The following is a 288358-nucleotide window of genomic DNA, read 5'->3' on the forward strand; positions in this document are numbered from 1 at the left end:
ATTATATACTGCACAGGGAGCCAGTGTAAGAGGCCGAAATATGAGGGTCGTAAACCAAAATGGAGATGGTGGGACTCTAAACTGCACGTACATTACATCGCATGGAAGGGCCACCAGGTTAAATACAGGAAGGCTCTGGCATTGGCTAGATCATCATATTATTCTAATTTAATTGAAACAAATAAAACTAATCCAAGATTTTGCGACCCTTTATACATTAATTAATCCTTCCCCTAATAGTCATAACCTTGACATTGGCTCATCTCACAGCTGAAATGACTTTTTACATTTCTTTAAAAATTAAAATACTAGACATCAGAAATGAGATTCCACAGATGCTTCTATTAAGGAAGACTCCAGCACAATTTTACCAACTACACCTATTAAGGCTACTATGGGGGCTTTTTCTTTGATTGCCTTACAGCAGTGGTTCCCAACCTTTTTTGGTACTTTACCCCCAAAACTCATCTGCCTGAACTACCCTCTCATGCGTGTGTGACCGGCATGATTCCTAGATTAGGTGTAAATTTGACTAAATTAGGTTTAATATCAATATTATTTGTCTGTTTGTCATTTGCATGTGAATAATGATAATGTATTACTATAATAATACTCATACTTTTATCAGTTTGATATTGACTTTTTTTCACATCTTCAAGTGTCCAGACTGATTATAACTCAATATAACCCATATTTATAGACTTGTGTATGACACATGAGGAATCATCAATCAATGAGAAACTTGACCCTGTCTCTCACTCGTTATCTTGGCAGTCCTGGGGGCAGTGTAGCAACAGCAGTTATTGGGCTTTTCTCCAAGTTGAGTCTGTTCCTGTGCTTGGTCTTGATTATGGTCTTGAATGAAAATGTCACTTCACATAAATATGTAGATCCAAATGGCAGCAGTTCATTCAGTGCATGTTTCCTCAAATCAGGATATTCCTTCTCCACATCACACCAGAACTGTGACAGTGTTTTCTCTGAGTACCTCATCTTCAAGCCACGGTCTGAGGACACATCAAGCAGATCTTCCTACAGTCTGGTAGGAATGTTGTTGTTCGTACTTTCAGTCATGAAAGGATTACGCACCTAGTCAAGTTTGGCAAACTTGTTTTCAATGTCATGGAAGTAGGAGTTGAACTCACTGTTGTGTTTGGATAAATGTGTGCTTACTAGTTGCACCATAAGAGCTCTGTCAACATCACCTGTAGAAAGGTAGATGTCAAGCTGCTGGAAACAACTTATGTCACCATCTTCACATTTCCTCTCCCAGAGTTTGATCTTCTTCATGAATCCACATACTTTGTCATACATGTTTAGAATGTGTGTGTCTAGTTAGATTCAGGTAGTTCAGTTTGCTGAACACATCAGCAAGATAGGCAAGGCGGACTACCAAGTCTGTGTCCTCGAACACAGCCACAAGGGGGTGTGAGTGCTCTGACAGAAAAGTACTTACTTCGTCGCTCAGTTCAAAAAGCCTCTAATGTTTTCCCTCTTGATAGCCAATGTACATCGGTGTGAAACAGTAGCTGCTGGTGCTCAGTCCCACTGTAATGACAGAGCCTTTCAAACAGTCTGTGATTCAGAGGCCTGGACTCGATAAAATTAATCACTTTCACTGCGTCATTCAAAACATCATGGACTCATTCTCTTGCTGGCCAGTGCCTCCCTGTGCATGACACAGTGATTCCACTCAACATCTGGGCTTACCTTCTTTATTTGGGCAATTAATCCTTTCACCCTCCCAGTCATTGATGCTCCACAATCCGTGCACACATGAGTACAGGATTTCCAATCCAGATTGTGCTCTGAGAAAAAGCCGTCAATAACGTGAAAAACGTCCTCACCCGTAGTGCTCCCCGTTAGCTTCTTGCAGAACAGAATGTGCTCATTAATTTCCGAAATGTCTCTGTATCGCACAAACGCAATCAACTGGGTTTCCCTGCTTACATCGGTCGATTCGTCCAACTGCAGAGCAAATGAACCGGAATGTTTTAACATTTGCACCACTTGATCAACAATATCCACGCCCATGTCACTGATCCTATGGCACACCATGTTATTTGACAATGGTACAGTCTTCAGTGCATCAGCTGCTTTTTTATCAATCACTATTTCTGCGAGAATAACAGCAGCAGGCAAAATTAGCTCCTCAGCTATAGTAAATGGCTTTTTGGACTTAGTCACAAGTAGCGACACAACATATGAGGCCTCCAATGCTTTGGTTGACACTGCAGTCGCTTTCTTTAATTTCTCTCGACTTCCATTAAATTCCGACAGCTTTCTATGGAAAAACTGTGCTGTCTTACCCACACAGGAAAGATGCTTGGTACTGAGGTGCTGTTGTACATGGGCTGGTTTCATGCTATTATTTGAGAGCACATCGCCGCAGAGGAAACACAGTGGCTGAGGCGGCTCCGTAGGTGTGGATGTGAAACCGAAGAGGACATACTGTTCATGAAAATTAAATGGACGGTACTTTGACTTGTCAACTTTTTGCACATTTTTGAAAATCTTCCCATGTACCCCCTGGGGACTGCCCGCGTACCTCCGGTTGGGAAACACTGCCTTACAGGAACTGACAGAGCTAGTTCAACATATTTGAGTTACGACATGCTCTCTTGATCCTATTCCTACAAAACAATTAAAAGATGTTCTTGTGTTTTAATACCGACATTTAAAAAAAAATAATGGTTTGCTTTCCTCCGGTATAGATCCCTCAGTGCTTAAGGTAGCTGTGATAAACCTATGCTTAAACACAATTAGTTCCCTAAAGTCCTCAACTATAGGCCAGTCTTCAACCTACCATTCTTAGATAAAGTTCTAGATAGAGTTGTTGCAATTCCATTGCAAACATTTCTAACTCTTAATGGTCTATTCAAGAAGTTTCAGTCTGGTTTTCGTGCTACACATAGCACCGAGATAGCCCGTGTCAGTAGGACTGTCAGTTAAGCCTCCAAATAGCAATCGATTAATTGGGTACACAAAATCGAATAGTCCGAATAAACATCAATGATTGTACCGCTCACGTACATTTTCACTCCCCGTCGTGATTATTTTAATACGATTGCTGTTAAGTAAAAGCTTGTGCACAACATTTCAATGCAAGGGGTAATTACGTCTTGGCAGCGTCAGGAGAAAAAATAAATAAATACAACATAATTTGCAAGAAGCCTATAAGGAAGTTTAACATACTACAGGAGTGTTACTAAAATATTTATTCCAAACAGATTACATTCTTTGGAATGTAATCTACAGTGCCTATAGAAAGTCTACACCCCCTTTCAAATTTTTCACCTTTCGTTGCCTTATAGCCTGAAATCAAAATGTTTTTTTTTTTCATGTATCTACACATCTTAACATCTCTCTCTCTCTCTCTCTCTCTCTCTCTCTCTCTCTCTCTCTCTCTCTATATATATATATATATATATATATATATATATATATATATATATATATATATATATATATTGTAAGGTACCAGGGAGGGGGTTAAAATCCTTCCCTGCTAAAAATCTTGTGAGAATGCACATTTGGGTGTTATGGGGTTTAATTGTGTAATTGTTTTATTGTTTAGTAATCCCCTGCACCTGGTGGTAATTGTAAATTAGAGCCAGGTGCAGGGTATTTAAGAGAGGCAGCCAGTCTGTTCCGGGCTGCTGAGGAAAGAGCCCGTGTGTGAGTGAGAGCAGTCATATCAGGAAGGTTGTGTGGAACGTAAGTTTGAGTTGTGTGACAGGTAAACGGCTTAGCCGTCCTGTGGTCAGTGAGGGACCAGTATCTGTTTATTTAGTGCTCCAAAGGGAGTTAGATGTTTGTTTCTGTTTTGCTTGTTTTGTTTGTATTCATTTGTGTTTATTAAAAATAGCAAATAAGCGTTTAAAAATCCATTTCCGTGTCCTGGGTCTGGTCTTAAAGGGGCAACGAACTCCGGGAGTGCGAGGATCGTTTACGTATGGTACCAGAAGTGTGTGTGGGCGCCCCTTTGACCCAGTAAAATGGAAACCCTAGAGGAATTGGTTGCTCTGATAGAAAGAAACACTGCTGCTCAGATTGAGCAGAATAAGAGATGAAGATTGGAACTTGGACTGCCAGAAAGGAGGAGCCGCCGCTCCCAGAGCCCAGAGAGGGAGAAGCGATAAACAAAGAGGAGGAGGTGAGGTGCCCACCTCCATCACCCCAGCGAACCAGTCTGGCACTGCCAGTTGCGGTCCCTTGCCCCTTGCTCCTGGACACCCTGCCGGTCTTCCTAGACCTTCCTGCACTGGACCTGGAGCCCAGGAGTTTGCAACATTGGCCACAGCTTTTCCCCTGGTTCCCTGCTCCGCTCTTCCCAAGCACCCAGACGTCGCTGGGCTGCTGCCAGACGTCACTGTTGCTCCCCCTGTTCGCTGCTTCGCTCCCCCTGGGTGATCGGACATCGCTGCGCCGGTCCCCAGTGGAAGATCTCTGTCCACTGCTGCATCCTCCTGTTCCCCGGTCGTCACTTCGGTCGGCCCTGTCATCCCGGTGGGGTCCCTTGTCGCCGGTTCAGGGTCCCTTCCCGGAAGTGCCGGAAGGTTCGACCCACCCTCAAGTCCGCCCGTGGAAGAGGGCGGAAATGGACATTTCGGGACTTGAGTGTGGGTGGTTGTGTTTTAGGGGAGGGGGTGGCCTTGGTATGGCCGATCAGTGTTTCACACTTGAGGGGGAGGATGTGTAAGGTACCAGGGAGGGGGTTAAAATCCTTCCTTGCTAAAAACCTTGTGAGAATGCACATTTGGGTGTTATGGGGTTTAATTGTGTAATTGTTTTATTGTTTAGTTAATCCCCTGCACCTGGTGGTAATTGTAAATTAGAGCCAGGTGCAGGGTATTTAAGAGAGGCAGCCAGTCTGTTCCGGGCTGCTGAGGAAAGAGCCCGACTGTGTGTGAGTGAGAGCAGTCGTACCAGGAAGGTTGTGTGGAACGTAAGTTTGAGTTGTGTGACAGGTAAACGGCTTAGCCGTCCTGTGGTCAGTGAGGGACCAGTATCTGTTTATTTAGTGCTCCAAAGGGAGTTAGATGTTTGTTTCTGTTTTGTTTGTATTCATTTGTGTTTATTAAAAATAGCGAATAAGCGTTTAAAAATCAATTTCCGTGTCCTGGGTCTGGTTTTAAAGGGGCAACGAACCGTGAACGTAAGTTTAAGTGAGTGCGAGGATCGTTTATATATATATATATATATATATATATATATATATATATATATATATATATATATAAATATCTCATTTAAAAAAAAAAACAAACAAACAAACATGACATGTACTGAAGTTTAAGGTGTCCCTAAATCCAAATTCAGGAAAACATAATAATAATAATAATAATAATAATAATAATAATAATAATAATAATAATAATAATAATTGTATTATTTAAATACTTCATGACTTAAATTTATTCCAATCCAACTCAAGAACAGGAAACAATAAAACCTTAAATAGAAGTCCTAATTAAGGCCAATGAATGAAAAAAAAATTCAACAAGTAGATTTAAAAATTGTATTTTCAGGAAACGGTAGATAATTAAGAAGAAATAAACCTGACGTGGATCGACAGGATTTTATATTTATTTATTAACCGATTTTCTTAAACAGCCAGTAGTGGCAGAAAAGACTAATGATTTAATATAAAAAAGTCTAGAAAATAAAGAAAAAAGAACTGACATGGATCAACAGGATTTAAAAAATATATAAAATATTATAAAAATAAAATACACATATACTGTACGCTATATTTAATAACTGATTATGCTAAACAGGTAGTGGTCAGTTAACAACAAAACTGCCGAATGCAGCAAGAAGCACTGCTTAAGAGCAGCAGCCTCGGGAGAAAACAGGACAAATGGCGCGAAATAAAGGCAAAGTAAATCTATGAAAACAACAATATATGTGGAATGTGAAATCAAATGTGAAAATAAAGATAGACGAAGATAGACGAGAATAATTTGACTTTAGATACTTTTAGAATAATTAGAATAGCAATATGGAAACAGCTTAAACATGTGGTTTTGCAAAGTAACACTCTGCAAGAGTGGAAGCAACAGCGAGTGGGAGAAGTACAGGCGTGGAAAAGTACAGAGCAGTTTAGAAGCAGTAAGGAGAAATTGCATCTTGAATTGCTTTAATCAGAAAACAGTGGACATTGGGGAAACACAGCAGCAGCTCAAAGTCAAACAGCCGCGTGTGTTTTTCTGATAACAAACAAGCTGAAACTCGGAGCAGCTGATTCAAATTCAGCGCTGTTCTGAGACACGGGCGAGGGAAGGAGCCAACAGCACAGCAGAACAACGCAGTTAAATGAGGCAGTCTTCCCAGCGACAACGTGTGGAAGCGACAGCGAGTGGGAGAAGTACAGGCGTGGAAAAGTGCAGAGCAGTTTAGAAGCAGGTTGAAAGCAGGTTGACAGCTGCAGAAGAAACTAAGCTTCAAAAAATCCCTCAACATGGTCTTCAAGCCATTAATCTGTGACACCTGATTGATGTGGGAAATCCGAAAAAACCCAGCGGAGCTAAACCAAGTGTGCGTAAAGTGCCGCGCGATCCAGGACTTGCATAAACTAGTAAGTATGCTAGAAACGGAGCTGGAAGAAGTGAGACAGCAAGAGGATCTTGAGGAACTGGCACACCCACAATTCATGGAAGTCTGCATCACCCCTAACAGACTGAAAGCCACCAGGGAGATAGAAGGTCAGAACAGCTGGGTTCAGGTAGGCAGAAGCAGGGAAAAAAAGAAACTTCCTCAAACACAACCACCAGAAATCAAAACAACCAACAAATTTGAGTCACTTCAAAATTTTGATGAGCAAAACCAACAACAAGAGAATGAAAGGAACAACATCCAGGACCCCATTGACAGTGGTGACCAGACAGCAAAAAGAAGGGAGGTCATGATTGTTGGGGACTCCATATTGAGAAACACAGCAAGTTCAATTCGCAGTTTGGACCCCCTTACTACAACAGTGTGCTGCCTTCCAGGAGCCTCGGTGAAGCACATCACTGAGAACGTGGACAGGCTCCTAGAACGAACAGGAGACGACCCGGTAGTAGTCGTCCACATCGGTACAAACAACATTGGAAGAGACAGACCAAAATCCCTGCAAAACAAATTCAGAGAGCTAGGAAGGAAATTAAAAGAGAAAACCAAAACTGTGGTATTTTCTGGTATACTACCGGCACCTTGTAAAGGACCATATGGACAGCTGGAAATAATTAATCAAAACGCATGGCTGAAGACGTGATGCACACGGGAAGGCTTCACCTATCTTGATCATTGGACCACATTCTACAACGAGGACTATCTGTATAGACGGGATGGACTGCATTTAAATAACAAGGGAACCAGTCTACTTGGAGAAAAGATCCTCGAGCAGGTTCAGAAGCATTTAAACTAGAAAGGAAGGGGGGAGAAATCAACAAAAAAACAGAAGGGAGACCGCATCAAAACATTAAATGTATTTATCTAAATGCTAGAAGTATCAGAAACAAAATTCTAGGACTTGAAGCTACTGCTCTAACAGGTAACTATGATGTGATAGGTGTTACAGAAATGTGGTTGTCTGAGAGTGATGGGGATGAATATAATATTTGTGGGTATACACTGTATAGGAAAGACAGGCAGGACAGAAGAGGAGGAGGGGTAGAGCTATACATAAGAAACAGTCTTGAAGCCCAGGTGTTAAACCTGGGCAAAGAAAATAAAACCAAATCAATATGGGTCAGAATAACGGACCAAAATTCAAAGGGCATAATAATAGAAGCATGCTATAGACCGCCAGATTCAGACGGTGAGCAAAATAATCTGTTATGCAATGACATTAGAAATGCATGTAGCAAAGGAGAAGCCATACTAATGGGGGATTTCAACTTCCCCCAAATAAAATGTGAAAACCCGGTGGGTAGCACGAAGGATGAAATAGAAATGGTGGAAATGACAAATGACTGCTTCCTAACACAATTTGTCAAGGCACCGACTAGAGGGGAGGCATGCCTTGATTTAGTCTTTTCAAATAACGAAGATAAAATAACTAAAACAGAGGTCAGAGAACCACTGGCAAACTGACTTCTATTATATGCAAACTTATGGAAACTATAATAAGATCCAAAATGGAAAATTACCTATATGGTAACAGGGTCCTGGGAGACAGTCAACATGGTTTTAGGAAAGGGAGATCATGTCTAACTAACTTGCTTGATTTTTTTGAGGATGCAACATCAATAATGGATAATTGCAAAGCATATGACATGGTTTATTTAGATTTCCAGAAAGCTTTTGACAAAGTCCCGCACAAAAGATTAATTCTCAAACTGAACGCAGTTAGGATTCAAGGAAACACATGTACATGGATTAGGGAGTGGTTAACATGTAGAAAACAGCAAGCACTGATTAGAGGAAAAACTTCAGAATGGAGTGTGGTAACCAGTGGAGTACCACAGGGATCAGTATTAGGTCCTCTGCTATTCCTAATCTACATTAACGATTTAGATTCTGGTATAGTAAGCAAACTTGTTAAATTTGCAGACGACACAAAATAGGAGGAGTAGCAAACACTGTTGCAGCAGCAAAGGTCATTCAACATGATCTAGACAAGATTCATAACTGGGCAGACACATGGCAAATGACATTTAATAGAGAAAAGTGTAAGGTACTGCACACAGGAAATACAAATGTGCATTATAAATATCATATGGGAGATACTGAAATTGGAGAAGGAATCTATGAAAAAGACCTAGGAGTTTTTGTTGACTCAGAAATGTCTTCATCTAGACAATGTGGGGAAGCTATAAAAAAGGCCAACAAGATGCTTGGATACTTTGTGAAAAGTGTTGAATTTAAATCAAGGGAAGTAATGTTAAAACTGTACAATGCATTAGTAAGACCTCATCTTCAATATTGTGTTCAGTTCTGGTCACCTCGCTTCAAAAAGGATATTGCTGCTCTAGAAAGAGTGCAAAGAAAGCGACCAGAATTATTCCAGGTTTAAAAGGCATGTCATATGTAGACAGGCTAAAAGAACTGAATCTGTTCAGTCTTGAAGAAAGAAGAGGCACTTTTTTACACAGAGAATTGTGAGGGTCTAGAATCAACTCCCCAGTAATGTTGTTGGATTTTAATAGTAAATCTATTATATATCTGCTCTATGTTTCTAAATGATTCAAGAAGCTGCTTGATGAGATTCTGGGATCAATAAGTTACTAATAACCAAACGAGCAAGATGGGCCGAATGGCCTCCTCTTATTTGTAAACTTTTTTGTAATTTATTTTTAAAGAAATGTTAGAAGTCATTGCAGCTGTGATAGAAGCTAATGTTAAGGGTAGGACTATTAAGGGAAGGATTCATTTAGCAAAAATGAATCTAGAATTATTTTTGTTTGTTTCAATTAAATTAGAATAAGCCGATTTAGTCAATGCCAGAGCCTTCCTATATTTAATAAACATACAATTTAGATTCCCGCCATCGCTTATGAGTTGAATCTGGACCATGGTGAGATTTTTTTAAAAGGCACTCTGTTTTGATTGGCGCTACAGTAATTAAGATACCAGTTAAGGTGGTGTTGTAGGTATTAACCAGCTCTTCTACTGATAAGGACTCAGAGTTGTAATGAGCTCAATCCATCAGGAAACTACACATTTGCTCTAGTAAACTTTAAGAGTAAAACATGTTAGCGGTACATTTTTAGACCTTTTCTTTATTGCAAGTTTTGTATATACACTATTGTTAAAGTCTGATAGAGCATAGATGGTTAAGCTATAGAAGACTGTAATAAATAGGGCAAATTAACATTGAGGAGCACGACAGCTTTAAAACAGTATCTAAGAACTGTTAAATACTGTATTCCTTTGAATTTAAGATACACTTTTTGAACCATTTTTTTCTCCTCAAAAATAGCCTGCATCTTAAATAAGTGTACAGTATAGTGATATATTTTTTAAAATCATCAGCAAAAGACATGACTACCCGAGTACACAAGCAACAATGTGACTTACTGCCAAGATCATCCATGACATAGACAGACATTTTCAAAGAAGTGCCATTAGCTTCCTGAGGAAGAGGTGCTTTTACAGTTTCAGTGTTTCTAAGACGCAGTACCAGCTTGAACAGATCGGAAATGTTGATCAGACCCCCGTATTTTTCGACATGCCAAGCAATACCGCAGTTCACAAATTTGCAGAAAAACAGGTGTGAGTAATCACTACTGGAAATGAGAAGCAGCACATTACTGTAATGCTCTTTGTGGTAACAGAAGGCTACAAACTGCCTCCATATGCGTAATTGATGTTGTATTTTTCTAAATGTTGTTTTATGATGATTTATTTTTTCCTCAAATTGAGAGTGGGAAATTTGGGCTGTGTCTTAAATTCGAAGAAATATGGTAGGCGTTTTGCAGACAGAATTAAAAGGACAAATTCAGAGAGCAGATACCACAGTACTAAGTTTGTACCATTTTGCACATGAGCATAATTCAATGATTTTTTTTTTCTTTATCACTTGGGTAATGCATTGTGAATTTTGCCTAAAGACTCATATAATTAATTTATTTGTCCTGGAATAATGACTGTTATGAGCTTGACATATTACAAACACACTTGCATACATATGTTTTAATTAGTAAATCTATTATATATCTGCTCTATGTTTCTAAATGATTTATCTCAGACAATTCCTCTGTATGTGCTAAGCATTGTCATTGTATTCTAAGAACTAACCCACCATATTCTTTATCTTCAGGTAAAGAAAGCGTTCTTTGCTTTAGTAGCCAATGGTGTGAGGGCTGCCCCCTTGTGGGATAATAAGATGCAGTGTTTCGTAGGTAAGAACACAATACAGGTACAGAGGCTCTTTTCATCAATGTGTCGGTTCATAAGAACACAAGACATGTACAGAGGCTCTATTCATCAATGTGTTGGACCCAAAGTATCTTATCTTGACCTTTTACGCCAGTTTATCAAATGTTTGTGATTCATCAAACCATTATTTGCTTTTTTCTGACTGCATTGTCATGTCATTTGGGAAGAACTAGAATCCTGTATTCCAGTACCATTTATGAAAACCAGTGCCAGTGTCACTGGAAATAAGTCAGCTGGGAAATAAGTTAGCGTTTGCCTTTTTGAGCCTTTCTAGTCATGCACGAATCTTAGAACTTAAAGGCAAAGTTCTCATCGAAATCTTTTTTTAACATAAATAAATATTTTAAAAACGTTACTTTGTGGGTATAATTTATGTATATGCATAGTTAAAATCACTACTTGTCAAATGTGTATTTCCTTTATAAAATGTCGCTCGTGGACACTGTCATATACTGTGGGGTAAGGCAATAAATATTTAAGAAGTGTTTATGTAAGCTCATTTTAACAAAGTTATATTATTTGCATGGTAAATTGCTTGGTGACTTTGAACCTTTTCAATAAATTGAGTGGGAAAGTGGGTACAAACACTTTTCTTCATGTATAGAATAATGTTTTTGACATTGTAATCAAGTCTATGTGGGATATCTAAACCAGTTAATATAGAAAATGTACACGTTTTTAATGGAAAATATTGTTTTAAGGTGTATATATAATTGAGAAACACACAAAACGTTTGGCTTCCTACACCATCCTAAAGTGCAGTTATTTTATTTTATATGAATATCTGTAATCCAAGTTGACATGGTGGATGTACTCGCACAGCACCAAATACTGTACTAATAATTCAGATCGCTCTCCAATTTAATGGAGTACTCTGCGCACATCTCTGATCCTCACTTCTACAGTAAGTCCCCACTCATCAGTTGTTGTATTTCAGGAAAGATAAAACGTCATTTCCCAGGTTATACTTTTTACTTGTAGATTATTATGTGAAACTCTGTGTGAGAACTTGCTCTTAACGTTACCTGATTTGTTTCAATTAAGTTTTACACCAGATCTCATTAATCAGAAAGATATCATGAATATAATGTAGATATCATACAGCATTCATTGCATACCATACAATAATACTTATGTCTATATACATTTCTCAATAACAAAGATATTTTAAAAATGCACTTTTATTAAAACAAAATACACACAATACATGTAAAAACAAATGTGTAAGGGTGTGTATGGGAAGGGAAGGATATGTTTACAGAAGGTGTGGTTTAATTCCATGCTGGAGGTTTTTTTTAGGACTATATAATACCAGTGTCTTTCATATGGACAGGACCCCCCCTAAAAAGCCCAACCTGATCATATTTAATTTCAGGATGCCGAATTGAATCCCTTTACAAAATCAAAAATTACGTTGTTCACCCAGATAAGTTTTTTTTTTTTTTTAATTATTGTTATTATTATTATTTTGGCGATGCCTTTTCATCTTTCTAAAGATGTCGCTGGTTGATACGAGAATTATTTTTGTATTTGAAAATAGCTCATGCAAATTTGTTGAATCTTTTTTCATTGTTCTAATTAATGCCAATTAATTTAACTAATTCCACACGTTTCAGTTTACCTAAATCATTGCCTCCATCATGAATATATCTGGTTTGGAAGAAGGGGATTTAAAAAAAAAAAAAAAAAAATCATAAACAATACTAAAAAAAAAAGCCACTTAAGCCCCCTCCATCCGGACAGAGGAGTTTGGCAGCTGCAGGTCCAGCCCAAGGAGATATATACATGCACATGCACATGCACACGCACACGCACACACACACACACACGCACACGCACACACACACGCACACACACACTTGGTCAAACATAAATTAATAGTAAGCAGCAAAAATGGCTGTTATTTATAATTTAAACAACATGGAATCATCCTTTGAAAATGTATGAAAGTGTATTTCATCACTTGTTTTATTCCAGTGCAGTTCTAAATCTTTCAGAGTGAAAAATTTCACTGCTTGAAACAGGGAAACTATCTGTACAAATTAAGTGTCTGATAGCTTGACTGGCATTTCAAAAGTGGCTGATAGCTTTACCACTATCTTGTGACAGCAGTATATAATTGCACACCAACATAAATCTTAAGACAAATGCATAATGGTTTCTGATACAGTATGTCAACACATACAAATTATACATGTATTTATTTCTCTTTCACTGTATTATTTGTACAAAGAAAACCTAATATAAACATCCGCGACGATTACAAATTTAAAATGACAACTGGTGAAAGGGTTTGCCACGTCTTTGTAAACTGGGAATTAAACTGAACACCTATTATTAAATAATAGATCATATGTCGTGTTAGAAACTGTTATTACATTTTAAACACAAATGTAGTTGTACATAAAAAAATAAATCGCACAAGAAATGATAAATTATTTCTGCTTATGTCATAACCCATATACAAAATAATGCATGTATACATGTACGAAGAAAACCTGTAATATAAAGTAGCCAGCGATTAAATGTAAACTTTGTAAACTACGTAGCCTAAAGTTAACCTATTATTAAATAATATGAAAACCATGCTATTAATATTACAACAACTTGTTTCCGATGTTTACTATATCCGATATACTTTAGCTTTTAATAAAGATCCTGACAACATTAAAAGTAAAACAATTTACTAGATACATCATTGGAAAGATCGCAATAACAGTCTGTTCTGAATAAAAGTTTGCGCTTGCGTAGAAAGGCTCAAAAAGGCAAACGCTAGTTTATTTCCTGTGACACCGTGTCACAAGGACAGCCGAAGTGGGTGACGACAGACCAGAAACAGGAACTGACTCTGCACACAGCTGTTGAATGGTGAAGGCACTGATGCGCAGTTTAATAATGAACAGGCAGAAAATAAAAGGTTTGTAACAATACAAAAACAGGACATGGCACACGAGGCCAAAATAAATAGACAAACAAAATATACTGTTGTGCTGGGATTCAATTACCTATTAATTATTCACTTGAATCCCAGCACGTGAATTAATAAAGTGCAAGTCCCCGTGCTCACATATTACTACATTTTACTTGCACGTGAAGTGCTGTGCAATCCTCGTGCCTAAATACACATATACATTTTAAACACTCGTGTTACACAGACCCGTTTATATCCCGTGTACCAATGTCTATACACCAACATTTAAACACACCACATGCAACACATAACAGATAATATACACAGGGTCGGGCACTTTGTCACACACCCGTACATAGAAGTCCTCATATTCGTCTATGCACAGAAATGGAAAGATTGTAGTCGAATGTAACCCTAAAGTTAAATAGGAGGCTAGATTGAGTAATAAATTTGCATGACATGAGCATAGGCTGCATGGAGGAAGAATCTCTGGGGATTTGATGGGTAGGCGAGTGCTTGTGACTTAGTGAAGAGCACAGGGTCTCCCCTTGGCTCACGGTGGTGAAGCCGTCGTGGCATGGTCTCCAAGGCTAGGAAGCAAGTTTCACCTCCCCCAAGGTCAATAAGAAAATAAGGATAGCAGAAGGTCCTGAGGTCTCTTTCAGCTTGTTAAGGATCCCCTTTGCTGAGGGAGGTCAGCACAGCCAGACTTCCATGGCTTGAGGAGCTTTGTTTCCATAAGGGGGAGACTGGAAACAGAGATCTCCCCCTGGCTCTGAGAGCAGCTGCAGGGAGCAGAGGCTGGGCTCCAGAAAGTGGGGACTTCTTCCCTACTCAGGGGACAGAAGAAACAATTACCAAAATTAGATACAAACTTTTAAAAATGCCCAGCTGGCTTAATAAATACTATAGTCTCACCACGGCATGATGATTTTGGACTGGACCATTTCACCACCAGGAGAGAGGCAGTAAAGTATCCTACATTTAAAGCTATTCCTGAGTACAATTTTCATTTGTGTGATTTATAATACGTTAATACATTGTGTGCAGGCTGTCGCATATTGTAAAGTTTGAGCAGCCTCTCGCCCAAACTGCACAAGATGACATTTCTTACATGATGAGATGCCCTAAACCCAATGTATTAACTTACACACTATGGGCAGGATTTAAAAAAAAAAACAGTGCTATTGTATTGAACTCCTGGTAGAGTAATGAGAGCTTTAGTAGCAAGTGATTTTCAAAATGTGTTAATTAAATCAATCTGTTAATGCTTTGAAATTGAGTCGATGAGGTCGTTAACGCATTTTTTCATTAAAAAGCTTAATTGCTGCAGGTCACGTACATCACTTCCCGTCTCAATGACTAAATAAGGGGAAGTTGTTAATCAAAATGCATGTTAACGACATCAAGAAAAATGAATGGCAGCATGGTTGGAATTTATTTTCTTATGTTGACATCTACTTTTTTATGTATTTTAGTATGTACGATTGTAGGCTATAAATAAATATGTTCTGACGTGCCATTGGTGTTTGTAGTTGTTAATTATTATACATTTATACCATGTATTTAACACTCCATTATACAGTATTAAGCTTTTAAAATTACAATAAAACTCCCCAACCCAATACACAATTTTTTACTCCTTTAAAAAAAAAAAAAAAAAAACAGAGCAATACAAACCAAACAAGCACATAAAAAAACAAAAGTAGAATGAAATACAAAATAACACACTTTCTATAGAAGAGAGGAAACGATAAAGAGAAGAGGTAGAAGATAAATGGATTAAATAAGAGAAGGTTGTTGAGGGTGTTTTAAGAACATAAGAACATAAGAACATAAGAAAGTTTACAAACGAGAGGAGGCCATTCGGCCCATCTTGCTCGTTTGGTTGTTAGTAGCTTATTGATCCCAAAATCTCATCAAGCAGCTTCTTGAAGGATCCCAGGGTGTCAGCTTCAACAACATTACTGGGGAGTTGATTCCAGACCCTCACAATTCTCTGTGTAAAAAAGTGTCTCCTATTTTCTGTTCTGAATGCCCCTTTTTCTAAACTCCATTTGTGACCCCTGGTCCTTGTTTCTTTTTTCAGGCTGAAAAAGTCCCTTGGGTCGACACTGTCAATACCTTTTAGAATTTTGAATGCTTGAATTAGGTCGCCACGTAGTCTTCTTTGTTCAAGACTGAACAGATTCAATTCTTTTAGCCTGTCTGCATATGACATGCCTTTTAAGCCCGGAATAATTCTGGTCGCTCTTCTTTGCACTCTTTCTAGAGCAGCAATATCTTTTTTATAGCGAGGTGACCAGAACTGAACACAATATTCAAGATGAGGTCTTACAAGTGCATTGTACAGTTTTAACATTACTTCCCTTGATTTAAATTCAACACTTTTCACAATGTATCCGAGTATCTTGTTAGCCTTTTTTATAGCTTCCCCACATTGCCTAGATGAAGACATTTCTGAGTCAACAAAAACTCCTAGGTCTTTTTCATAGATTCCTCTCCAATTTCAATATCTCCCATATGATATTTATAATGTACATTTTTATTTCCTGCGGTGTACTTACACTCACAACATAGCTGAGGTGCTACATTGGGTACTGATCATTACAGCTGACAGTGATTGAAAATGAGTATGATGGGATTAGTCTTTTTTTTTTTTAGTCTGGGAATGTGAAGGGGTTCCAGACCAGGTGAAAGCTATTGTGCATAATTGAGGTCAAACAGTTCTGTATTCCACAATATTTAAAACCTTTTGTGGACCATCTGAAGGGGAGGTTTTGGGTGAGAGAGCCCCAGTTAAACTTTTTCAGATGTAGAACTTCAGAATTGGTCCAGGTGATGTTATAACCAGATATTTTACCAAAATGTTTATAAGTTTGAGAAGTGCCGGTAGGGATATTTCAGGATTTTGAAGAAATAGTAGGATGTCATCTGCATAGAGGCTAATTTTATGATTTGTGGTCCCTGTCTGGATACCCTCAATACTTGTGTCCTGACGAATAGCAGCTGCTAATGGTTTGGTAAAGAGAGAGAACAGCAGAGGGGATAATGGGCACCCCATTGAGTGTCTGTAAATAGAGTGAAAGGCTTGGATACCAGGCTGTTTGTGATGATAGATGCTACTGGGGAGGAATATAAAATTTTAATCCAATTAAACTTATTGCCAATGCTAGATTGATGTAAGACTTTGAATAAGAAGGGGCAGTTCACTCTATCGAATGCTTTCTCTGCATCCAAGAAGAGGACAATGGAACTTGTTAATGATTCTTTTGATACATGAGTCATATTAAATAACAGTCTGGTATTATCAGAGGAGTTTCTGCCTTTGATAAAGCCAAGTATGGTCACGGTTTATTAGGTACCGAGTTACTATCTCTAGTCGGGTTGCAAGTCAGTTGCAGAGAATTTTTAGGTTGACATTCAAGAGAGATAAGGGTCTTTGTCTTTTTTTATATTAATGAGATAAGGGTGTGTGAAAAGATGGCTGTGGTGACGTCCGACCAGAACAGAAACCAAAACGGAATGGCGGTGAACCTGAGGTGCTACTGCGCTCAGTACTTTATTAAATAATGAAACAAGACTTGAACAAACACAAAACACCAAGCAAAAGGGCACAGGGGCCAAACAAACAGACACTAACAAGTAGTATGCTGGCTGCAAAAGCAGCATACGTAGCAATTGTTTATCTTTTTTTCGTAAACTTACGTCTCCTCTGACACTCTCCGCTCTCCTCAGCTGCAGACTTTTATAGAAGTGACAACTTCCCGATTAGCAATGAATTAACTCGGGAGATTGCCACCTTCTGCACAAGGTTTTTATGAATGGGAATTTTAACCCCATTCATGTGACTATTATGAGACTGGCTCTTCGCCGGTCTCACACAACAAATAATAATATCGGTTGGCTTTTGTCCGTCTGCATAAAACACAAATATATATATATATATATATATTACAAATACTAACCAAACTAGTAACAATAATAATACAAAAAATAATAAAACAGTGCCATTTTGCATTGCTAGCACTGCTTTTTGAAGCTCATCTATGATTAGAGGTGTGTCTGGAAAGACAGTATAATGTTCTGTTTTTTATATCATCTAAGTTGCTTTCATTTTCTGGGTTGTGCAAATTGGTATGAAATGTTCTGAAAGTGTTATTAATTTCAATAGGAGCAGACATTAAATGTACTTGAGTGTCTGATAACACCGTGCAACAATTTTTTATTTTTTTTTTTTGTTCCTGCGTAGTAAGTAGTTTTTCGAGATTTATGATTATACTGTAAATACAATATAACTGTAACTCTCGAAAAACTACTCACTTCTAAATCTTTTGTAGTCATTTTTGTATTACTTTTGTATAAATACATGTTAATTTGGATTCATATGTTGTTTTTTTCTGACTTTATGTGAACGAAAAGACACACATTTGCCCGTTTTCCCATTGGAAATAGTGATATTTTGAAATATCACTGTCCTGGTCACAAAAGCAAAGTTTGTGGGGAATAATAGCCATTTTCTGTACTTTTGAGGCATAAGCAATTAGGAAATAACACTTACTACCCAGGAACAAAAATTGTGTTACATAGTGTAATTGGTGTAGTTGATTTCATTCTACCCGATTTTGTCACCTAGTTCAAATTGAATTTGTCTTAATCTAGTCATCATGAATTGTGTTCTGTCAGAGATTTTATTAAGTTCTATTTTTGTCTGCAGAAGATTTTTAAAGTTATCTTTTGTTTGTGAAACAAACACTATATATATATATATATATATATATATATATATATATATATATATATATATATATATATATATATATATCTGGTAAAGCTTTTACTTTTTTCTGTATTTTTGTCTTTAATTATTTTCTTATAGGATGCATATGAAATAATAATTAAAACTGTACAATGCACTAGTAAGACCTCATCTTGAATATTGTGTGCAGTTCTGGTCACCTCTCTATAAAAAAGATATTGCTGCTCTAGAAAGAGTGCAAAGAAGAGCGACCAGAATTATTCCGGGCTTAAAAGGCATGTCATATGCAGACAGGCTAAAAGAATTGAATCTGTTCAGTCTTGAACAAAGAAGACTACGTGGCGACCTAATTCAAGCATTCAAAATTCTAAAAGGTATTGACAGTGTCGACCCAAGGGACTTTTTCAGCCTGAAAAAAGAAACAAGGACCAGGGGTCACAAATGGAGTTTAGAAAAAGGGGCATTCAGAACAGAAAATAGGAGACACTTTTTTACACAGAGAATTGTGAGGGTCTGGAATCAACTCCCCAGTAATGTTGTTGAAGCTGACACCCTGGGATCCTTCAAGAAGCTGCTTGATGAGATTTTGGGATCAATAAGCTACTAACAACCAAACGAGCAAGATGGGCCGAATGGCCTCCTCTCGTTTGTAAACTTTCTTATGTTCTTATGTTCTTAATCCTTTCTCTAATAAAAACCTTAGCCCAGAGCAGTGTTGGTAAGCATTCGGAATTGTCATTGAAGAAATTCTGCACATTCTTTATGGAAGAGGTCAAATCTTTATATTTTAATAGTAATGTATTAAAACACCATCTTGGGAATTTAATTTGACTACTATGTACTGTAATCTCATTTCTGATTGGTGTGAGATCTGAAATCATAATTGGATGCTGTGGAAGGGTGTGGGAAATTCACTGATACACAGGAGACAGGACTTTACTTTAAACGCCACTTGGCGCACTGATTTATTTACACCACAAGATGGCACTTTGGTAGTGCTGTAGAGCACAACCTAATACCAGAAATGGTAAAAAGGTTGGCAGGTCATAGAGCATATGCAGGTGCTCAAAATAATAATGAAAACAAAAGGCACAAAGAAAAAGGGAAAATAAAATACAGTAAGAAAACTACAAAATAAAAGGTGTTGCTTTGTGCAGCATCCCCCACTGCCGCTAAACTGGTCAGCTCGGGTCTCAAACCTACACTGTTGTATTCCCTCACAATACTCTGTGGGGTGGCCCAGGTTTTCCCCGCTAAATATACACGTCCCCTTTGGGTACGTGATTATGCTTATTTATGGCAACTGTCAGCTGTTTTCTTTAGCCATGCTTTCCTGTCTTTTAAAAATTCAAGTTCATGAACAGAGTTCCCACTGTCATTCTTCCTGAATGGGCCGGGCCACCCACAACAAAGCGTTCTTTATTTTTATAGGCCAAGCGACCCCCCCAAGGCCCACCTCCTAATCATTCAGAGAGAGGGAGAGACCATACACCCTCCCCAGCTCTCCGTGTCACTGCCATGACTGACAGGCGGATCTTATGGCCCGCTGCCCTCTTCCTGCAGAACCACACATGCACCAGACAGTCAGCACAGATCTCCCCTTTTACAGCTGTATATTAGCATTGGCAATCTTTGAGGTAAAACAATTGGGAATGGATTTTATGAGGGTGAGAGAAATATGCATATTCCCTAGTTGTTGGATTGTTTAGTCACCATATATCACTAAGGCTTCAATCTTTTCATGTAACTGAGTATCATTTCAGAGGATTGTGGTATTTTATTTGTTTTAGTATTACTAGATCTGTCTATACATGGGACTAATAGTATGTTAAAATCTCCCCCAATTATTGTCATTGAATTCAGAATTTTTTCTAATTCTTTGAAGATTTTATGGATACTTGGATTGAGAGTTCAGTACAGACACTTCTATCAACCCAAAATAAACCAAGAAGGGGGAAAGATAAGGAGAAAGAGAAAAAACCTAAGTATAAAAAAAGAAAAATAATGATACAAATATAAAACAAAGAAAATTATAAACAAACATGCAATATGACACCTAGCAAACGAGAGAGTAGTTCACTGTCCATTCCTACCAGGCACAGGGGCTCTACTGCACCAAAATGAATGAACAGGAAAGTGTGCACTACATGCTGATTGTGAGATACCACATGGACACCCTGGCCGACCTAGCCCTCCCTCCAACCCGGGGAGCGATCGGCCACTTAAGCGCCGCCGCTCCCTGGGATTTCCTGTCCTTGGTTGGCAAAGGAATAGCTTGGACTCAAACTGGGTCGGCCAGACTACAGGGCACATCCTACACTCTACGCAGAGCACCTTTACTGGATGCGCCACTCAGGAGCCCAGATCCACCTTTGGCAGCAATAACATAACATAATCTGTTATACAATGACATTAGAAATGCATATAGCAAAGGAGAAGCCATACTAATGGGGGATTTCAACTTCCCTCAAATAAAATGGGAAAACGCGGTGGGTAGCACGAAGGATGAAATAGAAATGGTGGAAATGACAAATGACTGCTTCCTAACACAATTTGTCAAGGCAGCGACTAGAGGGGAGGCATTCCTTGATTTAGTCTTTTCAAATAACAAAGACAGATTAACTAAAATAGAGGTCAGAGAACCACTGGCAAACTCAGACCACAACATGGTCTCATGGTTTTTTAAAACCCCAAAAGTAATGACTAAAGCTACGGTTTACAATTTTAGAAAAGCAAACTATGAAGGTATGAAACAGAGACTAACAGAAGTATATTGGAGTAAAATAAAGAAAACACCCACAGAAGAAGGATGGTTGTTCTTCAGAAACATAGTACTAGAGGCACAAAACAATTACATCCCTAAAGTAGACAAATCTAAATGTAAAACTAAATTGCCAAAATGGTTTAATAGATCAATTAAAAAAAATATTCAGCGAAAAAAGGCACTTTACAGAGCATTAAAAAAAGGACCAAAAAGAAAGTACACAGAAAGAGTACCCAGAACTGCAAACGCAAGTCAAAAAGGAAGTTAGAAAGGCCAAGAGAGAAATAAAAATGAACATTGCTAAGGGAGCTAAAACCAATTCCAAAATGTTTTTCCAATATTACAACAGCAAGCGAACATTCAAAGAGGAGATTAAATGTTTAAGAGATACAAATGGCAAAATCGTAGATGAAGAAAAAAAAAAATAGCAAATATGTTAAATGATTACTTTTCACAAGTTTTTACAAAGGAAGATACTGACAACATGCCCCACATGTCATCCAGTTCCTATCCAGTTTTAAATAACTTTAGCATAACTGAGGCAGAAGTGTTAAAGGGACTAGGAGCTCTTAAAATAAACAAATCCCCTGGGCCGGATGAGATCCTCCCAGTAGTACTCAAAGAAATGAAAGAAGTAATTTACAAACCGCTAATCAAGATCATGCAGCAGTCTCTTGACACAGGGGTGGTACCGACAGACTGGAAAATTGCAAACGTAATACCGATCCACAAAAAGGGAAACAAAACTGAACCAGGTAACTACAGACCAGTAAGCCTGACTTCTATTATATGCAAACTTATGGAAACTATAATAAGATCCAAAATGGAAAATTACCTATATGGTAACAGGGTCCTGGGAGACAGTCAACATGGTTTTAGGAAAGGGAGATCGTGTCTAACTAACTTGCTTGATTTTTTTGAGGATGCAACATCGATAATGGATAATTGCAAAGCATATGACATGGTTTATTTAGATTTCCAGAAAGCTTTTGACAAAGTCCCGCACAAAAGATTAATTCTCAAACTGAACGCAGTTGGGATTCAAGGAAACACATGTACATGGATTAGGGAGTGGTTAACATGTAGAAAACAGAAAGTACTTATTAGAGGAAAAACCTCAGAATGGAGTGTGGTAACCAGTGGAGTACCACAGGGATCAGTATTAGGTCCTCTGCTATTCCTAATCTACATTAACGATTTAGATTCTGGTATAGTAAGCAAACTTGTTAAATTTGCAGATGACACAAAAGTAGGAGGAGTGGCAAACACTGTTGCAGCAGCAAAGGTCATTCAAAATGATCTAGACAAGATTCAGAACTGGGCAGACACATGGCAAATGACATTTAATAGAGAAAAGTGTAAGGTACTGCATGCAGGAAATAAAAATGTACATTATAAATATCATATGGCAGATACTGAAATTGGAGAAGGAATCTATGAAAAAGACCTAGGAGTTTTTGTTGACTCAGAAATGTCTTTTTTTGTTCATCTAGACAATGTGGGGAAGCTATAAAAAAGGCTAACAAGATTCTCGGATACATTGTGAAAAGTGTTGGATTTAAATCAAGGGAAGTAATGTTAAAACTGTACAATGCACTAGTAAGACCTCATCTTGAATATTGTGTTCAGTTCTGGTCACCTCGCTATAAAAAAGATATTGTTGCTCTAGAAAGAGTGCAAAGAAGAGCGACCAGAATTATCCCGGGCTTAAAAGGCATGTCATATGCAGACAGGCTAAAAGAATTTAATCTGTTCAGTCTTGAACAAAGAAGACTACGTGGTGACCTAATTCAAGCATTCAACATTCTAAAAGGTATTGACAGTGTCGACCCAAGGGACTTTTTCAGCCTGAAAAAACAAACAAGGACCAGGGGTCACAAATGGAGATTAGACAAAGGGGCATTCAGAACAGAAAATAAGAGGCACTTTTTTACACAGAGAATTGTGAGGGTCTTGAATCAACTCCCCAGTAACGTTGTTGAAGCTGATACGCTGGGATCCTTCAAGAAGCTGCTTGATGAGATTTTGGGATCAATAAGCTACTAACAACCAAACAAGCAAGATGGGCCGAATGGCCTCCTCTCGTTTGTAAACTTTCTTGTGTTCTATGTTCATATGTACAGCTGTGAGTCTTTTGGGGTAAGTCTCTACCAGGTATGCTCTTCTGGATCGTGCAATATTCGTCCATTCTTCTTGGCAAAATTGTTCAAGCTCTGTTAAGTAGGATTGGGATTGTTGGTAGACAGCAATCTTCAAATTTTGCCACAGAGTCTCAATCGAATTCAAGTCTGGGCTTTGACTAGGCCACTCTAGGGCATTCACTTTCTTGTTTTTAAGCCACTCCAATGTTGCTTTGACTGTGTGTTTGGGTTCATTGTCCTGCTGAAAGGTCAATCTCCATCCCAGTCTTAGGTCCTTTGCAGACTGAAGCAGGTTTTCCCCAAGGATTTGCCTGTGTTTAGCTCCATCCATTTTGTCCTCTACCCTGACAATCTTCCCAGTCCCTGCCGATGAAAAGCATCCCCATAGCATGATGCTGCCACCACCATGCTTCACAGTAGGGATGGTGTTACCTGGGTGATGTGCTGTGTTGGGTTTGCGCCAGACATAACACTTTGCATTTAACCAAATAGTTCAATTTTTGTTTCATCGGACCACATAATCTTTTGCCACATCTTTTCAGGGTCTCCCACATGCCTTTTTACAAATTCCAAGAGGGATTTTACATGGGCTTTTTTCAGAAATGGCTTCCTTCTTGCCATACAGGCCAGATTTGTGGAGTACCTCAGCTATTGTTGACACATGGACAGTTTCTCCCTTCTCAGCCATAGAACGCTGTAGGTCTTTCAGAGTTGTCACTGGCCTCTTGGTGGCTTCTCTGACCAATGCCCTTCTTACCCGGCTGCTCAGTTTGGGAGGACGGCCTGCTCTCAGCAGATTCTGGGTGGTGCCGTATACCTTCCACTTCTTAATGATCGACTTGACCTCCAAGGAATATTCAATGCCTTTGAAATCTTTTTATACTCCTCCCCTGATCTGTGATTAAATAAATAAGCCTAGCAGCTTGTAGAATGGTTTGGAGATATTGTATTCCTCTACTGTCTACTAATACCCAAGGGGACATGCACGCCCCGCATATTTATAAACCAGGCCTATTTAATCCCTTGAGCCAAGCTTGATCTCAGTCTGCATAGATGTACTACATTCGTACAGAATCGTACATATATAGCTATATATATGGCGCTGTTAACATATAGGCTACATCTCCATATTCAGTATCCCATATCAACAGTATATGTTTCCGAATTCCATCATATTGATATGCAACTGCCCCTCAGGCCTACGGCAGGGACATACATCAAACCAGGTAATCTAGACACTTCTTTAAAGTTACATATAAATAAACATGCAATACATGTAGATAGAGGAAAGTATGCACATTTGAATCACAGCAACGTGTGGGCTGCATTTATATATATATTCACCATTATTTAACAACTGATAATGGCAAATATTGGCTCTTAATTTACCACGAAAGCCTGCCTGAAAATGACAATTAGGTCAGTCAATGTATAACCAGGGAGTAACATTTAGGTCTCTATAGAGCTGGCCTTCAATATACAATTTGTCAACAATGAGCCAGACACGCATGTTTTTCTATCTGTTGGCTCGGAAAACGGTATAATTTTTTGCGTCTTTCTAGAATTTCCTGAGGGAATTGGTTGCTCATGCCAAAATTTGTATCCTTAGTTATCTACCCTATCTTACTAGCATTTTTTCTTTAAAATGCTCTAATTTTGCTACAATAGGACAGGGACGCTCTTCTGAGCTTCTGAGCCCTCATTTGCCCATTCTATGTACCCGGTGAAAAGTAACATTGTTAACAACTTCAGCGTCAGTATTTAGTTTATTCCTCATGAAGTCTTTGATTATTTCTTCAGTGTTCTTGCTCTTTTCTTCTTGTATCCCTCTAAATACTAGATTCTCTCTCATGCTTCTGCATTCTATGTCTAATAACTTATCTTGTAGTAGTATGGTATTTTCTTTTGAGACAGAATTGACTTTTATTTGTAAAGCATATACAGTACATTTTAGCTCTGTTGTTTCCTTCTGGGTTTCCTCCAGTAGATTCACTGCAAATTCGAGGCTATGTTTCATCTCCTGTATTTCATTGCTTAAGGAGTCCAGACCGTTAGGTTACTTACCATAACTCTGGTTCCCTGAAAAAGATGACGACCACCACTTACATTGGTATGGGATATTCCTGTCCTTCGGGTAGGTATTGCTGAGCTCTCTATACCAGAGCTGCCAAAAGGCCCCTTGCTGTGATGATGCACTCGGTCCTGCCTACCGAGGGAATAAAACTGTCATTCGCAGGAAGATAAGAACATAAGAACATAAGAACATAAGAAAGTTTACAAACGAGAGGAGGCCATTCGGCCCATCTTGCTCGTTTGGTTGTTAGTAGCTTATTGATCCCAAAATCTCATCAAGCAGCTTCTTGAAGGATCCCAGGGTGTCAGCTTCAACAACATTACTGGGGAGTTGATTCCAGACCCTCACAATTCTCTGTGTAAAAAAGTGTCTCCTATTTTCTGTTCTGAATGCCCCTTTTTCTAAACTCCATTTGTGACCCCTGGTCCTTGTTTCTTTTTTCAGGCTGAAAAAGTCCCTTGGGTCGACACTGTCAATACCTTTTAGAATTTTGAATGCTTGAATTAGGTCGCCACGTAGTCTTCTTTGTTCAAGACTGAACAGATTCAATTCTTTTAGCCTGTCTGCATATGACATGCCTTTTAAGCCCGGAATAATTCTGGTCGCTCTTCTTTGCACTCTTTCTAGAGCAACAATATCTTTTTTATAGCGAGGTGACCAGAACTGCACACAATATTCAAGATGAGGTCTTACAAGTGCATTGTAAAGTTTTAACATTACTTCCCTTGATTTAAATTCAACACTTTTCACAATGTATCCGAGTATCTTGTTAGCCTTTTTTATAGCTTCCCCACATTGTCTAGATGAAGACATTTCTGAGTCAACAAAAACTCCTAGGTCTTTTTCATAGATTCCTTCTCCAATTTCAATATCTCCCATATGATATTTATAATGTACATTTTTTATTTCCTGCGTGCAGTACCTTACACTTTTCTCTATTAAATGTCATTTGCCATGTATCTGCCCAGTTCTGAATCTTGTCTAGATCATTTTGAATGACCTTTGCTGCTGCAACAGTGTTTGCCACTCCTCCTACTTTTGTGTCGTCTGCAAATTTAACAAGTTTGCTTACTATACCAGAATCTAAATCATTAATGTAGATTAGGAATAGCAGAGGACCTAATACTGATCCCTGTGGTACACCGCTGGTTACCACACTCCATTCTGAGGTTTCTCCTCTAATCAGTACTTTCTGTTTTCTACATGTTAACCACTCCCTAATCCATGTACATGCGTTTCCTTGAATCCCAACTGCGTTCAGTTTGAGAATTAATCTTTTGTGCGGGACTTTGTCAAAAGCTTTCTGGAAATCTAAATAAACCATGTCATATGCTTTGCAATTATCCATTATCGATGTTGCATCCTCAAAAAAATCAAGCAAGTTAGTTAGGCACGATCTCCCTTTCCTAAAACCATGTTGACTGTCTCCCAGGACCCTGTTACCATATAGGTAATTTTCCATTTTGGATCTTATTATAGTTTCCATAAGTTTACATATAATAGAAGTCAGGCTTACTGGTCTGTAGTTACCTGGTTCAGTTTTGTTTCCCTTTTTGTGGATCGGTATTACGTTTGCAATTTTCCAGTCTGTCGGTACCACCCCTGTGTCAAGAGACTGCTGCATGATCTTGGTTAGCGGTTTGTAAATTACTTCTTTCATTTCTTTGAGTACTATTGGGAGGATCTCATCTGGCCCAGGGGATTTGTTTATTTTAAGAGCTCCTAGTCCCTTTAACACTTCTGCCTCAGTTATGCTAAAGTTATTTAAAACTGCACAGGAACTGGATGACATGTGGGGCATGTTGTCAGTATCTTCCTTTGTAAAAACTTGTGAAAAGTAATCATTTAACATATTTGCTATTTTTTTTTCTTCCTCTACGATTTTGCCATTTGTATCTCTTAAACATTTAATCTCCTCTTTGAATGTTCTCTTGCTGTTGTAATATTGGAAAAACATTTTGGAATTGGTTTTAGCTCCCTTAGCAATGTTCATTTCTATTTCTCTCTTGGCCTTTCTAACTTCCTTTTTGACTTGCATTTGCAGTTCTGTGTACTCTTTCTGCGTACTTTCTTTTTGGTCCTTTTTTAATGCTCTGTAAAGTGCCTTTTTTCGCTGAATATTTTTTTTAATTGATCTATTAAACCATTTTGGCAATTTAGTTTTACATTTAGATTTGTCTACTTTAGGGATATAATTGTTTTGTGCCTCTAGTACTACATTTTTGAAGAACAACCATCCTTCTTCTGTGGGTGTTTTCTCTATTTTACTCCAATCTACTTCTGTTAGTCTCTGTTTCATACCTTCATAGTTTGCTTTTCTAAAATTGTAAACCTTAGCTTTAGTCAATTAATTAATTCAGTTACATTTCTAATACATGTTCATGTATTATCATATTCAGGGAATATGTCCTACAGATGTATCGGGGATGGGGGTGATGGGCATCCAGTTTTGGAGAAATAATCTGTCAACACGAGTCAGAGAGTGAATAGATGCAGATTGTGTTACTAGTCACAACACGGTTGTCATTAGACTGATGCAGAATGTTATTGGTGCAGTAGTGTCCTCAGCAGTCAGATCTCAACTTTGCATCTAGTTAATTGTTCAGTGAATTCCTCTAATCATGATTTTTCTCTGGTACTGTTTGCTCACCTCCGTGATAAATACACTCAACATAAAAAGAAGTAACCATGAACACTTACAGTATTATAAGGTTATGTGGCAGGATGACAGAATGTTGAGGCTCAGAGACAGATTAAATGCAAAAATAAAGTTATTTTATTAAACAAAAGTAATCAAATAACAGGCACAAGGGCCAACAGAAAAGAGGTTCAAAAACAAATAATCAAAAATGAACTCACAGAAACAGTCATGTTCCAAGGTTTAAACAAAATATTCCTTTCTTTAAAAAAAAACCCCACAAAACTCTTCAATACAAAAAACAAACTCCAAACCAAAAAAAAACCCACACCCCAAACAGAAAACACACCACTGTACACTACTACCCTACTATCCTTACTACTTGCTGCCAGCCAGGGCCTCTCCCCTGGCTTTTATCCCCTGTGGCTGGAGCCCAGTTAATCAATAATTATTCAATTAGGGCTCCAGCCACATTCTCACGTTTTCCTGGCAGGGAGAAATTTAACCCCCTCCCTGCCAGTTCCAAACTTGTTCATATAGACGGGGAGTTCCCCATCACATATCCCCCCCCCCCCCCCCCCCCCCTTGTGCATAGCACACATGGCCCCCTCCCCCCTCAAGTCCCAAAGTCCTTTATCCGGTTCCGGGATGGGGAGAAGTCCGTGGTCCATGGGGGCGGCCAAGGTGGAATGTTCGTTTTCCCATCCGGTGTTCTCCCGTCGGGACTGAACCCCCATGACCGGGCACCCTCTAGTGGCGGAGGTGGGAAAAGCGGCCTGGCTCCTACTAGTGGCGGAGGCGGGAACGGCGGCCCGGCTCCCTCTAGTGGCGGAGGCGGGAACGGCGGCCCGGCTCCCTCTAGTGGCGGAGGCGGGAACGGCGGCCCGGCTCCCTCTAGTGGCGGAGGCGGGAACGGCGGCCCCGATCCCTCTGGATCCCTTGGTGACGCAAGACCCCCTGGCCCCTCTGGCGACGCTGAACCCTCTGGTGACGATGGACCCTCTGGCAATGCTGGACCCCCTGGTGACGCTGGACCCTCCGGCTCTCGGGACGGTAGCTCCATCCTTTCTAACTCCCGGGATGGCAGCACCTTCCCCCTGGGCGACAGCGAGCTGACAGCGACCCCAGGCGATGGTGGACCAGCATCCCCAGGAGGAAGCACACAGAGAGTCTCTCTAGGCGATGCGGGCAGGCAGGCAACCCCCAGCGATGGCACTGTGCCTCTTAGCTGCCGGGCAGCTTGTCTCTGCGCTCCCCTCAGCAGTTGGTACAGAGGCTGGGTGGGTCCTCCAGTGTCTTCTGCTGGCGGTGGAGGGAGAGACAGCGTCCGCTGTTCCCCCTCTGTTGAAGGTGGAGGGAGAGGCAGCTCCAGCTCTTCTTCCTCTACTGGTCCCTTCAGCCCTGGCCCTGTGGACTACCCCTTCTTGAGCCGTGGACGCACCAACTCCTCCCGCTTGGGCTCCTCCCTTTCGGGCTGTGGACGTTTGGGCTCCTCCCTCTCGGGCTGTGGACGTTTGGGCTCCTCCCTCTCGGGCTGTGGACGTTCGGGCTCCTCCTCTCCGGGCTCTGGGAGCGGCAGCTCCTCCTCTCTGGTCTCTGGGAGCGGCACCTCCTCCTCTTCTCTGGTCTCTGGGAGCTGCACCTCCTCCTCCTCTTCTCTGGTCTTTGGGAGCGACGGCTCCACCTCTCTGGGGGGGGAGTCTGACGACATTACAATTGTAATTGTTATAATTAAACGATACCAAGCCATGTTTTTATTTACAACTAAAGGAAAACATGTTTTTGCTGACTTTATAAGCATTTGGCTGACACAGTATAGGTTACCCTCACATTATATAATATATATATATTATTATATATATATATATATATATATATATATATATATATATAAACATGATTTGGTACAATTTAATAATGCTATTAATAAATTAATAATGATCAAAGCAGAAGTTTTTAAGTATTCTGTAAATATTTCGTCTAATAGTTAAAGTACAATGTGAGACTGTCAGGTCTTGTTTTCAAAAAATATTGGCACAGACATGTACAAACCAATGGAATACCATGTATGTGAGTGTGTGTGTTTAATAGAGAGAAAACACATGCATGTCTCCAGTCATATGTGGTTTTCACAATCATGTCGCCTTAAGTTCTAACCAAAATTGTAGATATTTATTACTGCATGTGATAGAGTCGCTGTTGTAAATCTCCCTCCCAACGAGAAAGGGCGCCGGGTAAGGACGGTGGTATGCTGCCTCCTAGATGGACCGTCTGATCGTAGGTGGAAACCGGAAGGTGACCATATTAGGAGGGCCGCGTAGTTGCAAGTACCCGGAACGACTCCATTGCAAGCAGCTGCAGGATGGCCCTCTTGGAGAAACCATGGCGACGGGTTGTTTGCAGGGAGGGGTGTCAGTCCACAACTCACCGAGCACTTACCTCACTGCACAACAGCATGCACCACAGATCCGAATTTTTGGAGAGCACAGTTTCGTGCATTGGGGACTGTGGCAAAGTGGTTGGTAAGGGGAACAGGTGTAGCGGTGATGCGGTGCAGGAGTGATGAACAGACAACGATATTTCAGTGAACAAGGTGCTTTAATTGGTAATCCAGGTCTGGCGACCATTAAATAATAAATCCCAGGCTATACACAACAACGTGTAAAAAGCGGGGATAACAAAAACTGGGTACAGTCCCTAACAAAAACACAAGATGCGGTCACCAGTCCTGGGTGTGCGCAGACATGCAGGTGCTCGGTGCAGACACAGGTTTGTGTGGAGTGTAGTGGTGCTCCGGATAGTGCTGACCCTTTTTCCGACAGCTCCGGAGAAGTGCTTTAACTGTCTAGTGACAAAAACACAGACAGTTAACAATACACACACACAACATGTATTTCTCTTTTAATTCTGAGAGTTCCTCTCTCGCTCCTTCTCTCTCCAAATGTTTACCCAAATGAAGGAAAAGATCAGCGTTACCCTGGCCCCTATATGTAATCCCACATGATATCTAAGTAAACGGTTGCAGCTGCCTTATTACTTGCAGCTGCCCCTCGTTTACCTTTCAAGTCAATATGGTCTTACAACAGAGTCTCGCTTCTTTCCAGGCTGACCCACTTCCCGGTCCCGGAAATGAACTGTCAGGCCAGCCCTTCCAGATACTTCTCCTCTCGTTCTTTAGCGTCCTCACAGGTCGGGAGGAAGATTTAGCACCAGAACTCATTGTATTTCTGTCACATATCAGATATCAGAGTGGAGCTGAACACTTAGCTAAATCTACCTTTCCCATTACTCCCCCCTCCCGGGTGGTTTTCCCCGCATGATGTACCATATGGTACATGAAGGGCTGCAATGCCAGGTACCACCGAGTTATCCGGGGATTGCTGTCCTGCATTGTGCTTAACCACGTGAGTGGGGCGTGGTCTGTGACCAGACCAAATGAGTGTCCCAACAGGTAGTATCATAAAGAGTGAGTAGCCAAATTAAGGGCCAAAAACTCTTTTTCGACTACGGAGTAGTTACGTTCCTGAGGTAACATTTTTTTGCTCAGGTACAATATCGGGTGTTCTACTCCAGCTACTTTTTGGGACAAGACTGCACCCAAACCTACATCCGATGCATCGGTGTGGAGGATGAATCTCTTGGTGAAATCCGGTGTGATAAGAGTGGGGGCCTGGCAAAGTGTACGCGTAATAGTATCAAACACCCGCCAACACTCTACTGACCATTTAATTAAATTTGGAGCTCTCTTTTTGGTGACGTCGACTAACGGGTTAACCACTGTGGCGTACTCAGGGATGAAGCGGCAGTAATAACCGGCTAAGTCCAGTAGTGACCTCATCTGAGTCTTGGTTTTGGGGATCCCAAAGCCGGATTTCGGTGACCACAGGTCTCATCCTTCCATTCCCCATTAAAAATCCCAAATATTGAGTCTCTGTTTTGGCAAACGCACATTTCCTCAAGTTAGCTGTCAGCCGGGCTGCCCTTAGAGACTGAAGAACGGCTACAACCCTAGCCAAATGCTATCGCCAGGTGGAGCTGTAAATCACCATGTCATCAATATACGCTGCTGCATATTCATGATGTGGGCGTAAAACCTGGTCCATCAGTCTCTGAAAGGCAGCTGGCGCACCATGCAGCCCAAATGGCATGGTTTTAAAGTGGAACAGCCCTTCTGGTGTTGAAAATGAGGTTTACTCTCTGGAGCTGCGGGTTAAAGGGACTTGCCAGTATCCCTTCGTCAGGTCCAGAGTGGAAATAAAGCTTTTCCCAGTCTGTCTAAAAGTTCGTCGACCCGAGGCATGGGATATGCACCGAACTTAGCAATAGTGTTTACCTTTCTGAAATCCACGCAGAAGCGATTGGTGCCGTCTTTCTTAGCCACTATGACAATCAGACTGCACCACTTGCTCCTGGAAGGTTCAATCACCCCAATCTCGAGCATATCCCATACCTCTTTGCGAACTCCACTTCGTCAGCTTTCTGGGATCCGGTACAGTCTCTCTCACACTGTGACACCTGGTGGAGAGATAATGTCATATTCAACTAAGTTTGATCTGCCGGGCACGTCAGAAGAAACATCGCTGTTCAATACTCTTCAATAAGCTTATGCAGCTCTCTTTGCTGATCCGGAACCAATTGTTCACCCATAGAAATCGCTCTTGTGCTCGGGGTCTCTGGACAGGGGCCTAAATCATCCTCCATATTGCCTGGGGCTATAAATAAGACCTCCCTTGCCTGCCAGGGCTTTAACAAATTAACATGGTAAATTTCACGTTCATTCCGTCGATCGGGCTGTCTAATTTCATAATTTACTTTCCCTATAGTCCGAAACACCTCATACAGCCCCTGCCATTTAGCACAGAGTTTTGAATCTGATGAGGGAAGTAGCAGCATTACCTTGTCCCCTGGTCGAAAGGTTCGAATCCGTGCATTTTTGTTGTAAGGCTGCTGCTGTCGGTGCTGAGCCGATCTGAGGTTGTCTTGGGCCAAGCGACCGACCAAATCCAGGCGATCTCGTAGTAGGCACACATACTTCACTACATATTTGGACGAGCCTTTGTGCTCCTCCCACCCCTCTCTCAGCAGGTCGAGAATGCCGCGAGGCTGCTGGCCGTACAGGAGCTCAAAGGAGGAGAACCCCGTTGAACTCTGCGGCACTTCTCTCACCGCAAAAAGGAGGTAATAACATAAGAACATAAGAAAGTTTACAAACGAGAGGAAGCCATTCGGCCCATCTTGCTCGTTTGGTTGTTAGAAGCTTATTGATCCCAGAATCTCATCAAGCAGCTTCTTGAAGGATCCCAGGGTGTCAGCTTCAACAACATTACTGGGGAGTTGATTACAGACCCTCACAATTCTCTTTGTAAAAAAGTGCCTCCTATTTTCTGTTCTGAATGCCCCTTTGTCTAATCTCCATTTGTGACCTCTGGTCCTTGTTTCTTTTTTCAGGCTGAAAAAGTCCCTTGGGTCGACATTGTCAATAACTTTTAGAATTTTGAATGCTTGAATTAGGTCGCCACGTAGTCTTCTTTGTTCAAGACTGAACAGATTCAATTCTTTTAGCCTGTCTGCATATGACATGTCTTTTAAGCCTGGAATAATTCTGGTCGCTCTTCTTTGCACTCTTTCTACAGCAGCAATACCTTTTTTATAGCGAGGTGACCAGAACTGAACACAGTATTGAAGATGAGGTCTTACTAGTGCATTGTACAGTTTTAGCATTACTTCCCTTGATTTAAATTCAACATTTTTCACAATGTATCTGAGCTTCTTGTTAGCCTTTTTTATAGCTTCCCCACATTGTCTAGATGAAGAAATTTCTGAGTCAACAAAAACTCCTAGGTCTTTTTCATAGATTCCTTCTCCAATTTCAGTATCTCCCATATGATAGTTATAATGTACATTTTTATTTCCTGCTTGCAGTACCTTACACTTTTCCCTATTAAATGTCATTTGCCATGTGTCTACCCAGTTTTTAATCTTGTCTAGATCATTTTGAATGACCTTTGCTGCTGCAACAGTGTTTGCTACTCCTCCTATTTTGTGTTGTCTGCAAATTTAACAAGTTTGCTTACTATACCAGAATCTAAATCATTAATGTAGATTAGGAATAGCAGAGGACCTAATACTGATCCCTGTGGTACACCACTGGTTACCACACTCCATTCTGAGTACTTTCTGTTTTCTACATGTTAACCACTCCCTAATCCATGTAAATGCGTTTCCTTGAATCCCAACTGCGTTCAGTTTGAGAATTTTGTGCGGGACTTTGTCAAGAGCTTTCTGGAAATCTAAATAAACCATGTCATATGCTTTGCAACTATCCATTATTGATGTTGCATCCTCAAAAAAATCAAGCAAGTTAGTTAGACACGATCTCCCTTTCCTAAAACCATGTTGACTGTCTCCCAGGACCCTGTTACCATATAGGTAATTTTCCATTTTGGATCTTATTATAGTTTCCATAAGTTTGCATATAATAGAAGTCAGGCTTACTGGTCTGTAGTTACCTGGTTCAGTTTTTTTTCCCTTTTTGTGGATCGGTATTGCGTTTGCAATTTTCCAGTCTGTTGGTACCACCCGTGTCAAGAGACTGCTGCATGATCTTGGTTAGCGGTTTGTAGATAACTTCTTTCATTTATTTGAGTACTACTGGGAGGATCTCATCCGGCCCAGGGGATTGGTTTATTTTAAGAGCTCCTAGTCTTTTTAACACTTCTGCCTTGGTTATTCTAAAGTTATTTGAAACTGGATAGGAACATGTGGGGCATGTTGTCAGTATCTTCCTTTGTAAAAACTTGTGAAAAGTAATCATTTAATATATTTGCTATTTTTTCTTCATCTACGATTTTGCCATTTGTATCTCTTAAACATTTAACCTCCTCTTTGAATGTTCTCTTGCTGTTGTAAAAAAAACATTTTGGAATTGGTTTTAGCTCCCTTAGCAATGTTCATTTCTATTTCTCTCTTGGCCTTTCTAACTTCCTTTTTGACTTGCGTTTGCAGTTCCGTGTACTCTTTCTGTGTACTTTTTGGTCCTTTTTTAATGCTCTGTAAAGTGCCTTTTTTCGCTGAATATTTTTTTAAATTGATCTATTAAACCATTTTGGCAATTTAGTTTTACATTTAGATTTGTCTACTTTAGGGATGTAATTGTTTTGCACCTCTAGTACTACATTTTTGAAGAACAACCATCCTTTTTCTGTGGATGTTTTCTCTATTTTACTCCAATCTACTTCTGTTAGTCTCTGTTTCATACCTTCATAGTTTGCTTTTCTAAAATTGTAAACCTTAGCTTTAGTCTTTACTTTTGGGGTTTTAAAAAACACTTCAAATGAGACCATGTTGTGGTCTGAGTTTGCCAGTGGTTCTCTGACCTCTGTTTTAGTTATTCTGTCTTCGTTATTTGAAAAGACTAAATCAAGGCATGCCTCCCCTCTAGTCGGTGCCTTGACAAAGACTGTAGGGAAGAAGTGATGCCCAATGTTTTTGCTCCTGTGTTACGAATCGCCTCATCATCGGCTTTACGGTCTGATTAAAGCGTTCAACCAAACCGTCAGATTGTGGATGATAAACGGACATCCTGATGGGACGTATTTTCAATATTTTGTACACCTGCTGTAACGTATTGGACAAAAAATTGGTTCCGTGATCAATCAAAATCTCCTTGGGGATCCCTACTCTAGCCATAATCTGCGCTAACTCGGTGGCTATTGCAGCGGCACTAGTGGACCTCAATGGAACTGCCTCCGGGTATTGCGTTGCGTAATCCACCACTACTAATATATGTGTATACCCTGAGTCAGAAGGTAGCAAAGGGCTCATTATGTCCATTGGAATGCGTTCAAAAGGAGTGGATATTATGGGCATAGGGACCAAATTGGGGCGGGGCGCACTCGACCCGGTGCTACTCGCTGGCAGTCTGGGCATGTGGCTACATATCTCGACACATCAGTATGAAGGCCGAGCCAATATCCGTTCCCTCGTCTTCTCGGCTCTGAGGTGCCCCACAAAAGGGATATCATGCGCCAGCCTCATGACCTTGGTCCGACAAGATGGGGGAACCATCAATTGTGTTACAGGCTGTCCTGTGCCCGCAGCTAGGTTTACCCTATACAGTAATTGCCCCTTAATACTGAAATGTGGATATACTAGCGCCCCAGTGCCATCAACATCCTTACCTTCAATGGACCAGACCTGCCCCCAAGCGTGCACTAGTGACGGGTCGTTATGTTGGCCCCACACTGTCCGCGCTTGAGTACCACAGGTCCGGTACACTGAGAGGGGCTGGAATAGCCTCTGCCCTAGTCGGCCCAGTAACCTCACTCAGTCACACTGCGTTCCCACTCCCTTTGACTGGCGTTTGTTACCATTACAGCACTCTCCCACCAGACCCCAGCCTTGTCTCAAAGACGCTCCCTCCCATTTCGGACGGGGGACAGAGGGCGCATAGTTTAAATATCTGTCCCGCTGCTGGTAGGGCAACGGGGCAGGGGCAACACCTCTACCCCAGCTGGGGGCCAACCTCGGTCTCCATGAGGGGGAGGCAAGGGGGCCTAACGGGGTCGGCGGTCTGGGAGGTCTTGGGCCCAGTAACAAGGGTGATGGTGGTGTTGGAAGAGAGGGAGAGGTTGGTGACTGCGAAGGGCAGTGACTGACAGGATCCCGACCCGGGCCGACGTCAGGGAGTCCTCGAAGTCTTCAGCCAATTTTACCGCCTCCTCCAGGGTGTCGGGGTTATGGCGTCGTATACATGCCTGGGTTATGGTGCCGGCCACATGGTAGAATTGTTACACCACAATGGCTTCCCCCATTTGTTGAGCAGTCTTCCTCTCAGGGGTCAGCCAATGGACCATGTGGTCGCACAAACGCTCTGCGACCACACTGGGGCGTGTCTCCGGGGCTCTCCAGTATTCGTGGAACCGCGTCCTGTGGGTCTCCGGTGATGTTGAGGCGGTGGAGAATAGCCTGCTTAAGCAGGTCATAATCGGTGGCGTACCAGTCGCTCAGGGCTTGGTAGGCTGCCTGAGCATCCCCGATCAGGCAAGGTCCCAGCTGGCTTGCCCAGAACTCCAGCGGCCATCCCGCCACGGTCACTAGCTGCTCGAACGTCATCTCTGGGTCATCTTCCGCCGCCATTTTCATGGCCCGCTCCTTCAGGGGCGACATCAACTAATTTACCTTGAGGGTCGCTCCTGCGGCAACAGCCAGCCCTACCCGTTCAATGAGCGCCGTGTAGCGCTCCTCCCTCCGTCTCTCCTTTGCATGCCGTCTGATCTCCAGTGCCTGCAGCAGCTCCGCCAGTGCATCGCAGTCCATCCCACTCTAACACCACGTGTGGCAAAGTGGTTGGTAAGGGGAACAGGTGTAGCGGTGATGCGGTGCAGGAGTGATTAATAGACAACGGTATTTCAGTGAACAAGGTGCTTTAATTGGTAATCCATAATAAATCCCTGGCTATACACAACAATGTGTAAAGAGCGGGGATAACAAAAACTGGGCACAGTCCCGAACAAAAACACAAGACGCGGTCACAAGTCCTGAGTGCGTGCAGACGTGCAGGTGCTACTGTGTGGAGTGTAGTGGTGCTCCGGATAGTGCTGACCCTTTTTCTGACAGCTCTGGAGAAGTGCTTTAACTGTCTACAGTGACAAAAACACAGACAGTTTACAATACACATAAAGGTGCTGGGGCCAGACACGCAGAACTGGGTCAGCAGCCACCGTCCCACCATGCTGGATGCAGCAGTCAAATTGGCTGAAGGGTTCGAGGATGCCCTGACCACCCCTCCAGTGGTTGCCACACCTGCTCCTGCCTCCAGCAAACCACGATCAGTGGGACCACCACAGCGCTTCACCCCCACTACCCACGTGTGGGCAAACTTTAATTAGGAAAGCTCTATTGGCAGGGGTACCTTGGTGGTCACACGGGGTTGTGGTCATTTCCTGTATCCATGGGGATAACAACCTCACTAAATTAGATTTGACGACTGGATGTCATACCTGACACGTAATCGTGGCTGTGGCTGAAAAGTTGCAGTTATCCAGTTATTTTAGGTCGAGACTGGCCACACTTTGAGACTGTGATTAATAAAAAGGTAAAGCCAGTCTCTGGTAAGACCTTGGGAGCAGCGGGGGAAGCTATTGGGGATATTTTTCCGCTACACACTGATTTGTTCCATTCCCGATTTCATCCAAGAAAAACAAAAAGAAAATGAAGAGTTGAAAAATGGGAAGGAATGTTAACGAAACAAGGCTGGGGTTTGGTGGAGGAAACTTCAGAATCTGTCAAATGTAGGGGAAAGGGGATGGGGACTCAGTGTGACCTGCGGGGTCGGGCTACTGAGACCACTAGTGATGAAGCTACTTTAGCTCTGCTCAATATCCCCGAAATTCTAGGACTGAGATGTGGACATAGCGTTGGAGCAAAAGAATGACCCTTCGCTGGCACACATCTGGGGGCAGGTTCGGTCTATCAAGGGGAAGGATGTAGAGGATAACCGGCCACTGACATATCCTCACCACATTATTGTAGGGCACTGTCTAGAGTATCCCAAGCCACGAGTACAAGTCAGATTGTAACACAATTACTCATTCCCCAGTCTTTCGATTTGAGATCATGCATTTGGCTCACGATGTCCCCGGGTTCGGGTCATTTAAGTAGCAAAAAGACTCAGGAACGTATACTGGCTCGGTTTTATTGGATGGGAGTTTTTAGTGAGGTGACGTGATATGTAGCGGAGTGTCCGGAATGCCAGCAAGTAGCGCCGGGGCGGGTTCATCCGGCCCCGCTGGTCCCACTGCCCCTGATCTCAGTCCCCTTTGAACACATTGGTATGGATATAGTGGGTCCACTGAGCCAGTCTGACTCTGGATATACGCATATTATAGTAGTGGTGGACTACGCAACCAGATATCCAGGGGTAGTACCATTGAGATCCACTAGTGCTGCAGCAATTGCTCAAGAGCTAGTGCATATTATAGCGAGAGTAGGGACTCCAAAATAAATCCTCACTGATCACAGAACAAACTTTGTCACGAAAATAATTATATAAAAGAATTATATAAATTGTTGCAAATTAAGTCCATTCGAACCTCCATTTATCACCCGCAGATGGACAGTTTGGTGGAACGTTTTAATCAGACTTTAAACAGATTCTGAAGCGGTTTATCAACCAAGAGCAGAAACATTGGGCTGCTTCTCCCTTACCTGATGTTTGCAGTGAGAGATGTGCCTTGACCGGGTTCTCTTCCTTTGAGCTGCAACCATGAGGTATCCTTGATCTAGTGAAAGAAGGGTGGGAGGAGCAAACAAAAACTTCCAAAAAAATAGTCAAGTATGTAATTACGTTAAGAGACCGCCTGGAATTGGTTGGTCGTTTGGCACAAAAAACCCTAAAACTAGCAAAAACAAGCACGAATTCTGCCTTTTCGGCCAGGTGATAAAGTACTGTTGCTACTTCCCACATCGGAATCTAAGTTGTATTCTAAGTGGCAGGGATCATATGAGGTGATATCGGGAATTGGTAATGTAAATTATGAAATCAGACAACTCGATCGCCGAAATAAAACGCTAATTTATCTATAATTTGCTAATACCCTGGAATGAAAGGGAAGCTCTATTTATAGCTGGTGACAGTTACGAAGAGGATTTTAATCCCACTGTCAATCCACCAGCTACAACTAATATTCCGATGGGAGAACAGTTACTTCCTGATCAGAAACACAAGCTCTACCAGTTAGTGGAAAGGTTTAATGATGTTTTTTCTGACTTGCTCGGCAGAACCAATGCTATTTTACATGTCATTATTACTCCACCAGGTGTCAGGGTGTGGGAGAGAGCATACCGGATCCCGGAGAGTCACAGGGGGCCCGTTCGCAAGGAGGTGGAGGATATGCTCGAGCTTGGAGTCATTGAACCTTCTCAGAGCGAGTGGTGCAGCCTGATTGTGATGGTGGGCAAGAAGGACGGCTCCATTTGGTTCTGTGTGGACTTTCGAATGGTTTAAGCCATCTCCGTGTTCGATGCATATCCAATGCCGAGTGGATGAGCTCCTCGACTGTCTGGGTAAGGCGCGGTTAATCTCAACCCTGGATCTGACAAAGGGATACTGGTAGATTCCGTTCACTCAGAGCTTGAGAGAGAAAACTGCTTTCTCTACCACAGATGGCTTGTTCCATTTCCGGTCCATGCCCTTCGGGTTGCATGGAGCCCCCGCCACCTTTCAGATACTGATGGATCAGGTCTTAGTCTCAGTACACAGCCGCGTACATTGATGATGTGGTGATTTTTAGCTCTACCTGGGAGGAGCATATTATTAGCCTTTCAGCCATCCTACAGTCCCTAAGGGAGGCAGGGCTAACAGCCAAGCTGGGCAAGTGTGCATTTGGCAAATAAGACACCCAATATCTTGGCTACATTAATTACCTTCATTAATTAATTAATTTCACCAGATTTCAGCAAAAAGTTCTTCCTTCAGACCGATGCCCCCCACACTGGTCTGGGGGCGGTTCTGTCCAAGCAAGTTGACAGGGTAGAACACCCTATTATTTATTTAAGCAAGAAAATGGCTCCTAGGGAGATTAACTACTCAGTCATTGAGGAGTGTTTAGCCATCAAATGGGCTACTCACGGTCTTCGCTATTACTTGTTGGGGCATTCTTTCTCTCTTATCATTGATCATGCTCCTTTAAGGCGGTTACACATGATGAAGGACAATTACGCTAGGATAACACGGTGGTATCTGGCGCTGCAACCCTTCCACTATACTGTGAAACATTGTGCGGGTAAGGAGCTTCAAAATGCAGATTTTTTTTCAAGGGAGGGGGGACCATTGAGGAATGTAAAATTAGCCGAGTGCCTTTGGCATCACTCTGAGGGGTGAGATATGTGCTAGAGAGAAAAAGAATCGATATTGTAAATCTCCCTCAAAACGAGAAAGGGAGCCGGGTAAAATCGTATTTTGCAGAATGTGCACAGAAATATGTTACAACTTACGTGTAGAGATGATTATTATTTTTTAAACAGCAAATATACAGATAAAAAAACATCAAAGTTACTCAAGCACTTTACAATAGCTTGTGAAACGGTGTTGTAATTAACAGCCTGTGGTAAAGATTATCTGCAAGGATAGTATCTTTCAGTTCTAGTACGTCAGGTGCATGTTCACCATTTAGGTCTTGCAAAACAAATACGATGTGTAACTGTCACAAAGACAGCCGAAGTGGGTGGCGTCAGACCAGAGCCAGGAAATAAAACAACAAGAGAGAGGTGGAGTTTGGTGGAGCTGAGCGAATGGTCTCGCTCAGCATTTAATAAACAGAACAGCAAAATAAAAAGGTTGTAACATACAGAAACACAGGGCACGGCACTGGTAACCAAAATAAACAGACAAACAAAACAGACAATACAGACAAAACACGGTGAGCTTCTTTTTAACTATTATTATTATTATTATTATTATTATTATTATTATTATTATTATTATTATTATGATTATTTTTACCTCCGTCTCTAATCCCGTTCTCCACTCACCGAGCACACAACCTCAAGTGGGTGAAAACATGCTGCTTTTATGAGCTGTACCGTGACTCAACTGCTAATCAATCATTCAATTGGAGTCGTGGTACAACTGCATGTGAATTAATAAAGTGCAAATCCCCGTGCTCACATATTATTACATTTTATATGCACGTGAAGTGCTGTGCAATCCTTGTGCCTAAATACAAATATACATTTTAAACACTTGTGTTACACAGACCCGTTTATATCCCGTGTACCAATGACTATACACCAACATTTAACACACCACACGCAACATATACAGAAAAAACACACAGGGGTGGGCACTTTGTCACATATTCCCACACCCCCACCCCCACCCCCGTGCAAAGCACACATGGCCTCAATGGCCACCTCCCCCCTTAAAAGCCCAAAAGTCCAGCACAAAGTCCTGGGCCAGGACCAGAGGCTTCAAGGGGCCCACAGATCGTAACACTGTCAGCAGCAATGCTGACAGCGGGATGGCATACTCCTGCCACTCTTCTGCTGTTGGTGGCAATGCTGGCAGCTTCCCAGCTCCTGCTGCTCTGCTCCTGCCGATGGAGGTGGCGGAGGCATGTAGTCTCCTGCCGGTGAAGGTGGCGGAGGCAGAGGCAGCTCCTGCTGCTCTGCTCCTGCCAGTGGAGGTGGGAGCAGCGTGTAGTCTACCCTTGTTCCTGGTCCGGCTCTCCCTCTCTTGCAGGGGACTGGTGCGGCTCTCCCTCTGGCTCTGGAGGTAAAACCAGCAGGCATTCTTCCTCTGCTGGTGGAGATGGGAGAGTGGTCGCTCTGCCTTCCTCTTCCCCTTTCCCCTTCTCTGCCTCCTCCTCATCTTCCTCTCCTGGGCTAGTTACTCCTCTCCCTCTTGGTAGGGGCAGCGCACCACCGGGTGCCCGAACTCCCCACAGGCAAGGCACCAGCCTTGGTCCTCTAGACCACCGAGGAGGTCCTCCAGATCCTGGCAGCCATCTCTCCAGTTCCAGCCTTCCATTATTTATTTATTTAATTATTGTTGTTGTGTTTTGTTTTTTTTTAAGCAAATTGCGGTTCCTGCTCTGGTCTGACACTTGGAGGTGTTGTTGTCCCACTTCTAAAACCACGTGTCACAAAGATGGCCGGAGTGGGTGGCTTCAGACCAGAGCCAGGAAATAAAACAACAAGAGAGAGGTGGAGTTTGGTGGAGCTGAGTGAATGGTATCACTCAGCATTTAATAAACAGAACAGCAAAATAAAAAGGTTATAACATACAGAAACACAAGGCACGGCACTGGTAGCCAAAATAAACAGATAAACAAAACGGACTATACAGACAAAACACGGTGAGCTTCTTTTTAACTATTATTATTATTATTATGGTTATTGTTACCTCCGTCTCCTATCCTGTTCTCCACTCACTGAACACACAACCCCGAGTGGGTGAAAACATGCTGCTTTTATGAGCTGTATCATGACTTGACTGCTAATCAATCATTCAATTGGAGTCATGGTACAACTGCACGTGAATTAATAAAGTGCAATTCCCCGTGCTCACATATGATTACATTTTACTTGCACGTGAAGTGCTGTGCAATCCTCGTTCCTAAATACAAATATACATTTTAAACACTCGTGTTACACAGACCCATTTATATCCCATGTACCAATGACTATACACCAACATTTAACACACCACACGCAACATATACAGAAAATACACACAGGGGCGGGCATACTTTGTCACAGTAACCCATACTGATCTTGTGCCTCTATCGAATTGTCCAATTTTTCAAAATGGATGTTTGCGCAAATGCCTCTGTCAAGTCCAAATTTAATAAGTGGACTTTTGGAATATGGAAGTCACCATTTTTTGTTTCTTTGCAAGTAAAGCAGTCGCAGGACTACTCTGGATTTCTGCCTTTCTCTTTCATCAGTGAATACATGCTGTCAACAGACGAGTTTCAGTAGTGATTTACAGTAACGTTGCAGTACGTATAGAAGAGCTTACCTACGGCGCTGTTAAATTCCTTTTTGTTTACAGTGTGCAGTATTTTAATTTTAGATTATTGCATATAATCACATGACGACATCACTGCACAACACTGTGTGCATCGCGAATATTATTACACGCAGGCAAATAGCAGAGCTGTCCTGTTTCGTTAATGTATTTCTCTTGTATGAAATACTAATAATTATGGATTAAGAATATTGTAAAAGTCGTAGTATTGAGCTAATTTCACGATTTCCGTGCAGCCCATGAAATCGCGATTTTCACAGGCCCTATTGATAACAGTAATTTAAAAATCCAACTGATGCCTATGATTAATATGTTTTAATACATTTTGTGACAAATTTGAAGATATGTTATATGTTTCAATATTAACTAAATAGAGTTATTAATCAAATTGATTCATCTTGTTACACAATGCTTTATTAAAATGTTTGGATATACTAAGTCATCTTAAAATAATGTTACAATATTGTAACCGCCCGTCCCTTATTAGTTAAATAACGAAGATGGGTGCAATTACAGTAGCGTGTTGCTGCCACCACCTTTAACTAACCGGGAAGGTCCGGTACAAACAGATACCCTAGATGAGGGTAACAAGGCAAGGCGACGACACAAAGGTTCAAACTCATCAAGCAAGGTTTTTATTGTACAAAAGCTGTAAAAAAAGTATAAGCATACAAGTTAATTTATCTGTAATTATAGTGAATATAATTCAGAGAGTTTCAATAAATGTGGGAACACTAGCTGTAACAAAACACTGCAATAATAAAGCTAAATAAGTAACAATCACCAAGGATGCAACTAAAATAAGTGTACAGAAATCATGTTTCCAAACAAGTGTACCAAAATCATCAAACAAAACCACATACAAAACTCAAATAATTTGGCCAGTCTACCAGTTTCAATCTAATTAAAACTAGCATATGCAAGCAACTTGACAGCTTCCAAAGCATTCATGTTCCTTTCTCTGTTCCATAGTAACCATGACCCTACCTGCACTCTGTAAGCAGTTATAAGCCAATTTTGAATTTGACCTTAAGGAGAGGCCAAAGGTCATAGTCAGACATTTTTTTGATATAGCATATATGGGTTCCTGGATGTGTTCCATAATAACCATGACTCTATCTGCACTTTCTAAGTAATTATAAGCTAGTTTTTGTTTTGACCTTTAGGAGAGGTCAGAGGTCAAGGGCAAGGACATTTTTGATAGAGCATATATGGGTTCATATATGTATTCTATAGTAACCATGACCCTATCTACACTCTGTAAGGAGTTAAAAGCTACCATATATTATTTCCCATAGGCATCCACTACTGTGTGAAGATTCATGAGTCTATAATATTGTACCTTAGATAAACACTGTAATATATGCAAATGTGCAAATTAACCATAGCTGAAATTTGACTGGCCCGCGGTAGCCATGTTTTTTTGGGGGTTTTTTTTGGGGTTTTTTTGGGGTTTTTTTTTATGTAGCAACTTGATAGACAAACTTAACAATAACAAACTTGATAGACAACCTAGCCAACCTAGTATGCAAAGTTTCGCTTCAATCTGCGTAATGGTTTCAGAGAAGACGCTTGAATATTTTTGACAAATCCAATATGGCCACTGAACGATGTGTCTAATCGACTTCTCTTGAACAAATTCAATATAGGGCATAATAAGGGTAGCCTGTGCCCAAAGTTTCACATCTCTACCATAAGCAGTTTTGGAGAACAAGATTTTTTTTGCCAAACATGCGACCTATGACCTTCATTTTCATTCTGACACAACCTCCCAAAGGCCCTGTGTCAAAGTGGTGGATACTGTGCAGGTGCCAGTGATTAAAGAACAGACAGACAATTGTAATCCAAGTGAAAAGGTTTGTTTTATTTATTTTCAATCGGCATAACGGTTTCAGAGAAGTTATTTGAATATTTCTGACACATTCAATATGGCTGCCAAATTACGTTACAGATTTTCTTCTCGCAAATGTGAACATAAGCCATGAGGGGAGTATGTGCACCAAGTTTCAGATCTCTGCTTTAAATGGTTTTGGAAAAGTTGATTTTTTAAATTGGCCAAAATTCTTGAAAAAATCCAATATGGTTGTCAAACTATGTGACTTATGACCTTCGTTTCCGCTCCGACACAACCTCCCAAAGACCTCTACCACCAACCCACCATAAGTTTCATGCATTTTCGTGCAATGGTTTTAATTTTATGAAACTTTTAAAGGTTTCTCAGCGGAAGGAAAAAAATATATAATAACTAGAACTGCCAGACAGTTTTACGGCTTCCAAGCTCAGTGGCAAGCTATAGCATTGCAGCACAAGTGTCAGCAACAGATTAGTTTTATGGAGCAGTTTCTATTCAAAATACTGCATTAATTAATTATCTCATGATGCTTTATAACTTTAAACACCATAGTAACAGTTACCCTATCTACACACTTAAGGCTGGTTCACATTGGGCATACGATTCAGATGGATGCCATGAATGGATGCAAGGCTGTAGTTCACACTGAGCGATCTCCTTGCATTAGTTAATTCTGATTGGTTTAAAAAAGACAACACTCTTCTCGAGGTTAGGGAAGTCGTGCACACAGCCGCATTTAACTTATACACTATAACCACCTCTTTTTTATAAACAGCTGATCCAAAATATAAAAAATAATTATTGTGTGATTGACAAAAAATGCCACCATTCAGTTTCATGGTAAAATCACTGACATTCGTTCAGACTTTGTTGAGCTGACCTGCTCAATTTAACCAACCAACTTTACTTCGATTGTATTGACACAAGCATGAAAATTTTCAAGTAAATCATTTTTAAACTGAACCAGTTTTAAATGTAAAAAGAAAGTATAGGCGTCGCACCCATCTTATTTTTTTAAAACAACACCATTTTCACATATTTGTATTCTATTGTCACCGGGACAGTTCTTACCAAGTTTGGAGTCTGTTGTTTAAACAGTTTACTGTCAAGAGCAGGTTTGAATAAAATTTCTGCCAGCCCTTTTGAGATTCAACTATATTGCAGCAACTTCTGCTTCGCAAACTTGAAACGTGTTTAGTTGCTACTGATATATTCCAAATTTTAAAGGGTTTTTAAAAAAATGCATCAAACAGCAATTTTGGTTTCAGGTCAACACCATTTTTTAAAAGTCAATTGTATTGATACAGTGTCAAGTAAGATTTTTGTGAAGTTTGGAGTTAGTCAAGTAAACTGTGCGAAGTGATGCAGTTTTAAATGTAAGAAATCAGAAAATGTAGGTGTGATGGCCACCTTGTTTTACAAAACATCACCATTTTCACATATTTGTATCCCATTGTTACTGGGATGATAACTACCAAGTTTGGAGTTTTTTGGTCAAACGGTTTTCAAACAGCAGCAGTTTGTTGTTAGGGGCATGTTTCGACAAGATTTGTGGTAGCCATTTTGACATAAAAATTTATCACAGTAACTTCTGCATTGCAAACTTGATGCATTCTTGGATGCTGATGATATATGCTAAGTGTCCGATCAATAGCTTCACCAGTTCCCAAGAGGAAGATTTATCTAAATGCTAGAAGTATCAGAAACAAAATTCTAGAACTTGAAGCTACTGCACTAACAAGTAACTATGATGTGATAGGTGTTACTGAAACTTGGTTGTCTGAGAGTGATGGGGACGAATATAATATTTGTGGGTTTACACTGTATAGGAAAGACAGGCAGGACAGAAGAGGAGGAGGGGTAGCGCTATACATAAGAAACAGTCTTGAAGCCCAGGTGTTAAACCTGGACAAAGAAAATAAAGCCGAATCAATATTGGTCAGAATAACGGACACAAATTCCAAGGGCATAATAATAGGAGCATGCTATAGACCACCAGATTCAGACGGTGAGCAAAATAATCTGTTATACAATGACATTAGAAATGCGTGTAGCAAGGGAGAAGCCATACTAATGGGGGATTTCAACTTCCCCCATATAAAATGGAAAAACCCGGTAGGTAGCACGAAGGATGAAATAGAAATGATGGAAATGACAAATGATTGCTTCCTAACACAATTTGTCAGGGCACCGACTAGAGGGGAGGCTTTTCAACGAAGACAGAATAACTAAAACAGAGGTCAGAGAACCACTGGCAAACTCAGACCACAACATGGTCTCATTTGAAGTGTTTTTTAAAACCCCAAAAATAAAGACTAAAGCTAAGGTTTACAAGTTTAGAAAAGCAAACTATGAAGGTATGAAACAGAGACTAACAGATAGATGGAGTAAAATAGAGAAAACACCCACAGAAAAAGGATGGTTGTTCTTCTAAAATGTAGTACTAGAGGTGCAAAACAATTACATCCCTAAAGCAGACAAATCTAAATGTAAAACTAAATGGCCAAAATGGTTTAATAGATCAATTAAAAAAAAATTCAGCGAAAAAAGGCACTTTACAGAGCATTAAAAAAGAACCAAAAAGAAAGTACGCAGAAAGAGTACACAGAACTGCAAACGCAAGTCAAAAAGGAAGTTAGAAAGGCCAAGAGAGAAATAGAAATGAACATTGCTAAGGGAGCTAAAACCAATTCCAAAATGTTTTTCAAATATTACAACAGCAAGAGAACATTCAAAGAGGAGGTTAAATGTTTAAGAGATACAAATGGCAAAATCGTAGATGAAGGAAAAAAAAATAGCAAATATATTAAATGATTACTTTTCACAAGTTTTTACAAAGGAGGATACGGACAACATGCCCCACATGTCATCCAGTTCCTATCCGGTTTTAAATAACTTTAGCATAACCGTGGCAGAAGTGTTAAAGGGACTAGGAGCTCTTAAAATAAACAAATCCCCTGGCCCGGATGAGATCCTCTCAATAGTACTCAAAGAAATGAAAAAAGTTATCTACAAACCGCTAACCAAGATCATGCAGCAGTCTCTTGACACAGGGGTGGTACCGACAGACTGGATAATTGCAAACGTAATACCGATCCACAAAAAGGGAAACAAAACTGAACCAGGTAACTACAGACCAGTAAGCCTGACTTCTATTATATGCAAACTTATGGAAACTATAATAAGATCCAAATAAGATTGGAGAAGGAATCTATGAAAATGACCTAAGAGTTTTTGTTGACTCAGAAATGTCTTCATCTAGACAATGTGGGGAAGCTATAAAAAAGGCCATCACAATGCTTGGATATATTGTAAAAAGTGTTGAATTTAAATCAAGGTAAGTAACGTTAAAACTCTACAATGCACAATTAGCTGTACAATTAGCAAGACCTCATCTTGAAAATTCAGTTCTGGTCACCTCACTACAAAAAGGATATTGCTGCTCTAGAAAGAGTGCAAAGAAGAGCGACCAGAATTATTCCAGGTTTAAAAGTCATGTCATATGCAGACAGGCTAAAATAATTTAATCTATTCAGTCTTGAACAAAGAAGACTACGCGGCGACTTAATTCAAGTATTCAAAATTCTAAAAGGTATTGACAATGTCGACCCAAGGGACTTTTTCGACCTGAAAAAAGAAACAAGGACCAGGGGTCACAAATGGAGATTAGACAAAGGGGCATTCATAACAGAAAATAGGAGGCACTTTTTTACACAGAGAATCGTGAGGGTCTGGAACCAACTCCCCAGTAATGTTGTTGAAGCTGACACCCTGGGATCCTTCAAGAAGCTGCTTAATAAGCTACTAACAACCAAACGAGCAAGATGGGCCGAATGGCCTCCTATCGTTTGTAAACTTTCTTATGTTCTTATGTCCCCTTTTATGCTGTCACTTGCTAAACAAGTGCAGCTGTCTCTACAATCTTTAGCTGCTAAGTCGAAACCTCAAAATGGAGTGAGGTGACCTGATGGGTACCCAGGGATCAATATTAGATCCCCTGCTCTTCCTAATCTACATTAACCTTTTGCATTCCTATGTCAGACAATTTTCCCTTTCCCGTCCAATGTTGGACCCTGACCGACATCAAAAAGATGTAAAGCACAGGTCTCTAGTCATTTTTCCTCTGGAAAAAAGCCAAGAAAACCTTTCAATGGCCAAATGAAACTGAAAAAGGGCATATCTCATAGCCCCATCCACTAGAGATAACATGGACATAAAGGAGGTAGCTGCCTATGAATCCAGCGCTCAAAGAATATCAGACATTTGCAGACCTTTAAACCAGAACACAACCAAAAAACATTGTCACACACGCACTCTAAGTAGGGTTGCCACCTTTTCCACAGACCAAGCTCGGACATATTTCTCAGTCAGCCAAGCGCTATCACAACTGCAGCTGTAATACAGGTTTAACACATTACCACTAGATCTCGGTATAAATCAACAATCATGCAATATACACAGTATTGTGCTCTTCATATTTCTAGCAATTTCACGGTAGATTAGAGGCTAACATTACCTTTGACAAGTACAGTACTGTGAAAATGTATTTGCCCTGTCTGATTTTCTGCATTTTTGCATATTTTTGACACTGAATGTTATCAGATCGTCAACCAAAATCTAATATTAGATAAAAAGGGATCCTGAGTGAACAAATAACACAACATTTTGATACTTATTTCATTTATTTATTAAAGTTATGCAACATCCAATGCCCCCATGTGAAAAAGTAACTGCTTACGCCACCTTTAGCAGCAATAACTGCAACTAAACACTTCCTGTAGTTATTGATCAGTCTCTCACAGCACCGTGTAGGAGTTTTGGCCCACTCCTTCATGCAGAACTGCTTCAACTCAGTTACATGTGTGGGTTTTTGAGCATAAACTGTTCTTTTCAGGTCCTGCCACAACATCTCAAAGGGGTTTAGGTCTGGACTTTGACTAGGTCATTCCAAAACTTTAAATTTCTTGTTCTTCAACCATTCTGATGTAGACTTGCTTGTGTGTTTCGGATCATTGTCTTGCTGCATGACCCAGCTAGGCATTGGCTTCAGCTCACAGACTGATGGCCTGACATTCTCCTGTAAAATTCTCTGATACAGAGCAGAATTCATGGTTCCTTCAATGATGGCATGTCGTCCAGGTCCTGATGCAGCAAAGCATCCCCAAATCACGACACTACTACCACCATGCTTGACCGTCGGTACAAGGTTCTTAATGTGGAATGGAGTGTTTGGTTTTCACCAGACATAAAGGGGCCCATGCTGGCCAAAAAGTTCCACTTTTGACTCATCTGTCCATTAAACATTGTTCCAGAACTCTTGAGGATCATCCAGGTGTTTTTGGCAAACTTGAGACATACATACATACATATTATATATATATATATATATATATTATTGGCTCAAAGTTTCGATATCTTGTACATATCTTTCTCAAGGAAGCCTGTGTTTGAATCAAAACATTGGAGATATTTATAGGTGTTTGACGGCATAACAACTACTTGTTATTGTTTATATTCAAATCCATGATTTACTCTTGCATGATGTAATTATGTTCTATATATTGTGACAACATTTTTACTTATATCTTTAAATCTATATTAAATATATAATTACACACACACTCTGTGTATGCCTCGAGAAGGCAGTGTTTAAGATAAAAACCTATGAAATAGTCAGCATGCCCGCAAACAGCCAAGTAAGATCCATTTAGGCCCGTGCCCAAATTACTTTGAGGACCACTACTCTAGAACCTGTGTGCTGACAACTTCATTCTGATGGAAAGGGACAAAGTTAGTCAGATTTATTTTGGGCAAGGCTGGCCCAAAGCAGGCCTGATTGTTAACCAAAGTATTCAAATAGCTGACCCTAAGTATTCCTTTTATTGGGTTTATGTTAAGTAGGGGGGCAATAACTTTTTTGCACCCGAAGATTGCATGTTTGATTACCTTGCACCCCAAACAAATGAAAGAAGCACCAAACTTTGGTGTCATTTTTTCTCTCAGACTCCCTCTATATACTACGACAACACACAAAATGAGCTGACCAATTCAATGTGAAAAATGTGCAAAAATGCAGAAAATCAGACTGGGCAAACACCTTCAAGGCATTGTAGATGTGGTGAGGAGTAACCCTGCACTAAATCAATGCAATTTCTGAAGCGACGATCTTGTCTACTGTTTTTTGTTTTTGTTTTGTTTTGTTTTTTTTACAAATAATTTCTGAGCCTGTAAAGGCTGTTTAAATATTAACAGATGTTATTAATAGTCGTTAAAAACGACGGCACTACTGTCTGTGTGTCTGTAAAGAGACAAAATGAGTCAATGTACTCAAATTTCATTTGGGTTTTTCAATGTTAATAATGGCTACCGCTAAATATCCAGTGTTTATACATACACACACGCATATGTTTTATATTTAGAATGAAAAGGCGGAGTCCATCCTGGTGCAACACATTTATTTGTAATCTGTAAATACAAAATATTGTTATTTTATTTCTTTCTGCAGCGCTACGCATAAACCTAGTGTTTACTTTCACTTTGGGTCGTTCTGAATGATTATCTCAAATCATTTAGCACCATATTATATTTTCTCAACATACATGAAATTAACTATATGAACGAGCACAGTACATGGTAAGGCCCAGTTTATCTCTAAACACATAGTAATACAGTTGGATAATTCAGATAAACGGTAAAACATTATCGTTAATATGTCTCACAAATAAAAGCATTTTACCAAAATTATATTCATGTCAGAATTACCAAAATGAAACCCGTTTATTCATTAACCCTTTCTATACTTCTGTCACGGCCTTGCATTTCCCCATTCACTTGCATATACTCATACATGTGCTAATTGTAACGTATTTGTGCGGTAGATTTATAAATTTTAAAAACACTACAACGTACAAATAACCGAGCGAAAATGGTTCTAAACATATTTATACATATTACTGATTAATATATGATGGCCAGCCCACCTGTAATCACATAAAATATTGTTATTTTATTTCTTTCTGCAGAGCTACGCAATTCCACTGTGTCTAGTGTTTACTTTCACTTTTGGGTCACTGACGCATTAGTGTGAAAGTAAGCGTTTTCTGCCGCCACCCGCTGGCATAAAACTGAAACAGCAATCAGTAACTTTCCATTAAAACAAAGAACATACTTTGGCGCTCAATATTTCTAAAATTTTTAAAGGCTATGCCATGGGCGGGAAAATGTTTTCATACAGTTCAGCACACACAGTTCCACACATATATGTGGTTTAATTACCATTGTATATTGTAAGTAACCCATATTTTACTGTAAAGGTTATATATTTAATCAAACGCTGATCAATGTAATGTAAAGCATTATTCAAATACTGGAGGCATAGTAGAATGTACAGATCAGTGCTAAACACAGGGCTCAAATTTGCGAGCTCTGGCTCGCTAGGGGTGACCAAAATTGGTCTCAGTGATCAAATATTAATTTGCATTCGCCATTGACGATTGTGGGAGTGGGCAGGTCAGACACAAAGTAAGTTAGTTATAGTTAATAAGCCTACATGTTTAAAAAAAAAAAAAAATACATATTTCAGTGCGTGTTCATTGTGTAAATGTCAGTTGACCCTAACTTACTATATTTAGTATTACCCAATACTAAAATGTATTAGCAAAATTAATATAATTTGACAACTGGTAACCTAAATGTTAGTGGTAGAGTTAACAGTGCCATGGGAAGATGCTGTGGATGAGACACATGAGAGGAAGAAACTTCGGTATGCTCAACTAGCTGCTGAAGCGGAACAGCGAGGATGGAGAGTCCGAGTTTACCCAGTAGAGGTGGATTGTCGAGGATTTGTGGCACACTCTACAACCCGGTTTCTCAGAGATGTTCAGTGGCCAAGGTGGCCAAACCGGGTTCAGTGGCCAAGACTTGTGTCGCACAGTGAAGAACTTATCTGAAGCAGCAGAAAGGAGCAGCAACTGGCCGTGGTTGAGACGGAAAGATTCTGGATGGGGATCTCAAGCACAATAGAAAGAAAGCAACGCTGATGTACAGGTAAGTAAGCTGGGCTGAGCTGAGTGGGGGTGATGCTGGGATGCCAGAATCACTGTTGAGCCCTCTTGAGGTGTCATGGGCTAGCCAACGAAACACTTGAAGACCCCAGAGATGTACCCTACTTAGCTCAATCCAGACGGCTATGCTGATGCGCTGGGGAGACCGCACTGGGTTGATCCCCGGAGCCAGCATCGCAGCCGTCGTGTGTGCTGATGCACTGGGGAGACAAAATGAACTGATTCCTGGAGCCAGCATTACATTTCAGCAATCAACACCAGACAGAAAGATATCTACATCATCAGATGGAAAACAACGCAAATGGATGGAGATGCAGATGGATCACATTAGTTTACTGCAAAGCTACGTCTTAGTTCAACATCTACTCTCATGTAATGGAAATCAAATCTTGCTAATCGTAATGCTTGTTCAGTTTTCATTGTGTTCATAAAGTTTATTCAAAGTCTGCTGTTGTATAATGAACTACTGAAATCAAGTTACTCAATGTCAACATCCATTTGTTTTATTTTTACAACTTGTCTTTATAACCATAGAGTAGTTGCTATTGCCACTGATTGCAAACACTTTTAGATTTTTTGTTTTGTTTCATATAGCACATTGACAGCATTCATAGGATGTGTACAAAAATGGATATTTACTTTCACATAGCAGAAAACAGTGACGTCACTATATAGTGAAGCACCCCCTTCACATTTTGCTGTGTCAGTGCCTCAGTTTCATACATTTAAATGAGGATTTTTTTCCCATTATCTACACACCATACTCCGCGCTGTTAAGGGGAAAAAAGTTTTTATTGAGAAAAAAATAAATATATATTAAAAATACAAAAATAAAAGATCATAATTGGATAAGTCTCCACCCCCTTGAGTTTATACTTGGTGGAAGCACCTTTGGCAGCAATTACAGCTGTGAGTCTGTTGGGATAGGTCTCTACCAACTTTGCACACCTACATTTGACAATATTTGACCATTCTTCTTTACAAAACTGTTCAAGCTCTGTCAAGTTCCTTGGGGAGTGTTGATGGACAGCAATCTTCAAGTCATGCTACACATTTCTGATTGGATTTAGGTCGGGGCTCTCAAGGACATTTACCTTTTTGTTCCTTAGCCACTCCAGTGTAGCTTTGGCTGTGTGTGTTGGGTTGTTGTCATGCTGAAAGGTGAACTTCTGTCCCAATTTCAACTTTTTTGCAGAGGGCAACAGGTTTTCCTCAAGGACTTCTCTGTACTTTGCTCCATTCATTTTCCCTTCTATCGTAACAAGTGCACCAGTCCCTGCCGATTGGAAACATCCCCATAACATGATACTGCCACCACCATGCTTCACAGTAGGGGTGGTGTTCTTTGGGTGATGCACTGTGTTGGGTTTGTGCCAAACATAATGCTTTGCATCAAACATAACGCTTTGCATTTAGGCCAAAAAGTTCCATTTTAGTTTCGTCAGACCACAAAACATGGCTACAGAATCTCCTGAATGTTTTTATGCATACTTCAAAAAGGATTCAAGGTGGGCTTTCTTGAGTAATGGCTTCCTTCTTGCTACCCTACCATACAGGCCAGATTTGTGGAGTATTTGGGATATTGTTGTCACATGCACACTTTGACCAATCTTGGCCATAAAATCCTGTGGCTCTTGCAAAGTTGACATTGGCAGCCTCTCTGATCAGTCTCCTTCTTGCTCGGTCATCCAGTTTGGAGGGATGGTCTGATCTAGGCAGGGTCTTGGTGGTGCCATACACCTTCCACTTCATAATAACTGTCTTGACCTTGCTCCAAGGGATATTCAAGGCCTTTGATATTTTTTATACCCATGCCTGATCTATGCCTTTCAACAACTTTGTCCCGGAGTTCTGTTAAAAGCGTCTTGGTGCGCATGGTTTAGTCCCTGCTTTGAAATGTACTACCCAACAGAGGGAACCTACAGGAACTGCTGAATTTATCCTGAAATCATGTGAATAACTACAATTTAGTTATTCACAATTTAGCTAATTTAGGATTGATATTACAAGGGGGGTGGACACTTATCCAACCAATCTATTTAAGTTTTTATTTTTAATAAATTTTCTACAAATTTCAAGAATTATTTTTTTTCAAATACATAAGAAAATGATTAGGAATAGCAGAGGCCCTAACACTGATCCCTGGGTACCCCCCAGGTTACCTCGCTCCATTTTGAGGTTTCGACATAGCAGTTAAAGATTGTACAGACAGCTGCACTTGTTTACCAAAGGGCCATGCATGACAGCATAAAAGGGGACATAAGAACATAAGAAAGTTTACAAATGAGAGGAGGCAATTCTGCCCATCTTGCTCGTTTGGTTGTTAGTAGCTTATTAAGCAGCTTCTTGAAGGATCCCAGGGTGTCAGCTTTAACAACATTACTGAGTTGGTTCCAGACCCTCACGATTCTCTGTGTAAAAAAGTGCCTGCTATTTTCTGTTCTGAATGCCCCTTTGTCTAATCTCCATTTGTGACCCCTGGTTCTCGTTTCTTTTCTCTGGTCGAAAAAGTCATAAGAACATAAGAACATAAGAAAGTTTACAAATGAGAGGAGGCCATTCGGCCCATCTTGCTCGTTTGGTTGTTAGTAGCTTATTGATCCCAAAATCTCATCAAGCAGCTTCTTGAAGGATCCCAGGGTGTCAGCTTCAACAACATTTCTGGGGAGTTGATTCCAGACCCTCACAATTCTCTGTGTAAAAAAGTGTCTCCTATTTTGTGTTCTGAATGCCCCTTTGTCTAAACTCCATTTGTGACCCCTGGTCCTTGTTTCTTTTTTCAGGCTGAAAAAGTCCCTTGGGTCGACACTGTCAATACCTTTTAGAATTTTGAATGCTTGAATTAGGTCACCACGTAGTCTTCTTTGTTCAAGACTGAACAGATTCAATTCTTTTAGCCTGTCTGCATATGACATGCCTTTTAAGCCTGGAATAATTCTAGTCGCTCTTCTTTGCACTCTTTCTAGAGCAGCAATATCTTTTTTATAGCGAGGTGACCAGAACTGCACACAATATTTAAGATGAGGACTTACTAGTGCATTGTACAGTTTTCATTACTTCCCTTGATTTAAATTCAGCACTTTTCACAATATATCCGAGCATCTTGTTGGCCTTTTTTATAGCTTCCCCACATTGTCTAGATGAAGACATTTCTGAGTCAACAAAAACTCCTAGGTCTTTTTCATAGATCCCTGCTTCAATTTCAATATCTCCCATATGATATTTATAATGCACATTTTTATTTCCTGCTTGCAGTACCTTACACTTTTCTCTATTAAATCTCATTTGCCATGTGTCTGCCAGTTCTGAATCTTGTCTAGATCATTTTGAATTACCTTTGCTGCTGCAACAGTGTTTGCCACTCCTCCTATTTTTGTGTCGTCTGCAAATTTAACAAGTTTGCTTGCTATATCAGAATTTAAATCATTAATGTAGAATAGGAATAGCAGAGGACATAATACTGATCCATGTGGTACTCCACTGGTTACTACACTCCATTCTGAGGTTTCTCCTCTAACCAGTACTTTCTGTGTTCTACATGTTAACCATTCCCTAATCCATGTACATGTGTTTCCTTGCATCCCAACTGCGTTCAGTTTGAGAATTAATCTTTTATGCGGGACTTTGTCAAAAGCTTTCTGCAAATCTAAATAAACCATGTAATATGCTTTGCAATTATCCATTATCAATATTGCATCCTCAAAAAAAGCTAACAGGTTAGTTAGACAAGCTCTCCCTTTCCTAAAACCATGCTGACTGTCTCCCAGGATACTGTTAACATATAGGTAATTTTCCATTTTGGATCTTATTATAGTTTCCATAAGTTTGCATATAATTGAAGTCAAGATTATTGGTCTGTAGTTACCTGGTTCAGTTTTGTTTCCCTTTTTGTGGATCGGTATTACGTTTGCAATTTTCCAGTCTGTCGGTACAACCCCTGTGTCAAGAGACTGCTGCATAATCTTGGTTAGCGGTTTGTAAATAACTTCTTTCATTTCTTTGAGTACTATTGGGAGGATCTCATCCGGTCCAGGGGATTTGTTTATTTTAAGAGCTCCTAGTCCCTTTAACACTTCTGCCTCGGTTATGCTAAAGTTATTTAAAACCGGATAGGAACTGGATGACGTGGGGCATGTTGTCCGTATCCTCCTTTGTAAAAACTTGTAAAAAGTAATCACTTAATATATTTGCTATTTTTTTCTTCATCTATGATTTTGCCATTTTTCTCTCTTAGACATTTAATCTCCTCTTTGAATGTTCTCTTGCTGTTGTAATATTGGAAAAACATTTTGGAATTGGTTTTAGCCCCCTTAGCAATGTTCATTTCTATTTCTCTCTTGGCCTTTCTAACTTCCTTTTTGACTTGCGTTTGCAGTTCCATGTACTCTTTCTGTGTACTTTGTTTTTGGTCCCTTTTTAACGGTCCGTAAAGTGCCTTTTTTGCTGAATTTTTTTTTTTAATTGATCTATTAAACCATGTTGGCAATTTAGTTTTACATTTAGATTTGTCTACTTTAGGGATGTAATTGTTTTGCACCTCTAGTACTACATTTTTGAAGAACAGCCATCCTTTTTCTATGGATGTTTTCTCTATTTTACTCCAATCTATTTGTTAGTCTCTATTTCATACCTTCAGAGTTTGCTTTTCTAAAATTGTAAACCTTAGTTTTAGTCATTACTTTTGGGGTTTTAAAAAGCACTTCAAATGAGACAATGTTGTGGTCTGAGTTTACCAGTGGTTCTCTGACCTCTGTTTTAGTTATTCTGTCTTCGTTATTTGAAAAGACTAAATCAAGGCATGCCTCCCCTCTAGTGGGTGCCTTGACAAACTGTTAGGAAGCAGTCATTTGTCATTTCCACCATTTCAATTTCGTCTGTCGTGCTCCCCACCGGGTTTTTCTATTTTATATGGGGGAGTTGAAATCCCCCATATAAAATCCCCCAAAGTTTCGCTTCAATCGGCATAACGGTTTCAGAGAAGACTTTAGAATATTTTTGACAAATCCAATATGGCTGCTAAACTATGTGACTAATAGACTTGAATTGAATACATCTAAATATAGGCCATAAGGGCAGTATGTGCCCTAAGTTTCACATCTCTACCACAGGCGGTTTGGAGATGATTTTTTTAAATTTTCCTAAATTGGCTCGATAATTCCAATATGGTTGCCAAATTATAAGAACATAAGAAAATAAGAAAGTTTACAAACGAGAGGAGGCCATTCGGCCCATCTTGCTCGTTTGGTTGTTAGTAGCTTATTGATCCCAAAATCTCATCAAGCAGCTTCTTGAAGGATCCCAGGGTGTCAGCTTCAACAACATTACTGGGGAGTTGATTCCAGACCCTCACAATTCTCTGTGTAAAAAAGTGTCTTCTATTTTCTGTTCTGAATGCCCCTTTTTCTAAACTCCATTTGTGACCCCTGGTCCTTGTTTCTTTTTTCAGGCTGAAAAAGTCCCTTGGGTTGACACTGTCAATACCTTTTAGAATTTTGAATGCTTGAATTAGGTCGCCACGTAGTCTTCTTTGTTCAAGACTGAACAGATTCAATTCTTTTAGCCTGTCTGCATATGACATGCCTTTTAAGCCCGGAATAATTCTGGTCGCTCTTCTTTGCACTCTTTCTAGAGCAGCAATATCTTTTTTATAGCGAGGTGACCAGAACTGAACACAATATTTAAGATGAGGTCTTACTAGTGCATTGTACAGTTTTAACATTACTTCCCTTGATTTAAATTCAACACTTTTCACAATGTATCCGAGCATCTTGTTAGCCTTTTTTTATAGCTTCCCCACATTGTCTAGATGAAGACATTTCTGAGTCAACAAAAACTCCTAGGTCTTTTTCATAGATTCCTTCTCCAATTTCAATATCTCCCATATGATATTTATAATGTACATTTTTATTTCCTGCGTGCAGTACCTTACACTTTTCTCTATTAAATGTCATTTGCCATGTGTCTGCCCAGTTCTGAATCTTGTCTAGATAATTTTGAATGACTAACCTTTGCATCGCAGAAACACCATATTTAAATGGAAATTTAAACATAAAAGGTTTTATTTTCAAAATGAGCACCTGTACAGCATGACTACAAACAGTGAAAAAATATAATAAAATATACATTTCAAAAGAAACTGGTATGTACATATACCCGTGTACAAGTGTAAACAAGTATATGTACACACAAAACGATAAAACTGAAACCATTGTTTCTAATATTACATAAAAAGAATATAACACTACTTCTGGTATGATTGCTGCATTATACTCTATGGAGGAGCATACGTGTCTGCCAGCTGCCAGGAGCTGTGTTGTAAACACAGACACAATTCCATTGAACACTATTGTGTAAACATATGTAAACTAGTACATACAAACCTGTAAAATCATTTTTTTTTCTAATGGTAATGTAAGAAAAGAATCTATAACATACTTTTCATATTAGGCACATAAGTTGTTGTCCTACCTGTCATTTCAGTTTGCTGTATGAATCTGAGTGCAGCTTGCCATATCCCAATCAAATTCAAGATTAAATATGTCCTTCTGATATATTCCCAGTTGCATTTGTAGAACAAAACAAAGGATTGTAGTCTCCCAGGTGCATTGAAAAATAAGCAACTAGGCTTTCACTGAGTTGGCATATCATAAGAACATAAGAACATAAGAAAGTTTACAAACGAGAGGAGGCCATTCGGCCCATCTTGCTCGTTTGGTTGTTAGTAGCTTATTGATCCCAAAATCTCATCAAGCAGCTTCTTGAAGGATCCCAGGGTGTCAGCTTCAACAACATTACTGGGGAGTTGATTCCAGACCCTCACAATTCTTTGTGTAAAAAAGTGTCTCCTATTTTCTGTTTTGAATGCCCCTTTTTCTAAACTCCATTTGTGACCCCTGGTCCTTGTTTCTTTTTTCAGGCTGAAAAAGTCCCTTGGGTCGACACTGTCAATACCTTTTAGAATTTTGAATGCTTGAATTAGGTCGCCACGTAGTCTTCTTTGTTCAAGACTGAACAGATTCAATTCTTTTAGCCTGTCTGCATATGACATGCCTTTTAAGCCCGGAATAATTCTGGTCGCTCTTCTTTGCACTCTTTCTAGAGCAGCAATATCTTTTTTATAGCGAGGTGACCAGAACTGCACACAATATTCAAGATGAGGTCGTACTAGTGCATTGTACAGTTTTAACATTACTTCCCTTGATTTAAATTCAACACTTTTCACAATGTATCCGAGCATCTTGTTAGCCTTTTTTATAGCTTCCCCACATTGCCTAGATGAAGACATTTCTGAGTCAACAAAAACTCCTAGGTCTTTTTCATAGATTCCTTCTCCAATTTCAATATCTCCCATATGATATTTATAATGTACATTTTTATTTAATCTTGTCTAGATCATTTTGAATGACCTTTGCTGCTGCAACAGTGTTTGCCACTCCTCCTACTTTTGTGTCGTCTGCAAATTTAACAAGTTTGCTTACTATACCAGAATCTAAATCATTAATGTAGATTAGGAATAGCAGAGGACCTAATACTGATCCCTGTGGTACACCGCTGGTTACCACACTCCATTCTGAGGTTTTTCCTCTAATCAGTACTTTCTGTTTTCTACATGTTAACCACTCCCTAATCCATGTACATGTGTTTCCTTGAATCCCAACTGCGTTCAGTTTGAGAATTAATCTTTTGTGCGGGACTTTGTCAAAAGCTTTCTGGAAATCTAAATAAACCATGTCATATGCTTTGCAATTATCCATTATCGATGTTGCATCCTCAAAAAAATCAAGCAAGTTAGTTAGGCACGATCTCCCTTTCCTAAAACCATGTTGACTGTCTCCCAGTACCCTGTTACCATATAGGTAATTTTCCATTTTGGATCTTATTATAGTTTCCATAAGTTTGCATATAATAGAAGTCAGGCTTACTGGTCTGTAGTTACCTGGTTCAGTTTTGTTTCCCTTTTTGTGGATCGGTATTACGTTTGCAATTTTGCAGTCTGTCGGTACCACCCCTGTGTCAAGAGACTGCTGCATGATCTTGGTTAGCGGTTTGTAAATTACTTCTTTCATTTCTTTGAGTACTACTGGGAGGATCTCATCCGGCCCAGGGGATTTGTTTATTTTAAGAGCTCCTAGTCCCTTTAACACTTCTGCCTCAGTTATGCTAAAGTTATTTAAAACTGGATAGGAACTGGATGACATGTGGGGCATGTTGTCAGTATCTTCCTTTGTAAAAACTTGTGAAAAGTAATCATTTAACATATTTGCTATTTTTTTTTCTTCCTCTACGATTTTGCCATTTGTATCTCTTAAACATTTAATCTCCTCTTTGAATGTTCTCTTGCTGTTGTAATATTGGAAAAACATTTTGGAATTGGTTTTAGCTCCCTTAGCAATGTTCATTTCTATTTCTCTCTTGGCCTTTCTAACTTCCTTTTTGACTTGCGTTTGCAGTTCCGTGTACTCTTTCTGCGTACTTTCTTTTTGGTCCTTTTTTAATGCTCTGTAAAGTGCCTTTTTTCGCTGAATATTTTTTTTAATTGATCTATTAAACCATTTTGGCAATTTAGTTTTACATTTAGATTTGCCTACTTTAGGGATGTAATTGTTTTGTGCCTCTAGTACTACATTTTTGAAGAACAACCATCCTTCTTCTGTGGGTGTTTTCTCTATTTTACTCCAATCTGACAAATTCACAATCATAGCAATCTATGTCTCATAGTCAGTCTACAAACAAAGCCTTGAAATAAAAGATCACCTGTAATAGGTGGAGGAGGTGTGTCTTGTTTGCTGCATTTACAAACAGAATAGAATATCTTACGTTATATTAAAAAAAAAGACATGTATTGTAATGCATGGGTCACATTGACCAACGTGGCAGTTCTTGGTAGAATTGTTTATAACTATAACTTTGGCGATTCTGGCTATCAAACGCCATCAGGATATTTAATTCATATATTTAAGAAAAGTAAAAAACAGACATTCTTTTTAATGCAAAATGGGTCACCCTGACCCGCATGGCGGTTCTAGTGTTAACCACCCAGGAAGTGTGGTAAGAATTGTCTTACCACACACACTGAAGGTTACATCAGGACTAGCAAGTTTCAAAAGTTACTAGTCCTTGGACTAGTAGCACAATATCGTTAGTTTCCAACCCTGACGTAGATAAAACATCCCAGTTCCAAATACATATATCTGTAGCACACTATCGCCAATCCTTGTACAAAACAAGACAACAATTATGCTTTTTACACAACTTTAACCCCTTTAACCCTTTCCAGCCGACGCGCTCAAAATTCATTGAAAATTCGATGATGACAAGCAGGTCATTTCTCAGCCGTCCAATCGGCTATCTTTTTTTTTTTTTTTTTTTTTAATCGGGCCATAGCCATGACGACGGTGAATGTCCCTGTGTAATTGGTTTAGGGCTGGAGGGGGTGGGATATTGATTTTTTTAACCGCAAACTTTAGCTTCTGTCTACAGCCTAGTTCAATGGGCAATCATACTTACGCTCACCCGTTTGAAACGTCTGTATCTTCAGTTTTACATGCCCCAAAGTACCTGTCTACAACTCAACAGAAAGCTAAGATCTTAACTAGTCGCTTTTTATTTTTTCAGTTGTTATTTAAAAAAAAAAAATGTTTATATACGCTTTTAAAAAAATACTTCTGGAATGCTTTTCTGTCTCGCTGCGTGTGTGTTTGCATGCTGCAGGCAGGCGCTGACTGAGAGAAAACTCAATTATTACTGTACAGACATCAAAGATCCAATTGTACTGCCATCTGTGAAAACTCCAACACCAGAACCATCTAAGGTGGAGGTGAGAAAGGTTGTTTAGATAAAAAAAGAGCAAAGCGTTATTTGACATTACTTTTGAAACTGGAGGACAAGTTAAACAGGCAATTATATTTGTTTTTATTTTATTTTGTATATTGTTTTAAACTATTTCTCCAGACGGAGGTGAAAGTAAATAAAAGCTGTCCGTAATTCGTACTATTTATGCAGTAGTTGCTGAGTTGACTTAAATGTATTATTATTATTATTATTATTATTATTATTATTATTATTATTTATTATTATAATAATATTAGTCTACATATATTAGCCTATATTCTTCGTTTCTGCTTGTGTAAAACGATGGATAATTATGGATCTGTAGTCATTACTTTTAATATTATTTAGCTGTTTTTTATTCCTCTTTTTTTACCCTAGTATAACAGTTTTTTTCACATAATAAAAATTATGACTGTAAACACTCAACATATTGTGTGGCATATATATTGAAACCTCTACACATCAATAATTAACTTTTATCACAAACACGTTATATTATGTTTTTAGTTCTGTGGAGTTTCACTTTCGGTTCTTGTGGCAAAGTGCCCGCCCCTGTGTGTATTTTGTGTTGTGTGTTAATGTTGGTGTATAGTCACTGGTACATGAGAACTTGTTTGTTGCAACCGTTTATTTTCTGTCTGTCTGTTCATTCATTAAATGCTGACCGAGACTATTCTCTCAGCTCCACCAAACTCCACCTCTCTTGTTGTTTATTTCCTGGCTCCGGTCTGACGTCGAGGAGTCCCACAGAGCGCCGCAGAAACTGTCGAGATGTACATCCGCCAGCCATGACTTTTTTTTTTTTTTAAATATTATATAAATATTTTTTTAATATTATAATGATTATAATATTTTAAAAATTTATAAACGTCCGGCCCGAATATATAATATATAAGAACATAAGAAAGTTTACAAATGAGAGGAGGCCATTCGGCCCATCTTGCTCGTTTGGTTGTTAGTAGCTTATTGATCCCAAAATCTCATCAAGCAGCTTCTTGAAGGATCCCAGGGTGTCAGCTTCAACAACAATACAACCTACAACAAAACATATATCACTGGAAAGGTCTACTAAATACCTTTCTGTTGATTATACTGGGTTTTAATGTGTGATTTATAGATATCAAACTAAGCGATAAAACAAGATTTGTCGAATGCATGTCCAATTATGGTAATTGCACACAGGCAGCATAGGGTTAATACAAGCTTAAACCCACCATGTCCTGCCACTGCCCGGGAGAGAGGAATTCCATGACAAACTGCCATTTTGTTATTAGTTACAAAACCACTACCAAAAGTAAGTGGCATTTCACCTATTTCCTTTAATATATTTGGCCATAACACCAACTTTCTGAGTGAAGACAGAAGTCCAGCTGAAAAAAATAAATAAATAAGTGCACCCTCAAGTAGACACATAACAGTAGATGAGGAACAGCTAAATGAAATAGAAGAAAACAAAGATTGAAAAAAAAAACAGAAAACAAAAAACATGGACTTGTTAACGTACTTAAAGAAAAAAATATGGACATTGATTTTTTTGGAAATAAGTCCAAAAAATCTCAGTAACATAAGGGAATTGTATGCCAGTGCAAGAAGTTCAAGTGAGGACCATACAGGCTGTTTTATAATGCTGAGCTGGACTAAATACATATTTTAACAGTAGAAGTTTTAACAGCTCTGCTGACAGCGAGTTTAAAACCTGCAATAATGTATTCCTGTCGGTAGGAAGACTCTTAGAAAAGCAGGTAACGACAAGGCCAGACAGCCCCACCCCCACGAAATTTCAGGCCTGGATTTTAAGCGTCTGCGGGAAAATGTACTACAATGTGTGTGTCTCGCATATAACAAGTTCGCAAACTCACTTCAAGATCCAGCGCAGCTACTGTCCTTACTTCCTTACTGTCATTTGAAACTCCACCCATGCAGAAATTCACAATAAACTAATGTGTGCAATTTATTTTGAATAAAGGAACAATGAATTAAATTTGGGACTATATTACACCATGGATGTATACACAATAAAAGTTTCTGGTTTTAATAATTTTAGTTATTTTTCTCCCCACAAAATGACAGGTAGCCATGTTTTAAGCAGTATAAATGTGGCAGGCTGGCGAGTGGCTAAAGGTCCAGAGACAGTCTGTAATTCAAAAAAAAAAAAATATTATAAATACACAGAAATAAAGACAAAAAAAACAAAAATAACAATTTCCAGGCTGAGCAATGCCTTCACTGGATTCACAAATCACATACCAAAAACCCACCAACCTGCTTCCTCAGCTCCCTCCTTCTAAATGAAAAGCAGAGGCCTCCTTTTATGTCAGGTGGCTGGGCGCTGATTGATCGTTAATTAACCTAATCAACTAATCAACCCCAGCCACCTGAACATAATAAACCCAGGCAGGTAGGGGAAATTAACCCCATCCCTGCCAATTTCTAAAGAGCAGAGCTGTGCTCTGCCACAATAAACCATTGCGATCTGTTTGGTTCCAATGATATACACCACTTCAGGCGTGGTATATATCATGGGAATCGCAGGCCCGTCGTGGTTTATACCTTACACACACCTGTCTTTTTCTGTGTGATATCGCTTATATTTAAAATCTATTTCAACATTTGTTTCAGCTCATTTATATATTTTGGGATGAGTATTAAATATATGTTAGTCAGGTGATATATTTGATATATTTTGCAATATATCTGAAGGTAGAAAATATATTTAAAAATATGTTGCAATATGTTTTATTTTCATAAGGAAAATCTTTTTTCCCCAAAAGAAAGCCCCTTAATTGATTAATAAGAAAGGGTGATTAATAAGAAAGATTGAAAAGAAAACAAAATGATTACATAAATAATAAATTTAAAAAAATTAAAACTGACTTACTGATTTAGAGCTTGGAGCTTATTGCATATAAAAACCCACACATTGATGAATAGAGCCTGGAGCTTATTGAAGAAAAAAACCCACACATTGTTGAATAGAGCCTGGAGCTTATTGCATATAAAAACCTATACATTGATGAATATAGCCTGGAGCTTATTGAAGATAAAAACACACACATTAATGAATAGAATCTGTTTTTTTGTTTAGAAGCTCAGGATCCGGGATTATTATTTTTATTTTATTTTATTTTTTTAAAGATCACAATCAATACTGAGGAATTTTAGAATTAATTAATAGACATTTGTAACTTGGAATTCTAATTGATCATTTTAAGTTATGAAATACATACATACATTCTAACAACAATGAACTATAACAAAGATTGTGAATGAAAATTTAATAATCTCTGGTCCTGAATTGCCGATCCCAGGTCCCTGATTCTAATTTCAATGCAGTGAATATGTTTGTTTGTAACAAGTTTTTCCTCTCTTAATTCAGGGATGTTGACAGTCACTGACTTTATCAACATTCTTCACAGATACTATAAATCACCTCTGGTAAGCTCTCTAAATGTATAATAACATGTATTTTAAACAAATAAATTCTATTGCATTCATTGCCAGCTGGTTTAAGTTTCCATTGTCACAGTGCAAAAGTTTCATTGTTTGAGTGGGCAATATCGTTCTCTCTATCTGTGCCATATTAATTAAACATATCAATATATTTAACTTACACTGCTAGATGTCATTGGTCATTGCAATATATTTAAACCTGCACTACCTGTTCTTATTGAACATTGAACATAAGAACATAAGAAAGTTTACAAACGAGAGGAGGCCATTCGGCCCATCTTGCTCATTTGGTTGTTAGTAGCTTATTGATCCCAGAATCTCATCAAGCAGCTTCTTGAAGAATCACAGGGTGTCAGCTTCAACAACATTACTGGGGAGTTGATTCCAGACCCTCACAATTCTCTGTGTAAAAAAGTGTCTCCTATTTTCTGTTCTGAATGCCCCTTTGTCTTATCTCCATTTGTGACCCCTGGTCCTTGTTTCTTTTTTCAGGCTGAAAAAGTCCCTTGGGTCGACACTGTCAATACCTTTTAGAATTTTGAATGCTTGAATTAGGTCGCCACGTAGTCTTCTTTGTTCAAGACTGAACAGATTCAATTCTTTTAGCCTGTCTGCTATTCAGTCCTGAAGAAAGAAGACTATGCGGTGACCTGATTCAAGCATTCAGAATTGCTTGACCCAGGGGACTTTTTCGACCTGGGGTCACAAATGGAGATTAGACAAAGGGGCATTCAGAACAGAAAATAGGAGGGACTTTTTACACAGAAAATTGTGAGGGTAATGTTGTAATGCTGTTGAAGCTGACACCCTGGGCTACTTCAAGAAGCTGCTTGATGAGATTCTGGGATCAATAAGCTACTAACAACCTAGCGAGCAAGATAGGCCTAATGACCTCCTCGTGTGTAAACTTATGTTCTCCCTCTGCTGGTGAAGGTGGGAGCGGCAAGCAGTCCTCCCACTGCTGTGGAGGCAGAACCAGCATGTTTTCTCCCTCTGCTGGTGGAGGTGGGAACAGCAGGTATTCCTCCTCTGCTGGTGGAGACGTGGGTTGTGGATGGACCGGCTCCCCCTCTTGGGTTGTGGACGCTCGGCCTCCTTCCTCTTGGCTTGTGGATGGTAGACCTCTTCCCTCTTGGGCTGTGGACACACAGCCTCCTCCCTCTTGGGCTGTGGGCGCTCAGCCTCCTCTCTCTTGGGCTGTGAATGGTCGGCCTCCTCCCTCTTGGGCTGTGGCGATGATGGGGTTCGCTGCTCCAGCAGCCAAAACTATCCGGATGCCCCAGACACCGTCCCCAACTAGTAGGCTTATTTTTGCCCCTCGGCCACAATCTGCACAAGTTTTTTATTTCCATACTGGCAGAGAACGAGTTGCCTAATCTCACCTCTGCCAGAAACAAAACAATAACCAAACAAAACCGTACAGCTACAACATCATATATCCAAATAATAAATCATAACAATAATAACGCAAAACCAATGCAAAATAATAAACTGCATAGGGGCAGAGGGGTACCCCGTTCTAAAATAAACAATTACATGTACAGGGCTTCTTGCCCTGTTACAGGTATGCTAACAGTTTATACATTACAGGTGTACTACGCTCAAAACACTAACTTAACATGCAAACTACTATACGTATATGTGTACAACAACACACCACTTACTTTCAAAACACCCTCATGCTCAAAACCCTCTACAGTACATTAATTTACATTGCTTTGTATCGAGGGATTACAAATGTTTTCGCTGTACATGTTTTGGATGTGTTATCATGTTTAATACAACTTTTTTTGAATGCACAAAAAGAAAAATATGTTTAATATTATAACAAATACTACAGTACTTATTTTAACATATTGAAGTGTAACTCCTGTACATACTTATAGAACATGTCTATATTGTGGCTCACTGTCAGAGGGTAGTGGGTGTAGCCTTCGATGGACCAGCAGTGACATCACAGTCTCGAGGGTGGAGTGCAAAACTCAGCGCCAAGCCTGGCGTATGAGTGATATATTTATTTTGTATTTCAAAAAACAAAGGGGGGCCGAAGCCACTGTCAGCACCGAGTTTGGGAAGCAGTAATTATTCAAAAAAGAACACCAAAAAAACCCTGGTAATACCAGCAACAGTAGAACCGAGTTGAAAGAAAATAAATCAGAAGAGTCCCACACACAACAGAAAAGAATACACAGCCAAGTCGCGGTAATTCTCTCAACTGCCGCTGTGGTGGTGGTGGCGCTGTAGAGAAGCTTGGTTCACCTCTGTCTTCATCTATAGCATACTGCAGCGCTCACTGCCCTAGGAATGGCTGGGGTCTGAGAGTTCCACAGATGTCTGCCGAGGTGGAAAGAGAAGGGTGGGGAATGGGACATTGGACAGACAACCACCTGTTCAAGGTTCTGGAGAAGACAAAAGGCACGCACACACGTAGCAACAAATATCCAGCAGCTCAGCTTTCTCCAGGTTGCTATCCTAGGACTGAGACCGAATGCAGACTCCGCACTGCGTGACGGACTTAACTGCCCAGCCCCCCCCCCCCCCCCCCCCCCCCCCCCCCGCAAAGTCGGTGGTGGGGGTTGGTACACCAGCCGTGTGGTGTACCAAGGTATAGTCCCGTTTTGCCGGCTTTTCTGGCTTGAAAATTTTTTTTCAACCGGTGGAAGGTCTGCATCAGTTCTGGTTTGCATGGCTTTGAATGGTTCTGGACTCTGGTTAATTTTAAAAAACAAATGCTGTGGAGAATAGTGAATCATTTTTGCTAGAAGAGAAACAAGAATGTTAATAACTATTTCTTTTTTAAAGCAATTTTTCTTTTAATAAACAAAATAAACACAACAAATGTAACAACTGAAAAATTGGTTCTATTAACTTTTTCCAGTTCCAATCAATTCACTTAGGAATACACACCCTGAAAAGGTGTGTAAAAACATTCACTGCAACAGGTGGCTGTGAGCTAGAAGCGGAAGCTGCACTTAGCTTCGGGAACTTCCCATACTCAGCATGAATAGAAGGATGTGTTCACATTAAATGCCTAGAAAACAAAAAATTTATATGGAATTATCTTAACAAATGTGGTCCTGTATTTACTGATCATTCTCATGTCAGTAAAACCATTTGGGGGCATTAACATAATAACAATGAACAATTTATTTTTTTTAGCTACAAACTTAAAATTATGTTCCAAATATGCGCATTCAGACCCCTGACCAATTCTCTCATATTACCGAATTACAAATGGTACATTGAAGTTTCATTCTTTTTGATATTTTATTTTTAAACACTGAAACTCAGAATCAATTATTGTAAGGTGACATTGGTTTTATGTTGGGAAATATTTTTAAGAAAAATAAAACACTGAAATATCTTGCTTGCATAAGTATTCAACCCCTGTGCTGTGGAAGCTCCCAGTTTGCACCGATGAAAGAAATTGCCCTAACAAGGACACAATTACCTTACCATTGGCCTCCACCTGTGAACCATTAAAGATGCTGTCACATTTTCTGGATAAAAACCCCACTGTTGAAGGATCATTGCATAGATTAGGGAAAGGGTACAAAATAATATCCAAGTGTTTGGATATCCCAGTGAGCACAGTTGGATCAATAATCAGGAAGTGGAAGCTGCATCACACCACCCAGGCACTGCCAAGAAAAGGCCGTCCCTGAAAACTCAACGCTCAGACAAGAAGGGGACTTGTGAGAGAAGCCACAGAGAGGCCAACAATCACTTTGAAGGAGCTACAGAGTTCAGTGGCTGGGAGTGGAGTAATGGTGCACCAGTCAACTATATCAAGAGCTCTGCAAAACACTGGCCTGTATGGGAGAGTGGCAAGAAAGAAGCCATTACTCAAAAAGTACCATCTGAAAGCACGTCTGGAGTGTGCCAGAAAGCATGAGAGTGACCCAGCTGCGATGTGGGAAAGGGTTTTGTGGTCAGATGAGACCAAGATAGAGCTTTTTGGCCAAAACTCAAAGCGCTATGTGTGGCGCAAACCTAACACTGCCCATGCCTCAAGACGCACCATCCTTACAGTGAAGTATGGTAGTGGCAGCATCATGCTGTGGGGATGCTTCTCATCAGCAGGGACTGGGCATCTTGTTACAATTGAAGGAAGAATGGATGGAGCAAAATATAGGAAAATACTGCAAGAGAATCTGCTTCAGTCCGCTAAAAAACTGAAGCTTGGGAGGAAATTCACCTTTCAGCAGGACAATGATCCCAAGCACAAGGCCAAAGCAACATTGGAGAGGCTGAAGAACAAAAAGGTGAATGTCTTACAGTGGCCCAGTCAAAGGCGATAATAATAATAATAATAATAATAATAATAATAATAATAATTAATATTAATAAAAAACAACACTATGTAACACAATTTTTGTTCCTGGGTAGTAAGTGATATTTCCTAATTGCTTATGCCTCAAAAGTATAGAAAATGGCTATTATTCCCCACAGACTTTGCTTTTGTGACCAGGACTGGTAAATTTCAAAATATCACTATTTCCAATGAGAAAACGGGTGCTTTTGTGTCTTTTCGTTCACATAAAGTCAGAAAAAAAACAACATATGAATCCAAATTAACATGTATTTATACTAAAGTAATACAAAAATGACTACAAAAGATTTAGAAGTGAGTAGTTTTTCGAGAGTTACGATTATACTGTAAATTTACTTTCTTTACTTACAATCTTTTGTAGTCATTTTTGACAGCGTGTGTAAAATAAACAGCGTGTGAAAATAAATTGGACCTGCCGCGTCTGACAGGCACTGAATAAATGGACCACTAAAGGTTAATGATGAAAGAAGAAAAAGGATAAAATTAATCTTTCCTTTCCACGTAAATCAACAAGCAAAATGGTAATGTAATAAATAATACAATAATGAAGAAAATTGTGACGATTCTAATGTAATACTAAGTATTAAAATTAACTTTTATATTGATTTTATACCGCTGTTACAGGCCTATAATAATACCGTCAGTAATATAAATAGATGAGATGGATGCAGTCATTTTATCAATTAACTGTAAGATTAAAAAAGTTTTTTTTTTTAACCGAGACAGCCCTATATATGTGTGTGTGTGTGTGTGTGTGTGTGTGTGTGTGTGTATGTATTCAAACTTTCCTTGTACAATGATTCATTTCAGATGTTTATAATGTACCGCACAAAAAAGTTTGTTGGTACATTGACATAGATTTTTGTCTTCTATTTTCCAGGTACAAATTTACGAATTGGAAGAGCATAAAATTGAAACATGGAGAGGTTTGTTTTCTCAGTTTCTGAACTATGCAAATAATTCCAATAACGCCTTCATTATGCAGGTATGCAGCTGCACAGAGCAATAAGGCAGTAGAACCAGGGGTGAGACTTCTTGACTTGAGTTCTGTTCAGACTTTCTAACAACCACTATGTTTTTTGCACAAATACCCACTCAGTCAAGTGTCCACGCACTGTCTTTAAATTGGATTACCTGTTAAATTTGTTTGGGAATAAAAAGGACTGATAACCAATTCTTAATAGTTTCTATCCTTAGCAAAGATAGTTGCCTTGTTTGCGGTTATACATCATTCCTCATGATCTCTGGCCCAGAAAGATCGGTCTGAACTTTACAAAACTATAAAGTTGTTCTTGAAATATTGTTTTTAAGGTATAGTTCTGCATATGCAAATATTTCAAATGCAATAAGCTTCTCATGCACCCTGGTCTCCATGCGATATGCCAGATGGTCTAAATATGCCAGATGGTCAGATAAGTTATTGGTGCAAGTGTACAGTAAAAATAAGGGAGGAGGGCCCAACGGAGTTGAAAGGTTATTGCATCATGTTTTCTTTATAATCAGAAAGTATTCAACTACCATCCTATCGGCACAGGTACTGTTCTATTTAATACAATTAAGATTTGATATGTCAGAACTACGCTGTAAACATCACAAACAGGTAAAGGCCAATGTGAACATGAAGTTTAGTGACTTCTATTTATGATCTCTGCTTTGTTTTTCTTTTTGTCTCATTTCAGAAGTGTACTTAAATTATTCTTTACATTCACTCATCAGTATTGCACCCAACTCCAGGTAAACTATCAATTTGGTTACCCCATAAATGAAAATGTTGTATTCTGACATTTTTTAGAAATACGATAATAATAATATAATCTGAAAAAATCTTAAAAGGAGCGGGCATAGTTAACCCGAACCAATACTTGAAGTGCAGTACAGAAACCAGGACCAGGGGACACAGCTGGAAACAAAGTGTAGACAGACATAGGGTTAGAGACACTGCTTCACAGAGTGGGGAGGGGATGATGGGTTATCTAGCCATGATGTTGATGCTGAATCCATGGGATCCTTTAAGACACAACATTTGTTTTTTAGATAAAGCAGGTTCTAGGAACTGAACAAACACAGAAGGGCTGAATGCCCACCTCTTGTTTGTACATTTTATTATGTTCTTATGAGTGTTTTATAGGTTTGGATGAAATTGAGGAGAACATTTGAGTAAAATACAGGGCAAAAAATACATGGCATAGAAATTATGTTCTCTGATTTCTTTTTCAGCCTGTTTGATGCAGTTTACTCCTTAATAAAAAACAAGATCCATCGGCTTCCTGTCATTGACCCTGAATCTGGCAACGTCCTCAGCATTCTCACACACAAGCGGATCCTAAAGTTCCTTCACATCTTTGTGAGTACCTGCTTGTCTCTACGAGCCCTCTGTGTGGTGTTATGGCCTCAAATTCCTTCACATCTTCCTTCACAAGAACCTCTTTCTCGTCAAGCACTATGTGTGCGGTGCAATGGAAACCAGATTAGAACATAAACAAGACCACTGTGCATTAGTAAGGGTGTAGATTTTATTTTTTTACATGATCCACCTGCAAGTCGTTCAGTTGTTCCAGAGGTATTCCTTCAAGGGAGCCTAATTCAAAGGCTGAAGAATCATTACTTTTGACCTGTAGTCTGACTGACTTGCGAACCCTAATACAGAACACTTAATGGCTGGTTTATACTTCTGACTGCGACCCAGTTTTTGGTCTCAGTCAGTGGTCTAACAGTTGGAATGACATCATCTGCACTGCCTTGAGCTATGTCTTTTTTTTAAAGTTTTCGAGGAAGCCAATAAACAACACAACAGGATTTTAAACTTGCCTCTAGACTGAATGAAATTAAATCGCAAATTAACCTTTGCTAAAATGAATATTGGTGCTTACATAGGCTACCATGCGCAGCAACCACTTGTATAACAATAATAAAGAATACAGTGTATTTTTATTTGTTATTTCTGTGTGCAATTACTTTCCCTATCAAATCAGTAATGTTGCTCAGCTGTTCAATACATGTGATCGGAGGCAGTATGGAGAACAGCTGATCAGTTTTACTTGTTTGCTGCTCATAAAAATATATAGGAGCCAATATTCACATTCACTTCATTCAAGAGATGGGCAATTTTATAATCCTGGCTCAAAGTGTTGTGAGATTGTGGAGCCTTTAGGCAACCCTGGTCACAAGTCAACACCGGCAGTAACGCAGACTGGCTGAAAGTATGGTTGACAGCTATGACCACTTTGCTGCATCAAAAAGTCTGCGAAGTTGGGGGTGCTTCAGTCATTCTGGCGCACCCGTAGAAGTGTCTGCAGGTGATTTATGGCTTTTGTCTGCAAGACAAGTATAAACCATTTAGGGTTTCTTAGGTTTGGTTTTGACTGATAAACTCTGATAAAATACCCCCAAAAATGAAACATAAAACAGGTCTTTATCCTATTAATATGCCTTCTATATATACCATATTTATATATATTATATATATATATATATATATATATATATATATATATATATATATATATATATATATATATATATATATATATATATATATATATATATATATGTGTGTGTGTGTGTGTGTGTGTGTGTGTGCCTGTAGAAAGTCTACATCCCCTTGAACATTTTTTGCATTTTGTTGTGTCAGTGCCTCAGAGTTTCATGCATTTAAATGAGGATTTTATTTCCACTTATCTACACACCATACTTCACACTGTTAAGGGGAAAAAAGTTTTTTACTGAGAAAAAAAATTATATATTAAAAATACAAAACCAAAAAATCATAATTGGATAAGTCTCCACCCCCCTGAGTTAATACTTGGTGGAAGTACCTTTGGTAGCAATTACAGCTGTGAGTCTGTTGGGATAAGTCTCTACCAACTTTGCACACCTAGATTTGGCAAGATTTGACCAATGTTCTTTACAAAACTGTTCAAGCTCTGTCAAGTTCCTTGGGGAGCTTTGATGGACAGCAATCTTCAAGTCATGCCACAAATTTTTGATTGGATTTAGGTCGGGGCTGTGACAGGGCCACTCAAGGACATTTATCTTTTTGTTCCTTAGCCACTCCAGTGTAGCTTTGGCTGTGTGCTTTGGGTTGTTGTCATGCTGAAAGGTGAACTTCCATCCCAGTTTCAGCTTTCTTGCAGAGGGCAGCAGGTTTTCCTCAAGGACTTCTTTGTACTTTGCTCCATTCACTTTCCCTTCTATCCTGACAAGTGCCCCAGTCCCTGCCAATGAGAAACATCCCCATAACATGATACTGCCCCCACCATGCTTCACAGTAGGGATGGTGTTCTTTGGGTGATGAGCTGTTTTGGGTTTGCGCCAAACAACACTAACAGCCAGAAAGTTCAATTTTAGTTTTATCAGACCACAAAACTTTTTGCCACATGGCTATGGAATCTCCTGAGTGTTTTTTTGCATACAGGATTCAATGTGGGCTTTCTTGAGTAATGGTTTCCTTCTTGCCACCCTACCATACAGGCCAGATTTGTGGAGTGCTTGGGATATTATTGTCATATGGCCATTCTTGGCCATAAAAGCCTATAGCTCTTGGAAAGTTGCCATTGGCCTCTTGGTAGCCTCTCTGATCAGTCTCCTTCTTGCTCGGTCATCCAGTTTGGAGGGATGGCCTGATCTAGGCAGGCTCGTTGGTGCCTGTGATGAGTCAAAGGGATTTCAGTCTGTGTTTCAGCCTCCCGACGGTAGATGGCATCAAACCAACTCGGGACTTCCCTTACCAAGATCTCGTGACCATGGCAAAAGTCATCTTTTTGAGGGGCGGCACCTTGGTGAGGGGCGGAAGTACGGGTATGTAAATTCCAGCCACTGGAGTCAAGTGAAGGATAAGGACACTTGTCAGTTGGGGATTGGTGTTCCACTGACTACAGAGGCGGGACATTACATACTAAAGGAAACGTACTACTGTGTTCGGGGTTGGTCCGAAAGTAAAATAGGCAGAGTAACGGGTGAAGGGAGAGACTAGTTTGGTGCAGCGGGATTTTTTGAAAACACTAACATTTCTTTTGTCTTTTTTTGTTTATGTATGGTTCGCCACGAAGACGATTAAAGACGAGTTCTCACAGTCTGTTTTGGATTTCACCCCTGCACTCCTTCCCTCACACCATTTTGTTTTCTTTTGTTATTTAATTCTTTTGTTGTGTATAGATAATAAAAATAAATTATTTTATTTCTGTACACATACATTACTGTCTGGACATTCCATTTAATACACTCTTGCCTCACAGTGCCATACACCTTCCATTTCTTAATACTCCTCTTGACCATGCTCCAAGGGATATTTTGATATTTTTTATCCTGATCCCCTGATCTGTGCCTTTCAACAACTTTGTCCTGGAGTTCTTTTGAAAGTGCTTTGGTACTCATGGTTGAGACTTTGCTTTGCACTACCCAGCAGAACCTACAGGAACTGCTGAATTTATCCTGAAATCATGTGAATCACTATAATTTGACACAGGTGGAGGCCACTTAACTAGGTGTGTGATTTTGAAGGCGATTGGTTACACCTGAGCTAATTTAGGATTGCTATTACAAGGGGGGTGGACACTTATCCATCCAAGCTATTTCAGTTTTAATTTTTAATTACTTTTCTACAAATCTCTAGGATATTTTTTCACTTGTAAGTGTGGGGTAGGATGTGTAGATAAATGGAAAAAAAAGTTTTTAATTCCAGGCTATAAGGCAACAAATGATGACAATTTTGAAAGGGGGTGTAGACTTTCTATAGGCACTGTATGCACACACAGAACTGTAATTAATTTACACTCCAATTAAGACATCATGTGAGTAAAAGGCAATGTTACTTTAAAGTCTTGAGCATTTTCAATAAATACTGTACACACTTTTATGCTAATTTATGGGTAGAGGTTGTCCAAATCTGCGGGAAAATATGCAAAAACTGGACATTTTAAGCAGATATCTGTGGAGTACTCTGTGGAGCATCTGTTTAGTATTTGTATTAATAGTGGCTTATGAAAATGTAAATCAAGTAAAGATAATCATATCAAACAATGTGTGGGTTCAGTAAATGTATCAAGCATTTCTGTCAGGAACATCTTTAGAAACTGTCAAACAAAAACATCACATCACATGAGACTTCTTATTGGGCCACCTTTCCAAAGTCTTAACTCCAGCCTTCAATTAACTCCTACAGAAACATCTGTTAATTTAACAAAACCAGAACCAAACAACTATGTTCTATATTCCAGGTCACTTTAACAGTCTGCTTATGATGATTATGATGACGATGAAGCTGCAGAATACGGCAAATCTGCGAAAAACTGCGAATTCGGCAGGAAACTGCAAATTCGGCAATTTCCAATGACTTACATTATCCACAGATTCAGATTGACTACTTATGGGCTATACATTAACTACAGCCTTTCATTTTAACTGTAATGTTACGTTGAACAACAACTTAATTTACAATCGTTCTTACTTTCCAAAATCACAAGCTCCTAAAAATTAAACCAGACCAAAACAAATGTCACATTTTTTTTAAAACTGATACCGTACAAATGCAAACAAAGAAACAATAATATTGTATTCCTTATTGATCGCCTTGCTATGGCAATGTAAAGCATCCCAACTCTCTCTAGACACAAAGACTGTGTTTATTATATAGATTTATCTTCCACAAATTCAGTGGACAGATCAGTAAATTGATAAGTTAGGTTCAGGGGGACAGACAGACGTGGTGTGGCACGGGAGGCATTTTGCCCCTTGTATCACTGCCGTTGCTTTCATAGGGTGTTTGGCAAATCAACGTACGATGATACTACATGAAATACAAGGCCCTACATCACACAGATCCAGAATATCTCTCCAACATGCTGACCCGCTATGTCCCTGCACGCAAGCTGAGGTCCTCTGACTCAGGCCTGCTGGTTATACCCAAGCAAAAGTGTGCCACACTTGGAGAGCACTCTTATCTACATGCCCCCGACTCTCTGGAACTCTCTTCCAGCTTTAGTGTGTGCAGCTTCCACAATCGCTTGCTTCAAATCAACTCCCAAGATCCACTTGTTCTCTCTTGCTTGTAATGCTCTCTAAGCCTGGTGTCTGTTATTAGCTGTTGTCTAAATTGCTATTTCAGGTTTTTTTACTCCATCTTACCTTTATGATTCTGCTTGACAGACAGGTCCTCAATGTTTAGAATTCATATTCTAGCCTTTTATTTAATGTAGTATGCCTATATTTAATGTGTTTGCGTTGTTTTTTAATGTTGTATTTAATGTACTATGTCCTGTATTTCATGTATTATGCATTGTTCCTCCCTATCTTGTAAAGAGCTTTGTGATGGTGGTCCACTATGAAAGGCGCTATATAAAATAAATATTGATTGATTGATTGATTGAAGATGACAGGGTCAGCTTTATTTCGGTTCTTTTAAAACTGAAACCTTTCTTTTGCCTGTCTTTACTAGTTGTCAAATCGGACAACCTAAAAGGATTATTGTGAAATAAAAAATGCTTAACACGGCTAAATGTGCTTAAATTTAATTTAAAAAATTTGGAAATAGCAAGCCTAGTACTCTCCAATGCTATTCTAAAAGAGTATTTTATTATTAACATGTACAGTGTAATAATGAGTGAGTGTAGCGGGCCTTATTTTGCATTGTGTATGTTGCTTAGGAATGTCTGTATCCGATTAAAAAGGCATGGAAGAAATAACCAGTCTCCCCTCACAATACAGCCACCTCCATCACACATCACAGTTTTTAAAAGAAGACTCCAAAATGAAAATTATTTTGTAAAGACATGAATCAATAAATGAATCAAATTTATTTTGTATAGAGCTTTCATCCCAAGGCATCCCAAAGCACTGCACGTTACAAATAAATATACTATACAATAATATAATGTACAATAACATATCAAAAAACATCCAAAAACATATGGGGAAAATAAATAAAATAAAATACATATTAACAAAATTCTAAAATATGCCATTCCAATCTACAAAAAGGCCTCTGCGTAAAGATGTGTTTCAAGCTTTGATTTAAATGCATTTAGTGAGTCAGCTTTATAGATTTCAATTGGAAGATTGATCCTTGATACAGGTGCATAATGACTAAAGGCTCTTCCACCACACGAGCTGCATTTTATCATTGTAGTCACCTGAAGCCCAGCATAAGCAGATCTCAATTGGTGTCCAGGGACATAAGATAAAAGCATATCATTAATGTAAGTAGGGCCATTTCCAGAGCCAACCTTAAATGTCATTAATAACATTTTAAAAATACTGTGTAGTACTACATAATTAATGAATACATTTTATACTTTTTTTCCTACCAAAAATTTCTTATTTGGAATCTTGTGCTGAGTTACAAAAAAAAACAAAAAACAAAACACACTACTCCATATCACCAGATTTATATTGCGGCATTTTAAAATTCAAACACAGAATTAATTATCCTCCATATTGTTTATTAGTTTGTTAAAATGATAAGATATTGCAATTAATACAACACTTGCCAATTTTAAGCATGACAGAGTTGTAATTGATAGGAAAACATTTTAAACTCTGGCAATAGTATCCTGGGAGACAGTCAACATGGCTTTAGGAAAGGGAGATCGTGTCTAACTAACCTACTTGATTTTTCTGAGGATGCAACATCGATAATGGATAAAGCATATGACATGGTTTATTTAGATTTCCAGAAATCTTTTGACAAAGTCCCATACAAAAGATTAATTCTCAAACTGAACGCAGTAGGGATTCAAGGAAACACATGTATATGGATTAGGGAGTGGTTAACATGTAGAAAACAGAAAGTACTGATTAGAGGAGAAACCTCAGAATGGAGTGTGGTAACCAGTGGAGTACCACAGGGATCAGTATTAGGTCCTCTGCTATTCCTATTCTACATTAACGATTTAGATTCTGGTATAGTAAGCAAACTTGTTAAATTTGCAGATGACACAAAAATAGGAGGAGTGGCAAACACTGTTGCAGATGCAAAGGTCATTCAAAATGATCTGGACAAGATTCAGAACCGGGCAGGCATATGGCAAATGACACTTAGAGAAAAGTGTATGGTACTGCACACAGGAAATAAAAATGTACATTATAAATATCATTTGGGAGATACTGAAATTGGAGAAGGAATCTATGAAAAACACCTAGGAGTTTTTGTTGACTCAGAAATGTCTTCATCTAGACAATGTGGGGAAGCTATAAAAAAGGCCAACAAGATGCTCGGATACATTGTGAAAAGTGTTGAATTTAAATCAGGGGAAGTAATGTTAAAACTGTACAATGCATTAGTAAGACCTCATCTTGAATCTTGTGTTCAGTTCTGGTCACCTCGCTACAAAAAGGATATTGCTGCTCTAGAAGAGTGCAAAGAAGAGCGCCCAGAATTATTCCGGGCTTAAAAGTCATGTCATATGCAGACAGGCTAAAATAATTGAGTCTGTTGAGTCTTGAACAAAGACGACTACGTGGCGACCTAATTCAAACATTCAAAATTCTAAAAGGTTTTGACAGTGTCGACCCAAGGGACTTTTTCAGCCTGAAAAAAGAAACAAGGTCCAGGGGTCACAAATGGAGTTTAGACAAAGGGGCATTCAGAACAGAAAATAGGAGGCACTTTTTTACACAGAGAATTGTGAGGGTCTGGAATCAACTCCCCAGTAATGTTGTTGAAGCCGACAACCTGGGATCCTTCAAGAAGCTGCTTGATGAGATTTTGGGATCAATAAGCTACTAACAACCAAAAGAGCAAGATGGGCCAAATGGCCTCCTCTCGTTTGTAAACTTTCTTATGTTCTTATGTTCTTATGAGAGAAAAAAATGACACTAAAGTTTGGTGATTCTTTCGTTTGTTTGTTGTGCAAGGAAATCAAACATGCAATCTTCAGGTGTGAAAAAGTTATTGCCCCCCTGTTAACTCAACCCAATTAAAGGCCTTACGATCAGAGTGAAGTTGTTAGCACACAGGTTCTAAAGGCACATCATGCCAAGATCAAAAGAAATTCCTGAAGACCTCCGGGAAAAAAAGTTGTTGATGCCTATCAGTCTGGAAAGGGTTACAAAGCCATTTTTGGCTCCACCAAACCCCAGTCAGAGCCATATTGTCCAAATGGAGAAAGTTTGGGACAGCAGTGAATCTTCCCAGGAGTGGCCGTCCTGCCAAAATCTCTCCAAGAGGAAGGCGTAAAATCGTCCAGGAAGTCACAAAAAACCCTAGAACATCATCCAGGGATCTGCAGGCCTCTCTCACCTCAGCTAAGGTCAGTGTTCACGACTTCACCATCAGAAAGACACTGGGCAAAAATGGGATTCATGGCAGAGTGGCAAGGCGGAAACCATTGCTCACTAAGAAGAACATGAATGCTCGTCTCAAGTTTGCCAAAAAGCACCTCAAGAGTTCTGGAACAATGTTCTATGGACAGATGAGTCAAATGTGGAACTTTTTGGCCAACATGGGTCCCGTTATGTCTGGTGAAAACCAAAACACTGCATTCCACAGTGAGAACCTCATACCAACGGTCAAGCATGGTGGTTGTAGTTTCATGATTTGTGGATGCTTTGTTGCATCAGGACCTGGATGAATTGCCGTCATTGAAGGAACCATGAATTCTGCTTTGTATCAGAGAATTCTACAGAAGAATGTCAGCTGAAGCGCAGCTAGTTCATGCAGCAAGACAATGATCCCAAACACACAAGCAAGTCTATATCAGAATGGTTGAAGAACAAGAAATTTAAAGTTTTGGTTGGCCTAGTCAAAGTCCAGACCTAAACCCCATTCAGATGTTGTGGCAGAATATGAAACAAGTAGTTTATGTTCGAAAACCCACAAATGTCATTGAGTTGAAACAGTTCTGCATGAAGGAGTGGGCCAAAATTCCTCCACGGTGCTGTGAGAGACTGATCAATAACTACACGTAGTGTTTGATTGCAGTTATTGCTGCTAAAGGTAGCGTAACCAGTTATTGAGTCTAAGGAGGCAAATTCTTTTTCACACGGGGGCATAACTTTGTTTAATAAATAAAAGAAATAAGTTTCAAAATGTTGTGTTATTTTTTCACTCAGGGTCCCTTTTATCTAATATTAGATTTTGGTTGAAGATCTGATAACATTCATTGTCAAAAATATTCCTAATATATTTGCTATTTTTTTTTCTTCATCTACGATTTTGCCATTTGTATCTCTTAAACATTTAATCTCCTCTTTGAATGTTCGCTTGCTGTTGTAATATTGGAAAAACATTTTGGAATTGGTTTTATCTCCCTTAGCAAAATGTTCATTTCTATTTCTCTCTTGGTCTTTCTAACTTCCTTTTTGACTTGCGTTTGCAGTTCTGTGTGCTCTTTCTGCGTACTTTCTTTTTGGTCCTTTTTTAATGCTCTGTAAAGTGTCTTTTTTCGCTGAATATTTTTTTTAATTATAGACTCCCTCTATATACTACTACAACCCACAAAAAGATCTGACCAAATTCAATGTGAAAAATGTACAAAAATGCAGAAAATCTGACAGGGGGCACTGTGTGTGTATGTATATATATATAAAGTCTGGTTGCAAAAGTCCTAAAGAGATCAATGACATCACTAAGCTAGACATCACTAAACATCGCTAATTATTTCACCGATGTTCTAAGTAAAACCTATATATTCAGGGACCTTACTGGAACTAATATTAAACAAGTCATATTTCTCCAAACACTATCAGCAATAGTCATACAAACCATAGTTTCTTTTTCTAGACTCTGCAACATTGGCTTTCTTATATTAACTGCACTGTTTTCACGTGGCAAAAGGAGTCACTGCATTTTCTGCAGTATCTGATGTTATGCGTACAAGAGACATAAAACACTGCTTTGTGTACCACAACATACATGTATCAGCAGTGTACCATACAGTAATAAGTTTAATGGAAAGTGTTAACATCCACGTAGGGTTTGACATACTGCATGCACATTTGTTTTCAGGTACTCCTTTCCAAAAATCTAATACTCATCCTACATACCTCAACATGAATTATACATTTATGAGTACAAGGTATTTGTTGTTTATTAAAGCACAGATTGACAGCAAACATTGTGGGAATGCTGATGTAGTTACTGAACATGTTACCAAGTGATGTGAAAGTGATGTGGCAACCGCAGATTGGAGGAGAAACGACTGATTGACCCCCAGCTGGGGTAGATTTGTTGCCCCTGCCCCATTACCATACCAGCAATGGGACAGATACTTAACTTCTGCTCCCTCTGCTCCCCCTGTCTGTTTTAGGTGCCAACAGCCTGGACACAATGCCCGGTTATGCCCATCGGTGATGGAGTGTGACGTGGCAGCGTGTCTTTTGGCATCAGAAGCGGGTAAGCAAAGGGGAAATGGTCAGGAGGGGCCTTGTGTTGATGTGGTTTTAGATAATGTGAAAACCCACACATTAGTGGACGCAGGGTGTGAGCAGATCTCCTGTATCCATGGAGCGACAATGGCATACCCTACACTAAAAGTGTACCTATTGGTGGGACAAATAAAACGTCACCTATTAGTAGGGGTGGCAGAAAGGCTACCACACCCAGTAATTGTGGGTCGCAGCCGCGTGTGTTTTTCTGATAACAAACAAGATGAAACTCGGAGCAGCTGATTCAAATTCAGCACCGTTTTGAGACACGGGCGAGGGGAGGAGCCGACAGCACAGCAGAACAACGCAGTTAAACGAGGCAGTCTTCCCAGCGACAACGAGTGGGAGGAAAGTACAGAGCAGTTTAGAAGCAGTAAGGAGAAATTGCATCTTTAATTGCTTTAATCAGAAAACAGAGGACATTGGGGAAACACAGCAGCAGCTCAAAGTCAAACAGCCGCGTGTGTTTTTCTGATAACAAACAAGCTGAAACTCGGAGCAGCTGATTCAAATTCAGCGCCGTTCTGAGACACGGGCGAGGGGAGGAGCCAACAGCACAGCAGAACAACGCAGTTAAACGAGGCAGTCTTCCCAGCGACAGCGAGTGGGAGAAGTACAGGAGTGGAAAAGTGCAGAGCAGTTTAGAAGCAGTTTGAAAGCAGGTTGACAGCTGCAGAAGAAACTAAACTTAAAAAAAAAACCCTCAACATGGTCTTCAAGCCAGTAATCTGTGACACCTGCTTGATGTGGGAAATCCGAGAAAACCCAGCGGAGCTAAACCAAGTGTGCGTAAAGTGCCGCGCGATCCAGGATTTGCATAAACAAGTAAGCATGCTAGAAATGGAGCTGGAAAAAGTGAGACAGCAACAGGATCTTGAGGAACTGGCACACCCACAATTCATGGAAGTCTGCATCACCCCTAACAGAATGAAAGCCACCAGGGAGATAGAAGGTCAGAATAGCTGTTTTCAGGTAGGCAGAAGCAGGGAAAAAAAGAAACTTCGTCAAACACAACCACCAGAAATCAAAACAACCAACAAATTTGAGTCACTTCAGAATTTTGATGAGCAGAACCAACAACAAGAGAATGAAAGGAACAACATCCAGGACCCTATTGACAGTGGTGACCAGACAGCAAAAAGAAGGGAGGTCATGATTGTTGGGGACTCCATATTGAGAAACACAGCAAGTTCAATTCGCAGTTTGGACCCCCTTACTACAACAGTGTGCTGCCTTCCGGGAGCCTCGGTCAAGCACATCACTGAGAACGTGGACAGGCTCCTAGAACGAACAGGAGACGACCCGGTAGTAGTCGTCCACATCGGTACAAACAACATTGGAAGAGACAGACCAAAATCCCTGCAAAACAAATTCAGAGAGCTAGGAAGGAAATTAAAAGAGAAAACCAAAACTGTGGTATTTTCTGGTATACTACCGGCACCTTGCAAAGGACCATATGGACAGCTGGAAATAATTAATCAAAACGCATGGCTGAAGATGTGGTGCACACGGGAAGGCTTCACCTATCTTGATCATTGGACCACATTCTACAATGAGGACTATCTGTATAGACGGGACGGACTGCACTTAAATAACAAGGGAACCAGTCTACTTGGAGAAAAAATCCTCGAGCAGGTTCAGAAGCATTTAAACTAGAAAGGAAGGGGGGAGAAATCAACAAAAAAACAGAAGGGAGACCGCATCAAAACAAGAACAACAACTCAGGTAAGACAACCATTAAATGTATTTATCTAAATGCTAGAAGTATCAGAAACAAAATTCTAGAACTTGAAGCTACTGCACTAACAGGTAACTATGATGTGATAGGTGTTACTGAAACTTGGTTGTCTGAGAGTGATGGGGACGAATATAATATTTGTGGGTATACACTGTATAGGAAAGACAGGCAGGACAGAAGAGGAGGAGGGGTAGCGCCTGGACAAAGAAAATAAAGCAGAATCAATATGGGTCAGAATAATGGACAAAAATTCAAAGGGCATAATAATAGGAGCATGCCATAGACCGCCAGATTCAGACGGTGAGCAAAATAGTCTGTTATACAATGACATTAGAAATGCGTGTATCAAAGGAGAAGCCATACTAATGGGGGATTTCAACTTCCCCCATATAAAATGGGAAAACCCGGTGGGTAGCACGAAGGATGAAATTGAAATGGTGGAAATGACAAATGACTGCTTCCTAACACAATTTGTCAAGGCACCGACTAGAGGGGAGGCATGCCTTGATTTAGTCTTTTCAAATAACGAAGATAGAATAACTAAAACAGAGGTCAGAGAACCACTGGCAAACTCAGACCACAACATGGTCTCATTTAAAGTGTTTTTTAAAACCCCCAAAGTAATGACTAAAGCTAAGGTTTACAATTTTAGAAAAGCAAACTATGAAGGTATGAAACAGAGACTAACAAAAGTAGATTGGAGTAAAATAGAGAAAACACCCACAGAAGAAGGATGGTTGTTCTTCAAAAATGTAGGCGCAAAACAATTACATCCCTAAAGTAGACAAATCTAAATGTAAAACTAAATTGCCAAAATGGTTTAATAGATCAATTAAAAAAAATATTCAGCGAAAAAAGGCACTTTACAGAGCGTTAAAGGACCAAAAAGAAAGTACGCAGAAAGAGTACACAGAACTGCAAACGCAAGTCAAAAAGGAAGTTAGAAAGGCCAAGAGAGAAATAGAAATGAACATTGCTAAGGGAGCTAAAACCAATTCCAAAATGTTTTTCCAATATTACAACAGCAAGAGAACATTCAAAGAGGAGGTTAAATGTTTAAGAGATACAAATGGCAAAATCGTAGATGAAGAAAAAAATATATATATATATATATATATATATATATATATATATATATATATATATATATATATATATATTATATTAAATGATTACTTTTCACAAGTTTTTACAAAGATACTGACAACATGCTCCACATGTCATCCAGTTCCTATCCAGTTTTAAATAACTTTAGCATCACCGAGGCAGAAGTGTTAAAGGGACTAGGAGCTCTTAAAATAAACAAATCCCCTGGGCCGGATGAGATCCTCCCAGTAGTACTCAAAGAAATGAAAGAAGTAATTTACAAACTGCTAACCAAGATCATGCAGCAGTCTCTTGACACAGGGGTGGTACCGACAGACTGGAAAATTGCAAACGTAATACCGATCCACAAAAAGGGAAACAAAACTGAACCAGGTAACTACAGACCAGTAAGCCTGACTTCTATTATATGCAAACTTATGGAAACTATAATAAGATCCAAAATGGAAAATTACCTATATGGTAACAGGGTTCTGGGAGACAGTCAACATGGTTTTAGGAAAGGGAGCTCGTGTCTAACTAACTTGCTTGATTTTTTTGAGGATGCAACATTGATAATGGATAATTGCAAAGCATATGACGTGCTTTATTTAGAAGTCTCGCACAAAAGATTAATTCTCAAACTGAACGCAGTAGGGATTCAAGGAAACACATGTACATGGATTAGGGAGTGGTTATCATGTAGAAAACAGAAAGTACTGATTAGAGGAGAAACCTCAGAATGGAGTGTGGTAACCAGCGGTGTACCACAGGGATCAGTATTAGGTCCTCTGCTATTCCTAATCTACATTAATGATTTAGATTCTGGTATAGTAAGCAAACTTTTTAAATTTGCAGATGACACAAAAGTAGGAGGAGTGGCAAACACTGTTGTAGCAGCAAAGGTCATTCAAAATGATCGAGACAAGTTTCAGAACTGGGCAGACACATGGCAAGTGACGTTTAATAGAGAAAAGTGTAATGTACTGCACGCAGGAAATAAAAATGTACATTATAAATATCATATGGGAGATACTAAAATTGGAGAAGGAATCTATGAAAAAGACCTCAGAGTTTTTGTTGACTCAGAAATGTCTTCATCTAGACAATGTGGGGAAGCTATAACAAAGGCCAACAAGATGCTCAGATACATTGTGAAAAGTGTTGAATTTAAATCAAGGGAAGTAATGTTAAAACTGTACAATGCACTAGTAAGACCTCACCTTGAATATTGTGTGCAGTTCTGGTCACCTCGCTATAAAAAAGATATTGCTGCTCTAGAAAGAGTGCGAAGAAGAGCGACCAGAATTATTCCGGGCTTAAAATGCATGTCATATGCAGACAGGCTAAAAGAATTGAATCTGTTCAGTCTTGAACAAAGAAGACTACGCGGAGACCTAATTCAAGCATTCAAAATTCTAAAAGGTATTGACAGTGTCTACCCAAGGGACTTTTTCAGCCTGAAAAAAGAGACAAGGACCAGGGGTCACAAATGGAGATTAGACAAAGGGGCATTCAGAACAGAAAATAGGAGGCACTTTTTTACACAGAGAATTGTGAGGGTCTGGAATCATCTCCCCAGTAATGTTGTTGAAGCTGACACCCTGGGATCCTTCAAGAAGCTGCTTGATGAGATTCTGGGATCAATAAGCTACTAACAACCAAACGAGCAAGATGGGCCGAATGGCCTCCTCTCGTTTTTAAACTTTCTTATGTTCTTATGAGACTGGCCAAAAGTATTGGTAAAATTAATGATGGTCTCATCGACACACGTAAACGTGGCAGAAAAAGGGAAAAGAGAAATGATTGGTGATGTTTTTCCCTTACAAGTTGAAATGTTCCCCCCAATTTTCATCCCAGAAAAAGAAAGAGAGAGACAGACTGAATAATGGGAGGGAGCATCAATGAGATGAGGCTGGGGTCTGGTGGGAGAATTCTTTGCTGGTAAGAAATGCCAATCAAAGGGAGTTGGTATGCACTGTGACTGAGAGGGCAAGTTTACTGGGCCATCCTGGGCAGAGGCTACTCCTGCCACTCAATATACCAGACATGTGGGCCTCAAGCGTGGACCTAGTTTGGGGCCAATAATAAAATTGATGGTTTCCCCATCTTGTTGGCTCAAGGTCATGTGTTTGGCCCGTGATATCCCTATTGCAGGGCACCTCGGAGCTGACAAAACAAGGGAACGTATATTGGCGAAATATGTAGCCATATGCCCAGACTTCCAGAGAGTAGCGCCAGGTCGAGTGCGCCTCGCCCCTTTGTTCCCACTGTCAAATATTCCCAGTCCCTTTGACCACATTGCAATGGACATAGTAGGCCCTTTGCTACCTTCTGATTCTGGGTATACACATATAGTGGTGGTAGATTATGCAACGCGATACCTGGAGGCAGTTCCATTGAGGTCCACTACTGCAGCTGCAATAGCCAAGGAACTAGAGCAGATTATGTCGAGAGATACTGACTGATCACAGAACCACCTTCCTGTCGAACACGTTACAGCAAGTTTACAAAATATAAAAAATACGTCCCATCAGGACATCAGTTTATCATCCACAGACAGATGGCTTGGTGGAGCTCTTAATCAGACCTTAAAGCAGATGCCGAGATGATTTGGGCAATGCTTCTCCCCTACCTTCTTTTTGAGATGCCACAGAGTTCAACAGGGTTCTCCTCTTTCAAGCTCTTGTACAATCGACAGCCTAGCAGCATCCTCGATCTGTTGAAATAGGAGTTGTGAGGAACACAAAGGCTTGTCCAAAAATGTGGTACAGCATGTGCTCCTACTTAGAGATCACCTGGATTTGGTTGGTTGTTTGGCCCAGGACAACCTCAAATCGGCTAAGCACCAGCAAAAGCAGAATTATAACCAAAATACACAGATTCTGACCTTTCAACCAGGAGACAAGGTAATGCTGCTTCTTCCCATGTTAGAATCCAAGCTATATGCTAAATGGCACTGGCCATATGAGATGATTCTGGCTATAGAAATGGTCAATTATGAAATTAGACAGCCTGATCGCTGTAATGAACAGAAAATTTATCATGTAAATTTATGAAGGACCTGGCAGGCAAGGGAGGCCTTATTTATAGCCCCAGGCAAAGTAAAAGATGATTTAGGCCCCAGTCTAGAGGCTCCTAGCACCAGAAACATTCCAATGGGAGAACAGATACTTCCAGATGAGCAAATAGAGCTGTATAAGTTAATTGAGGAATTCAATTATATTTTTTCTGACTTGCCCAGTAGAACTAACCTTGTTGAATATGCTATTATCACTCCCCCAGGTGTCATGGTGCTAGAGAGACCTTATCGGATCCCAGAAAGTCGACAAAGTTGCATTGGCAAAGAGGTACGGACGATGCTCAAACTTGGAGTGATTAAACCTTCCTGGAGCGAGTGGTGCAGTCTGATTGTGATGGCACCAACCGCTTCTGCGTTGATTTCTGTAAGGTAAACACTATTGCCAAGTTTAATGCTTACCCCATGCCTGGTTGACGAGCTTCTCGATGGACTGGGAATGGCTAGGTTTATCTCCACTTTGGATCTGATGAAGGGATACTGGCAGATCCCATTAACCCGCAGCTCTAGAGAAAATATTGCATTTTCAACTCCTGATGGTCTGTTCCATTTCATAACCATGCCGTTTGGGCTACATGGTGTGCCCACTGCCTTTCAAAGACTGATGGACCAGGTCTTACACCCACATCGTGAGTATGCGGCAGCATACATTGTAGATGTGTTTTCTTACAGCTCCACCTGGCAAGAGCATTTGGCTAGGATTACAGCCATCCTTCAGTCTCTAAAGTTAGTTCGGCTGACAACCAACTTGAGGAAATGTACATTTGTCAAAACAGACACTCAATATGTGGGATTTATGATAGGAAATGGTCGGGTGAAACCCATTGCACTCTGATCAGTCTCCTTCTTGCTCGGTCATCTAGTTTGGAGTGATGGTCTGATCTAGGCATGGTCTTTGTGCTGCCATACACCTTACACTTCTTAATAATCGTCTTGACCATTCTCCAAGGGATATTCAAGGCCTTTGATATAATTTTTTGTACCCATCCCCTGATCTGTGCCTTTCAACACATTTGTCCCAGAGTTCTTTTGAAAGTGCCTTGGAGCTCATGGTTGAGTCTTTGCTTTGAAATGCACTACCCAGCAGAGGGAACCTATAGCTACAGTGTGTGATTTTGAAGGCGATTGATTACACCTGAGCTAATTTAGGGTTGCTATTACAAGAGGGGTGGACACTTATCCAACCAAGCTATTTCAGTTTTTATTTAATTTTCTACAAGTTTTGAGAGTGTTTTTTTCACTTGGAAGTGGGGTAGGATGTGTAGATAATTGAAAAAAAAAATGAATGCATTTTAATTCCAGGCTATAAGGCAACTTAAGGTGAAAATTTTGAAAACAACTTTATAAGTGTCAGTAAGATCTGACCTGCCCAGTGGTGGTGACTACCTATGTTGTCTGAAGTGAACCCACCTACTGTAGCCTTGTCAGAATATGGGTGAAGTAAGAGCACAGTGGTGGTCTTACCTGACAATTTCCCATCTTTTTCGGCTTTGTTAGCTCTTACTGTCACTTGAAACGCAGTTTTTTGTTTTTAATTCCCTTTTTTTTTTTTTACTGGAATGCCAAGTTAAATATTTGTATAGCTATGCAATGGAAAGTACATTATTTTTTACATTGTAGGTTTCTCTGTGTTAAAATACTAAAATACTATTTTAGATTTGCAGCATCCTTTATTATTAAAGCAAACATTTCCAAGTATGATCACATTTAAAATATATTATACACTTATACATAGACCTCTCATTAATAGACAGTGTATTTGTTTTTGTTTACTTATGTGGAGTCTGTGCAATGATGTGTAATAATAATAATAATAATAATAATAATAATAATAATAATAATAATAATAATAATAATAAAACACAAAGTACAAGGGAACAATACTTTGCAAATGCATCAAATAACTGCTGTAAAAACTGATTTACAATATTAGTATAAAAATATATAATTGATTGAACTATTCCATTGGTCATGTTAAGTTTTGTATGTAAGATGAACTAAACCACACATACCAGGAAATACAGTTAACATGCAAAACAGTACACAATGTAGATAATGGTAGAAGTAGAATAGAAGACAAGCTTACGATAAACGGTTTCTTTTCACATTTTATAATGCACTTACTACAGCCACGTGTACTAAACAGGGTTTTTTTTTTTTTGCATACTACTGTATAATTGAAGTAAGTTGCATTCACATTTGCCTCTGTGCTGTCAATTTAAGTTGTACTACTATGCGGCACTACATTATTTGCGATTTCTTAAACGAAATTGGGAAGCTGGTGATAAAAAGGGGATTACACTGTGTAACAAATTATAATTTTTTTTTTTTTTGTTCCTGGGTAGTAAGTGTTATTTCCTAATTGCTTATGCCTCAAAAGTATAGAAAATGGCTATTATTCCCCACAAACTTTTACGATTATACTGTAAATTGACAGTATAATCGTAAATCTCGAAAAACTACTCACTTCAAAATCTTTTGTAGTCATTTTTGTATTACTTTAGTATAAATACATGTTAATTTGGATTAATATGTTGTTTTTTTCTGACTTTATGTGAACGAAAAGACACAAAAGCTCCCGTTTTCTCATTGGAAATAGTGATATTTCAAAATATCACTGTCCTGGTCACAAAAGCAAAGTTTGTGGGGAATAATAGCCATTTTCTGTACTTTTGAGGCATAAGCAATTAGGAAATAACACTTACTACCCAGGAACAAAAAAAAAAAAAATTGTTACACGGTGTTATCGATGTTGCATCCTCAAAAAAATCAAGCAAGTTAGTTAGGCACGATCTCCCTTTCCTAAAACCATGCTGACTGTCTCCCAGTACCCTGTTACCATATAGGTAATTTTCCATTTTGGATCTTATTATAGTTTCCATAAGTTTGCATATAATAGAAGTCAGGCTTACTGGTCTGTAGTTACCTGGTTCAGTTTTGTTTCCCTTTTGTGGATCGGTATTACGTTTGCAATTTTCCAGTCTGTCGGTACCACCCCTGTGTCAAGAGACTGCTGCATGATCTTGGTTAGCGGTTTGTAAATTACTTCTTTCATTTCTTTGAGTACTACTGGGAGGATCTCATCCGGCCCAGGGGATTTGTTTATTTTAAGAGCTCCTAGTCCCTTTAACACTTCTGCCTCAGTTATGCTAAAGTTATTTAAAACTGGATAGGAACTGGATGACATGTGGGGCATGTTGTCAGTATCTTCCTTTGTAAAAACTTGTGAAAAGTAATCATTTAACATATTTGCTATTTTTTTTTTCTTCATCTACGATTTTGCCATTTGTATCTCTTAAACATTTAATCTCCTCTTTGAATGTTCTCTTGCTGTTGTAATATTGGAAAATCATTTTGGAATTGTTTTTAGCTCCCTTAGCAATGTTCATTTCTATTTCTCTCTTGGCCTTTCTAACTTCCTTTTTGACTTGCATTTGCAGTTCTGTGTACTCTTTCTGCGTACTTTCTTTTTGGTCCTTTTTTAATGCTCTGTAAAGTGCCTTTTTTCGCTGAATATTTTTTTAAATTGATCTATTAAACCATTTTGGCAATTTAGTTTTACATTTAGATTTGTCTACTTTAGGGATGTAATTGTTTTGCTCCTCTAGTACTACATTTCTGAAGAACAACCATCCTTCTTCTGTGGGTGTTTTCTCTATTTTACTCCAATCTACTTTTGTTAGTCTCTGTTTCATACCTTCATAGTTTGCTTTTCTAAAATTGAAAACCTTAGCTTTAGTCATTACTTTTTGGGTTTTAAAAAGCACTTCAAATGAGACCGTGTTGTGGTCTGAGTTTGCCAGTGGTTCTCTGACCTCTGTTTTAGTTATTCTGTCTTCGTTATTTGAAAAGACTAAATCAAGGCATGCCTCCCCCTCTAGTCGGTGCCTTGACAAATTGTGTTAGGAAGCAGTCATTTGTCATTTCCACCATTTCAATTTCATCCTTTGTGCTACCCACCGAGTTTTCCCATTTTATATGGGGGAAGTTGAAATCCTCCATTAGTATGGCTTCTCCTTTGCTACACGCATTTCTAATGTCATGGTATAACAGATTATTTTGCTCACCGTCTGAATCTGGCAGTCTATAGCATGCTCCTATTATTATGCCCTTTGAATTTTTGTCTGTTATTCTGACCCTTATTGATTCGGCTTTATTTTCTTTGTCCAGGTTTAACACCTGGGCTTCAAGACTGTTTCTTATGTATCTCACTACCCCTCCTCCTCTTCTGTCCTGCCTATCTTTCCTATACAGTGTATACCCACAAATATTATATTCGTCCGCATCACTCTCAGACAACCAAGTTTCTGTAACACCTATCACATCATAGTTACTTGTTAGTGCAGTAGCTTCAAGTTCTAGAATTTTGTTTCTGATGCTTCTAGCATTTAGATAAATACATTTAATGGTTGTCTTACCTGAGTTGTTAAGAACATAAGAACATAAGAAAGTTTACAAATGAGAGGAGACCATTCGGCCCATCTTGCTCGTTTGGTTGTTAGTAGCTTATTGATCCCAAAATCTCATCAAGCAGCTTCTTGAAGGATCCCAGGGTGTCAGCTTCAACAACATTACTGGGGAGTTGATTCCAGACCCTCACAATTCTCTGTGTAAAAAAGTGTCTCCTATTTTCTGTTCTGAATGCCCCTTTTTCTAAACTCCATTTGTGACCCCTGGTCCTTGTTTCTTTTTTCAGGCTGAAAAAGTCCCTTGCGTCGACACTGTCAATACCTTTTAGAATTTTGAATGCTTGAATTAGGTCGCCACGTAGTCTTCTTTGTTCAAGACTGAACAGATTCAATTCTTTTAGCCTGTCTGCATATGACATGCCTTTTAAGCCCGGAATAATTCTGGTCGCTCTTCTTTGCACTCTTTCTAGAGCAGCAATATCTTTTTTATAGCGAGGTGACCAGAACTGCACACAATATTCAAGATGAGGTCTTACAAGTGCATTGTACAGTTTTAACATTACTTCCCTTGATTTAAATTCAACACTTTTCACAATGTATCCGAGTATCTTGTTAGCCTTTTTTATAGCTTCCCCACATTGCCTAGATGAAGACATTTCTGAGTCAACAAAAACTCCTAGGTCTTTTTCATAGATTCCTTCTCCAATTTCAGTATCTCCCATATGATATTTATAATGTACATTTTTATTTCCTGCGTGCAGTACCTTACACTTTTCTCTATTAAATGTCATTTGCCATGTGTCTGCCCAGTTCTGAATCTTGTCTAGATCATTTTGAATGACCTTTGCTGCTGCAACAGTGTTTGCCACTCCTCCTACTTTTGTGTCGTCTGCAAATTTAACAAGTTTGCTTACTATACCAGAATCTAAATCATTAATGTAGATTAGGAATAGCAGAGGACCTAATACTGATCCCTGTGGTACACCGCTGGTTACCACACTCCATTCTGAGGTTTTTCCTCTAATCAGTACTTTCTGTTTTCTACATGTTAACCACTCCCTAATCCATGTACATGTGTTTCCTTGAATCCCAACTGCGTTCAGTTTGAGAATTAATCTTTTGTGCGGGACTTTGTCAAAAGCTTTCTGGAAATCTAAATAAACCATGTCATATGCTTTGCAATTATCCATTATCGATGTTGCATCCTCAAAAAAATCAAGCAAGTTAGTTAGGCACGATCTCCCTTTCCTAAAACCATGTTGACTGTCTCCCAGTACCCTGTTACCATATAGGTAATTTTCCATTTTGGATCTTATTATAGTTTCCATAAGTTTGCATATAATAGAAGTCAGGCTTACTGGTCTGTAGTTACCTGGTTCAGTTTTGTTTCCCTTTTTGTGGATCGGTATTACGTTTGCAATTTTCCAGTCTGTCGGTACCACCCCTGTGTCAAGAGACTGCTGCATGATCTTGGTTAGCGGTTTGTAAATTACTTCTTTCATTTCTTTGAGTACTACTGGGAGGATCTCATCCGGCCCAGGGGATTTGTTTATTTTAAGAGCTCCTAGTCCCTTTAACACTTCTGCCTCAGTTATGCTAAAGTTATTTAAAAATGGATAGGAACTGGATGACATGTGGGGCATGTTGTCAGTATCTTCCTTTGTAAAAACTTGTGAAAAGTAATCATTTAATATATTTGCTATTTTTTTTTCTTCCTCTACGATTTTGCCATTTGTATCTCTTAAACATTTAATCTCCTCTTTGAATGTTCTCTTGCTGTTGTAATATTGGAAAAACATTTTGGAATTGGTTTTAGCTCCCTTAGCAATGTTCATTTCTATTTCTCTCTTGGCCTTTCTAACTTCCTTTTTGACTTGCGTTTGCAGTTCTGTGTACTCTTTCTGTGTACTTTCTTTTTGGTCCTTTTTTAATGCTCTGTAAAGTGCCTTTTTTCGCTGAATATTTTTTTTAATTGATCTATTAAACCATTTTGGCAATTTAGTTTTACATTTAGATTTGTCTACTTTAGGGATGTAATTGTTTTGCGCCTCTAGTACTACATTTTTGAAGAACAACCATCCTTCTTCTGTGGGTGTTTTCTCTATTTTACTCCAATCTACTTATGTTAGTCTCTGTTTCATACCTTCATAGTTTGCTTTTCTAAAATTGTAAACCTTAGCTTTAGTCATTACTTTTGGGGATTTAAAAAAAACACTTCAAATGAGACCATGTTGTGGTCTGAGTTTGCCAGTGGTTCTCTGACCTCTGTTTTAGTTATTCTATCTTCGTTATTTGAAAAGACTAAATCAAGGCATTCCTCCCCTCTAGTGGGTGCCTTCACAAATTGTGTTAGGAAGCAGTCATTTGTCATTTCCACCATTTCTATTTCATCCTTCGCGCTACCCACCGGGTTTTCCCATTTTATTTGGGGGAAGTTGAAATCCCCCATTAGTATGGCTTCTCCTTTGCTACACACATTTCTAATGTCATTGTATAACAGATTATTGTGCTCACCGTCTGAATCTGGCGGTCTATAGCATGCTCCTATTATTATGCCTTTTGAATTTTTGTCTGTTATTCTGACCCATATTGATTCGGTTTTATTTTCTTTGTCCAGGTTTAACACCTGGGCTTCAAGACTGTTTCTTATGTATAGCGCTACCCCTCCTCCTCTTCTGTCCTGCCTGTCTTTCCTATACAGTGTATACCCACAAATATTATATTCGTCCCCATCACTCTCAGACAACCAAGTTTCTGTAACACCTATCACATCATAGTTACCTGTTAGTGCAGTAGCTTCAAGTTCTAGAATTTTGTTTCTGATACTTCTAGCATTTAGATAAATACATTTAATGGTTGTCTTACCTGAGTTGTTGTTCTTGTTTTGATGCGGTCTCCCTTCTGTTTTTTTGTTGATTTCTCCCCCCTTCCTTTCTAGTTGATTTCTCTCCCTTCCTTTTTGTTGATTTCCCCCCTTCCTTTCTAGTTTAAATGCTTCTGAACCTGCTCGAGGATCTTTTCTCCAAGTATATTGGTTCCCTTTTTATTTAAGTGCAGTCCGTCCCGTCTATACAGATAGTCCTCGTTGTAGAATGTGGTCCAATGATCAAGATAGGTGAAGCCTTCTCGTGTGCACTACGTCTTCAGCCATGCGTTTAGATTAATTATTTCCAGCTGTCCATATGGTCCTTTGCAAGGTGCTGGTTGTATACCATTAAATACCACAGTTTTGGTCTTTCTCTTTTAATTTCCTTTCTAGCTCTCTGAATTTGTTTTGCAGGGATTTTGGTCTGTCTCTTCCAATGTTGTTTGTACCGATGTGGACGACTACTACCCGGTCGTCTCCTGTTCATTCTAGGAGCCTGTCCACGTTCTCAGTGATGTGCTTGACCGAGGCTCCCGGAAGGCAGCACACTGTTGTAGTAAGCGGGTCCAAACTGCGAACTGAACTTGCTGTATTTCTCAATATGGCGTCCCCAACAATCATGACCTCCCTTCTTTTTGCTGTCTGGTCACCATTGTCAATAGGGTCCTGGATGTTGTTCCTTTTGTTCACTTGTTGTTGGTTTTGCTCATCAAAATTTTGAAGTGACTCAAATTTGTTGGTTTTGATTTCTGGTGGTTGTGTTTGATGAAGATTCTTTTTTTCCCTGTTTCTGCCTACCGAACCCAGCTGTTCTGACCTTCTATCTCCCTGGTGGCTTTCATTCTGTTAGGGGTGGTGCAGACTTCCATGAATTGTGGGTGTGCCAGCTCCTCAAGATCCTGTTGCTGTCTCATTTCTTCCAGCTTAATTTCTATCATACTTACTAGTTTATGCAAACCTGGATCGCGCGGCACTTTACGCACACTTGGTTTAGCTCCGCTGGGTTTTCTCGGATTTTCCACATCATGCAGGTGTCACAGATTATTGGCTTGAAGACCATGTTGATATTTTTTTTTTGAAGTTTAGTTTCTTCTGCAGCCGTCAACCTGCTTTCAAACTGCTTCTAAACTGCTCTGTCCTTTTCCATGCCTGTACTTCTCCCACGCTGTCGCTTCCACTCGCTGTCGCTGAGAAGACTGCCTCGTTTAAAGCTGCGTTGTTCTGCTGTGCTGTTGGCTCCTCCCCTCGCCCATGTCTCAGAACGGTGCTGAATTTGAATCAGCTTCTCAGAGTTTCAGCTTGTTTGTTATCAGAAAAACACATGTGGCTGTTTGACTTTGAGCTGCAGTGTTTCCCTAATGTCCTGTGTTTTCTGATTAAAGCAATTAAAGATGTAGTTTCTCCTTACTGCTTCTAAACTGCTCTGCACTTTTCCATGCCTGTACTTCTCCCACGCTGTCGCTTCCACACTTATAATTGAACATGTATAGGAAGGCATATGTGCTCCATTAAAAATGTCACCCGTGACCTTTCACCTTTCCAAAGGGTCAAGGGATCACAAATAGAGTCATGGTTCATATGGACACATATAGGAAGTCATACTGCTCAATAAAAAAAATGTCATTAACCATGACCTTTGACCTCTGCTAAGTTTCAAAACCCACAAATTGGCCTATAGCTCCTCAGCTGTATCAAATAGATCACTGCACATAAATTTCAGCATAAGATTATGCTGTGTACACGATACAACTTAAGTAGCCCATTAACTAATTATAGGAAACATAGGAAGCTGCATTAGGGATTAATTGTGATGATTGAACCATGTTTTCTTGGAAAAAGTTCAAAGTCTGGGAAGCCTATTGTTATTGCTGTGTTTATTATTATTATTATTATTATTTATTATTATTATTATTATTATTATTATTATTATTATTATTTTTATTATTCCACCAAAAGTTTGTCGCAGTGTCATGAAAAGGCATACGTAAGTGGACGCCTATGTGTGGACAACCAGACTGGCGTCCCTGAGTGGAAAAAGTTCACAGTTTTGTAAAAAATATTCAAAGATCTTCTTGTCTGAAACCGCAATGTTGATCGGCACCAAAATTGTCATGTTTGCTCATGACAAGGTTCTTTCGAAATTTTAAAATCCCTGCTTTTTCATTAAAAAACACGGATGCAGCGAGCAAAATAACAATCTCATGAGTGCTCTATTTACATATATTAAAGTATAAATCCATACTGCAATACACTAGAGACATGAAACTGAGTATGGGTGTGAGGCGAGAGTGTATTAAATGGAATGTCCAGACAGTAATTTATGTGTACAGAAATAAAATAATTTATTTTTATTTTCTATACACAACAAAAGGATTAAATAACAAACAAAAAAACAAAATGGTGTGAGGGAAGGAGTGCAGGGGTGAAATCCAAAACAAACTGATGACACGTCTTTAATTTGTCTTCGTCGTGACCATAAACAAAAAAAAAGACAAAAGAAATGTTAGTAAATCAAAAAAACCCGCTGCACAAAACCAGTATCTCCCTTCACCCGTGACTCCTCCTACTTTTACTTTCGGACCAACCCCGAACACAGTAGTACGTTCCCTTTAGTATGTAATGTCCCGCCTCTGTAGTCAGTGGAACACCAATCCCCAACCGACACGTGTCCTTATCCTTCACTTGACTCCAGTGGCTGGAATTTACATACTCGTACTTCCGCCCCTCACCAAGGTGCCGCCCCTCAAAAAGATGACTTTTGCCATGGTCACGAGATCTTGGTAAGGGAAGTCCCGAGTTGGTTTGATGCCACCTACTGTCGGGAGGCTGAATCACAGACCGAAACCCCTTTGACTCATCACATTTTCAAAATGGCGTGTTTTGGTCACATGGTTTGGCGGCCATATTGAAAAATGACTTTTATGACCCATAACGAGAACAGTGTTGCACGTATGCTCTTCAATGTTGGTACAGTTGTGCAGCCCATAATAAAGTAATAACCACTAAAATCGAAAGCATATTGGTCACATAGTTTGGTGGCCATATTGGAATTAATGTTTCAAGTTTATCTCCTAGGACGTGCCGATATGGTCAAAGTTATAATGGAACACATATAGGAAGTCCTATGTGCTCTATGAAAAAATGTCATCACCTGCGACCTTTGACCTCTCCAAAAGGTCAAACTAAAAACTGGCTCAGTCGCATGGTATGTCGTCTGTGTTGGACTCTTAAACGACCACTCCTCATGAACCCTTTGGCCGATTGACCTGAGTCTTGGGTATACGTTATCTTTGTAGTGTCCTCTAAAATTTGTATTCAGGAAAAGTTCCTTCATGAACAAACATGGCCACCATGAGCCAATCAATATGGGTGACATGCCAGTTTTCCCCATTTTTCACCCTGAAATGACACGTTCCTACCACTGGGGAGAGCTGTTGCTATGGAAAATGGCAGCCTAGGAAAAAATATTTCTTCAAGCAGCCATTTTTCGCTGGTGTCTATAAAGAATAGTTTCACTAACTCATGCAACTTAAAACACGGTAATTGCACTGGAAAGGCTGATATGATTTTACACATACACACCGTACAGTATACAAAGACACATACTGTAAACTAAGAAAATATTTTTTGAAGCCCTGTTGCAGCTGTACTGCATCCATACGAAGCAAAAAAAAACTGCACCGTGCTTTTTAAACCAGAAGACAATGTAAACAAATGTATAATACTTGAGCTTTACAAGTCACCAGTACACCAGTACAGTTTGTTTAAAAATCGTAATAAAATTGTTTAGAAAAAAATACTGTGATCTTGGGTTGTACAGAAATGTACTGTAAAGTGAGATTTTGTGTGTGTTTGTGTGAAATGCTATTGTTAGCTAAATCGAAGCCAATAGAAAAAAATGCGCCATTTAAACCAGAAGACAATCAAAGCAATAAAAGATATAATACATGCGCTGTACAAGTCACACACTGTACAGTTAATTAAAAATCAGAATAAAGTTATTTTTATGTCTGAACTGTGGTAAAACAACAATTACAAATTCAGAATATGATGCAACGAACCGCACGTATAACACACTTAAAAGACACATGACGGTGGGGGTGAGGGGGGCAACTTTGCGAGCGAATCTTTCATTTAACTATATTTTTGGTAATGAAAAGAATAGACAAAACTCTTCAGAATAGCTTACTCTATGAAATACAATTGGAGCGGTGAAGATAGCACAGTTATTCATAGAGAATACCCCCAAAAAGTGGACATTTTTGTATAATTAGAGCTGAGCTGCCGTAATTGTTGCTTACTTAAAATAACCTTAATTACATTAAACTGACTGTTGATTATCCACACAAATGTAACATTTTAGATACAACTCCTTCAAGCTATGTTTTCCTGGTTCTTAAGACGTTCAGAATTCATTGCTTCCTCTTGCCATTTCTACTGTCTCGTTCATCCATGCATCAACGACTTATCTATTCTGTCAAATGATACTCTGACCTTCCTTTTTTTTTAAAAAGAGCAAAAGCGATCAAAAGAAAGGCTCCTTGATGTATTATTTCAGAGTAAATTCAATAAGCCCTTACGAATCCCGCATAAAAGATTAATTATAAAACTGAACGCAGTAGGGATTCAAGAAAAAGCATGTACATGGATTAGGGAGTGGTTAACGTGTAAAAAAGTACTGATTAAAGGAGAAACCTCAAAATGGAACAAGGTAACCAGTGGTGTACCACAGGGATCAGTGTTAGGTCCTCTGCTATTCCTCATCTACATTAATGACTTAGATTCTGGTACAGTAAACAAAGGTGTTAAATTTGCAGACGACACAAAAATAGGAGTGGCAAACACTGATGCAGAAGCAAAGGTCATCTAGACAGCATTCAGAACTAGGTAGACACACGGCAAATGACATTTAGTAGAGAAAATTGTAAGGTACTGCATGCTGCAGGCAATAAAAATTTGCATTATAAATGCCATATGTGAGATACTGAAATGGAAGAAGGAATCTATGAAAAAGATCTAGGAGTTTAAGTTGACTCAGAAATATCTTCATCTAGACAATTTGGGGAATCTATGAAAAAGGCCAACAAGATGCTCCTCGGATGTGTAGTGAAAAGTGTTGAATTTAAATCAAGGGAAGTAATGTTAAAACTTTACAATGCATTAGTAAGACCTCATCTAGAATACTCTGTTCAGTTCTGGTCACCTCGCTACAAAAGGATATTACTGCTCTAGAGAGAGTGCAAAGAAGAGCGACCAGAATTATTCCAGTTTTAAAAGGCATGTAATATGCAGACAGGCTAAAAGCATTGAATCTATTCAGTCTTGAACAAAGAAGACTACGCGGCTACCTAATTCAAGCATTCAAAATTCTAAAAGGTATTGACAATGTCGACCCAAGGGACTTTTTCGACCTGAAAAAAGAAACAAGGAACAGTGGAAATTAGATAAAGGGGCATTCAGAACAGCAAGTAGAAGACACTTTTTTACACAGATAATCGTGGGACTCTGGAACCAACTTTCCAGTAATGTTGTTGAAGCTGACACCCTGGGATTCTTCAAGAAGCTGCTTGATGAGATTCTGGGATCAATAAACTTCTAACAACCAAACGAACAAGATAGGCTGAATGGCCTCCTCTCATTTGTAACTTTTCAGTTGGGTGCCATATAATCTAGTATAAATCGAGAGTTTTGTGTCTTGAGGATATTAAACAAAATGTTTGCAGTATTGTGAATTTCTGCATCGAAGTGGCATCTCACTAGCCGTGTTTAGTTTTTTAACTTTGATTAACAGTCAGGTCTGATTTGGGCCAGCCCTGCCCAATATAAATATGACTAACTTTGGCCCTTACCATCAGAGTGAAGTTGTCAGCACACAGGTTCTAGAGCAGTGGTGCACAACTCAGGTCATGGAGGGCTGGTGTCCCTCCTGGTTTTTGTTTTAACCATACCGTAAATTAGTTAATTGGACCAATTAAGCTTCTAATAAGATCCAATAAAGTACTTTAGGGTGCAGTTGGAATAAAAAACTGCAGGGACACCGGGTACTGGACAAAATTCCTCCATGACGCTGTGAGAGACTGATCAATAACTACAGAAAGCGTTTGATTGCAGTTATTGCTTCTAAAGGTGGCATAGCTAGTTATTGAGTCTAAGGGGGCGATTACTTTTTCACACGGGGCGTTGGGTGTTGCATAACTTTCTGTAATAAATAAATGAAATAAATATCAAAATGTTGTGTTAGTTGTTCACTCAGGGTCATTTTTATCTAATATTAGATCTTAGTTAATGATCTGATAACATTCAGTGGGAAAAATATGCAAAAATGCAGAAAATCTGACAGGCAAATAGTTTTTCAAGGTACTGTGTGTGTGTGTGTGTGTGTATATAGTCATTCTGAGGTAAAGCCCTTTACACAGAAATGTTTTTTTTTTTTGCACATCTCAGGTGTTACCAGTGGTGTGGTACAATCCCACGGAGAACAACAGAAAAAACATACACATCAGTAAACTAGTTGTCATATAAACACAATTTATATACAATAGTTTTGACTAATATTATAAGTCATGCTCCCCCACTGGAACCTATAAGCTGCACCTGTAGATCTCAATGTTCATGACAAAGCATTCAAAACACTTAAACCAAACCAGGAACTATATAAACAGACATGTTAAAATCAGTGTTGCATTAACATCAAACACATTTCATCTGTTTTTAATTTTTTATTTTATTTAGATTTATTGACTTAATATGTTTCTAAGTATTCGGTGGCTACCTCTAATCAGTTTCTCTTGCACTCTTTGTATGCTTGACACAGTAAAGAGTGTGTGAGAATGAAATACACTCTCAGTATGTTGAAACATACAACAGACTGCATATTTTTTCTTCTCCAGGGTTCAATGATTCCAAAGCCACGGTACCTGCAGAAGACTGTTAAGGAATTGGGAATTGGGACATTTAAAAAGATTGCTACAGTGCAGGAAAATGCCACAGTCTTCGAAGCCATCTCCATCTTTGTAGAGACTCATGTGTCGGCCCTCCCAGTCGTGAATGAAGAGGGTATGTATGGCAGGGGTTATAAAATTACCTCAATAGAGCTCTCAAGTAGGTCTTCTTTCCAAGTTTAACTTGTACACCAGAGTGTAACTATGAAACTGTCCCCCTGCAACAATCTTACTTCAGTGCATGTAAGAAATGCATCAGTAAGAAATGCTACAAACAAAAAATATGGCATTTCTTACAGTGGAGCATGTGTTGCGGGGGACATTTGCATGGTTACACACTGGTGTACCAGCTGAACTTGCAGAGAAGAGTCCTTTGTAAGCCACAGTGATGCTTTAAACAACTACTATAATTCAAATCAGAACCAAGTTTCTCAATTGGATCCAAATTGGTCTTTGGTTGTGTGGCAGGACTGAGGCTTTGCACATGTTTGCATGTAGTTTACTTTCTGTTTTGGGATTTTGTTTTGTTATTGAGTCAGACCCTCCATGTTAGTCATGCTACCTGCTGTGTTTAGTTGCGAGAGAAGCAGCTGGTGGTTGACCCGCTGAGGATCCCTAACGCAGGTGGGCGTGTCCCGGTGAAGTGTCTTGCTATAGAGGAGGATGCTGACAAACCTCCACACGAGAGAGGTGGGCATGTCCCAATGGAGTGTCTCGCTATAGAGCATGCTGACAAACCTCCACAAAGAGAGAGGTGCACATGTCCGAACAAACCTCCATGCAGAGACAAGTGGTCATGTCCCGGTGGAGTGTCTCGCTATAGAGGAGGATGCTGACAAACCTCCAGACAGAGAGAGGTGAGCGTGTCCCAGCAGAGTGCCTTGCTATAGAGCAGGATGCTGACAAACCATGCAGAAAGAAGTTGGCGTGTCCCGATAAACCTCCACACAGACAGAGGTGGCCACGTCCCGATGGTGTGTCTCGCTACAGCGGATGCCATCAAACCTCAACAAAGAGAGAGGTGCACATGTCGAATACAACCTCCATGCAGAGAGAAGTGGCCCTGTCCCGGCGGAGTGTCTCGCTATAGAGGAGGATGCTGACAAACCTCCGTGCAAAGTGAGGTGACCGTGTCCCGGCAGTGTCTCGCTATAGAGGAGGATGCTATTAAACCTCGTAAAGTTGTGGACTAGCTAATATGGTACTCTCTCAGAATCCTCCCCAGCTGTGTACGCATCTTTTTTTCGTTGCAGTTGATAATAAGCTGGGGACAAGCAGATCCCCAGCTTCAGTACGGAGCTTTATATTATACGGAGGTTTAAATTCTTTATTGTAGTGTGCTACCAAACAGTGTTATTTTTTTATTTATTTTTAAGAAACCCAACATCTTAATTGTTTTTTAATTTACATTTTTTAAATGTAAGAATTATATACGGCAATGTATTTACGCATGAAAGTAATACTACTGCTGAATTTCCTAAGAACATTTTCCCATTTTCTTAAATCAAATTCATATGTATAATATAATTTTCCTAAAACACAGGCAAAATGAAAGTTGCTTTAGAGGAAAAATAAAATTTGTATTAGTCATTATTTATTTATTTTATAAAGGCATAAGTCGAATCAGAAATGCTGATTACCTATTTCAGCCTATAAAAGTTTCTGAGTACATCCGTAAGGCAACATTGGCCAGTAGTCGTGTGCAAAATTATACAATGGAGCAGAAACTTTATTTCATAGAGTGTATACGTTTCTTTTATTGAAACTGGGTGGCTGAAAGGATTCCACAGCAACTGCAGGACACTACTACATGGAATACACTTGTAAGCAGATTTAATGTTTATTTTGTAAACTGTAATTGTGTCATTATTGTTTTTTAGGGACATATATTTTTCTCATGTTGTATTTTCTGTTTGTTTTTACAGAAATACACACACAACTGCTGGGCTCAGCAGCGCTGCGCTGGACCAGGATGCACACTTCGGTTGAGACTGCTTACAGTCTCTCCCTCAGTATCTTGCTGCCATTTTGGCGACTGCTTTTGGATTAACCTCGATTAAGTCTCGTGTGAATACTTACTGAGTGATTTTTCCAGTGACTGGTACAGGTGGGCATCCCTGTACGTTGCTACCCGTGGTAACTGCGAATCAGTGGACCCATACCACACTGGAACCAAGGTCACTGACATGCTCCACTCCCAACCTGAGGTTACAGTCCTGGTTCCGACCCGGTGCTACAGTGACCGAACCGACCCAGTACTGTACTGTACAGACCCAGTGCTAAAGCCATTGAACCTGTACCTTCATAGTTGCGACCTGCTACCGATTGGTGCTTACACCCCCGGTCCAGTACCTAGCTGGTATTGTTCGGGTCTTGACACTCCCGGTTGTGGTCTACAAGAAGACTGAGGCAGCACCTGTACATTTGTATAAACTGTATACTGCATTGCTTGCTTCTTGCATCATGCCTGGGTCTTATCCCTGCAAGACATGCAAGGCCAATATGCTTGTTGAGGACAAGCACGGCAAATGCTTTTCCTGCCTGAGGCCAGAGTACGCCAGTGAGGCCTTGCAGAACTTTTTGCAGGTTCGAGGGAGGCATGTGCATGTCTGTACCATCAGGGCAGCCCCAGGCCCAGTCTCCATCGTGTGGCCCGTAAGCTTTTTCTCTGGGCACACGAGAACCTGCAGCTCAGAGTCTTGTGTCTGAACAGCTGCATTTGAGCCTTCTGGGTCTGTCAAATAGGGTTATTGACACCCTATAAAATGCCAGAGCAGCATCCATGCATTCCCAGTACAGGTACAAGTGGGGCGTTTTTCAGACGTGGTGCCTGCCTCTGGGTCTGACTCTACTACATGTCACATGGCAGTTATACTGCATGTTTTGCAGGAACTTTTTGACAAGGGGAAATTCCCCTCACTTTAAAGGGCTAGCTGGCAGCTATTTCAACGTGCCATGTCAAGACTAACTCTGTCTCTTCAGGAGCTCACTTCCTGGTGGGACAATTTTTGAAAGGGCCTCAGCAGCTTCAGACGCTTATGAAGGAGATTGTTCCTCTCTGCATTCTGAATTATTTATCACTCAAAGCAGCTTTCTTGCTTGTTATCACCTCCACATAGCTAGTGAGATGCAGGCATTCTGTTTGCAAAAGCCTGCTTAATTTTTATAGAGGCCAGGACAAAGGTTACCTCTTTGCCAAAGACGATCTCAACATTCCATGTCATCCAGTCTGGAGGAATTAGAGGCTTTCCATCCACCTCTTTTCCAGTCTGACAGATTGGCAGCTCCAAACACTCTGCCCAGTGCGGGCCCTGGCACACTACGTTGACAGGATGAAGTTGGAGGCAGTTTGAGTAATTTTTTGTCTACTATGGGGCTAAATACCATGGTCAAACCCTGGCAACTTCATGTGCTTTATTCAAGGGTGCATCTGTCAAGGACATTTACAATGCAGCAGTGTGGCCTACTTCCCATACCTTTTACTAGGTTCTACAGACTGAATGTCGTAGATTCTCAAAACCCTGGCTTTGGAACTAGTGTTTAAGGTGGCTTCCCAGGTCGACCCTTGCAACACAAGCATAGAGGTGAGTTTCTCCCTCAATTTTTTTCACCCTAGCTACTTGTTACTGGGGTTCTATATGGTAATGCACACGGCAGCCTCTCTGCATAGCATTCCAGTCGTTATACAATCTTGCCTTACGACAGCGTTGGTCACTTACCCATGTGGTAATGGTTACATTTCATACTTGAAAGGGAACATTAGGTTATCATAATAACCCTGGTTCCCTGAAATAGAAATGTAACAATTCACCTTCAAGTTCACAGGGCAGAGCTATGGCCCCTGATAGTGTTTATTGACAGAGTTAGTAAACATATACACATGGAGAGAGGGGTTCCGCCTCTTCAAGGCCCAACATTTACTTGATCGATAGACACGATAAACAGGAGGGGGGCCACCGTCTTTGAGGTGACCTGACATAAGAGAGGGGCACCGTCTCTGAGGTTACCCGACATACGAAGAGGCTCGCGGACCGGAAAGGAAAACATGAGTTGGTGTTGTTAATACAAAAGAGGTTCCGGCTCTTCCTGACCCAACATATACAGTAGGGGGGTTCCGTCACTGAGGAGACCCGACAAACAGGAGGGGGGCCATCGTCTCTGAGGTGACCCAACATACGAAGAGGCTCGCGAACCGGAAAGAAAACATAAAGTGTATGTTAAAACATATAATGCGTGGTGTTCCGCCTCTTCAAAGCCCAACATAATAGAAGGGAGGTTCCGTAGCTGAGGAGACCCGACAAACAGGAGAGGGGCCATCGTCTTTGAGGAGACCCGACAAACACGAGGGATTCCGCCGCTTGAGGACCCTCACATAGAGGCATCAGACCTGAAAGAAGAATTCCAAAAGAAACATACATGTAGATGGAAGGGTTTGGCCGGGGGTCCCCTCTGACTCATGGAGAACCCTCCTCTATGAGGTAAATGAAGCGGAGCTTAACAAAGGGTTGGAGAAAGTGGAGTCACTAACCCCCCAAAAGATGGACCCCCGGCTCCCCGCTGACGCAACATGAAGAAAAAAAAGAGAGAACTGCCAATGCATAAGAAAGAAGAAAAAAGAAAACATTTAGATGAAAGAAAACAAACACTTAACGTGACAAAGGGGTTAGTATACTGTACCCTAATGACTATGTGAAGACCCTCTGCACAGTGGAAAGAAAAAAACCCTTTCTTTTAATTTTATTTCTTAGGGGGAAATCTTTGGTGGCTCAGGCAGAAAGGTCGTCCCCACTCCGGACATACTAGCAATGGACTGATGTGCGGAAGATATTTCAGATGATGAAGAACGAATATAAGTTTCGACTACGGATGAAGTCCATCGCCCCATATTTTTCATTAGATGTTGGTTAATGTTGGCTTTTGCAGCTGAAGTAGCTGCCCCTACTCTAAATGAATGAGGGGTGTAGAATTGCGAAGGAAGACCTGCTCTGGACACCACGGTGGAAAGGTGTGTTGAAAACCAATGCCTTGATACAATGGACCAGCTTGAATTGATAAACAAAGGGTCGGAGGATGAAATGGCCTTGCGTTCTGCAATGTACTTCAACATGGAAGTGAAGGGACACAGAGGACAGTTGATCTTAGAAAGCTGAATACATTGTCCTTGCTGCAGATGCTCTGTTTTTGAAATGCATGATGTATGAGAATCTGGGATGAGCTTGAGGTCACTGCAGCGGATACCCAGGGTAGGAAAGCTGGCAATAGAAGGTACTGTATATTCAGAACATATTGAAAACCCGAAAATGCTGATAGACATGTGACTTCCATAGTTAAATCATCAAATGGAGAAAAACAGCCATGGTGCAGAATTGAAATCAAGTTACTGAGAAAGTCAATAGAAATAGGCAGGCGTGCAGAAGAAGGAGCTGGAGGGCACTTGGAAATTCCTCGTAAAAGGAGACGAACCTCTGGAATTGATAAAAGAGTTGGGGAATTGATGGACATCAAGCGAAATTGATGCTGAATTCCTGACTAATATAGTCTGATTGTAGCTGGTGCCAGATGTAGAGAGTCCTTTGCATGCACTATGAACGCCATGATCCAGTCCTGGTTGAATGAGTAGGATTAATCCTGCTTTGTAAACAAAAAGTTACATAACATGCCCAACCTGTAGAGTACGAGGATCTGGTAGATGGGGCAAGTGCTGAAGCCATGTAATCTTGAGCTGAATTAAAAAGTTTATTAATAGTTGGATTTAATTGAAAATCAGCTGATTGAACTGTGGCGTTGCTGCTGGATATTGCAAAGCTGTGGGCAGCAAACTATGAAATTTGGAAATTTGTAAACGAGAAAGAGCATCAGCTGCATTATTAAAAATGCCCGGTAGGTGGCGAGTTTGTATTAGGAAATTATTAGAGACTGAAATCCATACTAGCCGCCGCAGCAATTGCATGATAAGAGGGGAAGAGAAACATCCTTTATTTATAATATGCACTGTAGTTGAATTATCACAGTAAAATAGTATTGATTTCTTAGACCAGAGATGACCCCATAGCTGGGCAGCTGCTACCATTGGGTATATCTCTAGCAGAGCTGTGGATTTTAGATGAGGAGATATGTTTTCGATTTCCTCAGGCCATGTACTGCAAAACCATTGATTGTTAAATAGACCTCCGAATCCCAGAGATAAGGCATCAGTAAATAAAGCCATATCGTGTGGAGCTGAAATGAAATCATCATAAAACATAGAGACCGTTCCAGTGCTGAATAAGCGCAAATCACATTTGAATGTCCTAGCTTCTGAGGAGATATTTATATAGGAGTCCAGATTTTTTGTTGTTGATGCCAGCGCTAGCAGTCGAGATATAAATGTCCTCCCCTGTGGAATGATACGTATTGCAAAGTTAAAATAACCCAGCAATGAAAGCAGTGCCCGTTTATTAATTGTTTTACTGATCTGAAAATCATCCTCAATGAGCAAACAAATATGGTTAAGTTTAGACTCGGGCAGGCTAGCTTCAAACTTTTCTGTATCTAGAATGATTCCAAGGAATTCCAAAGAATGAAGGGGGCTGATTGATTTCTCTTCTGAAAGCGGAATGCCAACTTCAGAAAATAAGCTTTTAAGATTGGAAATCGCTTCTGCTGGTGCATCTGAAGGAGGAGAAATTACTAAAAAAAAAAAAAAAAAATCGTCCAGCAAGTGGAGCAAGAATGGGACGTGATAAACATTAAGAAGAATCCAGCATAGTGCTTCCGACAGGGTATCAAATATCTTTGGGCTGCTGCGGCAGCCGAAAGTCAATTGGGTGGAAAAATAAAACTTCCCATGCCAGCATATACCAAACAGGTGACGGAGAGACGGATGGATTTGCATTACTTTAAATGCGTCTGATATATAAGAAAGTTTACAAACGAGAGGAAGCAATTCAGCCCATCTTGCTCGTTTGGTTGTTAGTAGCTTATTGATCCCAGAATCTCATCAAGCAGCTTCTTGAAGGATCCCAGGGTGTCAGCTTCAACAACATTACTGGGGAGTTGATTCCAGACCCTCACAATTCTCTATGTAAAAAAGTGCATCCTATTTTCTGTTGAATTCTTTGTCTAATCTCCATTTGTTCAAGACTGAACAACATCAATTATTTCTCCTCACTGCTCTATGTAAAAAAGTGCCTTTTAAGCCCGGAATGAATTCAATGGTTTTAGCCTGTCTGCTTATGACATGCCTTTTAAGTACCGGAATAGAGCAGCAATATCTTTTTTATAGCGAGGTGACCAGAACTGAACACAATATTCAAAATGAGGTCTTACTAGTGCATTGTACAGTTTTAACATTACTTCCCTTGATTTAAAAATTCAACACTTTTCACAATGTATCCAAACATCTTGTTAGCCTTTTTTATAGCTTCCCCACACTGTCTAGATGAAGACATTTCTGAGTCAACAAAAACTCCTAGGTCTTTTTCATAAATTCCTTCTCCAATTTCAGTATCTCCCATATGATATTTATAATGTACATTTTTATTTCCTGCGTGCAGTACCTTACACTTTTCTCTATTAAATGTCATTTGCCATGTGTCTGCCCAGTTCTGAATCTTGTCTAGATCATTCTGAATGACCTTTGCTGCTGCAACAGTGTTTGCCACTCCTCTTATTTTTGTGTCGTCTGCAAATTTAACAAGTTTGCTTACTATACCAGAATCTAAATCATTAATGTAGATTAGGAATAGCAGAGGACCTAATACTGATCCCTGTGGTACACCACTGGTTACCACACTCCATTCTGAGGTTTTTCCTCTAATCAGTACTTTCTGTTTTCTACATGTTAACCACTCCCTAATCCATGTACATGCATTTCCTTGAATCCCTACTGCGTTCAGTTTGAGAATTAATCTTTTGTGCGGGACTTTGTCAAAAGCTTTCTGGAAATCTAAATAAACCATGTCATATGCTTTGCAATTATCCATTATCGATGTTGCATTCTCAAAAAAATCAAGCAAGTTAGTTAGACACGATCTCCCTTTCCTAAAACCATGTTGACTGTCTCCCAGGACCCTGTTATCATATAGGTAATTTTCCATTTTGGATCTTATTATAGTTTCCATAAGTTTGCATATAATAGAAGTCAGGCTTACTGGTCTGTAGTTACCTGGTTCAGTTTTGTTTCCCTTTTTGTGGATCAGTATTACGTTTGCAATTTTCCAGTTTCGGTACCACCCCTGTGTCAAGAGACTGCTGCATGATCTTGGTTAGCGGTTTGTAAATAACTTCTTTCATTTCTTTGAGTACTATTGGGAGGATCTCATCCGGCCCAGGGGATTTGTTTATTTTAAGAGCTCCTAGTCCCTTTAACACTTCTGCCTCGGTTATGCTAAAGTTATTTAAAACTGGATAGGAACTGGATGACATGTGGGGCATGTTGTCCGTATCTTCCTTTGTAAAAACTTGTGAAAAGTAATCATTTAATATATTTGCTATTTTTTTTTCTTCATCTACAATTTTGCCATTTGTATCTCTTAAACATTTAACCTCCTCTTTGAATGTTCTCTTGCTGTTGTAATATTGGAAAAACATTTTGGAATTGGTTTTAGCCCCCTTAGCAATGTTCATTTCTATTTCTCTCAATATTTGCTTTTGCTAACCAGGAACCACGACCTGCTAATTTAATTGAATGTATTGCGTCTGGCATAGTGATATAATGCAGGGAAAATTGATCTTGGGGAATTAATGAGTTAATGCTGCTGGTGCTTGACCCCCGTGGTGCTGATAAATCAATAATGAGACGCTTTTTTCCTGACATTTTCCTCGTGGCAATGGCGATAGGATTAATTCTATACTGGAAAAGGAGGAGCTAAAATGGACCGACTATCAATCCTTTTATAATTTCTTTTTTGATGAGAGATTGCACTAATTGTGGTTCTTGAGTCGCTGAATAAAGATTTTTGCTTTTGAACGCAGAAGAACAAATTCGAGTCAGACTGGTTAAACTTTTTTTTTTTAATCCGTCGATCAGGTAATTGATTGAATTACTGTCGGGATGATTCTGTAATTTACTTGATAATGCCAGGATGTTTATCGGCGTTAAGACTGTGAGAATTGGGGAAAGTCACTTGCGTTTTAAAGGGCAGATTGTATTAGCGTGAGCGTCTCTGCAATTGCTGCACATGTGGATAAGATTGCATTGCCTATTCGAACAGAATCCAGTATTGAAATTGTTGCAGATTTGTCTTCCTCCTGAAAATCTAATACTGCGCCCATATTTGTCTTTCCTTGTGGATTGATCGAGGGGAGCTGAAGAATGTATAGAATTAGGTACTGAAGACCTGTATGAATTAGCGGCGAAACCGGGTGCTTTAGAAGTTGATGCAATTGCAGCTTTAGGGCAGAGGGATGTTGAGTGAGCTGTTGAAGTGCAGACCCCACATGCATTAGCTCTGAAACCACCAAAAATTCTGTTAAATAGATCTGGGTCAGGTAGTGCCCAATTGATGATGTAATTATCTGCTGCCATTATTGCTGCTGCTTTTGCAGAGAATGCTTTATGATACTCAAAAACATAGTCCCTCCGTATCTGACAGACAGCTCCATGATGTAATATTCGTATGAGTCCAATTCAGCTCTGCGGGTAGGATATACCGAGCATAACACATCTCTGAATATGGAGAACGCAAGGACAAATTCCCCTAATGTAAGATTTTTAAACAGTCTGGGATCTCTGGATTTTAGAGTTACTGCTAAATCTCCGCAATCCACTACTCTATGGTCCAAGAATTCCGAAGTCGTCATTAATAGTGAAACAAGATTAATGTCCTTACCTTCGAGAATGTTACGTCTGATTTGTGGAGATATAGTGTGACGTCTAGCTGTAGTTGGAGAGGAGGATCCGTATGTACAGGCTGTAGCGAGGTTGTATATTGGAGGATCTGCTTCGCTGGCTGAAATTAGGGCTTGACCGGAAGAATCTGTAGGTGGCGCTGCAGTATTTGATGCTGGAATTAAAGACAGCGCTGTAGATTGTTTTCCCTGTTGCATATTAGATACCCTTTTATCTAGATCCAACAGTTGAGAACTGACCGAAGATAGAGTATCGGCAAAAGGCTGCATAAATGATTTTATCTCGTTAAATATTTGCGAATGTTGGATTTCAATGGTTGGCTGCTGGTTAGCGGTGCAAGTTGTAGGGGTGATTTGATCCGGAATAGACTGCCTGCTGTCTGTTTTAGGACGCTGAATGGCTGGGCGCTGCTGATTATGTTTTTTCGGAGGAAAGACTGGTTCTGCTGAGACTAAATTGCAATAGAGAATAAAAAGAGACTCTCTATCACTCCCTGCTGGAATCGCATTACCGTTTTTAAGGAGGGTTTTTATCAATTTATTCATGGGTCAGTCCTTCCAAAACAATCGATTCAGAGGGGCGTCCTGAGGCCGAAGTCGCTTGGATCGGCACAGATTCGAGGTTTGAGTGGCAGGAACGGTAGGCAACATTTGAACTGGAACCTGGACAAGAGCCTGATTGGGAGCCTGATCAGATGTAACTGAAATATCAGAAGGGGAGAAAGAACGGAGATTGGATGGACCCTGGATTGAAGCTGGAGGAGAATGATCTGGTAATGGCGGAAAATCCTGGGAATCCTCTGAATCCGATGACAACTGCTGTAAGTACTCCATTATTGAGGTATACGAAAGTTGATGGGTCTTGAAATCGCTTAGGTTTATGCCGAATGAAAAAACACAAGACAGCTAGGTAGAGGTGACTAATGTTTAAATAAGGTAGATTTAATTGATGACAGGCGATGATAGGTTGTTGGTGCCTAGCTCCGCCCCTTGAACCCCACCTATAGGTTAACATGTCACGGCATCCACGATTGCAGCAGACTTGAAGGAAAAAGGATGCTGAGATCTGTGCACACAGTCGTTTTATGTCCTTGGGGATGGGTCATGACTGCATCACTGGTTTTGCAAGCAGCTTTGGTATATCTTATTCAGGTTTTGGGTCTTTTTGGAGGTAGATATCTATCCGTTAATGGATACATTTCTATTTCAAGGAACCAGGGTTATAATAATAATGTAACGTATTCCTGCTTTAATGTAAAACATTGTGCAGATGTCCTGCTGCTTCTATTTATTTGGCATGCCAATATATTTATTTATTGTATTTATATAGCACTTTTTATACAAAAGTATCGCAAAGCACTGTACAGTACATAGCAGAAAAAAAGAATAAACCACAACACATTTGTATAGCAGGTCACACATACAACTGCCACAGTCAGACCATTTAAAGAACATATTTAAATAACAGTACACACATAATACAAAAGCAGCAATTTTAAAGTTACATTAAAACTCACTAAGACATTTTATAAAAGTGTGTTTTTAGTCTTAATGGCCCCAGCTTCCCTGATAAACGAAGGCAGAGCATTCCATAATTTAGGAGCTCTACAAGAAAAAGCTCTACTTCCTCAATTGCTTTTGTTGACCCTAGAAATAACCATCAGCTGTGCATCTTGTGATCTCAGAGTGCAGTTTGGAAGACCGGGGTCAGTAACTCCTGCAATTAACTAATTTAGGACCTAGTTAGAATAAAGACCAGGACTGGAATAGACCTTGAGGGTCAGAGTTGAGAACCACTGTTCTAGAGCATTCCCTTCTCAACCAGTGGGTCGCAGACTGCTTCTGAGTGGGTTGCATAGCCCAGTTTCCCAAAATAATGAATATTACTGTTCAAGCATTTTTCTCAACATCAACATTAAAACCTTTTTTTTTTAATCTAATGTAATTTTACTCTGGTAAACCAAAATAGTGTGGTTGCAAAATAGAGTACCGCCAATGAAATATAATTTTAATTTACACTGAGAAGGCAGCTAGATATTATGTTGCGTGTAAGAAAGGGAGTGCTTTTGCAACTGTTAAGACTCAAGGAGCGCTAGGATCTGGAAAGTATAAAGCGATAAAAAGCAAAAGATATAAGGAATAGTTCAGAAATAAAGTTACATTAAGTGCAAATAAAAATAATTACAAATAATTAAATGAGTAAATACAAAAAAAGGATTGTTTTTCTTATAAATGCGTTGGGCCTGACCAAGAAGATGCGTTGTTATACAATGACATTAGAAATGCATTTAGCAAAGGAGAAGCCATACTAATGGGGGATTTCAACTTCCCCCATATAAAATGGGAAAACCCGGTGGGGAGCACGACAGATGAAATTGAAATGACAAATGACTGCTTCCTAACACAATTTGTCAAGGCACCGACTAGAGGGGAGGCATGCCTTGATTTAGTCTTTTCAAATAATGAAGACAGAATAACTAAAACAGAGGTCAGAGAACCATTAGCAAACTCAGACCACAACATGGTCTCATTTGAAGTGTTTTTTAAAACCCCAAAAGTAATGACTAAAGCTAAGGTTTACAATTTTAGAAAAGCAAACTATGAAGGTATGAAACAGGGACTAACAGAAGTAGATTTGAGTAAAATAGAGAAAACATCCATAGAAAAAGGATGATTGTTCTTCAAAAATGTAGTACTAGAGGCGCAAAACAATTACATCCTGTAGTAATGTGAATGTGTATGTATATAATGCAGTTCAAGTTATGCCACTAGAGGTCAGTAGTGCCCTACATACTTACCCTCTACCTAGGATACCGTGGGGTTGAGGAAGTCTTGAGAAAACACTGATGTGTAGGTTTCAACAGAGATTGTTCTAATAAAGACACTGTGATTAAAGTTATACTCTTGCATCTTGGATCTCGGGTTATTACATATGGCGACGAGAAAATCCGGCGACTTGTCTTAGGTCGTTGAAAACAGAGACAACGAAGGAGAAAAGTGTAGCTGCATAGCTTCGGCCCAACCTGTTAACGTTAGCGAGAATGCTCACAGACAACGGAACATGGCTGCCACGGTAGGAACAACCGCGCCGTTTGATAGTCAGCTACAGACATGGGAGTAATATTGCGAAGTGCTGTCGCATTTTTTTGAAGCAAATGAGATTGACAACGGCAATAAAAAGAGGGCGATTTTCTTAAGTTCGGTAGGAAGCCAAACATATAGTCTGATGAGAAATTTGTTAAGCCCAGATAAGCCAGGGGACAAATCGTTTGACGATTTAGTTGAACTGTTGAAAACGCACTACAACCCAAAGCCCAGCGAAATAGTTCAACGCTTTAAATTTAACTCGAGAAACAAACAGGCGAATGAGAGTGTGACTGAATATGTGGCAGTGCTACGAGAACTGGCTCAACATTGCAACTATGGAGACAGGCTAAAGGAAATGTTATGGGACAGGCTAGTCTGTGGTGTAGACGATGATCGTATTCAGCGCAGGCTGGTAGCAGAAACTGAGTTAACATTTGAAAAAGCACTGAAGCTTGCTCAGGCATTGGAGTCAGAGAACAAAGATGTTCAGGATTTACAATGGCAAAGCAAAGGAAGCAATGGTGCTAACTGGAAACATGCTAGCCAGGCTACAGTGCAAAAGTTAAAAACGTGGAGGGAACCACGAACTAGCGGAACTATGAGAGCATGTTATAGATGCGGTGGTGAGCACATGGCGAATGACTGTCGTTTTCTTAAGGAAATGTGTTACAGATGCGGAAAAAAGGGGCACATCAGGAAAGCATGCAGGGCGAACTCACCTGTGGAGAAAACCAAACCTAGAGGAGGAGGAAAACAAAAGCAGGGAAAAGTGGAAAACAAACATGGGGCTCATCACATTAGTGAAAATCCTGAAACAGATGCAAGTGACGGTGAAGACGTGTTCATTATGAATAACGTAACAGAGACAAGCATTCCCAAGGTAGCACCTATCACATTACAGTTAAAAGTGAACAAGTCGGATGTGCAATTTGAGGTTGACACAGGGTCCAGTGTTACAATTATGAATGAAACAGAGTACTCCAAACTAAGGAATGGGGCAAAAGTACCTGAGCTAAAGACATGTTCCCTGCATCTCAGAACCTATACAGGCGAAAGAATGAAAACATTGGGTACTGCAAACTTAACTGTACAGTACAGAGAGACTGTTAAACAGCTGCCAGTAGTAGTAGTGTCTGGCAAAGGACCAAACCTACTGGGAAGCGGTTGGATTAAGGAGTTGGAATTAAACTGGGGCACTGTAAACCAGATAGGTAGAGACAAAACAACACTCCAGGATGTGTTGAAGAAACATGAGAATGTATTCAAAGAGGAATTGGGGACATTGAGAGGTCCACCGGCTAAAATATCTGTTGACAAAGAGGCAACACCAAGGTTCTTTAAGCCAAGACCTGTGCCTTATGCTGGAATGGAGGGAGGTCTGCTCGAAGGCGAGGTGAGTGATGATAGGAGTGAGAGGAATCAATGAACAGATGGTCTGAGGAGGGGGGGGGGGGGGGGGGGTCCTGCTGGGGAGATACCTTGAAAAGGGGGATAGGGGACTTGATACTTGACGGGTGAGTGGACCGACCATGCTGAATTGATCCGTCTTGAGGTATGCAGCCAAGTGATGGAGTAAGCATGGAAGGTGGCCAAGAGGCAGCTGATCTCCATGGGTAAATCATTGTAAGGGGAGAAGCGGCTTTTCTGAAGAGTGGAAATTAGCAAATGGAGAATATATGTTGATATAGACAGACAGGAAGGTGAGGCAGGGGGAAAGCGCTTAAGAATCCCACAGAGGGTCAAGCAGAATGCTGATATGGAGAGACTGGAGGGAGTTGGAGAGAATCCCTAGCATGGACCATGAGAGCCAGGTTTTGATCGAAGGGCTATGATTATTCGAATCTGGGTGCAGAGGATTGAAGACACTCAGCAGGCTGTAGAATAGGAGCTCTTGATCAAGAAGTAGGATTCAGTCAAATAGCACCTGGAGAAGCTGAGGATTCTGGATGGGAGTTGTGGAAGCAAATGGGACCAACTGACTGAACTTGGATACCGAAAGTAGAGGCAGAAGGAGAGCTGGAACTGAGGGCTGAGGTGGCAGCTGGACTGAACGAACATATGAATCGGCTACTGGGGAAGCACGGCGCCTTTGTGTCCCATATTCTAGAAATGAGGGCAGAAATGTGATGCCGCCTTTCTATGTGTTAGTTAATACAGGATCGATCAGTGGTTTGCTACTATCATGTCTGCTTGAAATGAAAAAGGTAAACCCACCTTCAGAGATTTGGGTTTCGCAACGCCAGTTATTCTCTTAATAGTGAAAATCCTTAGCTCATAATCAAGATAGATTTCCAGTCTCGTACCACGTCTCAAACCAAGTATTGATGCTGTAGCATTTGGGAGGATGAGCGGAGATATGAATTGGATTGCTGAGGAAGTGCCCCGTAATTTGATTAGATGGGGATTAGAGTTAGCCTTGATTGTGGGAATGCTGCCACGATCTACGTATTGGAGGAAGGCTGGAGCATTGGAGGCTCTGGAGAAGTGCAGTTGCAGATTTAAACAGGTCACAAATGGAGATTAGACAAAGAGCATTCAGAACAAAAAATAGGAGGCACTTTTTTACACAGAGAATTGTGAGGGTCTGGAATCAACTCCCCAGTAATGTTGTTGAAGCTGGTAGCCTGGCATCCTTCAAGAAGCTGCTTGATGAGATTCTGGGATCAATAAGCTACTAACAACCAAACGAGCAAGATGGGCCAAATGGCCTCCTCTCGTTTGTAAACTTTCTTATGTTCTTATGTTCTTATAAGTCTTGCTTGCCTGAGCGGCATGACAAAGGAAGCTTTCTTGTGCCTCTCCCATGTCGCAGATATCCCACACTCCCTATCACACTGATAAAGTTGTAAAGTTCGATTTCTTCTTAAAAATAAAGCCAGTCTTCAGAAATTTCAATCAAAAGAGTTTATTCAGGAACAAAGCAATTCACATGTGATACATACACAAAGTGTCAGCTGATGGGATTCAAAGGTGCTCTGGTACAGTAATTGTATGTCTGAGCTGGAATCTGGATGTTTTTTCTTCTGTGCAAAGAGATTACTTCATACAGCAGAGATATCCAGCTAATTTATGTAATTTCCTTGACCAAATGTGGTGTTATTTCCTTAGCGCAAGGTTTCCCAGTCTTAGTCCTGGGGAACCCCTGTGTCTGCCGGTTTTCATTCCAACTGAGTTCTCTATTAATCAAGCCCTTAATTTAACTAATAATGTGCTTAATTAGACATTTATACATTTCCACTCCTAAAAAGTTGCAGATTTCAAATTACTTATAAAATTGTATAGTTAACTTGAAATCTCCAACTGTTTAAAAGCTGAAAACAATTAAAAAGGTCTAATTTAAGTTCAATTAAAGGTTCAGTTAAGTAAGTGAGAACTCAGTTAGAATGAAAACCAGTAGACACTAGGGTCCCCCAGGACCAGGATTGGGAAAACCTACCCTAACGTGATGCATGTTGTGAGGCAAAGCACACTAACAGTTAACATCTGCATTTCTTCTATACTTCACCAAGGTCAGCAGAAAACCAGATAACAAGAAGTTAAACTTAAGAACAACTTTATATGATATGAGTTTTGCTCAATTCTCACAGCAACATCGATTGACAAGGCTGGTGATTGCAAACTGCTAATGTATACCAGCTATGAACAGCTTAATGTTAAGAGTTGATTGACCTTTGATTCAGAGCTTACATTAAACACAGGAAAATCATGTGAAACACCTGAATTGCACACAGGTGGACTCCATTCAACTAATTATGTGACTTCTAAAGACAATTGGTTGCACCAGAGCTTATTTAGGTGTGTCATAGCAAAGGGGGTGAATACTTATGCAATCAATTATTTTCTGTTTTATATTTGTAAGTTTTAGAACAATTTGTAGATATTATTTTTCACTTTGACATTATGGCCTTTTTTTGTGTTGATCAGTGGCAAAAACTGCTAATTAGATCCATTTTGATTCCATGTTGTAACACAATAAAATGTGGAAAAGTCCAAGGGGGGTGAATACTTTTGAGAGCCACTGTAGAGGGTAAACATGTAACACCTGTAGATTTGATGAGCAGTAGTTACATCTAGTACATAGAATGTCATGACTTATTGTGACTGAAACCATGCGAGATACTTCAGGACAAATTTCAGACAATTTGGTGAAAAACTATGCAAACTATTGCTGCTAACCTCTATTGAAGGGCTCTCCTAAGAAGTGACAAATATCCACAGTAGTTAGTGATGCAGTGGATGGCAAGTGTTCATAGTTGAGAACAAAGCTCCTGATAGCTTCTTGTTGACTGTGTTTTAATGAATCCTTCAGAGGCTGCAAGTGAAGAAGGAACTGCAATGTTAGAAGTAAAATTTGTTTTGTTCAAGCATCTGACAGGGTGTCCGCAGCTCCTTGAAAAGTCTTAAATTGGCTTAAATTCATTTTCCTAAATTTCAGGCCTTATAATGTTTTAAATTGTCTTAAATACAGTTTTCAAAGGTCTTAAAAAAAATGGTGACAGGGAGATGTGCTACGTTGTGTTTGGCTGTGCGTGTGATGCAAAGAAGGTGATTGGATGGAACAAGTGGAACACACAAGCAGAAAACTGTAGGTGTTCTATCTCTGGGCAATTTTTTTAGTAGCTGGCAGAGTGGTAGCAGTGTTTGGCGTGCATAGACCTCGGCTTCTGCTCTCTCAGTGCCTCACATCAACGTTGTTTGTTCGCTAGCTAGCTAGCTACCGGTATCTATCTTGTGTGTATGTGAGTTTTGTTTACCGTTTTTGTGTAGCTAGCATGGGGAAGTGCACATTTAACAATAAGTGGTTGTAGAACAGCAATTATGATTGTTTGAAGCCAGTTGAGGGAAATCTGTCCGAAGCTCGCTGTATATTTTGCAAGAAAATTTTTTAACTTGGCACAATGGGAATAAAAGCTGTGGAATCACATATGCAGTGTGAGAGACACAAACGCTTTGTTAAATGCCGCAGTCAAATGCACATCATTCAGTATTATTCCACAGGCCCAGCAATTGCTGCCGGCAGTAGTACTAGTGTACCATTAGCATTACCAACGGCGTCATCGGCAACAGCAACCGATGTCCGGTCAACATTTGGCTGTATGCCCACACTGAAAGCGGAGGTGCTGTGGACTTTGAAGACAGCATTGAGTCATCAGTCTTACAATGGCAATGAGGGAATTGATGAGCTATTCAAAATAATGTTTCCTGACTCTGAAATAGCCAGGACCTTTGCATGTGGGAAGGACAAGACTGCCTACATGACTCAGTTTGGATTGGGCTCGTACATCAAGAAGGAACTCATCTCCTATGTAAACAAAAAAGCACATTTGTTGTGATGTTTGAGAGTCTAAACAAAACTACAAAAACGAAACAGCTGGACCTGCATGTACACTTTTGGGTGGATGATCAAGTTCAGTCCAGGTACCTGGGGTCGCAGTTCATGGGGCATGCGACAGCTGTGGATTTACTGCAACATTTCAAAGTAAGTCAGCGTTTCAAAATAATGTTTAAATATTATTATGTTATTGATTGTGAATGTTATGGAATTCTAGCTGTCACATTGTTTTGCTTATGTTATATTTGTTTATGGCAAGGTATCATGATCTATTCAAACAATTACAGTAGCATACAGGGAACTCTAACAAAGATTACATCATATTATTCAAAATATTTTGTTGCCAACTGAAGAAAAAGAGCAAAACTCTGCTGGAGGTGTCTGAAAGTTTAGAATGAGATTCAGACAAGTTTGCTGAGCAAGCAGAGGGCAAGTCAGGCAGCTTGATGGCACAGCTCATCACCAAATCCAACACATTAAGGAGGAGATATAAGGACAAAATAAATGATATAAATAGTGATGATATAAAGTTGAAGCAGAAATCGAGAGTAGGGTCACAGAATTGAGACACATGCCATGAGGTGTGTGTGTATTCCAAGGACCTGTCTGTCTCTCTCACTCTCCTCCTCTCTCTCTCTCTCTCTCTCTCTCTCTCTCTCTCTCTCTCTCTCTCTCTCCTTCCCATCCTCCCTCCGAAGTTCACCTCTAGTCTGTACTGTACTGTTATTCTGGTTTTATTCAGTTTTAGTTGCAGATGAATTTAAGTGATTTGAATTTTTATGAGTGGGGAAAAAGGCAACATGCATGTTGAAATCAATTTTCAGTATCCTTTTGGTCTAATTGAAAAGTGTAAAAGGTGTATGGAGGTCTTCAACAGATCAAATGTAAATAAACAGATATGAACAAAATCTACCTAAACTATATAATTGGTGTCCTTGTAGCTTCTTGCTGTCCATTGACAGTATGTACTCTACCTCAATGTACCAAAATTATATTTAGTTGGAATAGTTTTTTTCTCACTTTTTTGCATTTATTTTTATTGCAAAATTGGTCTTAAATTGCATTTCAAGTGGCATTAAAAAAAGTCTTAAATTTAACTTCATGAAACCTGCAGATACCCTGCTCTGAATGGATGTGTAACTGCAAGTGTTCTCTTAGAAGATTGAGGCTTTTGCTGTTCCTGAACATTTGTGATGGCTCAGTGAATGCAATTTCACTTGATCTTTTACCTTGTGTCCCTTGTGTGTTAGTCTCCTTCAAACTTATCAACTTAGGGCAATAAATCCCTCTAAGCCTATTGTACCTAGTTTGAGGTGCCTTAATGCAGGTGGAGTAAAAAAGTTGATAAGATGGAGACAGCTTAAGGATGTAACTCTGGAAAGTGCAGCGAAACTTTGTCCATAGGAGGAAATGGAGTTGCCAAGATCTATCCAAACTGTTTTTAGAGTTTTATCCTGGCATTTGTGAATGGTGATTGATGAGCACCAAGGACTGGGAACTGCTCTCGGATAATGTAGAACGTAAATGTTCAAAGGTATGGGTGACTCCATTGTTAAATTAGATGGTTATGGTTTTGACCTTACTGTGTTTTCCAGATAGTTGGAAACAACTTGAAGCTTCCCTACTGCCCCATTGATGAGACCAGTGGCAATGTCATTGTTCTTGTGAAGCACCAGTTTGGCACGCACCAGCCTATTTTGACTCGTATGGCAGTTTCCAGTCCAGCTGTACGACTGCAGTCAGCCTTGTAGGCGTTCGTTTTTTTCAGCACATTTCTCTGGAAGTTAAAAGGGCAGTCCACAGTCCATAAAATGAATGTCCTCTCCAGGTATACGATCAAGCAGGGCAGTCTGGATCTGGTTACCTGCATCTACAGTAGGCATGACGCAGGTTGAGCCCTCGGGATGAAATAGCTTGGTGACTAATTTTTTTAATTAGTAATGGGAGAAAATGACTTCAGCAAGTACAGTAGAATCTGCCAGAACTGACGGACGTTTTATCAACTATATAGATACTAATGAGAGCAAAACAAATACAAAAGAAAAATATGGGAAACGCAGATCTTTTCAAGAAAGCTGAAAGTCTTTGTTTAAATGTATTTTATATTTTTAAATGCTGCAATAACACACTACAATTTGACAGAACAGGTGATTTATTTGCACTGTGCAGGACCTTTTTCCCCCATTGGCGCTTGAGCCCTGCAGCACTTAAGAAATTGCCACCTGTGCACCTATTATCAGTGATTAAAGCCTGGTTTTCAAACAAACTGATTATCGCTTACCAATACTGTATTGGGATAAGAAAAGTGTGTTTTTAAAAAAGTAATTTCAGTCTTCAATTACTTAAAATATGCGGAAGATAATGTAAACAACACCAAGCTACAGCCAGGGAGTCCAAGCTTTAAACGTGTTACTGTTTATAAATAAGAACTCAACTTTATTATGAATATTGTGTTATTATGTTTTAAGCTATATACTATGATAGTGTTCATTATGGTAATTGTTTGTTTATTAGTTTTAAAATGTTTAGTAAAACATGACCTATTGTTTGACCTTGAGTACAACCGGCCCCCTTTGCTAATGACATCTTCAGTCAGGATCATAACCAAGTATTAATCTCCACATTTTTGTAAAATTACTTTGCACTTACTTCTAAAGATGCAACGTGTTTCAGTAAATTCAAAAGATAAACTTCACATCCCAAGCAGAGGGAGAACACAAATGGAAAACACCATTAAGTGGGGTTGGCATTGCAAGAGAGATGACGGGAGGTTTCACAGTTCCGATCGAGTGACAGTTTTCTAAGCATTATTTGTGAATGCTTATTCACCATTGCTACACCCTTTTAGAAAATTGAGTTCCCTGAATTTTTAAAATTATTCATAATTTAATCATAAAATCACAATTTATAAGATTAAATACGCTACTATACTCCTCCTGGGCTCTGCCATAATAGGGTCACACGACTGTGATACTGCACGCCGATTGGCTTAGTGGATATGTCGGATTTTGCTAAATTAGAAGCCTGGCGTATAGCGAGTTATGGAAACAAACGATCATTTGAGTTATATTTAACATGGTGAACATCAGATTGTAGGCACTGTGAGATGAATGATCCTGCTTGTAGCTCAGTTTTTGTGCAAATAGCGTATATCACGTTTTGCATCTAAAACTATCTATATATATATATATATATATATATATATATATATATATATATATATATATATATATATATAAGATAGTGGAGCTACATTTGTGAATATTTAAAAATTGAGAAAACGTAATCATCCGTGTGTGTGTGTCCATCTGTTTGCAGTAATTGTTCTTATACAGTTCTACCGTTATGCACAATACAGCGCTGTGAACACGGTTGATATTTTCTGCACTCTTAAATTAAGGATAGTTCATACACTAGTACAGCCAGGGTGGTCCGTCAGCCCCATTGACTCACTCATATGTGTTCGTGGGCTGCTTTGAGCTCCCTATGAGATATTCAGATACAAATGTAAGTGCAATTTAATGAACGTACACAATTACCAGGGTAAACTCACTAATAAACTTGGATTGTCCGTATAATTCTCTTACAACCCAAATCTATTTTAAAATCAGCTAGGGGTGGTGCACCAGAGCTTAGTCTCATGCACAGTAGTATGGACAATATTCCCTGTTTCATTCCACTCTCACCAGTAATACAGTTATCACAATCACTCCAATAACTTTACGGTTTCAATGAAGCCTATTGCAGTAAAAACACAGGATTTATAAACAATGCACACTTTTACATACATTGAATATCACGGCAGTGACCTGTTATATTTCTTCTTGCTTTAGTGTCTGTGAGATAATGAAATGCCCTGGTTCTGATTACAAAAAAAACAAACAAAGAAAATAACAAAAACATGCATTCAACCCAGCAATATGCAACAGCGCAATTAAACAAAAATAATTTATTTTCACAATGTTCGATTTGTTTTAAATCTAAAACCTTACTCACTGCACAGTGTATTTCTTATAACTAAAATAGCAAACTAACTCAACACCCTTTTCGCAATGACACAGTATTTAGTTTTCTCAACATTTAGTTACAGAAACATACACATGAGCATTCACATTAAACATCTTATTCAGTTTCCTTCTACTCACAATCCTTAAACCCTGACGGTATCTTCTTTTAATGCAAAGTCCCAAAGTACTCACACAAAAAAAAATATATATATATATAATATTATTATAGAATAATATACTTATAATATAAATAATAAAAAAATAAAGATAGATATAGCATATATAGAGAGAGAGAGAGAGAGAGAGAGAGAGAGAGAGAGAGAAGAGATAATATAATATAATATATATATATATAGTATTATACGCTATATATTAGTTGGCATCCAATCGTTACAAGGGCTGATGTGTTTTTTTTTTAGAAGAATCCCAACTATTGGTACCAGGGTTTAATCAAATTAGGAACAAAATCTGCGGCGTTTAAGTGTTTGCTTAATAGGGGACGTTTCATTTTTTTTATAGTTATAGGGAAAATATCCTAAAAAAAATGGAAAAACTGTTGGTAATTACGTATCAGGAGTCCTCATGTGTGCAGTCCACGTGTAGTCCAAGGATGTCTCTGTAAAGACCCAGGAATGGCAGATCTCTCAGCAAATAGGAAAGTAATTAAACAACCTTCTTCTGGAGCAACAATATCTTCTTCTAGACAACTAAACTTTCTCGGGTAATAGCGTTTAAATTCTGGCTTGCACCTTAAGTCTCTAAATACTATCTTCTTTAACTTGTCTTTGTCACTGCATACATAGGCCTTGCTGCATCACAATAGAAAAAACCTAACTCAAACGCTCAGTTAACTTTACTGTTCAGTATCTGACTATACTGCGTCTCGAAACTATACATTATATGTAGTTTAGATTCTAAAAGTTCCGAACGTAACATTTTCAATGTGATCCATGCAGCGCCATCTTTTCTCCTCCTCTATATAACACACAAAACAATCGCATAACCCCTTGCCGAATATTCTTAGCACGACTCTATATTCTGTGCTCTGCTTAGAATCTAGACAACAGCAAAAACAGTTATCACTAGGCATAGTATCATATAGCGAATATAGTAAGGGCTCCGTCCCTTCCACAAATAAGCCCTGTATGAAGCTAATTTGATACGAATCATTACCAAACAAGAAAGCGTCTTCGATTTCAATTAGATAACTTCTCTGAGCACTTTATGTCTGCTTTTTTGCATAGCTGGGATTTTTTTTTTTTTTTTACTTGGGTCAAGGTATGCGATTAATAAGGACAATAAATGGTATTCCTTTCTGAATGTACATTACATCTTTTCATCTGCAATTGCTAGTTTATTTACTTATTATTATATATCTTTTTTAATATCATTTTGTCTGGAGCGGAGAGGGAATCACAAGGAGTGGAGCGGAATGCAAGAAAGAGCTGAGTGGAACAAAGAAAGAGCGGAGCAGAGCGGAGGATATTATTAAAAGCGGTGAACGGAATTGTCACCGCTTCACCCCGCTCACATTCTCTGAACACAACACAGACACTCACCGTTAAAACACACTGTCTTTAACACAGGATTTGCACATCACAGGAGAGTAGAAGTGAGTAAACTCTGTATCCCTTATGAGAAGTGGGTAAACGATATATATTGTCCAAATTCAAAGTGGGTAAATGCTGTTTACCTGCATATACCCTCGACTACACCACTGAGTAAAACTCCAAAAGAAAGTTTGAAGTATCTGGTATTGCCAGGCAGTCTCCCATCCTATACCAACCAGGCCTGAAAATTATCATTTTATTTCTTTGCAGACACCATTATCAAGGCCAACTTAAAATTGTGACATTATTTGTCATTTACATACAGTTATTCATTTATACAGTGTTTTTTTATTTTTTTTGAACTGGCTCAATCTAGGTAAAGCAGCAGCATGTCTCCCACCTGGGATGGAACTCGTGAACTTCTAGTCAAGAGCACAGCACTCTAACCACTACACCACATATGCTACAAGGACCACTAATGTGTTGTTGTATAACCTTTTTTTTTTTTTTTTTACATGAAACATACTTTTTGTATAGGTATACAAATGTCAATTGTTTTGGATAAAAACATCAGCCAAATCAATTAACACTAGAAGGACCGGAGATATACTATACCTAGAAGCCCCGCAGCAGGTCTCTCTGATGGTTGTATTCAAAACGCTATGAGCAGTATAACAAATGGAGAAACAGTCGATTTTATATATTATATATATATATATATATATATATATATATATATATATATATATATATATATGTGTGTGTGTGTGTGAACAAAAATATAAACTCAACATGTAAAGTGTTGGTCCCATGTTTCATGAGCTGAAATAAAAGATCCCAGAAATTTTCCATACGAACAAAAAGCTTATTTCGCTCAAATTTTGTTGACAAATTTGTTTACCTCCCTGTTAGTGAGCATTTCTCCTTTGCCAAGATATCGTGGCATATCAAGAAGCTGATTAAACAGCATGATCATTACACAGATGCACCTTGTGCTGGGGATATTAAAAGGCCACTCTAACACAAAACAATTGTTTCACAACACAATGCCACAGATGTCTCAAGTTTTGAGGGAGAGTGCAATTGGCATGCTGACTGCAGGAATGTCCACCAGAGCTGTTACCAGAGAATTGAATGTTCATTTCTCTACCATAAGCCGCCTCCAACATCATTTTGGAGAATTTGGCAGTACGTCCAACCGACCTCACAACCGCAGACCATGTGTAACCAAGGCAGCCCAGGACCTCCATATCCGGTGTCTTCACCTGCGGGATCGTCTGAGACCAGTCATTCAGACAGCTGATGAAACTGTGGGTTTGCACAAGATGAATTTCTGCACAAACTGTCAGAAACCGTCTCAGGAAAGCTCATCTGCGTGCTCATCGTCCTTACCAGGGTCTTGACCTGACTGCAGTTCGGCGTCGTAACCGACTTCAGTGGGCAAATGCTCATCTTCAATGGCCACTGGCATGCTGGAGAAGTGTGCTTTTCACGGATGAATCCCGGTTTCAACTGTACCAGGCAGATGGCAGACAGCGTGTATGGTGTCGTGTGGGCAAGCGGTTTGCTGATGTCAGCGTTGTGAACAGAGTGCCCTATGGTGGCGGTGGGGTTATGGTATGGGCAGGCATAAGCTACGGACAATGAACACAATTGCATTTTATCGATGGCAATTTGAATGCACAGAGATACCGTGACGAGATCCTGAGGCCCATTGTCGTGCCATTCATCCGCAGCCATCACCTCATGTTTCAGCATGATAATGCACGGCCCCATGTCGCAAGGATCTGTACACAATTCCTGGAAGCTAAAAATGTCCCAGTTCTTCCATGGCCTGCATACTCACCAGACATGTCACCCATTGAGCATGTTTGGGATACTCTGGATCAATGCGTATGACAGCATGTTCCAGTTCCCGCTAATATCCAGCAACTTCGCACAGCCATTGAAGAGGAGTAGGACAACATTCCACAGGCCACAATCAACAGCCTGATCAACTCTATGCGAAGGAAATGTGTCACAAAGCAATGTTATGTTTGGTTGGAAAAAAGTTATTATGTCAAAAAGGGTATTGGAGGCATTAAGACCCTGGGGAGCATACTGATGTCAGGAATTATCTCCAATCTAGCTTAATTGTTTAATTGTGTAATTGGCTGGCAGTTAAAAGTGGTAAGGTTGAGAAGGTAGGGGGAAGGGAAACACGAGAAGGACTTGCTGAGAGTCTGAGTGTATTTGGTTGTGTACAAAGAAACAAAAGTAAGAGGAAAAAAAAAAGTTACCTCTGTGTGTAATTCAGGGTAAATGGGAGTAGCCTGTCCCCGTTTAGAGAAGGTCATCTTAACTGTTTAATTAGACCCTAAAAAGGGTTTAGGCTTTTCTTTTGTTTTTGTTTGCACCAACGGTGCAGTAGTTTTATTTTCAAATAAAGCCACGCCCAGTACTTCATTCTAAGAACTGTTTTGCTTTGAATTATTTTTATATATAAGGTCATTATCCAGAAAGACGGCAGCACAAATATATAATCTATATATAGATATAGATATATAATATATCTATATATATATATATATATATATATATATATATATATCTATATATCTATCTATCTATCTATCTATCTATCTATCTATCTATCTATAATATCTATCTATATATCTATAGAAGTTGATATTTTATAATCAACCTACGTGGTGGTTCTGGGGCACGGATAGTATATTAACATAAGAACATAAGAAAGTTTACAAACGAGAGGAGGCCATTCGGCCCATCTTGCTCGTTTGGTTGTTAGTAGCTTATTGATCCCAAAATCTCATCAAGCAGCTTCTTGAAGGATCCCAGGGTGTCAGCTTCAACAACATTACTGGGGAGTTGATTCCAGACCCTCACAATTCTCTGTGTAAAAAAGTGACTCCTATTTTCTGTTCTGAATGCCCCTTTTTCTAAACTCCATTTGTGACCCCTGGTCCTTGTTTCTTTTTTCAGGCTGAAAAAGTCCCTTGCGTCGACACTGTCATACCTTTTAGAATTTTGAATGCTTGAATTAGGTCGCCACGTAGTCTTCTTTGTTCAAGACTGAACAGATTCAATTCTTTTAGCCTGTCTGCATATGACATGCCTTTTAAGCCCGGAATAATTCTGGTCGCTCTTCTTTGCACTCTTTCTAGAGCAGCAATATCTTTTTTATAGCGAGGTGACCAGAACTGCAACAATATTCAAGATGATCTTACATGCATTGTACAGTTTTAACATTACTTCCCTTGTTTAAATTCAAACTTTTCACAATGCATCCGAGTATCTTGTTAGCCTTTTTTATAGCTTCCCCACATTGTCTAGATGAAGACATTTCTGAGTCAACAAAAACTCCTAGGTCTTTTTCATAGATTCCTTCTCCAATTTCAATATCTCCCATATGATATTTATAATGTACATTTTTATTTCCTGCGTGCAGTACCTTACACTTTTCTCTATTAAATGTAGTAGAACAACATCCAGGGATCTGCAGGCCTCTCTCCCCTCAGCTATGGTCAGTGTTCATGACTGCACCATCAGAAAGACACTGGGCAAAAATGGGATTCATGGCAGAGTGGCAAGCCGGAAACCACTGCTCCCTAAGAAGAACATGAATGCTTGTCTCAAGTTTGCCAAAAAGCACCTGGATAATCGTCAAGAGTTCTGGAACAATGTTCTATGGACAGATGAGTCAAAGTGGAACTTTTTGGTCAACATGGGCCCTGATATATCTGGCGAAAACCAAACACTGCATTCCACAGTCAAGCATGATGGTGGTAGTGTCATGATTTGGGGATGCTTTGGACCTGGCTGACTTGTCATCATTGAAGGAACCATGTATCCTGCTCTGTATCAGAGACTTCTACAGGAAAATGTCGGGCCATCAGTCTGTGAGCTGAAGCTGAAGCACAGTTGGGTCATGCAGCAAGATAATGATCCGAAACACACAAGCAAGTCTACATCAGACTGATTGAAGAACAAGAAATTTAAAGTTTTGGAATGGCCTAGTCAAAGTCCAGACCTAAACCCCATTGAGATGTTGTGGCAGGACCTGAAACAAGCAGTTTATGCTTGAAAACCCACAAATGTCATTGAATTGAAGCAGTTCTGCATGAAGGAGTGGGCCAAAATTCCTCCACAACACTGTGAGAGACTGAGCAATAACTACAGGAAGCGTATGGTTGCAGTTATGGCTGCTAAAGGTGGCGTAAGCAGTTATTGAGTCTAATGGGGGCGATTACTTTTTCACAAGGGGGCATTGAGTGTTTCATAACTTACTTTAATAAATAAATGAAATAAGTATCAAAATGTTGTGTTACTTGTTCACTCAGGGTCACTTTTATCTAATATTAGATTTTGGTTGAAGATCTGATCAGTGTCAAAAATATGCAAAAATGCAGAAAATCAGACAGGGGGTAAATAATTTATAAATATATATATATAAAATTTAATACAGCAGGGAAATGGTCGGATTTATACACGTTTTGTTTAATTTAAGTATACACGTTTTGTTTAATTTAAGTGTATTTTATTATTGTTTGTTTATTGTTTAATTATCACCTGCACCTGGTAAGTATTTCAAATTAGTGCCAGGTGCAGGGTTTAAAAAGTGTGCAGTCAGTCTGCTCGGGGTGCAGTGTGTGCAATCGTTAAAGAAAAAAAAAAGGTAGTGTGAGACCTTTCGCGTGTTCTAGTGTGTTTTTGTTTTATGACAGGGAAAGAGCTTAAGCTGTCCTGTGTTAGTTAAGGCAGTTATTTAGTTTAGTTAGTGCTCCAAGAGCTAGGTGTTTGTTTTTGTTTCTGTTTATTTTGTGTTTATTAAAAATAGCGTGTCAGCAAGTCTCTGGGTCCTGGGTCTGCTTTTAAAGGGGCAACGAACCGTGGAGAGGTGCAGTTCGTTTTACAATATATATATATATTCCTTCACTTTGAATGCTGTTCACAATTAACACAGATAATGCGCTTCTCCACGCCACCTTTCTGCACAGGGCACAGCTCAAAAGTTTTATTTTTAATTATTGCACTTGCCAACCTGGCATTGGCATTTCTTGCGGCTCTCAAATGGGGTTGCCAGCTTCAGCTGTGGGTACATGCTTAGCAGTCTCCCTCTGTTCCAAATGCTTCTTGCTAAGTTCCTGTGCTAACGTTATTACCATAACCCTGGTTCCTTGAAAAAGGAATGACAACCATTACAATCACTGAGCATATCACTGAGCATATATACAAAAGCTGTCCTATCAGGGCCCTGCTGTGAAGGGGAAGTCCCTCCCACCTCCTGTTGAAGAGAGACATCCTCACAGTAGCACATCTCCATTTTCTTTCGAAAACAGAGGTCAGCTGGGAACATGACCTCAAAGGGTAATGGTTGTCATTCTCTTTTCAGGGAACCAAGGTTATAGTAATAACCTAATGTTCCCTTTCATTTCGAATGACAACCATTACCGAATGGGAAAGCTGTACCAAAGCTGTCATGGCTCCAGATTACCGACAGTACAGCCCCACGGTGATAGCATCAGAGCCCACATGAAGCCTAAGGGCATGGCGCCTGAAAAACTCTAGAGCCCGGAGAGGGTCTCGTTCGGTTTGTAACATCAAGGCGGTAAAAACACACAAATGTCTGACTACCTGTCCATGTAGCAGCATTGCATAACTCATCTAAGAAGGCACCATGAAGGAAAACCCACGAAGTTGCCTGGCCCCTGGTAGAATGGGCCGTAATGTCCCCCGGATGGATTTGTTCTTAATGTTACCCGCTAGTCACTTCCAGTGAAAGCCATACATGTGTTATCAATGGACAGCGCATGAAGCTCGCTTACTCGTCTGGCAGACGTAATGGCTATTAAAAATGTCACTTTCAATGAAACACAGCACAGTTCTTCTGACGCAATGGGCTCAAATGGGGAACCCATAAGGGCCCACAGTACCAGTTCTAGATCCCACCTGGGGACCACACTTTTCAAGAGAGGACGAAGCCTCCGAGCCTCTTTAAGAAATTTCACTGCCAAAAAATGTGCCCCAGGGGATACAGAGTCAATTTTGTCATGGCACACTGCTATTGCTGCCAGGTATACAGTACCAGTCAAAAGTTTGAGTACACTTGCTGGAAACTAGTTTTTTTTTTCATAATTGACAATGTTTTACGTTGTATATGTTTCTGTAAATACTTGAAAATGAAAACACATGTTAAAATATACAAAACAAAACATAAGGAGTATCAAAGCAATATTCAAGAAAATTTAAAATTGTCTCTAAATCTTGGATTCCTCAAAATAGCCACGCTTTGCCTTAATAACAGCTTCATAAACACGGGGCATTTGGTTAACAAGTTTCAGCAGGAAATTAGCAATTCCCAGAGATGTAGGGCACTTGTGGGTTGCTTTGCTTCGACTCTTCTGTCCAGTTCGTCCCAACAAGTTCTATGGGATTGAGGTCTGGAGACTGGGTAGGCCAGGTCATTAGATTGAGTTGTCCTTCACTTTCCTTCTTCACCAGATAGTTCTTGCACAACTTTGAGTTGTGTTTCGGGTCATTATCTTGCTGAAGAATGAAGGACTGCCCAACTAGCTGTAATCCTGATGGAATGGCATGTCTCTGAAGTATGCTATGATAGCCATGCTGGTTGAGCTTGCCATGGACTTGGTAAAGATCACCAACACTGTCACCAGCAAAGCAACCTCAGACCATGACACTGCCTCTTCCATGCTTGACAGTGGGAACCACACATGCAGAACTCATGCACTCACCCTTTCTGCATCTTACAAATACTCAGCGGTTGGACCCAAATATTTCAAATTTGGACTCATCGGTCCATAAGACCGACTTCCACTCCTCAAACGTCCAGTTTCTGTGTTTTTTGGCCCAGGCAAGTCTCTTCCTCTTATTCTGAACTCTTAACAATGGTTTCTTTGCAGCAATTCTTCCAGATAGGCCAGCTTCATGCAATCTCCTCTGAACAGTTAAGAACATAAGAATATAAGAAAGTTTACAAACGAGAGGAGGCCATTCGGCCCATCTTGCTCGTTTGGTTGTTAGTAGCTTATTGATCCCAAAATCTCATCAAGCAGCTTCTTGAAGGATCCCAGGGTGTCAGCTTCAACAACATTACTGGGGAGTTGATTCCAGACCCTCACAAGTCTCTGTGTAAAAAAGTGTCTCCTATTTTCTGTTCTGAATGCCCCTTTTTCTAAACTCCATTTGTGACCCCTGGTCCTTGTTTCTTTTTTCAGGCTGAAAAAGTCCCTTGCGTCGACACTGTCAATACCTTTTAGAATTTTGAATGCTTGAATTAGGTCGCCACGTAGTCTTCTTTGTTCAAGACTGAACAAATTCAATTCTTTTAGCCTGTCTGCATATGACATGCCTTTTAAGCCCGGAATAATTCTGGTCGCTCTTCTTTGCACTCTTTCTAGAGCAGCAATATCTTTTTTATAGCGAGGTGACCAGAACTGAACACAATATTCAAGATGAGGTCTTACTAGTGCATTGTACAGTTTTAACATTACTTCCCTTGATTTAAATTCAACACTTTTCACAATGTATCCGAGCATCTTGTTAGCCTTTTTTATAGCTTCCCCACATTGTCTAGATGAAGACATTTCTGAGTCAACAAAAACTCCTAGGTCTTTTTCATAGATTCCTTCTCCAATTTCAATATCTCCCATATGATATTTATAATGTACATTTTTATTTCCTGCGTGCAGTACCTTACACTTTTCTCTATTAAATGTCATTTGCCATGTGTCTGCCCAGTTCTGAATCTTGTCTAGATCATTTTGAATGACCTTTGCTGCTGCAACAGTGTTTGCCACTCCTCCTACTTTTGTGTCGTCTGCAAATTTAACAAGTTTGCTTACTATACCAGAATCTAAATCATTAATGTAGATTAGGAATAGCAGAGGACCTAATACTGATCCCTGTGGTACACCGCTGGTTACCACACTCCATTCTGAGGTTTTTCCTCTAATCAGTACTTTCTGTTTTCTACATGTTAACCACTCCCTAATCCATGTACATGTGTTTCCTTGAATCCCAACTGCGTTCAGTTTGAGAATTAATCTTTTGTGCAGGACTTTGTCAAAAGCTTTCTGGAAATCTAAATAAACCATGTCATATGCTTTGCAATTATCCATTATCGATGTTGCATCCTCAAAAAAATCAAGCAAGTTAGTTAGGCACGATCTCCCTTTCCTAAAACCATGTTGACTGTCTCCCAGTACCCTGTTACCATATAGGTAATTTTCCATTTTGGATCTTATTATAGTTTCCATAAGTTTGCATATAATAGAAGTCAGGCTTACTGGTCTGTAGTTACCTGGTTTAGTTTTGTTTCCCTTTTTGTGGATCGGTATTACGTTTGCAATTTTCCAGTCTGTCGGTACCACCCCTGTGTCAAGAGACTGCTGCATGATCTTGGTTAGCGGTTTGTAAATTACTTCTTTCATTTCTTTGAGTACTACTGGGAGGATCTCATCCGGCCCAGGGGATTTGTTTATTTTAAGAGCTCCTAGTCCCTTTAACACTTCTGCCTCAGTTATGCTAAAGTTATTTAAAACTGGATAGGAACTGGATGACATGTGGGGCATGTTGTCAGTATCTTCCTTTGTAAAAACTTGTGAAAAGTAATCATTTAACATATTTGCTATTTTTTTTTCTTCCTCTACGATTTTGCCATTTGTATCTCTTAAACATTTAATCTCCTCTTTGAATGTTCTCTTGCTGTTGAAATATTGGAAAAACATTTTGGAATTGGTTTTAGCTCCCTTAGCAATGTTTATTTCTATTTCTCTCTTGGCCTTTCTAACTTCCTTTTTGACTTGCGTTTGCAGTTCTGTGTACTCTTTCTGCGTACTTTCTTTTTGGTCCTTTTTTAATGCTCTGTAAAGTGCCTTTTTTCGCTGAATATTTTTTTTAATTGATCTATTAAACCATTTTGGCAATTTAGTTTTACATTTAGATTTGTCTACTTTAGGGATATAATTATTTTGCGCCTCCAGTACTACATTTTTTAAGAACAACCATCCTTCTTCTGTGGGTGTTTTTCTATTTTACTCCAATCTACTTCTGTTAGTCTCTGTTTCATACCTTCATAGTTTGCTTTTCTAAAATTGTAAACCTTAGCTTTAGTCATTACTTTTGGGGATTTAATAAACACTTCAAATGAGACCATGTTGTGGTCTGAGTTTGCCAGTGGTTCTCTGACCTCTGTTTTAGTTATTTATCTTTGTTATTTGAAAAGACTAAATCAAGGCATGCCTCCCCTCTAGTGGGTGCCTTTACAAATTGTGTTAGGAAGCAGTCATTTGTCATTTCCACCATTTCTATTTCATCCTTCGCGCTACCCACCGGGTTTTCCCATTTTATTTGGGGGAAGTTGAATGGAGTTGATGTTGAAACATCTGTACTTCTAGTAGCATTTAGCTGAGCTTGTATTTCAGGGGCAGTTAATCACCAGTTCTGCAGACTTGTGACTCGAATTAACTTGTTCTCTGATTCTGAGGTCACCCTTGGCCTGCATAACCTTGTTTGGTCCTCATGAGAGCCAATTTCTTCAAATCATTTGATGGTCTTGGCCACAGCAGTTACAGACACTTGCTCTTGAGATTTGTCTTAAAGACCTTCATTTCTTAAAGTAATACAGACTTTTTTCATGGCTTAATTGAGCGTATTTTGTCATTTTCTGCTCCCTTACATTCAGGAATGACAAACTGGTGCCTATGCTACCTATATTTATAGTAATCATGGACCCTCACCTGTTAACAGTAATTGGTGACAAAAGGTTAATTAGGTAACATGCTAGTTAACTCAGAGAACATCTAACAAAGACACTTTTATACTTAGGCCAGTGTTCTAACATCGTGTTATACACATTTCAGACTTTTAACTGACTTGGGCTTCAGACTGAAATTCCCTTTGCTTTGGGTGACCATTTCATTGCAATGGACAACATTTACATTTTCATTTAAAAATTAAATTTTTGAATGCAATTTACTTATGGTTATCAGCTTATATAAGTACACATATCATATAATGAAATAATAAGTGTTTACAGACAAGTTTATACAGTTAAAAGTATAATCATGAAAAACCTGGTTTCAAGCAGGTGTACTCAACTTTTGAGTGGTACTGTACCCTCAAAGTGGACGCTGATTTTCCTGCATCAAACCAGTGTTGTAAGAATGTTAATATCGTCTCAATCAGACAAGTCACTGGATCGTGACCTCTCCCGTTCCAGACCGCTCCCCAGCCCAACCCAGGCTCTAGGCATCTGTAGTGCTCACTTTCCTTCCGTGAGGGGATCCGAGGGGAGATCAGAGGCGCAGATTGCTGGGACGGAGCCATCACTCCAGTGTCTTCCGGCATTGTCTGGACACTCACACCAGCCGGTACCAATCTCGGACCGGGGGCACCTTGAGCGTATTCACCCAGGCTTGAAGTGGGCACATTCTCAGCAGCCCTAGTGGAATGATTCTCAAAGGGGCTGCCATCAGCCACAACAATCTTTGATATATTTTATGCATTGCCTTGAAAGGCGAAGCGCAGATATTTTCTATGCGCGGGACAGATCGGGCTGTGAAAATAGGCGTCTTGCAGGTCGATCGATGTGAACCAGTCACCCGGTTGGATGGACTGGAGGATACGCTGTGCTATCAACATGTTGAACTTCCTTTGTTTAAGGAACAAGTTGAGGACCCTGACGTCCATAATTGGTCTGAAACCACCGTCCCTTTTGGGCACCAGGAAGTACCTGGAGTAAAAGCCACTGAGGGCATCCCTTGGACTTACCAAGTGTACAGCGTTCTTCCTTTGAAGATTGGCGATCTCCTGTTGAAGGAGTATCGCCCTTGCTAGTTCAACAGTGGTGAGGAGCACACCCTTGAAGGGTGGCGGACCATGTGGAATTGTAGAGTCTATCTGTGTCTCATAGTCGATAGCACCCAGGAGTCCTGGGTGCAGCCTTGCCATGGGTCGTTGCCATTGGTCAGTCCAGTTGTGGGGGGGGGGGGGGGGGGGGGGGGGGGGGGGGGGTGGGTGGCAGCTGGGGTCCCTCAGAGGCGGCCTCACTTGGGCTTGGGAAGGGGCGGGTCTTTCTTAGGCCCTGGCCTCGGTCTCCAGCTGGATAACTAGTTACCCTTGGCCTGCTGTGGTCCTCTGCCGCTGCCTCTGCCTGCTTGCACTCTGGGGTGGAGGGTGGTGTTCAGACCCTTTTACCCCAGGAGGCTGCACATGCCACCTTGGGCGCTGACTGTAAGCCGGAAGGCGCGAAAACTTTGAGGCGACCTCCATGGCCTTGTGGGACCTCTCAGGCTCACATCAATGGTCTCCCCGAAAGTCTGTGCCGGTGTAATGGGGCACCTAGCAGAGCCAACTTCTCGGTCTCCATGACCTTAGCTCGCATCAGCCAAAAATGCTGACGAGAGGTCACCATCACAGCCAGCGATCTCCCTGATGCCTGACCTACTCCCCTGTTAGGTCAGTCATTGCCTTAGCTCCCGCCTGGAGGTCCCCAGTGTCTGCCTCTGTGGCTCTGTCCTGCAGCCTCTCCGCCAACTGGTTCTGGTAAAGTACCAGTATGGCCATTGTGTTCGCTGCTCACACAGACGGAGCTGCCAATGTGTATCCCTTCTTCAGCATCGCGTCCATTGTCCTGCAAGGCTTTGACGGGCAGGTTGGGTCCTTATCCCCTTGGTGAAGGTGGAACTTTGCACCAACACCGTAATCGTGTCCCCGATGGGGAATGCGCCTAGGCCCGCTTCTTGGGCTCCTGCAGTCAAAATCAGAGACTGTGCTGTTCTGGAGGCTGAGGGTGCAGATGCTGGGTTGCCCCAGGAAGAGCGCACCAAATCCAGGATGTCCTGGCATAAGGGGAGGGCATGCTGTGGGTGCCCTATCTGCTAGAGGAAGTGGAGGAATGAGACTGTGGGGGCTGAGGCTGCCCAGTGGTAGGGGGCAGCCTGCCCTGAGACTTCAGTAGGGTCTCCACCAAAGTCTGCTGGGCCCTTACAGTCTCCGCCAGCTCTGCGAAGCGCCACTCGGCCGAGCTTGGGCACCTTCAAGACGACCGAGATGGTGATCGTCTGCGCCTGCGTGGGGAAGGGGAGCAGTGCCTGCATGGCGAACTCCTGTGCCTTGGGGAAGGGAAGAGGTGCCTGCATGCGACTGTCTGTCCCCTGTTGAGCGTCCCCTCAAGTGGTATCTGTGCCTCTGTACCGTGGGGAGAGTTCGCTGCGACCAGTTACATGCGGGGGGGGGGGGGGGGTCCTGGCTGACCTCTGCGGAGGCTCTTGGACTTCTGATCTCATTCTCCCATTGCTTGAGCAGTGAGACTCTGTTGGTGATAGGGCTGCTCTCTGTCGTTTAGTTCTCCTGGAGCTCACCTGCCAGTGCTTTGGTCGCGTGCTCTGTCCCTAGGCACCTGGAGCAGGATCGGTGCTCGTTCCGGCCTGTGCAGTTTCGCTGCACACTGGTCACACTGGTGAAAACAAGCGGAGGACCTAGTCGACTGGACCGACATGTTTTGCAGGTTTTTTTAAGCTGCTGCGCCCGATGAGCAGCCTGCAGACACTTTTAAAATGATTCACCAGTGCCGAATCAGTCGGTGCTGGGATCAGTGTCGAGACGTGAGCGGTTGATGCCGAGGTCAATGCCGACGTGTAGCACAGTCAGTGTCGGGCTGTAGACGGTCTCAAAGCTATTCCCTGGTACCGAAACAATTGGTACCAGGTTTGACGTTGAAAAGAGCGCTGTCGTTGCCAAGTCAGTTGGCTCCGAGGTCGATGCCAACGTGTAGCTCGGTCGGCGCCGGGCTGTAGGCGGTGCCAAAGATTACACCGGTGGCGAGTCAATCGGGACCGGCTAGGTGCTGTTTACTCAACTTCACGTTCGGCGGGAAAAATCGCGGTCAATGCCGGGGTATGCAGCCGATTCAACCACCGTGGTCGCCGAGGGCAAGTGCAGACACGCTAGGAAAGCCAAAGGATTGAGAGAGGCACTAGGCCCGAGCTGTTTTTTTTTTTTTCATTGGTCGCTGTGACCGATTATATCAGCGTAGAGGACGACGCCGCGAGCCCACAGAGTCTCCTTACAGCACCACAACAGCTCTCCACACGGTGTATCAACTACACAAGGCCTTGTGTAGTGAAAAGAGCAATGGCCGCTCGCTAATCTCTTTTAGAGGGGTTGAAACTAGCTCTAGTCAGAAACTGACGTGAGAATAAAAAGAGAGCACTCTTTTATACACGCTCTATGCGCGATTTTACTATGTATTGTTTTAAATTTGTGGATAAATCCAACAAATCAGCAAAATTCAGTAACAGAAGCAAAAGCTATCCACGACCTGTCTCAGTGAGATGAGAGAAAATGGCAATATGCTACTGTGAGGATGTTCCTCTTCAACAGGAGGGACATGATAGGGCAGCTTTTGTATATATGCTAAGTGATTGACGGTCAGAGAGGCTCTTCCCATTCAGTAATGGTTGTCATTCGAATTGAAAGGGAACTGTAAAATACATTCTCTCCTCGGTAAATTCTTCTTTGTGCATTTGTGTAAAAGTACCCTGGAGTAGACAGCTGCTAGGTCCAATACATTGTAAAACACCTAAACAGACCACCGTCGGGAGCCAGCTTTCAGAAAATACTTCCGTGCCATTGGATCCAAAACTTCAACTCCATATTTGTTGCGTAGTAAAACTCCAAGGTCTCTGGTATTTATTTTCACTTATTTTCAAAATATCACTATTTCCAATGAGAAAACGGGCAAATTTGTGTCTTTTCGTTCACATAGTCAGAAAAAAACAACATATGAATCCAAATTAACATGTATTTATACTAAAGTAATACAAAAATGACTACAAAAGATTTAGACGTGAGTAGTTTTTCGAGATTTACGATTATACTGTAAATTTACAGTATAAATACATGTTAATTTGGATTCATATGTTGTTTTTTTCTGACTTTATGTAAACGAAAAGACACACATTCGCCCGTTTTCTCATTGGAAATAGTGATATTTTGAAATTTACCTGTCCTGGTCACAAAAGCAAAGTTTGTGAGGAATAATAGCCACTTTCTATACTTTTGAGGCATAAGCAATTAGGAAATAACACTTACTACCCAGGAACAAAAAAAAATAATAATAATAATTTGTTACACGGTGTAATCGAAGCACAGTTGGCAGCCTTCAAATGGCTGATTGAGAACAATTGACTGCCAGTCATTCACTCAGACAGAGAGTAAAGACTAATCAGATTACAGTTAAACACATTGCAGACTCGTAAATAAAAATAATAAAGTAGAATACCATTCTGTATAATCAATGGCCGTCAATGCTCCAGGGGCTTTTACGTATAATGTAATAAATCTTCTTTATTTCTGCACTCCCACATTTTATGCTTTGTGAGAATATTTAGTACATACGGACAAAAAGGTACATGAATGCTCAACCCCATGTGCATTACATGGCTGCAGAAAATTACATTTTAAAACCAAAAATCACCAAAATGACTGCCGCGGGGCTTCTAGTGTTAATATAACATTATATTGCTATTTATGAATTTATTTATATATTTATAATAAACATTAATTTCTACATTTATTGAAAACATGTATGCCTCTATGCACTTAAGCATTTATTTCAGCCTAATATATTATTCCTTTATTTAATTTTTAAACAAGGATTTTTATCAGAGATCAGAGGTTTAGGCAAGGAAGCTACATGCTAGTCTTGTATACAATTCCATTCTATGGTATCCAAACGTGGAAACTAGATATTTTTAAATAGGAATTAGAGCATTTCTAGAATCGAGAAGAACCTTCAGGTTTTCAGCAAAAGCTGGTCAGGCTTGGGTGTAAATGTACTACCCAGGGCCAGGCTCCTTTTGATTGGACAGCTGATCTCAGATAGGACAAACATACAGATAAGGATAATAAAATCAATTATATCTTTAATAATAAAAATATACCATTTAAAACAAACAGAAGGGGAAGGACCAGACAGTGTCAATAACAGATACTAAGCAATACTTCACCTAACACATCAATACAATATAGAACAAAATAAAAAGTAAACAGTCCAATCAGCTCAATTACACTTTCCCAACAAAATCACAACAGTGTAAAACAAAGTGAAAAAATAAACTATTCAACAAATCAAAACAATCAAAGTAAAGAAATCCTGTATAACACCATGAACACAATATGGAAAAATCAACAAATTTACCAAAGAACCAAAATATTAGCAGCACAGGGCAAAATGGTTGAGGTAGATTAATGAACTAATTCACAATTTACAAATAGACTATATATGATAATGATAGCACCGTAAAGAATAACTATGGAGGTAGACCCTGTAAACAAAGATCACATCCCCTAAACCCCAGACAGAACATAGATTTTAAAATGCACACACTAAACATGATTAATACAATGACTAAAATACAGTTCACTGGTTTCAATTCGCTGAAATAGATACATCATACAAATCAATTTAAACCCATAAATAGATAGTGGCCCAGCGCGAGGGAAAAACAGAGAGCCAGTATGTTACAAAAGTCTGTTTAATCGTATACTTTCTCAACTACACCAATATGTTCTCACCACATACAGCAGTCATTAACGGATCACCACTCTTCTGCTGGTCACCTCATTCGTGGGTAGGACAATTCATTTTCCAATCAAACTGAAATAAATGCTAAACAAAACTAACGATAGGTTGCGGGTGCAACCCCGGTTCCCTGAAAGAGAAAATAACCATCAACGTATGGGACATTGCCGTCAGGCAGTAGGGATTGGCTGAGCTTTATAGCAAAGCTGCCGATAGGCCTCTGTGCGAGCTGACGTGTAAGCCCACTCCCCCTGGGAGCTTACTATACGCAGCGCGCGGAGACTCTCTTCCTCTTTTGCTCTTCAGACCGAGAAGGCTTCCGGAGCGACCTTGCGGCTTGATGGTTATTTTCACTTTCAGGGAACCGAGGTTGCATTCGCAACCTATCATTCCCTTTCAAGTCGAAAATAACCATCAATGTATGGGAACAGTGTACCGAAGCTGTCGCGAGGGAGGATTCTCGGCAGTAGGACAGACTTACGTCATAACGTAACTGCGTAGGTAATACATCTAAGCATATGCGGAGCTGCGCCTCATCGTCTATGCTCGCAATGACACCTGTCCTAAAGTGGAATAGTAAACACCATACTGTCATCCTAAAGTGCCATAGAGTGTAGTACTCCAAATAGTGGAGCAGAGGAATCCAGTACGTTTAACCTGTAAAACCTCATAAAAGTATGTGGTGTAGCCCAACTGGCTGCCGCGCAAATGTCAGACACCGGCACTCCCTTAAGAGGGCCCAGGATGTTGCCATATCCCTAGTGGAATGCGCCTTCAACTGCCCTGGTGGTGGAAGGCCTGCAGATTCATAAGCTAATTCAATAGCATCTACTATCCAATGCTCTTCCTCTGGGGAAGAAAAGGGAGGAGGATGGAACGCCATCAACTCGACTGGCTGGTTAATGTGAAACAGGGATATGACCTTTGGTAAAAAGGCTGGATTTGGGCGCATGGAGACCTTAGAACCATCTCCTGTGAAACGAGTACATGAAGGATGCACTGACAGTGCATGTAACTCGCTGACACGTTTAGCTGACACCACTGACAGCAGAAAAGCAGTTTTAATAGACACAAGCTTCATATCCACAGTGTGGAGAGGCTCAAATGGTGCCTTGGTAAGGGCTTCTAGCACCACGTGATGGTAAAATGGTCGTCATGATGGCTCCATGATGGTAAAATGGTCGTCCTTGGAGGTCGCAAACATCTTGCTCCCTTGAGGAACTGCAATGCCAGAAAATGGCAACCTGGTGATAACCCGTCAATGCGTACATGGCAAGCTGATAAAAAGGCTAAATACACTTTAAGTGTAGAGGGATATTTCCCTTCATCTAACAGTTTCTGTAGAAACTGTAATATCACTGCCATAGGACAAGATATTGGGTCATGGCCCCCCGCCAGACACCAGTCTTGGAAGAACTGCCACTTGTATGTGTACTGCGACCTAGTAGAGGGTCTAGCACTCTGAATGGTTGAAATCATCGCCATCGAAAGCCTTAAGGCTGACAGGCGCTCCTGTTCAGGGGCCAAGCCCATAGCTGCATGAGCTTGGGCTTCGGGTGCCAAAGCAGTCCCTCGGCCTGGGACAATAGGTCACTCGCAGGGGAAGCTCCCGCAGTTGACCCTGTAGCAACTGCACCAAGCTCGGAAACCATATCCTCCGAGGCCATCGACTCCTGCAAGAGGGCCTCCTCTGGATAGGAGGTCCGCTACGTAATTGACTCTGCCCGGTAGGTGAACTGCGTGCAGAGAGGACAAGCCCGGCTGTGCCCATAGCAACAGCCGTGCTACCATTCGGTGAAGGCGGAGGGACCGTAGGCTGCCTAGGCAGTTGATATACGCCACAACCGTGATGTTGTCCGACCGCACCAGCACGTGCTTGTCTAGAAGCACTGACAAGAAGTGCCAGAGGACGAGGTCCACTGCTCTGAGTTCCAGAGCATTGATGTGGGCTGACCTCCAGGGTCCTGACCACACTCTGCGGGTCCCTGAGCCGTTCTAGACTGCTCCCCAACCTTGGTTGGAAGCGTAGGTTGTAACCACCTCCCTCCGGAAGATGGGGCCCAAGCGCACACCCTGGTGGATGTTTGACGGAACTTTCCACCAGCGTATAGTGCTTCCCAGCAGGTTTGGGATACCATCAACCTGTCTCTCTGTTTGTCTCTCCGCGGATGCAACGCAAAGGCATTGAACCAGGCCTGTAGGGGTCTCTGGTGTAATAAGCCCAAGGGAAGGGCTTGTGAGGCGGCAGCCATCAGCCCCAGCATGTGCTGACAGAGCTCCATGCTGATTGTTTCTCTCAACCTGAACAGGGAGAGACACCACTCCAGCGAGGCAACTCTTTGTGTCGACAAGGTCGCTTCCATGGACACCTAGTCCAGATGCAGACCCAAGAATTTGGTCTGTTGGCTTGGCACAAGGCGGCTCTTTTCTGAATTGACCTTCAGACCTAGCCACTGAAGATGGTCTGTAACCATCACTGTGTGCTGTGCTAACTGCTTCTTTGACTGCGCGCAGTCGAGCCCGTCGTCCAGATAGTTCAGCAGTCGGACACCTTGAGCCCGCAAGGTAGATAAAATGGCATCCATACATTTGGAAAAGGTTCGAGGAGCTAGTGACAGGCTGAATGGGAGGACACAGAATTCATACACCCTGCTCTGGAATGCAAAACGCAGATACTTCCTGTGACCCGGGCAAATGGGAACATGAAAGTACGCATCTGTCAGGTGGTGAACCAGTCGTCGTGTCGGACCGACTGGATGATGTGCCTGTGTGTAAGCATCCTGAACGATAACCGCTTTAGGTATTTGTTCAGTACTCGCAGATCTAAAATAGGGCGGAACCCGCCGTCCTTTTTGGGCACTAGGAAGTATTTGGAATAGAACTCCTGGTCGTCCAGAGCAGGGTCTACTTGTTGAACGGCACGCTTCCTGAGCAATGCCTGTATTTCCACTTTCAGAGCTGAGGACTGAACCGAGTCCTTCACTGCAGTTACGACCACCCCCCTGAAGGGGGGAGGCTTTAACCGGAACTGAAGGGTGTACCCGGTGGATATAGTTTTGCGCACCCAGGTGTTGGTGCATTGTTGCCAGAACTGGAGCTGTGGAACAGTGTAGGGGGTGGGTTAACAGCTGTCTGGATGTTTCAGGGCTGTTTTGGCTGTGCTCGCTCATGAGGGGCCTGGCCAGAGCCACGAGGACGTGGCCTGCCACCTCCTCTAGGGCGTCATTCTACGCGCCACGGTTTTGCAAACACAGGCTGGCCGCGCGCTGAAGGACCTATGGGGGAGGTTCTACTACCCCGTGGTTGTGCCTGCTGCTCTGGCTGCCCTGAGGCCGCTTTGGCTGGAACTAATTATCTGGCCACATCTTAGCCATTTGCTGCGACACCTCCCGTGCCTTGACGGAGTGTTGCAGCATCTCCTCCACCGCCGGACCAAATGTGTGTCCGGGTGTAATTGGGGCATCCAGCAAAGGGGTTGTCAGGCTCCTGCACTCTCGCCTGGGAGAGCCAGAGCTGTCTTCTGGCCACCACCATAGATGCGATGCTCCTGCCCTGAGCCCGCGTGTTGAGCTGGGCTAGCTTCACCAGCAGCTGACTGACTGTGACTAGCTCGCTTCTGAGGGCCGCAGAAGGGCACTCAGGTAGGTCTCGAAGGAGTGCTACCTGGTAAACCGTCAGTAGACTGGCTATATTAGACAGTCTGACTGCCTCCGTGGCCGCAGAGTACCCTTTCTTCAGGTGTACCTCTGTGGTCCTGCACTGCTTATTGGGGCATGCTGGGTCTTTTGTAAGCCCAGATAATGTCGGCGTCTTCACTAACGCGGCGAACGCAGCGTCCACCGGTGGAAAGGACACTAAACCAGCATCACTGGCCCCCTGCATAGTAAAGGCCGAAGCCTTGCGAGACATCACAGAAGCAGAGACCGGAGCCCCCCCAAAGTAGACTGCACCTCCTTGACAAAGTCCGGAAATGCCGGAAGCATCCTGGACTGATGGGACTGGGCTACTCAAGGCGACTCAAACAGAGATCTCTGGGGAAGCTCTGTCTTAGGCCAATCGATGCCAAAGTGGCAGGTTGCTCTGTCCACCACAGACCACATAGGGTCATCGGTATCCAGCACCTCGGACTCAGCGTCCTGATCTGAGTGCTGGGAGGCTACCTCAGCCTCTAGTCTGTCCCCTTCCAGCATGTCAGATGCATCCCTGGAAACCGCATCGATATCCCAGTCCTTTTGGGTTGTTCTGGGGCTCGAGGCACTACATTGGATAGGGACATGAGGATAGACTGCTGCCCCATCATAACCTCCATGAATTGAGACATCTTGGAGTTTATTTCCACCACCCCCGACCTGTCTCTGTATCGCCTGTCGCGATGAGGGGAATGAGAGTGTCCTCTGCGTCGAGGCGATCAAGAGGGCGACCTAGACTCCTGATGAGGGTGTACCCTAGAACAGGAGGGGCTGTGACCAGCTGTAATCTGGGAGGCCGGGCTCGTGGAGAGCTGCAGTTGCTCTGGCGGCGTCGTCGTAGATGACAGTGGGGCTGAAATGGTGTGGGAAGATCCGGAGGAAGGGGAGTGCCCACCCACTGATTTCTTAGCCCTTTGCCGAAGGGCGCGTGTCTGGAAGCCAGCACAAAGGTGACAAAAGGCCCTATCCACCAGCGCGGATGAGGCATGTTCTGGCCCGAGATATGCCACGCCCTCATCATGTGGGTTACTGGCAGGCAGCTTTGCCTGACAAGACATGCAACGATGGAAGCCCGTCATCTCCGTCAAGCACGGCACAGCAAACATCGAGGGTGCGTCGAGCACCAAGCGTCGAGCGTCGAGAGCCGAAGCGCCGGGTGTCAAGCGTCTAGCGTCGAAAAGCCGAGCGTCAGAGCGCCGATGCGTTGAGCATGTAGCGTTGAGGCGCCGAGCGTCGATCGTGTTGCGTCGAAGCACCAATCGTGTAGCGTTGAAGCGTCAAGCGTGTAGCGTCGAAGCGCCGAGCGTCGAAGTGCACGCGTCGAGCAACGCGCGCCAAAGCGTCAAGCGCCGAGTCCCAAGTGCAGAAGCGCTGACACCACGCAGAGTGCGAGTACCGAGCGTTGAAACGCTAGCACGAGACGCCTAAGCGTCAGCTGACCCGCAGAGCGGAGACGCTAGTGCTGGTACAGAGTCTTATTAGGTGAATACTTACCTTGGTGCTTAAGGGAGTATGTGCTTGGTGGTCGTCTTCTTAATGGTGAAAAAGGTTGTTCTTTTTTTTTGGGACGCTGCAACAAGTGCTTAGTGTACTGTATGAGTGGCTGTATAATATAAACCAAATTTACCAATAGTAAGTGCAACTGAAATAAACTCGGAGAAGGGGCAAAAACCAGCTTCTCAAGCCTAAGCTTAAATGAGTACAGTCAGTTACAAGCTCTAGTACCTACCACTACCAATGCTGAAGACAAAAGATGAAGAGAGTCTCCGCGCCCTGCGTATAGTAATCTCCCAGGGGAGTGGGCTTACACGTCAGCTCGCGCTGAGGCCTATCGGCAGCTTTGCTATAAAGCTCAGCCAATCCCTACTGCCTGACGGCAATGTCCCATACGTTGATGGTTATTTTCGAATTGAAAGGGAACTAAATAAACAAACAAACAGGTTCTCTGTCTTTTCCTGGCGTTCACAAACACAATTTATTTCGGTCAAGGGCATACACGGTTACCATACTGCAGCCACGGCTTTTAAAGCAGCACATCAATTAAAGACAACCCCATTATCCAATGGACTGCAGGCAGGACATATTGCACTTGTTAATTTTAATGAAGTCGTCATGGCAGCAGGACCACCAGGAAGAATCCCGATCTGGATAAATACAAAACAACTCGTGCAAAGAAAGAAAAAGCAAAGTCAAAAACTGCTATAACACTGTGTAACAATTTTTTTTTTTTTTTGTTGTTCCTGGGTAGTAAGTGTTATTTCCCAATTGCTTATGCCTCAAAAGTATAAAAAATGGCTACAACATATGAATCCAAATTAACATGTATTTATACTAAAGTAATACAAAGTTGACTACAAAAGATTTAGAAGTGAGTAGTTTTTCGAGATTTACAATTATACTGTAAATACAGTATAATTGTAAATCTCAAAAAACTACTCGCTTCTATATCTTTTGTAGTCATCTTTGTATTACTTTAGTATAAATACATGTTAATTTGGATTCATATGTTGTTTTTTTTCTGACTTTATGTGAACGAAAGGACACACATTTGCCCATTTTCCCATTGGAAATAGTGATATTTTGAAATATCACTGTCCTGGTCACAAAAGCAAAGTTTGTGAGGAATAATAGCCATTTTCTATATTTTTGAGGCATAAGCAATTAGGAAATAACACTTACTACCCAGAAACAAAAATTGTGTTACATAGTGTAATCCAGCACAACAGATAATAAATACAAATCATTAAATCGCATGTGTATTCATTTAACAACTACGATTCCCAAGAATGATAGTTTAATACTAAGAAGAAGAAGTAATCTCCATTTACATAAGCTTATCTCAACAACTGCGCAATGGCGCAACGGGCTAAGGCCATGTGCTCTTCAAACATGTCATGTTGCAAGTTCAAACCACAGTATTTTTTTTTCTGCGATATGTGCTGTTTTAAAACATACAAACATTGTTTGATATAAATGGTGTGGATGTCAAACTACTTGCGATCACTGGTTTATTTTGACGTTGGCCAACATGTTGGGAATCACATGATTGGTGGGTGTCCAGTTATTTAGCTTTTCTGTTTGAATAGTCGCTACACTCTCTTAAAAAAATATAACAATTTGACCTTAGTTTGACGACGTATATCTAATTGTGTATAAGATGTATTTACGTTTTACATTTGATGCAAGAAAGTTTCAGACTCTTGATATTGGAACAGATGGTAGTTCAAAGAGATTTAGTTTTGCCGCTGCAACATGTTGAAAACAGCAAAACTCTTGGAGCTGTATACAGACTCTCAGTAGTTTCAAACAAGTTTTTCCTCTCAATTTCTGTTTGTTTAGGGTAAATTACATTTCAATAATTTAAAAAAGCACATAAGCTGCTTTTTGTTTAAAATGGATGGTGTAATATACACATGAACATTAATAAATGTGACCAAATATTTGGTTAGAAAATAATGGACCTCTCTCTCTCCCTCCATCCAGTTATCCTTTTCAGTCTTTCTTTAAGAATTTTTCAATATTACTATTGCAGTTTTAAAGCCACAATTTTTCTAGTAATTCATAGGTTTAAAAATCAATTTTAATATTTAAATTGAATTGCTTAATTCAAAAACAGTATTTCAAAATATAAATACAATAGGGAGTGGTTAACATGTAGAAAACAGAAAGTACCGATTAGAGGAAAAGCCTCAGAATGGAGTGTGGTAACCAGCGGTGTACCACAGGGATCAGTATTAGGTCCTCTGCTATTCCTAATCTACATTAATGATTTAGATTCTGGTATAGTAAGCAAACTTGTTAAATTTGCAGACGACACAAAAGTAGGAGGAGTGGCAAACACTGTTGCAGCAGCAAAGGTCATTCAAAATGATCTAGACAAGATTCAGAACTGGGCAGACACATGGCAAATGACATTTAATAGAGAAAAGTGTAAGGTACTGCACGCAGGAAATAAAAATGTACATTATAAATATCATATGGGAGATATTGAAATTGGAGAAGGAATCTATGAAAAAGACCTAGGAGTTTTTGTTGACTCAGAAATGTCTTCATCTAGGCAATGTGGGGAAGCTATAAAAAAAGGCTAACAAGATGCTCGGATACATTGTGAAAAGTGTTGAATTTAAATCAAGGGAAGTAATGTTAAAACTGTACAATGCACTTGTAAGACCTCATCTTGAATATTGTGTGCAGTTCTGGTCACCTCGCTATAAAAAAGATATTGCTGCTCTAGAAAGAGTGCAAAGAAGAGCGACCAGAATTATTCCGGGCTTAAAAGGCATGTCATATGCAGACAGGCTAAAAGAATTGAATCTGTTCAGTCTTGAACAAAGAAGACTATGTGGCGACCTAATTCAAGCATTCAAAATTCTAAAAGGTATTGACAGTGTCGACGCAAGGGACTTTTTCAGCCTGAAAAAAGAAACAAGGACCAGGGGTCACAAATGGAGTTTAGAAAAAGGGGCATTCAGAACAGAAAATAGGAGACACTTTTTTACACAGAGAATTGTGAGGGTCTGGAATCAACTCCCCAGTAATGTTGTTGAAGCTGACACCCTGGGATCCTTCAAGAAGCTGCTTGATGAGATTTTGGGATCAATAAGCTACTAACAACCAAACGAGCAAGATGGGCCGAATGGCCTCCTCTCGTTTGTAAACTTTCTTATGTTCTTATGTTCTAACAAACTGCATAGTATAGGGCTGTGTGTTTTTTTTATATCCACTTATATTTGTTGAAGTAAAAGTTTTACTTTACAAAAACAGTCAATTTTGGTGTTGTTTGAAAGAATGATTTGACCTATTTAAAATAAAAACACTTATAATTATAGATTTTTCTTGGTTTTTGAGTTATGTTTATTTGAAGGCAAAATCTCTGAGGGGTTTATTGACACAATTCTGAGGAATCTACAGAAGGGTTCTTTAGTTATTCTGGGGTCCAAAGGGTTAAATATAATTAATTTTACAACAACAAAGCTTCACACAGTCTATCCACGTAGTGCAAGCCCTGTCAAAAAGAAGTCTAACACATCTACTCTGTGTTTCATTGCAGGTAAAGTGGTGGGGCTGTACTCCAGATTCGATGTTATCGTAAGTACATTGAATCTATCAAAAGTTATTGCAAAATAGGCAAAGTAAAGGACAGAATAAGCCTAAATGGACTCATACTTAAAACTGTCAAGTAGATTTTTATGTCTGCTTCTGAAGGATTGTCACAGAGACGGTTGAAGTGGGCGGCGTCAGACCCAGGAAAAGGAATGAACACAAAGACAGATGATGTGAAATGATGATGACGCTTGCTTGCGCCGGTTTATTGTAAATAAAACATTTAAACACGAAAACAGAAACAGGACACGGCACTGGTAGCCAAAATAAAACAGACAAACAAAAATGGACTAATACTTAACAAAAAACGATGAGCAGCTAGACACACAAACAAGGTGAGTTTTAAATAAACAAGTATCGTGCTGGTCCCACCAGCATGTACAGTGGCTTGCGAAAGTATTGACCCCCCCTTGGCATTTTTCTTATTTTGTTGCCTTACAACCTGGAATTAAAATGGATTTTTATCTGGATTTCATGTAATGGACATACACAAAATAGTCCAAATTGGTGAAGTGAAATGAAAAAAATAATTTGTTTAAAAAAAAAAAATAACGGAAAAGTGGTGCATGCATATGTATTCACCTCATTTGCTATTAAGTCTCTAAATAAGCTCTGGTGCAACCAATTACCTTCAGAAGACACATAATTAGTTAAATAAAGTCCACCTGTGTGCAATCTAAGTGTCACATGATCTCAGTATATATACACCTGTTCTGAAAGGCCCCAGAGTCTGCAACACCACTAAGCAAGGGGTACCACCAAGCAAGCGGCACCATAGGGACCAAGGAACTCTCCAAACAGGTCAGGGACAAAGTTGTGGAGAAGTACAGAGTTGGGTTATAAAAAAATATCCGAAACTTTGAACATCTCATGGAGCACCATTAAAGCCATTATTAAAAAATGGAAAGAATATGGCACCACAACAAAGCTGTCAAGAGAGGGCCGCCCACCAAAACTCATGGACCAGGCAAGGAGGGCATTAATCAGAGAGGCAACAAAGAGACCAAAGATAACCCTGAAGGAACTGCAAAACTCCACAGTGGAGATTGGAGTATCTGTCCATAAGACCACTTTAAGCCGTACACTCCACAGAGCTGGGCTTTACGGAAGAGTGGCCAGAAAAAAGCCATTGCTTAAGAAAAAAATAAGCAAACACGTTTGGAGTTTGCCAAAAGGCATGTGGGAGACTCTCCAAACATATGGAAGAAGGTACTCTGGTCAGATGAGACTAAAATTGAGCTTTTTGGCCATCAAGGAAAACGCTATGTCTGGCGCAAACCCAACACCTCTCATCACCCCGAGAACACCATCCCCACAGTGAAGCATGGTGGTGGCAGCATCATGTGGGGATGTTTTTCATCGGCAGGGACTGAGAAACTGGTCAGAATTGAAAGAATGATGGATGGCACTAAATACAGGGAAATTACTGAGGGAAACCTGTTTCAGTCTTCCAGAGATTTGAGACTGGGACGGAGGTTCACCTTCCAGCAGGACAATGACCCTAAGCATACTGCTAAAGCAACACTCGAGTGGTTTAAGGGAAAACATTCAAATGTCTTGGAATGGCCTAGTCAAAGCCGAGACCTCAATCCAATTGAGAATCTGTGGTATGACTTAAAGATTGCTGTACACCAGCGGAACCCATCCAACTTGAAGGAGCTGGAGCAGTTTTGCCTTGAAGAATGGACAAAAATCCCAGTGGCTAGATGTGCCAAGCTTATAGATACATACCCCAAGAGACTTGCAGCCGTAATTGCTGCAAAAGGTGGCTCTACAAAGTATTGGCTTTGGGGGGGTGAATACTTATGCACGCTCAAGTTTTCTGTTTTTTTGTCTTATTTCTTGTTTGTTTCACAATAAAAAATATTTTGCATCTTCAAAGTGGTAGGCGTGTTGTGTAAATCAAATGATACAAACCCACAAAAAATCAATTTTAATTCCAGGTTGTAAGGCAACATAACAGGAAAAATGCCAAGGGGGGTCAATACTTTCGCAAGCCACTGTAATAGCAATTGAAATATTTAATTCTCCTACCCTCTCTCTTCCGTTCTCCACTCACCGAACACCCAACCGCGAGTATGTGATAACGTGCATCTATATATACTGTTGTGCTGGGATTCAATTACCAACTAATTATTCACTTGAATCCCAGCATGTGAATTAAAAAGTGCAATTCCCCGTGCTCACATATTACTACATTTTACTTGCACGTGAAGTGCTGTGCAATCCTCGTGCCTAAATACACATATACATTTTTAAACACTCGTGTTACACAGACCCGTTTATATCCCGTGTACCAATGTCTATACACCAACATTTAAACACACCACACAATACATAACAGATAATATACACAGGGGCAGGCACTTTGTCACAAGGATATTATAGGGAATAGGGAAAATGCTCTTTTGCCACCTGGTGGCAGGATATTGAAGTGCAGCTGATTCCGTGACAAACAGAAAAAAAACAGGATTGCAAAGCTGCAACATTTTTATGTTTTTCACACTGCAACAGTATCGCAACAGGTAAATAGCTGGCTGTGGCTACCACTTTATGTAAACAAGTCTTCAAGTTAGTTTTGAAGGATTGAACAGAATTAGAGTCCCAGGTTCTAATTTTGGCTATATTTGCAATGAAGATTGACGTTCTAGTAATACTGTGAATATGACCTGCGAAAGTCTGCTCAAAATGACTCTCAAACTGCACACCTCTGAGCTAACTTCAACATATATACCATCTAGTGGGATATGTGGACTGGATGCATTATGTAATTAATGTCCAGACCACAGGACCATGATCTCTATTTTATCATTGTTAACATTTGCAATACAGGTTGACAGCTGAGTAACTGCAGGGGATTCAGAGGATTTCAATAAATTGTCCTCAATTACCTCTGCAGAACCTGGCAGCACAAAAATCATACAACAACCTTGACATGCCAGTGAAAGATTCTTTGCATGGGCGCTTGCATTGTTTAGAGGGGGTGCTGAAGTGCTACCCACATGAGACACTGGAAATCATCATCGACCGCATCGCAAGAGCACAGGTAGGAGCAACGCCACCTTTACCAGGAAACATTTCACATAGTACTCATTACCGTATGGAAACTGAGCTTTTACCTTACTTAGTCAAATTATGTGGTCAATTTAACACATGTCAATATGGGACAGAGTATTCTGGAAATTCCAAGGTCTACTAAGAGGGAATAAAAAAGAGTAGAGTTGCAGAAGGCTGTTCGGAGGAGTGAAAGGAGTGAAAGTCTATGTGTATGTGACCTGGGAAAGGAGCCTGACTGTTGAGAGCACTATTCCTCTGTGAGGACCAAGTACTCTCAGATTTAAAGAAGCTGATCTTCTTAATAAAAATGTATTTGATTTATTTTACTTGAAAGTTCAACTCCTTACAAATCCTAAAAAAACAATGTAACAATGTAAAATGCACCAGAAGCTCAGTGCTTTGTGTTTGTACTGCCTAGTGCCTTTGAAACTTATTTGTGTTGCCCTGATGTTACCTGGAGTACAAACAGTGGAAGAAGTTATTTTTACTCGACGCCCTGTGTCCCAAAACAGCCCCAGTGTTGAAAGGTAGAGTGCATTGAATGCCTAACTCAAATAAATGGTCCTGGTTTCTATACTGTGCTTAAAGTATTGCTTAGGGTTAACATTGTCAACTCCTTGTAAGATTGTAAAGACTTCAATCAAGTCTCTAATTCATATTTGTTCTAAGTTAAAGTCATTCAAAAGATATAGTTGAGAGGTACTCCTTGGTAAATTAAAAGTAAACATATTCCCTGGATATTAATATTAAGAACATTCAGGAATCAATATAAAGAGAGTATCTTAGTGACATTACATTGCCTGAACACATTTCATCCTGTGCATGTGGATTTTGCTATGCAGGTTCATCGTCTTGTCCTGGTTGATGAGAACGACTTTGTGAGAGGAATCGTCTCCCTGTCAGATTTGCTTCAGGCTCTTGTGTTGACCCCTGCAGGTGTAGATGCCCTTTTCTCTTAACCCCCTAGGGCTCTCCCGTCACCTCTGCCACACAATACTTCACATTAAGGTAAGCATATGGAGCCTCAAAAGCTATTTGTTTCTGCCCAAGAAGTTGTTGCAGCTTTGTTTGTTGGCTTGACCCTTTCTGGACACTGGCCCATATGCATAAAACTTACTTTCTCCTTTATCGTGCCAGTAATAGTGTTTAACATGATAGTGTTTAATTGTATGATGCATGAAAGCCGTTTACCAACAGAAAACAGCACTCGTCGTGACATTAGAATAAAGTGCCTTAGGGACCAATTTTCTTATTAACATATTATTGATAAATCTGTATTGTGCCATTAAATGACCCTTACCGGAATCAAAATTAACACATGCCTCAGACCAGGCGGAAAATGAGATGTGTCTTAATGGTATAATTGCCTAGCATAATTTCTGTATTTAGAAATGTGTATTTAAGCCAATAGCAATTACAGTATAAAATGGTGCATGTTTAATTATCCAATAATTAGGTAATTTAAGTATTTTTTTATTTGTAATGCATACATAAAATTGCATTGTTAACTCATCTGAACAGGCAAGGTTTCTTGCTGGTTGGAAAACATACAAATCGGGTTTGTAAAAAATGGCAGGCTTTGTGTGCTTGTGTGGGCTGTACATCAAGATATATTGGAAGACGATCTTCTAGAAAAGTAAGACCCCGCAGATTTAAGCTGCAACTTGACCCTTTGATGATGTGAGTAAGTATCAATTTAACAGGAGCACAATTACTCACTTTTTGGGAGAACGAGAACATCAATTGAAGAGCTGAACTGCTTGAAACAAGGCTGTTCCTGTATAATGAAAGTTACAAACTCACTGCATGATTTGTTAAGGTTTTTGCTGGAAAAGAAACCCCACACACTTTTTCGTTCTTATATAGATCACTGTCTGTGCACAGAAACTAGTAACTTTAGATATTAATCATAGCATTCCATCTACCGATAGAGGCAGCTCAAGTCATTTTAAAAGTACATGTGTTTACTATTTACAGCTATGGCCAAAGGTATTGCATCACCCTATATTATATATGCTACCATCAGAAGACATTATCCGCAGTCACAGAGTGAACTTCCATTGCTATGCTGATGATACCCAGCTATATTTGTCCCTAAAGCCAGGAATTTCTTCTGCCTGGGTATTAGTAGCTACTTGCCTTAAAGACATCAAGCATTGGATGTCACAGAATTTTCTAATGTTGAATTCAGATAAAAAAACAGAGGTGATGCTAGTGGGCTCACAAAACCAACTAAATGGAAATTTGGGATTACATGAACTTGAAACTTGCAGTCTCTCATCAAAACTTAATCTCTCATTTGAGATTCATATTAAGGAAGTTACTAAAGTATCTTTTTACCATTTAAGAAATTAAGCCAATTTAGACCAATTATTTCTGTATCTGATGCCAAGAAACTAATACATGCCTTTGTTTCATCTAGAATTGATTATTTTGTAATGTATTTTTTTTGTTGTTTGAAAACATGTGGTATCCCGCTTGTAGCTTGTTCAGAATACCGCCACTAGAATTCTGACTGAAACCAGGAAAAATTGACATATTACCCCTGTTTTGGCCTCTTTACACTGGCTCCCTGTGCAGTATAGAATTGATTTTAGGATTTTGCTGTTAAGGCCCTGAATGGATTAGCACCTAGTTATTTGCAGAACTTACAGACCCGTATCTTCCAAACCGCACTTTGAGATCGCAGGATGTGGGGCTGCTGATTATTCCTAGGACCAACAAAAGCAACACAGGAAATAGGGCTTGTTCTTGTAGAGCGCCTAAATTATGGAACGCTCTTCCTTTGGTTTTCAGGGAAGCTAGGACCATTACAGTCAAGACTAAAAACGCACTTTTATAAAATGTCTTTCTTATTTTAGTGGGTTTTAATGTAACTTTAAAATTGCTGCTTTTTGTATATACTGTTATTTAAATATGTTATTTAAATGGTCTGATTATAATAGTTGTATGTGTAACAGGGCGAGGAGCCCTGTACATTTATTTGTTTACTTATTTTTAGAACGGGGTCTCCCCCTCCACCCCTGTGCAATTTATTGTTTGTATATGTTTGTTTTATGATTTATTGTATTTATATATGACGGCGAAGCGCCGTGTATTTTGTTTTTATTTATTTAGATGTGTTCTGGAAGAGGCGAGGTTGGCAGCTTGTCCTCTGCCAGTAATTAATAAACTTGTGCAGATTGTGGCCAAGGGTAATAGAATAATTACGAGCTTATTAAACCCCTCGGCCATGGTGTATAAGCCTGCAGCTCTCTGCACTCCGTGTGGGTGTTCGGAAGAGAAATGGGAGAGCAAGAGGAGAGATTAAAAATGAAACTAAAACGAAAAGAATAGGAACAGTGACAGCAATCTGCCCAGCCTGACCTATTGTTTTAGTGTTCATGATCATTTTGATCTTTTATTTCACTCTGTGAGCAGTGTTTTTATTAAACTCTTCTTTTATTTTTGTTATTTAAAAATAAACAGCGCACCACACGTCTTTTTGCCCTGCAGTACCTTGTTTGTTTTGCTTCCTGTATTCTGGCTTGATGTCATCACACATGCCATCCTGTCACACGTGGTGTTCAGTTTGACAGACCAGAAAGGGTACTGCAGTTTTTTTTTTTTTATTCCTTGTGGAATGAGGAAGAGGAGGATGGGAAGGAAGAGCTGCAAGCATCACAAGTGGCAGGAGCCAGAATAGCAGAGCAGGAGGTGGTGGTCCTGGGTGCCACTTAATTTGGACCTCCGGACTAGGCAGCCGAACAGGAGCAGTTGAGAGTGAAAGGGGCTCCTATGTACGGCGCCTGTGGCGAGTTTGGGCACGTCAGGGAGGATTGGCCTTACAGGGACCTCCAGTATGAAGAGGCCTGGAACCAGGGCCTAGTTGGGGATGGGGCAGAGTAGTTCTGGGCCAGAGAGACCAGACCCGGCCAACACCTGGGTCTGCATGGGAGGAGCCCGATTGTCCTGCACCTGAGTGGGAGGACCTTGAACATCCTGCGCCTGAGTGGGAGGAGCTTGACCATCTACAGGCCAAGAGGGGGGAGTCGGTGCGTCCACAGCCCAAGCGGGGGGGAGTCCATGCATCCACAGCCCAAGAGGGGGGGAGTCCGTGCATCCACAGCCCAACAAGAGGGAGTCAGTGCGTCCACAGCCCAAGAGGAGGGAGTTGGTGCGTCCACGGCCCAGGTACCCAACAGCAGAAGGAGAATACCTGCTGGTTCCGCATCCACTCTCAGAGGAAAAGTGCCTGCCACTCCCACCTCCATCGTCATGGGAGGACGACCTGCCGCTTCCACCTCCACTGCCATGGGAGGACTACACCGCTCCCAGCACCACCACCAAGGGGAGAAGGTGGAGGAGCCCCTGCCGCATTCGTCGCCAGAAGGGGAGGAGCCCCTGCCGCCTTCGCTGCCAGAAGGGCAGGAGGCCCTGCAGGTTTCGCCACCAGAAGGGGAGAAGCCCCTGCCGCCTTTGCCATCAAGAGGAGAGGAGCAGGAGCTACCTCTCCCTCCATCACCACCATTGGGAGAAGTGCGGCTCCCCTCCCACCATCCGCGGACGAGTCACCTTCCGAGGGACCGCTGCTGCCCTGTCGTGCATCGCCTGGGGATACCAGTTCGCCATCGCCTGGGGATGTCTGCCTTGCACCGCCCAGGGATGCCACCCCGACTCAGGGATGCTTCGCCCGCTCCCCTCAGGGACGCCATGTCTGGATCGCCTGGGGTTGCCTGCTGCTCCAACATCTTCTGGGGTTGCTTGCTGCTCTGTTACACCTGGGAGAGCTGTGTCTTATCTCTCGTAAGGTCGCTGAGGGCTCCGTTTCACCTGGGGTTGTCGCCAGCTCTACTTTGCCTGGGGTCACTGCCAGTCAGGCCATGCAGCAGGAAATACTATGGCTGGAGCCCCATAGAGGGGAGCTGCCAGCCACAAAGAAGGGGGGGAGGTAAGGAGACCAGCTTCCCCAGCCTCACTTTCACAACAGGAAAAACTGTGGCTGGAGCCCCATAGAGGGGAACTGCCAGCCATGAAGAAGGGGGGAAGGTCAGGAGACCAACTCCCCCAGCCGCATTTTCACAGCAAGAGAAACTGTTGCTGGAGCCCCATAGAACATAAGAACATAAGAAAGTTTACAAACGAGAGGAGGCCATTTGGCCCATCTTGCTCGTTTGGTTGTTAGTAGCTTATTGATCCCAGAATCTTATCAAGCAGCTTCTTGAAGGATGCCAGGCTGTCAGCTTCAACAACATTACTGGGGAGTTGATTCCAGACCCTCACAATTCTCTGTGTAAAAAATTGCCTCCTATTTTCTGTTCTGAATGCCCCTTTGTCTAATCTCCATTTGTGAACCCTGGTCCTTGTTTCTTTTTTCAGGCTGAAAAAGTCCCTTGGGTCGACATTGTCAATACCTTTTAGAATTTTGAATGCTTGAATTAGGTCGCCGCATAGTCTTCTTTGTTCAAGACTGAACAGATTCAATTCTTTTAGCCTGTCTGCATATGACATGCCTTTTAAGCCCGGAATAATTCTGGTCACTCTTCTTTGCACTCTTGCTAGAGCAGCAATATCTTTTTTATAGCGAGGTGACCAGAACTGCACACAATATTCAAGATGAGGTCTTACTAGTGCATTGTACAGTTTTAACATTACTTCCCTAGATTTAAATTCAACACTTTTCACAATGTATCCAAACATCTTGTTAGCCTTTTTTATAGCTTCCCCACATTGTCTAGATGAAGACATTTCTGAGTCAACAAAAACTCCTAGGTCTTTTTCATAGATTCCTTCTCCAATTTCAGTATCTCCCATATGATATTTATAATGTACATTTTTATTTCCTGCGTGCAGTACCTTACACTTTTCTCTATTAAATGTCATTTGCCATGTGTCTGCCCAGTTCTGAATCTTGTCCAGATCATTTTGAATGACCTTTGCTGCTGCAACAGTGTTTGCCACTCCTCCTACTTTTGTGTCGTCTGCAAATTTAACAAGTTTGCTTACTATACCAGAATCTAAATCATTAATGTAGATTAGGAATAGCAGAGGACCTAATACTGATCCCTGTGGTACACCACTGGTTACCACACTCCATTCTGAGGTTTTTCCTCTAATCAGTACTTTCTATTTTCTACATGTTAACCACTCTCTAATCCATGTACATGTGTTTCCTTGAATCCCTACTGCGTTCAGTTTGAGAATTGCATAGAGGGGAGCTGCCAGCCATGAAGAAGATGGAGAGGTCAGAAGACCACCCCCATGGGCAGCCAGGTGGCTGTCAGATTTCTTTTGCCAGAGGAACCGTCTTGTGTGACGTCAGTCTGGTCGTTACAGCTGTTTGGATGGGAGAAGGACCTCCCACCGTGGCTGCCACCCTTGACCCATTGCTGCCCCTGTTCGTGGGCCGAGACTGTCAGCCGGGACTTTGGGACTAACGGGGTAGGTGCCCGTTGGGCCAGGTGTCCTTCATACAAGGAGGGGGATATGTAACAAGGTGAGGAGCCCTGTATATTTATTTGTTGTTTATTTTTAGAACGTGGTCTCCCCCTCCGCTCCTGTGCAATTTATTGTTTTGTATGCGGTTGTTTTATGATTTATTATTTTTATATATGATGACGAAGCGCTGTGTGTTTGTTTTTATTTATTTAGATGTGTTCTGGCAGTGACGAGGTTGGCAGCGCATCCTCTGCCACTAATTAAAAATGAAACAAAATGGAAAGAAATGGAACAGTGACTGCAATCTGCCCAGCCTGACCTATTGTTTAAGTGTTCGTGATCATTTTGTGTAAATCTTTTATTTCGCTCTGTGAGCAGTGTTTTTGTTAAACTCTTGTTTTATTTATGTTATTTAAAAAAATTAAATGATGCAAGCGCCATTGCACAGTACCTGCAGTGTCTGTATTTGTGCTTCCTGCATTCTGGCCTGACGTCACCACGCACGCCATCCCTGTCACACATGCTATACAAATGTATTGTGGTTTGTTATTTTTTTCTCTGCTATGTACGTTACAGTGCTTTGTGGTACTTTTGTATAAAATGCACTATATAAATGTAATAAATACAAAAATGAAAAAAACAGGGGTCCTAAACCTTTTTACAAGAAGAGCTACTTCTGATTTGCAAAAACATTTGGTAGCCCCCAACTAAAGAACCTTTAGTTCCTCATCTATATTTCAATGTGAGACCTAACACTGCATGATATCTACAAGCCCCACAGAATCCGGCTCGTATTAAAAGGCACAGTCCTGATGGAGTCAGTCAGATGTTCGTCACTCAGACAGGTTCGAAATTTTAATTTGATAAAGTTCATGTCAGAAAAGGCAGATTCACATAGATAAATGGAACCAAATAAGAATGCCACTTTCGTTGCTGCTGTTCAGAGATTTCTGTTATTGTCCTTGTCCACTCAAGTCCAGAAGTCAGACACTGGGTATCTTGCTTTTAACTGAATATCATTTTGAAGATTAATAATCTCCATTTCTAGTTCAACACAGTCCAAATTAAACAATTACCCCATTTGTTAAGAAATGTCACTTGCATCCACACAATGTCTTCTTTCAGTTTCTCTCCCATATCTTACACTATCTCTGCTAATCTCCTGCCTTTTGGCGTTTAGCTCAGAAGCTATCTGTGATTAAGTCGTGTTAGGCTATGCAAAACTGCACGTAGCTGGTTTTGCCAATGGGAAATGAAAGAACTCGAAACTTACACAATACTTTATAGAACGTTAAGATAAAAGCATATTGAAGCAACTGAATTAGTAAGCACATTAAAATGACTATAAAAACACACACACACACAATTTAAACATGATTGAAAAAACTATAAAAGATGCACATACATAAAACGTATAATTAATAACATAATTAATACCTCATACCGAAAGCCATCACTGGCTGACACATGGCAAATGACATTTAATAGAGAAAAGTGTAAGGTACTGCACGCAGGAAATAAAAATGTACATTATAAATATCATATGGGAGATACTGAAATTGGAGAAGGAATCAAGCTAACAAGGTGCTCGGATACATTGTGAAAAGTGTTGAATTTAAATCAAGGGAAGTAATGTTAAAACTGTACAATGCATTAGTAAGACCTCATCTTGAATATTGTGTGCAGTTCTGGTCACCTCGCTATAAAAAAGATATTGCTGCTCTAGAAAGAGTGCAAAGAAGAGCAACCAGAATTATTCCAGGCTTAAAAGGCATGTCATATGCAGACAGGCTAAAAGAATTGAATCTGTTCAGTCTTGAACAAAGAAGACTATGTGGCGACCTAATTCAAGCATTCAAAATTCTAAAAAGGTATTGACAGTGTCGACCCAAGGGACTTTTTCAGCCTGAAAAAAGAAACAAGGACCAGGGGTCACAAATGGAGAGGAGGCAAAGGGGCATTCAGAACAGAAAATAGGAGGCACTTTTTTACACAGAGAATTGTGAGGGTCTGGAACAAACTCCCCAGTAATGTTATTGAAGCTGACAGCCTGGGATCCTTCAAGAAGCTGCTTGATGAGAGTCTGGGATCAATAAGCTACTAACAACCAAACGAGCAAGATGGGCCGAATAGCCTCCTCTTGTTTGTAAACTTTATGTTCTTACAAGGCCACTTCAGGGGGTAATCTTGGGTCCGGTTCTAAATTAGATTGCATGAGGTAGTGTGGTTTGTCAGAAGTGTGGAGACTGTAATACCGAATTTCACTTTTTGTGTATCTTCCAATATCTCAAAACGCTTTCTGATTTGTTTTAGGGCGTGGACATTACAAATACAGTACTCAGAACAGGCGTCTCAAGGAGTTGAGAACAACTATCAATACTGTTGTACAATATACAATTTCTGAGGTTTGTTGTAAAATGGTGGATTGTGGAGCGAGGTGCAAATGTCGAAATCATGGCACATTGATATCTGGAGCGAGGAAATCGCTCAATAAGAACTTCAAAACTAGTTAAAAACTAAACGCACACATTATGATAAAATGTACCTTGTGTTTTTAAGAAACAAAGCCATAACATTCATGTTAAGAAGCACTGTGTCTTCGGTGGTCATGGGTTCTGTATTTGCCGGGTTGTAAACATAAAATACAGAGCATGGTGGGATAACATCATATTAATTCCCACAGTCCACTGCACTGCCAGGAACTGCAGCCAGACTATTTTAATAGTGTTTGTATGTATTAAGCCAGACTATTTCCCTCCAGCATCTGTCGCACAACCGGAAAGTGCTACATTTTTTTTCTTCTGCAGACATTGCACCCGATAATCGAACTTTGATGTGAAAGACTAACACAGCACTAATCGCTTCTGCAATTGTTTTAAACCTAATAATCCAACTTTGATGTGAAAGCTTTCACAGCACTAATCAGGTCTGCAATATTTTTTTTTTTTTTGGGGGGGGGGGGGGGGGGGGGGGGGGGGGGGGGGGGGGGGGGGGGGGGGGGGGGGGGGGGGGGGGGGGGGGGGGGGGGGGGGGGGGGTGGGGGTTGCAATTCACGGTTCAGACTGTTTAAATAAAAATAACAAGCCAAGCAGCTACACACTGTCAGTCAGCTGTGTACAACTTTTGCTTCCTAACTCCAAAAAAGTTATAATTTATGACACAAGAGGAAGAAATCGGCACAGTACTCTCCATCTGCTGTTCTGGTACGTTTTTCTATAGGCAAGACTTCAGAATTAATTTAAGAATCTTTAACAATTTGTTATGCAAATGCTTATATGGCACCTGACCAATCTAATTTCAGTGTCTGAGCACCAATGAAGGCAATATGTTTTCTGCAGGGAAATAAAAGTCATTCCATTGAATAGGCACTAGGAATAAAAAACATGAGTATTCTATTCCCTACACAACAGTTTTGATGGTACACTGCGAATCGGAGTCTTTTATAACCACTATATATTTTAAATGTTTGTTCACACACATCTCCTGCACAATTGTCTGAACTCTGTCGGTCGTCCTTGTGATGGAATTAAGAGAACATTAGGGACTTCCATTACAAACTGCAGTACTACTTCAACAATTTTTTTAGTAAAAATGCTGATGAAGGAGCAGCAAAAGTGCATCCTATAACTGTGGCCAACACAGCTTAAAGCTGCTTTGTATATCAGTCAGTGCAGAGACCCCGGGTTTGGAATGAATAATTGGCTGTGCCTTTAAGGTGTAATATATATTAGAAAACCATATGCTTCACATTTATTTAAAATTAAAATAATAATAATAATAATAAAAAAATAATGGTAAGTAATGTTAGAAACTATTTATTTATGTATTAGCTTTGTTTTTCTCAAAATTTGCAGTACCAGAATCACTGTTTTTTTTATCTGATGAGATCAAAATGTACAGAAATGTATTAGCGCCACAGAAAAAAAATATTTATTGCAGAGATTACGTTATTTCGCAATAATTATTGGGTTATTTTGCAATAATGTTGGGTCATTATCATTGCATATGTTACTGTAGTCTTAGTACTAAGGACTATGGGCTATTGTGACAGTGTACCCCGCCCATGTGTGTGTCATGTGTTTTTGCGTGTGATGTGTTAATGTTGGTGTATACAGTGGGTTGTGTGTCCGATGAGTGGAGAACGGGTGTGGAGAGGGGAATTAAAAAAAAAAAAAAGGATTAAAAACTACAATAACAATTGCTAAAACATGCTGGCTTATAAACCAGCAAAATACTTATTGTTTATCGTCTGTTTGTTTGTTTGGCCAACGCGCCGTTTTGTTTTGTCAAAGTGTTTTCGTTTTCTATTTAAAACCCTTTTAATTTTACAATAAAACACTGAGGCCCACAGCGTCTCAGTTCGCCTGCAGTTGCTGTGTGTTTTGCTTTCATTTCCTGGCCTGACGTCACCCCTACAGCTAGTCTGTTCACAGCTATACATATTCAGTTAGCATTATTTTTCTGCAGGCTGCATCAACATAAGCTGTAAAATGAAAGAATTGCATTTTAAGTTTTGTTTTATTTTATTCCTTTTAGTGTCAGTAAAAGCAAATTTGTTAATATAGGTATATATTTTGCCCAATAGAACAAAACAACAGGCTTGAATGGAACAAAACATAATGGCAAAAGTAGGTAAAACTACAATTTAAGGGGTTAATTGTGTAAATATAGTGGAATTGTCATGTTATGCCTGTAGCAGGAATATTGCTTGTTTCATAAAACTACACCTTAAACTTTTCTTCATATGCCGTGGACTTACAAAACTAACTGCCCAGGTTGTTTAAGCATATTTGTTTATGTAGCCTAATAGGACTCGTTGGCTTTCACTTCAATAATATATTTCTTTCAGTTTATTGTATTTATCCTGATTCAATGTATTCGCTGTAAGGATAAATACACTCTTAACTGGAATATTTGCTATCATCTGTCTATTGTACATACACGTGTTTTGAACTGTACACTAGTCCATTGTGTTTTATTTACTTTTTGCTACGTCCTTGTAATGAAGTGCCTACAGAAGGCTTTCCGTGGTTTTGTATTCTGCATATCAATAGAATGTGTAATTTTTAAATCAACGGTAGAGATATATATTTTAATGTATTCTGATGCTACTGAAAATATCTGCAATGATGTTGCTGCAATTGCTACAAAAACAACTTTTAACTGTCTTTTTTTTATTTTTCAAATTTTGCAGGTTTTCAGATCAACTCTTTTCTGATAAACAGATAGACATAAATGACATCTGAAGACTTCAATAAAACATACTTTAAGCTTGGGTTAGGACAAAATCAAATTATAGCATGGTATAATTCTAAGCCATCGGACTTTGCAAAGGCACCTGAAGAGGTTAAAAGTGTATCGTCAAAAAAACAAGACAGATGTTGTGGACTTAGCAATACTCCTTCAGCAGGAAATAAACAATCTGCGAGTCAAGTGGATGCATACATCTGTCACTGACTCTGAAACCATTAGGATTCTACTAAACATACTTTACTCTGAAGGTGTTGAACAACGCAAACGCAGCTGCTTGTAACGTCGCTAGTTTTTCAGTTATGGGCTCAACTTGGCACATGGACTCAAACTGAGACCCTATGGTATTTTCATTAACGGCTGCATCAACTGGTTTTCCCGCCTTATTTGGCTATAAGCAAGTGGCAACTTAAAGGCCAGTGTTTTTGCTCATTATGTGCAGGCGGTTCAGAATAGAGATGGATGTCCATGTGATGTTCAAGCTGATCTGGGTGTAAAAAATGTAGATGTTCCTAAGAAGAAACCATACAGATGGCCATGCTGCAGAAAAAAAAGCTTTCTAAGGGGCAGAGCAGGATAAATCAACAAATTGAATTTTGGTGGGGAATTCAGAGAAAGGAAAACCTTCAGTTTTGGGTGGATCTATTTAAACAAATCCAAGAGGGTGACAACTAATGTTGTGATTATCTGGACAAACATTTGATAACATTCAGCTTTCTCAAACTAATAAAGGTGTATGTGTTTTTATTTTTATTTTGTGCAGTGAAATGAGTGGTGTTGTGTTGATGTCTGATATATATATCCCCCATACAGTCACAGAGTATTGGAAACAATGTTACTCATTAATTTATTTAGTTTAATAAACATTGTTTATTGAACTATATTTATTTATCAATTATATCTTTTCAGAGTTTATTGAACACCGATTCAGAGAAGTAGTAGTAAAGATTCCAGTTGATCGAACTTACAGCGTTAATTCAGGGGGTGTCAATACTTTTACCTGCCACTCCATTGATATCTATAGAGTTGCAGACAGAAGTATTGGCACCCCCTTGTCTAAACTGAAGTAATTTACCTGCAATCTTCACTACTCACTAGGATGAATGTTCAGAAAACCCTATAATTGCTAATAAGTGTTGTTTAATAAAGCAGGCTAGCCCCTGTCCTTGTTAGCCTTTTAAGTAACTACACCTGGTGCCATTAACAAAGCAGTTCTAAATTAATTTCCTCTATTTTACTCTTTTTAAATTTGGACTTTGTAAACATGTTTTGAATATGTTCTAATATTTGCTTAAACAGTAATTTGAAACAATATGAGCACTGTCAAATAATATTAACTTTGTGAAAAAATATTTGCACATTTAAACAATTTTATTGACAAATTAAACAGATTTGTCCCAGGCCTAGTATATAGGCTACTATATAGACCTATAGCTGTATTATATGTGAACAAAACCTTTATTACAAATACTTTATTGTAGCATGCAGCTTTCTTCCCACAGGGTCTATTTACCCAAATTCATTAAATTATCTTACCTCAGATTCCATAAGGTAGCTTCTATTTTATTGAGTTGTACAACAGTGAATCTGCTGTTCAGATCACTAAAAATTATCTTGTCAATCAAATGTATGAAAACTGATCAGCTATTCTTCTTTGTGGAAAACCACCACTCCTGTACAGTCTTCCTCAAATGTATGGATGTCAAGATCAGTTTGTTCCTGTAGACCTGATTGATATTGAAGCTTATGAAGAAGAAAGTGTCCCAAAGAGTGAATAGTCATTTGACCAGGATGTGTTCGAGCTGTGTTGCATTTTAAATGGAGGAGAATGGCTGGAGTTAACACCAATGGTTGATGGGTTTTCCCACCTTATAAACGAGTCCACATCATACAATTACTTATTTATTGGCTACAAGACATAAACTATTACAGATACTCGTGTCCATCCATTGGTCTTAATAGCCTACCCATTTGATCCTTTTACACATTGCTAGTCACTCAGTACATTCATGAGAAATGTGCTTTAAAGACTGGGCCAAAATCCAATTTTATGAACTTACAGGGTCGATTACAGCGTACACAAGTTACTCCACATGAGTCTAACTAGCAGATTAACCAGGTTTATAAAGTGGCTTGGATAAATGATGTGTTGCGATTGGCTGAACAAGATCACATGACACCACGTGTCACTCTTACCACATGGCTATGACATCATAGACCAATTTACTTACTTGATGTATTAATATTACTACGCCTTAATAGTAACAATTATTTAAACAGTGTTTCTGTGGGTAAAAATTTCAACATACAACTGAAACAGTTGTATAAATCACTGTCTGTTTTTCATCTCTGTCACTAGGAATGACAGAAGAATTGGCAAATAGTGTGGTATTTAGTCAGAGAACAGAAAGTAAAACAGAAGGTAAGCAGTAGCAGTAACACTTTATTCAAAAGCCATTTCACTCAGCAATTCTCACTCAGCATGTAATATACTGTATATGTAGCAGTGGCATCTACTTCCTAAACGAAATAGTACCTTATAAAACTGACTAGCGAGTATGCAATATCTAAACTCGACAACAGATACATCTCACCACTACCCTCCGATTTCAGAAACATTTAAAACAAAGTTTAATTCTCTCCTGATCTCTGCTGACTCAACCGTTGGGCTTTTAAACAGGTCGTGTTTGGCATAGAATTCTATTGTGCTCACCACGGACGGGAAGGACTGCGGCACTGCACAAACTGACTCGGAAGTTGTTTAGTTCACATATCATCTAATGCTGGTTTACAATCTACAGAAATGTTACCGTTACCAGCCATCGATGTAAAAACAGCCTCTGAAATTATTGGTCAGCTTCTCTTGAAGACCGCAAAAGCAGAGTAGGGGCATTTCCCACTCCAAAAAAAAAAAAACACACTTTGATGCTCCTCGCTTGATGTCAAGTGCCAGTCTGTGTGTGTCTGTTCCATGAGTCCTCCCTCAGATGTGGGAAATCAGTTTTCTTTCAATTCCCAAATGCTATTTTATCTTGAAAATGTTAGTAGAAATGGGAATGTTCAATGTAATGTTTATTGCAAATAAGAAAGTACAGAATGTATTCAGGGACTATTTTTTCAGTGGAAGGATACATAATAGATTTCTAATTTTTTCCTCAAAAAAAAGATAGTTTGTATAATTATTTAAAAAATAAAAATGTAGCCATTGCGGAGCTAAACCAAGTGTGCGTAAAGTGCCTCGCGATCCAGGACTTGCATAAACCAGTAAGTATGCTAGAAATGAAGCTAGAAGAAGTGAGACAGCAACAGGATCTTGAGGAACTGGCACACACACACACACACACAATTCACGGAAGTCGGCATCACCCCTAACAGACTGAAAGCCACCAGGGAGATAGAAGGTCAGAACAGCTGGGTTCAGGTAGGCAGAAGCAGGGAAAAAAAGAAACTTCGTCAAACACAACCACCAGAAATCAAAACAACCAACAGATTTGAGTCACTTCAGAATTTTGACGAGCAGAACCAACAACAAGAGAATGAAAGGAACAACATCCAGGACCCTATTGACAGTGGTGACCAGACAGCAAAAAGGGAGGTCATGATTGTTGGGGACTCCATATTGAGAAACACAGCAAGTTCAATTCGCAGTTTGGACCCCCTTACTACAACAGTGTGCTGCCTTCCGGGAGCCTCGGTCAAGCACATCACTGAGAACGTGGACAGGCTCCTAGAACGAACAGGAGACGACCCGATAGTAGTCGTCCACGTCGGTACAAACAACATTGGAAGAGACAGACCAAAATCCCTGCAAAACAAATTCAGAGAGCTAGGAAGGAAATTAAAAGAGAAAACCAAAACTGTGGTATTTTCTGGTATACTACCGGCACCTTGCAAAGGACCATATGGTCAGCTGGAAATAATTAATCTAAACTCATGGCTGAAGATGTGGTGCACATGGGAAGGCTTCACCTATCTTGATCATTGGACCACATTCTACAACGAGGACTATCTGTATAGACGGGAGGGACTGCATTTAAATAACAAGAGAACCAGTCTACTTGGAGAAAAGATCCTCGAGCAGGTTTAGAAGCATTTAAACTAGAAAGGAAGGGGGAAGAAATCAACAAAAAACAGAAGGGAGACTGCATCAAAACAAGGACAACAACTCAGGTAAGACAAACCATTAAATGTATTTATCTAAATGCTAGAAGTATCAGAAACAAAAATCTAGAACTTGAAGCTACTGCACTAACAGGTAACTATGATGTGATAGGTGTTACAGAAACGTGGTTGTCTGAGAGTGATGGGGACGAATATAATATCTGTGGGTATACACTGTATAGGAAAGACAGGCAGAACAGAAGGAGGAGGGGTAGCGCTATACATACAGTCTTGAAGCCCTGGACAAAGAAAATAAAGCCGAATCAATATGGGTCAGAATAACGGACAGAAATTCAAAGGGCATAATAATAGGAGCATGCTATAGGCTGCCAGATTCAGACTGTGAGCAAAATAATGTTATACAATGACATTAGAAATGTGTGTAGCAAAGGAGAAGCCATACTAATGGGGGATTTCAACTTCCCCCCATATAAAATGGGAAAACCCAGTGGGTAGCAAGAAGGATGAAATAGACAAATTGACTGCTTCCTAATACAATTTGTCAAGGCACCGACTAGAGGGGGGTCTCTTCAAATAACGAAGACAGAATAACTAAAACAGAGGTCAGAGAACCACTGGCAAACTCAGACCACAACATGGTCTCATTTGAAGTGTTTTTTAAAACCCCAAAAGTAATGACTAAAGCTAAGGTTTACAATTTTAGAAAAGCAAACTATGAAGGTATGAAACAGAGACTAACAGAAGTAGATTGGAGTAAAATAGAGAAAACACCCACAGAAGAAGGATGGTTGTTCTTCAAAAATGTAGTACTAGAGGCGCAAAACAATTACATCCCTAAAGTAGACAAATCTAAATGTAAAACTAAATTGCCAAAATGGTTTAATAGATCAATTAAAAAAAATATTCAGCGAGAAAAGGCACTTTATAGAGCATTAAAAAAAGGACCAAAAAGAAAGTACGCAGAAAGAGTACACGGAACTGCAAACGCAAGTCAAAAAGGAAGTTAGAAAGGCCAAGAGAGAAATAGAAATGAACATTGCTAAGGGAGCTAAAAACCAATTCCAAAATGTTTTTCCAATATTACAACAGCAAGAAAACATTCAAAGAGGAGATTAAATGTTTAAGAGATACAAATGGCAAAATCGTAGATGAAGAAGAAAAAAATAGCAAATAAATTAAATGATTACTTTTCACAAGTTTTTACAAAGGAGGATACTGACAACATGCCCCACATGTCATCCAGTTCCCATCCAGTTTTAAATAACTTTAGCATAACTGAGGCAGAAGTGTTAAAGGGACTAGGAGCTCTTAAAATAAACAAATCTCCTGGGCCAGATGAGATCCTCCCAGTAGTACTCAAAAAAATGAAAGAAGTAATTTACAAACCGCTAACCAGGATCATGCAGCAGTCTCTTGACACAGGGGTGGTACCGACAGACTGGAAAATTGCAAACGTAATACCGATCCACAAAAAGGGAAACAAAACTGAACCAGGTAACTACAGACCAGTAAGCCTGACTTCTATTATATGCAAACTTATGGAAACTATAATAAGATCCAAAATGGAAAATTACCTATATGGTAACAGGGTCCTGGGAGACAGTCAACATGGTTTTAGGAAAGGGAGATCGTGTTTAACTAACTTGCTTGATTTTTTTGAGGATGCAACATTGATAATGGACAATTACAAAGCATATGACATGGTTTATTTAGATTTCCAGAAAGCTTTTGACAAAGTCCCGCACAAAAGATTAATTCTCAAACTGAACGCAGTTGGGATTCAAGGAAACACATGTACATGGATTAGGGAGTGGTTAACATGTAGAAAACAGAAAGTACTGATTAGAGGAAAAACCTCAGAATGGAGTGTGGTAACCAGGGGGGTACCACAGGGATCAGTATTAGGTGCTCTGCTATTCCTAATATACATTAATGATTTAGATTCTGGTATAGTAAGCAAACTTGTTAAATTTGCAGACGACACAAAAATAGGAGGAGTGGCAAACACTGTTGCAGCAGCAAAGGTAATTAAAAATGATCTAGACAAGATTCAGAACTGGGGAGACACATGCCAAATGACATTTAATAAATTGTAAGGTACTGCATGCAGGAAATAAATGTGCATTATAAATATCATATGGGAGATATTGAAATTGGAGAAGGAATCTATGAAAAAGACCTAGGAGTTTTTGTTGACTCAGAAATGTCTTCATCTAGACAATGTGGGGAAGCTATAACAAAGGACAACAAGATGCTTGGATACATTGTGAAAAGTGTTGAATTTGAATCAAGGGAAGTAATGTTAACTGTACAATGCACTAGTAAGACCTCATCTTGAATATTGTGTTCAGTTCTGGTCACCTTGGTATAACAGTATGGTATATTGCTGCTCTAGAAACAGTGCAAAGAAGAACGACTAGAATTATTCCAGGTTTAAAAGGCATGTCATGCAGACAGGCTAAAAGAATTGAATCTGTTCATTTTTGAACAAAGAAGATTACGCAGCAACCTAATTCAAGCATTAAAAATACTAAAAGATATTGACAATGTTGACCCAAGGGACTTTTTCAGCCTGAAAAAAGAAACAAGGACCAGGGGTCACAAATGGAAATTAGACAAAGGGGCATTCAGAACAGAACATAGGAGGCACTTTTTTACACAGAGAATTGAGGGTCTGGAATCAACTCCCCAGTAATGTTGTTGAAGCTGACACCCTGGGATCCTTCAAGAATTTGCTTGATGAGATTCTGGGATCGATAAGCTACTAACAACCAAACGAGCAAGATGGGCCGAATGGCCTCCTCTCGTTTGTAAACTTTATGTTAGCACGCATGCCTTAAATAACATGAGGGATACATTAGCATCTGCTGAATATGCAAAATGCATGGTGATGTATTGAAATGAAGTGGCATGAGCACTAATGAGGCTAATTATATGCAGATGATATTTACTAAACTGTGCTTACCATGAAGCACACCTTAAATCACGTGCCAAATAGCACTGATGGGAAGCAGGTGTTACGAACCACGATCCATCTTATAGCTGTCAGCACAAGGTACAGTTATATGTATGATACTACACATCCAAAACTCAAAATAAAGAAAGAAACTACTTTTGAACAGAAATGCATGTATATACAGGTATAATATGATTAACTAAAACTGTACAAACAAAATAACAGGACAGTGAAAATAAGTGTTTATGTAACCTATAGACATAAAAAGCATGCAAAAGCTTACTATGCAATGAACAAAAAATGGTCTTGACTTACTATGCAAATAAAAGACATAACTGCATTCATACAGACATAATTGAAACACTGTAATATAAATAAAGAAATTGGGTTTATAATATCACAACCAGCATCGTAACCAGAGATGGCATTCTACTGAGATCAAACTCAGGTTTCAAGCTATAGATGGCAGTATTTGACTGCTTGGTATTTACTATTCACCCTCCAAATAATCTTTGTTACACAACAACTAATTAAGGAGTCTTTGTACTTCATCAGAATTTTTACATTGTAACAATCACTCTGCACAACTGAGAAGCAGTTGTACTCCTTCCTAAAGGAATACTACTGGCCCAATATCTATAACTAGGTCAGCAAGAGTGACAGACAGCAAAAGCAGGGATGTCAGAGGTGTCAATTTCACGAACAAATGGTTTATTGTTGTAAACTATAATGTAATAAATGAAATGTAATGCCAACAACTTATTGCAGACAACAGTTAGTGGAAGGTACAGGTGAGTAAGAAAGTAGTGAATTAAACATCCAAACAAACTAACATTAAAGCGAAATGAATGAGGTGTCCGGTGCCTCCAATAAACATCCACAAACACCACACCAATACAAAACAAACACACCGACAGGCAAGAGACAAAGGTGAATGAATAATTATACAGGGAAACCAATCACAAAGACAGTCTTGATGGCAATGGATGAAATGAAATTTAGGCCCAACAAGTCCAGTGAAGCAAAGCACATGTAATCCAAAGTAACAAAAGAACAAAACCAAAATTACAGGATCCAAAGTATCAAAGTAGAAAAACCAGCAAACAGAAAATGAATAATCTCACCAACAAATAATGAAGTCCCAAATAGAGTTCTGTACTGATGATAGTGGATGAAGGTTGATGAAAAAATAGTGACTGTAGAAAAATTATGAGTCTGTCGAGTAGTACCAGGTTGAATGGTGAACAACCGATTGGAAAATATCAAGAACAAAATGGAAACTGAACACACTAACAAAAAAGCAACCCCTAAACAAAAAAGAAAGGTTTAGACAAAGTATAAGATTATCAAAAGAGTAAATAGATGCACCAGTATTTATCTAAAATAAAGTTAAAGTTACACTGTAATTAAGTAATATGCTGTTATATATAAATAGATTCCTCACAAAAAAAAAAAAAAAAAAAAAGGGAGTCCTCTCTTGGCCAAGCCAGCCAGCTTTAATACCGGTGCTGGCTTCCAAGGAGCTCCAAGATTGGATAAGTGGATATCTGAATGAGCCAATGGGGGGAGAGGATGAACAGAGGATGATAGCAAGGAACTATGGAAAATTGAGTTTTAACCTGGCCAGGCTACTGACCCTAATTAAAGGGACAGGTGGGTGAAACTTACACCCACTTTATGGAGCAAGTGAATTGCTACACCTTAATCCATGTACATATGTTTCCTTGAATCCCAACTGCATTCAGTTTGAGAATTAATCTTTTATGTGGGACTTTTCAAAAGCTTTCTGGAAATCTAAATAAACCATGTCATATGCTTTGCAATTATCCATTATCGATGTTGCATCCATTATAGTTTCCATAAGTTTGCATATAATAAAGTCAGGCTTATTGGTCTGAAGTTACCTGGTTCAGTTTTGTTTCCCTTTTTGTGGATCGGTATTATGTTTGCAATTTTCCAGTCTGTCGGTACCACCCCTGTGTCAAGAGACTGCTGCATGATCTTGGTTAGCAGTTTGTAAATAACTTCTTTCATTTCTTTGAGTACTATTGGGAGGATCTCATCAGGCCCAGGGGATTTGTTTATTTTAAGAGCTCCTAGTCCCTTTAACACTTCTGCTAAAGTTATTTAAAACTGGATAGGAACTGGATGACATGTGGGGCATGTTGTCCGTATCCTCCTTTGTAAAAACTTGTGAAAAGTAATCATTTAATATATTTGCTATTTTTTTTTCTTTATCTATGATTTTGCCATTTGTATCTGTTAGACATTTAACCTCCTCTTTGAATGTTCTCTTGCTGTTGTAATATTGGAAAAACATTTTGGAATTGGTTTCAGCCCCTTAGCAATGTTCATTTCTATTTCTCTTTTGGCTTTTCTAACTTCCTTTTTGATTTGCGTTTGCAGTTCCGTGTACTCTTTCTGTGTACTTTGTTTTTGGTCGCTTTTTAACGCTCTGTAAAGTGCCTTTTTTCACTGAATTTATTTTTTTTAATTTATCTATTAAACCATTTTGACAATTTAGTTTTACATTTAGATTTGTCTACTTTAGGGATGTAATTGTTTTTTGCACCTCCAGTACTACATTTTTGAAGAACAGCCATCCTTTTTCTGTGGATGTTTTCTCTATTTTACTCCAATCTACTTCTGATAGTTTCTGTTTCATACCTTCATAGTTTGCTTTTCTAAAATTGTAAACCTTAGCTTTAGTCATTACTTTTGGGGTTTTAAAAAACACTTCAAATGAGACCATGTTGTGGTCTGAGTTTGCCAGTGGTTCTCTGACCTCTGTTTTAGTTATTCTGACTAAATCAAGGCATGCCTCCCCTCTAGTCGGTGCCATGACAGATTGTGTTAGGAAGCAGTCATTTGTCATTTCCACATTTCAATTTTGTCTGTCATGCTACCCACCTGGTTTTTTCATTTTATATGGGGGAAGTTGAAATCCCCCATTAGTATGGCTTCTCCTTTGCTACCCACATTTCTAATATCATTGTATAACAGATTATTTTGCTCGCTATCCGAATCTGGCGGTCTATAGCATGCTCTTATTATTATGCCCCTTTGAATTTTTATCCGTTATTCTGACCCATATTGAAATTATTTTTTAATTAATACATTTTTGGTTTTATTTTTTTTTATGTTTTAATGGATTATTTTTTCTAAGTTCAGGCAGAGGTGGAAGGATATTTAATAAAAATTACTTTTTTGTTAATAAAAACATGTTTTTACGTTTTTGTTTTTTTATTAAATATCCTTCGCCTGTGCCTTATAACGCACCCAGGGTGTGTGGATATTAGAGTATATCCCACACCCTGTCATGCCTTATTGCTTACATATTGATTCGCTAAGTCGTTGTGGTATGACTCGAACACCAATCATGAGTTGGTATTTGTTTGACCCCGTTGCCATAGTAATCAAATGCATGTCACTGATAAAAGGATGAATTCACAGTGTGAAATACTGTAAGGAAAATGAAGCCTATTTTTTCATGGTAAATTGAAAGAAGCTGAAAGCAATTTTAAGCTATTTGTCAGCATTTGGCCAGCTGTCTTAATCCTGTTCACTCGAGCCTTTCTACTAAATAAACTCTTAAAATGTTAAAGTGTGTGCATATTTGTTTTACCATGCTGACCGCCTCACTACTAATAACTTACTTTTAAAATGTATTTTAAAATAAACATTTAGGACTTCAACAGATCCACGCCAATTGTCTCGCAAGCTTTCAATCAAACGTGGCCTGCACATGATTCGTTACATGAAAGGAAGAACCCACCTAAATATTGTATCACAATGGCTATGCCACTGCGTTGATCATTGAAATATGCCACCTGGTCTAAATGCCAACCACATACTTTGTTGTATTCACAGTTTGACTAATGTCACCTAAGGGCTGCAGACTGATCTAATCAATGATCAATAAAAAAATTAATAAAAATAGGCTACTATAATGTATTAGAGAAATGCATTTTATATATACTGTACAGCCATGACGATGGCTAGGGTTGTTTATTTTTGTGATCCAGCCTTTCAGACGCTGTTATTGAGTATGTAATACATATATTTAGTAAAAGTGAAGAACTGACAACTGCTTATCTAAATCTCTGCTCATTCCTTTATAGTTAGTGGTCCCTATGTCATCATTTCGTTAAGACGCACTTTCTCTTCTGTGAAAAGGCATGTCTTAATATGCTAATGATTTCCATAGCACTTGTCTTCAAATTAATAAATATCAACTTATTTATAGTTTTAAGACGTATGTTACAGGTTTGTGTTAACACTTGTCTTATGGCTACTTTTAAGAACCTTTAGTAAATGAGGCCCAAAGTGAGGTAGTGTAGGGTCATCTGGTAGTAGCGGGAGTTTTGCAAGCAGGACCACACAAACCTACTGACGTGATATTAGTTGGGTGTGGCGGCAAACGGACATAAGCCAAAAGGCATTTATGTGTTGAAAATTGTTTGGCTTGGAGCTCGAAATGCCCATCCTAGTGGTTTGTGGTCAGAAAGACCTGATTTTGGGGAACTGTCACCAGGATGGCTTTGCAGGGGTGACTTCAGACCAGAAATAGACTCCAAACACTGATGAATGGCGATGAATTTTATTGTAAATAATAATAAACAAAAAGGTTTAAACAAAGCACACAAAACAGGACACGGCACTTCCGGACAAAATAAAAAGGTAAACAAAACGGACAACACTAAACAAGAAAATGGACGAACAGACAAATAAGTACCATGCTGACACTTCCAGCACGCTGTAGCAATTGTTATTTCAACTCCAAAAACTCCGTCTCTCTCACCCTTTCTCCATTCACGAACACACAACTCCGAGTAGTGAAAACATGTAACTTTTATGCAGCTGTACCAAGACTCAATTGCTAATCAATCATTCAATTGGAGTCTCGGTACAACTGCACGTGAATTAATACAAGTGCAATTCCCGTGCTCACATATTATTGTACTTGCACGTGAAGTGCTGTGCAATCCTCGTGCCTAAATACAAATATACATATTAAACACTTGTGCTCGTAACCCATATTTATATCCTGTGTATTTTATACATAAACACCAACATTAAACACACTACATACAACATAAAACACTTATAAACATAAAGGGGCAGGACAGCACACAGGAGCAAATGTCATTAAGCACATTGTTAAACAGTTTAGGCAAAGCAATGGATATTCGGGGCTAATGTCTTACCCAGATCCACTGATTTCAGGGAATAACAACCAGTTCTTACAGGTGCTTGCTAGCTTTGATTAATGGCGCGGAAATGCCATTCCTGACAAAGTAAGGACTGTAAAGTTAAGTAGTGCCATTACCCTCTCACCAGAAAAAGAACACCTAGTTTGGGGAAAGTTAGCTGCATCTGCACCTCTATCTGTCGGTAGTACAGTGTTGGTAGAATCCACTGTTGCATGGTTAGGCCTAGAAATATCTTAGTAGGTTGGTTAGTGACTCCTCTGTGGGAGGATAGGTGGGTTCCAATGAAGACTGTAAACCCCCCCTACCAGGCCTATAACATTGAGGAGGAATGCCAAGGTTGCAGACGCTTACCCCTGTAATAATAATAATAATAATAATAATAATAATAATAATAATAATAATAATAATAATAATCTTTATTTTTTTATAGCACAATTCATACAGCACATCTCAAAGCACTTTACAGTTTAAAACAGTACACAGCCATGATGGCATAACCTCAGCAAAGTCTAAGAAAAGAGGCCCTATACATACTGTTGGTACAGGTGAAAACACACCAGGCATGGAAGAAGACATTATCTAATGTTGTCTATTTTAGTTTGGAAAAATTCCATTAACTTATTACATTGCTCTGTAGAGCCAGAGGGAGTGGAGTGACAGTTTGGCTGTAGCATTCAATTTATAGTTGAAAAAAGACACCTAGGATTAGAGCCATCCTTGATAAGGCTAGAAAAAAGGATGATCGTGCCGAATTTAAAGCAGCCTTATAATTGTGTTTATGCTGCCTCCAAGACTGCAAGTGGACAGTTAAGCCAGTATCCCTCCATCTGCGTTCAAGTTTGCGTCCTGCTGTTTTCATAGAACATAACTGATCATTATACCAGGGGGAGCAGAGAGTATTTGAGACCATGCGTGTTATCTCTGGTGCTAAACTGTCAAGAATGTTATGCGTAGTAGTATTGTAAGAGTTTACAATGTCTTCCAATACGTCAGGTTGTTCAGTAAGCAGGGGTGTAATTAAAACAGCCTCAGTAAAGGAAGCTTGAGTTGATTGACTTAATGTTACGATAATTGACTGTACGCTTAGGTATTGGTAGCGATAGTTCAAATAGTATAGCCATATGGTCAGAAATAGCTAAATCAACAGTCTGCAGATTATCAACTAGCAGGCCAGAGGTAATGAATAGATCCAAGATATGACCCCTATTATGGGTTGGGATGTTTACATGCTGAGTTAACCCAAAAAAATCCAGGAGAGTCATAACTCAGTGAACAAAGAACAGCTCTAGGAATCAACATGGATGTTGAAATCACCTAATATCAAAAGCTGGTTGTACTTTGAACATAGAAATGATAGTAAATCAGATCAGCTCATTCATAAATATTGAATTATGTTTTTCGGGGTGATAGATGACCACCACCACCAACGGTAATGTAGCAATTAACTGAAATGTTAAACACGCACATGAATTAAAAACTGGGAAGGACATGGAATTAACAGTAATATCCAATCGATGGACAATGTCCTGTCCACCACTACAACCTGACAAACGCGCCTTGTCTAAAAAGCCGTAGCAAGAAGGGACTACCTGGTTAACCAGAACAAATCATTCTGCTGCTGCCAAGAGCAAAAAACTAGGCTGCACAGTATACCAAATGCTTGTTTTCCCACCCCAAGTGCTGTGATAGTACAGCAGCCTTGTCCAAATTTCAGAACCTGGTTCTTTTTTTTTTGCTTGTTTTTTGTTTGTTTCCTACTATTTACTTTTTAGTCCTGTTGCTTTTATAATCATGTTTGTAACATATTTTGCTTGAAAGACTGTAATGTCCTCTTAACTTGAATGCTGATTTATCTATAAAGATTTCTCGGTACTGGCTTTTTTTTTCTCCATGTATTCAGTGATATGTTAAAATTTACTGAAACTTGTTGCCTGTGCTGTAAAATGTGTACTTCCCCTTCCTGTGAATTTAGGTTTAAACCGCAATATCTCAGGATAATCCAACTGGGAGTCCCTCAAGTCTTGTCGCGATTCCAGTTATTTGGAATCAGAAGCAGAATATGCATTGGTTTCAATAAGACCTAAAAATTGTGCATTATTTTGCATATGAATTTATAACCCCCTTTACATAATTCAAAGCAGAGTTTTTAAATAAACATGACGTATACTTTTTATTATTATTTCCATTGCATCTTTCACAGTAATTGTGCTTTGTTTTTCAATCTTTCTGGTTTCAAGTTAGGTTTGCATGTGTGTTTGGTAAATATTACTTGTTGGGAGTTCCAATTAGATAATGTGTGTGTGTGTGGCAAAGTGCCTGCCCCTGTGTGTATTTTGTGTCTGTTGTGTGTTAATGTTGGTGTATAGTCATTGGTACACGGGATATAAACGGGTCTGTGTAACATAAGGGTTTAATATGTATATTTGTATTTAGGCACAAGCATTGCATAGCACTTCACATGCAAATAAAATGTAATATGTGAGCACGGGGAATTGCACTTTATTAATTCACGTGCAGTTGTACCGCGACTCCAATTGAATGATTGATTAGAGGTCGAGTCTCGGTACAGCTGCATAAAAGCAACATGTTTTCACATATTCAGGGTTGGGTGTTCAGTGAGTGGAGAACGGGATTGGAGACGGAGGTAATAGTAATAATTGTAATAATAATCGTAATCGTTCAAATATCTGCTCACTGTGTTTTGTCTCTTTTGTTTTGGTGAAAGTGTCATGTCCTGTGTTTTGTATGTTACAACCTTTTTATTTTCTGTTCTGTTTATTTATTAAATGCTGAGCACAACCAAGCACTCAGCTCCACCAAACTCCACCTCTCTTGTTGCTTATTTCCTGGCTCTGGTCTGACGTCACCCACTCCGGCCGTTTTTGTGACAGGCCTTCATAGACATATGAGTACTTGACCATCTTTCACCCAGTCTCCAGCAATGCAAGAGTACTGTTCCCTTCCCATCTGAAGAGGTTTGAAGTGAAAATGTTTTCCTTCAGTGGCCAGGATGCACTGAAATGACAGATTTACTTCCACTGCAGTGTTGTGATATGACGTGAAGCAGCACTTCTGCAGGTTCATTCTGAGACCGAGCCGCTGGAGGTGGTCTGTGACCAACGCAGTATGTGCCAGGGCTTGATCCTTTGAATGAGCGCAGACGAGCCAGTCGTCTAGATAGTTCATCAGTCGAACTTGGAAAAGATGCAAGGAGCAAGGGACAGGCTGAAGTGGAGTATGTAGTACTCGTAGAACCTGCACTGAAATGCGAAGCAAAGGTATTTCCAGTACCTGGCCCTGATGGGTATGTGAAAGTACGCATCCTTCAGATCCACTGTGGTAAACCAATCGCCCGGCCGAATGGCCTGAACAACAAGACGGCGTGTGAGCATCTTGAAACATAACACCCGAAGATGTTTGTTCAGAAGTCTCAGATCCAAGATAGGGCGGAACCCGCCGTCCTTTTTGGTCACTAGAAAGTACATTGAATAGAACCCCTCCCTGCAAGAGGAGGGATCTACTTCGTGAATGACACGCTTCAAGAGAAGCGCCTGGATTTCTGTGTTGAGAGTCGCATGTTGGAACGGGTCCTTCACTGCAGTTACTATCACCCCCCAAAAGGGGGGTGGTTTTAACTGGAACTGAAGGTTGTAACCAGCCCGCATAGTCTTGAGCACCCAACTGTTGTTGGTGCTGGTTTGCCAGTATAGTAACTGGTAGACAGGGGTTGAAGGCTGCTGCGGCCCTTCTGGGATGCTGAGCCTTAGGTTGCGCGGGGAGCGCAGTTGCGTGACCCTTGGGTCGATCGCGATTGCTGCCCCCCCCTAGGGTGCCAGTTGCCCCTCTTTGCAGGCTGAACGTACTGCGGGGCAGGTGCTGCCGGGTGTGCCGTAGGAGCATGAGCGGGCCTGGGCAGAGGCTGTCGCCCCCACATGGAGGGAAGCCCTAACAGGCAAGACGGGCTTCCGTGGAAGCAGCTGGGAATATTGCCTTGATGCCTCCCTGGTATTCAATGTCCTCTGAAGCATCTCCTCCACTGCGGGGCCAAAAGTATGACCAGGAGTGATAGGGGCGTCCAAGAGAGAGGACTTGTCCTGCTCCTGAACTCTAGCCTGGGAAAGCCAGAGTTGCCGACGGGTGACAACCAGCGCCGCAAGGCATCGACCCTCCGCTCTGGCCGTGAATTGGGCCAGTCTGGTTCAGCTCTTGTCTCTGAGCCGCAATGAGTCAGAAATGTCTTCATCTAGACAATGTGGGGAAGCTATAAAGAGGCTAACAAGATGCTCGGATACATTGTGAAAAGTGTTGAATTTAAATCAAGGGAAGTAATGTTAAAACTGTACAATGCACTAGTAAGACCTTATCTAGAATATTGTGTTCAGTTCTGGTCACCTCGCTATAAAAAAGATATTGCTGCTCTAGAAAGGGTGCAAATAAGAGCGACCAGAATTATTCCGGGCTTAAAAGGCATGTCATATGCAGACAGGCGAAAAGAATTGAATCTGTTCAGTCTTGAACAAAGAAGACTACGTGGCGACCTAATTCAAGCATTCAAAATTCTAAAAGGTATTGACAGTGTCAACCCAAGGGACTTTTTCGACCTGAAAAAAAGAAACAAGGACCAGGGGTCACCAATGGAGATTAGACAAAGGGGCATTCAGAACAGAAAATAGGAGGCACTTTTTTACACAGAGAATTGTGAGGGTCTGAATCAACTCTCCAGTAAAGTTGTTGAAGCTGACACCCTGGGATCCTTCAAGAAGCAGCTTGGTGAGATTCTGGGATCAATAAGCTACTAACAACCAAACGAGCAAGATGGGCTGAATGGTCTCCACTCGTTTGTAAACTTTCTTATGTTCTTATGTTCTTATGACCATATCAGGGATCTCCTTAATAAGGACTGATAAACAAAGAGCATGTTTGACACATTAGAAAGCCGAGCAGCTTGGGAGCAAGCGGCATACACCTTCTTCAGGTGCATCTCTTTCGTCCGACACTGTCTGTTCGGACATTGTAGGTCCTTGGCAATTCCAATGCCCGGCGCCTGTATGAAGGCCGCAATGGCGGAGTCCACTGGGGGAAAGGCTGCCAAGCCGCACCCTCCGCTCCCTGCTTGGTAGAAAAAAAACCAAGCTCCAGCCACCATGCTAGGTGCTGACACTGGGTTGGACTGGGAAGACTGGACTTCCCTGACAAAGTCGGGGAAAGGGGGCAGTGTCCTGTCATGCACGGCTTAACCGAGGGGAACGAGGAGCCCTAGGGTTCATTGTGCCTGGGTCAATCCACCCCTAGGCATTGAGCCGCTCGCTCAGCCAGAGCCTCAAACTCCTGCCGAGAGAGGATGTCTTCCTCGTAGTCTGGGATGGGCCTAGGCTCAAGCTCAAGAGTAGGACTGGGTGGCCGGGGAACTGGCACAGCTGTGGCACCAGAGGCCAACAACATACTCATCATGAGCGACTCTTGCCCCATTACCACCTCCATAAAGCAACCAATCTGGTTCATGAGGGCCAAGATCCCGCTTGGTTGCTCCCTAGGGGACCTGGAGCGCACACACTTCCATGCAGGAGGTGAACGCTCCTTAGGAGGGGAGCGCCGAAACTGCCGCACGCCCTGGTAGGTGAGCAAGAGCGTCGCCCGAGAGACTGGGAGGGTGACCTGGATAGCTGCAGGCAGCCAGGAGATGATGCTGTTCCATCCTAAGGGGGAACAGACTCAGAAGGAGATTCCAGCCCCACTGCTCTAAGGGCTCTAGCCTTTAGGACCCGCCTCTGGAACTTCCTGCAGATAGCACAGAATGCTCTGTCGGACAGAGCCGAAGCAGCATGTTCTGGACCCAGGCATGAAACACAGAATTCATGTGGGTCCTCTGAGGGCATGTTCCGGCTACAAGAGCCACATTTGTAAAAACCCGACATAATGCAGAGCACTTGCCCGGGTTGCACGGTGGGCACAAATGTGCACAGGGCACAGGAGCGGGTATGCGCACGGGGTGCACAAACAGATGGGCACCGATGAGTGCACAGGGTGCTCGGATGCGTGGGCGCACGGGCACCGATGTGCGCAGATAGATGTACCGGCACGGATATGCATGGGACACGGGTGTGCACGGGCAAGGAAGTGCACAGGTGCCCATGCATTGCATGGGCACGGCCGCATGTCGCTGCAAGGGTGTGGTGAGACACACTTTGGCAATAATCCCTCAGAAAACTTTTAGATCGGGAGATCTAAGCTAACACACAGGGTAAAAACTCAGTATGCAGCCAGCTATGGTCTAATAAAGACCACTGCTATAGTGCTCCGTCTGGCCCACGGCCAACACACACACACACACACCTCGTGTTTCTCTCTAAAACAAAGAAAACTAAATGTTAGTACAAGTAATAAAATATACAAGTAATAACAAAAAGCTCTCAAATAATAATAATAATAATAATAATATAATAATAATAATAATAATAATAATAATGAGCGAGACAGACTCAAAGAGTCAGCAAGCTGAAAAGAGCGAGAACGCTTGAATAAGCGACTCAGCCGAGTGCATAAGTGGCAGTGCCAGCCGACACGACGAATACAAGAGCTAAAGGCGGGCGCAAAAATCAACCGAACCCTGTGAATTGTGGCCCGCGCTCAGCGAACGTAACTTCAGTGAGATAAACCCAGGGAAGGGGCAGCCGCCAGCTTCCCGTGCACAATTAAGGCAATGCAGGGTACAAACACTGAATTTTTTAATAACCAGAGTGTTGTAGAACAACAAATAGATTAAGCTCAATCCCGATCAGCAGCTGAAAGCAAAAGAGGCTGAGCTTCCTACACTCTGCATAGTCATTCAGCACCCGAGGGGCAGGCGCTGAAGTCAGAGCTACGGAGGCCTAAAGGCAGCTTTTATATTAAGCTCAGCATAATTCTATCACCTGACGGCGATATCCATTGTTGTCTGTTTTCAAATTGAAAGAGCAATGCCTGACAGAAAAATGGAGCCCAACCATTGTAGTTCCAATATTAGCCACAAGATGTTGCACCATACTTACAAAGTGCATACATGTAGATACTACATTCTGCACAACAATACAGGGCTTCCGTGCACACTGCTTCCCTGCACAAAACCATGTCCCTTATATCATAGTCTCGTATCTTGTAAAACACTTTGTGATGGTGGTCCACCATGAAAGGCGCTATATAAAAATAAATATTATTATTATTATTATTATTATTATTATTATTATTATTATTATTATTATTATTATTATTATTAGGTCAGTTAACAAACATATTTTGTTCTGACAGAATTAAAAATGATTTTATGCACCCCCCCCACCAAGGCTGAAAGTTCAAACCTAGACCTATTAGCATCATGAAATAACTAGGCCAACACATGCCTGTATGCACAAGTAAAAATATAAAATTGCAATACAAACACACAGGTTCCTTCATATAACCCCAGCTTCTGATATATTCAATAAATTGTGATAAAGAATGACCTTGGCAGGTTTTATCATGGTTTGAATGTGCTCCATTAGATGTATAAATGTAATTAGAGTATAAATGTAATTGTGATCCAGACAAACAGGTGGATAGCATCCACATACTAGTACCTGCAGATTCTAATATATTTCATAAGTTACATCCGAAGCAAGCTTCATCAGAACTAGCCAAGCTCTTCTTAAGTACATGTAAAGAAAGGGTGACATATCTTGAGATGAACATTATGTAATATCCTTTTCCAAAATATGCTTTAATACTGCAGCTGACTTATTACAGTATTATGGAATTAACTACCTTTTAGTTAAGTGTCAGGGGAATACAGCACAGTGGCACTGATTTTTAAAAGGATAGCAAAATTGATCAGGCAAAAAGTCAGGAAAGCAGAGCCACTGAAAAAGCAATGCTATTAAACACTTTTATTTAAACAAAATAAAGCCAAACTAATGATTTACAACACGTTTTTGCTTCTGGCTGTTACCCAATATAAACCAGCCTACATGAAGAGGTAGGTGTTTTTTTTTGTCTTATTCCTTTAAATTAAAACAGAATAAAATAACAGTGTGACAGGGACACCACACTCCGCCACATACTTTGTTCATCTTTACCTCGTGAAAAAAAAGACACTTTAGAACATAAGAACATAAGAAAGTTTACAAACGAGAGGAGGCCATTCGGTCCATCTTGCTCGTTTGGTTGTTAGTAGCTTATTGATCCCAAAATCTCATCAAGCAGCTTCTTGAAGGATCCCAGGGTGTCAGCTTCAACAACATTACTGGGGAGTTGATTCCAGACCCTCACAAGTCTCTGTGTAAAAAAGTGTCTCCTATTTTCTGTTCTGAATGCCCCTTTTTCTAAACTCCATTTGTGACCCCTGGCCCTTGTTTCTTTTTTCAGGCTGAAAAAGTCCCTTGGGTCGACACTGTCAATACCTTTTAGAATTTTGAATGCTTGAATTAGGTCGCCACGTAGTCTTCTTTGTTCAAGACTGAACAAATTCAATTATTTTAGCCTGTCTGCATATGACATGCCTTTTAAGCCCGGAATAATTCTGGTCGCTCTTCTTTGCACTCTTTCTAGAGCAGCAATATCTTTTTTATAGCGAGGTGACCAGAACTGAACACAATATTCAAGATGAGGTTTTACTAGTGCATTGTACAGTTTTAACATTACTTCCCTTGATTTAAATTCAACACTTTTCACAATGTATCCGAGCATCTTGTTAGCCTTTTTTATAGCTTCCCCACATTGTCTAGATGAAGACATTTCTGAGTCAACAAAAACTCCTAGGTCTTTTTCATAGATTCTTTCTCCAATTTCAATATCTCCCATATGATATTTATAATGTACATTTTTATTTCCTGCGTGCAGTACCTTACACTTTTCTCTATTAAATGTCATTTGCCATGTGTCTGCCCAGTTCTGAATCTTGTCTAGATCATTTTGAATGACCTTTGCTGCTGCAACAGTGTTTGCCACTCCTCCTACTTTAGTGTCGTCTGCAAATTTAACAAGTTTGCTTACTATACCAGAATCTAAATCATTAATATAGACAACAATGTAAGCTGTATTAACTTTTAAAACATCATATCCTGTCTGGCCAAAATGTTGTTTCATTTCAGCATTTTATAAAATACTGGGAATTGTTGAACTTTCCTGCGGTGAGATGATATTGCATTTCCCTTGTTTTAATGACTCAGTGAACTCTTTTGGCCAGTTTCTATGCATTGATCTTTTTGAATAGGTCACATTACAAGGAACTTATCAACATGCAATTTCAGCTTGAGTGAGCAAAGCCGAAGAGTGAGAGCAGTGCATGTGAGAGATGAGATGGGTTCCCAATGCTATCCAGTTACAATCTGCAGCCTATTCACTGAAGGAATTATGAGCTTGAAGAATTATATATTTTTAAAGATCTAATTGCATGCTTTAAGTTCAAGCAGTCCTTTTAGAGTGAAATTGTACCCACCCCTTCAACAGGTCCTTTCCAGTCATGAACCAATCAGTTGCTTTCTTGACTGACATGCTTTGCAGTCTGAGTTACATGCTTTGCAGTCTGAGTTACACATGCTTTGACCCCAAAAACACTACAGGTGGAATGACCTAGGAAGTGAAACAATGATAAGGAAGTGATAACAATAACAACCTAAAAGTAAGGCATGCAAGAGAGTTATTTAACCTAGTATGGTATAAGATACAATTTTTTTAAATAAAAATACATTTCTGTAACATGTTTTCAGAATTGCACATGAGATCTATGAAGCAATGTAAGTGCAATATTTAGAGCAATTTCAGCATGCCTCGTTAAGCTGAGCCACTGTGAAACGTCTAAAAGTTTTGATAGTACATTGAGCAAGCCTTATCAAGATCAACACTAAAAGGCAATTTGTGACTTTTTGTGACGAGATCATTAATACAAAAGTAGTAACACAAAAGATGAATTTAGGAATGAAAAGCGTGTTATTGTTTGTTATCAAAATCAGTTCCTGCTTGCTCTGTTGCTATAGGGCTGATGTACAAATCCCTATAAAAAACAATTGACAGAACTTTTTTTTTTAAAGCACGTTTATAGTTTAATCAACCTGCTTGTAAGATGCAGATATGTCCCAATGTTATGTTTTCAGTGAAAAGAAACAACTTATGTTCTTGTAAAAAGTGAGTTGTGTTATTGAGAAAGAGAATGATATCCAAGGAAGATTTGTAGTTGGGTATTGATTTAAAATATGCTTTGCCATTAAACTGTAGTGTATATGTACTAGAATGAAATAACTACAGTGTTAAAGGTAAGGCACATTGTATACTCAGTACACTTTTTTAAACCGAAGGGTCCCCGACAAACTGCAATAGAATTGTATTGGATGAATTAAGCATAGTAGCAATACTTTCTGTATTTAGATTATACCTTTTTGATACGAAATTTCAACACACCGTTGTTATTGTTCATTTTTATTATGAAAATTATATCCAGACTTTTATTATTCACAATTTAAAACATTAACCTGGTATTTTATAATCTGCTGATATTATGAAAGAAAGCAAAAATAAAGATTTAAAAAGTTAGCTTAAAATATGTATTTTAATTTAGGATTGATCAAGATTTTATTATGAAACAAAAATAATGACTCCACAAATATTTCAGTATCCATTGTACCATAAAGCTCATGCAAAGCTCATTGCACTCAGAGCAAGTCTGGATACTGGTCTTCATCTTAATACTCCTCTCCTTCCTCATCTTCATCTCCCATGCTGTCTGTTCCAACCTCTCATAGTCCTTCTCCAGGGCAGCCATGTCCTCTCTGGCCTCAGAGAACTCTTCTTCCTCCATACCCTCCCCCACATACCAGTGGATGAAGGCACGCTTGGCGTACATCAGGTCGAACTTATGGTCCAGGCGGGCCCAGGCCTCAGCGATGGCGGTGGTGTTGCTCAGCATGCACACAGCCCTCTGAACCTTGGCCAGGTCACCCCCAGGCACCACGGTGGGAGGCTGGTAGTTGATGCCCACCTTGAAACCAGTGGGGCACCAGTCCACAAACTGGATGCTTCTCTTCGTCTTCATTGTGGCGATAGCAGAGTTGACATCTTTGGGCACCACGTCTCCACGATACAGCAGGCAGCAGGCCATGTACTTGCCGTGTCGGGGGTCGCATTTCACCATCTGGTTGGTTGGCTCAAAGCAGGCGCTGGTGATGTCAGCAACAGAGAGCTGTTCATGGTAGGCCTTCTCAGCAGAGAGAACCGGGGCGTAGGTGGCCAGGGGGAAGTGAATAGGGGGAAGGGTACCAAGTTGGTCTGGAACTCTGTCAGGTCAACATTCAGGGCACCATCAAAATGCAGAGAGGCAATAATGGAGGAGACAATTTGACCAATGAGATGGTTCAGGTTGGTGTAGGATGGGCGCTCAATGTCCAGGTTCCTGCGGCAGATATCATAGATGGCCTCATTGTCTACCATGAAGGCACAGTCTGAGTGCTCCAGGGTGGTGTGGGTGGTCAGGATAGAGTTGTACGGCTCAACAACAGCTGTGGAGATCTGGGGAGCTGGATACACTGCAAACTCCAGTTTAGACTTCTTGCCATAGTCAACAGAGAGACGTTCCATCAGCAGGGAGGTGAAACCAGAACCGGTACCACCACCAAAGCTATGGAAGATTAGGAAGCCTTGAAGACCTGTGCACTGGTCAGCCTGGGGAAAAAAAAAAAACTCCATGGTCAAAATCTACAGAATGATTAGAGCAGGGGTCAAAACTAATTATGTGCTGTGCTTACAATTGATAACTCCATAAGCTCTGCCATCTGAGTTGGAAATACTTAATTCACCCCCAAAACACTGAGAAGCAACAAAGCGTTGAAAGAGATGCATAAGAAATATCACCAGTTTACGGGTCCTGTCAAGCACCAGGTCGATGATCTCCTTGCCGATGGTGTAATGCCCGCGGGCGTAGTTGTTAGCAGCGTCCTCCTTGCCAGTGATGAGCTGCTCAGGATGGAACAGCTGATGGTAGATTCCAGTACGAACCTCATCTGAGAACAAGAAAGTTGTTGTTAACCTGGGAAACAGTGTACTTAAAAAAGGACAGTGGCTGGTAATCAGGATCTCTGCTTGAATTAGCTTTGTTTGATTTGTGCTGTGAAGACTATCAAGAGAAAATGTATCAAACTAAAGTGAGAAGGGTATGTCTAATGCTTTTTTTTTTTGCCCTTCTGTTTTTCATTTCATTAACTTGTCAGTATTATTTATTTTCAACTGACGCCTTTATCCAAGGCGACTTGCAAGACTATTAGAAGAAAAGCCATTTTGTTCAAGGCACAAAGCCTTACCAATCACAGTGGGCTCCAGGTCCACAAAGACTGCTCTGGGGACATGTTTCCCAGCTCCAGTCTCACTGAAGAAGGTGTTGAAGGAATTGTCTCCTCCACCGATGGTCTTGTCGCTGGGCATCTGCCCATCAGGCTGGATCCCATGCTCCAGGCAGTAGAGCTCCCAGCAGGCATTACCCATCTGGACACCGGCTTGACCAACATGAATGGAGATACACTCACGCTGGAGAGAAAAAGATTTGGTTAAGATTTAGCTTGATAAATCCAATTAGGAAAATGGCGCACTTTAGAAACATTGCATATTCTTGAAGAATACAGCCTTCTCGTTCTGCCTAATATTAAAATTATCACTTAAATATTATTTTACTTACTGATTACATTTTTTATGGTAAACTTACTCTGAATTAGGCCTACAATGATAAAAAATGATTACAGAAAGCAATGCGTTTAATAGGAAAATAACTGACAGACTATCAGAGCTGTTTACTTATCAATTTGCTTTTTTTTTGTGAAAGAAAGATTAGATTAGATTTATATAGCATACTTTTTAACTGTGTGATTCAGCTGAGGTATACCAAGCACATTTTAAAATTCCCCTACAGGGGTAGCCGACATTCTGAAGCTAAATCCCACCTCGGAAAGTCATAAAATGACTGTTGCAAAGCTGTAATAACAACAGGGCAGCACTTGGGGTGGCTAGAAAATGGTTCTTGTATTTGTAAAGGCTTTGCATATAATGCCACTTTTCTGCCAGTGGCCATGTTTGTGGGATTGATAGCATAGACCAGTACGACTCCTTTATGTTAAAGCAATTGCAGCACTACATGACGATTAGCATCAGGGTTTCAAATAGATGGCTAATCCCTGTGCGCAACAGCAGTGCCACTATTTTAACACATTTTCATTTTTAAAAAAATTGTAACTACCTCTAAATTATTTGAAACTAAATTAACATATTTGTTTAAAAAAAAGAATCAGTTGATTACAAAGATCTTTCTAGCAATAATCAATTGGTTGTAATTTTCAAATAATTTTTTTTCTCATACACATTTGCACAAAAAAAACCCAAAAACTGTATTTTAAAATGTTCAAAACATTCAAGAAAAAAATAATAAATGTGAGTTCTGAAAACAGGGCCCTGAAAACCCCTATAAAAAAATGTGGGCCTTAGCTGTATAAATTAGGACACATTGGTATTTTAGGGCATTTACTTTAGGTATGATCTCTTAACAAATGTGTCATTTGTATAAAGCATAGGCATATATAAAGTGCGTATCAACTCACCATTTTCAGTCCTTTGTTGCTTCAGGCCGACGTTAAGGATTCAGAATGAAAAGGCAGTGGTGTAGGGCTGGGGCTGAGCCCTGTGCTGACGGGAACTTCAGCTAGCACAAGAAGGGGATGTCTCTTTTTGTATTAGAACATGCCTCCTAGACTCAACTGAATAAAGCGCTTACCTCCCCCATACCACTAACACAAAAGACACATTGCAGCTTTTGGTAACTTCAAGCATCCCCCACTATCCCAGCTTAGCCCAAGAAATCCACAAAGCTAAACTAATGTATGTTTGCAGTATAATATGTAGAGCATCTAGTAGTGTGTTGCTGTACAAAGAAAGCTGAAAAGAATAGATGCTGCCTGCAATGGGGGATGTAGGGTGGTGATGTGAAAAGAGAAGGGGTGTTAATAGTTAACCAGTGTTATCCAATGGTTAAGTGTTTATCATTTTAATAATATTTTTTTATATAGCGCCTTTCATAGTGGACCACCATCACAAAGTGCTTTACAAATTACGAAATTAGGCTATGTGAACTATGCATCAGCTGCAGAGTCACTTACAACAATGCCTCACCCGAAAAACAGAGCACAGGGAGGTTAAGTGACTTGCTTAGGGTCACACAGTGAGTCAGAGTCTGAATCGGGGATGTCCTGGTTTTAAGCCTGTTTCTTTAACCACTGGACCACACAGCCTCCATTTAAACATTTAAATATTGTGATAAATATGCATATAAACTATATAGCTTTGGCCAAAAGTTTTGCATCACCTAGAATTTTAGGATTGAGACTTTTTTTTTTTTTTCAAATGCATATACAGTATGACTATAACTTAGATATTTTATTTACTATTGTGTAATCAAAGAAACTACCAATGATATTGCAAAAGTCTACCGGAAGCCAGATAGTCGTACAATATTTTAATGTTAGATTTTGAAATGTCACATTTTTTGTTAAGTATGGAAAACTACAAAGTGATATTATAACGTTTTCAGGTTCTGGCTTTATGGAGGCAGATGGAGGCAGTGATTGTAGTGAATGGATGATGTCAGCCTGTATTTATTTAGAATAAAGGATAGAGGGGTAAAAGAGCACAGGATAGGCAGAAGTATGTGGGGAGGGGTTGGACACACACACACACACACACACACTGCTCTCTTGATGCAGTTCCTCTGGGTCATCACTTGGACTCCTGTCTGGCTTCCCTTCTCCTTCTCACAGTCGCCCCTATGGCTCGCCCTCTTCCTTCCTTCCACAAGGTTCCTAAGGGGGGTAATGGCACAATGGTGGTCAGGGCCCGTCTCTCGGCTGGCTGTATTAAGAACATAACAACATAAGAAAGTTTACAAACGAGAGGATGCCATTCAGCCCATCTTGCTTGCTTGGTTGTTAGTAGCTTATTGATCCCAGAATCTCATCAAGCAGCTTCTTGAAGGATCCCAGGGTGTCAGCTTCAACAACATTACTGGGGAGTTGATTCCAGACCCTCACAATTCTCTGTGTAAAAAAGTGCCTCCTACACGGAGGATTTTAATGACAATACCTTTTAGAATTTTGAATGTTTGAATTAGGTCGCCACGTAGTCTTCTTTGTTCAAGACTGAACAGATTCAATTCTTTTAGCCTGTCTGCATATGACATGCCTTTTAAGCCCGGAATAATTCTGGTCGCTCTTCTTTGCACTCTTTCTAGAGCAGCAATATCTTTTTTACAACGAGGTGACCAGAACTGCACACAATATTCAAGATGAGGTCTTACTAGTGCATTGTACAGTTTTAACATTACTTCCCTTGATTTAAATTCAGCACTTTTCACAATGTATCCGAGCATCTTGTTAGCCTTTTTTATAGCTTCCCCACATTGTCTAGATGAAGACATTTCTGAGTCAACAAAAACTCCTAGGTCTTTTTCATAGATTTCTTCTCCAATTTCAATATCTCCCATATGATATTTATAATGTACATTTTTATTTCCTGCGTGCAGTACCTTACACTTTTCTTTATTAAATGTCATTTGCCATGTGTCTGCCCAGTTCTGAATCTTGTCTAGATCATTTTGAATGACCTTTGCTGCTACAACAGTGTTTGCAACTCCTCCTACTTTTGTGTCGTCTGCAAATTTAACAAGTTTCCTTACTATACCAGAATCTAAATCATTAATGTAGATTAGGAATAGCAGAGGACCTAATACTGATCCCTGTGGTACACCACTGGTTACCACACTCCATTCTGAGGTTTTTCCTCTAATCAGTACTTTCTGTTGTCTACATGTTAACCACTCCCTAATCCATGTACATGTATTTCCTTGAATTTCATCTGCGTTCAGTTTGAGAATTAATCTTTTGTGCGGGACTTTGTCAAAATAAACCATATCATATGCTTTGCAATTATCCATTATCGATGTTGCATCCTCAAAAAAATCAAGCAAGTTAGTTAAACACGATCTCCCTTTCCTAAAACCATGTTGACTGTCTCCCAGGACCCTGTTATCATATAGGTAATTTTCCATTTTGGATCTTATTATAGTTTCCATAAGTTTGCATATAATAGAAGTCAGGCTTACTGGTCTGTAGTTACCTGGTTCAGTTTTGTTTCCCTTTTTGTGGCTCGGTATTACGTTTGCAATTTTCCAGTCTGTCGGTACCACCCCTGTGTCAAGTGACTGCTGCATGATTTTGGTTAGCAGTTTGTAAATTACTTCTTTCATTTCTTTGAGTACTACTGTTAACAGTGGATAGTGGTGGTTCTCTCTCTTCCTTTATATTTACATCAGTTCGCTTGTCGTCTCCCTCTCCCCCTACTCGTGTCATTCCCCGCTGCTCTTATATGCTGGCCCACCCCCTCTCACTTCTCAGATCAGGTTGGAAGAGATCTCTTGGCAGCCTTTCTCCTCGCCACCTGTCCATCACGGGGGCCCTCTGAGATTCCCGCCACCTCTCGAGGTCATTGCACTGCCCCTTCTAAACAGTGAACCGTCCCTGTCACTGTCGCATTTACTCCAGGAACCGCTGAGGGATCTGCTGTGAACGGCAGCTGCCCAGGGGATGGACTGCCCCCTGCCTGAGCAGACCTCCCCTCCCGGCCCCTTCTTTCACGGTGTCCTCCTACAGCGGAGCCCAGCCGACACGGCGGGACCATGTCTGTATCTGTTCAGCACCACTAGGTGACTTAATGCATCCACCAGACTCTCCTTCGTGGGGCTCCCCTGGCCCCATCCCTCCCTCTTCTGGTCTGGTGCTTTCCCCTGGTCAAAGCGTGACTGGCCGCCCTCTGTGCCACATCTGGACCTGTTACTGTACATCACGCCAGAGAACCGTGCCAGTACCTTACATGTACCCGCCCAGTGGCTATCCAACTTGGGGCTCCTTTGTTTCTTCCTCTTAGGGCAGTGCACTCAAGTTCCACTTGTTTAAAGTCCTGTCCCTGACTTCAGACATTGTAACGTCCACTTCTGCCACATGCCAGCCCCAATGAGATGGTCCCTCATGAACCGGTGAACCCTGTTGAGCCAGTCCTGGAGCCGCTAGATGTACTCTGGCCCTGCTGGTGAGCACAGTTCCTCTCCTGAGGGTCTTCCAAATACAAGGTCCGCCGGGGTCCGCAGCTCCCTTCCCAGCATGACCAGCCTGCACCCTGTGGACTCCTGTACAGCCGACCAGTATGGCAGGAGGGCCAAGGATAGGTACTGGTCCCAATCCCGCTGATCCCGACTGGTCCACAGCAGGAGCTGGATGGGTAGCGTCCGATTGAACCGCTCAACCATGCCATTGCTCCATGGCTGAAGAGGGGTGGTGTGGGTCTTCTTCACAATGCAGCTCTTCAGGCATCCCAAATTGGCAGAACATACCCTCCAGCAAGGCAGTAGCAATGGTGGTTGCACACTGGTCCAACAAGGCGTAAGCCATGGGCCACTTGGAAAGTAGTAGCAGAAAACCCTCAGCCTCTGCAAGGTCTTGGTCACCCCAAAGTGTCCAGCTGCTGGTGCCCTGCGCATGGCCTGCAACACATGCTCCCTAGGGACGGCAGGAACCACCACCTGCCACCACAGTTGATGCCAGGTGGCGCCACAGATGGCAGAGGTTCCCGTCATGCAGGCTCAGCTTGTCCCACTGTCCTACAAGGCCCTTTACTGCCTTGGAAAGGGATGCCACTTCCTCCCATGTCGGCTACTGGCCCTCAATCAGTCTAGCCATGAAGATGCCCAGTTCCAGGTCAGCTGCCTGCAGCTGTCACAATTTGTCAACTGTTTGTCCTCCAGTGACCCCTGGACCACAATGACAACAATGGCTCACTTCGGAGTCACCTTGGTGGTCTCTCTTTCTTCAAGGCGGGCGCAGTGCCGGTGTGGAACGGGGGAAGTTCAACTCCAGGAGGAGGCCCTGCGAGACCTCTGCCAGTGCAGAAGAGAAGGACTCAGCTCAGAACAACAGGAGCAATTGGAGGAGCTGGCCCATGAATACCAGGACTGCTTTGCTGCCAAAGCAAAGGACTGTACCCGCATCAACTGGTCCAACACCATATAGACATAGGGGGCTGGCACAATAGCAGGCAGGCTGGTATGCTTGCTGGTAGGCAGCAGGGCTGACCGGCGGGCAGGCTTACGGGCTGGCATGGTAGCTGGCAGGCTCGCTGGCTGGCAGGCTGGTAGGCTGGAGAACAGGCAGCTGAGTTGGTCAGTGGGCAGTCTTGCTGGTTGGCATGGTAGTTGGCACCTCTTTTGGGCTAGTGTCTTCAGCAGGGCTTGCTAGTTGTGGGCATCGCGCCTGCAGGTGTCCAAGCTGATTGCAATGCAAGCACTAATGGCAGTCCTGTATGGCCGTGCTTGATAACACCTGATGGGGGCTGCTCCCAGGTTGGTGCTCGCTGTTGCTGTGCGGTCCTGGGCAGCAACACGGGTGGTCTCAAGCATCTGCTCCAGGTGGCGGCCCTCAGTGATAAACTCTTTTAGTGACAGAAACAGGTGTTCCCTCTCCAATAGCCTCAAACACGTAATAGAACGCTTCCCAACTACTCGTGCCATCGAATTTAACCACTTTCACCCAGGGAAGCCCATGGGAACTTCCAAGCTGTAGATATGGATCTATGACAGCACTGCCTTCCCCTTAATGGGCTCATTAGGGGCTGCGCCGGCATCAGTACCCTTGGCCTTGGCTTCTGGGCCGAGCATGGAATGGCTCATGGTTGTTTCCATGGCTGGCAGCCTCCCGGGCTCGCACCAGGTCTGCTGCCATTGTTGACAATCGCCTTCTGCACCTGCCTCCTCTCTGAACCGTTTGTTCCGCATGTCAAGCCAGGCCGGCTCGCACTTCACTGTGTCTTTTTCGGGTGCTCCCGTCACTTCCACCGGTCCTCGGTGCGATCGTATCCCCATCCAACTCCATAAGGCCACTTCTGACACCAGTGTAATGTTTTCGGGTTCCAGCCTTATGAACTCAGATGGAGGCAGGGATTGTAGTGAACATAGTGAATAAAATCTCTCACATACTGTGGCAGAGCAAAGCTCTGCCCTTTAAATTGGCAGGGATGGGGTTAACTTCCCCTGCCTGCCTGGGTTTATTATGTTCAGGTGGCTGGGGTTGATTAGTTGATTAGGTTGATTAACGATCAATCAGCGCCCAGCCACCTGATATAAAAGGAGGCCTCTGCTTCTCATTTGGAGAGAGGGAGCTGAGGAAGCAGGTTGGTTTTTTTGGTTGTTTGGAAAACTTGAATCCAGTGAAGGCATTGCCCAGCCTGGAAACTGTTATTTTTGTAAGTTTTGCTTTTTATCTTTTTGGTGTTTAAATTGCTTTGTTTTGGCCCTTGTGCCCTTTCATTTTGTGTTTATAATAAAATAGTTATTTTTTTGAACTGCAGTCTGTCTCTGGGCCTCTATCCACTTGCCAGCCTGCCACACATACATTTACAGTTTTTGATGTATTTTAAATATAAATCATTACGCTGAAATAGCACTAATATGTTTTGAGTAGTTGTGACGGAAAGATGAGTTCTGGTGATGAATCTTCCTCCCAACCTGTGAGGGCGCTAAAGAACGGGAGGAGAAGTATCTGGAAGGGCTGGCCTGACAGTTCGTTTCCGGGTCAGGGAAGTGGGTCAGCCTGGAGGGAAGCGCGACTCTGTTGTAAGACCGTATTGATTTGAGAGGTAAACGAGAGGCAGCTGCAAGTAATAAGGCAGCTGCAACCGTTTATCTCGATATCATGCGGGATTACATATAGGGGCCAGGGTAACGCTGGTCTTCTCCTTCGTTTGGGTTAAACGCTTGGAGAGAGAAGGATCGAGAGAGGAGCTCTCGTTGTAAAGAGGAATTGCGTGTTGTGTTTGTTTTGTAATTGTCTGCGTTTTGCACCACCAGACAGTTAACTCACCTATCCGGAGCTGTCGACCAGGGTCAGCACAATCTGGATCACCACTGCACGGAACCGTCACGAAATACAGTGTCTTCACCCACCACAAGTACGTCTGCACTCACCCAGGACTGGTGACCGTGTGTTCGTTTTGTTCGGGACTGTGTCCTATTATTGCTATCCCCGTGCTTTACACATTGTTGTGTATAGCCGGGGATTTATTATTTAATGGTCACCAGACCTGGATTATAAATAAAAGCACCTTTTCACTGGAAACTGTTGTCTGCCTGTCACTCCTGCATCGCATCACCGCTATACCTGTTCCCCTCCACTAGCCACTTTGCCACAGTAGTCTACGCATTATTTCCAACCCTGGACCTGGAAATCCCCTTTCCAGCAGGTTTTATAGGTGTCATTACATCATCAGTAAAGATCTGGAACACCTGTTAATCTTGACTAATTCAGCCAATAATTGGTTCAATAACTGAGAGATTGGTTGAGACAAAAACCAGCAGCCACAGCAGCTCTCCAGGACCAGGGTTGGATACCCCTGCATTACATTATGTAAAAATATAAATCTGTACAGTAGGCCTATACAGTATACAGTACAGTAGTAAAATCAAACGAATACCTAGTGCACTTTTTCTGGACTTTAGCCTACTGGTTCAAAAAGTAAATCATGCTGCTGTATTGTATACATTGGTGTACAATGCGAATGAAAAAGATTATTTAAAATTGAAACTAAATGATTTTAGTTTTGTTTTTAGTTTTTTTTATTTTAATTATTATTTTAACTTGGTCTATTTAGTAGCCTAGACAATTAACACACAATAGATCATGGTCCTATACAGAGGCTCAGAATGAGCTGGAGGGGTTAGTGGCACATTTATGCAGGCCATTGTTCCCAACACGTTGGGGAAACCAGAAATGCCATAGAAATTTGTTTTCAAGGATTGTAAGTATACCCTGCTTTTAGGGAAAAATAGGTATTTGGGGAAAAATGGATAAAGAAATGCTATGGCAACAGCTGCCACACTCGCCTGAAAGATAATTTAGGGTGAGCTAAAGCTGGTAGCTAAAGTACATCTCATTATAATATTTAAGAGCCATTTTTGCCAATTTGTGAAGGAACGTCCATAATTCCATATTCATCTAAGGCTGAACTGCAAAGAAAATCTGCTGCCGCAAACATTCCTCAAAAAGTTGCTAATACGATTGTGCTTGTTTGGTACATTTTAACCTTTAGTACATCAACCCTTCAGTCTTGTAACATTATCATGAAATTACCAATAACTTATTACTTATATTACTTTGTCATTAATATTACCAGTAGGATCTATATAATAGATAACAGCATGAGACTTTTTGCACCTTACCGTAGTACAGTAAGTTACTCAAAAAGTATTGGGTAGTAAGGTAGACCCACATCCAAATAATGGAGTGGAAGTGATATAGTGGGAGAAGTACAGGCATGGAAAATGCAGAGCAGTTTAGAAGCAGTAAGGAGAAATTACATCTTTAATTGCTTTAATCAGAAAACACAGGACATTGGAGAAACACTGCAGCTCAAAGTCAAACAGCCGCGTGTGTTTTTCTATAGCAAACAAGCTGAAACTCGGAGCAGCTAATTCAAATTCAGCGCCGTTCTGAGACATGGGGGAGGTTAGGAGCCAACAGCACAGCAGAACAAAGCTGCTATAAACGAGGCAGTCTTCCCAGCGACAGCGAGTGGAAGCGACAGCGTGGGAGAAGTACAGGCGTGGAACAGTGCAGAGCAGTTTAGAAGCAGGTTGAAAGCAGGTTGACAGCTGCAGAAGAAACTAAACTTAAAAAAAAAAACATCAACGTGCTCTTCAAGCCAGTAATCTGTGAAACCTGCATGATGTGGGAAATCCGAGAAAACCCAACAGAGCTAAACCAAGTGTGTGTAAAGTGCAGCGCGATTCAGGACTTGTATAAACTAGTAAGTATGCTAGAAATGAAGCTGGAAGAAATGAGACAGCAACAGGATCTTGAGGAGCTGGCACACTCACAATTCATGGAAGTCTGCACCACCCCTAACAGACTGAAAGCCACCAGGGAGATAGAAGGTCAGAACAGCTGGGTTCAGGCAGGCAGAAGCAGAAAAAAAAAGAAACTTCATCAAACACAACCACCAGAAATCAAAACAACCAACAAATTTGAGTCACTTCAAAATTTTGATGAGCAAAACCAACAACAAGAGAACGAAAGGAACAACATCCAGGACCCTAATGACAGTGGTGACCAGACAGCAAAAAGAAGGGAGGTCATGATTGTTGGGGACTCCATATTGAGAAAAACAGCAAGTCCAATTCGCAGTTTGGACCCCCTTACTACAACAGTGTGCTGCCTTCCGGGAGCCTCGGTCAAGCACATCACTGAGAACGTGGACAGGCTCCTAGAACGAACAGGAGACGACCCGGTAGTAGTCGTCCACATCGGTACAAACAACATTGGAAGAGACAGACCAAAATCCCTGCAAAACAAATTCAGAGAGCTAGGAAGGAAATTAAAAGAGAAAACCAAAACTGTGGTATTTTCTGGTATACTACCGGCACCTTGCAAAGGACCATATGGACAGCTGGAAATAATTAATCAAAACGCATGGCTGAAGACGTGATGCACACGAGAAGGCTTCACCTATCTTGATCATTGGACCACATTCTACAATGAGGACTATCTGTATAGACAGGATGGACTGCATTTAAATAACAAGGGAACCAGTCTACTCGGAGAAAAGATCCTCGAGCAGGTTCAGAAGCATTTAAACTAGAAAGGAAGGGGGGAGAAATCAACAAAAAAGAGAAGGGAGACCACATCAAAACAAGGACAACAACTCAGGTAAGACAACCATTACATGTATTTATCTAAACGCTAGAAGTATCAGAAACAAAATTTTAGAACTTGAAGCTACTGCACTAACAAGTAACTATGATGTGATAGGTGTTACAGAAACTTGGTTGTCTGAGAGTGATGGGGACGAATATAATATTTGTGGGTATACACTGTATAGGAAAGACAGACAGGACAGAAGAGGAGGAGGGGTAGCGCTATACATAAGAAACAGTCTTGAAGCCCAGGTGTTAAACCTGGACAAAGAAAATAAAGCCGAATCAATATGGGTCAGAATAATGGACAAAAATTCAAAGGGCATAATAATAGGAGAATGTTATAGACCTGCCAGATTCAGACGGTGAGCACAATAATCTGTTATACAATGACATTAGAAATGCGTGTAGCAAAGGAGAAGCCATACTAATGGGGGATTTCAATTTCCCCCATGTAAAATGGAAAAACCCAATGGGGAGAACAACAGATGAAATTGAAATGGTGGAAATGACAAATGACTGCTTCCTAACACAATTTGTCAAGGCACCGACTAGAGGGGAGGCATGCCTTGATTTAGTCTTTTCAAATAACACGACAGAACAACTAAAGCAGAGGTCAGAGAACCACTAGCAAACTCAGACCACAACATGGTCTCATTTGAAGTGCTTTTTAAAACCCCAAAAGTAATGACTAAAGCTAAGGTTTACAATTTTAGAAAAGCAAACTATGAAGGTATGAAACAGAGACTAACAGAAGTAGATTGGCGTCAAATAGAGAACACATCCACACAAAAAGGATGGCTGTTCTTCAAAAATGTAGTACTAGAGGCGCAATACAATTACATCCCTAAAGTAGACAAATCTAAATGTAAAAAGAAATTGCCAAAATGGTTTAATAGATCAATTTTAAAAAATGTTTAACGACAAAAGGCACTTTACAGATCTTTAAAAAGGGAACAAAAAGAAATTACACAGAAAGAGTACACAGAACTGCAAACGCAAGTCAAAAAAGAAGTTAGAAAGGCCAAGAGAAATAGAAATGAACATTGCTAAGGGAGCTAAAAAAATTGCTAAGGGAGCTAAAAACTTCTTGAACAAAGAAGACTACGTGGCGACCTAATTCAAGCATTCAAAATTCTAAAAGGTATTGACAGTGTCGACCCAAGGGACTTTTTCAGCCTGAAAAAAGAAACAAGGACCAGGGGTCACAAATGGAGTTTAGAAAAAGGGGCATTCAGAACAGAAAATAGGAGACACTTTTTTACACAGAGAATTGTGAGGGTCTGGAATCAACTCCCCAGTAATGTTGTTGAAGCTGACACCCTGGGATCCTTCAAGAAGCTGCTTGATGAGATTTTGGGATCAATAAGCTACTAACAACCAAACGAGCAAGATGGGCCGAATGGCCTCCTCTCGTTTGTAAACTTTCTTATGTTCTTATGTTCTTAATTCCAAAATGTTTTTCCAATATTACAACAACAAGAGAACATTCAAAGAGAAGCTTAAATGTCTAAGAGATACAAATGGCAAAATCGTAGATGAAGAAAAAAATAGCAACTATATTAAATGATACTTTTCACAAGTTTTTCCAAAGTAGATACAGACAACATGCTCCACATGTCATCCAGTTTTAAATAACTTTAGCATAACTGAGGCAGAAGTGTTAAAGGGACTAGGAGCTCTTAAAATAAACAAATCCCCTGGGCTGGATGAGATCCTCCCAAAGAAGTGAAAGAAGTTGTTTACAAACCGCTAACCAAGATCATCCAACATTCTATTGACACAGGGGTGGTATTGGAAAATTGCAAATGTAATACGATCCACAAAAAGTGAAACAAAACTGAACCAGGTAACTACAGACCAGTAAGCCTGACTTCTATTATATGCAAACTTATGGAAACTATAATAAGATCCAAAATGGAAAATTACCTATATGGTAACAGGGACCTGGGAGACAGTCAACATGGTTTTAGGAAAGGGAGATCGTGTCTAACTAACCTGCTTGATTTTTTTGAGGATACAAGATCGATAATGGATAATTGCAAAGCATATGACATGGTTTATTTAGATTTCCAGAAAGCTTTTGACAAAGTCCCGCATAAAAGATTAATTCTCAAACTGAACACAGTAGGGATTCAAGGAAACACATGTACATGGATTAGGGAGTAGTTAACATGTAAAAAACAGAAAGTACTGATTAGAGAAGAAACCTCAGAATGGATTGTGGTAACCAGTGGAGTACCACAGGGATCAGTATTAGGTTCTTTGCTATTCCTATTCTACATTAATGATTTAGATTCTGGTATAGTAAGCAAACTTGTTAAATTTGCAGACAACACAAAAATAGGAGGAGTGGCAAACACTGTTGCAGCAGCAAAGGTCATTCAAAATGATCTAGACAAGATTCAGAACTGGGCAGACACATGGCAAATGACATTTAATAGAGAAAAGTGTAAGGTACTGCAAGCAGAAAATAAAAATGTGCATTAGAAATATCATATGGGAGATACTGAAATTGGAGAAGGAATCTATGAAAAAGACCTAGGGGTTTTTGTTGACTCAGAAATGTCTTCATCTAGACAATGTGGGGAAGCTGTAAAAATGGCCAACAAGATGCTTGGATACATTATGAAAAGTGTTGAATTTAAATCAAGGGAAGTAATGTTAAAACTGTACAATGCACTAGTAAGACCTCATCTTGAATATTGTGTGCAGTTCTGGTCACCTCGCTATAAAAAAGATATTGCTGCTCTAGCAAGAGTGCAAAGAAGAGTGACCAGAATTATTCCGGGCTTAAAAGGCATGTCATATGCAAACAGGCTAAAAGAATTGAATCTGTTCAGTCTTGAACAAAGAAGACTATGCGGCGACCTAATTCAAGCATTCAAAATTCTAAAAGGTATTGACAATGTCGACCCAAGGGACTTTTTCAGCCTGAAAAAAGAAACAAGGACCAGGGGTCACAAATGGATATTAGACAAAGGGGCATTCAGAACAGAAAATAGGAGGCAATTTTTTACACAGAGAATTGTGAGGGTCTGGAATCAACTCCCCAGTAATGTTGTTGAAGCTGACAGCCTGGCATCCTTCAAGAACCTGCTTGATGAGATTTTGGGATCAATAAGCTACTAACAACCAAACGAGCAAGATGGGCCGAATGGCCTCCTCTCGTTTTTAAACTTTCTTATGTTCTTATGTTCTTATTTAACTCCAGGCTTGTGCCTGTTGAGGTTTTTTCTCTCTTACGTTTGTTCGTCTGATTGGGTTCGCAAGGATCATTAGGTTCATCACTAGTTGTGTCCATGCAAGTCCTCCTTACATCTATGACAGGTGTGCTGATATCCTGAGAACTGTGGTTTGCTTCCTGTCACTGGATTTCATTTGACTGACTTGACTGACTTTGTAAGAAGTATTGATCAATGCGAGGCCCTTGACCCTTCTCCCTCAAACATTTCATTCTCCCTTGATGAATCAAACCCCTGACCATTGTTGCCTTGCTCCAGCCACAGACACAAGCCTGGAGTTCCATGTTAATTGCAGATATTGAACTAGTCTTTTGTGAAGTACCCTGCATTCTCATATCTGTTTCCGTTCCTAAGTCGTTAACCGTGTTATCCAATGTTGAGTCATCTTCCGTCCCCACTCTTGCAGACTCTAGGGTTATTTTTCTCTTTAATTTCTTAGAAGCCTTGGGCAGGTATCTCCAGCATCCTTTTCACCTTTGAAAACATAGAGTTGGATACTGCCGACCAGGGTACCAACTTACTCCGACCAGACTACCACTTTCCTCCGTTGCCTAGAGAACCGACTTTTCTTGTTCCCAAACTTTTCTTATGTTCTTTTGCTCTATGTTCAGCATAATACAAACTTGGAAGCTACATTTGTTAATCATGTATCTTAATTTGACCTCACAAAATATCTATTCTTATAAAGCAAACTGATGTATAATGAACCTCCATATTGCTATTTATTATTCTTTTGTATATTCTTATAGTGGCCACTACCTAAACAAGATTTATAAAGAGGTCTATAAATCCTAGATCTGTTATAAACAAAATAAGAGTTACGATTTCGTTCCTAAACCACAATGCCATTATCCATACCGCCCACAGTCTGTTGAAGAGTTGGTCAACTGATACAATGAAACATTTTTTATATTACTTTGTGTAAGTAAAATGTTTATTTCAAGTGTAGCACTTACAACAACTGATACTTCAGATAATATGCGGTAATATTTGGACTGGAATATGAATGTCATGATGATAAAGTTGAAACAAAACCCTTACTGACTAGTATTGGGTCTTTAAGATCTTGCATCATGCTATACCATAGTGTTACAGTTGTTAAATAAAAAAAATCTCAAGAAATTATTATTTTATTTTTATTTATTTTATTTTTTATTATTATTATCAAAAATATTCTCCAGACATTACTATAGCAGTGGCATCAGTGAATATTTGTAATACATTTATAGTTATGTTACAATCTACAAGGAATGAATACTAAGATACTGAAGAATAACACACCAAGCCCACAGTCCACAAATACTTTCTTGTTGACAGTTTTACTATGAATGCCAGTGCATGGAGAGCAAGTCTGGATACTGGTCTTCATCTTAATACTCCTCTCCTTCCTCATCCTCATCTCCCATGCTGTCTGTTCCAACTTCTTCATAGTCCTTCTCCAGGGCAGCCATGTCCTCTCTGGCCTCAGAGAACTCTCCTTCCTCCATACCCTCCCCCACATACCAGTGAACGAAGGCACGCTTGGCATACATAAGGTCAAACTTGTGGTCCAGGCGGGCCCAAGCCTCAGCGATGGCAGTGGTGTTGCTCAGCATGCATACAGCCCTCTGAACCTTGGCCAGGTCACCCCCAGGCACCACGGTGGGAGGCTGATAATTGATACCCACCTTGAAGCCAGTAGGGCACCAGTCCACAAACTGGATGCTTCTCTTCGTCTTGATGGTGGCGATAGCAGAGTTGACATCTTTGGGCACCACATCTCCACGGTACAGCAGGCAGCAGGCCATGTACTTACCGTGACGGGGGTCGCATTTCACCATCTGGTTGGCTGGCTCAAAGCAGGCGTTGGTGATGTCAGCAACAGACAGCTGTTCATGGTAGGCCTTCTCAGCAGAGATAACCGGGGCGTAGTTGGTCAGTGGGAAGTGGATACGGGGGTAGGGTACCAAGTTGGTCTGGAACTCTGTCAGGTCAACATTCAGGGCACCATCAAAACGCAGAGAGGCAGTGATGGAGGAGACAATTTGACCAATGAGACGGTTCAGGTTGGTGTAGGATGGGCGTTCAATGTCCAGGTTCCTGCGGCAGATATCATAGATGGCCTCGTTGTCTACCATGAAGGCACAGTCGGAATGCTCCAGGGTGGTATGCGTGGTCAGGATGGAGTTGTAAGGCTCAACAACAGCTGTGGAGATCTGGGGGGCTGGGTAGATGGCAAACTCCAGTTTGGACTTCTTTCCAAAGTCAACAGAGAGACGTTCCATCAGCAGGGATGTGAAACCAGAACCGGTACCACCACCAAAGCTGTGGAAGATGAGGAAGCCTTGGAGCCCTGTGCACTGGTCAGCCTGGGAAAAAAACACACCATATAATATATTGATCTGTTCAAATAGAGAACACAAGTTTCAAAAGAATAAGCAAAAGTGTTTCAAGCCAGGCATTTATTATCTTTACATTTAGTGTTAAACTGCAGCTTTTCTTAAAAACTTAAAAGCCACAATATTCCATCATGCAGTTCTGTTCTTTCATGTCATATTTTAGTTTCAGACATACACACCAAAAGAATTGCCATTCTTCTTGGATTTGCATAAAATGTTAGGAGTTGTAAGAGAGAATTAAGAATCTTCTAATCCTTACAGTGGCTCTCAAAAGTATTCATCACCTTTGGACTTTTTCACATTTTATTGTGTTACAACAATAAAATCTAAATGGATTTAATGTGCCACTGATCAACACAAAAAAAATCCATAATGTCAAAGTGAAAAATAAAATCTACAAAATATTCTAAATTAATTACAAATATAAAACAGGAAATAATTGATTGCATAAGTATTCACTCCCTTGAGTCAATATTTGGTAGAGGCACCTTTGGCAGCAATTACAGCGATGAGTTTATTTGGATAAGTCTCTACCAGCTTTGCACATCTGGACACTGCAATTTTTCCCCATTCTTCTTTGCAAAATTTCTCAAGCTCTGTCAAGTTGGATGGAGACCTTTGGTGAACAGCAATTTTCAACTCTTTCCACATATTCTCCATTGGATTGAGGTCCAGGCTTTGACTGAGCCACTCCAGGACATTGACTTTTTTGTTTTTAAGCCACTTCAGTGTGGCTTTGGCCTTTTGTTGTATGTTGAAGCTCTATTTTGACCATAGAATCTTCTTCCACTTGGTCTCAGAGTCTCCCACATGCCTTCTGGCAAACTCTAGCCGAGATCTGATGTGAGTTTTTTTTTCAACAATGGCTTTCTTTTTGCCACTCTCCCATAAAGGCCAGTTTTGTGAAGCACCCGGGCTATTGTTGCCGTATGCACAGTGTCTCCCAGCTCAGCCGTGGAAGACTGTAACTCCTTTACCATTACCATAGGCCTCTTGGTGGCCTCCCTGATTAGTGCTCTTCTCACTCTGATACTCAGTTTTTGAGGACAGCCTGTTCTAGACAGATTCACAGTTGTACCATATTCTCTCCATTTCTTAATAATGGACTTTACTGAGCTCCGGGGGATATTCAATGCCTTGGAAATGTTTTTATATCCTACTGATTGGTGCTTTTGAAGAGCCTTATTTCGGATTTCCTTTGAATGTTTCTTCATCTTCATGATGTAATTTTTGTTAGGAAATGTGCTAACCAACTGTGGGACCTCCAAGAGACAGGTGTATTTAACCTGAAATCATGTGAAACACCTTAATTGCACACAGGGGGACTCCATTCAACTAATGATGTGACTTCTAAAGACAACTGGTTGCACCAGAGCTTATTTAGGTGTGTCATAGCAAAGGGGGTGAATACTTATGCAGTCAATTATTTTCTGTTTTTTATTTGTAATTCAAATGAATTTGTAGATTTTATTTTTCACTTTGACATTATGGAGTTTTTTTGTATTGATCAGTTTCAAACACTCCTAATTAAATCCATTTTGATTCCATGTTTTAACACAATAATTGGAAAAGTCCAAGAGGGGTGAATACTTTTGAGAGCCACTGTATACTGAATCTCCAATCTCACCAGTTTGCGGGTCCTGTCAAGCACCAGGTCGATTATCTCCTTGCCGATGGTGTAATGCCCGCGGGCATAGTTGTTAGCAGCATCCTCCTTGCCAGTGATGAGCTGCTCAGGGTGGAACAGCTGACGGTAGATTCCTGTGCGAATCTCATCTACAGAATTGAAAGAAGAACCAGGGAAGCAGCCAAATTCATTAGCTTGCTACAACTTTGTGTTGTAAAGGATTCACTTTGATGACAATCACATTGAATTGTGTTAAAGAATCACACAGGCCCAGATTTATAAAAGGATTGTGCATGTTTTACAACCGGTTCTGAATTCTTGGATGGGATTTACAAAACACACGCAATGGCATAAACATGCAATTCACGAGGCATGAGCTGGGGGTAGAGATAGGGCAGAAGAAGCAGAAGGGAGCGGTTAGTAAGACAGAGTGCCAGCTAGAAAGGACCGGACCTAGGATAGAAGAGCAGGCGAGGCCCACTCTAGTAGCAGACCAGCGAAGCTGGACGTGGAAGCTAGGACAGAAAGTGGTCACTAACTGAGGGCGGCGATGCCGACGCGATCCCAGAGGCAAAGGACCCAGCAACCGAAGACAGGATACAGAAAGTGGTCACTGACTGAGGGCGGCGATGCCGACACGAGCTCAGGGCCGAAGGCCTAGCAACCGGAAACATATGAGGGTTATGACTTGTGAAGCCTCCCCTCAGAGGAAGATGGTTCCAGAAAACTGGGACACGAAAGGAGATAGAGAGGGAGAGGTACCCAGCATCTGAGACTTCTGTAAAGGGTCGCTTGTTAAACCTCCAATTGGCCAAGACTTCACGACTGACTCTGACTCATATGGTGAGAACCCCCCTGAAGGTCAAGGGTTAGCTGAAGCCATGCCCTGAGGTCGGGGAAGTGAGATCACATGCCCCCCAAACGATGGAACCCCGGCACTCCACCAAATCACCCACACCATGAGACAAACAAAAGAGCACATGCCAGCGCATAACATAAACAAAAGACTAGAAGACAAACGGGACAAAGAGGAGAACGGTTAGTAAATTTAGTAGGATATGACTATGTGTATACCTGCTGCTCAGTGGAGAGGAAAAAAACCCTTGAAGCTAATTAGGGGAAAACCTCTAGTGGCTCCGGCAGACAGGTAGCCCCCACTTCAGGCATACTAGCAATTTTGGAATGGGCTGCAACTATGTCAGAGGGAGATGAATGAACATAAGAATCCACTGCAGAACAGGACCGTGCCACATGGTCTTGATCAGCTCTGATTGATGCTGGCCCTTGCAGCGGAGGTGGCTGCACCGATACGGAAGGAATGGGGTAAATAGCTGAGGAGGGAGGCCTGTCCTGGAGAGGAGGGTGGAGAGGTGGGTTGAGAACCAGAGACAAGGGATGATGGATCTGGAAGAATTGATGAATAGAGGGTCCGGGGGGGGGGGGGGGGGGGGGGGGGGGGGGCAGGGTTTCCTGCATGAGAGATACCTTGACATTGCTGTAAAAGGGCAGAGAGCAGACTAGGTCCTTGAAAGCTGAGTGAATTGACCGCACTGGAGTTGGTCTGTCTTTGAAGTGCGCAGCCGAATAAGAAAATAGGAGTTGGAAATAGAAGAGAGGTCACAAACGAATATCCACCGAAGGGAAGCAAGAAGCTGAGGGAACTGTGAATTCGGAGCTTCTGAGAAAGCCAAGAAGGTTGTGAGGCAGATGGTCTCCATGAGTAGATCCTTGTAGGGGGAGAAGCAGCCTTTCCGAAGAGTAGAGATGATTCTAGCATTTTTAGAAGGAGCAGCAACTATATCAGGGAAGGATGAATGAATGTAGGAATCCACTGCAGAGGAGGACCAGTTCCCCCACCTTCGTGATCAGGCTGGGGGGGGGAAAGGGGAGAGTCGAGGGGAGGAGGCCTGCTCTGGAGGAGAGGGTGGAAAGGAGGGAGGTCTGCTCGGAAGAGAGGGTGGAGTTGAGGAGGGAGGCCTACTCACGAGGCGAGGGTGGACAGGAAGGAAGCCTGCTTGGGGGGAGGTCTGCTCAAGACGAGACGAGTGATGATAGGAGTGAGATGAAGTATTAGGTCCTCTGCTATTCCTAATCTACATTAATGATTTAGATTCTGGTATAGTAAGCAAACTTGTTAAATTTGCAGACGACACAAAAGTAGGAGGAGTGGCAAACACTGTTGCAGCAGCAAAGGTCATTCAAAATGATCTAGACAAGATTCAGAACTGGGCAGACACATGGCAAATGACATTTAATAGAGAAAAGTGTAAGGTACTGCACGCAGGAAATAAAAATGTACATTATAAATATCATATGGGAGATACTGAAATTGGAGAAGGAATCTATGAAAAAGACCTAGGAGTTTTTGTTGACTCAGAAATGTCTTCATCTAGACAATGTGGGGAAGCTATAAAAAAGGCTAACAAGATGCTAAGTTACATTGTGAAAAGTGTTGAATTTAAATCAAGGGAAGTAATGTTAAAACTGTACTTGAATATTGTGTGCAGTTCTGGTCACCTTGCTATAAAAAAGATATTGCTGCTCTAGAAAGAGTGCAAAGAAGAGCGACCAGAATTATTCCGGGCTTAAAAGACATGTCATATGCAGACAGGCTAAAAGAATTGAATCTGTTCAGTCTTGAACAAAGAAGACTACGTGGCGACCTAATTCAAGCATTCAAAATTCTAAAAGGTATTGACAGTGTCGACCCAAGGGACTTTTTCAGCCTGAAAAAAGAAACAAGGACCAGGGGTCACAAATGGAGTTTAGAAAAAGGGGCATTCAGAACAGAAAATAGGAGACACTTTTTTACACAGAGAATTGTGAGGGTCTGGAATCAACTCCCCAGTAATGTTGTTGAAGCTGACACCCTGGGATCCTTCAAGAAGCTGCTTGATGAGATTTTGGGATCAATAAGCTACTAACAACCAAACGAGCAAGATGGGCCGAATGGCCTCCTCTCGTTTGTAAACTTTCTTATGTTCTTATGAATCAATGAACAGATGGTCTGAGGGGGGAGTGGGGGGGGTTCCTGCTGTGGAGATGCCTTGAAAAGGGGGATAGGAAACTTGATACCTGACGTGTGAGTGGACCGACTGTGCTGAATTGATCCGTCCTGTGGTAGCCAAGTGATGGAGTAAGCATGGAAGGTGGCTGAGAGGCAGCTGATCTCCATGGGTAAATCATTGTAGGGGGAGAAGTGGCTTTTCAGAAGAGTGGAAATTAGCAAATGGAGAATATATTTTGATATAGACAGACGGGAAGGTGAGGCAGGGGGAAAGCTCTTAGAATCCCACAGAGGGTCAGACAGAATTTTGAATATGGAGAGACTGGAGGGAGTTGGCGAGAATCCCTAGCACGGACCATGAGAACCAGGTTTTGATTGAAGGGCTATGATTATTTGAATCTGGGTGCAGAGGATTGAAGACGCTGAGCAGGCTGTGGAGTAGGAGCTTGAACAAGGTGGAGGGCTGCAGACATGTAATGCTGAGCAGATTGAAGGGGGTTACGGAGAGTAGGTTTCAGTTAAATAGCATCTGGAGAAGCTGAGGATTCTGGATGGGGGTTGTGGAATCAAATGGGACGAACTGACTGAACTTGGATACCAAAAGTAGAGGCAGAAGAAGAGCTGAGGGCTGAGGTGGCAGCTGGACTGAACGAACATGAATCGGCTACTGGGTTAGCACGGCTCCTTTGCGCCCCATGTTCTAGAAATGAGGGTATAGATGAGATGCCGCCTTTCTATGTGTTAGTTAATTTAGGATCGATCAGCGGTTTGCTTCTATCATGTCTGCTTGAAATGGAAAAGGAAAACTCACATTCAGAGATTTGGGTTTCGCAACGCCAGTTATTCTCTTAATAGTGGAAATCTGCAAAACCTATTGATTGGTCGGAAGCAGTTTATTGTCTATTGGGGGTAGGAGGATATTGACTGGAACATTGATAAATTGTAGGACATGGTTCCATGACTGACTAGCGGCCCGCGTTGATGAAATGATGACTTTTGATGAAGCTAGTCGGACTGGAGGAGCAGCGCCAGATGAGGAAACACGAATCTGGGAACAGGAATAAGTCACAGGAATGGATGCGTGATGCAGGAAAGCAGGATGTTACTATGATGATAGATACTGAACATCAACAGCTGAGTAAGGTTGCTTCATGACCAGGTCCTTGAAGAGGGGAACTGTTGAAATTGGAGAATGTCAGTTGCTACAAAAGGTTGAGGAGGAGGGGGTTTCCTGTAAATCCCTCGGAATGACGACAAACTGCGGGATGTGTAGAAAGGCTGGAGCATGTGAGCTTCACAGTGATAGCAAACCAGCTTAGAGACTGTATAAAATTTGTGGTGTTACGCTGCCATCTAGCGGTTATGATTAGAATTAACCATTGGCTTGAGTGAAGCCGGGTAGAATATATTTGGTTATTGTGATTAAAATCCTTGTCGGTGTAGAACAACAATTGCGTACTCTTTTAGATTTTAATATCTTCATTACATGTTTTAGGACAGTCAGTCATGTATATGAATATGTTAACGCGGTATTTAGATGTCACAATTCGACGAGTTGAACGAGCCCTCGCAGGTTGTAAAAGCCCAGTGGCAAGAAAGCCAGAAAATTGCAGTACTGAGGTAAGGAGCTCGCAGTGCAGATTAAGCTGCCTGGTCACCATGGTTACTTGCCACTCCCCGCAGTCACACAGTGAGGGCGTTGCCGTGGTAGCCACGAACTAAGAAACGCTGGTGGAAAAGTTGCAAAACAGCAGTGTTGTTGAATCTTGTTGTGACTAGTCGAAAGCACAAGCTGCCACACAGCGAAACGGAGCACGAAACTGAATGGACAGGTACCTAAAACGTTGAACGTAGCCAATAGAAGTTCAGGGCAGGATCCTATGAAGGAACAGTAATTTTGCTGGCTCTGGGAGCAGAGGAGGGGCGCTTGATTGCAAGCGAAAAGTAAAGGAATGTTCAGCTGACAGATTTTTTTGGTGGATTAAATAGAGGAGCAATGGCAAGGCAAACGCTGACGACGGGAATGTCGATGTCTGTTGAAGGAGCTTTAGAGATTTTAGTGGAGGGCCAGTTTGTCTAATAAAGACGCGGACGAGATGAGAAATGAAGCTGCGGTTTGAACGGTGCTGTTGCTAGGCTGGAGGCTGGAAAGAGCAGGAAAGACTAACGCTGGAGCTCCTGCAGCCAAATGGAGAAGCTGAATGATGAGAAACAGCACCGGAGCAAGTAGGAAAATATTTGATAATATCTTGGTAGCGCTGCGCAGAGAATTGAACTCCAATGAAAGGCAACGAAGTGTAGATTAACGGAGAAATATGAAAAGACGGCATCTGAGCGTGTGCTACAAAAAAAAAAAAAGAAACGCTAGACAGCAAAAGGTGCAAGTGTTCAGGGCTTAAATAATAAATAGGAACTAATTGACAGGAAATTGGAAACCCCCTTGCTACACGCCTCCCGAACTTACGCAAGCTAACATTTAAAGTCTCTGTGTGCTTGAAGCATATGTAATTCTGTATATTCATATGTAATTCTCTGGCCTTTCTGAACGAAAAGCTAAAATTGGAAGGGGATTTTGCAAATGAGGTCTATTAAAGATTCCATATAATTTATTAAAGCTGCCAGTAATTGTGGGCCTCGTATTTGCTTGAATATTTTAAGAACTTAGAAAAACAGGCATTAATTTGCCGCAGTCACACAGTAGGCTCTATAAAAGGCAAGGTGATGTGGGAGACTTCTCTGCAGCAAGAAGGAGATGTTGTTTTCAAAGACAAAGAAACATTTAATAACATTTTGCAAAGAGCTAATTTTTTAACCCTTCTGATCAAGTCAGTTTGTAAACTGTGGTTTATAATACCGTATTATTTTGCAAACTCCAATACATGTTTCATAACTTACATGACAAAAAAAAAAAAGTCTTCAAATAGAGAATATAGAATACATGTGGCAAAGCAAGGTTCTAACGAGAGCCTTTACTTCTAGAGTGTAGGCATTATTATAAGAGCAGTGGAGGAGATTAAAAGATGGAACGATATTCCGAGACGCACTAAAGAAAAAGCCTCATACACATGTAATACAATGAGGGCTCATCCTCCACCTTTATTTTAGTAATGCCTACAGAATTAATGTTTTGTAAGATGGCATTTTGGTATTTAACAATACTGGTTCAGGCAGTGGTGTTAAATTCAAGTTTGAAAGAAAAAGGTAAAAAAAGAAAAAAGAACAGAGGGACAGATGACACAGTTAGTTTGTAGCTAGAGCAAATACAGTACAGCTGGTTGTAGGCACATCTGAATAATGTAGCTATATTATAGCCCATACAGTATGCTTTAAAATCATACATATTGTAGAGTCAGAAATATAGACACACATAAGAAATTTGTAATTGCATAAAAATTTAAGAAGATATCTGTCATAGTTAAACTAAAGACTGTTTGTATGAAGCTGTATGGCATTATTGTTGTTCTTAACATATTGCTGTACAATGGAAGGATTTTGTTTTTTGTTGTTTATTAAGAAGTCACCACACATTCCATATTTTATTCTTTTGTCCTGATTATGTATTTAAAGCTTGTAACATATCTTCATGTTTTACAAGCACTGCTTGTACCAAAATCTCCACTTCCATATTGGTTTCAGTTTTCGCTTCCAAGCATCCTCATCACCATGGCTAGTACCAGGCTGAGGTGTTTGTGTGCCATTCATTTTCTTTTGGAATGTGTAGCCTGCACACACAGGCTTGACCCATACCTGCTATTTATTGTGAGAGTTGTGTATTTCCCAACCACTAATTGCAGTGAGGGTTATTTAAATTGGTTGATTGTGGAATAGCCTGCTTCACCTTTTTAGTCTTATAAAATAGGTTGTTATTTTGATGTGGAGTGCGGCCGTACTGAACACACACATTATGTGGCTTTTTGCGGTCGGTTTTTCCCTTTTAATAATTTGGGCTATAGTCTTTAGAGTCAATGCATTGATATAATCAAAATGTATGTACATTTTTTTGTTGCTTTTACAAAATACAATTGTCCAGAAAATAACTAGCAGAGTGACAATTCATAAGAAATCAAACAAATGTGTGCTGAAGTATTTGATACCTTTTCATCCAAAAGACTATTAATGCAGTAAATGAATGTTAATACATGTAACGGTGTTTACATGCCAGTCACACTAGGTGGTACACTATTCAAACAGGCCAACAACAGGCAGTTTGAGAAAACAGAATGCGTGTTTATGTTGTCAAAAGTGTGCAAATCTAGGGAGGTTATAAAGAGGTTGTACAATGCACATGGAAACCTGTTGGAAATAATGGATAGTGTATGGGATGAGTAACTGACATGTCATTGATGCTGAATCTCTGGAATCATTTAAGGAGACAAGACAAAGTTCTGGGATCAATGAGCTATTCCTAACATGCAATGATGGGATAATTGCCTCCTCTGGTTCGTATCCTCTATTATCTTACATTCTTCTGTAGAAGACTGAGAGTGCCATATTCTCCACTCTTTAATAAACTCCTATTTTTTAACAGAGAAAAATTCATAATAAATTTTACCAAATGAAAAAGAAACAACTTGAAGGTGTTTGGAAGTCTTTGTATTGTATATCCTAGTTGTTTGTTTCTAGGTTTGTCGTGTTACTGGGTGTTTTTGTAATAATAATTAAAGACTGGAGTAAACGCTTTGAAAATATGACCCACAGGATCTATCAAAGGTCTCGTATAGAATGAGGGCACATGGCTTTATATTTTAGAAATGCGGAAGATAATAAAATCTTACCAAATGTATTTCATTTTATTAACTTTTTTAGTGTTAGGAAAAAGCCATTTTGTTCAAGGTACAAAGCCTTACCGATCACAGTGGGCTCCAGGTCCACAAAGACTGCTCTGGGGACGTGTTTCCCAGCTCCAGTCTCACTGAAGAAGGTGTTGAAGGAATCGTCTCCTCCACCGATGGTCTTGTCGCTGGGCATCTGCCCATCAGGCTGGATCCCGTGCTCCAGGCAGTAGAGCTCCCAGCAGGCATTGCCCATCTGGACACCGGCTTGGCCAACATGCATAGAGATACACTCACGCTGAGGAGAAACAGGACACCAGGTGGTTCAGTGATAATAAGGCTTGTGCTAATAAGAGGTAAGTTTTTTTTTTTTTTTTTAAATATTGGTTAGCACTGCTTTAAATGAAGAATTTAGGGAGGTTTATTGTGAAAACCATTTCTTAACAAGGCAAGGGCAGGCTACTAACAGGTAACTACGCACATTGCAATTGAGTGTCTTAAGCACTGGGGGTGTGCTGAGACTTGCATTTTCCAAGTAATTGCCTTTAAGAAGTATCTATTGGCAGGTATTAAATAAATCAAAAGACACCTATTTATTAATGTGTTGATTTCAAACAAGTGAATTTAATTCACTTAATCTAATTACACATTTCTTAAAGGCAATTACTCAGAAAGTATGAGTATGAGCTCATCCATATTAACCATGAAGTATAAAAGCAACCCCTTTGACAGTACTGTCATTAAAAACATTACATTGGATTTATCACTGTACAACCAAATATTGTTGCATTGTTGGCATTCAAAACATGTTAGTACAATGAAGAAAGGATATCTGCAAATAATGCCACTAACCATACATTGTTGTTTATACCTATATTTATTAACATATTAACATATTAATCACTATTTCAGATTTAATATATTTAAGAGGCAAACATTTATTTACTAACTTGCACTATGATTTCTTTCTTAGACAATAAAGTATCAAATAATTACTGGTTACAGCTGGTCTACAGATAGGTGAGACTGAGGATATGGAGATGAGGAGTACCAGTCTTGAACTGGGTGTCCTTTTTATCAGCCCGTGACATTCTCCTGTCTGTACACCCTCAGCTCCCAGTCAAGTCATCATACTGCAGTGTCCTGGCTCCCTGTCAGCTAAAAACACAGCAACACAAACAGTCGCTACTGTCATACTGCGGTGTCCTGGCTCCCTGCTCAGCTAAAAACATTGACAACACAAACAATCGCTGCTGTCATATTGCAGTGTCCTTGCTCTCTGCTCAGCTAAAAACACTGAGCTACACAAACAATCGCTGCTGTCATATTGCAGTGTCCTGGCCCCTGTCAGCTAAAAACACTGAGCAACACAAACAATCGATACTGTCATACTGCAGTGTCCTTGCTCTCTGCTCAGCTAAAAACACTGAGCTACACAAACAATCGCTGCTGTCATATTGCAGTGTCCTGGCTCTCTGCTCAGCTAAAAACACTGAGCAACACAATCGCTGCTGTCATATTGCAGTGTCCTGGCTCTCTGCTCAGCTAAAAACACTGAGCTACACAAACAATCGCTGCTGTCATATTGCAGTGTCCTGGCTCTCTGCTCAGCTAAAAACACTGAGCAACACAAACAATCGCTGCTGTCATATTGCAGTGTCCTGGCTCTCTGCTCAGCTAAAAACACTGAGCTACACAAACAATCGCTGCTGTCATATTGCAGTGTCCTGGCTCTCTGCTCAGCTAAAAACACTGAGCAACACAAACAATCGCTGCTGTCATATTGCAGTGTCCTGGCCCCTGTCAGCAAAAAACACTGAGCTACACAAACAATCGCTGCTGTCATATTGCAGTGTTCTGGCTCTCTGCTCAGTTAAAAACACTGAGCTACACAAACAATCGTTGCTGTCTCAAGCAATAAACTATTCTGCTGGAAGAAAAAGATGTGATAATTCAGTCCAAATAAATAAACCAAACCCAGGTCCAATTCACAAAGCTGTTAACTCATGGATAAAAATGACTTCTTTCATTCTATAAAACTATTAATGAAAACAGACTTTGAAAAATAAACAATGGTTTAAAACTCTATGAAAATATATTAGCTAATATTTCCTGACAGCCACTGCAGTATAAAGCATAGCAAAAAGATTAAAAGAAAACAGCTCCTTACCATTTTGAGTCAGTTCCTTGAAGCTGATGTTAAGGGTTCAGAATGAGAAGACAATGATTCAGTGCTTTTATAGCAGACAGGGTGTGGATACGCTTGGCAATATGACTGCAGTGCAGAAATGGGAGGGCTCCTATTGTAGAGCATGCAAACCTCCATAGACACACTGAAAACAATCCCCCTGCATCTTTAAAAAACTCTCTACTGCTTTTTCAGGCTGTTCAGTCACCTTTACAGAAACTTATTTTATCAGGTAAAATTAGAACAAATGTTCAACAAAGTCGGTCTGTATTTATTTGTATTTGTACCATTACTTGTTGTTTATAAAGGACTCTTTTTCACTTCCTTATCAATTTCTATTGATATTCATCTAGTAAACCTTTTAGGGATTTCTTCTCATAGAATAGATTATATACATGAAGTATTTAGAGGGGTAGGTGGATTGCACCTGAACTCATTTGTCAGTCAGTCAGTCAGGAGAACATACCTGAATGAAATATATCCCAATAAATTGTTTTGTGCACTACAATGGCAATGCAAAGACAACATTTAAAAGGATTTGTTGGGGATATGTCTATTTTAAAATGCTATAAAAATAAAATGTATTATATAACTTAAAATGCAATTATATAAATATCTAATTCCAGGTTTATGTGAATGCTCAGTTGTCTAGTCACTGAACTACTTCATTTGTGGTCTGTTATCCTAGACAGATTGAATCATTAAATCTTGTTTGGAGTATCAGCAATAAAGAACCTTGGTGGGGGGGTGGCGGGGGGGGGTGGGACCCCACCCTGCGCCTATAGGTAAGGCGTGCAAGTCTTACTAATAGTGCAGCTGTTTTAGTTTTTCTTCCTCTATATTGATATTTTGGAATTAAGCCCCCTGTTTGCTGTTGACCCATGAGATAATTAACCAGGCTGCCGCTCAGTTCTTTATTCTGCATTCGCTCACATCCAGCCCTGTGCATCTGCCTTTAATTCAATAGTACCAAGGTGAATGTAAATCAGGTAAATGTCACCTTGTGGATGTTTTTGATTCACTGCATTTATAATGTTTCTTGCTACTTGTTTTGGCCTGTATGTTTTACTGTCATTATTATTACTGTTTTTATTATCCACCCTTTTCAATGACACATCAATGCTGTAGCCAAGCTCCAATGTAGTAAACATTCTGTGTATAGATACTTTAAAACCATAAGCACAAATGCTTTTTAAATGTGAACGCTCCTTCTCAAACCTGTGTGATGTTATACTTTAAAGTTCAACATGTCAGTCAAAATTTACATCTCCCATCCACTCTCTATACACATTGCCATCCTGTGTCTGTTGGTCTCTCTGTCAAATCAAGCAAACTCGGAATTGATCAGCATGCAAAGTCGTGGGTGTGGCGCTCTTGGTTGGAAGTGGAATATTTTTTTTTATAACATTTTTTTTATTTGTTGTTGCAAAGTTTAAGTCATGTTAATGCTGCATAGCAATAGATTTTCTGTTTATGCATAACCAGTTTGTATGCTTGAGGCTTTCATATTCTTTTCATACAGTTTATCATCTGTGTTGAACCTTTGTATCAGGTACAAATAATAAATTCCACCGGTAAATTTACCAGTACATGACAATTTCCGAGCACGTAATTTATTTATTTATTTATTTATTTGATATAGCGCCTTTCATACAAGAGTATCACAAAGCACTGTACATAAATGCATAAAAATGCAAAATAATAATAATAATAATAATAATAATAATAATAATAATAATAATAATAATAGTAAAAAATCATCATTAAAAGCTAGCAATTATGTTGCATTAAAACAACTAAGATAAACATTCCATTTTATAAAAAGTTTAGACTTAAAAATACTCACAGACCCAGCTTCCCTAACCCATGGAGGTAGTACACTCCATAGTTTAGGGGCTCTAAAAGAAAAAGCCCTCCCTCCCGTATTGATTTTATTGACCCTGGGAACAATGAGCAGCCCCGCTGCCTGTGATCTAAGAGTGCGATATGGGAGATACGCGATCAGTAGCTCCTGCAAGTAGCTAGGTGCTGCTCCATTCACGGCTTTATAGGTCAATAATAAGATTTTAAAACCAATTCTATATTAAACAGGGAGCCAGTGCAAGGAGGCTAAAACAGGGGTGATATGCTCTTTTTTTTTGTTTTTAGTCAAAATTCTAGCAGTGGTATTCTGAACAAGCTGTAGGCGGGACACCATAGGTTTTGGGATGCCAGCGAGGAGTCCATTACAGTAATCAATTCTTGAAGAAACAAAGGCATGTGTTACTCTTGGCGTCAGATAAGGAGATAATAGGTCTCAGTTTGGTTGTTTCTCAAGTGACAGAAGGATACTTTAGAAACTTACCAAATATGAGACTGAAATGATAAATCAAGATCAATGATAACCACCACATTTTTTATTTCAGTTTTAGGATTTGATAAAAGACTGGTAGGGTCAAACTCATTCAGTCTTACATTTTTTTAATTGGTTATGAGAGCCTGTGACAGAGAGAGAAAGGATCCGAACTTTAAATCTCCCTCCTGATCAGAAAGGGCATTCTGTAAGGTTGGTGATATGCTTTCTCTTAGATGGATCGCTTTGACAGTAAGCCGAAACCGGAAGGTGACCATATTAGGGGGAGCATGTAGTTGCACGTACCTGAAAGGACTCTATTGCAAGCAGCTGCGGGGCGGTCCTGCAGTGGAGAAACCATGGCGACGGGCTGCTTGTAGGGAGGAGTTTCTGGGTACAAAGGGGAAGCAGCTATTTGCACTGTATTGAGAGCCGGAGTGAATGAACTTGTGTTATTGTCTGTCTCGTGTTTTTTTGCCTTTTCTAGAGGAGGAGTGAGAATTGGGAGCTGCAGACACAGAGCCAGCACAAACCCCAGAGGACGTCCCTCACAGCACAGCACAGCACCGAACACGCACCACGATCCCTGGACAAAAGGAGCACAGTTTCATGCACGGAGGATTGTGGTTAAGGAGTGCTTTATTATTTTATCAGGACTGAAACCTGACATGTTTCTCACCGATACCATAGTTGGTAGAGAGCCGGACTGTTTTTGGTGGTTTTGTAAAATAAACACAGATATTTTTGGAAGAATCCTTTCTGGGCATTGGATTATTACTGCACCACTCACATCCTGTTCACAGAGCCACAAACATAACCTCTGTTTTATCTGAATTCAACATTAGGAAGTTTTGAGACATCCAGCACTTGATATCAGCAAGGCAAGCAGCAAATAACACCCAACAGAAGTATCACCAGGTTTTAAAGACAAGTACAGCTGGGTGTCATCCGCATAGCAGTGGAAGTTCACACCATGTTTCCTAATGATATCACCCAATGGTAACATATATAATGAAAATAGCAATGGACCCAGAATAGAACCTTGTGGAACACCGCAATCAGCCTCAGTCAATGCTGATTTTTCTTCAGACAAATTGATACCTATCAGATAGGTAAGATTGAAACCAGGATAAGACAAGGCCGACAGTCCCACTAAATCTTTGGATGTTTAATAAGATGTAGTGGTCTACGGTGTCAAAAGCAACACTTGGATCAAGAAGAATTAGAACTGATGGAAAGCCCAAGTCAGAGCTTATCTTATCTGATGAAAGAGAATTATTTATAATTTTTTTAAATGTGGGTAATAATAACTCCAAGAGTGTTTTTTTTTAATAATTTTGTAGGAATGGGGTCAAGAAAATATGTCGTAGTTCTCATGTGCTGAATCAGAGCTGTCAGCTCTTGAAGGGTAATCAAAGAAAAGACCTCCATTGTAGCCTTAGAGGCACTAATAGGTAACACTGTGCAACAAGCCTCCTTAATAAAATGTCTGTAGAATCTGATTTCTAATGTGTAGTATTTTATTTTTAAAGTGACGTAAGAAGTCATTACAGCTAGGAATAAAACAATTATCAAGGATGGAACTATTTGGAGAATGAGTCATTAAATTTATCAATTGTAGCAAAAAGAAATCTAGGATTTTTTTTGTTTTTTTGTTTCAATTAAGTTAGAGTAATAAGCTGATCTGGTCCATGCCAGAGCCTTCCTATATTTAGCCAGGTGGGCCTTCCATATAGTGTACTGAACATGCAGTTTCGTTACCTGCCATCTCCGTTCTAATTTCCAACCCTCATATTTCAATTTGCAAGTAGCATCATTGAACCACAGTGAGCTTTTTTTTAAAACACCATCCGAGTTTTGACTGGCGCTACAACATCTAAGATACCAGTGAATGAAGTGTTGTAGGTATTCACCATGTCATCTACAGATAAGCCTTCTGGGATTGATAATAAACTCAATATATCAGACAATTTACTAGCAGTTAATGCATTAATATCCCGAGATGTAAGTGTAGTTTCCATGGAATTTATAGTTGCTGGTATGCTGACCTAAAAAAGAATAGCAAGATGGTCAGAAATGGTGAGATATGTAGTTAATACATCTTTAACAACTAAGCCACAAGAGATTAGCAGGTCTAGAGTATGGCCACGATTGTGTGTGGGACATTTTACATACTGGATATAATCTAAGGAATCCAGTAGCCTCATACATTCCACAGAAGTGGAGTCAGATTGTCAATGAAGATAGCAAGTCACTAAATTCAGCTAAAAATAACGGATTTCACTTAGGTGGTCAATAGATAATTACAATATGAACAGGTAGTGCACTATTTAGTGTTAATGTTAGCAGCTCAAAAGGTGAATAACCTGGGACAGTTATTGGGATAGATATTCAGGATCATTGTGTGGAAGTCAGCACATCCCAGATCAAAATTCAGACTAACAAGTAGTTCACTCTTTATTAGTTCTACAGAACACCTACTGCGGTTCTCATTCCACTTGTTCTGTATGTGGGAAAATATGCGTTCAAAATATCCAGTTGTTGCAGGAATGCTCAATACAAATGAGAGCACAGACAGCATGTTTGGAAGGGTGTAAGTGGCTTGAAATATGCTCTTCCACTTAAAAGGAGTGTTTTTCAGCTTCCAGTCCTGTTTGTAGTTTATCAAGAATTGTTTTGAATGTTGAAAACACATCATACAATTTATCTATATCCAACTGTAACCTGCTCACTAGATGAAATCTTTCAGCAACATTCTCCACATCTAAGACATCTGTCCAGCAGTGTGCAGTGACTGTGGCTGTAATGAAGGAGCCAGTTTTAACCATTTGTCCAGATATGCAACAGCACAATTCAGAAATGCTCTTAATTCTTCTGTCATCCTTGTCTTGGTGAAGTATCCATACAATTCATCTTCCTTCCTTTGGATCAGCTTATCTCTTAGAAATTTCATTGTACCAATATATTTCAGGAGCAGTTGTGTCATTTCTTTCTGGTTATTTAACTGTCTCCTCAAAAATATTCAGAATGTTGTTACAGAAAGAGGTGCACTTCCATTATCCAATCTGTGATCTGCTTTGGATAGAAATGCTGATGAAATAAGACTTGATGGCAGTCCAGTTCTGCAACATTCTAGTGATGGCTGGATTTAGAGACAGCCACCTGGCAGTGACTTGACCCAGAATTTCTCTCCATCGCAGATCCAGAAAATCAAAGAATTGCTTCAGAGTTTCTCTTCTCTTTACAGATGTTGAGAAAAAACAATATACTTTTTTTGGCATAATACTTCATTGGTTATTGAGAGCTTTACTGCAGAAGTGGAACAATATACATTATTTAAAAAAAAAGTGTAATTCTTCAAATCAGTGGTAATTGCAAAGTATATGCTTTGTTTACATTATTTAACACAGAACTTATGTCTATGCAATATTACTAAAACAACATTCAATTAAAAAGTCATATATTCATTACAATGTTAAAAAAGACACACGTACAGGCACGTTACCAGTGCAGGATTTCATTATTATTAGAAGTAGCAGTAGAATTATTAGCTTAAGTTTTATTATGAAATGCATTATCATTTAACAGATGCATTAAAATAATAATGAAAATGATTTTCTCATTAAATTAAAAGGAGCAGAGGTGGTGATTTTATTTTTAATAGCCAACTAGGATGAAACATACATTTCGTCTTAATACTGTTTTCTTTAGTTTTATTAAAAATAAATCTTGGATATCATATCTGTTAAAGTCATATGGTGATCGTTTTAATGAAGAATCAGTGCAGTTTAATAAAACATGGTAAGATATAAAGTATGTTGTATACTATTTATTTTACTTGGACACTGAGAAGTTCTAAAAAAATACTGTACCTTATCGGCTTCTGGTGAACCTTCAATAACTAGAAATTTGGAGATGGCTTGACTTTGCTTCCTCGTTCTAGCGAATGTGATTTTCTCCAGTTGAGTGCTGTTTCACATCGCACACTCCACCGTGTGAAATTGAAAAATCCCTCTACACACGCTGCAGCGAGTTTAAAAAATATATATTGTGCACTTAGCCAAGAGAACTCCTTTTCCCATTCTTCCTGATATTTCTGCATTCGCCAGGCATTTTTTCTTGGAGGAGCGGAAGATGCCGTTTTATAAAACACAGCATTTAACAAAAACAAGCTGTCATTAAAAGCATCCCTCCCAGAGTCCCATGCGAAAGCCATGAAAAAGGCAACTAAGGGTCTCTCCATTGTCTTCGCGTTCCCATATCAGTGGCATACAGTAAAACATGGAATGGAATACAGTTTGGGTCTGCGCACTGACGGTTTCAAAAGACTTTTCAAGGTAAAATAAGGAACAAACTGCGTTCCGTGTTAACTTGAAACGGAACAATACATTTTACAGGTGGCAACCCTAGAAACGAGCCAGTGATCCTTGATGCTGGATTGCAGCTGGACCTGGGCCACAGATGAATAGCAGTCCCCACTGCGCCAGGCTCAATGATGAAGGTGACGCTGCCTGCCTGGCTCACAGAGATGACGCACACATATGGTCCATATGGTCCATGTTCACACAGGCTTCCCACACAATGCGGCACCTTTCGCTTGGAAGTGTGGGCAGCCAGGCCTATACCTCCTACCCCTCCAGGGCTGTCAGCCCCGCTTGGACTGACCCACTAGTCTGCTGTTACAGTCCTCCCATCGTGGAGCCCAGGTGAGGACTACTCTCTGGCCATGGTAACTGTAGTCTGGCGCCACAGTTGCGAGGGGCTTAGCCCAAAGCAACAGGCTCAGCTGTGGGAACTGTTACTAGCATACTGCCACAGATTCGCCACCATTCCTGAAGACGTTGGGCAGACACACCTTGTCCAGCAGTTAATTGATACAGGGGAGACCAGGCCCATTAAAGTATGGCCCCACCACTAGCCCTTGGCACGACAGGAAATCTCGGAGGAGGTGCTGAATTAGACCTAAAAAGTATCTACTAGCAAGTGACTGGGAACACTCTGAGAAGTGTCAGTTCTTGCAACGGGAGGTTACTTGTCAGATGGGACAGTATCAGTAATGAGCCCTGCAAAACCATCATCAGAGAATGGCCCATGCCGGTCAACCAGTGCCAACTGCAAGGGTTCCTCGACATCACCTCCTACTACCACTGGTTCATTCAGGGCTTTACCACCATCACTGCTCCCTTGCACTAGCTCTTGAAGAAGGGAGACCCATTCGTTGGTACTATCCCTCCCAGACTCCAGCCTGCCATTCCTGCTCAACACCAATGCCGGGGGGATCAGAACAATGCTGTTGCAAATTGGTCCAGCGGGGAGAGGGTCATTACCTACTATAGCTGGTCGCTTAACAAACCTGAGCACTGGTACTGTGTTAACCGGTAGGAGCTGCTGGCGGTGGTCTTTCGTGTGCTCCTGTTCAAAGTAAGGACAGACCATGCGACCCTGTCATTCCGGAAACTGGAGGGACAGGTTGTCCACTAGCTCGAGCAGCTGCAGGCATTCAATTTCTTTATCCAACAGAGAGGAAGAACTATGCCAAGGACACTTGCACGCACTGTGGCAAGAGGAAGACTCTGGAGATGGAGCTCCTGCTGGCTGGAGTCACACAGGACCCAGAGAGGGAGCAGAATTGAGAGGTGAGCGTGGCTGAAGAACCAGCAAAGGCCACCTTGGGAGGAGGTGGGTCGACAATCTGCTGCAATATGAGGGTTGTGGGCTCAGTGAATGGGCCTGGCAAAGAAAGAGGGTGTTCTCCAGCGGCAATGGAAGGAGCCAGCAACAGGAGAGGTGAGGTGGCAGGTGGTGGTCACCCAAGCGCTATGGCTGGAGGTGCTCAAAAAAACCCTGAGATGGCTCCGGCAGGGTTTCTACTGGGGACAGTGTCAGAGGGATGTTGCGGACAACTGTTGGTGCTGTGATGTCTGTACTGCTCGCAAGGGACTCATGCCCGCCTCCAGCAGTTCGACATCGGCAGACCCATTGAAAGGGTCAGGGTCGATGTCCTGGGACCATTTCCTCAGTCTGAGAAGGGACATTGGTTTGTCCTGGTTGCACTTGATTACTACACTAAGTGGTTAGAGTAGTGGCGAACTGGCAGGTTAGAGAGGACCCTGGCAAAACTCACTGCGTGGCGACCCAAGCTAAATACAATAGTGAGATTTATGCAAGAAAATAAGTATAAAAAACAGTAAATCATAGAAATAAAATATTTTGCCCTTGTTCTGCACTCAGAAGAAATTTCACAGTGGAAGGAGAAAGAAAATCTGAGACATGCAGTCACTGGAGACACTGCTGCTGATGTTGGTGCTACTGCTGATGAGTCGTTTGTGTTCATTAAGGAACATTTTAACAGGATGTAAGGTGGGCCTTAGCCAAAGACGGTTTACTTGGCGCCATGACCAGGTGTTGCGATGTTTGCCCTTAGCATTGGAAGACAAGCGTAACCTGATGTGATAAAGAGAGAAAGGATCGATGTGGTAAATCTCCCTCAGAAAGGGCGATGTGTAAGGACGGTGGTACGTTGCCTCCTAGATGGACCGCCTTGATGGTAGGTGGAAACTGGAAGGTGACCATATTAGGGGGAGAGCGTAGATGCACGTATCCGGAATGACTCCATTGCGATCAACTGTGGGACGGCCCTCTATTGGAGAAACTATGACGACGAGTTGATTGCAGGGAGGAGGTCATGGGTACAAAGGGGAAACAGCTAGGTCAGTATGCCAGCTTGTGCTGAACATGTGAAACCTGACGGCCGGTGCCTGTAGTTTTTGTTGGTTTGCTACTTGTTGTTTGTTGTGTATTGCAGAGGAGGAGTATGGAGCCAGCGGCTGCAGCCACGGAGTCAGCCTGCATCACAAGAGCACTACCCTCACTACACGACACCAGCACCACCCTATGGATTAAAGAGCACACTTTCGTGCACTACTATTTTTTTATTATTGTTTCTTTATTTTGGTCTGTAAACCAGCTGTGTTCTCCCCGATACCATTGCTGGTAGAGGGGTGGTTCTTTTTGGTTTTGTTTATTAAAAACACGAATGTTTTTGGGAACATAACTGTCTGGACAATCGTTTTATTCACCACACCGCTCACACCTGGCCAATAAGTTGACCCCTATTCCATCAGAGCATTACACACAAAAGACAATATTCCTCTGTCCAGGAGAGCAATCACCAAGAAAAGGTGTTAAAGAACATAAGAACATAAGAAAGTTTACAAACGAGAGGAGGCCATTCGGTCCATCTTGCTCGTTTGGTTGTTAGTAGCTTATTGATCCCAAAATCTCATCAAGCAGCTTCTTGAAGGATCCCAGGGCGTCAGCTTCAACAACATTACTGGGGAGTTGATTCCAGACCCTCACAATTCTCTGTGTAAAAAAGTGCCTCCTATTTTCTGTTCTGAATGCCCCTTTGTCTAAACTCCATTTGTGACCCCTGGTGCTTGTTTCTTTTTTCAGGCTGAAAAAGTCCCTTGGGTCGACACTGTCAATACCTTTTAGAATTTTGAATGCTTGAATTACGTCGCCACGTAGTCTTCTTTGTTCAAGACTGAACAGATTCAATTCTTTTAGCCTGTCTGCATATGACATGCCTTTTAAACCTGGAATAACTCTGGTTGTTCTTCTTTGCACTCTTTCTAGAGCAGCAATATTTTTTTTATAATGAGGTGATCATAACTGAACACAATATTCAAGATAAGGTCTTACTAATGCATTGTACAATTTTAACATTACTTCCCTTGATTTAAATTCAACAGTTTTCATAATGTATTCAAGCATCTTGTTAGCCTTTTTTATAGCTTCCCCACATTGTCTAGATGAAGAAATTTTTGAGTCAACAAAAACTCTAGGTCTTTTTCATAGATTCCTTCTCCAATTTCAGTATCTCCCATATGAAATTTATAATGCACATTTTTCCTACGTGCAGTACCTTACACTCTTCTCTATTAAATGTCATTTGCCATGTGTCTGCACAGTTCTGAATCTTGTCTAGATCATTTTGAATGACCTTTGCTGCTGCAACAGTGTTTGCCACTCCTGCTATTTTTGTGTTGTCTGCGAATTTAATGTTTGCTTACTATACCAGAATCTAAATCATTAATGTAGATTAGGAATAGCAGAGGACCTAATACTGATCCCTGTGGTACTCTACTGGTTACCACACTCCATTCTGAGGTTTCTCCTCTAATCAGTACTTTCTGTTTTCTACATGTTAACCACTCCCTAATCCATGTACATGTGTTTCCTTGAATCCTCTGCATTCAGTTTGAGAATTAATCTTTTATGCGGGACCAAGCCTCTCCCAGGACAACTGGAAGCTGCTAGAGACTAGAAGATGCTGGCAGATGTTGGTCAATGGCTTATTTTTCCACCTCAGATTGCCACCACTAACCTTCAACCAGACATTGTCTTGTGATTTGGATCAGCACGCCTTGTTCATCTGGTAGAGTTAACAGTGTCAAGGGAGGATGCTGTGGATGAGGTGTATGAGAGGAAGAAACTTTGGTATGCTCAACTAGCTGCTGAAGTGGAACAGCGAGGATGGAGAGTCCAAGTTTACCCAGTGGATGTGGGTTGTCGAGGATTTGTGGCACACTCTACAACCTGGTATCTTAGAGATGTTGGGTTCAGTGGCCAAGAATTTATCTGAAGCAGCAGAAAGGAGCAGCAACTGGCTATGGTTGAGACGGAAATATTCTGGCTGGGGATCTCAAGCACAATAGAAAGAAAGCAAAGCTGATGTATAGGTAAGTAAGCTGGGCTGAGCTGAGTGGGGGACGGAGGGGGGTGATGCTGGGATGCCAGAGTCACTGTTGAGCCCTCTTGAGGTGTCATGGGCTAGTCGACGAAACACAGAGGACAGAAGGTGCCCACTTGAAGACCCCAGAGATATACTCTACTTAGTTCAATCCAGACGGTTGTCATGCTGAATTGCTGGGAAGACCGCACTGTCGTAGCTCCCGGAGCCAGCATCACAGCCATTGTGTGTGATGATGCGCTGGGGAGAAAAAATAAGCTGAGCCCTGGAGCCAGCATTACACTTTAGCTGTCAACACCAGGCAGAAGGATATCTACATCATCAGATGGAAAGAAACACAAATGGATGGAGGTGCAGATGGATCACATTAGTTTACTCTAAAGCTACATCTTAGTTGGTGGTTATCTTGGTGAGAGCCGAGTTCAAATCAGCATGAAGTTTTTAACATCTACTCTCATGTAATGGAAATCATGGTGCTGACACTGGTAATTATTGCTGCTGACACTGGTGGGTTATTGCTGCCTTTGACACTGGTGTTACTGCTGCTGACACTGGTGTTTATTGCTGCTGACACTGGTGGTTAATGTTGCTGACATATTGTAGCTGTAAAGATAGAGATAGTAAAGAAAAAGCTTCCTCAACTCTGAATAAAAAGAAACAAGTCTATATATTATATCTTCATTATTCAATTTTGGAACAGAAGACTGCTCAACACTTATCAGCATGAGCCTCTCAACAGGGTGCGAAATATAACCGACTGCAACAGCAGCACATCTGATCTAAAACCCATTCACAAACTTGCTCAGAGTCAGCTGGCACATTCTGTCACAATTCTGTTTTATTCTGTCTGTTGTCCTGTGAGAAAATGACTCATTAACATAATGTATTATTGTTGCCATTCTTTTTACTGTGTACCTCCCAGCACTAAGCCACGAGAATGATGTCTTGTACCGTTGGTTATAGACTGGCAAACAGAGGCAGAGATGCTGTTAGACTGAGCTCAATATGACCCCACTTCCAGGATTTTTCAATCACACATGTTCACTTTTCATTTTTAAGTCTGTGAGCCCTGTGCCAACTCAAAAACCTTTAAAAAGAAAGAAGGAAGAAGAAACAAGAGATGTCTAAAGCGGCAGTGAAGTAAGATAATAATAATAATAATAATAATAATGTGAACTTACAGTTGTCAAGTACAATAATGAAGTAAGGATGAAATTAGACATGCATTTTATCCTTCGTTGTACATAAATAAAATGCATTTTATCCCTCTTTGTGTACATAAACAAAAACTTTGCCTTTCCCAGTCTATCGACCCATGGGACTTTTTCGACCTGAAAAAAGAAACAAGGACCAGGGGTCACAAATGGAGATTAGACAAAGGGGCACTCAGAACAGAAAATAGGAGGCACTTTTTTACACAGAGAATCGTGAGGGTCTGGAATCAACTCCCCAGTAATGTTGTTGAAGCTGCCACCCTGGGATCCTTCAAGAAGCTGCTTGATGAGATTTTGGGATCAATAAGCTACTAACAACCAAACGAGCAAGATGGACCGAATGGCCTCCTCTCATTTGTAAACTTTCTTATGTTCTTATGTTCTTATGTATTGTATAATTCATGTTACAGATTTGTTCTAGGCTGTTCCCCTTTTGACATATCATTGACATATGTACATAAAATTAGGCTGGTTGTCTCCTTTGAACTGGAGTTTTTTTTCATTAATATTGTTCTGTATTTAAGGTTTTTAAAGTTTATTACCTCTTTATTAGTGATCTGGTAGAAAGCACAAACATTGGCTATAGTTTACGCTCTCAGGATTCTGTTAATTTGGCTGTTCCAAGGTTTCGAACACATAAGGAGAACTATTTTTTGCATATCAACTTGCGAAGACGTGGAATTGCTTCCATCATAGTATCAAGGAGGAATTTGATTATCTTTTCTCCTCTAGTTTAAGGGAAATTCAAATGCAATGTAGTGCTTGATTTTAAACAAAATCCATTCATGCAGTTTTCTCAGTAATTCAGCCTCTTTTGGCTTGAAAAGAAAAACCTGTTCCTAGTAAAAATTTCCTTTACTTTGAAATCACCCTCACCTTTCTGGTTGCCTTTGTTGATACAGTAATTTTGTCTTCTCTGTGATCAGCATGCTACTTATAAATGTGCCTATCTGGTTGCATTGCTCCCAAGATTGAGTGACTGCATACTTACGGTTGAATGTGTGGTGTTTGGTAGACTGGTCAGTTCATGACTCTGAGGTCCTAGTGTACCGTTCTTAGATATCTGTATGCTGCGGATTAAGTTTGAACCACACATGTTTTTATTGTGGTGTTTGTACATTGTAATTGTTTATTGTTTCCCAGGACCCATTGGAAGAATGTCTGAATGAATAAGGTAGCCTAGGGAGCATGATGTAAGTCTTGTAAGATATAATTTAGTCTAGGGGTCCCACTACGCCCGACAGCTGAGGTGAGCATAGGCTGTATCCTCCAAGGCAGGGAGGATAGGACACCACACCCTAAAGAGGAACTCAGAGAAGATAAAAACAATGCAGACAAAAAGGGATGAGACCTATCCTGGGGTTTAAATTGTGAGACTGATTACTGATTATATTTTTGCAGTATACCATGCTTTTCCCATGGTTCTATTATGTGTTTTCCATAGTTTACCCTGGCCTCACTATAAGGTGACAATCTATTTTGGAGGCTGTTGTGCTTCTGTATTCAAAGGTTTTGTAAGTTTGACCTTGCTGCAGGGTAGTGGTAACTGGTTTTCAGAATAGTATCTCAACTGATTTTAGTACTGTGAACTGCTAACAAGGGGTCAGTTTATGTATTTCTTAGAAGGGTCCCCTTTTGATTTTAGGGGTCTCAACTCAATATGAACTGCAGATGTAAATCATAAATGACTAATGTGGTTTTTTTCATTGGATTAATCTGGGTTTAATTAAAAAAATCATGCAAAACGTATTAACATTTTAATTTGCAGGCTGTTTCTAACAAAATGTAGTGCATTATTTCATGGGAATCAAAAGGGTAAATGTAATTTAATTTGTTACCCATAAACCATGTTAACCTTGATTGAAATGTTTCATTTTGTCATAAGAAAGCTCAAGAAACTAAAATATTTCACGTTTAGATTTATCAATTACAGTATTACATTGATGACAACGGTAAATATTTGTAATCAGTTGCTACTTAGGGTTAAATTTTAAAGCAATGGGTGCTGACATTGTTATGAATAGGGCCCATTGTAACATAATTAACATTGATCACAATAGTCCACAAATATTTTGTCAGTGCCATGTACTATGGGTTTCAATGCACTAAATGCAAATCTGGTTACTGGTCTTCATCTTAATACTCCTCTCCTTCCTCTTCTTCATCTCCCATGCTGTCTGTTCCAACCTCTTCGTAGTCCTTCTCCAGGGCAGCCATGTCCTCTCTGGCCTCAGAGAACTCTCCTTCCTCCATACCCTCCCCCACATACCAGTGGACGAAGGCACGCTTGGCGTACATCAGGTCGAACTTATGGTCCAGGCGGGCCCAGGCCTCAGCGATGGCGGTGGTGTTGCTCAGCATGCACACAGCCCTCTGAACCTTGGCCAGGTCACCCCCAGGCACCACGGTGGGAGGCTGGTAGTTGATGCCTACCTTGAATCCAGTGGGGCACCAGTCCACAAACTGGATGGTTCTCTTGGTCTTGATGGTGGCGATAGCAGAGTTGACATCTTTGGGCACCACATCTCCACGGTACAGCAGACAGCAGGCCATGTACTTGCCATGACGGGGGTCCCATTTCACCAGCTGGTTGGCTGGCTCAAAGCAGGCATTGGTGATCTCAGCAACCGACAATTGCTCATGATAAGCCTTCTCAGCAGAGATAACCGGGGCGTAGGTGGCCAGGGGGAAATGGATACGGGGATAGGGCACCAAGTTGGTCTGGAACTCTGTCAGGTCAACATTCAGGGCACCATCAAAACGCAGCGATGCGGTGATGGAGGGACAATTTGACCAATGAGACGGTTCAGGTTGGTGTAGGTTGGACGTTCTATGTCCAGGTTCCTGCGGCATATATCATAGATGGCTTCATTGTCTACCATGAAGGCACAGTCTGAGTGCTCCAGGGTGGTGTGGGTGGTCAGGATAGAGTTGTAAGGCTCAACAACAGCTGTGGAGATCTGGGGGGCTGGGTAGACAGCAAACTCCAGTTTGGACTTCTTGCCATAGTCAACAGATAGGCGTTCCATCAGCAAGGAGGTGAAACCAGAACCGGTACCACCACCGAAGCTGTGGAAGATGAGGAAGCCTTGGAGACCTGTGCACTGGTCAGCCTGGAAAAAACCAAAACACCAAAGAGTCACTATCTGATGTAGAGCAGGGGTCTAAACCCAACTTCACTACAAACCAGCTTAAGCACAGCACCAAAAAGGTAAATGTTGAATGTGTATGGATAATTTTAGGTCATGAAGAGAAGATGAGATAACTGAATACAGCACAAATACAAGTGTAGAGTTAAAGAAGGGGATGAGGTCTTGGTGGCTTAGTGAATTGAATATACAATGTATCTAGAGTAACAAAGTAAAGAGGCATGTAAGAATGCAGAAGAATTCTCACTAGTTTGCGGGTCCTGTCAAGCACCAGGTCAATGATCTCCTTGCCGATGGTGTAATGCCCTCTGGCATAGTTGTTAGCAGCGTCCTCCTTGCCAGTGATGAGCTGCTCGGGATGGAACATCTGACGGTACGTTCCAGTGCGAACCTCATCTGAGAATGGATGTAAGGAAGTCAGTTGTTAACCATGGAAGCAGTGTAAAGTTCATCAGGTAGCGAGTGGTATAATACAGTACGGAATAGCTACTGCTTGAATTGTGCTTGAATTGTGTGACAAGGACAAAAAAAACAGGTTTGCCATAATAATGGAAGTGAATATGGTAGACGTTAATATCTGTAGTTATAAGAGATAGTGGGATCTATTTTAACGGCTTCTTAATACCTGTGCTAAATTTGTGAAACTGCTTAGTGTTTTCTTACATTTTTTACAGGTTTTTTATGCCTCAAGTTTGGATCAATCAAGCCATTTTGTTCAAGGTACAAAGCCTTACCAATCACAGTGGGCTCCAGGTCCACAAAGACTGCTCTGGGGACATGTTTCCCAGCTCCAGTCTCGCTGAAGAAGGTGTTGAAGGAATCGTCTCCTCCACCGATGGTCTTGTCGCTGGGCATCTGCCCATCAGGCTGGATCCCGTGCTCCAGGCAGTAGATCTCCCAGCAGGCATTGCCCATCTGGACTCCAGCTTGGCCGACATGCATGGAGATACATTCACGCTGAGGAGAAACGGGAGAAAGTCACATTGTAGGATACATTTATTCTTCGGGAATTGTGAAAACCTTTTAGTCAGGAAAACAATAAAAAATATCTAAGGGAGGGGGTAAATCTTTTGGAAAATAGTAGGTCTATGGTGATAGATCACATTCTGTCCGTGCTCACATTATGAATTATTACAATGAAACATCAAAAACATCAGACCAGATTTGTTGTCTGGTGACTATATAATATATATTATATATATATATATATATATATATATATATATATATATATTATACAGTATTGTGCAAAAGTTTTAGGCAGGTGTGAAAAAATGCTGTAAAGTAAGAATGTTTTCAAAAATAGACATGTTAATAGATTATATTTATCAATTAACTAAATGCAAAGTGAGTGAACAGAAGTCAATATTTGGTGTGACCACCCTTTGCCTTCAAAACAGCATCAATTCTTCTAGGTACACTTGCACAAAGTCAGGGATTTTGTAGGCATATAGTCAGGTGTATGATTAAACAATTATACCAAACAGGTACTAATGATCATCAATTCAATAAGTAGGTTGAAACACAATCATTAACTGAAACAGAAACTGCTGTGTAGGAGGAATAAAACTGGGTGAGGAACAGCCAAACTCAGCTAACAAGGTGAGGTTGCTGAAGACAGTTTACTGTCAAAAGTCATACACCATGGCAAGACTGAGCACAGCAACAAGACACAAGGTAGTTATACTGCATCAGCAAGGTCTCTCCCAGGCAGAAATTTCAAGGCAGACAGGGGTTTCCAGACGTGCTGTCCAAGCTCTTTTGAAGAAGCATAAAGAAACGAGCAACATTGAGGAGCATAAACGCAGTGATCGGTCAAGGAAACTTACTGCAGCAGATGAAAGACACATCATGCTTACTTCCCTTCACAATCGGAAGATGTCCAGCAGTGCCATCAGCTCAGAATTGGCAGAAAACAGTGGGACCCTGGTACACCCATCTACTGTCCGGAGAAGTCTGGTCAGAAGTGGCCTTCATGGAAGACTTGCGGCCAAAAAGCCATACCTCCAACGTGGAAACAAGGCCAAGCGACTCAACTATGCATGAAAACACAGGAACTGGGGTGCATAAAAATGGCAGCAGGTGCTCTGGACTGATGAGTCAAAATTTGAAATATCTGGCTGTAGCAGAAGGCAGTTTGTTCGCCGAAGAGCTGGAGAGCGGTACACGAATAAGTGTCTGCAGGCAACAGTCAAGCATGGTGGAGGTTCCCTGCAAGTTTGGGGCTGCATTTCTGCAAATGGAGTTGGGGATTTTGTCAGAATTAATGGTCTCCTCAATGCTGAGAAGTACAGGCAGATACTTATCCATCATGCAATACCATCAGGGAGGCATCTGATTGGCCCCAAATTTATTCTGCACCATGACAATAACCCCAAACATACAGCAAAAGTCATTAAGAACTATCTTCAGCGTAAAGAAGAACAAGGGGTCCTGGAAGTGATGGTTTGGCCCCCACAGAGCCCTGATCTCAACATCATCGAATCTGTCTGGGATTTCATGAAGAGAGAGAAGCAACTGAGGCTGCCTAAATCCACAGAACTGTAGTTAGTTCTCCAAGATGTTTGGGCCAACCTACCTGCCGAGTTCCTTCAAAAACTGTGTGCAAGTGTACCTAGAAGAATTGATGCTGTTTTGAAGGCAAAGGGTGGTCACACCAAATATTGATTTGATTTAGATTTTTCTTCTGTTCACTCACTTTGCATTTTGTTAATTGATAAATATAATCTATTAACAATAAATATAATCTATTAACATGTCTATTTTTGAAAGCATTCTTACTTTACAGCATTTTTTCACACCTGCCTAAAACTTTTGCACAGTACTGTATATATATATATATATATATATATATATATATATATATATATATATATATATATATATATATATATGTATATATATATATATATATATTAGGGCTGCTGCGATTAATAAATTAATTGTATGGAGTAATAAACTAAGAGTTGATCGCAGATTCATTTTTTTAAAGATTAAATTTTGCAGTTCAGTTTTTGCATATAAATTAAAATCAATCGATAGAACTATATTTTCTTTGTGGCAGTCCAATTATTAGTGAGCGGAGGCGGGACATAAACAGTGAAGGTCTTTAGTAGATTTAACCAATGGGAGAGTCAAAGATCTGCCCCTTGTTATACGGTGTCCAATCATGAGTGAGCAGAGGCAGGACATAATTGGGAGTTTAACCAATAGCAAATAAAAAATCTGCCCTGTTTTACAGCTGTCCAGTCATGAGTGAACAGAGGCAGGACATAAATATGTTACGATAGGGTGTAAGCATAGTTAAATTTCACACGATATTGCTTATCATAGAGATGGTTATGGAGAATTATATTGAGAACTTCAAAGTAATATTTCAAATTGCTTTTTACAAATTAAAAACAAAATGTCATAGACAATGGAGACATTGTAATTAATTTGGTTACGAATCAATTTTCAAGAACTTTCTCAGTAAAAAATTGAGGTGTTCACCAGAAATACTTGAACTGATGAAGGCACCAATTCTTCAAATAGAGGTAATTACCCTATGTGTAATTGCATCACAAAAGCACTCACTTGTCAATAGCCACAGTATTATCAGGTACCTGTAACAAGATTCCGAATGGCTTAATCTTGGTACTTCAGGTTCTGCTAGATTCAGAAGTATAAGTAAACAACCTACAGTGCCTATAGAAAGTCTACACCCCCTTTCAAAATGTTCCTCTTTTGTTGCGTTTAGCCTGGAATTAAAATGCTTTTTTTTTCATTTATCTACACATCCTACCCCACAACTTGCAAGTGAAAAAAATATTCTAGAAATTTGTAGAAAACTAATTAAAAATAAAAACTGAAATAGCTTGTTTGGATAAGTGTCAACCCCCCTTGTAATAGCAATCCTAAATTACCTCTGGTGTAACGAATCGCCTTCAAAATCATAACACCAAGTTAAGTGGCCTCCACTGGCATCAAATTGTAGTGATTCACATGATTTCAGGATAAATTCAGCAGTTCCTGTAGGTTCCCTCTGCTGGGTAGTGCATTTCAAAACAGACTCATCCATGAGCACCAAGGCGCTTTCAAAAGAACTCCAGGACAAAGTTGTTGAAAGGCACAGATCAGGGGGGGTATAAAAAAAATATCAAAGAGATTGAATATCCCTTGGAGCACGGTCAAGACGATTATTAAGAAGTGGAAGGTGTATGGCACCATCAAGCCCCTGCCTATATCAGGCCGTTCCTCCAAACTGCATGACCGAGCAAGAAGGAGACTGAGTAGAGAGGCTACCAAGAGGCCAATGCCAACTTTGCAAGAGCTACAAGCTTTCATGACCAAGACTGATCAAACTGTGCATGTGACAGCAATGTCCAAAGCACTCCACAAATCTGGCCTGAAAGGTAGGGTGGAAAGAAGGAAGCCATTACTCAAGAAGGTATGCAAAAAAACACTCAGGAGATTCTGTAGCCATGTGGCAAAAAGTTTTGTGGTCTGACAAAACTAAAATGGAACTTTTTGGCCTAAATGCAAAGCATTATGTCTGGCGCAAACCCAACACAGCGCATCACCCAAAGAACACCATCCCTACTGTGAAGCATGGTGGTCGCAGCATCATGTTATGGGGATGTTTCTCATCGGCAGGGACTGGGGCACTTGTCAGGGTAGGTGAAATTGAATGGAGTAAATTACAGAGAAATCCTTGAGGAAAACCTGCTGCCCTCTGCAAGAAAGCTGAAACTGGGACGGAAGTTCACCTTTCAGCATGACAACAACCCAAAGCACACAGCCAAAGCTACACTGGAGTGGCTAAGGAACGAAAAGGTAAATGTCCTTAAGTGGCCCAGTCACAGCCCAGACCTAAATCCAATCGAAAATTTGTGGCATGACTTGAAAATTCCTGTCCATCAATGCTCCACTTGACAGAGCTTGAACAGTTTTGTAAAGAAGAATGGTCAAATACTGTCAAATCTAGGTGTGCAAAGTTGGTACAGACCTATCCCAACAGACTCACCATTGTAATTGCTGCCAAAAGTAGCAATTACAGCAAGTATTAACTCAAGTATTAACACTAATATTTAACTCGGGGGGTGGAGACTTATCCAATTACAATCTTTCAGTTTTGTATTTTTAATATATAATTTTTTTCTCAATATTTTTTTTTCCCCTTAACAGTGTGGAGTGAAAAATCCTTATTTAACATGAAACTCTGAGGCACTGACACAACAAAATGTGAAAAAATTTCAAGGGGGTGTAGACTTTCTATAGGTACTGTATGTTCTGTGAAAATGTGTTATATAAATAATAATAAAAATGCTTTTAAAAAGACCACATTCCAATTGTTTTTTTTTGGGTAATTTTTTAAGATTCTATTGATTTTTTAGTACTATGCAGGACAGCCACCATAATATTGTTACCTTTCTTAAAAATGTGCACAGATGAATGTACATTATAAATATCATATGGGAGATATTGAAATTGGAGAAGGAATCTATGAAAAAGACCTAGGAGTTTTTGTTGACTCAGAAATGTCTTCATCTAGACAATGTGGGGAAGCTATAAAAAAGGCTAACAAGATGCTCGGATACATTGTGAAAAGTGTTGAATTTAAATCAAGGGAAGTAATGTTAAAACTGTACAATGCACTAGTAAGACCTCATCTTGAATATTGTGTTCAGTTCTGGTCACCTCGCTATAAAAAAGATATTGCTGCTCTAGAAAGAGTGCAAAGAAGAGAGACCAGAATTATTCCGGGCTTAAAAGGCATGTCATATGCAGACAGGCTAAAAGAATTGAATCTGTTCAGTCTTGAACAAAGAAGACTACGTGGCGACCTAATTCAAGCATTCAAAATTCTAAAAGGTATTGACAGTGTCGACCCAAGGGACTTTTTCAGCCTGAAAAAAGAAACAAGGACCAGGGGTCACAAATGGAGTTTAGAAAAAGGGGCATTCAGAACAGAAAATAGGAGACACTTTTTTACACAGAGAATTGTGAGGGTCTGGAATCAACTCCCCAGTAATGTTGTTGAAGCTGACACCCTGGGATCCTTCAAGAAGCTGCTTGATGAGATTTTGGGATCAATAAGCTACTAACAACCAAACGAGCAAGATGGGCCGAATGGCCTCCTCTCGTTTGTAAACTTTCTTATGTTCTTAATCTAAAATGAATCGATTGACGGGTCTAATTTTATATATATATATATATATATATATATATATATATATATATATATATATATATATATATATATATATATATATATACACACACATACAAACACACACACACACACACACACACACAAATATACAGACAATTTATCAATATCTGATACGTCTTTTCATCTGTCATTTCTCTTTGTATCCTTATTTTTCTTCTATTTTCTTTTTCCGTTTTGTTTAATTTCTGTAAGTCTCTTTGGATAAAACCGTCTGCTAAATAATTAATAATAATAATTTGATTTTGTATCTTGGGGTAGTATTAAATAACTGATGGTGAATCATCTGGATTTTGTTTCCGAGTTTCCGAGGGTGGGGGGGGTAATAATTAGGGCTGTCAGTTAATTGCAGTTAACTTCTGCGATTAACACGTTAGATTTTGGGGAGAATAACTCACACTCCTATCTTATCCCTCTTAGCAATACTGTAAAGCCATAAATATTTGTGAGCATTTTATATGCATGTTGTGCGTATGAAAAAAAAGCTAACATTTTTGGTACATATTACGTATTGCAAGTGTACTGATATAATGCAACAGGTCGCCAACATTTCTTAAGCAAAATAGGTTACCTTTCAATTTGAAGATGGCCACCAAAGCATTGTTAAAACTCCTGCCTATTGGTAGGTGTTACTGAGCTCTTTCTATCAAAGCTGCTGATAGGCCCTCTCCTCTCGGTGAAGCACTTGGTCCTGCCTCCCGAGGGTACTTAACCGTCACTTAGGGAAGATTCATTCTCTTTCGTGTCTCACAATTGGTATGGTAAGACCTCTCTGTGTTGCATTGAGCCCTCTTTTCTCCTAAAAAGTGCTGCATAAACTATTGCTACTACTGGTCTTCACGCTTTTCCCAGAATCAGTGGTTTAAAAATTCATAGCCTTTTTATTCTATTTCTGACTATTAGCACCTGCTCGCTCCACATGAAAGGCTGTTTCTCTCTGTCTGTCTTTCTTAGTATGGTAAGTATTATTGTTAAGAATTGTGTGTGTTTTTCACCCTTTCTTGCTTCAGAGAGCACTGTTACTCCACGGGGCCGGGCTTGCCTTGTCCTAGTTGTCAAGCTAGCCCACCAGCCACATGTGGGCCATGGTTGGACCTCACACAGAGGACTAGCCACACCATGGCTGCTTCAGCCGGGTCAGCCATATACTCCTCACCGAGAAGTCACATTTAGAACCCCTATGCAGTTATTAAACATTAAATAACAGAAATGGCTTACTCTGTGTTTAGATCCCCAAATCCGTCCTCCATTTTCATTGCTAACTTGTCAAGTGCTTATAGGTCTCGGGTTTACAACAGCCGTTTAAAGAATGATTCGGACGGGACTAAAAAATAAGAGTCGCCAATTATGTTTTGTATTTTCTATAACATCTATATTAATCTTCAACTTGGAAGTCTCATCGCACATCAGTTTGAACAATAAGTGCACAGATCTTCTCCATTCAAAGGAGTCGAAGGCGGAACCTGGTGTAAAAATGACAGGACTGCCCAATGACAACCAGATAGGGGCTTGACTGACTTTTTTTTTTAAGCGTGCTGTTGAGGCGGGCTGAAGCAACCAGCTCACTGGTCAGAGGCTAGCATTACATTGGTTGGGACGTGGCTTTACAGTGTCTGTGCTTTAAGGTGTGGTGTTGACTCAAATCATTTCAGAAAGATGTATTTAAAGTTAAAATGATTCTCTATTTAAAAAAAAAAAAAAGTGTTATTCTGATGAAAGTTTCCATGGCTTTTAGGTGAAAGTAACAAAAATTAAATAATGAATGACAATTCATTAAATGTTAAATTTAAGCAAGTATCGAATATTAAATTTTAGCATCAAATAATAAATACTAGCATTAAATATTAAATTCAAACATCAAATGTTAAATTTGAACATAAGAACATAAAAACATAAGAAAGTTTACAAACGAGAGGAGGCCATTCGGTCCATCTTGCTCATTTGGTTGTTAGTAGCTTATTGATCCCAGAATCTCATCAAGCAACTTCTTGAAGGATCCCAGGGTGTCAGCTTCAACAACATTACTGGGGAGTTGATTCCAGACCCTCACAATTCTCTGTGTAAAAAAGTGCCTCCTATTTTCTGTTCTGAATGCCCCTTTGTCTAATCTCCATTGGTGACCCCTGGTCCTTGTTTCTTTTTTCAGGCTGAAAAAGTCCCTTGGGTCGACACTGTCAATACCTTTTAGAATTTTGAATGCTTGAATTACGTCGCCACGTAGTCTTCTTTGTTCAAGACTGAACAGATTCAATTCTTTTAGCCTGTCTGCATATGACATGCCTTTTAAACACGGAATAATTCTGGTCGCTCTTCTTTGCACTCTTTCTAGAGCAGCAATATCTTTTATAGCAAGGTGACCAGAACTGCACACAATATTCAAGATGAGGTCTTACTAGTGCATTGTACAGTTTTAACATTACTTCCCTTGATTTAAATTCAACACTTTTCACAATGTATCCGAGCATCTTGTTAGCACATTGACTATTAAATGCAAGTATTCAATGTTAAATACTACCACCGAATGTTAAATGCAACAGTTAAATGTTAAAAACTAGCATCAAACGTTGAATATGAGCTTCATCCATTCAATGTGCCTTTTATCCATTCCATGCCTGCACTTCCAAACTGTCAATCAATATAATCAGCCCCACCCATTCCCACATCAGGGAGATCAGTGTTCCTCCTTGTTACCTGTAATCCTGTTCAGCCAATGGCTTCAATTTTCAAACTTAAATACGGTAGCTGTCTGTGCCATCTGTAGAAATTAAAAAGGGTCTTGTTGTTGTTTTACCTGTTTTGTATGTGAAAAAGTTGATAACCAAGAACACTTCAGTCTGTGTTGAACACTTTCCTTGGCACACGTGTCTCAGCATCTTTATTCTTGTTACAATCCAGATAATAAGGGAATGAGCATTTCAATGTAAAGTGTGATTTATACTTTATCTACTGTTGCCTTTTTCTAACTTGTTTTTTTACATTTTTGTTATAGATATCACTTCTTTTTTACTTCATCAAATAATAAATAAAGTGAGGGAAAGCTATTTGAGAATGTGCATGGTAAATAGACAGAGACACAAGACGAGAGCAATAAGTAGAGTAATATAAGAGAAATGAGAAAAGATTTGAAAGTAAAATGGTAGAAGGGACTTTTGGACAGTATTGAAAGTAGAAACATTGTATTGTTTTAGTTGCAAATGTACATCCATGAGTGGTGAAAACAATATGTCTCTTTTGGTAGGTACTGTTATATTGATATTTACGTAGGTACAAAATAACAATGTTATGAATGGTTAGAAAGGTACATATGCATGTCAGTGCTAAAGGGTAGTATACTACAGCATTTGTAAAGCATTTAATCTCTTGATAAAAGGTCATATCCAAGTCCATTGTATTTGTTGGCCATGGTTTGACTTCAATTAGTGCAACATTTGCAAGCACTCGTTTTCCAGTACCACCCGCAGCAAGAAGAGACACAGTGTAACACCCTGTCCTTGGTGTATGATAATGGAAAATAACTGGTCATTCCTGTTGTCCACGGTAATTTTGCTCTTCTGCACAGCAGTAAACTTTGCTTTGTGTCATTTTGTAAGGGTCCTGTCTGGTTTGGACTGCAATCATTCTTCTTGTTGACTGAAGTTCACATTTCATGATTGCAAAAGTTCTGCATTGCCTACATTTGCTATCAAGAATCATTGCCCATTTGTCATTTCTATAAATGAGTTCTTCCAAACACATGGAATCTGTATCAGCAGGTACATGTAGAGGGTAAATATGCAACACCTGTCGGTTTGATGAGCAGTAGTACATAGTACATAGAATGTCATGACTTCTTGTGACAGAAACCATGCAAGATACTTCAGGACAAATTTTAGACAATTTGGTGAGAAATTGTGCAACATCTTGTTGCTCACCTCTGTTGAAGTGTTCTAAGAATTGGCAAATATCCACAGTAGTTAGAGATGCAGTGGATGGCAAGTGATCAAACTTGTAAACAAAGTTCCTGATAATCTCTTGTTGACTGTGTTTTAATGAATTCTTCAGAGGCTGCAAGTGAAGGAGGAACTGCAATGGTGCATTTGAATAGCATGAGGTGAAATTTGGGTTGCTGAGTCTCTGAATGGATGTGTAACTGCAAGTGTTCTCTTAGAAGACTGAGACTTTTGCTGTTCCTGATGGAACTTTTACCTTGTGCATGTTTGTCTCCTTCAAGCTATCAACTTAGGGCAATAAATCCCTCTGAGCCTATTGTACTCTGCAACTGCAGTTAGAGGTTCCCAAATGCAGGTGCGGTCAAAAGTTGATAAGGTGGACACCACTTAAGGATGTATCTCTGGAAAGTGCAATGAAACTTTGTCCATAGGAAATGGAGTTACGAAGATCCACCCTAACTGTTTTTAGAGAGTCTTACCCTGGCATTTGTGAATGGGAAATGCTCTCGAACAATGTAGACTCATGGACCCCGACTGAGGTCTGTATCAGGACAGTCTCCAGCCAACTCGCACCCATGCAGGGCTTTCAGGAGCTCGAGGTTAGCCTGGGGGGCATCAAGTGCCATCACTCAGTTTGGCTTGCAGATATCGGGGAGGACTGCTTTCTGGGGGCCGATTTACCACTTTAGACCTGAGACAGCAGCAGCTGCAGGTCCAAGGGGGGGGGTGGACCCACTACTGCTGCAGCTCAGGAGGGGGGAAGCCTGCCAGGCCAGGGACATCACCCCGACACTCACCAGCTCCCCTGCCTGCTCACCAGCCCACAGGCTCACCAGCCTACTGGCTCACCAGCTCGCCCGCCTGCTCACCAGCTCGGTCGCCTGCTCACCAGCCCAGCGGCTCACCAGCTCCCCTGCACTCATACCTCCCTTCACAGTGGGCCGAAGCCATGGAGGGCCTCCGTCTGTGCAGCATGGAGGGGCTCAACAATAAACAGCACCACCTGCTGCAAGCTCTCCTGGAGGAGTATGAGGCCTGTTTTGCTCCAAGGTCAAGGACTGTACACAAACTGGGTTGGTACAGCACATCACCACTGGCAACACGTCATCTAGCTGGGAACATGCTCGCCGGCTCCCGTTGTCCAAAAGGGAGGCTGCAGAGGGCATTATTCGGGAGATGGCTGCCTACAGGGTACTTGAGCCATTTGACAGCCCATTGTGTTCTTGCCGAAGAAGGACTGAAGCCTGCAGTTTTACATTGATTACCGGAGACTCAACGCGGTCACGAAAAAGGACACTTCCCTGCATTGATCAGGCCCTGGATGAAATTGCAGGCTCTCGCTTGTTCAGCTCCCTTGACCTGCGCAGTGGCTGCTGGCAGGTCGAACTAACCTGAGGCCCGGCCAAAGACAGCTTTCACCACGGGACACGGCCTCTGGCAGTTCACCATAATGCCCTTCAGGCTGTGCAATGCCCCTGCTACGTTTTAGTGCCTCATGGAGCGCGTCCTCAGTGTCATTCCCCTCTCGTCCTGAGTGGTTTACTTGGACAACCTGCTCGTCCATGCAGCGACCTATGAAGAGGCCATTGCCAATCTGAGGGAGGTGCTGAACAGGATCCGGGCCGCTGGCCTGAAGCTGCATCCAGGGAAGTGCCACTTGATGCGCCAGGAGACCCAGTTTCTCGGTCACGTGGTGGGGGCCAAAGGGGTTGCCACCGAGAATGGGGTTGTCACCGGAATCTCTGGGGCAGGGAGCCAGCGCCTGCGTCTGGCAGATAGACCGGTGCAGTTCAGCCGCTGTTGTCCCCGCTGTTGTCCAGGGGACCAGCAGGAAAGCTACAGCACGTCCCATGAGTGCCGAAATGGTGGCAGTACTGGCTTCTGAGACACTCAGAACCAGGCTCTTCCTCAGCAAGGGTCTCACCCACTTGCATCTCCGTGGAGAAAGAAACACCATCACCCAAGGCCACTATGGACAGCATATCCTCCTGTGCCAGCTGAGACGAGCCTGTCCATCCTTTCTGCACTCCCATGGGTGAGGGAGGGATGGTGATTGGGGCTGTGGGACCTGAGCAGCGGACTATGGCGCCTGTCTAGCTAAGAGCCCTAGGACCTGGGTCATCTGGGCCTTGAAGTCCACAATGTCTCTTGCCTGCTTGGAGAGCTTCACCCGTCTAGCTTATAGAGATGGGGAACGACTGTGGGTAGCCTGTGCATTGGGAAAACCTGACAGGGGTCCCTGGGACAGGTTATCTGGGGCGCTCCGAGCCACTAGCAATCCGGCGGTAAAGGATGCGGAGTTCACCCTTTTGGCTCTCTCTAGCCGGGCCACACAGATGCTACATGCCCTGTCCCTCTCAAGGGCCATGGTGGCATGTGGTACACCCAAGCAGTGCATGCACAGGGTGTGCTTGTCATCCTGCGGGATGCTAGCATTGCAGACTGTGCAGGGATGAGACCCCGACATAGGCCTGGCCTTGTGCATCAGTACTGGGGCACTGCCAACACTGCGTCAAACACTGAAAGTGTCTACAACCACTGGTATTGCATCAAGGGTATTAGCCTTCTGCATCTTGTGCCGAGTACCCTGTTATACTGGGTACTGCGCAACACTATGTGTAGGTTGACTAGTGCTTACACAACCAGTGCAACATGCACCACACGTGTACTAAGGGCACAAAGTACATCGCATATCGCGCAGCATTGTTGTGCACAACCACTGAGGCGCTGGGCACCATGTGTTGCTAGAACCGCCAAAAGTAGTCATTTTGACTGCGTGTTACAATACAAGCTTTTGTCAATATAACCTACAATGTGCATTTTGTATATCTGTACAAGCCCGTAGTTTATCTCAACCTCTGCTGAGTTTACAGCAGTATGTATTTGAATAAAATATTACTCTTGAAGTCTAGATATGTGTTATCCAAATCTCTATTGTAATCTTATCAATTCCTTTGAGAACTGCCATCTGGCTGTCTACGTGAGCATATAGTCTGCTGTCTTATAATATTACTATTATAAGAATTTTTCGAGAAATCTTGATATTTTTGTGTTTTGATTTGAGAGCATCTGTAACAAAGTGCCTGCCCCTGTTATATGTTGCATGTGGTGTGTTAAATGTTGGTGTATAGACATTGGTACACGGGATATAAACAGGTCTGTGTTTCACGAGTGTTTAAAATGTATATTTGAATTTAGGAACGAGGATTGCATAGCACTTCACGTGCAAGTAAAATGTAATCATATGTGAGCACGGGGAATTGCACTTTATTAATTCACGTGCATTTGTACCGAGACTCCAATTGAATGATTGATTAGCAATTGAGTCTTGGTACAGCTGCATAAAAGCAACATGTTTTCACCCACTCGGGGTTGGGTGTTCGGTGAGTGTAGAATGGGAGAGAGAGGAGGAGAAATTTTTAATAACAATTGCTATTGCATGCTGGTGGGACCAGCACAATACTTATTTAAAACTCACCGTGTTTGTCAGTGTGTCTGTCCGTGCACTGTGTTGTTCAGTATAGTCCGTTTTTTGTTTATCTATTTATTTTGGCGAATGTTCCGTGTTCTGCCTTTTGTCTGTTTAAAACCCTTTTATTTACAATAAACCAGCACAAGCAAGCATCTCATCATTTCACTTCATCCATCCTGTCTGTGTGTATTCCTTTCCTGGTTCTGACTCCACCCACTTCGGCCGTCTTTGTGACAGCATCTACATATATATTTGGATTGGTAGCAGGAATTTGTAATGACTTCAGTGAAAACAGCATTGCCTGTTTCAAGCTAAACATAAAACAATACATGGACAAGCAGCTGTTTCCAACAAAAGCATGGTATCAACAAACCTGTCAAATTTGGGATCAAGTTTTGGCTGGCAGCGAACTATACCCCTACCTGTGCAAAGATGAAACTCATCCAGCTGGTCAGAGACTGGGTGGCAATGTGTTACTTTGGCTGACGTAATCGTGCTTAGGAAAAGGGATGAATGTTACCAATGACAATTTTTATTTCACTGTAATTAGCAAAACAGTTGAAGAAAAAAAAAAGCCTGGTTGGAACAGTAAACAAAGCGAGAAGAGAGTTTCCTCCATCTGCGCAAAATAGCGACAGCGAGTGGAAGCGACAGCGAGTGGAAGCGACAGCGTGGGAGAAGTACAGGTGGGGAAAAGTGCAGAGCAGCTTAGAAGTAGGTTGACGGCTGCAGAAGAAGCTAAACTTCAAAAAAAAAAAACATCAACATGGTCTTCAAGCCAGTAATCTGTGACACCTGCATGATGTGTGAAATCCGAGAGAACCCAGCAGAGCTAAACCAAGTGTGCGTAAAGTGCCGCGTGATTCAGGACTTGCATAAACTAGTAAGTATGCTAGAAATGAAGCTGGAAGAAATGAGACAGCAAAAGGATCTTGAGGAGCTGGCACACCCACAATTCATGGAAGTCTGCACCACCCCTAACAGAATGAAAGCCACCAGGGAGATAGAAGGTCAGAACATAAGAACATAAGAACATAAGAAAGTTTACAAACGAGAGGAGGCCATTCGGCCCATCTTGCTCGTTTGGTTGTTAGTAGCTTATTGATCCCAAAATCTCATCAAGCAGCTTCTTGAAGGATCCCAGGGTGTCAGCTTCAACAACATTACTGGGGAGTTGATTCCAGACCCTCACAATTCTCTGTGTAAAAAAGTGTCTCCTATTTTCTGTTCTGAATGCCCCTTTTTCTAAACTCCATTTGTGACCCCTGGTCCTTGTTTCTTTTTTCAGGCTGAAAAAGTCCCTTGCGTCGACACTGTCAATACCTTTTAGAATTTTGAATGCTTGAATTAGGTCGCCACGTAGTCTTCTTTGTTCAAGACTGAACAGATTCAATTCTTTTAGCCTGTCTGCATATGACATGCCTTTTAAGCCCGGAATAATTCTGGTCGCTCTTCTTTGCACTCTTTCTAGAGCAGCAATATCTTTTTTATAGCGAGGTGACCAGAACTGCACACAATATTCAAGATGAGGTCTTACAAGTGCATTGTACAGTTTTAACATTACTTCCCTTGATTTAAATTCAACACTTTTCACAATGTATCCGAGTATCTTGTTAGCCTTTTTTATAGCTTCCCCACATTGCCTAGATGAAGACATTTCTGAGTCAACAAAAACTCCTAGGTCTTTTTCATAGATTCCTTCTCCAATTTCAATATCTCCCATATGATATTTATAATGTACATTTTTATTTCCTGCGTGCAGTACCTTACACTTTTCTCTATTAAATGTCATTTGCCATGTATCTGCCCAGTTCTGAATCTTGTCTAGATCATTTTGAATGACCTTTGCTGCTGCAACAGTGTTTGCCACTCCTCCTACTTTTGTGTCGTCTGCAAATTTAACAAGTTTGCTTACTATACCAGAATCTAAATCATTAATGTAGATTAGGAATAGCAGAGGACCTAATACTGATCCCTGTGGTACACCGCTGGTTACCACACTCCATTCTGAGGTTTTTCCTCTAATCAGTACTTTCTGTTTTCTACATGTTAACCACTCCCTAATCCATGTACATGTGTTTCCTTGAATCCCAACTGCGTTCAGTTTGAGAATTAATCTTTTGTGCGGGACTTTGTCAAAAGCTTTCTGGAAATCTAAATAAACCATGTCATATGCTTTGCAATTATCCATTATCGATGTTGCATCCTCAAAAAAATCAAGCAAGTTAGTTAGGCACGATCTCCCTTTCCTAAAACCATGTTGACTGTCTCCCAGTACCCTGTTACCATATAGGTAATTTTCCATTTTGGATCTTATTATAGTTTCCATAAGTTTGCATATAATAGAAGTCAGGCTTACTGGTCTGTAGTTACCTGGTTCAGTTTTGTTTCCCTTTTTGTGGATCGGTATTACGTTTGCAATTTTCCAGTCTGTCGGTACCACCCCTGTGTCAAGAGACTGCTGCATGATCTTGGTTAGCGGTTTGTAAATTACTTCTTTCATTTCTTTGAGTACTACTGGGAGGATCTCATCCGGCCCAGGGGATTTGTTTATTTTAAGAGCTCCTAGTCCCTTTAACACTTCTGCCTCAGTTATGCTAAAGTTATTTAAAACTGGATAGGAACTGGATGACATGTGGGGCATGTTGTCAGTATCTTCCTTTGTAAAAACTTGTGAAAAGTAATCATTTAACATATTTGCTATTTTTTTTTCTTCCTCTACGATTTTGCCATTTGTATCTCTTAAACATTTAATCTCCTCTTTGAATGTTCTCTTGCTGTTGTAATATTGGAAAAACATTTTGGAATTGGTTTTAGCTCCCTTAGCAATGTTCATTTCTATTTCTCTCTTGGCCTTTCTAACTTCCTTTTTGACTTGCATTTGCAGTTCTGTGTACTCTTTCTGTGTACTTTCTTTTTGGTCCTTTTTTAATGCTCTGTAAAGTGCCTTTTTTCGCTGAATATTTTTTTTAATTGATCTATTAAACCATTTTGGCAATTTAGTTTTACATTTAGATTTGTCTACTTTAGGGATATAATTGTTTTGCGCCTCTAGTACTACGTTTTTGAAGAACAACCATCCTTCTTCTGTGGGTGTTTTCTCTATTTTACTCCAATCTACTTCTGTTAGTCTCTGTTTCATGCCTTCATAGTTTGCTTTTCTAAAATTGTAAACCTTAGCTTTAGTCATTACTTTTGGGGTTTTAAAAAACACTTCAAATGAGACCATGTTGTGGTCTGAGTTTGCCAGTGGTTCTCTGACCTCTGTTTTAGTTATTCTATCTTCGTTATTTGAAAAGACTAAATCAAGGCATGCCTCCCCTCTAGTGGGTGCCTTCACAAATTGTGTTAGGAAGCAGTCATTTGTCATTTCCACCATTTCTATTTCATCCTTCGCGCTACCCATCGGGTTTTCCCATTTTATTTGGGGGAAGTTGAAATCCCCCATTATGTATAGCGCTACCCCTCCTCCTCTTCTGTCCTGCCTGTCTTTCCTATACAGTGTATACCCACAAATATTATATTCGTCCCCATCACTCTCAGATAACCACGTTTCTGTAACACCTATCACATCATAGTTACCTGTTAGTGCAGTAGCTTCAAGTTCTAGAATTTTGTTTCTGATACTTCTAGCATTTAGATAAATACATTTAATGGTTGTCTTACCTGAGTTGTTGTTCTTGTTTTGATGCGGTCTCCCTTCTGTTTTTTTGTTGATTTCTCCCCCCTTCCTTTCTAGTTTAAATGCTTCCGAACCTGCTCGAGGATCTTTTCTCCAAGTAGACTAGTTCCCTTGTTATTTAAATGCAGTCCATCCCGTCTATACAGATAGTCCTCGTTGTAGAATGTGGTCCAATGATCAAGATAGGTGAAGCCTTCCCGTGTGCACCACGTCTTCAACCATGCGTTTTGATTAATTATTTCCAGCTGTCCATATGGTCCTTTGCAAGGTGCGGGTAGTATACCAGAAAATACCACAGTTTTGGTTTTCTCTTTTAATTTCCTTCCTAGCTCTCTGAATTTGTTTTGCAGGGATTTTGGTCTGTCTCTTCCAATGTTGTTTGTACCGATGTGGACGACTACTACCGGGTCGTCTCCTGTTCGTTCTAGGAGATAGAAGGTCAGAACAGCTGGGTTCAGGTAGGCAGAAGCAGGGAAAAAAAGAAACTTTGTCAAACACAACCACCAGAAATCAAAACAACCAACAAATTTGAGTCACTTCAAAATTCTGATGAGCAAAACCAACAACAAGAGAGCGAAAGGAACAACATCCAGGACCCCATTGACAGTGGTGACCAGGCAGCAAAAAGAAGGGAGGTCATGATTGTTGGGGACTCCATATTGAGAAACACAGCAAGTTCAATTCGCAGTTTGGACCCCCTTACTACAACAGTGTGCTGCCTTCCAGGAGCCTCGGTCAAGCACATCACTGAGAACGTGGACAGGCTCCTAGAACGAACAGGAGACGACCCGGTAGTAGTCATCCACATCGGTACAAACAACATTGGAAGAGACAGACCAAAATCCCAGCAAAACCAATTCAGCGAGCTAGGAAGGAAATTAAAAGAGAAAACCAAAACTGTGGTATTTTCTGGTATACTACCGGCACCTTGCAAAGGACCATATGGACAGTTGAAAATAATTAATCTAAACGCATGGCTGAAGACGTGGTGCACACAGGAAGGCTTCATCTATCTTGATCATTGGACCACATTCTACAACAAGGACTATCTGTATAGACGGGACGGACTGCATTTAAATAACAAGGGAACTAGTCTACTTGGAGAAAAGATCCTCGAGCAGGTTCGGAAGCATTTAAACTAGAAAGGAAGGGGGGAGAAATCAACAAAAAAACAGAAGGGAGACCTCATCAAAACAAGGACAACAACTCTGGTAAGACAACCATTAAATGTATGTATCTAAATGCTAGAAGTATCAGAAACAAAATTCTAGAACTTGAAGCTACTGAACTAACAAGTAATTATAATGTGATAGGTGTTACAGACACTTGGTTGTCTGAGAGTGATGGGGACGAATATAATATTTGTGGGTATACACTGTATAGGAAAGACAGACAGGACAGAAGAGGAGGAGGGGTAGCGCTATACATAAGAAACAGTCTTGAAGCCCAGGTGTTAAACCTGGACAAAGAAAATAAAACCGAATCAATATGGGTCAGAATAACAGACAAAAATTCAAAGGGCATAATAATAGAAGCATGCTATAGACCGCCAGATTCAGACGGTGAGCAAAATAATCTGTTATACAATGACATTAGAAATGCATGTAGCAAAGGAGAAGCCATACTGACGGGGGATTTCAACTTCCCCCATATAAAATGGGAAAACACGGTGGGTAGCACGAAGGATGAAATAGAAATGGTGGAAATGACAAATGACTGCTTCCTAACACAATCTGTCAAGGCACCGTAGAGGGGAGGCATGCCGTGATTTAGTCTTTTCAAATAACGAAGACAGAATAACTAAAACAGAGGTCAGATAACCACTACAAACTCAGACGACAACATTGTCTCATTTGAAGTGTTTTTTGAAACCCCAAAAGTAATGACTAAAGCTAAGGTTTACAATTTTAGAAAAGCAAACTATGAAGGTATGAAACAAAGACTAACAGAAGTAGATTGGAGTAAAATAGAGAAATCATCCACAGAAGAAGGATGGTTGTTCTTTAAAAATGTAGTACAAGAGGCGCAAAACAATTAGAACATAAGAACATAAGAAAGTTTACAAACGAGAGGAGGCCATTCTGCCCATCTTGCTCGTTTGGTTGTTAGTAGCTTATTGATCCCAGAATCTCATCAAGCAGCTTCATGAAGGATCCCAGGGTGTCAGCTTCAACAACATTACTGGGGGTTGATTCCAGACCCTCACTATTCTCTGTGTAAAAAAGTGCCTCCTATTTTCTGTTCTGAATGTTCCTTTGTCTAATCTCCATTTGTGACCCCTGGTCCTTGTTTCTTTTTTCAGGCTGAAAAAGTCCCTTGGGTCGACACTGTCAATACCTTTTAGAATTTTGAATGCTTGAAGTAGGTCGCCACGTAGTCTTTTTTGTTCAAGACTGAACAGATTCAATTTGTTTAGCCTGTCTGCATATGACATGCCTTTTAAGCCCAGAATAATTCTGGTCGCTCTTCTTTGCACTCTTTCTAGAGCAGCAGTATTTTTTTTATAGCGAGGTGACCAGAACTGCACACAATATTCAAGAAGAGGTCTTACTAGAGCATTGTACAGTTTTAACATTACTTCCCTTTTTAAATTCAACACTTTTCACAATGTATCCGAGCATCTTTTTAGCCTTTTTTATAGCTTCCCCACATTGTCTAGATTAAGACATTTATGAGTCAACAAAAACTCCTAGGTCTTTTTCATAGATTCCTTCTCCAATTTCAATATCTCCCATATGATATTTATAATGTACATTTTTATTTCCTGCATGCAGTACCTTACACCTTTCTTTATTAAATGTCATTTGCCATGTGTCTGCCCAGTTTTGAATCTTGTCTAGATCATTTTGAATGACCTTTTTCCACTCCTCCTTACTTTTTCATCATTAATGTAGATTAGGAATAGCAGCGGACCTAATACTGATCCCTTTGGTACACCACTGGTTACCACACTCCATTCTGAGGTTTTTCCTCTAATCATTACTTTCTGTTTTCTACATGTTAACCACTCCCTAATCCATGTACATGTGTTTCCATGAATTCCAACTGCGTTCATTTTGAGAATTAATCTTTTGTGTGGGACTTTGTCAAAAGCTTTCTGGAAATCTAAATAAAGCATGTCATATGGCATGTTAAACGAGGCAGTCTTCCCAGCGACAGCGAGTGGAAGCGACAGCGAGTGGGAGAAGTACAGGCGTGGAAAAGTATAGAGCAGTTTCGAAGCAGAAAGGAGAAATTGCATCTTGAATTGCTTTAATCAGAAAACAGAGGACATTGGGGAAACACAGCAGCAGCTCAAAGTCAAACAGCCGCGTGTGTTTTTCTGATAACAAACAAGCTGAAACTCGGAGCAGCTGATTCAAATTCAGCGCCGTTTTGAGACACGGGCGAGGGGAGGAGCCAACAGCACAGCAGAACAACGCAGTTAAACTAGGCAGTCTTCCCAGCGACAGCGAGTGGGAAAAGTACAGGCGTGGAAAAGTACAGAGCAGTTTCGAAGCAGTTTGAAAGCAGGTTGACGGCTGCAGAAGAAACTAAACTTAAAAAAAAAAAAAAAAACCTCAACATGGTCTTCAAGCCAGTAATCTGTGACACCTGCTTGATGTGGGAAATCCGAGAAAACCCAGCGGAGCTAAACCAAGTGTGCGTAAAGTGCCGCGCGATCCAGGATTTGCATAAACTAGTAAGTATGCTAGAAATGGAGCTGGAAGAAGTGAGACAGCAACAGGATCTTGAGGAACTGGCACACCCACAATTCATGGAAGTCTGCATCACCCCTAACAGAATGAAAGCCACCAGGGAGATAGAAGGTCAGAACAGCTGGGTTCAGGTAGGCAGAAGCAGGGAAAAAAAGAAACTTCGTCAAACACAACCACCAGAAATCAAAACAACCAACAGATTTGAGTCACTTCAGAATTTTGATGAGCAGAACCAACAACAAGAGAATGAAAGGAACAACATCCAGGACCCTATTGACAGTGGTGACCAGACATCAAAAAGAAGAGAGGTCATGATTGTTGGGGACTCCATATTGAGAAACACAGCAAGTTCAATTCGCAGTTTGGACCCCCTTACTACAACAGTGTGCTGCCTTCTGGGAGCCTCGGTCAAGCACATCACTGAGAACGTGGACAGGCTCCTAGAACGAACAGGAGACGACCCGGTAGTAGTCATCCACATCGGTACAAACAACATTGGAAGAGACAGACCAAAATCCCTGCAAAACAAATTCAGAGAGCTAGGAAGGAAATTAAAAGAGAAAACCAAAACTGTGGTATTTTCTGGTATACTACCCGCACCTTGCAAAGGACCATATGGACAGCTGGAAATAATTAATCAAAACGCATGGCTGAAGACGTGGTGCACACGGGAAGGCTTCACCTATCTTGATCATTGGACCACATTCTACAACGAGGACTATCTGTATAGACGGGATGGACTGCATTTAAATAACAAGGGAACTAGTCTACTCGGAGAAAAGATCCTCGAGCAGGTTCGGAAGCATTTAAACTAGAAAGGAAGGGGGGAGAAATCAACAAAAAAAACAGAAGGGAGACCGCATCAAAACAAGAACAACAACTCAGGTAAGACAACCATTAAATGTATTTATCTAAATGCTAGAAGTATCAGAAACAAAATTCTAGAACTTGAAGCTACTGCACTAACAGGTAACTATGATGTGATAGGTGTTACAGAAACTTGGTTGTCTGAGAGTGATGGGGACGAATATAATATTTGTGGGTATACACTGTATAGGAAAGACAGGCAGGACAGAAGAGGAGGAGGGGTAGCGCTATACATAAGAAACAGTCTTGAAGCCCAGGTGTTAAACCTGGACAAAGAAAATAAAACCGAATCAATATGGGTCAGAATAACGGACAAAAATTCAAAAGGCATAATAATAGGAGCATGCTATAGACCGCCAGATTCAGACGGTGAGCACAATAATCTGTTATACAATGACATTAGAAATGTGTGTAGCAAAGGAGAAGCCATACTAATGGGGGATTTCAACTTCCCCCAAATAAAATGGGAAAACCCGGTGGGTAGCGCGAAGGATGAAATAGAAATGGTGGAAATGACAAATGACTGCTTCCTAACACAATTTGTGAAAGCACCGACTAGAGGGGAGGCATGCCTTGATTTAGTCTTTTCAAATAACGAAGATAGAATAACTAAAACAGAGGTCAGAGAACCACTGGCAAACTCAGACCACAACATGGTCTCATTTGAAGTGTTTTTTAAATCCCCAAAAGAAATGACTAAAGCTAAGGTTTACAATTTTAGAAAAGCAAACTATGAAGGCATGAAACAGAGACTAACAGAAGTAGATTGGAGTAAAATAGAGAAAACACCCACAGAAGAAGGATGGTTGTTCTTCAAAAATGTAGTAATAGAGGCACAAAACAATTATATCCCTAAAGTAGACAAATCTAAATGTAAAACTAAATTGCCAAAATGGTTTAATAGATCAATTAAGAAAAATATTCAGCGAAAAAAGGCACTTTACAGAGCATTAAAAAAGGACCAAAAAGAAAGTACGCAGAAAGAGTACACAGAACTGCAAACGCAAGTCAAAAAGGAAGTTAGAAAGGCCAAGAGAGAAATAGAAATAAACATTGCTAAGGGAGCTAAAAACAATTCCAAAATGTTTTTCCAATATTACAACAGCAAGAGAACATTCAAAGAGGAGATGAAATGTTTAAGAGATACAAATGACAAAATCGTAGATGAAGAAAAAAAAATAGCAAATATGTTAAATGATTACTTTTCACAAGTTTTTACAAAGGAAGATACTGACAACATGCCCCACATGTCATCCAGTTCCTGTCCAGTTTTAAATAACTTTAGCATAACCGAGGCAGAAGTATTAAAGGGACTAGGAGCTCTTAAAATAAACAAATCCCCTGGGCCAGATGAGAGCCTCCCAATAGTACTGAAGAAATAATTTACAAACCGCTAACCAAGATCATGCAGCAGTCTCTTGACACAGGGGTGGTACCGACAGACTGCAAAATTGCAAACGTAATACCGATCCACAAAAAGGGAAACAAAACTGAACCAGGTAACTACAGACCAGTAAGCCTGACTTCTATTATATGCAAACTTGTGGAAACTATAATAAGATCCAAAATGGAAAATTACCTATATGGTAACAGGGTCCTGGGAGACAGTCAACATGGGCAGTCGAGTCACTCTGGTACTACCTCCTGGGGCGACACTTCACCCTGGTTATAGATCATGCCCCCTTAGCATAGCTTCACCGGATGAAAGATAGCAACGCCAGAATCACATGGTGGTACTTGGCCTTGCAGCCCTATGCCTTCAGGATAGTCCACCGAGCAGTAAATCTGCATCAAAACGCAGACTTTTTCTCTCAGGAAGGTATGGGGGTGTAAGATTTTCGAATGAACTGGTGGTGTCACCCAACAACTGCCTGTGAGTCATGGCAGTGACACGGGGAGATGGGAAAGGGGGTGTGTGGACTTTCCCCCTCTCTGAATGGCTGAGAGGCGAGTCTTGGGTGATTGTTGGTCCTATAAAATAACGCTCTGCTGTCTCCTCAGGTCTGCCCTTATAGAGTCGCTGAGAGTGCGGAAACGCTGGTCGCGGACCGAGAACCAGCCGGGAGAGAAAAAGACACAGAAGTGTCACAGTGAGAGCGGGGAACCCTTGGGCAGACAACTTAAAAATATAACAGAGCAGGCTAGGTAGCCGGCAGCGTAGGACGGAGATCTTTTATTTGTAGTTTTGTTATTGTGTTATTTTGTCCTTTGTTATTTTTGCCTTCTGTTTTCGTTGTTATTTCTTTGAGCACCTGCAAGGCGCCGGTATTGTGTACCATCGCTTGGTATGCCCGTGGTTCTGTTTACTATAGTTGGTAAATCAGACCACGGACCCACAGTGACATCTGCAGGATAAACTGAAAAACAGCACCCCGAAAATAAAACTGGGCGCCTGTGCGGTGTTGCCAAATCCACCTGTCTGTCTCCTGTGTCAGTGAATTACCCACCACCCTTCCACAAACGTATTAAAATATAATGCGGTATTTTGCTGTACTAATAACAAACTATGGGTTGTTACTTTATATGAATTATGCTAACCACGAATGTAAGAATTTTTTTTTCTGTAGTGGTGTACTTCTTTTTCTTTCAAAAAGCATATATCTATAATCGTTTGCGCAATGCATTTTAATTTCAAATATATACACTATTGCAGTTTTGGTAAGGCTACATTGGGTTTATCTTTAATGTAATCATAGTTTTAAATATAGACTGCCCATTTTCATTTACGTCCCAAATTTTGAGCCGCTTTGCTTTTGATAACGTTCCAAATTCTGGGCCGCTATAATGTTCAGATAACGTCCCAAATTGCGGGCTGCTCTGATAAAGTCCCAAATTCTGGGCTGCTCTAGTTTCAGATAACGTTATTTCCACAACCTTTCAATTAAAATACAACATGGTATTTTGCTGATCAGTACTCGGGGAACAATCTGCCTGCACCAAATGTCGGTCCTTGTTTAACACTAGAACCGTCGGGTTTATGTTACTAACCGCCAGCAGTAGTCATTTTGACGGTTAAATTTTAACAGCTTTGATATAAAAATAAAAAACACAAACTATCAGATACAACTCAAGATATTTATTTATGAACATTATATCTAACATTTGCATAGCAGAAACACTGCAGTTAAATGAAATTCGCGCATATGATAATATAAACATTTCAAAAGAAGATATTGAGTAAACAGATGTAAACTGGTTATAGTTAAGCCTATATACAAAACTGCAAAATCGAAATAATTTCTTCTAAAAAGGAAATAACTCTGTTCACATTGTATAACGGGAGTGAGCATTCAAGGTAGTCCCCACATTATCACAATCCACACAGATGTAACGCTTATCAACTTGTCATGTGCATTTTTAATGCAGCCTCATGGCGTAGTTCGGGGGACGCTGTAAAGGCACTCACCTGCTTTCCTCTCTTTCTTTCTCAGTCAGTTATCTCAAAACCACGCTGTCCTGTCCTTTCTGATCATATTCGGCTGGGGGAAGGGAAGAGGCCGCATTTTCGGTATATGCGCTTTCGGGCGGGGGATGACTCGGCATCTGTCCCCGCAGCTGCTCCCAATAGCGTAAGGTTGCGGATGCAACCCCGGTTCTCTGAAAGCGAAAATAGCCATCAATTAATGGGTGTCGCTGTCAGGTAATAGGATTATGTTGAGCTTAATATAAAAGCTGCCTTTAGGCCTCAAAAAGTGGAGCAGAGGAATCCAGCACATTCAGTCTGTAGAACCTCATGAAAGTGTGTAGCGTAGCCCAGCTAGCCGCAGCACATATTGCAGACTCTGGGACACCTCGAAAGAGGGCCCAGGACGTTGCCATAACCTTGGTAGAATGCGTCTTCAATTGCCCCGGAGGGGAAAGGCCAGCAGATTCATAAGCCTGAGCAATGACGTCCACTATCCAATGGGACAGGCACTGTTTAGACAATGCCTGCCAGCGTCCTAGAACCATAGCACACAAACAACTGTTCAGTGTGTCTGACACCCGTTGTACGGTCAATATAGCACCTCAATGCCTGCACCGGGCAGAGCATGTGCAACTGTTGGTCCTCAGAGAAGAGAAGGGAGGAGGATGGCATGCCATCAACTCCACAGATTGGTTCACATGGAACGGGGATATTACTTTTGGCAAAAATACCGAGTTTGGTCGCATGGAAACTCCAACGAAGGGAGTGCAAGAAGGGTGCACTGAAAGTGCATGCAGCTCACTCATTCGTTTTGCTGAAGCAATAGCCAGCAAAAACATAGTCTTTAAAGACATGAGCTTCAGATCCACAGTGTGGAGTGGCTCAAATGGGACTTTTGTAAGGGTTCCAGCACCACATCATGGTCCCACAAGGGGAGGCTAGATGTCCTGAGAGTACGCAGCCTCCTCGCACCCGTAAGAAATTGGGATGCCAGGAAATGGTTTTAGGTGATAAGCCATCTATGCACATGTGACAAGCAGATATGGCTGCCAGGTACACCTTAGGTGTGACAGGGGACCTACCATCACCTAATAGTTTCTGGAGAAACTGTAAGATAACTGCCATGGGGAAGGTAACTGGGTCCTGGCCCTGGTCCTGAAATAACTGCCACTTATACGCGTATTGTGACCTGGTAGAGGGAGCTCGCTATGGTCTAGTAAAGACAGCTGCTTAGTGTCTAGCAGACTATGAGCTAAAAAGGCCGCTGCTGTAGTGTTCTGTCTGGCCCACGGCCAACACACACACACCTCGCATTTCTCTCTGAAAGAAAGAAAAACAAATGTTATTACAAGTAATAAAATATATAGGTAATAACAATAAGCTCTCAAAGTAATAAATAATAATAGTAAGCGAGACAGACTCCTTAGAGAGTCAGCAAGCTGAAAAGAGTGAGAACGCTGAATAAGTGACTCAGCCGAGTGCTTAAGGGGCAGTGCCAGCCAGCATGCCGAATATGAGAGCTAAAGGTGGTCGCAAAATTCAACCAAGCCCAGTGAATTGCGGCCCGCCCTCAGCGACCGTAACTAGGTTTTCAGTGAGATAAACCCGGGGAAGGGGCAGCCGCCAGCTTCTCGTGCACAATTAAGGCAACGGAGGGTACAAACACTGAATTTTATTTTTTATTTTTGAATAACCAGAGTGTTGTAGAACAACAAATAGATTAAGCTCAATCCCGATCTGCAGCTGAAAGCAAAAGAGGCTGGGCTTCCTACGCTCTGCATAGTCATTCAGCACCCGAGGGGCAGACAAAGAGCTACGGAGGCCTAAAGGCAGCTTTTATATTAAGCTCAGCATAATCCTATCACCTGATGGCGATACCCATTAGTTGATGGCTATTTTCAAATTGAAAGAGAACTGGCAATGTGCTCTCACCGGTTTCTGGGTGGGGTCTGTGCAATGCCGGGGATCCCCTCTGGCTGTACCATTTGTCAATCTCTTTCTCTCTTCCCTATTTAAACTGTGTATTTAAGCTCCAGCAACACCTTGTCAGCAATAATCCTTGTTTAAATGGCATAGACAATAGGTCTAACACCTTTGCAGTTCCTCCTTCAACCTCTCATGCCAATATTCACCTCTCCTTCATTACATCTTCTCTTTCAGTGGCTCCTTGCTTGTCCCAGCCCAGGCAGTTCAGGTCGCACCCTCATCTATCCATTCCACAGTACAACCGAGTTATTGCATCTGCTTCAGGCTCCAATCAGCAGCCGCCATCCGATGTACTCACTCTCACCGTTGATCCAAGGGCAAGTAATAGCGTCAGTTCCACACACGCCCTACGGTCAGACACAGATTCACTCTCCACCGTCCCACAGCAGCAAATACTCATACGCTCTGCACTGTTATGTAGCAACAAATGCTTATACACTCTGCATCATCCCATAGTTACAGACTCACCCCTCTCTCTCTCTATCCAATTCATATGCAAAAACCTTCCTTCTGCTTCCAGAATCTCCGAGTCTCCAATTCAAGGTGAGCTGGACAAAGAATTCACAAGAATTCCGCTCATCCTCTCAAATACTACAACAGAATCTCCGAGTCTCCAATTCAAGGTGAGCTGGACAAAGAATTCACAAGAATTCCGCTCATCCTCTCAAATACTACAACATTAATACATGATGAGAGATGTGGTACGAGACTGGAAATATGTCTTATGAGATTATGAGTTAAGGAGTTTCACTATTAGAAGAATGACTGGAGTTGTGAAACCCAAATTTCTGAATGTGACTTCACCTTTTCCATTCCAAGCAGACATGACAAGACCAAGACACGTTCACTGTCATCCCAGAGAGGGAAGAATGCTGGATAGCTACTCTAAGGAGCAATACTTGGAAGTGACGTTAGCCGCGTTAAAGGAACAATTGGTCCTCAAGTTCCGGAGCCTGGGGCCGTATTTATAAAGCTGACTAAGTCTAAGCCCAGAAAAAGGGCTTAAGTCGCTTTTGCTGACTTTGTTATGATCGAGTCTTAAGTCCATTTCACAGAAAAACTTTCTGGGGGGGGGGGGGGGGGTCTTAACTTAGACCAGCATTTCTGTCCTCGCACAACGTCTTCACTGTCTTTCACTCGAGAGAAAGCCGTTGCCTGAGGTTTGATAACACCGTGTAACAAATTATGTTATTTTTTTTGTTCCTGGGTAGTAAGTGTTATTTCCTAATTGCTTATGCCTCAAAAGTATAGAAAATGGATATTATTCCCCACAAACTTTGCTTTTGTGACCAGGACAGGTAAATTTCAAAATATCACTATTTCCAATGAGAAAACGGATGCTTTTGTGTCTTTTCGTTCACATAAAGTAATACAAAAAAGACTACAAAAGATTTAGAAGTGAGTAGTTTTTCAAGATTTACGATTATACTGTAAATTTACAGTATAATCATAAATCTCGAAAAACTACTCACTTCTAAATCTTGTATTACTTTAGTATAAATACATGTTAATTTGGATTCATATATTGTTTTTTTCTGACTTTATGTGAACGAAAAGACACAAAAGCATCCGTTTTCTCATTGGAAATAGTGATATTTTGAAATTTACCTGTCCTGGTCACAAAAGCAGAGTTTGTGGGGAATAATAGCCATTTTCTATACTTTTGAGGCATAAGCAATTAGGAAATAGCACTTATTACCCAGGAACAAAAATTGTGTTACATAGTGTAATTGATCATTTAGCTTTTTCACTGGGATTTAAGAAAAATCTGTCATGTAAATATAAATAATGTCAAATGTGTATTTTATTATAGAATTTCGTAATTTTCTATTAAATATATCGTTATAATTTTAAACTGACCTATTTGTATCTTTTTATATGTCTATCTTTCTATTTGCATGTATCCCTTTAAGAAAGATGTTCTTGGTTTTTAATGAGATGCAAGCATTTTTAGAAACAGGATACAGTTTCTGGTAATAATGGAGTAACCAGGCAGAGGAGAAAACAGGTGAAGAAACAGTAGTAGGACATACAAAAAGGGTACACAGGCTGTAGATTTGTTTTATAGCTATGGAAAGCTCGAAATACATTTTTGCTTAAAAAAACAAAAACAAACAAAAAAAACGCTACAGATAACAAACACAAAACTACAACAGAGCTGGTATTACTTTGTGTGTTTCTACCTCTGCTAATGAAGTCTTTGTTCCTCTGAAGCCATCCTTTTGGTGCTGCTTGTTTTAAATTAAACATAGATTTACATCTCAGTATAGCTATAATCTTAATGGTATGAGCTACATTGCAATAACATATTTAATAATGTAATACAAAAAAAAATCACCCACAACAAAGCTGGAATTGCATTGATTCGGTTAGTTGATGGAGATACATCGGTACTTAAAATATTTATTAGGGTTTCAATTGACCGTCTGTTAAAACGGTATCGGCTTCTTAATTAGTTCTCATCTGTCGAGCCATGGGAGAGAAAAAAAAAGTTGTTTCAATGGCAGATCTGGACTTAAGCCTCCTCCAGGGTAGTCTTAAATTTAAGACCTTAGTTAAGACTCGTTCCTGAATAAGACTTAAGTCCAAATACGACTTATGACCAGTCTTAGACTTAAGTCAGCTTTGTGAATACGGCCCCTGGTTCCCAACGCGGACTCTCGTCCTTCCCTCCTTCAAGGATCTGACGTTCATCTGAACCCTACTCTTTCCAGTCTCCTCCGCTCAGCACGACAGTTCATGTCTGAGGCTTTAGCTCCTTCCACCCAGTCTCCCTACTTCTCCTCCTGGTCAACATTCCTCCTATTCTGCACCCAGAACCGAATCTCTTATTCAGTCATCAACCTAGACCTACATCTCTGGCATTCAACATCAGTTCCGTCTTTTGTTCATCCGCTCCACAGCTCCTGTTCGTCCCAGCTATCCACTTGATTCTCCGCGGCATGGAAAGAACTCTCCCAGCAGCCGTGGCTTCCAGGCTACCAATATCCTTTGACATCCTTCGACTTCTGATCTTCTCGCTCAGGAACGGCTGCTTTAATCCATCGGATGACCTCACCATGGAGGTGCTATGTCTATGTGCTTTCTTCGGCTTCCTTCACTGTTAGGAATTCTATGTTCCTTCTCCATCCAGCTTTCCAGCGCTTGGCTTATGGCGCTCTGACCTATCCCAGCTTCCCGGTGGTCACGTCATCTTTCTCCTGAGGTCCTCCAAGGCAGATTATCTAGATAGAGGTCAGTTCATCCAGCTGTCAAACATTCTCTCCTCTCTCTGCCCCAGCTCTTCTTTAACCATGTATCTCACAGCCGAGAGCTCTCTTCCCTCAGATCCTCTGTTCTCAGACCACTCAGGTTCTATTATCTCTAGATACTGGTTCTCTTCCCACCTCTCCTCCCTCCTGAGAAGATTTCCTTCTTAGTCCTATTCTACTCATTCCTTCCGGATTGGAGCTGCCACCTCAGCTGCACAAGCAGGGGTTAATCAACACACTACTAAATCTGTGGGAAGTGGACTTCTGCCGTAGAGACCTATATCAGAACAACTTCTTTGGACATTGCAGCTGCCCAACAATCCTTGGTCAGCATGCCCAGAATGGGGGCGCTCTCTTCCTCCCTCACCAGAGATTTCCTCCTGCTAGGGGGAGGAGGGGTTCCTCTCCATAGCACAGATGGCCTCCAAACCATAGCCTGTCCCTACTAACCTCTCTATGTCCTTTTAGTTTTCCAGTTCGCATTTATGTGTGCAGGTTCTTTCCTGTCCCACGGGTGTGGTTCTGCGGGGAACTGGGGTTCCATTTTTTGGTGGGGGGGAGTGAGTCTCACTCCCCTGGCCGGGCATGGCTTTGCCGCTTAGGTTCTTCTTAGGTCAGAGGGGACCCCCAGCCACACCTGTTCTTTCTCAGCTTGTGCGCTTTAGCCTCAGTGAGGCTGTAATCTATACGCCTTTCTCCTAACCCTCTCCCTTTTCCACCAGGTCCCACGGACATCCAGCGGATGCCCAGCCCTCACTTTGGGTCTCACACCTAATGGAGGTCGGTTCTTCGGACGGGACCTGTCTAGATCTTTTTCTTTTCCAGGTCTGGGTACCTTTCTGTCCCCCCCCCCGGGTAGCCAGGTCTCCCTACCACCTGGCAAGCTGCCGGGACAGGTCCTCCACCGAGGGGGGGGATTTCCTCTATCCATGTCGTCCCCTACTCGCCACAACCGCTCAAGCAGTAGGGGACCTTCAAGCAGTAGGGGACCTGTCCTGCCTGTTCGACTTTGTCACTAACACTCTGTCGTCCAAGTCCCACAAGCACTCCATTCCCCCTCCACTTTTGCAGGTGTCCCATGAATTGTAGTTACTTGTCACTGTTTTCTGTTGCATGTGTCACTTGATCCGCACTGTATCCAGGTTGAGCTCTGTTTCTCTGCCTCTTTGCAGCTTTCTGATCGAAATGTTTCTGCAAAAGCTTCCATGGCTAGCATCATAAGATGATATTTTCCCCTGTGCATTCATTGTACAAAATGAAGAAATTGACGGCTGCCATGTCCAGTACATTGTAAGATACAGCAACTGGACACCGGTGATTGCTTTCACGGAGAACTAAGTTTTGTGCAGATGGTGGAACGCTCTTCCTGCTTTGTTTACTGTTCCAACCAGGCTGTGTTTTTTTTTCTTCAACTGTTTTGCTGATTGCAGTGAAATAAAAGTTATCATTGGTAACATTCATCCCTTTTCCAAGCACGGTTACATCAGCCTAAGTAACACATTGCCACCCAGTCTCTGACCAGCTGGACAAGTTTCATCTTTGCACAGGTAGGGGTATGGTCTGCTGCCAGCCAAAACTTGATCCCAGATTTGACAGGTTTGTTTGACGTGTATTGTGTCCACCGACACCATGCTTTTGTCGGAAACAGCTGCTTATCCATGTATTGTTTTATGCTTAGCTTGAAACAGGCAATGCTGTTTTCAGTGAAGTCGTTACAAATTCCTTCTGCCAATGCAGATATATATGTAGTTGCTCTCAAAATGCAAAAATATCAAGATTTCTCAAAAAATTCTTGTCAAAACAAATCAAATCAAACTTTATTTATAAAGCGCCTTTCATGGCGAGCTATCCCCAGGCCCTTTTAACAAAAAGAAAAGAACATTCAGAAGTACATTTAGTAGAATAAAAACAGCAAAAGAAAGAACATTTTAAAATTATAGCAAATAAAGCAAAAGAAAAAGCACTCAAACCAAATAAATAGGGATATATATATATATATATATATATATATATATATATATATATATATATATATATATATATATATAATACACACACACACACACACACATATATGTTTTCAATTTATTTTTAAAAATTGCCAACGTAGTTGCTTTTCTCACTGTGCATGGTAGAGCATTCCAGAGTTCAGGTGCCCTATGACTGAATGCTCAGAGCGGCCGGCCAGGGGTTATTTCTTATATCATTAGTTTTTTTGTTGAAATGGTTAATAAAATCATTGCTGCTAGCTGAAGGGGGTGCACCCAGAGAGCGTTTTTTCTGTTGATTAGTTAGTTTGGCTATTGTTTTGAACAGGAAATGGGAATTTTCTTTGTTGTTTCTATTAGGTTTGAGTAATAAGCTGATCTTGCTGAAGACAAGGCTGCCTTGTATTTCAGAATACTATATTTCTAAGCGAGAAGAAAGACTTGCAGTAGTACTATAATAGTAATATTATAAGACAGCAGACTATATGCTCACGTAGATAACCAGACAGCAGTTCTCCAAGAACAGAGATTTGGATAACACATACCTAGACTTCAAGAGCAATATTTAATTCAAATACATACTGCTGTAAACTCAGTAGACAAACAGACTTGTATACATATACAACATTGAATATTTAATACGGTGTATCTATTTCTGGAAAGTCAAGAACAGATAATCGTTGATCTTTAACACACGCAGAGCATTGATGGGCACAGCTGGACTGACTCACAGTTGCCACATGATGGCGAATGGGGTGCCGTACTTAGAGACAGTTTTCTACATAGGTTAATGTGTAGCAGATGCTGGAAGTCAGAAATATGGTAGGAGAAAGCTGAATTATTAGTGTTATGTTTCATTATTAGTTATTGTCAAGTTCCAATATTGTTAAATGCATTACCCTGTAACTGTTATTACCCTTCCGGTGTTATTTGTCTAATATGTGGACATCACCTAGAGAGGCAGAGTAGTGCTCTAGGGTGGGGAAGGGTATCTGTGTCTATGTGGGTGATGCTGATTTGTTGTTAGCTGCATAATAAACTGCATTAAACACGAGATCCTTTGTGTGTGTGTGTGTGTGTCTCTCCAGTAATTCTCCTGCTCACTACAGATTTATAATTGTATAAATAAAGAAAGAAATAGCAAGCTAGAAAACTATTAACTGATTTGGCTGATGCGTTTATCCATAGCAACTGACTTGTATATACCTATAAAAAGTACAAGGATCATGTAGAAGAAAAAATATATATATATATATATATATATATATATATATATATATATATATATATATATAGAGGCACGGTAGTTCCTCATACAAGTTAGAAAAACTGCCGAGATTTAGTTATAGAGACACTAGTGATCCTTCGCGTGCAGCATCTGTGGAGTAGCAGTTACAGCATTGTGCTTCTGAGGGTTGTGAGTTCAATCACAGGTGTGGGACACATTGCTGCTGGTCCAGTTAAAAATCCGACTGTATAAATGAGTAATGTATGTCATAACTGTAAGTTGGCCTGGATAAGTGTGTCTGCAAAAAAAATATTAATAATACGCGTGCCCTGTTAGTATTTGGATGGGAGACTGCCTGCAATACCAGGTACTTTAAACTTTTCTTTGGAGTTTTACACAGTGGTGTAAGTCGAAGGTATATGCAGGTAAACAGCGTTTATCCACTTTGAATTTGGGCAATATATCGTTTACCCACTTCTCATATAAGGGATTCAGAGTTTACTCGCTTCTACTCTCATGTGATATGCAAATCCTGTGTTAAATACAATGTATTATAACGACGAGCTTCTGTGTCAGTTCAGAGACAATTCCGTTTACCGCTCATAATATTATCCGCCACTCTGCTCCGCTCTTTCATTCCGCTCTCCGCTCCCCTGCTATATATATATATATATATATATATATATATATATATATATATATATATATATATATATATATATATATATATGCCGCTGACTTTTGTTTTTGTCAGTGGGTGCTGCTGCTTTTTTTTTTTTTTTTTTTTTTTGCCGGGGGTGGGGGGAGGAAGATATCGGTATTGGTATCTTAACTATTCTATGACAAGTCGCGTCTTCACTGATGTCCCAGTTTAAAGACATTACGCTTCACTGTAGCTTTCTGGATGAAACTGTCAGCAATTTTATTTACATCATTTTCTCCGGTATGGTCCTGATCCACATTAAGGACAGCTACATTATATTCAGTCTGACGACCGGAGAGGAAACAACATCATCAACACTGGAGACGGAGTTATTCTTCTGTGAGGTTATATCCAAAAACTTGTCTCGGTGAAGTTTCAATCTCTGCTTATCTAAGTCATCTGCGTTAAAGTCTGTTACTTGCTCAACTTTAACCATCTCGCTACCAGTTGCAAATTGTTTCATTTGTGTCAAATGCTCTTGAACATCAGACTCGAATTTTAAACCAAGATTCCTTGTAACATGGTCGAAAACATTGTTAAATCATTTTTGATTCACAAACATTGGGGTTGCGAAAACATGGGGACTGCTTCCTTCATCAAATCGCCTAGGTGCCTTCCTTACCCGAGGAAGACAGGTTTATCAAGACCAAACTGCTTGGCCTTGCACAAGCTTTTTTATCACAGATTCTCAAAACCAGTTCCTCTCAACAGCTGCATGGTCTCCTTTAGAGAAAACATCATTCTCTGCGCTTCTTGAAAATGTAGGCTGGTCTTTTGTAGACTTGTGTTAAGCGAATCGACTCGTTCAAAAATCGTGTTCAAAAATAAGAAGAACCAATTGTAGACTGAAAAATGTATCAAATCCGTGTTCTTTTGCCCCCATGTCTGAGCAATCGGTGCTATCGATTTCCTCCAAAAATGTCAACAGTGTAGCATAGTTGGAAGCCACTGGTCTGAGGGATGTTGCACGGAGACACCATCTTGTGGGGCAGAAAGGGCGAAGACGCTGTGCAGAACCGTCAGCTTCTTGTAAGGTCTCAAATCTGGCGAGATTTTTTGGAGAGCTTCTGATAAAGATTATCACATCCCGCATTAGAGGTAAGAAGTTGCGAACAGGTGGTATCTTGTATAACCATGTTCAGTGTGCCATACAGTGCACGTACACAGCTCTTGGTTCTTCATGCTTGACCCTTGCTTGTACTTCAGACAGTACGCCACTGACATTCGAGGCCCCATCGTAACACTGACCCGACATTTTCTAATGTCAAAATTGTAAATAGCGTATTAGCATCGGTCAGAGGTGACTCGTAAAATCCAACAAAAAGTTAATCAACAGAAAAATCTTCTTTACAATCGTGAAGCAGATGGATACTGTCTGCTGTTTCGTCAATTATAAGTTTGTAGTAAACGCTCTCCTGTACACAAGTGCACAGCTTTCACAGCACCTCATTTGACATTAGAGTGAATATTTCGTTGATGATTTCGTGAGACATCCATTTGTAAATTTGCTCCAGCCATTTTTTTAAGCTCAGGTACATCGTCAGCACGCAGACGGTGCAATTGAACGAAATTAGAATTTTCAACTGTGTGTCCACGAAAGCCCATTCTAAAAACTGCAATGAAGTTATAATTTTCAGCAATGAAATCCTTGCATGCTGCATTTCACGTTCCTTGCTTGCTGACAAGACTACCTACATGTTCTCCCTTTTCGGATACAATTACACTCTGAGCAGTCGCTCGGTGTACAGAAGACTTTAATGGACGAAAGCCTTTCAAAAGCTTTGTCCATGAGCAAAACTTGTTACTCACAAAAGCCGCTAACGATTCTTTGTCCTACTTGTAGATGGGAGGGGATGTCCAGCAACAACAGCTTTGCAGCGTACACAGCAGAACACGCGTTCCTTCACACTATCATATTGAATCCATGTATATTTTCCTTGAAAAAATCTCCCTTTCCCATGTTTTTCTTTTGTGGTTTGTTTGCTCTCGTTGGTATACAACCTATCAGTAGTTGTTTCAGCGATCGGAAAGTCAGAACTGGCTGCAGATTCTATAGTATTTGCTGAAGCACTTTGCGTTCTTGTAGTTTTGCCACTGTTAATTTTGAACACAAATGTATTTATCTTGTTTCCTCCCTGACCATACTCACGTTCATTACCCTACTATCAATCGCGGTGCACTAGTGTAATCCCGTTTTCTGGTTTAACAATGTGCATCAACGTAACGTGTTTCTACCAGCTAGTGCTACCAGGGTAAAAGCTTCATTTTATTGGAGTTTTTAACAAAACAGAGATTATTAATTTACGGTGGGTGTTTGATCCCCGGAGCACCCACGGGGCTACATATCAGGCCTTATTTTGCGTTGTGTAATTTCTTTTTTTTAAAAAAGAATCAGTCCTGGATGTATTGCTTTATTGACCCCTGTTTATTGCTTTATTGAGTCTATCATATCATATGGTCTGTTAGCTATCTCAAGGCAAAAGAAAAGAAAACAATGAATTAAGTGTCCCTCCTTCAATACCACACTTAGGTTGGGTATATTACAAACTGGGCAGTGAAATAAAATAATTAAATATATCCGATGTAATTCAACAATACAAAGTAAATATTATAATAATTGTAGTATTAGTTCACACACACACACACACACATATATATATGTGTGTGTGTGTGTGTGTGTGTGAACTAATACTACAATTATTATAATATTTACTTTGTATTGGTGAATTACAAGTACACACACACACACACAATACGGTGAAAAAGTATTAATAAAAGAAAAAGAAAAGAAAACAACATGACATAAAAAGAATTTACCTGTATCAAGGAAGAAAACGATTAAGTGGCCCTCCTTCAAAACCACACCTACATACATCAAAGGAAACCAATTAATTTGCTAGACAAAAATAATAATATAAAACTATATATATATATATATATATATATATATATATATATATATATATATATATATATATATATATATATATATATAACGTTATTACTTTATAGTGTTCATTCACACACATAGAACACACATTCAAATGTGAACTGCACACGCATCATACCGCTAGCGGTTGATTTATAAATATATTATTTATATGTTTTCTCATTGTAATTTTCCATTGTTACAGAACATTTATAATTAAACAAAACTATTGTATTCTATATACATTGGTATTTATTTGCTTTACGGTTAAATTTTCTAAATAGATTCGAGTAAAATAGAGACTAAAAACAAACCTTTCCTACTATATATCACAGAGTACAAACACAATAATAACTATATGTACAATAAATAGACCAATTTATATAATAATAATAATTTCCAGACATATATGTAAAAAAATTAAAAAAGAGGATGCTAATGATCTGACAAACATTGTAGGAAGTGGCAACATATAAAATTTGGGGGTATTCTCCATTTTTTATGACACGCTAAATGGTTAAACTAAGATAGATTTCTTTGCAGATTTAGTGAAAGACCATGCATAAACATTGCTAAAGATTAAATCTTTTGACCTGTTTATTCCTTTAACTCAATGTCGGTGTGGTACCCTATGTCTCATTACTGTACACGTGCGGTGATTTCCGGCAGTCAGTATGCTAACATCGGCCTCAGTAAGGTACACAGCCGGTGACTTGCACCAAAGACAGAATACCCTCTGCCTCAGTACTGTACCCATGTGGTGGAATGCACCAGAGTCATGTGCTACCCTCTGCCTCAGTACTGTACACATGGGGTGAATTACATCAAAGTCGATGTGGTACCCTACGCATCACTACTTTACACATGTGGTGAAATGCACCAGAGCCGTGTGCTACCCTCCGCCTTAGTACTGTACAAGTGTGGTGACTTGGTTTGGTACCCTAAGCCTCAGTACTGTATAGGTGTAGTGACTTGCACCCGAGTCATTGTGGTACCCTATGGCTCAATTTTACAAGTGCAATGACTTGCACCTGAGTTGGTTTGGTAACCTACTCCTCACTACTGTACACATGCGGTGACTTGCACTGGAGTAGCTGTGGTACTCTACACCTCAGTGGTGTCTTGCACCAGAGTCGGTGTGGTACCCTAAGCCTCAGTACTATACACGTGCATTTCCTTGCACAAGAGTTAGAATGGCACCCTCCACCTCACTACTGTACACGTGCGGTGACTTGCACCGGAGTCATTATTGTACCCCTGCATAAGTACTGTCCACCTGCGGTGGCACACCAGAGTCTCAGTACTGTACACGTGCAGTGACTTGCACCTGAGACAGTATGATACTTGCTTCAGTACTGTTGACTTGCAGCAGAGTCGGAATGGTACCTTCCGCCTCAGTACTGTACACATGTGGTGAGTTGCACCGTAGTCAGTAATGTAAATGTGCTGAGACTTGCGCCAGAGGACCCTCAGCCTCTGTACTGTACATGTGCGGTGACTTGCACCTTCATCAGTACTGTGCACGTGCAGTGACTTGCACCCGAGTAATTGTGGTACCCTATGGCTCACTTGTACACGTGCAGTAACTTGTACCGGAGTCAGTATTGTACCCCGGCTAAGTACTGTCCACCTGCAGTGACCTACAACAGAGTTGGTGTGCTACCCAACGTCTCAGTACTGTGCACGTGCGGTGACTTGAACCTGAGTCGGTGTGGTACCCTACGCGTCAGTACTGTACACTTGCGGTAACTTCCACCTGAGTCACTGTGATACCCTAAGCTCACGACTGTACAAATGCGATGACTTCCACCTGAGCTGGTTTGGTACCCTACACCTCACTATTGTACATGTGCAGTGGCTTGCACCGAAGTCAGCACTGTCCACGTGCAGTAACCTGCACCAGAGTTGATGTGGTACCCTTCTCCTCAGTACTGTACACATGCATTGACATGTACCGGAGACAGTATGATACCTGCATTAAGTAGTCCAGCACCAGAGTCAGTGTAGTACACCTGTGGTGAATTGCACCGGAATCAGCACAGTACCATTGGTCTCAGTAATGTACACGTGAATTGACTTACAGCAGAGTCGAAATGGTACCCTACGCCTCAATACTAAACACATGTGGTGACTTGTACCGGCCTCAGTACTGTACATGTGTGGTGACTTACACCAGAGTCGGTGTAGTACCCTGCGGTGAAGTACTGTACACGTGTTGTGAGTTACACAGGAATCAGTAATGTACACTTGCGGAGAATTGCACCAGAGTCGGTCTGGTACCCTCTGCTCAGTACTACTTTACACTTGCAGTGAATTGCACCTGAGTCAATGTGGTAGCCTACACCTCAGTACATGTGCAGTGACTTGCACCGGTCTAAATGCTGTACACGCGGGTTGTCTTTCACCAGAGTCGGCGTGGTACACTTGGACTCAGTACTGTATACGTGCAGTAACTTGCACCGGAGTCAGTATTGTAACCCGGCCTAAGGACTATCCACGTGAGGTGACTTGCACCACAATCTGTGTGGTACCTTACGCGTCAATACTGTCGATACGTGCGGCGACTTCACATGTGTTGGTGTGGTACCCTATACTTCACGTGTGGTGACTTACAACTCACTACATGTGCGGTGAGCTGCCCCTGCGTTGGTGTGTTCCCCTACACCTCACTACACATTTGGTGAATTGCACCTTAGTCACTGTGGTACCTTACTGCTCACTATTCTTCATGTTCGGTGAATTACACCGGAGTCAGGGTGGTACCATCCGCTTCCTCTATATATGCGTTGAATTGCATCTTAGTTATTGTGGTACAGTACGGCTCACTACTCCATATGTGCCTTTGCTTGCATTTTAATTGTGGTTGCCTACATCTCACTATTGTATACGTACACAATTTTCACATGAGTAGATGTAGCACACTACACTTCACGTGCATTGACTTACTACTCACTACAGTGAGTTGTTTTGGTAAAGTACGGCTAACTACTCCATATGTGCCTTTGCTTGCAGTTTATTCATTATGGTTGCCTACATCTCACTATTGCACACGTACACTATTTTCAAATGAGATGATGTAGCACACTACACTTCACGAGCGTTGACTTACAACTCACTACATGTGTTGTATATTGGTGTGTTACCCTACGTCTTAATACACTGCACGTTTGGTGAATTATACCGAGTCATTTTGTTACCATCCGCCTACGAACCCTCTATATATGCATTGATTTGCACCTTCATTATTGTGGTACAGTACGGATCACTACATCATATTTGCCTTTACTTGCAGTTTATTCATTTTAGTAGCCTACATCTCACTATTGTACACGTACACTATTTTTCACATGAGATGATGTAGCACACTACACTTCAAGTGCGTTGACTTAGAACTCACTAAATGTGTTGTATCTTGTGTGTTACCTTACGTCTTACTACACTGTGTATTCGGTGAATTGCACCTTAGTTATTTTGGTACAGTACGGCTCAATACTGTATATGTGAGTACGCTTGCAGTTGATTATTTTGTTTGCCTACATCTCACTATTGCACACGTACACTATTTTCAAATGAGATCATGTAGAACACTCCACTTCAAGTGCGTTGAATTTCATATCACTACATGTGGGTTAACATGGTGTGTTTCCCTACGTCTTACTACATTGCATGTTCGGTGAATTCCCCCGAGTCATTGTGTTACGATACGCCTACGAACCCTCTATATATGCGTTGAATTGCACCTTCGTTATTGTGGTACAGTACGGCTCGCTACTCCATACATGCCTTTGCTTGCAATTTATTCATTGTGGTTGCCTACATATCACTATTGTCCACATGGGTTATTTCCATATGAGATGATGTAGCACACTACACTTCACGTGCGTTCACTTACAACTCACTACATGTGTTGTATCTTGGTGTGTTACTCAACGTCTTACTACACTGCGCGTTCGCTGAATTGCACCGGAGTCAACGTGTTACGATAAGGTTACGAACCCTCTATATTTGCATTGACTTGCAACTTAGTTATTGTGGTACCGTCCGACTCATTACTGTATGTGCGATCGTTTGCAGTTGATTGATTGTGGTTGCCTTCATCTCACTATTGTACACGTACACTGTTTTGATATGAGATGATGTAGCACACTACACTTCACATGCGTTGAATTACAAATCAGTACATGTGTTGTATATTGGTGTGTTACCCTACGTCTTACTACACTGCGCGTTCGGTGAATTGCACCTTCGTTATTGTGGTACAGTACGGTTTACTTCTCCATATGTGCCTTTGCTTGCAGTTTATTCATTGTGGTTGCCTACATCTCACTATTGTCCACGTGGGTTATTTCCATATGAGATGATGTAGCACACTCCACTTCACGAGCGTTGACTTACAACTCACTACATCTGTTGTAACTTGGTGTGTTACCCTACGTCTTACTACACTGCACGCTCGGTGAATTACATCGAGTCATTGTGTTACCATCCGCCTACATAAGAACATAAGAACATAAGAACATAAGAAAGTTTACAAACGAGAGGAGGCCATTCGGCCCATCTTGCTCGTTTGGTTGTTAGTAGCTTATTGATCCCAAAATCTCATCAAGCAGCTTCTTGAAGGATCCCAGGGTGTCAGCTTCAATAACATTACTGGGGAGTTGATTCCAGACCCTCACAATTCTCTGTGTAAAAAAGTGTCTCCTATTTTCTGTTCTGAATGCCCCTTTTTCTAAACTCCATTTGTGACCTCTGGTCCTTGTTTCTTTTTTCAGGTTGAAAAATTCCCTTGGGTCGACACTGTCAATACCTTTTAGAATTTTGAATGCTTGAATTAGGTCGCCACGTAGTCTTCTTTGTTCAAGACTGAACAGATTCAATTCTTTTAGCCTGTCTGCATATGACATGCCTTTTAAGCCTGGAATAATTCTTGTCGCTCTTCTTTGCACTCTTTCTAGAGTAGCAATATCTTTTTTACAACGAGGTGACCAGAACTGCACACAATATTCAAAATGAGGTCTTACTAGTGCATTGTACAGTTTTAACATTACTTCCCTTGATTTAAATTCAGCACTTTTCACAATGTATCCGAGCATCTTGTTAGCCTTTTTTATAGCTTCCCCACATTGTCTAGATGAAGACATTTCTGAGTCAACAAAAACTCCTAGATCTTTTTCATAGATTCCTTCTCCAATTTCAATATCTCCCATATGTATTTATAATGTACATTTTTATTTCCTGCGTGTAGTACCTTACACTTTTCTCTATTAAATGTCATTTGCCATGTGTCTGCCCAGTTCTGAATCTTGTCTAGATCATTTTGAATGACCTTTGCTGCTGCAACAGTGTTTGCCACTCCTCCTACTTTTGTGTCGTCTGCAAATTTAACAAGTTTGCTTACTATACCAGAATCTAAATCATTAATGTAGATTAGGAATAGCAGGGGACCTAATACTGATCCCTGTGGTACACCGCTGGTTACCACACTCCATTCTGAGGTGCAATTCATCATTCTATGAACCCTTTAACTTAATGCAGTTACCTTCTTCTCACTATTGTACATGTGGTTTGATTTCACAAGAGTTGGTCTGGTATCTCTTCGATGCAGATGGGTGATTTACAACTTACTACATGTGCAGTAACTTGGTGTGTTACCCAACGTCTTATTACACTGAACGTTTGGGGAATTACACCGAGTTATTGTGTTACCATCCGCCTACGAACCCTCTATATATATGCGTTGAATTGCACCTTCGTTAATCTGGTAGAGTACGGCTCTCTACTCCATATCTGCCTTTGCTTGCAGTTTATTCATTTTGGTTGCTTGCAAATCACTATTGTACACGTACACTATTTTCAAATGAGATGATGTAGCACACTACTCTTCACGTGCGTTCACTTACAACTAACTAACTCACTATATGCGTTGTATCTTGGTGTGTTACCCTACGTCTCAATACACTGCACGCTCGGTGAATTGCATCGAGTCACTGTGGTACAGAACGGATCACTCCTCCCTATGTGCCTTTGCTTGCAGTTTATTCATTGTGGTTGCCTACATCTCACTATTGGGTTACAAGTGGGTTATTTTCACATGAGTTGATGTAGCACACTACACTTCACTTTCGTTGACTTACATCTCACTACATGTGTGGTAACTTGGTCTCTTACCCTACGTCTTACTGCACTGCACGTTCGGTGAATTGCACCGGAGTCAGTGTGTTACCATCCGGCTACGAATCCTATATATATGCGTTGACTTGCACCTTAGTTATTTTGGTACCGTCCGGCTCACTACTCTATATGTGCGTTTTCTTGCAGTTGATTGATTGAGGTTGCCTACATCTCACTATTGCCCACGTGGGTTATTTTCACATGAGTTGGTCTGGTACCCTGCGCTGCAGATTGGTGACTTACAACTCACTGCATGTGAGCTGACTTAATGTGTTACCCTACGCCTAACTACACTGCACGTTCAATAATTGATTAATGCTTACCCTTGAATATAAATCGTAAAAGGATAGGATTGTCTTCACCTGGCAAATTAAACTGAGTTCATTCAGCTCAGTTGTGTTTTGGTTTGCAGAAGATGGACCACCTTACCCTGCCTGTGATAAGTGTGGTGGTCTATTGTAATTTACCTAGGAGTTATATAGGTTTTTCGTCCCATTGGAATACATGGGACGCCTCAATTAGATCCAATCATTAATCAGTGAGACAATCCATTTTACAAATAATAGTTTTTTTCAAAAGATCCAGACTAACTTTTCAGAATTAATAGGTGTCATGTACTCAAATAAATTCAAAACTTCACATTTGTTTCAACTCTTATGATCTCATTCCTTGTTTTCCTCCGAGCCCCTCCTTTATCTGAAAAGTTAAGTGAACCAGTGTTCCCAGGATCTTGGTTTATAATATAATATAAAAACACTACTGTTATATGTGCATGCAAAACACTATTTTTATATGAGAGATGTTCTTAATATGTGACATCACCTTCTAATATTCTTATATTTTACTAAATTAATAGATTTATGACATATGAATGATGGTTAAGCCATAATTTTTGCATATTATTGCAAGATATATTCTTATCTGTGTTAAACCATTAACTCCATAAACCTTAAATCCCAAATCTATAAGACTTGCAGCTTCGCTGAAGTGGAACTTAAGGACATTCCTCCTTTTTGGATAAGGAGAGAGCCCCCCCCCCCCCCCTTTTTCAATGCAGCAGTTTCAAAGAACCACATTATAAGGACTCCATCTACCATCATTAGACAATATTATAGTGCATTAACAACAAGGTACATTATAGTATATCATTACAAACTTAACACAAAAACATAACACAACGCCTTTTATATTCTATAATTCAATGGATATCATAATGTCTAGAGGTCTTGTTGTTCAATAGAAGGAGAAATAAAACTATCATTTTCCCATTTAATTAAATCGAATATTGCTCCAGCTTTTAATCTTCTTATCATGAACAAGCAATAAAGTAAAGTCATGAACAAGCAATAATCTTTTATTTTAATAATTTATTTTTTTTTTTCTAGTTGTCAATAAGATAATCTTTCAATTAATTTACTTCAGTTTAACAGTTGCTCCTAGAATTTATAATATCACTTTATTTCTTTGGTGATTCCCTCTGAGATTTAAATCCAACCACCAACCAGTATAACTGCATTCGACTCTTATCTTTTTATAATGACTGAACTAGGCTTGACCCTGTTCTTTGTTCATACACAATCCAGCTGAGACAGATCTTTTCTTAAGACTTTGGTTGTTCAAGGATTAATGTTAATTTATTGTGGTAAAGAATCCCTTTCTTATCTTATTTTGTTGGAACATAAATTTGTAGATTAACTTTTTAGTCGAAATGATGTTTTTTATCAAGCCTCATGCTTTCTAAAGATATACAAGTGGTAAATCGTTCATTATATATTTTCTTAGAAATTCCCATTTTATTAAGTACTTAATTAAAAACATGTGTAGACTGACCTATTTCATAGAACAAGAGAGTGATCTACTGGTGGTACAAGGATACTCCCTCTTTATCCCTCCTTCTAAAAAGCCTCTAACACTTCATTTTTATATCAAAGTTCATTCCATATTTGAAATTGCCTAGTCCATTTCCAGCATATCCCCACATTCCCAGCAGGATTCAACTTCTGTGCCGGTTCAGCGGTTGACTTGGTGTGGTACCCTACACCTCATTACATGTGCAGCTGAGTCGGTCTGGTACGCTCCTCCTCAGTACTGTTCACGTGCTATGAGTTGCACCGGAGTCACTTTACCGACTCGGACGCCGCATATCCTTTCTGCGGTCAGTCCGAGTCGTAAATCCACATTTATTTTCTTTGTGCCAGGCTGCAGCAGTTCTTTTTGCTCTTAAAGAACCTTATGCTGCACGTCTGGCTGCATTTCTCCCCCACCCTTCTCATCTTTGGGCACCCTGTTCGTGGCTCCAGCAAGGCAAGAGACCTCCTGGTGAATCTGCTCCTGGCTCTTGCTACACTGGCCATCTACAAGACCAGGAAGCGTAAGATCACCGGGAAGGGTCTCTCTGAGTGCGTAGACATGTTCAGGGCCCTGGTCCGGTCACGGGTTAAGTTAGAGCATGCCCACGTGGAGTCTGCTGGCGACATGTCCACAGCTCCGTCACACTGAGGGTGGTATAATGAAATGCGGCGCTTGAAGAGTGCCAATAATCTGCAGAGGTCCTTCATCAAGTCGGATTCAAACTGTCTGCCCTGATCCAAATGCAAAGCTTCAGGGACCCCATGCTGAGGTATGTAGTGTTCGAAAATACAGCGAGCCACAGATCCAGCAGTTTGATCTCATAATGGGTAGAGAGTAACAAACTTGGTGTAGAGATCCATAACGGTTGCCTTTCATGAATGTTGGAAGTTATGTTATCAGCAGCAATTATTTGGAATGGCCTCATTGGAGTAATGGGCACCAAAGGGGCTTGGTATTGAGGCACAGGAGACCTCCATGACCGACCAGGCTGGACACTGTTGACAGTGATTTGAAATGTCAGCTGACATATAGGGCCAGTAAAAGAGATGTGAGGCTCTATCCAGTGTTTTGACAGAAGCATAATGTCCAGAGGCGGGGTGGCCATGAATGTACTGCAACAACTGAGGAGTTAAGGATTTTTGGGTTCACCACCTGGAACAAATCACTCTTAGTGGAAGAGTGGCGAATCTGTCAACACAACATATTATCCTTTATGGTGTACGACCAAACTGAATCCACATTTTTCTGAGGAAGGGTGAAAGATGGCGAAGTCTCCAAAATGGGAGTGCTCCATCTACTGAAAAACAATTTTTAGATCAGGGTCAGAACATTGTTGATTAGGGAGGTTCCAGGCATTTGATTGAATGTTCACCAGGTTAAGTGCTGGAGGCTCAGGTGCACAGACTCACTGATTTGTGTGCCGGATTGGCTTGAAAGGCATAATGGGGAAGTTGGCTGTGGCGGTTCGGTGCTGGCAACCGTTCTAGTGACTGATGCTTAGATAAGCTTGATGCAGGTGAGAGAGTTGTTTGTGTTGCTCTGTAGCTAGTGAGGGGTGGAGCAACCAGCTATAAATTGACTGTTGGAACAATGTTGTCTGGGTGTCGAGACATGGCATCTGGATTGAGGTGCTTGGAACCCTCCCTGTGAATGATGCACCAGTGGGGTCTTTGTCGAGAGGCATCTTTTTCAGACTTACTGAGGGTTTGTGATCCGCGACAATAGTAAATGCATGACAAGCAAGATAGTGTCGAAGTGACCAAACAATAGGAAACAGTTCTCTGTCGCAAGTGGACCACTTCCTCTCTGAAGCTGTAAGCACATGGCTAGCATAGCTTTAAATAATTTTTAACACTAAAACAAAGAAATACATGAAGAAAGAAACCAAAATAACTAGACTGGTATACAACACAAAACTCTTCTCTGAGGCATTGTTGACCCCTATTTCTGTATTACGCGACGTATTTTTTTGTAACCCGGCCAAACCTGCTCAGATAGGCTTTCACAGTTGTTGTTCAGTGGCGACCACGACACACAGCCCCCCGTGTCAATGCAGCCGAGTATGCTTTATCAGTGTGTGAAGGATCTTCCAGCCAGATGGCTGAGGCAATGCTTACTGAGGTGGGGCTGGCTGAGGCAATGCTGACTGAGGCGGGGCTGGCTGAGGCAATGCTTACTGAGGCGGGGCTGGCTGAGGTGGGGCTGGCTGAGGCATGGCTGGCTGAGGCAATGCTGACTGAGGCGGGGCTGGCTGAGGTGGGGCTGGCTGAGGTGGGACTGGCTGAGGCAATGCTGACTGAGGCGGGGCTGGCTGAGGCAATGCTGACTGAGGCGGGGCTGGCTGAGGCAATGCTGACTGAGGCGGGGCTGACTGAGGCGGGGCTGACTGAGGTGGGGCTGGCTGAGGCAGGGCTGACTGAGGCGGGGCTGGCTGAGGCGGGGCTGGCTGAGGCAATGCTGACTGAGGCGGGGCTGGCTGAGGCAATGCTGACTGAGGTGGGGCTGGCTGAGGCGGGGCTGACTGAGGCAGAGCTGGTATCTTGACTGAGACAATGCTGACTGAGGCGGGGCTGGCTGAGGCAATGCTGACTGAGGCGGGGCTGGCTGAGGCAATGCTGACTGAGGCAGGGCTGACTAAGGCGGGGCTGACTGAGGCAATGCTGACTGAGACCTGGCTGGGCTGGCTGAGGCAGGGCTGACTGAGGCAATGCTGACTGAGGCGGGGCTGACTGAGGCGGGGCTGACTGAGGCGGGGCTGGCTGAGGCAGGGCTGGCTGAGGTGGGGCTGGCTGAGGCAGGGCTGACTGAGGCAATGCTGACTGAGGCGGGGCTGGCTGAGGTGGGGCTGGCTGAGGCGGGGCTGGCTGAGGTAAATTCTGAGGCTGAGGCGGGGCTGGCTGAGGCGGGGCTGAGGCAATGAACTGAGGCGGGGCTGACTGAGGCAATGCTGACTGAGGTGGGGCTGGCTGAGGCAATGCTGACTGAGGCGGGGCTGGCTGAGGCAATGCTGACTGAGGCGGGGCTGGCTGAGGTGGGGCTGGCTGAGGCGGGGCTGACTGAGGCGGGGCTGACTGAGGCAATGCTGACTGAGGCGGGGCTGGCTGAGGCGGGGCTGGCTGAGGCAATGCTGACTGAGGCGGGGCTGGCTGAGGCAATGCTGACTGAGGCGGGGCTGGCTGAGACGGGGCTGGCTGAGGCAAACTGTTCCCTTTCAATTCGAAGATAGCCACCAATCTTTTATAAGAAAACGAATACCAGAGCCGTCACGAGGGAGGGAAGAACGGCAGCGAATGAGGGACCCTGAGGCAATGCTGATGCTGGGCTGGGCTGGCTGAGGGCGGGGCTGGAGGCAGGGGCTGGCTGAGGCAGGGCTGACTGAGGCGGGGCTGGCTGAGGCGGGGCTGACTGAGGCTGACTGAGGCAGGGCTGGCTGAGGCAGGGCTGGCTGAGGCAATGCTGACTGAGGCGGGGCTGGCTGAGGCGGGGCTGGCTGAGGCGGGGCTGGCTGAGGCGGGGCTGGCTGAGGCGGGGCTGACTGAGGCGGGGCTGGCTGAGGCGGGGCTGACTGAGGCGGGGCTGGCTGAGGCAATGACTGAGGCGGGGCTGGCTGAGGCGGGGCTGACTGAGGCGGGGCTGGCTGAGGCAATGCTGACTGAGGCGGGGCTGGCTGAGGCAATGCTGACTGAGGCGGGGCTGGCTGAGGCAATGCTGACTGAGGCGGGGCTGGCTGAGGCTGGACTGAGGCGGGGCTGGCTGAGGCAATGCTGGAGGCTGGCTGAGGCAATGCTGACTGAGGCGGGGCTGGCTGAGGCAATGCTGGCTGAGGCGGGGCTGGCTGAGGCGGGGCTGGCTGAGGCGGGGCTGGCTGAGGCAATGCTGACTGAGGCGGGGCTGGCTGAGGCAATGCTGACTGAGGCGGGGCTGGCTGAGGCGGGGCTGACTGAGGCGGGGCTGGCTGAGGCGGGGCTGGCTGAGGCGGGGCTGGCTGAGGCGGGGCTGGCTGAGGCGGGGCTGGCTGAGGCAATGCTGAGGCTGAGGCAATGCTGGCTGAGGCGGGGCTGGCTGAGGCGGGGCTGGCTGAGGCGGGGCTGACTGAGGCGGGGCTGGCTGAGGCAATGCTGACTGAGGCGGGGCTGGCTGAGGCAATGCTGACTGAGGCGGGCTGCTGAGCTGAGGCTGAGGTGGGGCTGGCTGAGGCAATGCTGACTGAGGCGGGGCTGGCTGAGGCAATGCTGACTGAGGCGGGGCTGGCTGAGGCAACGCTGACTGAGGCGGGGCTGGCTGAGGCAATGCTGACTGAGGCGGGGCTGGCTGAGGCGGGGCTGGCTGAGGCGAGGCTGAGGCAAATGCTGGCTGAGGCGGGGCTGGCTGAGGCGGGGCTGGCTGAGGCGGGGCTGGCTGAGGCAATGCTGACTGAGGCGGGGCTGGCTGAGGCAATGCTGGCTGAGGCGGGGCTGGCTGAGGCGGGGCTGGCTGAGGCGGGGCTGGCTGAGGCGGGGCTGGCTGAGGCGGGGCTGGCTGAGGCGGGGCTGGCTGAGGCGGGGCTGACTGAGGCGGGGCTGGCTGAGGCGGGGCTGACTGAGGCGGGGCTGGCTGAGGCGGGGCTGACTGAGGCGGGGCTGGCTGAGGCAATGCTGACTGAGGCGGGGCTGGCTGAGGCGGGGCTGACTGAGGCGGGGCTGGCTGAGGCGGGGCTGACTGAGGCGGGGCTGGCTGAGGCGGAGACAATGCTGACTGAGGCGGGGCTGGCTGAGGCGATGCTGGCTGAGGCAATGCTGACTGAGGCGGGGCTGGCTGAGGCGGGGCTGACTGAGGCGGGGCTGGCTGAGGCGGGGCTGGCTGAGGCGGGGCTGACTGAGGCGGGGCTGGCTGAGGCGGGGCTGGCTGAGGCTGGCTGAGGCAGGGGCTGGCTGAGGCGGGGCTGGCTGAGGCAATGCTGACTGAGGCGGGGCTGGCTGAGGCGGGGCTGGCTGAGGCAGGGGCTGGCTGAGGCTGAGGCGGGGCTGACTGAGGCAATGCTGGCTGAGGCAATGCTGACTGAGGCGGGGCTGGCTGAGGCAATGCTGGCTGAGGCGGGGCTGGCTGAGGCGGGGCTGGCTGAGGCGGGGCTGGCTGAGGCAATGCTGACTGAGGCGGGGCTGGCTGAGGCTGGCTGAGGCGGGGCTGGCTGAGGCAATGCTGACTGAGGCGGGGCTGACTGAGGTGGGGCTGGCTGAGGCGGGGCTGGCTGAGGCGGGGCTGCTGAGGCGGGGCTGGCTGAGGCGGGGCTGGCTGAGGCGGGGCTGACTGAGGCGGGGCTGGCTGAGGCGGGGCTGGCTGAGAGCGGGGCTGGCTGAGGCTGGGGCTGACTGAGGCGGGGCTGGCTGAGGCGGGGCTGGCTGAGGCGGGGCTGGCTGAGGCTGAGCTGACTGAGGCTGACTGAGGGCTGGCTGAGGCAATGCTGACTGAGGCGGGGCTGGCTGAGGCGGGGCTGGCTGAGGCAATGCTGACTGAGGCGGGGCTGGCTGAGGCAATGCTGACTGAGGCGGGGCTGGCTGAGGCAATGCTGACTGAGGCGGGGCTGACTGAGGCGGGGCTGGCTGAGGCAATGCTGAGGCGGGGCTGGCTGAGGCAATGCTGACTGAGGCAGGGCTGACTGAGGGCTGGCTGAGGCTGGCTGACTGAGGCGGGGCTGACTGAGGCGGGGCTGACTGAGGCGGGGCTGGCTGAGGCAATGCTGACTGAGGCGGGGCTGGCTGAGCTGAGGCGGGGCTGGCTGAGGCAATGCTGACTGAGGCGGGGCTGGCTGAGGCAATGCTGACTGAGGCGGGGCTGGCTGAGGCAAGGCTGACTGAGGCGGGGCTGGCTGAGGCGGGGCTGGCTGAGGCAATGCTGACTGAGGCGGGGCTGGCTGAGGCAATGCTGACTGAGGCGGGGCTGGCTGAGGCGGGGCTGGCTGAGGCAATGCTGACTGAGGCGGGGCTGGCTGAGGCGGGGCTGACTGAGGCGGGGCTGACTGAGGCGGGGCTGGCTGAGGGGCTGGCTGAGGCAATGCTGACTGAGGCGGGGCTGAGAGGCAATGCTGACTGAGGCGGGGCTGGCTGAGGCGGGGCTGGCTGAGGCTGCTGACTGAGGCGGGGCTGGCTGAGGCGGGGCTGACTGACTGAGGCAATGCTGGCTGAGGCGGGCTGGAGGCGGGGCTGGCTGAGGCAATGCTGGCTGAGGCGGGGCTGACTGAGGCGGGGCTGGCTGAGGCAATGCTGACTGAGGCGGGGCTGACTGAGGCGGGGCTGACTGAGGCGGGGCTGGCTGAGGCAATGCTGACTGAGGCAGGGCTGAGCTGGCTGAGCGGGGCTGGCTGAGGCAATGCTGACTGAGGCTGGGCTGGCTGAGGCTGCTGGCTGAGGCGGGGCTGGCTGAGGCAATGGCTGACTGAGGCGGGGCTGGCTGAGGCGGGGCTGGCTGAGGCGGGGCTGACTGAGGCAATGCTGACTGAGGCGGGGCTGGCTGAGGCGGGGCTGGCTGAGGCGGGGCTGGGAGGCGGGGCTGGCTGAGGCAATGCTGACTGAGGCGGGGCTGGCTGAGGCAATGCTGGCTGAGGCTGGGAGGCTGGCTGAGGCGGGGCTGGCTGAGGCAGGGGCTGGCTGAGGCAATGCTGACTGAGGCGGGGCTGGCTGAGAGGCGGGGCTGACTGAGGCGGGGCTGGCTGAGGTGGGGCTGACTGAGGCTGAGGGGCTGACTGAGGCGGGGCTGGCTGAGGCGGGGCTGACTGAGGCGGGGCTGACTGAGGTGGGGCTGGCTGAGGCAATGCTGGCTGAGCTGCAATGATGACTGAGGGCTGACTGAGGGCAATGCTGACTGAGGCGGGGCTGGGGCTGGCTGAGAATATGCACTGTGGCTGGCTGGCTGAGGCTGAGGAGACGGGGCTGGCTGAAGCTGGGCTGGCTGAGGCGGGCTGACTCGCCCCGACCGACTCACTACGACTGACTCCGCCCCGACGACCGACGACTCCGCTTACGACTGACTCCGGCCCGACTGACTCCGTTACGACCCCGACCGTCACTGGGTCCGCCACTCCGACCGACTCCAACTGACTCGACTCGCCCCTCGCCGACTGAGGCACCGATGACGCCCGACTCCGTTACCTCCGACTCTCGCCCGGACTGACTCCGTTACGACTGACTCCGCCCGACCGACTCCCCGACCGACTCGAATGACTGACCCCGAGACTCCGAGGCCCCGACCGACTCAATGCCCGACCGACTCCGTTACGACTGACTCCGCCCCGACCGACTCCGGACGACTGACTCCGAGACCGACTCTTACTCCGCCCCGAATGGTCTGACCGACTCCGCCCGACGACTCTGCCCCGACCGACTCCGTTACTGAGGCGACTGACTCCCCTCCGACTGACTCCTGCCCGAGCGACCGACTGCTGACTGACACCGACTGACTGATGTGACTACCTCCGACTGATTCCGCCCGCGACACTTATACGGACTGACTACGGGCTGGCTGAGGCGGGGCTGACTGAGGCGGGGCTGGCTGAGGCAGGGCTGACTGAGGCGGGGCTGGCTGAGGCGGGGCTGGCTGAGGCAATGCTGGCTGAGGCGGGGCTGGCTGAGGCAATGCTGACTGAGGCGGGGCTGGCTGAGGCGGGGCTGGCTGAGGCGGGGCTGGCTGAGGCGGGGCTGACTGAGGCGGGGCTGGCTGAGGCGGGGCTGGCTGAGGCGGGGCTGGCTGAGGCGGGGCTGGAGTCTGAGGCAATGCTGACTGAGGCGGGGCTGGCTGAGGCGGGGCTGGCTGAGGCAGGGCTGACTGAGGCGGGGCTGGCTGAGGCAGGGCTGCTGGCTGAGGCGGGGCTGGCTGAGGCAATGCTGACTGAGGCGGCTGAGCTGGGCTGAGGCAATGCTGACTGAGGCGGGGCTGGCTGAGGCAATGCTGACTGAGGCGGGGCTGGCTGAGGCGGGGCTGGCTGAGGCAGGGCTGGCTGAGGCAATGGCTGACTGAGGCGGGGCTGGCTGAGGCGGGGCTGGAGGCTGAGGCGGGGCTGGCTGAGGCTGAGGCAATGCTGACTGAGGCGGGGCTGGCTGAGGCAATGCTGACTGAGGCGGGCTGACTGAGGCGGGGCTGACTGAGGCGGGGCTGGCTGAGGCAATGCTGACTGAGGCGGGGCTGGCTGAGGCAATGCTGACTGAGGCGGGGCTGGCTGAGGCGGGGCTGGCTGAGGCGGGGCTGGCTGAGGCAGGGCTGGCTGAGGCGGGGCTGACTGAGGCGGGGCTGACTGAGGCAATGCTGGCTGAGGCGGGGCTGCTGCTGACTGAGGCGGGGCTGAGCTGAGGCAATGCTGGCTGAGACGGGGCTGGCTGAGGCAATGCTGACTGAGGCGGGGCTGGCTGAGGCAATGCTGACTGAGGTGGGGCTGGCTGAGGCGGGGCTGGCTGAGGCAATGCTGACTGAGGCGGGGCTGGCTGAGGCAATGCTGACTGAGGCAATGGGCTGGCTGAGGCGGGGCTGGCTGAGGCGGGGCTGACTGAGGCGGGGCTGGCTGAGGCGGGGCTGGCTGAGGCGGGGCTGGCTGAGGCGGGGCTGACTGAGGCGGGGCTGGCTGAGGCGGGGCTGGCTGAGGCGGGGCTGGCTGAGGCGGGGCTGGCTGAGGCA

At 41.3% G+C, this 288358-nt stretch overlaps 2 protein-coding genes and 2 pseudogenes across 2 annotated transcripts; 1 reads left to right on the forward strand and 3 right to left on the reverse strand.

Moving 5' to 3' along the window:
* The first annotated feature begins 10747 nt into the window (after positions 1-10747).
* LOC121321492 (5'-AMP-activated protein kinase subunit gamma-3-like) lies at positions 10748-161463 on the forward strand. Its single transcript, XM_041260468.1, has 10 exons — positions 10748-10829; positions 66808-66866; positions 72095-72140; positions 72894-72948; positions 73432-73558; positions 103640-103805; positions 151844-151881; positions 154796-154942; positions 155796-155961; positions 161128-161463. The coding sequence occupies exons 1-9, from the start codon at positions 10814-10816 to the stop codon at positions 155910-155912; spliced, it is 771 nt and encodes a 256-aa protein (XP_041116402.1). The 5' UTR covers positions 10748-10813; the 3' UTR covers positions 155913-155961; positions 161128-161463.
* Positions 161464-189520: 28057 nt separating this feature from the next.
* LOC121322232 lies at positions 189521-192998 on the reverse strand (annotated as a pseudogene).
* Positions 192999-205833: 12835 nt separating this feature from the next.
* Positions 205834-218980, reverse strand: LOC121322033 (tubulin alpha chain-like). The gene is made up of 4 exons (XM_041261473.1): positions 218879-218980; positions 216784-217006; positions 208930-209078; positions 205834-207272 (listed from the first exon to the last, which is right to left on the reverse strand). The coding sequence occupies exons 1-4, from the start codon at positions 218879-218881 to the stop codon at positions 206295-206297; spliced, it is 1353 nt and encodes a 450-aa protein (XP_041117407.1). The 5' UTR covers positions 218882-218980; the 3' UTR covers positions 205834-206294.
* A 14353-nt stretch (positions 218981-233333) lies between these two features.
* Positions 233334-235359, reverse strand: LOC121322360 (annotated as a pseudogene).
* Between the last annotated feature and the right edge of the window lie 52999 nt (positions 235360-288358).

Source organism: Polyodon spathula, chromosome 10, assembly GCF_017654505.1.
Source record: "Polyodon spathula isolate WHYD16114869_AA chromosome 10, ASM1765450v1, whole genome shotgun sequence".
NCBI classification, from domain to species: Eukaryota; Metazoa; Chordata; class Actinopteri; order Acipenseriformes; family Polyodontidae; genus Polyodon; species Polyodon spathula.

What these genes read in the sequence shown, in the direction of transcription:
- LOC121321492 (XM_041260468.1), top strand. An exon ending in AGTATTGCACCCAACTCCAG is followed by an intron (nt 72,949 to 73,431) that starts GTAAACTATCAA and finishes TTTCTTTTTCAG; the next exon opens with CCTGTTTGATGCAGTTTACT. An exon ending in TAAAGTTCCTTCACATCTTT is followed by an intron (nt 73,559 to 103,639) that starts GTGAGTACCTGC and finishes TTTCTTCTCCAG; the next exon opens with GGTTCAATGATTCCAAAGCC.
- LOC121322033 (XM_041261473.1), bottom strand. An exon ending in CCTGGAGCCCACTGTGATCG is followed by an intron (nt 209,079 to 216,783) that starts GTAAGGCTTTGT and finishes TCAATTCTGTAG; the next exon opens with ATGAGATTCGCACAGGAATC. An exon ending in TTGACAGGACCCGCAAACTG is followed by an intron (nt 207,273 to 208,929) that starts GTGAGATTGGAG and finishes TTTTTTTCCCAG; the next exon opens with GCTGACCAGTGCACAGGGCT.